The sequence below is a fragment of the Falco peregrinus genome, chromosome 6 (genome assembly GCF_023634155.1).
Source record: "Falco peregrinus isolate bFalPer1 chromosome 6, bFalPer1.pri, whole genome shotgun sequence".
NCBI lineage: Eukaryota > Metazoa > Chordata > Aves > Falconiformes > Falconidae > Falco > Falco peregrinus.
In genome coordinates, this window is record NC_073726.1 from 13,677,867 (window position 1) to 13,966,224 (window position 288,358).

Genomic DNA, 288,358 nt, shown 5'->3' on the forward strand with positions numbered 1-288,358 from the left:
CATAATGGTAACAATCTATCTGAAGTGCTTTAGCAGTAAATGTGTTCCAGACTCTCACTGTTGCTCACTTCTGCATTTTAATCCATTGAATCACTCCAAATGGCATCAGGATGCATTTTTGCAATTTTCATAACCTTGTCTGCTGTTTTAACAATGTATGTGCCCAGTACAGTTCAGCTGTATGGAATTCAGTGATAGCTGGTAGGAGAAGATGACAGCTTTGTGTTGAGATAAACTGTGAATGTGCAATGAATTTCTGTGCAAAGCTAGAAATATAAAATAATAATTTCCTCCTAAAATGCTGGAGTTTTCAAAGAATAGTTAGAAGGGCATCTTCAAATCCTATGTCTAGTTTTTAATAAACAGCACTCTTAAAAGAATACCAGCAAAGAATAACTGATTTGGGGGCGTAAGGTAAACAAGGGGTATATTGCTGTTCACTCGGGCAGCACGAAGGTCTTTGGTGAACCGTTTTTTCCTGTGTATGCCTCACTCGGCTGCTTCCTTGGCTGGCATGGTGTAGCAGAAGCTGAGCTGCATACTTTACTTCCTTTCCAAACATCTGCCCTCAAGGATGTTTTTGTTTGTGCCTGCCCCAGTAATGTGGGAGAAGGGGGCTTCCAGCAGCTTCCTCGCCCAAGTCCATGCTGCTGGGGCATGGCTGTCTCCTCCCCAGCTTCCCCTCCTGCTTGCAGTGTCAGGCAATCTGACAGAGCCTCAGTGGTGGCATGGACAAGCCGTGGGGTGGCCCTGGCTGGGAGCACCTCCGGGCTGGGTTCTCCTGCCGTTCTGGGCAGCAGAGGCGGGATGGGGCTCAGCCCCTGCCTGGAAGCAGGAGGTGGCTTGGACTCAGACACATGGCAGAGGAGGAGGCTGTCTGCGGGGGACAAAGGTGCTGGCACAGCAGAGACATGCTGGTGCTTTTGCAAGCTGCTCCTGGCTCCTAGCGAGGTCTTGCACCAGTGTGGCCTGTGGAGCGGCGTCCCAAGCCTGGAGAGGCTTGCAGAGCAAATTCATCCCCTGGGGCACTGGTATGGCCTGGACCAGTGTGCCAGCCGTGTGCCACTGCCAGTGAGTCAACAGGCATTTCACAATTTCTGCTCTCTGTCCCAAACATGGCAACAAATCTTAGATAACAGAGTTCAACAGCGCTCAGCATGCTGTCTCCTTGTTTAGCTAAGCCTTTCCCTAAACTAGCCTGCTTTAGGAAAATGTTTGGGGGAGCTTCTGCTGTTGAGCTGGGTTTCAATGTTGTCAGCCTTGTTTAAACACAAGAATGTTATAAAGAGAGCACTGAAGAGTGAAGCAATGCCGGGCAGAGCTCTGGTGGCCCAGGGGCACGAGGTTTGTACCAGGGACACCAAATGGGGAGGGAAACACAGCGATGCTGCTGTCTGTTTCTGTCTGTCCCCTCGCAACTGCAGGCACATCACTTCGTTTCCTTGCTGTTTATTTTGCTGCTTCCCATCTAAACTTTTTGCATCATCCTGGCTGCTTTCCCGAGCTGTGGCTCAGCGGGCTGGTTTGCTCACTGGAGAACTCCCGTTCCCCTTAATGCGAGGGCATTAAATCGTGTTGCCATGGGAAGGGCTGTTTGTTACCTATTGCACCAGGATCTGCAGCTGGGGAGGATGGAGAAACAGTATCGGTTAAATCAACATTCTGCTTGACAAGTACGTGAACTTTTGTGATCTACACTTTGGGGAGGGAAAAAAAATAAAGGCAGATTTTGGCTGCTTTGAATGCACTTGAACTGGGCAGCGCCCATACCACAGCTCTGACTAACCTGCTTGGCACGGCCGGGTTCCCCGGGGGCGGCTTCTCCTTGGAGGTGAAGCACAGCACTCTCCAAGCAAAAATACCTTAGAGGTACTGGAAAGGGTGACCCCCAAGTGGCAAAGGTCAAGCACCTGAGCGAAGCCTCCATTTACCCTGCGATTTTGTGGGCACTGGGGAAAGCCCAGCAGGAGCCCAGCAGCCCTCCCTACCTCCGCCGCTGCAGCTGAGCAGAGAGTAGAGCAGCACAGAGATGCTGGGTGCAGAGACTCTGATCCTGCTGAAATTTTACCACGGAAATTGACTTCATGCAATTAATAAGAGCAGGAAATACTTCTTGTTTTTTCTCGGGGAGAGGGGGGAGTGGACAACATTAAGTAATGGCTTTATCTTAATTTGTCAGGCTTTGCCCTAGGGACCAAAATTAAATGGCTGGAAGCCAGTGGAGGACTAGAAAACTGAAGCATTAACACGCCGATAAATAAAAAAGAATCCATTTTAATTAGTTTTCCAGCTGAAAAATAATGAAATTCTACATGCCAAAAAGCTGTAATGGAGTAATGGAAAGGTCTGTGTTATACAATAGGGCCTGATTGCGATCTCAGGGCTCCATTTGAATTCGTTTGTAGGGCGAAACAAAGGAAGGTGTTTGGATTCTCTCTCTTTATATAAAGCCTCTGCTCCAGCACTCCGGGCTGGTCTTCAACCAGGCTTCCCACAGTCCTGCTGCCAAATCTACAAAATTTTCCTGGCTGACATTCAGGAAAGTACTGCTCGGGCTCTAGCATGGAAAGTTAAAAGACTTTGCCTGGATACACTGAAACATATACAAACAGTGCTTGACATATGGCGTTGATTCATCCTGCACAGGCTGTCCCTGCTGTATCCCCGGGGGAGAGAATTGTGAAGTTCCCTAAAATCACCTCATCCACTGGTGTTAGATGTTAGCGAGAGGAATCATCTTAAACACTTGTGGAGACACTTCCCCTTGGGGGATTAGCAGCATGCAGCCGGACTGTAGCACTCATCGGATCTGGGGTGGTTTTAGCCTGGGATAAACAGCTCAGATGCATTAAAAAAAATAATCCTATGGTCAAAGATACCATTAGTCACTGTGACTAAGAGGCTGTTGTGGGTCTTAGAGGAGTGATAGACATTTAGATGTTCAGGGATCCTGTTGCCTATTGAGGAGGGCTAGCACAGCTTGAGTCTAAAGCTCCTATTTATTTATTGCATTGCTGTCCAATTAGTAACAGATACCAAAAAAAAAAAAAAATCAGTGAAGGGTGGAATAGGAAATGTCTCACTGCCATGAGCAGCCTGACAGAGATGTGTGTGTCTGTGAAAGCAATTATCAGGTAGGCAAATGTGCCCCTGCCTCCGCCTGGCAATCGCCTCTAGGAAGCAGGATTCCGGAGACCCTTTCTATGGCCGCTCTTGCTGTGCTGGTGTCCAGCAAGGCACTGCATAGCAGAAGCAGGAGCAGCGTGTGTGTGGCTGCCTGCTTCTACAGTGCTTGTACTGGAAGGGCTGGCCTGGGGCTGCTTCTGTCCCCATGACGCAGCCATCTCTGCCGAGGGAGTGATGTGCACCGCGCTCTTTGCAGAGGAGCCAGCTGCAGGCTCCGGCACGCACTCCCCCAAGCCAGGGTAGGCTTGGTTCCTGCCACATGCCTCAGCTTTTCTAGTTGCTTCTCCATAAACAGCCTGGACATATAAGGGCAAGAATTTACCCTTTGCTCATCATTACTCCAACCTACCTTTTGCCTGCAAAGAGGAGAACCATTATATTTTTCCACACTCAGAGAGCACTTGTATACTCTGCAGTCAAAATGACACCGAGGAGAAGAGCCCAATGCAAAACCATCAATCATCCTAAACCAGGACCCCACGAGAAAGGACAATGTACAGTATTGTCCATGCTCGGGATTAGAAAAATGTGAGTTATGCAACAAAGAGTACCAGACTGGCTTAAAGTCAAAGCAATGTTGGTTGTTTTTTTTTGCTGCCTGGAATTTTCAGGCTTTAGGTCAAGTTGTCAGAACTCTCTGATGGCTGGGAATTCTCTTTAAAGTGAATTCATTGTTTTCTGGACCAACTGCGTAGTTCTGGAAGCTAGGACTCCCCAGATATTAACTAACATTAAAAAAAAAAAACAACCAACATTGAAGCACTGATGTCAGGAGCAATTACCTATTTCCAGTTTGTTAGGATCCATTTGGATGGACTTTCCCAGTGGCAAGCTATGATGGAGAACAAGATACTACTTCTGGACTGCCACTCCTCCAGCAAGGGAATAGAATCCTGTCTATACAAATTTGCAACATGCAGAAATCAAGTGGAAAGCGATAATTGCAATTTATCACAAGCAAAAGTCAGTCAGTAAAGCAAAACCTGTGTGAAAGTTAGGGGTTAAGAAAAATGCATTTGTTTCATATATTTGCCATATTAACAGCCCCAAGAGTCACAACTATGAAGCAAATAAACAACTCTATAAAGCCAAAAGAGATGAGACATTAGTTTATAGTTTTACTTGGTTATGTTTAAGTGGGGCATTTTATTTCTTTCTTGTGCAATACTGTTTATAAATGATGGCTGTTACCCAAAGTTTTGGTTAAGCAACTTTTTGTGTAAAAATTCAAAAAGCGAAAATAAAAAACTGAGGAGATTTTAAAAAATAAATGGATTTTTAGGGACAGAAGAAAACCTCAGACTACCCTACCTGTCCTCTATAACAGAAGTCAAAGTTTAATCTTATTTTTTAACTGATCCAACAGCTTGCCTAGGTTGAAGCATACATTTCCATAAGGCATCCAAACTTGATTACAGATGTGAGTACACTGATAATCCACTGCTTTATGTGATGATTTCTTGAAATAATTACCTATCTTGATCTAAAAAAAAAATAAAATTTAAAGGTACATTTTTCTTTTTAACTTGTCTGTTCTTCTCCTGTTGGCTCTTGTTAGGTTTGGCCTCTTAGTAACTGGAAATATCTTTCAGTAAGACGTGTGGCATCACGTGTGGCAAAAACACACACTGATTTTTCAAGGCTAGTGCTTTTCTCAGGGGAAAAAATAGAAAACAGGTAATCTTGTACTGGACTGTTCTAACCTGTTACGAGGAGCCTTCTGTGTCATGTGTATGAATTATCCCTGGGACCCACATCTTCCTGCTGCATTCAGATCTAGAAAATCTAAGCCCTAAAACAGTATGGCCCAGATGTGAATAGTTCTAATTTAAGTTGGTGGTTGTATCATTCAGAACCTGTGTCATCATGGATGGAAAATTTAGGAATAGGGCAATAGGACAGATTAAATGCCTTCTGCAAGTTACAGAGGTCAGTTGACCAAACTGCCTAGTTGCCAGACATACCAAGAGCTGAAGCATGGCGTGGCAGGGAAGGGATCTCCAGGGTCCCTCCCTGAGCAAGCTGAGGAGGTCTTGCTCCACCAGCTTCCACACAGCCTCCCTGCAACCTCCTCCTTTTCAGGACAGAGAAGGAGTTTCAGGGATGTGAGTTTGAGTTTGGCCATGCTGCTTGAAGGTATTCAGCCCCACTGAAGAAGCACGTGAGGCAGACAAAGAGCCACTATGTCAGGCCGCTCTGACACAGCCTATGCTTGGCATTTTTCTTGCACCGAAATGCAAGGCCCTCACAAATAAATGTGATTGGTCACTGAAAAAATGTATGGAGAGGCTTAAGGAGAAACATGGCCTTCCTCCTTAAGGATGTCTTTATTCAATATTTGAAAAGGCTTCAATCATTATTCTGGTGAATTATTATTGTACAAAATTTGTTGTGTTTAAGTAGACAGGTATTTCATTCTAATCCTGTGATTCAGCCAAGGTTCTCAAATTGAATGCCGCATGGACCCTTGTTATTCTCTGTGTAGGTGTTTGACAACTCAGTGTCAAGTAGTCTTGCATATCTGAAAAGGTGTTAAAAGTCAACTGAGTGAAATAATTTTCTAGTAGTATTTCTTTGCATAAGCAATTGCAATGAGGCTGTCATGTTACCTTAAATAGAAACAGTCGATGTCACAGCACAGAGAAGCATCAGTGAGCTTTAAGCCAGATCTGCTGTGTAGCACCATAATATGCAGCTGTACAAGTACAAACCTTGCGGACGGGTTAAGCTTAAGTATTGTAGAAGAAAGGCTGAGAAAATGGTGATTTGGTTATAGCCTGTTCCATTGCACTTAGAAAAATGGTATCTGACACACAACAAGCGTAATATGTATCTGGATGTTTGAAACGCAATGAGGAACATTTATTGGCTGAATAATCGTGATAAACTGGTAAGATATGCAAGTCAAAGGGTTAGTTTCGTTTTGTGAAAATCAATTGTAATTGTAGCATTACTGACTAGAGCAGTGATTTCCATGGATAAACCATATGTTTCAACAGCACTTTGAGCTCCCAGCTTCAAGTGCTTCGATTAGGTCAGAAAGCCAGGGTGCCAGGTTTGTAGGAAATGATGTGAGAAGTCCCCAAAGTCAAACTGAAAAAATGACAGTGGTGGCAGTAGCAAGTTTTGCTGCTACGTCCCTGTTCTAGCTGTGCCCAGCAGGTCTGTGCTCTGGCAGTATTTGTACAAAACACCACGCACCTGTGAGATATGGTGTTCAGAGAGGTGCTAAAGTCTTATTACAACGGGAGTACCATCGATAAACCAACGCCAGGACCCTGTGCTGATGTTCCTGGAGTGAAGTGGCCTTGCAGCTGATGTTTTGAGAATCAAAAGGGGGATTTCTCTGGGTCAGCCAAACACTGACTTCTCAATAAGCACATTCACAATGAAGCAGACTTTTGCTCTGCCGGCAGAATGTCACAGATTCAGAGTTCCACAGCACACATACATGAATTGCAAGTTTTTGGAATGGAGAATGAACTTTATAACCATTTACATTTTTCAAATAGGAGATTAAAAACTTGAGACAATGAGCACCATAAAAACATTCACAGAACTTATTTTACAAAAGGGAAAAAAATGAACTGCCAAAAAACAGGAAGCTCTTGAAAATGCTTGAATTTGTAACTACTATTCAAATTTAACAATAGACTGTGAGAATGACCTGCCCGGTATAATAGCTATTAGAAATACCAGATACAGAAAGGAAAATCCGCTGCTGAATGACAAATCTATCCTAACAGTGTTCAGCATGTCAGAGGATTCATTTCAGTGTTCGGTTTTGATGGTCACTGCCTGCCATCTGCAAAAATCACCTCTTTTCTTCCAGCCTAAAAAACAGCGAACATGATTTTCTTGTTACTCACACCTATGTTGTACAGGAATATTCCCATTCAAAGTCATTTGAGAGCCACCAGCGTAACTGAAAGGGCAAACAAGTTCAGTATGCTTGTAGCTGTAATCAGAATGTATTTATTGGTTTAACGCTGAACGCTCTCATGGTCTCACTGTCATCATTTCTAATCTGCTTGCTCTCTGTGTGTTTAGGCTGTGAACACTTTTGGCATGATACTTTAATTTATCGTGTTTTCAGAGCACTTCACAAAATCTTCAGTTTCTTGATCTTTTACTACCACAGAAAGAAGAAAAATAAATATTGCATGAAGTGGCAAAGAAAAAGCATTGCTTAAAATTGATTTACATCGGTATTTTTAATGTGAATTTTCTAATTTTGGGCCTGTGTTCCTGAACTCACAGGTTCTGTGTCTCATTCTGCTGTTGTATCATGTGTTTTCATAGGCACTTGGATCTGGACTCATACTCCCTCTGCTAGTCACTGAGCAAAGATGACAAGATGAGGAGTACACTTGCCGTGAGAACCTTGTGCAATGGAGAAAGGTGAGGAGTGTGCTTGAGTTCTCATGCCTGTCCAAAAAGTCTCTGAGCATGAATCTGAAGAAGTGACTTACACTGTCCTCTACCATAAAATGGATGTAATCACGTTTGTGAGATTTATGTAGCCCAAATTTCTGTTACCAATAGGTAAGTGTAGTCATAATGAGGTCTGAAATTATTCTGATTCTCAGAAGACTGTAATATTGGGAAATTTGACATAGCTGCATAAGCTAAAAATTCTTAAAATTAACAGTAAAAGAATGTTTTGGATCAAAGCTTCTTGGCATATTGTTTTGAAAAATCTTTTTTATTTTTTACTAGGTATTAAAAATTATTTTCAAAATAAAGAGTCTTCAGAATATGCAAACAAAATATTCTGTTTTGAAAGAGGAAATTAGGCTCATCTGAATGTTTTCCTCTTTGAAAATTATTTTATGCATAACTGATAATTTTTTTAAATATCAGCTTATAAAAACTAAATTATCTGTTGGAAAAAAGTTCTTTTGAAGTCTTTCAGCCTGTTCTGTCTAGAAGATTACATTTTATACCATATACAGGGAATAAATCAATTATTGGAAAGCCATGTCAGAGCCACTCTGATAAATTCATGGTGCTGTACCTAAATTTCAATCCATGGGAAAGATAATCCATTGGAAAAGGATGTTAAGGAATCCAAAATGACAACTCTACTACTGTCATCACTTCAATGTCTGTACATTACACTGTTTTGCTAGGTCAAACTAATCGGTGTAGCTCAGGCTGTAGATTACCAGTGCCTCTCTGGCTTGCCATCTATCTGTCAACAGACAGATATCAAACACTTCTCCAGAACGTTAGCAGATTGCCCCTATGAGCCTATAACCTTCTGCCGGATTGATTTATTTTGGGTGGCTTATTTGAAAGCAATGGAAGCGTTTCCTGGTCCCAAAGCCATATTTCCAACCCCAGAAGGCAATAAATGGGCTTTATGGCACTTTTAAGTAGAAACACTGGCCTGATAGAAATTGTAGGGTTGTGCTAGTATTTGGTACCTGATGAGGGTGGGGGTCCCAGCTCAGCGTGTCTGAGGATGTGTGGTCTGGCTAAGACAGCATGAGAGGCATTGCCACTGCCTAGCTCTACACATTTAACATGAGGAGGCTAGTTCTCTCGTTGTCCCAATATTCAGGGAAAGAACATTCACAAAGCAAACCAGAACAAAAAGTCTAATGTGTTGAGGGGTATGCTACTTGTTGTTCCTTTTTTTTTTTTTCTTTTCCGGGAGTAAAACAGTGAAGCAAAGTTCAAGGACTACACTTTTGATAATTTGTATACCCACATTTCTTCAGCACAAAATATTTCATTGAAAAATTCCTAATCAGCCCTAGTGAAAATTCAGAGAACATCAGGATAAAAAAAAAAAAAAAAGTGGAACAAATTTCTGCAGCAGGCTTCTCAGCATTCACTGCCTTCAAATTGAAAGAACATTTCTTGCTAAAAGATATATGATGTTTCATCTCCAATTAATAGGATTCGGTGCAAGAATTATTGGGTAAAATTTGATGGCCTATGCGATGCAGGTCAGATTAAATGATCACAATGGCCCTTGACTTTTGCAGCTGTTAATCTTTCATGAGAGCAAAGTCATAAAAGATAGATAAACTCTCCTAAAAGGGAATTGGAGTCTCTGGAGGACTATTTAAAGGATCACTTGAATTAGCTAATGCAAGAAAAAGATGTTTTCTGATAGAAAGGCTTTAAAACCCCTGGAGTTACATAGATTATTTTTCATTTTGACATGAGGAGAAATTGCATTTTCGTTTAAAAAAAAAATGTTTGTTAAAATCCTTCTTGCTTTTCTCCATTTGGGGTGTGGTCAGAAAGGGAAGGAGATTTAATGAGAAAAGGCAACATGAAAATGTTGCAGGGTTTGCTCCTTCACAGTTTTAGAAAACGTTTATCACTCAAAATGCCAATTCCCTGTGGGAGAAAGGTAGAAACGTAGTGTCTCCTCTGGTGTGAGCCGGATTTATAGCCCCCTGTAGGTCGGAGGCAGTCCCTTTGGCCTCCCCATCCCCATCCAGCATGCTCGAGGTGGGGCTTGGGTGGGCCGTGCACCAGCAGTGCCCTTTGGGAGCAGGACCAGAGTGATCTGCTCAGGTGGAGGTGACAGCTGGGAAGGTACCACACTGTGTTCAGGAGTGGTGCTCTGGTCTTCTGTCCTGCTCACAGTGAGTTGGAGGGGCTGATGGAAACCCGAGGTGATGCCCAGAGCCCTGTAAGCCATGCCCCGAGGAAGAAAGGGGCCTGTCCTCAGGGACTGGGCCCAAGAAGTGGAAAGGCTTCACAGGGTTGCCTTTGACTTACTGTGGGATGACCCTGGATGTGGGAGGACTAAAGAAGTTTCCTTCTATTTTAAGTCAAGTCTCAGCAGCAGGACTGGATACCCAAGACAGACTAAGGGAGGTGATGGTGGCACCGAGGCAAATGGAAGAGGTGTGAGGTGTCTTTCTAACAGGCCAGAGCTTTCCTGCTTGGAATGTGCTGGGAGCCAAGGCTGCCAAGGACAGAAGCACCAGAAAATGAAATATGTTCCCAGCCTGTGGACCCTACAGAGGAGGAACTCTGTAGTGTATGAGCTCCAGGGACACCCCCCCGCCCCCCAGGAAACTGATGCAGGGCTTGCAGTGCAACTGCAATATGGTTGGGATAAGTCAGGATGTGCAGAATGCAAAAAGGAGACCCTGTAATCATTCACTGTCATGTGATGGGGAGGGCTGATGAAACGGAAAATAAGGAGAGAGCACAGGGAAAATCAACACCTGCAATTTCATGTATTTTAAGAGTGCAGGGAAATAATATGAAAAAGTAGTTCTGTTTCTCTGCCAAATGAAAGCAACTGAAAAAGATTGAAAAGTAATGTGATCGTCTCTTCTTGTGATTGTTTTCACAGAAAAGATAGAGCCTTATGTGTGTTTAACAGCATAGATTAGTGCTGACAATGAATTGCTGTATAGGGCTGAGAAAGTTTGGGAAGATGAAAAAGAATTAATCAGGGAAAGCTAGACTAGTGGAGAAAGGAACAGAAATATATCAAACTGAGTGGTTGCCAGAGTACACAGGATGTCTATCACTAACTGCTAGGATGCTTCAGCCCTTAAAAATTTTCCTGTTACCTGCAGTTAGGGACTTATGGATTCAGCTGCTGTCCTACTACTTGTCCCTTTTCATTGTTTATCTGTGCCATGAATTAGACTATAATTTGAATACATATATTGTAATCTAGTAGGGGGCATAGTATGCTATGGAACCTGCAGAGAAACAATGCATCTCTCACTAAAAAGTATCTATTAACATCTGGCTCTTGAGATCAATTTCCATCATCTCATGGAATTTTTATAACTCTATTGAAACTCTTTCTGGGGTGAATTAAAAATCCTGGATGTACTCGTACCTTGCAAATGAGTGCTATATCCTGAGTCGGTGCAAGTAGCAGCAGTGAAACTGCAGCAGCTGGTTCTCACTGAGGATCCTATCTGACTAATACACAATTTGCCAAATAACCATGCCAGAAATGAGTGCAGTGAATGCACGTCACCATCTCTGAGCTCACTTTCTGACAGCTGAGATAGAGTTGGAAGGAATTTTCTTTATGATTGTCCCACCACTGGCCAGGGAGCAGAAATGGACAGCTCATGTTGTAGTCCCACCACCAGCAGCCCTCAGAAATCCCAAGGCTGGCTCTGCCAGCTGCTGGCTTATAACCCATACATTGGTTAAGAGGACAGAACTGTTCTTCCTTAAGCTCAACATGGCCCAACAATGTGCTTTTGCAGCCCAGAAAGCCAACTGTACCCTGGGCTGCATCAAAAGAAGCATGACCAGTAGGCTGAGGGAAGTGATTCTCCCCCTCTGCTCTCGTGAGACCCCAGCTGGAGTACTGCATTCAGCTGTGGGGCCCCCAACATAAGAAGGACATGGCCCTGTTGGAACAAGTTCAGAGAAGGGCCATAAAGATGACCAGAGGGCTGGAGCACCTCTCCTAGGAAGACAAGCTGAGAGACTTGGGGTTGTTCAGCCTGGAGCAGAGAAGGCTCCAGGGAGACCTTATAACAGATTTTCAATCCTTAAAGGGGACTTGTAAGAAAGATGGGGACAGACTTTTTAGTAGGGCCTGTAGCGATAGGACAAGGTGTAATGGTTTTAAACTAAAAGAGGGTAGATTTAGATCAGGCATTAGGAAGAAATACTTCACTGTGTGGGTGGTGAGACACTGGAACAGGTTACCCAGAGAAGTTGTGGATGCCCCATCCCTGGAAGTGCTGAAGGCCAGGCTGGATGGGGCTTGGAGCAGCCTGGTCTGGGGGAAGGTGTCCCTGCCCATGGCAGGGGCATTGGAACCAGATGATCTTTAAGGTCCCTTCCAACCCAAACCGCTCTATGATTTTCCAGTTCTTCTTGTGGTCACCAACCACATCGTTCCCGCCATCATTCTTATTATATGCATGAAGGAATCTGGTGATTTTTCTAGTATCTGTGTGTTACTACATAAATAGGGCTTCTCCAGTGAACTGTGGTTAAGGCGTTCTGCCGGCTCACGGGTTGAACTTTTCCCACAGGGATGTTTAAATTAGATGAAATAAGAAGACACTGTTAAGTGAACAGCTTTTCTTTTCTGCCTGGTTTAAGTTCAGTCTCAGCTACAAGTGCACTCTGGTAAGTGCTCAGCTCCTCGCTGTGGCTCGCATTCCTGCTCTTTGGGTAGCTGACTCACACTTGCCAGCGGAGCCAAGGTGTAGGAATGGTTAGTGAAGGCCGCCAGCTGGACTAGTAGGAAAAACACTTGGGCTTGAGTTTTACAGCAAATGGCAAAGCAGCTGAGCTCACAGGGCCTGTTTTATTTTTTGTCCTCAGTTTTCAGTGTAGTCTCAGCTGTTGCACTTTCCTTTTGTATGCTCATTCATCAAGGTTTGAGTGTCTGTTGCTCTGAAACAGAACTGTCTTGGGCCAACACATGGTGAGATTGGGGAAAAGTCTCCCTCCCCTAAAAATCAAATAATAACTTCAGGGTGAAAGGAAAGAAGAAAACGTATTGTTGGGATTTCTATGCTGCAGTGTCCTTTCCTGGCAGAATATTTACTTCCACTGTCCATGTTGCCTCCTTTTGATCAGCACCTCATTCTGCTCTTCCCCACACAATATGCAGGGATGGGGACATGACTGTATGCCTCAGACAGTCTGTCCATCATTTTATTCCGATTTAGAGGTTATTGAAATAAAACACAGGAAAAACAAAGTTCTTCTTCTTCTTCAAGGAGTAGCAAGAGACTGTCAGTGTATTTTTCAGCTGGGCAGGATTTCTGTGAAGTGCTTGTGGCAAGGCTCATTCCTCAGAATACTCTTCATAACAGTGTGAAGGCTCTGGTATTTCATATATAATCCCTCTCCAGTGATTTGTCTTTCTCCTCTGCAAAGAGAACATTTACTTTCAGGCAGTCCTGTATAAATTTTATCTTGGTTAGCATCAGCAAATAAACCCATGGCTTTTTCAGCTAAAACACCGAAGTCTTTACCCCTTATGCTGAAGAGCTGGTAAATTCATAATTTTCCCAGGTTCACATTGTCTGTTACTTGGGAGCAGTTACACACACAGATGTACCAGTGGCTTACACAAATGAAACAAAATTATTGAAACACGATTCCTGTTCATCAGGAATTTTAGAATATTTCCCTGATTTTGGTATAGGAGTGTGGTTTATAGCGGGTAGAGGCTGAGTGCTCATGACAGAATTGATAAACTGCACATTAGTTATCAAGACTGGCATGATGCTGTTAAAATTGAGCACATTATGCAGCCAAAAGATGTTCCTTTACCTTGCAGAGCATAAATTAATATGTAGATGATCTTCTCATATTTATACAGTGTTTTGCACATGCAGCATTTGGGCCAATAAATTATATTGCTCCAAAACTGACACAATTATTTAGAGATCTTGCTGGGTTATTGATTTTGACAGGTCAGGTACTTCCCAATGGCAATCTGGTTTGGTTGCAAAGAGCGCATGAAAAATCCTGTTATCTTGAAGTCTGTAAGGAACAAAAAGGGCCAGTTTTCTCTCTTTACAGTGGGCAGCTGGTCTAAAAGAAGCCTCTTCTGGCATTTCCCTCCATGCCAGACTTTCATTGCTTGCCCGCCTCTCTAATCCTGGCTATTTCTGCTGTATAGACACGGTTTTTGAATATACAATGCCTCCAGCAGTCAATGCCAATGCTTGCCTTGCAGAAGCCTATAACCAAGCTTCTTCCCCAGCAACAGCTTGCACTTGTTGAGAGCTTGTTTTCATTCTGACAGGTGCTTCTCAGAGTGTAAAGAAGAAATATGCTCAGGATCTGATGGATGTCATCAGATAGCAAAAAAAATATTTTTTTTTTATAAGTAAAGCAGCTCTTTTTCCCATGCTGCTATAATCTGCACATGCACACATATGCTTGAAAATTGTATTAGGGATCAAATCTGCAGGAAAACAATACAGTAGAAAAATCATTTGGCAGGAGTCAGCCTAATAATAAATATCAATAACAACAGTAATGCATAACATCTTATTAATTGATATTGTCATCATATTATTCAGAGTTGGATTTAATTAGCTGCACTTTCTCTTCTTTTGTGTATTGCTCAAGGTAAATGGGTAGTACTTCATATCTGCTGTTGCTACCTCTTCTGTTTGCTTTACGATGTCCTTTTTCTTTCTGTGCCACTGCCTTCTGCTTGTGCCAAGGCACTAATCTGAACCTTATTAATCATTCTTTTTTCCTGCCATACAATACAACAGTATTGGACTTTGAAATGTCAATGCATAAACCTGTGCTGCTTTTTTTCAGTGTGGTCAGTTCTCTCCTTTGCTTTTTCAGCATTAGGTCTGTGGTAGTCTTTCAAATGAGCCCTTGTCATACATTTCCTGTTTTCCTGTTTTCTCACATGTAGACTTTCATTTGAATTCTTTGTATTCTTTACCAGTGGCTTCACATACATCTGCAGCACTATTCTTGCTCCAAATGTACTTCAACTTTCACCCTACTACTTTTACGGTACAATAAAATGAATCACATATGATGGTTACATAAATCAGTAGCTTAATTCAGTTTGGCATCACACTGATCTCTAGATTCTTCACTACATTTGTAAAAAACAACTTTTCTGATAGAACATTCTTTGCAGTTAATTTTTTTAAGAACACATTAAGGACTTAAGTCTTCCCCCCCCCCCCCCCCCCCCCACTAAAACCTTCAGCTAAGGTGTGACAACTCTTTATTTTATCACCTTTCTTTTCAATGTCATTGCAATTTTACAATTTTGTGATCTAGAGCATATTCAGAAAGCTAACATTACCCTGTTTCCATTTCATTTGCTCAAGCCAGGAATCTGACATGCCACACTATTTTCCCCTTTCTGTCCTATTTTCATTTGCCAAGCAACCCAAAAGAACCAGCTTGTCTCAACATACTGCTCAAAGACAGGCGAGAAACGAAAGCACCAAGAGTAAGAAACTTCAAGGCTTTTCGCTGGCTTTATCCTTCTCCTAAGTGAGGCCAGACTGTAAGGAGACTTGGTAACTTTTTGGGAGATAATCACACGATGCTAAGACAGCACTTTGCTCGTTGACTTAGGCTGTTATATCCACAATAGCCGTACTGTTGCTGCCTCTGTGCCCCTTGCCCTCTCTCAAAGAGCACGTCTTGAAGGTAGTTCCCAAAGTCTCTACACCAGCACTGCATAAAGCTTGAAGAACATAAAAGCTTGTCACCTTTACAACCTCTCTTGGCTTGGAGAAAACCATGCACCATCAATCAATCATTTCACTGCTAGCAGTAGATTTTATACTGTTACCATTTCTATTGTGAATGTTACTCCAGACTCTCCTCTCTGATCAATTTGTTTTATTACGGTTTCTGGTTGCTACATATTATACCCAGAGACTCAATTTACAGTTCTGCAGAAAGAAAACTATTCCAGCTAAATTTTTGTTTCACAGAACTAGATGATCTTTTTTTGGCCCTTCCAACCCAAACCATCCTATGATTCTATTATTACAGTTTTTGTTATTATTGTTGCTGTTGTATCTGTTGTAGTAAACTTCTCAAGCTTGCTGGAAAGAAACCATGAGGCTGCTTGCATTAACCTTTAGGCCACTTGTCTTTGGGCCTCGTAAACTGAGCTCACTCTTCAGCTTCCCTTGATTCACAGCACTCTCCTGCTCTTTGCATTTAGAAGCTGGTGCATTGCTTTCTGTTTGCTGCTTCTTGGTGAAAGCTGGGGGCCTCTCACCCATAGCAACCTGGTAGTAATCAGGTGCCAAAGTCATGCATATGACTTGAAGCCCTCCAGCCTGTGTGTGTTATCTGGACTTACAATGCACCTCTTTAGAGTCTTACAATAGCTGAAACAAATAGTAGCCTAAAATTTCTAAACCCTGTACTTTATTTCTCACTCTAGATAACGTAAAAGCATGTCACTGTTCAGACAAAGTTGTAACACTGGGCGTAACCTTCTCTGTTACTGGCGGTTTGGGTTCCGTCCTTTCACACTCCTAGGTCTTTTCTACGTTCAAGTCAGATTCCTCTATGTGTCTGTCATCTTGCCTCTGCAAACATATCCCCCTTGCCAGGCCCTGAGTTTCTTCACATCTCCCAGGGCCTCTCCACAGGCTGAGTTGGGGGCACAGCCCCGCTCCTGCAGAGGCTCATGGCCTTGTCATGTCACAGCCTGGTCTGTCAGCCAGCCCTCCTGAGCAGCACGGGCCCACGCTTGGGTCCAGACGTTTAGTTTGGAAACTGGGGACAGGACAGAAACAATTCTGAAATTTCCAAAGAGACGTGGAAAAATTGAGTCCAAGACGTTGAGGTCTAGAAAGAAATAAGATTAAAATAATGGAAACTGGAGGAAGATTTCAGTTATTTCTCTTTAGGTCAGCAGCTCAACGGTAAACCCACGGTTTATTTCCCATACATAGACAAGAAAATGAAATTTGAAATGAACTTAACTAGCATAATTTCATTTCAGCCAGTGAATCACTTTTATCTGCTTACTTATTTTTATGGCTTCCTTCACCACTGTGTATGTAAAACTCTCAAATAATTATGGGTTTGTTGTCACAACACTTCTCCAAGGCAGAGAATTATTATGAGCCTATTGTAACTGGAAAATTGACATGCAGAAAAATTAGCTACTTGCTCAATGTCAGGTAAGGAGTTTCAAACAGAGACTCAGTCCCACTTCACTGACTTCCATCCCCTATTTGGGCAGGTTTATATATATACACACACACACACACACACTTTTGTGCTTTTGAGAGTTTTACAACGCTTAAATGACTGATTAATAGTATTTCATTCATTTATTTTTTAAAAAGTTGAACAATTAGTACTGCTGACAGACACACTGAATTGGGATTCTTGGCATGTGAGTCACAAATTACATGTATTATTCAGAGGTTTCACAGGCAGAGATTATGACTGCAGTTTATAACCCTGCTCTCCCAAGGGACATACACTAATTTGTTCTGATGGAATCACCAAGAAAAAAAAAAAAAACAAACCAGGGATTTTTATCCAAACAAATGCTGGGAAGACAGGTGATTTTGGTATCTGAACTTCCTCTATCTTTTTTGTGACTGTTTAGGCTGAATATCTTACTGTGCTTCTCTGCATATTTCTTTATATTTCATTACTTATCGATTGTCATTGTTTTGACAGTGATTGAATGTGAAAGGTTGTAAGTCTAATAAAAAAGTGGAATGACCTACTTTGTAACCCCATGTTTTTTCATTCAACTACAGACAATAAAATTTAAAAAATATAAAGTATTTTTAATATGAAATTTCTGGGTTCTTGAGGAAGGTGACTCACGGCAAACTTAGTAAATGTATGGAGCTGTGCAAATTAATTTAAAATATTTGAATCAAATTAAACACTTTGCTTCATCAGAAAAATGAATCATTTATAGTATTTTAAATAAAACCAAATACAATTAAGTAAAAAATAGGATACTGTTTTGCAGTTCAGCACTGGTAGCTTTACTGTCCAAAGGCTACAGCATTCATTTACAGTGCAGTAGAGAAGATAGAGGTACCTTCTCTAACCAGTTTTAAGTAGCAGTTGCAACTATTTCAGTCTGAAACAGGTTGAAGCTGTTCTGCTTTTTGGAACCATGCAGGGGCTAAAAAGGTCTGCAGGTATTCACATTCTTCCCTATCCATGATGTAAGTGTTTGAGTACAGTGTCATTCTTCCTTTCTTTTTCTGACTGGGACATCCTCACCAGAATTATTTCTAATCAGGTGACTGGAGAATTAACCTAATCTGTGGTGATGTTCTAGGGTTTTTTTATTTTTAATAAATAAATGCCAAATTTAGGGTCCCAAATACAGCAAGGTACCTGCCAGGCTGACAACAGAGGTGCTTATCTGTGGATTGACAACCACTTTCATCCATAGACAACTGTTATTTTTCCCTCCTCTTGTTTCAGTTCACTTCAGATGACTCTCTGAGTATTATCCAGGGACTCTGAGCATGTATGACTGAGGATGCAGAAGAGTTAATTCTAGGAATTAAACATAGCATTGATGAATTATAGAATGACAAATATCTTCCTCATCTCTCTGAAGACAATTTCTTTTGGGCTGTGGTGTGTCTTGGTGGTAAGAGCTGTACTTAAAAAAAAATAATTCTTAGAGCATTAGATAGTTTTGATGAGTTACTAAAATATGCAGTTGGGATGAGTACATTTGGTGAAATCCTGGCCCACTTGCCATCACTAGGAATTTTTTCAATGACTGTAACGGACTAGAAAATTCATCCATTTCAAGAAATTAAATGAATGAACAACGCCCCCTTTTTTTTGGACACATTTTTCTTGCATAATTTTCAAAATACTGAGCGACCATTTCATTTTGTGAGCCTCTTGGAGTGTATGTTCACCAAGAATATCCAGATTCAAACCCTAATCTTTATCTCCAAACCCATGGCTTTCTCTGAACTGGCCTCCTTGGGTTTTCCTTACTGAAAAACCTCTCATCATCATCCAAGCGCATGTCACCCTGGCTCTGGGAGGAACCTCTGGTTACAGCATGTTCTGAAGGCAGCTCATCCAGAGCAGGGTGGGGGTGGAGTGTTTATTTCCATAGTGGCTAATTTCCCAAATGAAGAACCTAATTATTCAACTCCCACGTTGAGTTTATGCCTGTGAATGCAGTAAATGCACGTTAGTAGGTGTGATAGCAAGGACCCATGGTTCTGAAGAGCAGATGCTGGGGTCGTCCCCGCTCCCCAGCAGCACCTGTTGGACAGGGGTCTGCTGTTGAGTAACCCTTCTGTAGTACAAAGGGAGGTCATACTATTGGGTACATTTTAATTCTTGCTGGTATTAGTCATAGCTTCGGTGACTCATCAATCTGGCTCACAAAGTAAAAGCAGATTTACCCTTTACAGGGTTTGGCAGTTGGCAGATGATTGTTTCCCCTCTGTGAATCAGACTTTTATTTATTTAGTGTAATCAAGAAGGAACTGTCTGTTTTGTGACCTTCTACGTTAGTGAAAGGGAACAAAGGATTTCTCCTTATTATTATTATTTTTTGGCATCATGCAGTTAGCAGAACAATGCAAAACTATGATAAAGGATCGTACTCTGGTTGGCTGACTGCTTGGACTGTAGCTGCATGTCACATTATTATTCCAGTTGGTCTGAATAATTCTTCTACATGAGCAGAAACGGCCATTTTATTAGAAATAAAGTACACCTATACTCTTTAGAATCAGTCGGGAAGAATTGCTCCCTTCCAGTACCTAGATTACCATTTAACATGTAAGGCACTGGACATTCCTCAAATAATTTTGCTAAGCTGCACAAAAACAATAAGAGAGTTTTGCAACATGCCTGGCTACTGGACAGAGTGCATCCTGCCAGATTACAGACATATCTCATGTAAATTACAGGAGGGGGAAAAAACAGAAAGAAGGCGGGGACTGTGGTAAGCAGCTCAAGGACAGTAATCTGAGGAACAGACCTAAAATACATATAGAGACTGTTCAATGACAGTGGAGCTGAAAGAAATCATAAGAAGCTAAGAATAACTAACCAGAAATAATTAGTTACTGCTTCTTGTCCAGATAAGGAGAAAATGCCATTTGGAAAGTTCGTGCAGTTCCTAAACTTTGCATTTTGTTTAAAGAAAATAGCTTCATCAGCGTGAAGCACTAATTCACTCCCTGGTCCTGGCACTCTGTAGGCATTTTGCTGAGACCTGTAAATGATCTGCAATATGTTCAGGGAATGCCAACAAACATTATTCATCGCTATGGCTGCATTTGTTGCATAGTTTTCAAAGCTGGTTGTTTCTAAATGTTTTTGCTCTCTGTGTTTAGCTAGAGAAAGGTTTCAAATGCAGTGAAAAACCTTGGTGCTCAGTGAAGCTAAGCTGGGTTGAATGACGTGAAACGAAACACCACCAACAGTGAAGTAAAAAAGAGGGCTTTTCTTTTTTTCAAGTTTATTGCAAGAAATTTTCATTAGTGTCCCCTGTGGTAAGCTGTAACAGGGCTCTGTGTCCCAGCCAGGTGGGCTGGCTGCATACAGAGTGCACCTGCCGGGGGTGTGGGGGTGGGGGGTGGGGGGGTGGGGAGCACGGGCCCCCTTGATGTCCCTCACGGCATTTCTGTGCTGCCACACTGTGAAGGTTGTAAATGTGCTGTTTTACTAAGAGCCTTGGTTGAAGAAGAGTATGTTTGGAAGAAAACATAGAAAACCTCTATTTCATCAAGCTACATACTTGAGAAGGTACATTACGAAGTAATTCATGCTTCTTTTAAATCAAAACTTTCTAGGATGTTAAGAGGCTTCGACTTTGAGATGGGGACAAATCTGTTAGGTAAATACAAAGCATGACTGCCTAATCAGTTTAGTGGGGATGAAGGCATTACAATGAAAGCTCCCATCAACAATTTCTTTATTAAGCAGATCTTGCTAAGATTAAATTACCAAATTGAGAGTGCTTTCCAGCAAACAGCATGCTTCACTTAGCAGTGCATGGTCAATGAGTTACAACAAATGATCAAGGGATATTGCAGATTATTCTTCATTGGGATCTATAAGGATGAGATAATCGTCTGTGGGGAATGGTTCCAGGGAAGGTGAGTTAGTGATATGTTGAAATCTTTTTTCACCCCTCTATTTTTATCTATTAAGGGAAAGAAAAAATGATGGAAACCATATCTATTGATCTGAATTCAGACACGCATAATTTGATCTGAGCGAAGACTGATTCCATTTCTGCTGAAGCCAGTAGGTTTCTGAACAGATCACAATTCACGCTCAAAGCTATGTGTTTTTGACTTAAGACTTAAAGAAGTGCTTGAAGAACGTACTTGAAGCACATTCCCAAATCCTTTACTCTGACTCTGATACCATGACATACCAGTGTGATCACACTTTTAGTGTAGCTTCATCTCAAATACTCCTAAAGTAAATGTTCTTGAATTTCATAATGTGAGCTGTAACACCTTGAAAAAAACAATGATCATGAATACAACTAGACCAAGGAGAAAGTTACTTGCAAGACACACAAGTGTGCTTTGTTCTTCCACTTCCTTCTCTTCAGAAGCATAATGCTCCTGAGTCTGTGAGGGTGACGAGACGCTGGGACTGGTTGCCCAGAGAAGCTGTGGATGCCCCAACCTTGGAAACATTCAAGGCCAGGTTGGATCGGGCTTTGAGCAACCTGGTCTAGTGGAAGGTGTCCCTGCCCATGGCAGGGGGGTCGGAACCAGATGATCTTTAAGGTCCTTCCAACCCAAACCATTCTATGGTTCTGTGAGGCCCACAGCTGTCAACAGTATGAGAGTAAAAATATTACATGGTATTAGTTGCCTGTTGTGCTAGGCACAGTGTAAAACTACACTAATTGAAGTTAGTAATATTAATGATTTTATTATAGCTGTCAAGATTTTTAGTGTTCTTCAGGCTTTTTTTCCCATTTTCTTGTGCTACGTGAAAGTCTCAACTATTGTTTAATTAAAAAAAGATATTCTGATACACATGACTATGCAGGAAAACAACATAGAAAGAAGACAGATGTATTTATTTATTTAAATTGTCACAATTTTAAAGTCAGTCTCCAAGTTTATTTGTTCTTGCTCTGGATTTAGGGGACTGCCAATACTAGGAAGAAAGCAGACCTTCTGGCCGGCAAATTCTGTCTACATATACAAGATAAGTAAAGGGTGGAGATAGTAAACTATTGTTAAGAATGTGGAAATTTTAAGCGTAAGAAGATTAAACTACCAGCACTTCCATCACTTGATTATGCAGATAAGGTCAGTGCCCATGGAAGAGCAGAGGCTGCCTGTGGGAGAGCTGGGAACTGACCCTGGCTGCTCCTCGGGAAGGGAGGAAAGCGGCATCAGGTGTAAATGAAGCGGCACTCACCAGAGCAAAAGCTGAATGAGCTGGAGAGCTTACTACTTCCTTAATGAGCGTCACTGTGAAAAATCGCAATGAACTGCCATGAATGTCCATATTCTTGTCTCTAGGTTAAAGGAGGGAGGTGTGAAACAAAGAAAAGCAATTACTGTTTTTTACAAAATAGTTCAGCTTGGGAACTGCTTGCCACAGGATGCTGTGAATACTAAAAGTTTGCACAGCATTACGGGAGAACTGGGCAAGCCCATGGGCAAGAGATCAGTAAATATAAATATTATATACTGTTATATAGGTCAATAAATATAAATAATATAAATCACCAAATAAAAGCAAACCTGAACACAACAACCTACCCATATTGATCTCAGGGAAATTAATTTTATTTGAAAATGACTCAAGGCTGAGAATGCATTTCAGTGAAGGATCTTCTGTCTTCCTTGCTCTCACACTTGTAGGCAGTGAGTTGTCATCGCTGCTGGAGACAAGATGTCAGCGTAAATGGGTTTTTACTGTGGCCTAGTACAACTATCCCAAGGCCATAATGTTATGAGGGACACTTCTTGACAGCAGCTAAAGATCTAACCCATCAGCTGGTGGAAGTTCTCTTAGATGTTACGTGGGTTTTGTGACTACCAAGTAGTTTCCAGAGACGCCTTTTCCCAGAATCTCTTGGCCTTACAAACAAAGCAATTCTGTGTGGTTCTAACCTCTTAAGACTGTGAGTCACTTGTTGGGATTGCAGCTTATGGAAGGGGTCAAATGCTTCATTAACAAGGGTCCACTGCACCACACTGGAAAATCTTTCTTCCTCAGTACACCCTGGATAGTTCTAAAATCTAAGAAATGGCTTTCTACAAATAAACAACATCTGTGTGTTATCAGTATTATCCATCTTCAGGATGGAACACATTCATTTGGGTAGAGCCTGAGAGCCCTCCCAGGAATATTTGAATCTATTCCACAGGTAAAGCAAACAGATACTTATGCCCCAGCCCTACATCTTACACTGACTGCTGCATTCACAAGGAATCCCAGTGAGCTCTCGGGTCCATACAGGATAACCATACTGCAGGACAGTGCATTACTTTTTGTAATTAGTACAGTGTGGTTTTTTTGATGGGCATACTTCAGTTTTGTCATTTCTTCCTAATGAGAAAATTCAGTTTAGATCGACATCTCGGAATGACTTAATATGTACTAAGGGTCTTAAATGAAAAAGCGTTAAGTATCCATGTAAGCTCAGATCAGATATCTAACCGCTCAGGTGAGAAACACAGCTCTTGAAAACAAAGGTGCACCAGCAGATTTCCTTCAAACAAATACATTTCAGTGTGACTCAAAGACCTGGGGCTGGTGTAAATAGCTTGGAAGCAAAGTTAACCACACCGTAATCTTATATTAAGAAGAAATATGTGTGAATCTCAATGATTTCTAGAAATATAGTCCAAATTCGGGAAAAAAAAGTATCTTCACAATATTACTACAAATGAAAATTTTATTTTACATATTGCCAGGTTGAGGGAAAACACAGGAAAGAAAAGATAGGTGACACTTGAATTTTCAGTCTTGATTCAAGAGGGAAGTCTATGATTAAAAAAAAGCTGGAGGATGCAGATCAATCGCTTTCCTGAAGCCGTTTTACTCAGGAGTTACTCTTCCTAATAACTAACCATGTGTGAATTGTTCCTTCAGCAGACTGACCTGTGGTTTCACAGGATTTAATCAAACTGTGACTCAAGCTTACACCATAACATAATTATTTGCCAGCTAAAAAAGAGAAGTGTAGTAAATGGGAAAATCTTACCTTTTTTCCCCCCAAAATCCACTGGTGAAAGAGTCAGTAGTTCTTCAGGTTCCCATTTCTAATTCCCTTTGCCTTCTTGACTGCAAGATGTTACTGGCTTTCATTAACTGGTAGTGACCTGTTATGTTTCATTAACTGGTTTCATTACCAGTTTCATTAACTGGTAGTATGTCTGCTCCAAGTGCACTTCTAGCCTCTTGCAAATGCAAAGTAAAATGGGTTTGTAAAAAGTCATGAAGATTGGTTAAGCAACCAGTTTGACTGTATGTTTGTAATGGGCTAGGACCATGCATACAACCAGTCACTGTGATTTGACTGACACGCAATTAAGATGTGCTAACTTGTGCTTGTGGGAACATATCATTAAACTGCCTTATCTCATACTTCAGCACCCTAAAAAATATAATGTGTCATGGTTGTGATAAAATTTTTATTTTATTGATACTAAATGTAAATTAAAAATTTAGCCATGTACCAAACGAAAATTTACATCTTCTATCCACATTTTACTCATCCTAGTTTCTTATGATTAAGCTTTCTGTGTCTTCCTTTCAGTACCAAGTGTACTTCCAGAGACAAAGACATTAGTTATTAGAACATTTTTTAGGATTTTTATTAGCATTCAGAGGATCTCTGGACCACACAAGGAGGTCTTTGGCAAACGTCAAATACAGAGTTTTCCACAACGCTAGGCGGCTGCCTTCTTCAGAATCTTTAGCTTCAGTTATGATCAAATGGTTGTGAAAACACTTTAATATGTAAGAACTAGAGTGCTGTGCTTTTCTGTCTCAACAAGTTATTAATTCATTTTTAGCTGAGACTCCACGTCTAGATAAGAGCTCTCCTCCTAACACGCAGCTACCTCTCCCTGCCTGAATTCTCTCCATCAGCGAACTAGGTATAAATTTACCTTTTTCATCACTGTGACTGTGTCAGCAATCTGCAGAATCAGTAATACATAGGGAGAAAGAAATTATTTCTCTCTGACACTTGGTGGCCAAGTGATTTCACCCTTTGTGTAATATTAAAAAAAAGAGTTTAAGAGGCTGATAGTATTTGTTTTCTGCTTCTGCTTACATGTGATAACAGACAGATGCAGGCCTTAAATTGTATTTTAAATATATCAACATTTTCAGCTGATAAGTTTTAATGTTTTAAATGTAATCTGTAAAATATGTGGGCTAAATGTGAAATCAGTACAAATTCTGCAGAAATGAACAGATAATTAACCTGAATGACTTGGACTCCCTGGAAGTCAGGGATCTAGTCTAAGCCACAGCTTCCATCAAGAGAGAGTGAGGAGGAACGTGTGGTTACAATTCAGTCCAATCAGAAATAAATGTCTGAAATAGAATCACCCTCTGGAGGTGCTTACATCCTCTCCTCAGTAACAGGCTGAGCTTTGATGATCAGCATCAGTTTATCACCTTACTTTTAAGTGGTTAAAATCAGTTGACATGAACTTTATCTTGCCATTATCTGTTTCCACCCAACACAGCAAAGCATTTAACAGCAAGCTTATTCTTAAATGTAAGACAGGTGCCATCAATCTTTCTAAGTGTTTTGCTGGAGCATGTCCAGAGTGCTCATCAGTTTGGAGGATCAAACCCTGTACCTTTAACGGTGTTTAGGACTTGAAGTTCCTACTGATATCATTGCTCTGATGTGCAGTTACAGCTTCCAAATCTGAAGGCCAGACTTGAAAGGATTTGTTTATCAGTTGTCCATGCTGCTGTCATTACCAGAGGGAAGTGAAGGTGTCGAAAAAGGGCTGGCACATCTCACATCTGGCTGGCTACTGAGCATCTGAAAGTTATTTTCATTGGAGATTTTCTTGAAAAAAGCAGGAATGTTTAGAGCATAGTCACTGAAGTGGGAATAGATTTCACATACAATTATTAAGCCCACTTAGCTTACTTAAGGCATCTGCTGTAGGTGTAATTTAGGACATACAATTTTAGGAATCCAAATTTCCTATGTAGTCCATGGGAGGAGACACTCAGGGGGCCAGTGGGAACACCAGAGTTAGCTGCCCGCAATTGCCAGTGTTATCCATTTTGCTGTTTAATTGCAACATTAATGCCTGGTTGTTTCTTGGCAAGGTATAAAGTGTACATGGAAAAATAAGATATTGCAAGAACACAGAGCACCTTTTTGAGGCCATTTAACTCCCCTGTAAATTGGCAAGCAAACCCTGCTGTCACTGAAGTCTTGTGTCTAAGCAGTGCCAACATGTTCTTCACTTGGTATTTACCATATTTTACAGTACTATTTCACAGCAATCTACAGAAGTGGCCTGCATAAACTGTATTGCAGTTTGAGTATAAGAGGTTAAACTCTTATTTATGTACATATCATGGAGATAAAATAGAAGTGACTTAACAATGTTATGCCTTGGCTTTCAACGTGGTGAGTAGCATGTTATCATCCTGCCAAAACAAACATGTTGAATTTGTGACAAATTTCCAGAGAAATAGATTTGGACTCACTTAGCCACCCAGCTTAGGTTCCAAAATGACCTGAAAGAGCAAAATACTTCTCTCGCCTACATTACTGTTGTTTTAGGCCAAGGAGAGGATTGGCTTAAGCACCTCTGCTATGACTTTCATTATACTGCTTGACTTATTACAAATCTAGTCAAAACAAAGGAAAGAAAACATTTCAGATTTTGAAGACTATTACATACTGACTTATTTACAACTTATATAAAATGGGACTTTGCATTTGCTTCTTCAACTCCAGTTGCCACAATATGTGTTTGGCAGTGCTGCCCATCCAAGATGACTCATGATTTTTGTGAGGCTCCACCGCAAATAGCTTCATTCTGAGAAATGTCTAAGATAGTGGCCTAGACCTTTACTCTCCCACCCATGGCAGGAAGCAAAATATCTGCTTAAGTTGGCAGATGCTGACTGGTCAGCATGCTAGAGAAGTGCACCAGCAAACAAGAAACTTCACATGGGATGGAGCAGTTTCTACACTTGTATCACTTCCTTACATGAAGGGGAAGGGAAATTGCCACCTTGGTCCATGTTGACGTGACGCATTGTTTATTAGTTCAAGTGACTTTATCCTGACATGCTTATTAAGGTAAAATGTGGATGTCGGTATTTCTGATAATTCTCAGACTTGCCAGTCTTACAGACCACTCTGGTCTTGAAAGCTGAGTGAGCTCTGAATTCAAACACATCTAACAAACAGCCACCTCCACCACTCTGAATGAATGAGTGGGAGCAAAGGAGATGTGCTGCTGTTACCTGCAGGACAATTCCACCATCTCAGGTGTGGCATTAGTAGCAAAAATGTAATAAATGACATGTCAAAGACTATCTGTTTGTGATATACTGTTCTTAACAAGTCCTGCATACAGCTCTGGCCTCTCACAAGGGAGAAAGAATTTCTTGCTGTAGTAGGAGGGTTACAGTCTTATGTCAAAACTGAAATTCAGTGGTTTGGATTTTCTCATCCCTTCTGACACCAGAGCCATCAGACTTGAGCATCCCATAAATCTGGGCCTTTGAATCAGACTGAAACACAGATCTTTAGATGTTTGCTTCTATGCCTACATATCAGAAGACATGATCTAAAGCATGACCTCAGAAACTTGCAGAAACAGCAGTTCAGCTGTTTCCTTTTCACTAGCCCATCATCTGTATGTGATGGTGCTGACACTGCTGAGGGACTATAAAGACAATCTAATGTCAGGTCATGTCTAGGCTGCTAAATAAAAAAGACCAGCAGCAAAGGTAAAGCACTTGTCTCCTTATCATCCACGCTGTTCAGCATTTTTTTCCTTTGCCATCTTCTCATAGCTCTTTCCTTGTCAACACCTAGTGCAGTCTGGCAGACTAAGAGACACTTCATTTTGGGGACCCAAAAGCAACGTTTTCCAAAGGAAACACTTTTGGCTTCTTCCCCGCACAGTTTTCTACTATTATTCACCAGACTTTGCATCATCACTTATGTCCAAAGGGTCTCAAGCTACTTTTCCAGGCGTGTAATGCATACAGCTTCAATGTCATGCTCTAAGCAAGCTGCTGCACAGGCCCGACAGCAAGAACGTCTAGCAAGCTTCTATTTAACACAAGAGCAACTGTCAGCTGCACGTAGACACTCTGGACAATGAACTTTTTGGCTGTTTGTCCTTAATAAAGCAAATTCTGTCCCCACAACAACTTCCGAGTTAAGCCCAAAAGAACGAAGTCCCTCCTAGACCTGAGTACTATCAGGCAGTTACTGGCTGCAGAGTGGTACCTGTGTGCAGCTGGCCAGGTCTCATGTCTGCGTCTCCCCTTCTGACAGTTGTTCTTGCAGGGATCAGTGTTACCACCAGCAGAGGTGATGGCATTGGCTCGGTGTAAAAGAGCTGTGCCTAAACATGTTATACCTTCATATTTCTTGTCCGTTTTACGTGAAGTACAGAATCGTCTGAAAATAATTTGCTAGATGAGCTTGTTCAGATCTACCATTGCTTCATCTATGGATGACAGCCCTATCCATATTCATGTAAAGTGAAGGATATGGGGTAGATCATGGGGTGGGGCTTTGACATTCCTCAGAGGCTTCTAATTCCTGTCCTGTTACAGGAGTCTCTAGGGGACCCCTCCCACAAAGCTCCCCCCTCTTATTACCTCTGCTAATGGGACTGAGACCTGTGTACCACCTCGTAGAATGAATGCTGGCAGGCTCCTTCAAGATGGGAGTCTTAAATTCCACATCCTATTCCCTTCCCCCAGATCTCTGACAATGGGAACCTGTTCTTATCAGTTTGAAAGATGAAGAACTTGCAGATACAACCTTTCCAGCACAGATCTACTCACCCCACAGATGCTCTCTGAATCGTTAGCAGTAATAGTGCCGCCATAGCAAACGATACTTAGAATCAGGCAATCTTAATGAGACCATTTTAGATTATTTGGGATTAAAGGATGTTGAGGTTTTTAAAATGTATTTTATTTCTAAATTATTTAAAATGTTGTCTTATGGTAAGTAAATTAATAGCTGGACCTAACTCAGTGTACAAGTTCAACTGGCTGAACTAAGTAGTGAGTTACCTGCAGCAACAGCACCAAGATATTTCTGAAATACAAGTGATGACACCCTGAGCCAAGATTCAGAGCTGGGAGCTGAGAAGCAGGATAGGAAGGGAGCCTCAAGGCCCGTGCGCAATGACCAGGCAATGCTGGCCAAGAAAACCTCCCTACTGGGTTCGGCGAAACTGGAATGTTGAGAACGCAGGCAATCACCTAGATTACCACCTTCCACCTTTAAATTATTTTAAATTTATTAATTGGCTCCAGAAGATTCCAGAAACATTAGTGCTTCCACCCTCATTTGAAAAATAACACCACAGAATTAGAAAAGGTAATGGCTTTCTGTAAGTGGTTAGCAGTGAAAGGAAGAAAAGCCAGCCCCAAAATGATACCTCAGGAGTTCTGGTCCTTCATGAACACCATTAATTTTGTAACTCCCACTGAAATAAGTGTGGTATTATTATCTTTCCCCAGAATTGCATTACTGTAATTCTAACAAGACCCATTAATTAATGAACTGATTGACTGACATAAGCATGCTTGAAATTCAGAATTTCCTATCCTCTGTGGACTTCACACTTTATACTACATAATTGCTTTTCTGACATAATCAGAGCTGGCAAAAATGTTACTGAATTTGATCCTACAATTTTGTTTTTCCCTCTACATCTTCCACCATAAGTAGTTTCCAGCACAAGACCAGCGTTTCCTCCAAACCACTTGCAATACAGCCGGTACTGCACCTTTTTATTGCTAAGTCAAGACAAATCCTCAGTCTAGGGTATTAAATTTGGGTCAAGTTTGGATGCAGCGCAGCCCCATCCTACTCTGGAACAGAGTGTGCCTTCCAAGTCTGGTCAGATGCACGTTGTACAACTGTGCCTGAAGGCAAGTGGCAGTGGTTTACATTAAGAGCAGAACTGGGCTTGGGAAAGTGAGTTCAACCAGCATGAGAATAATGCTTCTTTCTTTAGCCATCTCCAGGCTCCACCCCGTTTCTCAAAATCGCTGAACTATTTACAAATGTTTAAGAGAACCTCTGTGTTATTAGAAGAATGTTTACACTGCCATGCATTTCAGATGCAGGCAGAGCTATACAACCAAGGCCCACCCCCCAGACAAGAGCTGCACTGTATTATCAAAATATGTGCTGGTTCTACTCTCCACTACCATACAAGGCAGCTCTGCATTCCGGCTGGTAACCTTTTATTGCCTCCTAAGTTTTCCAGATCACTGCCAGATTTCTTGAACTTCATGGAATGATTACAGGCTTCATAAATATAAACCTCAGATTCTGTTTAGCAGTTTTGCATGGGAATGCCAAAATGAGGAAAATAGAAAGTATTTCGGAAAAGACTATTAAGACCATTTGTGTTAGTTAGAAAGTTTACAGTTTCAATAAACTTCACCAGTTAGAGTGAACCAAGCCTCAAAATATCACTGTGATGTTGCTATTACACCCGCCTTACATAGGATGTTAGCTGAGGAACAGAGTGCCCATGGAATTTAGACAACATCCCGTTGCATTCAGCAGAGGACTGGACTTAGATGTTTCTGCTTTGCAGTCACAGCCTGCAGTCTACTGCTAAACCAAGCTGACTCCTGATGCCTTTAGACAGGAAGAAAGTGTTACACAAAAAACATTCCAAACAACTTATATTGATACCCTCCATGCATTATGATTAATTTAGAAGGGGACAAGAGTCCACTTGTTTGCTGTAAATAAGAAATTTGTAGAGGAACATTCGGTTTTAGTGATAATTTCCCCAACATATTTAAAAAAGAAAAAAGAAAAAAGAAAAGAAAGAAGTGATGGAATAGATGCAAGTCCACAAAAGCAGCCTGAAAAACTCTGAATGCATATCATAGAGTTTTCAAACTGAAAAACGTGCATTGAATTCCTGGAATGCGAGAGATGCTGTTTGTATTCTGCCCACAATGTTCTGGCTGCTTATTCTGGAAGGTCATTAAAATGTTTTCTAAGAACTGATGAGCTGTTTACTGATTTTATTTTTACTGATTATTCTTGATTTCTGTCCTGAACACACTTTCAAAGTTATTAATTAAAAATGCCTCACAGCTTGTTTCAACCAGAACTTTAAGCTTTGTTGGGTTTTTTTAAATGTATTTTCTTTGATGAATATCTACACTCAACTGAGGAAAGTTGAGCCTCAATAGCTTCCATTGACTCAAATTCCTACAAAATCTCAGTCTTTTCTTTGCATGTGGAGACCACATAAAGGTGTCAGTACCTAAAACTTAGCTGTCAGAACTTGTCATTTTTAGGTCCAGAATTTGAAATGCAGAAAAGGTTCATGCCAGAATAACCAGCATGCTGAACAGAGAGTCACCCCACCAAAACACACCGGTAGGAAAAGCTGAAAATTCTCAACACGGATTTTTCAGCCTGTTCTGAAGCTTTCTAGTGTCAGATTGAAATGGGTGCAGACCACACTAAAGTGCTAGTTAAGGTACTTTCGGAAAGACTCTTCAGACTGAGTCATGTGTGGATGCATTTTCAGTGTAGGAGGTGCATGTGAGAAAGCGACAGATGAGTCTCTTCTGTAACCTCAGCCAAATTTGGCAGAGGGATGGAGATCTAATATTAAGTTCCCACAAGTTTTTGGAAACTTGCAAAACAAGTTTTGTCTGTTAATGCTGGGCCTCTGCCTCTAAAAGACAAGAGACATTTCACATGGGCAAATGACATCTAATGAATTCCCTGACCATGGGAAATGCTTTAGTCAGAGTGTACGTATTAAACAGCAGAAAAACCTCAGACTGGAGTTCTTGCCTGTATGGAGTCTCTGCTGCCTAGTCAAATGCAGATGAGGATAGAAGTCGTAAATACATTTATAAGTATGGTTTCCCAATTAAATTCTCTTAAGTCTGTAAGGGATAAACTCCTGCTGCAGCTTAATATAATACTACTAGACTGTCAATTAATCACAAAACCACTGGGAGCTAACCTGCTTTGGTTCAAGTACTCGGGAATGCTTCTTCCCAGTCCCAGGATCCAGCTGCACCTCTTTACTAGGGGATCTGGGCTTAATTTGGGAAAACACAACAAAGCAATGATCTCAGCTAGAGGGAGAAATAGCACCTGGTGGGTACAATTTTGTGACGTGCAATAGAGAAAACCAGAGCAGGCTATGTGGTATAAAGAACTCAGTTGCCCCCATTGTTGGAATAAGCAGGTTGTTGACTATAACTTGGCTGGACAAGGCCCTGAGCAACTTGGTATTACCCATGAAGTCTGCCCTGCTTTCAGCCGGGCATTGGACTAGATGAACTGCAGAGGTCTCTCTTCAGTTTAAATCTTTCTGGGATGTTATGAGCCCTCAAACCCTGAATTGACAGTTAAAAGAAAGGTGATTGTTTCGCTGTTATTTTGCTTAACTGTTATTAGTGCATAAACACTTGGCCTGGATGCCCTTAGGTTTTGGAAAAGTTTAAATGGACATCAGTGTTCTGCTTGTTTGGGAACATAGGGATCAACTCAGACTTTTCAAAGTATCTTCTCTTGCTATCCCTGTGTTTCACTTCTGATCTGATTCTGAGGAATCAGATCTGCTTCCTAGGAAGTGCCAGGTTCAGACAGCAGACTTCAGCATAGAACATTAGCTTATTATCACACAAAAAACATTTTGCTTTTTTATTTAAATGGGGCACAACTTTAATCATGTCATAATCATGCATCATTAGGAGTGTGGATTACTGCTGAAGAACAACCTTTGCTCACCACCTGTCCTCTTCTCCTTATCTTGCAACCTTGATTATTGCAGGCTTTCCCTAAGCTCATGGTCTGTTTTCTACCCATAGCAATTAAATGGCATCATCAACTTTCCTTCTTTTGCCCTTCGCCACCTTAAGTTTTCTACTTTTTCATACTAAGTCATAATTATTCCAGGGTGCCTCCATGATTCAGCATTATTTCCCCTGGCTTATTTCACTTTTATTCCCCCTTTTCCTACTCATGTGCATCCTAAAATACCTCCCTTGTGCTTCCTCCTCCTATCTAAACTCATGATCACGCTGTTTTCAACTCCTGCACAGACTCCTGGACTTACATCCCCTTCCTCATCTTATTCCTTTCTTAAAACCTTCAGAACATCTCTTCTCTTTCAGTTCAAAACTTTTTTTTTTTTTTTTTCCCTGCAGAGTATTTCCCAGGGTCTTGCCTTGTGGATGCAGCACGTGTGCTCAGCGTTGCACAGACGGCATCTGCTGGGTAACTGCAGAACATCATGGGACTGCTCTCAAGTCTTGATTCATGTAAATAACTCTTCCAGGGCAACCAATAAATAATCTTGATATTTTATTGTGATGCTATATTTTTTTAACAAATGAGAAGTTAACAAATATATGAAACTTGACTATTTTCTCATAAACGGGGTGCAAAAGTTTTCTAAAAAAATGCTAGGCTTGAAGCCAAATCTGAACAATGCTGGGCTTAATCTGTAGCAAAAACGTTCTCTGATTTGGGTCATTTTTTCACTTGTTTAGAGGGGAGGCAGCTGGGGAAACTCTGATCTGTTACATTTTATTGTGATTGCTCATAGCAGTCACAAAACCCAGCACTGTTGCGCTGGTGGTGGCACAGGGCAGCAGGTACACCTAGGTGCTCACCAGTGCCAGGTGAGAAATACCTGCCTCACCTTTTGTGATTGAAGCAGTGAACGAACACAGGGTGGCAATCTACAGTCTGAGTCTAGTCCTGGCTCAGCTGGTTTCAGACTTTTGCTCCCTAAAGCTCCTTTCTTCATAATTTTGTTAATAAAGACATTGAAAAAATGAACATGTTATTTTTAGTACTTTGACTGAATATTTTTCTCTTCGCTTCTCCTGGATTGTTGATGATCTTTGGATGATTTGCTTTCCATTCAACACCTATTACTGGGATCTCTTTGGCAGTACACTCAGTTTTATTAGGTATCATTCTTAAGCCTTTTACTTAATTAATAAACTCAATTTACTTATTTACTGACAGACTGAGTAAAGGCAGACTCAGAAGGTCCTGACCCTAGCCTTTTGGCCTTAGCACTTTGAAGCGGTAGGGTAGTAGGTGCAATACATGAAGGTGGCTGATCACTTACAACCTTTGTCAGAGTCTCCAACTTGATACCATTAGCAAGCAGCTCCTTTTAAGACAAAATCTCGTTCTACATGAAAACATCAAGAATCTAGTTCTGTGTGATGCTACTCACTGCTGACTGGTAATGACACGGCGATACAACTTTAATAGTGTATTCCAGCTAACATTCAAACCCAGGTATTGACTGCCTCATGTGTAGTTTACGTTGACTACGATATCCTGAATTGCCATGGCCTACCTCCAACAGCTGGCGTGAAGAGTGCCTGCCCCGAGCTGACACCACAGCGTGATGGTTGGGACATTCTCCCAGCTGCGAGGCACAATTTGGAGCTGAAATGCTTGAGGACAACCTCGAACCCAGACTTTCCACTTCTGGAAGCAAACATTTCACTCACCCAGGGATACAAAAGAGGGTGAACACACCTTCCTCATTTTTCACGCAGAAAACTGTACTGAAATTGTTTGTGCTCAGTGGAGTGTGGCGAGTAAGTGAGCAGCAGGCCTTACACCAGCAGCAGGCTTGGGTTCCTGTCAGTTCTAGGATAAAACAGGGCATGCTACAGTCCTGACACACAAAGAGGTGTGGAGGCCTAGCAAGAGACTTTCTTATGGCCTATCACATCCTTTTCCACCACACACAAAATCATTCATGTATATTGATGTGCTGTGCACTAGACTGGAATCTTCTCTCACGGTGTTTTGCTTGGGCTGGAGAAGGAGAAGACCACATTGGTCTCAGTGACTCAGTGGACTGCTCTTGTGGAGGTGATTTTTGTGATGGTTTTCCACTGGAATGCCACAAGTTATAGGGCTCTGCTGTGGTGGGAGACCACACCTAGGACCTGAGGACATCATATATGAATTCTCAAACTGCTGGAGCAAGTCCCTGCCCTTGAACTGCTGCAACCTCATGCTAGCTCCCTTCATCCTGTTCTTACAGGTCAGCCATTATGCCCCTGTGCCCTTGAAGAGCCTGCTGCAGTTGAATTGTTGACCCTTTCCTGGATGCGCAACCTTGTCTTTGCCATCCATTGCTAGCTCTAGCATCCTAAACCCATGCTAAACTTGGCAGAGGCTGTCAAATCAAGAGTTACCACCCTGCCACCCCTACCTCACCAGTTCTGGGAACGGATGGTCTAGAGGTTCCAAGCACCTCAAATTGGCCTGAATGCAAGTAGTTTTGTGCTAGTGGTCATTACTTCAACAAAACCAGAGAATTTCACTTCACACCATCAACTGTGTTCCATAACTCTCAAAACTTAGGATTCTGCATCAAAAGGGGAAGTCGCTGTGTTGATTGCTCATTAGCATGTATTTTAAGACACAGACATTAATTTTCAGAGATAAAATATACATACAAAAAGCTGTTTAAAGTAAGATTTTCTTTTCTTTCTAGCACATGTATAATCATAATAAGCTGGAGATGCAATCCCAATGTCAATAGAAGTTATAGGTTATTCCGACAACGTATAAGCTTCTGTAACTAATTGAAAGACACATTTATTTGGGTTTGTTCTAAAGTTTTTGCAAAGACTTTGCCAGCCTGGACTTTACAGACCCACAGGATAACTATTCCTTACATAAAAGACAGTATTAGATTTGGACCATAAAATGGTAGTAACAGTCTCATGAAATCCAAAGCTAACTGTGTCTGTCTGCTAAGGTGTCCTCCAAAATTGCTTCTTAGATAGAACTGAGCTAGCCTTGACTTTAACTCTTCCCAGAGAAAGGAAATGCTTTGCCTGGAGTTGACATAAAACATGTTGTTGTAGCACTAAGTCATGAAAAAATAAAGAAAACGCTGTTCTTTGTACCATAAGAGCTACAATAGCATTAACCACTTTTTTTTTTTTTTTTTTTCATCCAGAGTGTAAAGACTCCAATACACTTATGTTTGGAGTGATATACACAAGCTTTACAACATGAAGTGGTTAGAAAAGGATAAGCGCGCTAAAATCCTGTCATGTGCATAAACACCTGTACCTCCTGAAAAGCAGTGTTAGTTACACGTGCTCAGAGTGCCCCTGACCTTCTTTGCTCGCAGGGCATGGAAGAGGCAGTCTTGAAATGCTCGTGCAATGCTTGTGCAACGGGCCTCCTGGGCGCCTGAGCTCAGCAGTCAACCAACAGGTGATACCTAGATGCTCCAGCTAAGGTTATCAACAAGATGAGAGTAATGCAGGGTTTACCAATAACTTCAACAGCATTGCACCCTGTCTGTAATTTCTGGGCGCTAGGCAAGCTTCAAAACTTCATGGAGTGTTAGAAGCGTAAGTGGACAGAAAACTGGTAATTTTAGGCGTTCTTTGAAAAGGCTGACTGCTACTGCCATATGGAAAAATATCAAGTATCAAGTTCCCAGATCTCCCAGTTAGGTCTGGCATGCTCTTTGGCACCCTTAGCTGCACCTTCGGTGCTTAAGCTGCACCCCACGTCTGTTTAATCCTTACTGTTAATGGTTCTACTGTATAACTCTACTTGTTCTTCACAGACGGTTGCTAAAATCAGAACTCTACCCTGAAAAACCTCAAACTTTGAGTCATAACAACCTATGCTGTCACAGTAGCCACGTAAAATGCGACACAGAACATAAAGCGAAGACAGACAGAAAGTTACATCCCAAAAGTAAATTTAAGGTTTTCCTTTTTACACATGCCAATAGTGACAAAGCCAAACTTGCTTTCTGCTGTGAATCTTTGTCTTCATTTGGTGCTTAATGTTTGAAGAGTTAAAATTGCTCTGGCAGTGGTATGATAAATAGAGCTAGCTAAGTGCCTCTTCAGACTGTTTCTTCCAGCCAGTTAACTCTCTGAAAAATATACTGTTATAATGAGTGCTTATAAGGTTTTCTTCAACAGCATTCTACTTTTAAGCACAGAACTTCAACTGCTGTACTTTGAGCTCAAAATTGCATCTGTAACGTACTTTTATTACAGAAATACACAAAAGCTTCCAGCTTCTGTTCTTAGCTTACTAAGATAATAGATCCAAAGGGACCTCCCTGACAAAACAGCCAAAAAATATGAGAAAAAAAAAAAAAAGCCTCAACACTTAACTGCCAATATTTTTATTATGGCAGTGACAGCATAAAATCTCCTTAATGCTTGTTCTCAAGCTCCAGTACCTTACACCTGTGCCTTATTTTTGCAGTACTCTATTTCCTCAGCACATTAGCTTACCTGTGTGAATTCAAAACCTCCTGTGCTAGATCTTAAAATAGAAATGAGAACCATAGTTTGTGTGACCAAAAAGCAAATCCACACTAATTTCTGAAGTTGCATATTTCTTGGAACAAGATCCATTGTTTTGCAGCCATAAGCACTTTACAGTAATACAGGACTTCAGCTTTGACATTATTAAATAAAACAAAACAAAAAAGCAACAACCCAAACTCAAGAAGTATGGAAACATTTCCCCTCCTCTTCACCCCCCCTCAAGGAGATTCAATAAGAACAGAACTAATAGACAACTTAAGTGAACAACACTAAATTTTATTTAGAAGTGTTACAATACAGCCACCATCAAAGTTAAGAGCTGAACACAAGACTTGCATAGATTTTTGTTATTTTTTTTTTTAAGGTCAAAGACTCCTCATTTGCTGTTGTTTGGCATAAAGATAACTAACAAGTTTTGGTGCAGATCTGTAATTCTCGGGGAGGGGGGAAAGAAAGCACCACACATTTGGTTTATCTAGCAAGCAAAGCTAATAGCTGTGATTGCCCGCTGGCCCCCCAACCCCCCCCCCTACTGGAAGTTTTCTCAGAAAGACTATGCGCTTTGGTTAAGAACTTACAAATTAAAAGCACAATGTATGATCGTTTTGCAGAATTACATTCTTGGAAATGTATACAGTATTGTGTGCCACATCCCTCTGATAGAAGGCACAATTTATGAAAAGAACATTCATGAAAAAAAAAAAGTGAGTTCTGAAAAGCTAAGAGCGACACCCACCAATGGTGGTGGATTTTTTTTTTGTTTAAGTCCGAGCAAGACCTCCCCCTTATTTTCTGCCACTTTGCCTCAAATATCTGTAAAGTAGCTTCAATATTCATAAACTGAAAGCTTTTCCAGACATGAACAAAGAAACACACACCAGCCAACACAGTTTTCTATTGCTATGGTCACTTTACAAACTAGATGTGAGTAGTCACTATCCCCCCTCAAGAACCTGTGTGTCAACAAGCAAATAATTACAGGCAACTTTTTTTTAAGCTTCTTTCTCCCTGCATACTTGAGGACTAGTGAACAAAGTTGTATGTGGCAGTAAAGCTGGTCATTTTGTGTAAAGTGCTCGATGAAAGCAGGGAAACTACAAGAACGATAAATTAGCAAAATCCAAAAGTGGAAGTGTTACATTTATCATACAAAACAAATAAAATTGGAGCATTTTCACATTTTCTTCTTCCATTAGACAAGACACACCAAAAAGATCCTTCACGGTGAAGAGCTCCTTTAAAGTGGATATAGTTCATAACACAGTTTTCTTACATTTCTGTGATACAGAGTTATTTGACTTTAGACTCAGGAACAATATTCCAAAAAAGAAAGTATTATTACAGCTAGGAAACAGAGATTACATAGCAAGTCTTAGTAATGAAAAAAAAAATCTTTGGGAAAATGGTATTTAATACTTTCAATAACTTTAAATGCCCTGATACTATATATTTTACAGTAGAAATGCAAGAGCCTTTGGAACACAGCAATGCTTGATTCTGTGTGAATCTTCTCTTAAGACACCATCTTTTTCTTACATTCCACTGAGCAAAAGACCATCCCTTCTACCGGCATGAACTTCTGGCCAATTAGACACTTGCTGCAACAGGAACACAAGAAGCATTCCGGCGTAGCATGCCAGTTGAAGTTGTTGTATGTCACACGCTGAACTTCTGGATCTATAGCATTATGACAGCCTTGGCAGATCTGTTTAGAAACAAGACAAAAGTTAAATGAGGCACACACATCCTATACAAGTCCAATAAAAGCTAGAATTCTTAAAATGTTTTTGGATGAGACAGGTGTTAAAAAAGCCTTTGAAATAACTCTCCAGCTTTTGATTTTCCTTTATTTTCAAAGCAGAGTTTCCAAACAGAATGGAGCTGAGGACAACACAAAATAATAAAACACACACAAGAAGTTAGTAGACAGTTATGATGATTAGGATTTCCCAATGCCAAAATAATGATAAAAGCTTGTTGTGCCAAACAGCACAGATCTTCATGTATTAACCCCTATACTACAGATTAGTTACAAATCTTCCTGTGCATTGGCAGCTGTAAAGCAATGCCAAAGGATTAAAGGTTACCAGAAAGTCTTGGATGTAATTTATCTTAAAATCTGGTTGTCAAAAAATTAACATTTATATTTAAAGGAAGTTAATGTTTTAAGAGAAAGAAAAGCCTCTCCAAAAGATAATTCCTCACACCAACCTCAGAGGATTATTAACTGCCAGCTAGAGATAATAATTTTCCCCTCCATTAAGTACATGAATAGTCTAGATGCACATTAGATCAAACTCCGAACTAACAGCCAATTAATTGGTAGATATGAATGGACCTTCATCTCTGATTAGAGTTCCTAGCGTAATTAGGAATCAAGAACTACCAGCCTTTCCCAAATCTCTAGCTTTATCCCATCAGTCACTGTCCTTTATAACTCATGTGGTTAGAAATACAAAGAAAGCACCTAGATTGCAGTTGCCTACAGGCTTTTAGCCCACTAGCTGAAGTTGAATCCCACTGGTCACAATGAACTAAGATTGACACAAACTACATGTTTAGCAGCATTACTATCTTCACCTACTTTACTCCTCCTGTTACAAAATCCTGCTTCACCACTGGCAAAGATATTTTCAAAACAGCCTCCTCCCACCAGTGGCTTTTGTTCAAGTTTATAAAAGCAGACAAGTATTTAGTAGATTCAAAGTGTTTTTTTCAAAGGGGAAAAAAAGATAATTGACTTAAGCCTAAGCTTACATTCCACTTGTACTCTTCAGATACATCTACGGAGCTTGAAACTCGTATGTTCTCCCAATGTTACATATGAGTTTCAAGCTCCGTAGATGTATGTTCCCTTCTTTTACAAGGCCAACACACATGTAAGGGTCTTACCGCAGCATGGTTCTTCACATAGCAGGGTTTGCAGACTGGCTTGTCATTTACCATTACGTAGATTTCCCCAGCCAAAACACAATCACAGTCAAAACAGCAGAAGTGTTTCAGATGCCAGCTTTGACCTTCCGCTTGTGTGTATTCATTGCTGAATATTAGCTGTAAGTAAGATACAAACAAATATTGATATAGTCATTTGAATAGTATTCCTTTCAATAAAGCCTCAGGATGCCTTGTAATTTCCAAGGAGCTCCTCACGATTCCACCATTTCAAGTGATTTCAACAACAAAAACAAAAGGCATTCACTTACTTGACCGTTTCCCAAAAGTCCCCATTTTGTTTATGAAGAGCCCATAGATGCCACAGGCTCCAGGCAGGCTGCTTGCTCACTGTGTGTCACACAAGGTGTGCTTTGGCAAGGTCCTCCACTTAGTGCCCTCCACAAACAGCTATGTAACTTGGACTTCATAGAAGAATTTGTACTCATGTATTACATCTTATGTCCCTGCAGACCACACAAACTGCCCATCAAACCCAAAGCAAAACTATGGATCTTTCTCAAAGTTGAGTGTCCGTATCAGTTTGAGTTCCTTGCAACTATGATCAGCTAAAACTGGTGAAAGCTGTAGGACAGACATCATGTCCCTACACCGAAATACTTTACTAAGTCATATTCACTTCTCATGGGAGCAAATGTGTGCTAAAACAAAGGTCTGGTATACTTCCTACCTCATCACATCCAGCACAGCGGGGTTTTTCACTATCACAATAATGTCTTCCACAGTACAGGTTACCATTCTTCCAGAAATAGATCATATCTACTAGAAGTTCACTGCAGGTGCAACAGACAAAACAAGCTGGGTGCCACAGTTTGTCATATCCAGCACGTTCTGCGTAGACAGCTGGGTCACCTTCTTTCATGTTCAGTTTGCAGCGATAGCAGGACTGGAAAGAGGTTATTGCCAAATTAAATAAGTCTTTGAAGACGTCTATTAAAAGCAAGTACATATTACTGACATATTTAATTCCACCTTCCCAGACCAAAATTAAAGCATTAGTTTACCCTCCCGTGATCAGACAGTAGCGTGACATGATGCCACAGTACAGGTTTAACTAAGCAGTTCAAGATGATGCACATTCTACTGACATTGCACTAGTGTTACTAAATGGATTACTGTATTTCGCCATATTCACCTTCTTGCAGCTACAGTCCATTCTTAGAAAAAAAAAACAAACAGGCAATTAAAACGGGATGTTATGTTCTATAAGCCTTACATACTGAAGAAAAAGGAGCCTCCATCAAAGCTAACCAGCTACACTATGACTAGAACAAATGACAAGAAAACAGCTGTCCTTATAGGTCGTGAGAAGATCAAGTCGAATCTGTACCACTGGTGAGGAAAAAAAAAAAAATCATTTGTGAATATTTCAAATTCATTCTGTTTAAAGCTGTGTTCTAGAGATGCTAGTCACTCATGGCTGTTGTCCAACAGTCCATGATTAACGATCTTGGAATTGGGAGCATGATTATGGAAAAGGGACTACAAAGTTTATGAACACAGCTACACTACTAGTCATTTCAAAAAGTTAACAGTCTGTCTTCTGTCCTACATCTGCTTACAGGCAGGGTTTTCTCATCAAGTCAAAAAACACAGGTTGTTTAGGTTACTGAAATAAGAATTTTTATGTACACTTTAACCACCAGTTTGGCATTTCCTGTACTCCAGCAGACCAGGCTGAACATCCTGGGAAGGTTTACGCTATGATTTACATCACGACAAGCCCAGCCATAAATGGCTTTTCTAACTCGGCGTGTGTGTGTATATACACATAAAAAATTAAAATAAATGGAAAAATAAAAAGTGTCTCAGCTGTAAGGCATATTGATCAGATCCCCATATTTGTTTCAGACAAGCGATTTCAAAGTATACAAAGGAAGACATCAAAAGGGGAAGAAGCACAGCATGAAAGGGGAACTAGTGAAAGGGGAAGTGTAAATATGTATGTATATAAAGCTTCTTGACTCTTCTTTCTACTTCAGACCTCACACTCCAAGAGAAGCCAATTGGGAGGTTTAGTAGTTGCATGGACCCAGATAAGAGCAAGCAGATTCATTTACCTATCATTTGTAACATCCCCAGCCTAGGTGGTTGAAAGGTGCATAAAGAGATGTGCTTCTTTACAAGATTAAAATATGCTGAATACCCATTTTTCTGTTATTCAGCTTTCAGTCATGGTGAAACAGATCTATTTTTTTTTTTTTTTAAACAGAGGCAATTATTACATGTATATTTACATTAATAGCTGAGAGCTGGTTGGTTGTGTTTTGTTGATTTTTTGAAATCATGTTTAAAGGAATTGCAATCCATTCCTACAATGAAATATAATTTTTCAAGACATTCTATTTACTACAGCTATGGGAATATATGCTTTCAGATTCAGTCTGAACAAAAACATACAAGAAAACATGGAGAGCAAAGATGCAGAACTAATAGAAAAAAGCATAGACAAGGATGACAATTCTTCTGCAAGGCATTTAAGAGCTCTTCTTTGTATTGGTTTATTTTGAACTGTTAAAAAAAAAGATGTTGAGATAATGTTATAGCACATAACTAAGACTAAGTCACATTGCAGAAATCAGACAAAAAAAAATGCTTCAAAATAATCTCTCTAAACGCTGATTATTTAGCCCAGGGTAAACTCAGTACCTGACAACAGATAAGCAACTCAAATATTCACTTACACTATTAAACACTTCTAAGTCTCCTAAACCACAGCCCACAGTGGTGAGGTATGCCTGGCCTAAACAGTAGGAGGTATATTCAGGTGCTCAAGTAAGAAAAGTTTTGAAGCAATAAATAGGTGTAATGTATAAACAAAACACCTGTTGATGCAATTGCTCAAGAGGACAGAGAGCATCCTGCCCTTGACTTAACGTAGTCCAGGCCAGCTGGCCAGCAGGGTACAATGCAAGGTATGTATTTCTGTAGGTCTGTCTTGAGGAGAAAAGTGAAGAATTGCTCCGGTGAAACCAAAGTAACCCAGCAGAAGAGGCTGCATGAATGCAGAATGACAGCAACTTAATCCACAACAAAATAATGTTTTAGTATCTTAGAATCTCCATGACAAGATAATGGCAAAAATAACTGAATAATTAAATCTAAAAAGTAGCTACAGGTAACCAAATGGCACAGCATACGGCTATTTATGGTAGGTGCACATGTTCAAAGCTAAAGTGTTAATTTTATATTCCATATTAATTACGCTAGAAGAAATACACTGTCAGTTTAAAAAACACAAAGACACACCAAGTACACCACACCCCCCAATAACACCGAAAGCTATATTCTACAGCCATGTTAACAAATAACTTCATCTCCATCTAGAACTCATATTAATTTTCTGTATGTAATCTGGACACAAGTAATTTTTGTGATTCATACATATGATAGCAACACAGCTAGAAATCAAGTTATAGGAGCTTTTGCAATTCTGAAGTGAAGGTCTACCTTCACTAAATTAGCCTAATGTTACTTCAGTAATCCTACCCCTATTTTGTATTCATAATTGGTAGCAGAGAAGTAGTTAGCAAAATATGTCAGAAATACTGTATTATGGCTACAGTTTAGAAACATCAAGGAAAACTGGGTAATTTTACACACCTTTTTTTTGTTGAGCTATTACAAGGCACAAATCAGATGCCAGAGGAAAAAATACATCAAAAATAAAACTGATCTGATTATGAAAAGGAGGCTAGTCAAAACAGCTGTTATACCGTTTGGTTTGATGGACATGGGAGGGAGAAGTGTTACTTTAAAGTTAAATGAAACTAAGAAATAATAAACAATTTGTCAAGCGAGTAATTTTGGTGCTCTTCCAAGAGAGGAGAAAACAGGATTCTAAAATTAAACTCTTCAAGAGGAGAAAAGCATAGCAATTAGTCTGTAGGACTACAGAAGTTTCGTGATTATTATTCTGTAAGAGCCACCCTACTATACTGTATCTCCAAGCTAAGGTGTTTTTGCAATGAGGATGGAAAGGTCACCTAGGAAGTTATTTGCTGCAATGTCCTAAATATGGTCAGAAACGAGGGTTCTGTGCAGGCATTCACAACATTTTCCAGTTCCCCTTCTTTCTTTCCCTCCCCAGATTTTCACTATTCCAAGTTAACAAAAGAGTTACTTGGGTTTAAACAACCAAAGAGAGCACATGGATGACAATATACCTTCTTATTTTATCTTTCCTTTCTTATACTTACATACTGAGATGCCTTCTGATCTGGGGACTTGTCCTCCATCACTCCTACAGCAGCTGAAGTGCCTCTGTCACCATTGTTCAAGTTATCCTTCTCAGTGCCTCTCTTTTCCACCTCACCGGGGAGCTTGACATCTCCTACGCCAAGTGCCTCGTTTTTGTACTTCTTCACAAACTGTTCCATCTGCTTAACTTCACTGGGGGAGAGCTCATGGCATTTTGAAGGATCCTGATCATGAGCAGGCAGCTGCTTAGCCAACTGCTTCTTCCTGTACTGTGCGCCTTCTGAGCCAGCAACAGGCTGCTTCTCCTTCGGTAGCATCTGCATATACTGTCTAGCCTGAACCAGGAGGAATTAGATATCAGATGCCATTTCAACTATAGACCCATCCTTTTAAGAAAACACATGACTAAAAATCTCTACTGTTGTTAGCGACAGTAAAATTTGTCAAAACAAGGTTTTTTCCATAAATATTAAGCTTCTGAAACACAGTAGATGGAGATAAAATACGGCAGCTGCATTAATTGGCTTCTTCCCAGAGTAAAAGATAGGCTTCTTTTTAAGCCTTTTACAACATGCAGAACAGAGTTATTCCTTCTCAGAGTAAGTAACATTTACACAGCACCTTGTGTCTTCAAAGCTATCTAAAACTGCTGATCATCAGTATAGCTTTAAAAATGTAGAAGCTGAATTAGTCTGCCTGGGGCACACAGCCCATTGCATAAATAATTCTAGCTAAATAAAGAAAAAAAAAAAAGTGCTCCAGTTTTAAAAAAGCAAGGACAAGCCTAGAAATCAAAGTGCTAACTGAATGTTAAGTAACAGTTGATCTAGATGCACAAGGTTTGATTAAATCACTGAAAAAGGGTATTTTGAGAGGTAGGTCAGAGGTAACGCAATTGTGGCACGGATCACAAGACACTGCAGTAGAGCAAATTAGCAATCAAAGTTTGAGAAGTGAAGCAAAATGTTCAGAAGGCTATCTACCATCTCATACTTCAGCTGAAAACATACTGGAAGAAAGCTGCTTTTTTAGATGTCAACACTAACCTTGTTCTTACCATATACAGTAAAAGCTATATGCAAGACTGAGTGTTCCCTTTAACATTAAACAATAACATACATTGTTGCGGGGTTGTTTTGTTGTGGGTTTGGTTTTTGTTTTGTGGGTTTTTTTTAAATTATTTTTCCTTTTAAGCCCACACTCCATGCAAATTTTTCAAGTTTACTAAAATAAGGCAGGTTAGAGAAACTGGACTCCAGGGAGTTAGCAGATAACACTTAATCCTATCTATTAAAAACCACCTCTCCCTGGTTCTCAAGAAGTTCCATAGACAAGCATCCACATCTGCAAGATGACAGAGGCAAGGCTCATTGAACAGGCACCACATTTTCAGTTTTGAGGAAGAAAAGAAGATCACAACAAGCAAATTTATCCTTCTGGTAAGCTCTGCTTCTCTATCTTCCATCAACTCCTGCCTTGAACATGAAGAAAGAGTGAGTTGGACTTACAAGCGTCTGATTCTGAACAGGAGGAGCCCACTCATAAGTCACAGTATTGATGGATATGTTCTTCTTGGCTGGCACTGGATTAGTCAGTATCATTACATTGCGTTTATACATGGGAATGCCATCATTCTTCAGCTTTGCAATAAGGGTTGTGTATTTTGTATCTTCAAAGAGTTTCCCAACTTTCCGATCTTCCTCATTGCTTGTGAGGACATCATGCTCTTCCTGACCACATTTGCAGTTGCGGCATATTTTTCTGAAATTTATGGAAATAGCAACAAAGTTACAGTCTCAGCTGAAAATTACATCCCACAACAGCTGCACACCTAGTAACATCATCACTGGGAACTCAAAACCTTGTTATGCTTTGGTTATGGAGTACAGAGTTAATTCTGCAGTATGTCAAGCACCTCTTTAGCACATTCTTCATTTCTCCTGTTGTATTATTTATATTCTTTGTTCACAGAGATTGTGATCAGATGGATATCTGTCAACTACACTAATGCATTTTGAATATGATGCTATATCATTCCTTCAGTTGCATCTCAGTACTGATCACACACTTACATGTCCACTATCATCCCACTTGCCAGATTTATTATGGTTACCCACCCATGAGTTCACTTAAATGCATCAACATGTTCCCTCCAGCAATCATTTATTTGGGCTTTTAGTTTTTTAGGTTCTCTTTATATACTCAAAACCACGCATACTATACTATTTTCTTCGTATGCATTTCACTGCATGCATGATCATGCGGTTAACCCAGGGTTGCTATCAAGTAGAAACAAATATTTCCTAGAAAGGAAAAAAAACCACATACAGCCATATATACAGCGCAATTGCACCAAGTTCTGTTCAAAGTTCAGCATTTAAAAGAGAAGATGAAAGAAAAGCGAAATGCTTACACAGACAAGACCTTTCAAACAGCTCTGAACCAAGTCAGAGGTATTCTGGCACACGCTGTACAAAGAATTTTCACAGATAACATCCTTAAAAGGTAGAAGGCTTTACTTAGATATAAATGGTATTCTTTCATATGCAACACATTTGAACTTCTTTGATTATGGGATATTAGAGAGTAATTTATTACCTTAAGCATAATTAAACAATTCACATATAATAAACAGAACCTTGGATTATACAAGCTATTTTCCTATTTATTAATGGCTTCCCCAGAGCTTCAGTTCAAAGCACAGTCAGCCACAGTACATGGAAATTAGTGAAGCTGGATGTTAACTGAAGGTTCTTATTATACCAAGAAAACATGTCAACTTTCTGGATCTCTAGAGTTTAAAGAAAAGTAGTATTTTACTTCATTATTGATTCTTCACATAGTGAATAGTGAAAAATCACTACCTATAAAATGCTTTTCAACCCTGTTTGACAAAACCACATCAAACTAATATTGTTCTGCATCTTGTTTTCTAAAGTCTTGAAGGCAAGATACATACCCCTGAAGGCACCTAACAGTCAAGACAGAACAGACAAGAACATGCCATGACTAGAGCAGGCCCATTAGGTGATGGGAAAGGAGGAAAGGAGGAGGACCTGCGTACAACTGGTTATGTGAAGTGACACACAGCCAGCACCAAAGATACGCACCACATACGTACATCACTTTATGATGTGGGGTACTATCACTTCAGCGTGTGATGGATGCTGCCCTGCTCATGCGATTATACAACTGCAAGTTGTGTTAACTGAAGTTAAGTCCACTCCACATGAAAATAGCTAACACTGCAACAGAAATAAGCCACTGAGAAAACAACAAGCAAAATAAGAACATTAAGCAGAACCAACTCCACTTTGCAACCCATAAAAACCTAAAGAAATCAGTAATTGAACTTTAGGCTGTCTGACAGCTTGCATGACTTCCAACTCATCTCCACAACAGCAAAGATGCACAGAATTTCAAAGCTGGTACTCAACTGGATACCTAGCAAACACTAAACACTCTGCAGTCTCCCAGCTTACCAAAACATTCAGGCATGAAGTAGCGTTACCCATTACACCTAAATGCTGTACTATGCACCTCAAGCACTTGTAACAAAATTTTGCAAGATACTCAGCATCAGTCTGTATGAGTCCTTTACCTAGCCAACACTTAAGAGACTATTTAATAAAGAAATTTATATTCACTTTGCTCATCTTAAGGCATACATATGATTATACCTTATTACCAACTCTCAATCATGTCTTCTTTGACATCTGAGGTGACAAAAATCAGACCTTACACTTTACAGGTTTAACTCATTACTACATCATGACCATCATGCAGCTATATGTCTCACAGCACACATGCAACTCAAATTCAAGCAGTTAGTACAGTCGAGCAATAGCTTACCAGATATTTTCTTCACTTTTTCAGCTTAAGTTATTAGCAATAGTAAGCCTCAGTTTTAGTCTTGCCTCTTGATGGGATGTGATCCCATAACATTGGTGAATGAACTGATATTCTTGGTTAACCCGTACAGACTCATTTAAGTACGGCCTTGCAATCCAGAACTACTCCATTTGCAAGACAGATCTCAGTAAATACAATTCATATTGTTGTTCTGTCTGCATGGTCACAGCAGCAGTGTGACAGTTTGTGCAGTTCCCCCCACTTTGTACATCACCCAGGTGTGCTGAAGCAGCACTGACAGCCTGCAGACAAGATCGTCCTTTTTTTTTTTTTTGCTCTCACTACCTCACAAAATTGCATAACTATTTTCTAGTAGTATTCTCTCAGGATGCAAAAGAGCTTTGAGTTTCTGTTTCCAACTAGGAGAACACCAACTCATTTGTTTTTAATCATCCTCAGTCCCACCTTGAAGGCTTAGTATGTTTCACTAAGTTTGGTACCCATGAGCGATTTCCTGTTGTCCTGATAACTAGATGAACAGATAGTTGCAAAGTGAAAACATACAATTTGTCCTCAGGTCCCACTGAAAACCAGCACTACTGTGATACTAATCTCCTCCCACCCCAGACTTAATTAAGAATTTGATAGTGTACACTTCAGTCTAATGTGGTCTCCCTGCTCTTTCAAGATAAGTGAATGACCCTTTGCCTACCTGGAGTTTGCAAGGAGCTGTTACAGAGGCTACGTTACAAAATTACAAGTGTAGTGGTCCTGACATTAGAGCTTGTGGATAATTAAGTCTCCAAATGCAGGAGAAAACAATCCAGAAATTATGTGAAGAATGTTGAGTCACAACTGATGTCAGCATCTCTCAGTAAGAGGGAAAATCCCCTAAACTGTTGCTATTTCCCCTGCTCCCCAAAGATCCCTTAGATCTCAGCCACATGAAAGTATCTATGCACTGCTAACAACCGAAAAAAAGTTTCCTGTCTTGATTTATAAACCCTTTTCTTGAAAAATTTCCAGTCCTAAAAGATACCCAGTTGACATTTACATACATAACTCTTCCTGCATAGTACTGTTCACAATTTATTCATGCCTTCTGCCACAAAGTTGCTATATCAGAGTCCTGTTCATTAATCACTCTCCCTTCTCCAGAGGGAATATGGCCAATTACTTCTACTCAGAATAGATCAGCCAGTCATTTCTTTGACTAGAATATAGCTATCTTACGAAGCAACTCCATCCTATTGCCTAAAACTTAAGAGTTCGCAAGTCCATCTGATAACTGATGCTGAATTTTTATTTTTGGTGTTAAAGCAAATACCTTACATATGCCAGGAAAACCAGCTGCTATTATATAAAAAAAGTTAAGTCTATACATAAACACATATCTCCTTTGGCTCTTATCAGCAAGACACGCAGTGAGAATTTCTTATTCTATCTGCATTCTCAGAAAGGTTTTCCCTTCACTTGAGGATATTCAGCAGGATCCCTACTAAAGGGGGTATTAGGGACTCCTGCTTACGTGTTCACAGCTCTCAGGACCGTCTCAAGACAGCAAAGGAGAAAAATATTCCTCCAGTCAAGTCTCAGCAATTTGGGAAGCTTTTCGCATTCAAAACATGGAAGATAGGGAAGAAGCTTCAAAATTTGTGGAATTAGAAGTTGCATATTACTGTAAAAGGCAGATCCAGTAGATTATGCCTTGGTTCCACGTTTTGGGTGGGTAGAAAGAGGAAGAACAAAGGTAAATAGAGTCCACCCTCTTTCCCAAGCTGGTGAATTCCTGCATCCTGGATGTTCACTGGCAGCAAGGATGAAACACTTCTAGCTCCTTCTCCAAAACCAAGTGTCAGCCATCCTCCTACTTTTCTGTGGTTTGGTGTATGGAGAAGAAATATAATTCTGATCATGACCCCTCCTACGCTGGCTTTGCAGTGGCTCCTGGCACCAGAAGGTAGCAGCTGCAAGAGAAGGCTTCAACAAACACCTGGCAAGTCCCGGCTTGTGCCCTCCATGCAGAAAGACCTTCTTTCTATGATTCCTTTCATTATATTTTCTCGCTAATAATGCGGCTATAGCAACTGCAAATGCTTTGAGCTGTCAGCTGTAGTATCAGAAAATGTTAAAGCCCACTTAGAGCTCTCCCTGCCTTCCAGGGATTGTATTTGTGCAGAGAAGGCAGATGCTGGAAAAAGTTGTTCCCAAGCTTAAGGTTCTTGCCTCCAGAAGCTTTTTAATATCTTGGCAAGCCACACCAGAGACAATTACTACTTTCTGGTATACACACGACCAAGATAAATCAGAACCTTCCCTCCTGCTTTCAGCAATTTCTGACTCCTGTCCCACACTTCCCTCTAGTGGGAAACCCTAACCCAAAAGCAAACCTGCATCCGAGCAGCGATCCCTTACAGCCAGCCTGTCCTGTGGGCTCTGCGGAAACTGTTTTGAACTCTGAAAGGAGTTATAACACCTGAATTGAAAAGACCCTACCTGTTGCTACACTTGGAAGAAAGCATGTTTCTGAGGACAATTTTAAAAGCAAAAGCTATTAACCTACTGAGATAAAGCAGGTGATTGTTCACCCTTCAGCTGCCATTGTAGACTGCAGCTCTCATTGTATTAACTTTGTGTTCGGCTTGCAACACCGAGGCTTTTAGAATTTCAAAATTTAGGAACAAATTTTACTAAGGACTTTGTTTACCACCAGTTCTGTACTAGCCTAAATTAACAGTTCTGCACCTATATAACCATCCCACACACTGTGCCAGGAATTATAGCAAAGTGAAGAACACTTGCCACTCCAGAAGAAGTATTTTCCAAATGCTTCCAGTACAGAGGAGAATGCGGTAGTAACTCTGCAAAGCCCTGCTACTAGATAGGTATACTTTGATTATTATTTTTTTTCGTGCGCTTTCCAATCTGTCCCCTCAAGGGCAGAGCTGAGGCTCTTTTGTACAGAAAGAAGTTAACACCTTAGCTCTCCAAGGTACAACTGAGATTTCATTTATCAGACCGAGAATTGCTGAATCTCCTCAGCTGCCCCCAGGAGAGGGCAGTCCTCACACAGACCACAGCAAGGACAGCAGCCTGCAAGCACAACTGCTGCCTGGCTTACTGTACTGGCTTCCTCTTTTTTTGGACTCTGCCCGCACCTGAGCAAGTTAACTGGGGGTGGGCAAGAAGCTGGGAGAAGGCACAGCAGAGTCAGGTTTGCCAGAGGATACTCCATACCGTATAATGTCATGCTCAGCATAAGGCAGGGCCAGAGGGTGAAGAAGGCAGGGTTGCTGACAGCCAAAGCGGGCACTGCCTGGAGACTGGCTGGCCATGGGTCTGCTAGCGGGAGATGGCGAGTGATTGCCTTTGCATCACTTGCTCCCCCCTAATGCCTGCTTTCATCTATTAAACTGACTTTATTTCAGCCTGTGAGTTTTCTCACTGCTGTTTTTCCCTTTTCACTGCCCTACCCTGCCGAGAGGGGACAGGGAGTGAGCAGCTCTGTGGGCGCTTGGCTCCCGGCTGAGGTCAACCCACAATAGTTTTCTCCCCGCGCCACCCCCCCCCCCCCCCCCCACCATCTAACAGTTTAACTACAATCCCTACTTCAACACCTGTCTTTTACAGGTGAGTAATAGTGAAAATTAGTGATTAAACTTCAAATAATTTTGATCATTCATGTTATAAAGACAGTATTCTGTCTACTTGTGCTACAGTTTGCTTCTGCTTAAATTAGTTTGATTTTAAGGCTAACAAGACTAAGTGAACAGGTGTTTGGGGATAAGTCCCTTTCTGTTCAAGCGGTGGACTCAAATCCCTGTATCATGCAAAGCATATTAATATATTTTTTTTTCTTTGAAAACTGCTTACACAAAACTGATTTCAGACTTCAGATTCACACTGTTGCTGTTCACAGTAGCAGCTCTCCTAGAAAAACAGCTATTTTCTAACCCATTCTTCAATTGCCTCAATAGCTAACTTTTCAACTGTTTCAGAGGTATGTGCCACATTGGGTCTAACACCTCAATGATGCTTCTCAGGCTGCTTCCAGGTACCCTATTTACCAGGTCTACCCCATATAGATTAGATTTCCAAATTAAAACCAGTGACTATTTAGTTATCCTTATGCCTTTTTCTTACTTGCTTTTTAATCCACTGCTGTCTACAAGCTCTTGCTTTCTAGAAGAGATGCTGCTCTGACAAGCTATGTATTCAGGACCTGGCACAATGAGCCCTACCCACAGAGGCACTGTGAAATGTGCATAAAGAAGAAACACATGCAAAACCCTCCAAATACACACACAGAAGCATACACATTCTAACTTGGAAATCATGCTATTATGTGACTAAATTGCTTTAGATATTTTCTTTCTTTTCATCCCAAATTCTTCTCGGCTAAAGAATAAGCTAGTAATTACAAAGTCTAACAATGGGAACTAAGAAAAGAGAGGACAAAAAGGAAGAGTTCAAAAAAGTTAACTGGACTAATCTTTGGTGGTTTTTTTTCCTTCCTCACTCGTGATTTCCCCATCTATCACACTGACTATGAACAACAAGCTTTCAAGTAGAAAGTGACATAATTTCTCATCTAGCCATGGATAAGCAGTGCTGTTTACTCCTGCGGTTTTTTTTATTCTGTCTTATTGAATTACCTACACACATTAACTGTGTACAGTTTTATTTTACCAGTACCTCTACACAAGTCCCCTTTGTGACTGAGTGCGTATTAAAAGCCTTCCATAAACTAATAATTTAATTTTTTTTTACCTTTGGATGATCATGTTTATTTATTAGTGTATCACTGCTTCCTGCTCCATGCCATTATTTGTAACTTATCTCTATAGCTACATATTACAGACACATAACCAAGAAGCTACATCCTCATCAGCTGTGGTCTGTTTGGTTTTCTTCTAAACCGAGTCTCAGCTACAAGTCAAATTCTTGGGCAGAGATGTAAAATCTCCAAGGCCTTATCTGCACCTGCCACTATGGCTGGGATGTAAAGCCTACCTTAAAAACAAAACAAAACCAAACCCACAAAATAAAACCCTACTGCAGACAGAGATATGACTGTAGCTAAACTGCATTGGTGAAACGTAATAGTTTTCATTGCTAGCACATACTATTGTTACTAACAATTATTTTTAAGTACTTTCCAGACTGCTCCCTTTGAGAGATTTTTATTTTTTTAAAATCAGAATCGCTAAGCTGCATCTTAAAGCACACCCAGTATGATCAGTGAACTAGGCTAGCTAGACATATACATGTATATTAATTCTGTTTTGGCAGAACAATAAAGGTCTTAATGGAATACAAAGTTCCTGCAGAAGTAATGGCATATACCACAACATAGAGTATTTACTGTTACTGTCATCAAATCTTACTGGATTAGGAACAGTACTTGGCCTTGGATGATGCACTGTCTAACTTATTTGAATTATGACACCTCTTCCCCCTCCAAGTCATTTGTAGCATATGCAACATTTCAACATAGATAATTTTACCTAAAATCTCAGATCAAAGCTTACATATTTGGTCAGGAGCTGAGAAAGCATTTTATTACTAAGATGACGCACACTTCTTCCCTTTCATCTCTCTTACTGTAGAGTCAGAGATGTTTTTACAAACCTACTTGAATTGTTTATTAAGATAAAGCAAATACTTCAGCAGAAGTACTACCACTGACTTCAGTGCAGATGAAACATGTTTATAAGTGATTACATACTTATACACTCTGTTGTAAAGCAGTTGAGAAGCCCTGGTCCTGAACCTAGACACGGCTTCTTTAAAGCTTCTGAATAGTTCAATTGAAAGAGAGAAAAAAAGCAGTTACTTAGACATTTGCATACATGTGCCAAGATCTGCAGTGCTGATTCATAGCTTAGAGACATCTGGTATCACTTACCTCCAGAAATGAAGCTCAAATCCTTCACATTTATCCTTGCATTTTAAGCAGGGGGCACCAAATCCTTGTTCGTGGCCCAAGCCCATCTGTGTACAGAGCAAGACGACTACAGTGAGCTTAAAGACATATGCTGCATTACTACTGCCTTTATAATCTATGATCCACAATGAAAACAACAGATCAAGCATTTGACTAAACTGACATCAGGACAGTATTGTGGGGCACACTCACCTTTCCACTGTGCCTACGGAAGTGACCAGTGTTTGTACAAGCATGTTCATAGGGTTGAGTTAGCAGGCAGAAAGTTAGCCTTGGCCAAAACCAAGTATTTTTCTGGTGACTTGCCCCCTCACCCCCAGCCTAGCTTGCTCTGCAAACTTCACATGAGGCAAGAAGCAGTTTTTTTCCAAGCCCTTCCTTAGGTCTGTGGCTGTGAAACCACAGCCAGTGAGGCCATTAAGACATCAAGTCAAAGGACATTTAACCCAGCTGTCAGGACAAAGTAATTTGCAGTACATGACTTGGCAAAATACAAGAGATCAAGAAGTAAACAGATTCCACGTTCACATACACTAAGCTGGGCATCTGATAGGAATAATAAAAAAAAAAAACATTTAAGTGATTAGTCTAATAATTTCCACATATACTTGAGACTACTCTGATAGCAACTGAAAGCAGAACATACTCTTTACAATTACATTTCAGCTGGACTAATACCAGCTTGCTTTCTGAGGAGAAAGAGAAACAGCACAGTTAGTGAAAGCAATGACCATAAATGATATGCAGAGGGTTTCATTGTGAAAAGGTTAAAAGGACAGATGACCAATTCATAACGCAGAGGAAATATGAGAGACTATAAAAACCAGTACAGAGTAAAGGCCAAGTATTCACACAATATATCAACACATCAGCAAATCTGAGTAACAGCCAATGGAAATTTGAGGTGAAAAAATAAAGACACCAAGCACCGTAACTTATACATTCAGCTAACACAAATTTTAAACTCCTCACTCCGGCTCTTTAAACCTTTGGGGAATGTTGCTTTTAAATCAGACAGATGAAGGACATGGAACTGTGGCAGCTCATGCCCAACATGCAGAGGGGGAACCCATTCCCACACTCCCATCCACTGCTCCAGCAACGTGAGAATGGTCCCAGTTAGCTGTGGGTAGATGCAGTGGGAGGGATGGTCATGAAGGAGGCCACTCACCTATAGATTTGCTTTTACCATGAGTAGAAAGTAAATTATAGCTGACAAGTTCTGGTATTAATCTTAGTTCTGACAACAATACAATGCCAGGGTTAGATGTGGTGATAGAGTTTTACTATTAAGACGTTTGTGATTTACTCTGAGAAGTCACACTGCTACTCTTGTATGTACAAGGATACAAACACCTCCAGTTTCAACTTGTTCTGTCCAAAATGAAGGAACAGATTATTAACAAGCCACCTGCTCAACACAGAGAGCATGGTAAGATTCAGAGAAGCCCGTGCTTTCTGTTATTTTATAATTTGAAGGATCACTACTGCCTCCACAGTCATTAGATATCCCTGAGGAAATTACAAAGTCTTCCTGCAAATTAAGGTCTATTTAGGGAGGTCAGATACTTTGGCAGCTGTTAACCTACTGCTTGCAACTGCAGGGATGGACAGAGGGACATGAAATTATTTCTTCCTTTCTTATCTGGAAGAAGAAATACAAGCATGCTGTGATCATGGTGACATCTTTGACAGCCTAAGGGCTCAAGAAGTTCACATGATACAGACACTAACCTGAACTCAGACCAGTAGACATCTAAATAAACATAATTTTAAAAATTAAGTTCTTTCATCAACTATCAAATTTTTGTCTGTGTTGGATATATAAAGCTAACATGTTAATAAAAATTCATCTTTACTGAAGATGGGTGCTTACAGTGGTTTTCTCATCTGGAATGCAGAGCCCCACTGTATGTACCTCACGTATATACACACCATACCCCATGCACAGACACTGTACCTAAGAAAACAACTGAGCACTCTTGTCACACATGAGGAGAACAATATTGGCCAAGACGTTATCTAAAAAGAAAGAGGAAGCTAAAGCAACACAGAACAAGCGCGTGGTTTGTTGGGGTTTTTTTTGGGGGGGGACACAGGTTTTGTTTTTTGGTTGTTTTATAAGTTACCCTCCCTAAAACCAGTTACACTTAAGGTGTGCTTGCAGTGCCCTAAAAAACAAATGCTCCCTCCACGACCAAAACCCCATCCCTGCCCCTGCCCCCCCCAAATAATCAACACCAACATTAACCCATTCTCTCTTGCTGCTACTTAGCTACAAATTGGCATTATTTCTTTATGCTTCAGCTCTCCCCTTAAGAAGAACGGAAGGTGAAGAAAGGAGAATAATGGTAATTCTATTACTGTTGTGATTAAGCCTTAGAAACCTAGGACCATTTATGTATAGAGCGCTGTTGTACAGTACACAAAGAAATAGCCTTAACATTTCAAGAACTCTCAAAACAGAATCTGAAATGTAAGAAAAGGAAGGGGTTTTTCTTTTGCACCTTTAAAACATATCCATTTCCAAGCTTCCTAACCTTTAAGGGTTTTTTCAGCTAAAAACACCTCTCCAGAAGCAGATTCCTTCAGAAATACATGTTCCCTCCCCAGTAATAAAGAGCACATCATTAAGTAAATGCTTATACAGCTTGACACAAACTGAATTAGCAAACAAGATCTATATTTCAAAGCAAACCTTTCTCAGTTTGCTGCGAAACAGAAAGGATGCGACCTTTCTATATGCAATGTCTGCTCACCTTATGGAAAGGGTTTAGCTAGAAACTAAGGGGCACATTGAGAACCAAATTCAATGCAATTCCAGATGCACGCACAGCCTCTGCTTTTGTTCAGACAGAGAAACTATGTGGCTGCTTGCCAAAAATAAAGATATAAAACAACAGCACACAATGCTTTTGAGTTTGACTATCTGGAGGTCAGCGCATGTCAAATACGGCTCCACAGTCCTGTAACAAGACATCCTTCAATGGTAACGAAGCATCAGCTTCAGAAGTGACCATTTCTTCTTCAGTGTCTGATTCTGCTGTAATTTGGAAAATTCAAAGAGCCTAAAGCTGCAGCATGCATCTACTCCCCATGCCTTTGAAGGATATGGCCAACTCCATGCTGAGCACCCAGAGGCAGAGCAGGCTGAGTGTGCACTGGAGTGGGAATGCATTCCTGGGAACAGGAGGGAATCAATTTTCCCCATAAATGGAGTTATGGAAGAAATGGCATAGATAGGTCAACTGAAATATTGCCAGAAGAAGGCTCCTGTCTGTCTACTGAAAATTTTCATTTTACAGAAAAAGCTATCCAAAACCATCTGGTATTACTAACATACCTAACATATTTACATAGTCCGACTACAGAAGACTATATAAATACAACTGAGATCATCCATTGCAAGCTGCTTTCAAGGTTAAATAGTCCTTAAGGGCAAAGAATTTTAAATGGTTACAGCTAAGTGAGAATTAGTGAAAGACTGCCCCGTTTCACTTCAGACTGGAATCCAGTGCCAAAAGCTGGTTGTCTTTACATTAAGAAGTCATGTGTAGAAAAGCGCTTACTGTCAGTTTACAAATCCAAATGTTCCTATTTAAGTGTCTTGTTCTGATGTGCAAGAGAAACACAGTAGTTGCTATGAAATAGTTTAAACCTGCCTTATCAGCAGGGTTTATCATTAAGTTTCAGGAACATGACCAAGAATAAAAGTCCAAAAAGTCCCGTCTCTCCCTTCTATTAAACCTGCCAACAAATGTTGAAGTCCTGCTTTGCTGCAATTTTAGAATATTAATTTCAGAATTTGTATTCCTGTAAATACAGCACACTTCAGACATCAGACAACAAAACATCTCCCCACACAGGATGGTATGAAAATGCCAGTTTAGTCTGCAGACTGATACAAATGCAATTATACTTTGTTAGCTATTGTTCCTCTTATGTGGTAAAATATGGATGTTTGTTAGGAAGTTTGTTCCTTCATGGAGCAAACTGGGCCACAGCGCACAGCACGGCTGAAAAAAATGTTGTGATGAATGGAGGATTAGCTTTTTAATAGTTAAAGAAGTGTAACGTCACAGAACACAAGATTATTGTTGACAGTCACAGGAAAAACAAAAATAAGCCCCAAGAAATGTTAGATGAATTAAAATGTAAGCACAGTAGTTTTTAAAGCTTGCCTATACTTGCTTTTAATCAGCATAGATTATTTTAAGTTGAAAGGGCTCTCTGGAGGTCACCCCAATTGCTCACAAAGAACAGATGCAATGAAATCATATTTGCCCAGGGCCGTGGCCAGTTGCTGGTTCAATAGCGCATTACAACACTGGACTACACAGAGGAAAGAAAATCTAAGGTTTAACCTTAATTTCTCACACTGCAGCTTCTGCCCACTGTCTCTCTATATTATCACTATATATATAGTCACTTTACAGTGACTAGAGTCCAATTCTGTCTTTTCTATTCCCTCCCGCTAAGCAGCTGAGCACAAACAATACAAAGAGTATCCTGGCAGAGTTCCACTGGAAGACTTTATTTTAATAGTTACCATTTAATAGTAATCACACCCAGTACATATATAGCCCTCAAATAAAGGTAGTTGCTCTGACCTTCCTGCCTCTTTACAAAGAAGCCCCTGGAGTACAGTGGTAAGAAGGTGGTAAAAGAGGAAGCTGTAACAAAATGCAGAAGTTCCACTTGGCATTTCTAGTCTCCTTCCCACCAGATCTGTTTTACCTCCTCAGTCCCACCAAAAGACCAGAGCTAACCTGGGTTTTGGCTGCTCTTCCTTCCTCTCCTTGAGGAGACTTCTGTAGCACCAGATGAGTGAGCTGTATTAGTCTTTTACTTTGCCACAGCCAGTAAGACACAATACCAGTATTTGCTGCTGCAGAAGATCAGAAGTCCTTCCACTGTTTGAGACCTCTCCAGAAACTGAAAGGTTGTGGCTATACAGCGAGAAAGTTGTCGTTAGTGGACTGCAATCATTAAGAGAGCGCCAGAACAGACTTAAAATTCTCTTCACTATCCTTTTTCCAGATCTTTCTGCTGTGTTCTTGAGTGCTCCAAGGGCAGAAGCGAAGAGATCCACGCTAAAGCTACTCCTGGATTTACCATAAAATCCCAGGAATCTTCCAGTATTAATCCATCTGGATATTTGCAGGGCCACGTCAAGTGATACTGTTTCTCATTTCCAACACAACACAAACACACCTGTACAGCACAACAGAATTGATTTCTAGCATATCACAACGTACTTAGGACTTCCAAAGATGTGAAGGTAAAGCCAAGTATGCAAAAAAAACCCAAAGACCATGAGAACAAGACACATGAGAACTTTCATGTGCTGTGCATGCTTTACTGCTGACACCTGACCTTGTATGACAATATTCTGCACCAGCAGAAGCCTTCTCTAGTAGGGCAACACAACAAACTGGAAATTAAAATAGGTTACCAGCATTTAAACTTTAAAAACAGAAGAGTTGTGTTATTTCTCATGATTCCAGAATGAAAAAAAACCCAAACAAAATACATGTTTGTATCTAGACAATGCTCTTACAAGACTTTTACAGACACTATGAGAAGCTTCATCTGTAATAAAGAGCAGTATCCCACGAACCACTCTATATCTGTTATTATTTAAAATGTCCATTAAAATTGATGGCAAGTCTGTCCTAGCTTTTTTTAAATATACATTGCAAACTAGGGAAAAGTTGACTGGAATTAAGATGTAGAAGGAAGGAAGGACTACCTCCTTGGGTAAGGAAGTCCATTTGCACAGAAAGAAGGATGCCAAAAAGTGGTTGCATCCAAGAAAAAAAAATAAAATAAAAGATGACCCAGGCAGGAAAAACAGAAGACCAAATCAAGATGCTGCAGCAGTCTATGACAGTATGCAAGTACTAAGAATTTATTTTATTGCAACATCTTCAACTAAATAACAAACAGCTCAGGATCTAAGTATTTAAGGCATTGCTATACAGTTTACTGTCAAAAGACTAACAGCTATTAAAGGTATCTCAGCCTGACAGAAAACAAGTGCTATTTACTCAAAGTCCAGTATGACACCAGCTAGGTTTGAATGCAGCTGACACTATAGCACTGCCTATAAACCTCCGATACAGCACTATCCATCACCCAGTGCTGCAGCGGCGTTTTCACAATATTTGGTGTGCTTTGTGTTGGTATCAATACTCTTGCCCACTTGCATCTTCTAATATTAGGTTTTCAGAAGCAGAGCTGGAAACCTACATGCCTCCCCCCCCCCCCCCCCCCCCCCCCCAATCAGTGCTTTTAGAAGCTGCAGCTAGACAACCTCAGACTAAAAACAAGGCATACAGGAAGGGTTAGGCAGACTTTAAAAAAAACCAGAAAGACTAGAAACACACATGCAACAGTACCAGAGTGAAGTTACACCTGCTGTAATCAGGAACTGTCATGACAGAAGTCTCCTTACTCCCCTGACCTCTTCATTTGACCAAGTCTAAGACCCAAGGTAACAGGTGTGACAAGTTTTCATCTTCACGGCCCTATTCTTCCTGCATGTCTCCAGCACCTCAAAGAACCTCACCCATTCCACGTGTTAGCAGAAAGTAGATATTGGGGATCTTTTACATATACGCCCTACATAAAGCATATATATATATACACATGCACATCCCATACACATATATAGTAGTTATATATATGTAAATGAAACATGCATATCTATTTAAAATAGGTTGTAAGATATATTTGTTAAATACAGTACATAAATCTACATCTACTCTATTACATCTGTAAAATTTGTTTGTATTTGCTGGGAAGAACCATTAATTTGCAAATTCAGTATACTTTTTTTGAGGTAAGGGAAATGTGTTTTTAAATAACTTTTACCAATAAAATTCACAATTGCTACTCACTGTTATTATTAGTTTACTTAGAGGAAAGGAAAATTATTTCTTTTCCAGGAACACTTGCAGAAAGATGTTTGCTCCCTTAACAACAGAATACTTTAAATAAAGTATTTTTTATTTTTAGATATAATTTAAAAGGAAGTTAATCTTCCATACTATTGTTTAATACTTGGCTTGTATTTACACCATATCAAATAAAGTTTCACCTGATCTTAGAAGTCACGCAGTCCTGCATTCTTAGCTCGCTATTCAGGCATTTCGTGATATTTTATGGTCAAACACCTGAGGAGTACTTTTGCCACAGGAAAAACATCAAAAAGTTTAATTTAGCAGTGCCATATTTGCCTTGCCAAGGTGATATCCATGTAATGCTGGACAAAAAGTAACCAGCAGTGTGCGTTCAAATAGGCGTTGCAGAAAACTATTCATGTCAGTATTTAAAAAAAAAAAAAAAGTGTGAGGGGGAGCGGGGGAAATCCCAACACAACATATGCAGGAAACAGTTACTCAGTTTCCTTGTGAGAGGAACTACTTCAGTTTTGTTAACATCTCCACACTTGTTTCCATACTTCTCCTTGCAGGCAAAACCCAGCCATGAATAAAACTGCCTTTCCTTGATCTTACTACATAAGGAAAAACAGAAAAGCTCTACTATCATGGGTTTCCATGGCAGTAACACCAAAAACAAACAGTGACCTCAACAGGAAGCATAGCCCAGCAGGTATTACTAAATCATGCTTTGCAGAACATGAAAAAAGTTGACTTTGCTCCTATACATACTTTACTCACCATTAATTTATCGGAGTATTACAGTTGTTGACTTAATAATGTCTAAAGCACTCCGCGTTTGGTTTTCCACCATAACAGAACAAAACCAAGCCTCATGCCATAGAAAAAGAACTATGCAGATATTCCACATCGGAGAAGTTGTACCTCTTCTCCCCAAACTCTTTTGCCCCTTCTCCATCACAATCAAAGTTCCTTTTATAAAGAAAGTACCACACTGTGAAACCTTATGCAGAACAGACCCGCTGCCAGAATCTTATTTTCTCCACTGAAGCGTGAGACCATGCTGCTAGCAGGACCATGACCTACTGATTCATTTTACCAAGTTGACAGAGGTGACAGACAGGGCAGGAATCCAGACTAGCAGAACTTTGTTTTAACAGAGTCTTCAACCAAAAGCACTAAATCTTCATTCTCCCTATAACCTCAAAGCAAGGTTTGAGAACACAGCATACATTGTATTTGGAAGAATTAGTGGTCTGTTTGTTGCACAAGTGCTTTTCAAGCTGGAGCTACTGTTTTCAGGCTTCAGCTCTGTTGTGCAATCTCTTTTAATATACAAAGCTATCTTCACAATTCTCAAATGCCAGAGCAAATCCAATTCCTCCTGAGAAAAAGGAGAAAACTATTGTCAGCTTTAAACTCCCCATCCCTTTTAAAGGGAAACTGTAACAGACAGCAAGGTATCAGACTTTGCATTCACACAGTAGTGGAAAAGACTGCCTTGCAGCTGTATCCCCCCAGCTTCACTGCCTAGGCATCTGCCAGTCATTTTATGTGTCCACGAAGCATAGTGACCTGACTACAGGGAAGTTGCACACTATACAAATATAAATGTACTATTCACATACACGCGCATGTCTCTCCAGTACAGTACCAGCTGCTTGAAAACCTACAGCAGCTTCCCAAAGAGACAATGCAGAAGCTCACAACTGCAGAATGGAGTACTGATACTTGGGAGAAATCTCAGAAACATCACCTTGGAAACTACATCTCTAGAGTTTTCTAGAAGCAGAAAAACATTCCGTTACATTACCCTCTGTGGTTATACGTTAGCAGTTGTGGGCAGGGGAAGAAGTTTTTCTACGGTATCAGCAGTGTCTGAGCCTCTATACCACACCCTGCTCCACTGGGCATTCATTTCCCTCTGCTGTGCTGAACATCAGGGTTATGAAACAGCCAACTTCTGACCTTGGACTTGAGTTCAGAAGAGCAAGGGAAGGACAACTTAATTAGGGACAACATGGCAATTCCTGCTTTCTTCTGCCCAGTGTTCTTGGAACTTCCTGCCCAACAGGCAGGTTAGCCACTCACTACTCTCTAACATTTACCTCCATTTGCCAGGTGGGAAACAGGTACAAGTCACTAGAAAATAAAAAGTTAACATAAGGTAGCAAGCAGATTTTGTAAAAGGACTCAAATTATTTTCGTCCAGGGTACAAGACAGACAGGGGTGAGAACCATGATGAGTGGTTAAGTAACCCATTACTGCTGGTGGACTACAAATCTGACATGGACATCTCTATCTCAAGACAAATTTGTTATAAAGGCCAAGTAGTTTACTGGTTTTGATAAACTTGACTGCAAACTTTCCAGAATGTTCTACAAAAGGCAGGGGGCCAGGGGGAGAGAAGTAAGAGATAAGGAAACAAACAGGTTGAGAAAAGGAATTGAAGGATGGAGATTGAAGACATGCAGCTGTTGTGGAGTTCATGTGAACTGTTATTCATTTCAGCATACTTAATAAAGACTTCTGCAGATTTTTACAGTATCAGTAATCAAGAGAGAAAGATTTAGTACTGAACACACTGGTACATAGCAAAGGTTCCCAGTTCTCCCTGCACTGACTTGTCACAAATCTTTATCTGTTATCTTGGGAAATGAGCTCCACACCCAAGCTACAAAGAAAGAGGTGGTGAGGAGATATGAACAAAGGAGTGAAGACAGGGGAAGAACAGAAGTTTTCTGAACATATACGTAGTAGAAACAGAGAAAATGTGAAGTTCTTCACATCATAAACACCTCTTAGCTGTATTAATACTAAAGCTGAACATAATAGAAAATGTACATTACTTCCTACAATCAGAGCTTTGCTGGGTTTTTTTGTGGCAGTAGCTTCCGTGTCTGTCTGAGCTGGTTCAGAAAAGTCTTCAGGAATCTTTGAAGTTGATGAAAGAGAAGAGTAAAAAATTACCAAAGAAAAATATGACAAAAATAGTCAAATAAACTTAGAACACACACAACTACCCAATAATTACAGTGCAATATAAAGCACACGTTCAGCAACCACAAGTTCATTTACACCAAGACTCCACTACCAGCAGAATTTTATCAGTGTTTCACAGCACTTTTTTTCTTTCTATTTAAATAGAGCATTCCTATTCAGAATTTTTCTATCTTCCACAAATATGCATCTCTCCCCTTCTGGAGTTAAAAAAAAAACCAACTTTGAGTGAACAAGCTCCATGAAATCAAGTTTAAGTTTCAAATCATGCTTACAAAATATGAGCAAATCTATTCAAGAAACTTGTTTTCACTACACACAAGCAGTCACAGAAGGGGCACAACCCTGTGTCCATAACTAGCTTCTGACGACATTGATAGTACTTAGCTACACCCATCTATCACTGATGGCCTAGTGTTGAAGGGGGTGGGTGAGATAGGTAGTTTCTCCAAACCGGGACCCTCATCCAGGTGACATCACTTGAAGAAAGCTGAAAGTAGAGGGTAACAGGCTTCACTAGGACTCAGTCTTGACTTAACAGGTAGCCTTGCACACTGCACAGATACTTCCGTATCTGAGTCCATTTCCAGCTTGCAGGCTGGAAACGCACACAGGTATAGAAAAGTGCATATGCATACTTTAAAACCAGTTGGCACCCTTAAATGTAACGATTTAGGAATACAAGCCATGCATGATCATACAACATACATTTCAAGAGACTAGTTTTCATATATCAATAAGGGTTACATAATAGATTTAACCTATGTCCATATACAAAGCTCCTTCTGCCTTCATCAAGGTGTCACAACAGATACTGTAAAGAAGTTTTTACTAAAAGAATTCATCGCTTAAGTGCTGCATTTAGTTTAAAAATTTTAGAAGTACATCCCACGTGAAGTCGGTTTTGCATATGAAAGTTTTAATAGTGAGTTTTGGAAAGTGATCCAATACAACGGGTCTACCTATCCCTTCCTGTTACTTACCCTTCACTTCTTCCCAGCTTGACTCCAAACTAACTAGTCAGTATGCCTTTAAAAAAACCGAACCCACAACACAACCCTGAGTTACTGTTTCGGGAGGGCAATCCGTACAGACGCTGACAACGCGTTTGTAGGGGGCTAGTGACATCAAAGGTCTGGAATTCATCTTCAGCATATCCACGAACAGCGTTTCGGATGGATGTAATTTGGGTTTCACACACACCTGCACACACAGAGCACGTACCTGAACATAACTATTACATCCTAGCGGGTTGTCTGCCTTTTCTTTTTTTTTTTTTTTTTTGGGGGGGGGGAAGGGGATACACGCTTTCACTTGCCTGACAGGGCAGGGGTACCCACCCGCCTACCTGGGACACGGAGCGCTGCGCCTCACCGAGCGCCGGGAGCAGCTTTTTGTTCCGCCTGAGGCCGCGGCGACGGCAGGAGGACACGGCGGCGGCGGGAGGTCACCCCGCCGGCAGCCCCCCACCCCTCACGCCTTCAGACGGGGCGGCGGAGCCCCAGCGGGAGGAGCAGCCCGCCGGGAGCGGCACACGGCCCCGCCGCCCGCCCCAGCGCCCGGGGAGCGACCCGGGTCCGCGGCCGCCACTCCCTGGGGAGGGGGACGCGGGCCGGCGCGGCAGGTAACTCGGCGGGCAGCCCCCACCTTACCTTTTTGACTTTACTCTCCAGGTCCATGCTGCCGCCGGGCCGGGCTCCGGAGCGGGGCGGGGTGCGGGGCGGCTCCCGGCGGCGGTGCCCGGCTGCGGTGCGCGGAGGTGAGGTGGCTCCCGCCGCCCCTCGCGCCCGCCGCCGCGCTCAAACTTCCGCTGCCCTGCGGCAGCGGCCGCAGCCGAACAAAGGCAGGGCGGCAGCCAGCCCCCGCCCGGCCCCCGCCGGCCCGCCAGCCAATCACCCGCCGCCGCCGCGCCGCCCTGCCGGCTCGGCTCGGCTCGGTTCGGCCCGGCGGCGGGGCAGCCGGGGCTCCCTCCGGGCAGGGCGCCTGAGTCATCCTCGCCGGGCCGGGCTGGGGCTGCCCGCGGGCAGGGCGCCTGAGTCATCCCCGGCGGGACGATAAGCTCAGGGCAAGGCGTTTGCTGGCGCGGCGGTTTACCTTTGAGTTACAGACGCCTGGAAACGCGGTGCCTGCCGAAAGAGGGGGCGGAAGGAAAAGTCTCGGACTGCGATGATTTATTGACATGCGTAAGAGGGGGCGCGGAGCGCGGGCGAGCCCTCGCCTTGCCGACTGTGCCCACAGCCGCGGCCGTGCCTGCAGGGGCCGGGCCCCAGCCGCCAGGGGCTGCCCGTGCTCGGGCCGTGCTGCGGGCGGGCTGGGCACGCCTTGGTAAAAGCAGTGAAAGTTTCACCCTGCGGGGCCGAGCTGTCGAGGAGGCAACGCAGGAGAGTTGGTTGTGCCCATTGGTAAAGGGCCGGGTGGGGAGCAGGGCTGCTGTGCAGGTGGCGGCCAAGGGTGAGGTATGGCAGCTGGGGCAGGAGCCTACTGCTGGCCTGCCCAGCCCAGCCCCCGCTGCCCACCTTCCGTCTGCCTAGCCCAGACCCCGCTGCCGACCCTCTGCCCAGCCCAGACCCCGCTGCCGACCCTCTGCCCAGCCCAAACGCTGCAATTGCACAGAACCACTCTTCGACGCGGTCTCTGTGGCCCAACTCTGCTCCCTCTCAGCCCTGCTACCCCTGGGGGAAATGGCGGGTTTTGCCCCTGTGGATTTGCTTTCGCCTGCATCCACTCAAGAGATTTCGATGCACCAGAACCTGATCTCATCATGGGTTACCACATGTTTTACAGCAGTGATTTTTTTCCTATTTATTGAACCAAACGACAGTTTTTTCTCCTGCTGGTGCTGGATGGATATTGTGAAAAAACATGTAGACTTTAATTCTAGTCTTCAAACTCATATGAATGTGCTCAGTCCTGGGATGTCGCTGATAAAATATATTTTATATATCATGCATATGTAACATAAAATGACAGAATAATCAAACATTTGCAAGATTGAATACTTCCATAAATATTTTCTTCCTTCATATTTCTTGTGATCTTTGGAAAAAGTAACAAATGTTCATACAGACTTTACAGCTACCCTAGACAGTGGTGGTGAATAATTTGGTAGACTATTTTGTCATTTATCTGTCTAAACTAATTTTTCTCTTCACACAATACCAGCTTTTCTCAAGTAATTCTTAGGTCATCTTCCCTGGAGGCCAAACATACTTCTCTTTCAGTGTTTAATTTTTTGATCTGCCATCACTTGTTGAAAGATGTTTTTAACAAAATGAAAATGAGACTGGGTCTGTTTGTTGTCTGTTAATGGGTAGAAGCAAAACTCTGACTTTTCTGCTGGCACAGGCATCATGGTGTATGGTATGGGCCAACCGCTCCTACTAATGAATCTATACAGCAGTCCTTGGCCTAGAAGTTCAATACAAAACTAAGAGAGGATGGTCTCAAGCTGTAACAGAAAAAATAAGAGAACATAGACCATCAGGTAATGCTGCTGTGCTCAGTGTGTGCCTGTTCTGAAGAGAGGTGAATAATAAGGGCTGTTGCATGAATTTTGTTTTGGTTTAAAATGTTGTTTTTAATTTCTTGCTCTCATTCTGTTTTGTTTGGTTTAGTAGTTCCTTCCTGCTGATTTGGGGGATGAAAGACCAGGGGAAGTTAAGAGTGCCTGAAGAGTTGGTATGCCTGGGACCGTATAGTTTGAATACCATCCATGTTCACAGCTTCCTCAGACTAAAATCAAAGGACTAAGCAGGAGATTACTCCTGTTCAGTGAATGCGTTGTCAAATGATATAATGCAATAGTGAAAAATGCCAGCAATTACAAAGACTCGCTAGGTACTTTGACTGTGCTAAGCAGAGAAATGAAAGTATCATAGTCCTCATTATATGCTTTCCATTTGGGAATGGATGTAGAAGCATATTTTCATTTTAGGAAGTTAAAAAGGTGAAACGAAATCTTGTATGATTTAGGTATATTTTGCTTATTCTTATCTCCCTGAGAATAATAGCAAAATAATAGCTTTGATCATGTCATTTTTCTTCTCCCCCCCCCAAGCTATGATACTGCTGGCTTAATAATAACTTCTTTGCTTATATTTTTCTTGAACCTCTTGAGCTGGAGATGTTCTGGTTTTGATTTGTGCATCTTTCAATTGTGTAATTTAGTGCCAAAATATAGTATACTTTAACAGCCTTCCTATCTATGAATTTGTAAATGGAGCCTACAAATTTGTGCAAGTAATGGAAAATGCAGACAGTAATGTGAGACTTCTATTTTGCAAACCAGCAGATTGTTCTTGGAACACAGTTACTCTGAGACCTTGATCAATAAAGAATGCATTGTAAGATTCTAATTCTTTTCTGTGTTTTCTATGACTTTAATTAGCCTGGCAGAAATAACTTTGTATTTTGTGAATGTGATCCTGTATAGCTCTTCCCCTTAAGGATTCTGAAGATGCCAGGCTCACACAGCACTGAAATGTCCCAGGGCAGAGAGCTGGGCTTTCTCATAACTTCCTAGGAAATACAGAACAGCTGTTTTAAATATTAGTATTTTTTGAAGGAAGAATAAGACACATTGCAGCATCAACTTTCCCACAACAAAGTTCATGGAGACAACAGGCAGAAGATGGGAAAAAGCTAATACTTCTACCATACACACTTCTGGGAACCCAGAAAACAGAGAATGGATGATCTGTCAGATTGTCTTCCTGGTTTTATGATTTTCTTTGCACTTAGATACCATAATGATGAATGCATTTGGAGTAACTATGTATCTCAAAACATTAGATATGTAGATTATAAGTCCATATAATACATGATATTATAAGATTTATAAGTTTATCCTTGTATGTGAGAAAGGGTAGTGTTACAATGACTTAGCAATGCTGAAAATTTGTTTCTAGTAAAGCTGTTATTTAATAAACAGTTCATTTGTTTAAACTTTGAAGCAAATACTTCAGACTAGCTTCCATCTAAATTCTTCTAGTTGCACTGTTTACTCGGTGCTTCGTACGTTACAACTAATGAAACTGTGTGCTTTTAAGATTATTTTTTTTGTAAGTATATTCTTAAGTGCAATATAAATATAGGAGTCTGTCTTGCCTCTAAGTGGCTTAATACACTAATTTTGTTTTTACAAAAAATCTCAGTTTGAGAAAGGAATAACATTTGCCTTTTTGTATCCATTTGGATAGAACAAGGGAATGTTACCTAGAATGTCTTGAGGTAGGTCCAGTAAAAAACCCAGAAGGGCACTTGGGTGCCTAAACCAAAAGATACAAATCTTACTGCATTACTGAGTATCTGCTTTCCAGCTAAGCCTATATTTAGTTCTCCGCTGTTCGTTAAATGTATTACTTTTTGCTTACTTAGATTTGAGATTCTGTGAATGACAGAGTAATTTGACACCGGTTTCGTGCTTGATCCAGTCAAGTTCTATGGACTAAACTTCTTGTATTTAACAATTCAGAGAGGTTTAATGTGTTAGGAAGTTTGAGACCACACGTGAAATAGAGGCTGCTTTAAGATCCTTACAAAATTCAATAACAGCTATTGCTTTTTTAAAAGAATTCAGTGAGAACAGACTGCCCCACTTTTTCTGTAATGCCCGAGTAGATAGTGAACTTGTTCCCAAATTGGAATACAAAATTGTAATCCCCCTCGACGGGGATTCAAACTACAGCTTCCATCTGTTAGGACTGTGGCCTAGCTGGCAGACTTTGGCTACACAGTTAAACAAAATGTTTTAACTACGCTTTTGCAATAGTACCACTGTACAGAAGAGAAAAAGAGGCCCATTGAGGTAGTGAGAGAGTGGTTTGTATATCTAAGTTAGCAGGTACGCAGTCCCAAGACCTACATTCACCAAGTATGGAGTAAGCCTACAGTTTTACAATTGAGGACAACTCGTTATCCAAAGAACCTCTAACACAGGCTACAATCCTGCTCTTTCTTGTTCTTCATCTCTGTCCCTCTGACTCTTCTGTTCTTGAAACAGTGGCAAAATTGTGGAAAAATGTGCTGTGGCGTCACAGTTATGGCACTTGCTGGGAAAATCAAAGCTTCCTTCAATCAGAAGAGGAACTTGAACCTAGATCTTCTACCTTGTGGACAGTATTAGAGGCAAAAAGAGAAGGGAAGAAAGCAATAAAAGAAAAATCTTTTCTAACAGGAAAGAATGAGCCATGCTTTGTTCTTTGAAAGAACCGGGATGGGAGGAGGCTGTGTTTCCCCGCTGGCAGAGATGTTTTCTATCAAGTATGGGTGATTCAGATAAGCTGGGAGGCAGCTGCTTGCTGACTGTGGTTCTTTGCTTGCTCAGTGTTTCATGGCTTGGAGTCTGTTCTGGATTATGGAACTGCTCCATGAACTCTGTGTGCTTTAGGTGTCCAAGTGTAGAAGCCAAGCATTATAGTGTGTAACTTTTAGGCTTTTTAGTCGTTTACTGGGTATAAGTCAGAAATTAGGTATTGGAGAACGGAGCTAATTCTTTAATTCATCTCTGCTTTTTAGTCCCAGTCACAAAATCAGTGATGCCAACCTGGAGAAAGTTCCTGCATTATTAAATCTCCAATTAAGGTAAATTTACTTAGACCAAAAAAACCCCTCAAAATGTATCATAAATTGTATTATTAAAATTTTTTAAATATGGTATCAGAAAAATACTAAGCCAGAGCTACACTTTCTGTTCTTTGAAAAGCTTATTGTATAGTAAGTTTCCATAAATATTTAATGTATGGATGAACAAGGAGCTCCTGGCCAAACTCAAACATAAAGGGAATGTACAGAAGGTGAAAGCAGGGACAGATAACCTGGGAGGAATACAGAGGCACTGCCTGAGCATGCAAAGGCATGAAGGCCAAAGCTCACCTGGAGTTGAACCTGAGAAGTTATGTCAAAAGCAGCAAGAAGGGGTTCTTAAGTACACAAGTAGCAAAAGGAAGAGTAGGGGAAATGCGTCTGCTGCTGAATGGGGCAGGGGCCCTGGTGACACAGGGCATGAAAAAGGCTGAGGTACTGAAAGCCATCTTCACCTCAGTCTTTAGTAATAAGACTGGCCTTCAGAAATCCCAGAGACCAGGGGGAAAGACTAGAGCAAGGAAGATGTACCTTTGGTGGAATAAGATCATGCCAGGGCATACACAAGCAAAATGTATATATGTAAGTCTGTGGGCCCTGATGGGAGGTACCCATGACTGCCAAGGAAGCTGGATGATATCATTGTGAGGTCCATTGATAATTTTTGATCAGTTATGGTGACTGGGAGAAGTGCCTGAAGGCTAGAGGAAAGCAAATGTTGCTCCTATGTTTAGAAAAAGGAAGGAGGAGGACTGAGGGAACTATGGGCCAGTCAGCCTCACCTTTATCCCTGTGAAGGTGGTGGAGCAGGTAATCCTGGAAACCATTTCCAGGCTCATAAAGGACAAAAAGATAGTCTGCATGGATTGCCCAAAGGGAAGTCATGCTTGACCAGCCTGATAACTTTTTATGTTGAGATGACTGGCTCGGTAGATGAGAGCAGCATCTTCATTAATGGGTGATGGGGCAGAGTGTATCCACGGCAAACTTGCTGATGACACAAAACTGGGAGATGGGACTGATACACCAGAGGGTCACGCTGGCATCCAGAAGGATCTTGACAGGCTGGAGAAATGGGCTGACAGGGACGTCATGAAGTTCAACAAGAGGAACTGCAAAATCCTGCAACTGGGAAGAAACAGCTGCAGGCACCAGTACATGCTGGGGGCTGACCAGCTGAAAAGCGGCATTGCAGAAAAGGACCTGGGAGTCTTGGTGGACACCAGGTTGACCACGAGCCAGCAACGTGCCCTTGCAGCAAAGAAGGCAAATGGTATCCTGAGCTGCATTAGGAGGAGTATTGCCAGCAGGTTGAGGCAGATGATCGTTCCCCTCTACCCAGCACTAGTAAGGCCGTGCCTGGAGTGTTGTGGCCAGTTCTGTGCGCCCTGGTACAAGGGACACACAGGTCTGGTGGAGAGAGTCCAGTGAAAGCCAGCATGTACGCTTAAAAACCTGTAGCATCTCTTACACGAGGAAAGGCTGAGAGAGCTGGGACTGTTTAGCCTGGAGAAGGCTCAGGGGGATCTCTTCAATATTTGTAAATATTTGAAGGGAAAGCGCAGAGAGGACAGAGCCAGGCTTTTTTTTTCACTGGTGCCCAGTTACAGACCAGAGGCAATGGGCAAAAACTGAGACACAAGAGGCTCGCTCTGAGCATCAGGAAACACTTTTTCACTGTGAGGGTGACTGAGCACTGGCACAAGTTGTCCAGGGAGTTTATGGCGTCTCCCTCCTTGGAGATATCCAAAAGCCAACTGGAAATGGTTCTGTGCCACGTGCCGGAGGTGGCCCTGCTTGAGTAGGAGAGTTGAACCAGATGCCCTCCAGAGGTCCCTGCCAACCTCAGCCATTCTGTGATTCTGTTACTAGATTTTTGACAGTACTGAGAGGTGCTGTTTCACCTGAAGATGTGAAAAAATAGCTAAAGGCAAATATGATCTTTTTTTTTTTTTTTTTTTTTTTAGGAATTCTGTTAAGGCAGTTTTTCCTCATTATAATTTCTGTTGGATTCTAATATTTCACTTTGATTTGGGACACCTATCTAGACACTTGTATTTTCCATCTGATGAGATCCAAAAATGTGATGTTTGTCTATTAGCTGCATTGACTTTACCTAAGTCAATGAGTTTAAACCCTTTTTGTTGTTGAAAATTGCGTCAGAGGTCTCTCAATCTCCAGTAGCAAAATTTTGAAACTAGAATTATTTGGAAATTTTATCCCAAACAGTTTTTATTTTATCATGAGAGCAGGCCAGTTCTTTGAAATCAAAACTTTCTGCAGGAATTCAGATGCTAGGAGTGGAATTTCTGATCACAGTGAGAGAACACAGGAAAAATATTTCCATCTCACCTAGGAGTAAGGTATTTACGTGAGTTACAGAAGACCAATATGTGAACCTGCTCTACCTGGCTCAGACTTGAAAAATGTTACTATGGTGAATTTTTTCACTTTGGTTATAAATTCACATGTTGATTTTTTTCACTTTTTCACTTTCACTATGGGGGTAGTTAGTTAAGTAAAGGGCAAGGGGAGTTTCTGCCAGGTTTCTCAGTTTGAACATTCTTGGTTTCATTCCAATGCAATGCAAGACAATTTTTGATCTCTCCCAAAACTATGGCATGGGAAATAATTTCCTATACAGCTCTGCTGACAATATAATGTTATGAGCAATTCTTTGGCTTCTTTCCCATGCAAGAGAGCTCAGCAAATGTTCTGCAGTTCTCAGATTTTCCATTAGTAAGAATTTACATCAAGACTGTATATAATGTCTAGAAAAGGATAATGTAAGTACCAGCTGGATGGAAACATAGTGACTCTTTTGCTATAATGTATGTTTAATAACTTAAACCTAGGCTTGCAGAGGTGATGTCTAACACTATTGGAAGTAAGTAAAAGTCACTTTTGTGACTACAAATGCCAGGGAACATTAATAGGTAATTGAATTCTTTATGTGTCCATTCATAATTACAGACTCTTAGGATATTTGCCACCTAGATCTGAGGTAAAGCAAGCCTGTTAAGTCTTAGGAAACAAGTACTGATCATCAGCTTTCCTGCATATGAGACTCCTTTTATAGGCATTGAAAAAACTTCTGGCTTGGCCCTGCAAGCAGAAATTTTTCTCTTAAGTGGACTGAGGTTGTCATTAGGGTCATACATCTCTAAGCTGACACATCAATAGATCAGATGCTCTTGTTTTTTCTGTCACTGATCAAACCCACTCTTAGCTCAACCAGAAAGGTACCAATTTGAGATCTTATCCAGTAACTTACAGCTTGTCAAAGGACTAGTCTCACTGGAAATGATTTATAGTTTCTACTGTTATGTATGGTATACAGAAAAAAAATCAAAATTAGGACAATTATCTAAACTACAGTAGGTAAACTCCCTGCTTGGGCTTGCCCCTTCTTTTTTTTTTCAGTCCTGGAAGATTTTCTACTGCACTCTAATCCTTCTTCACACTTAAGTGGTGTCATATAATGATATGACTTTGCTATGAGTCTAGCACTTGCTGCCCCTATTTTAATACAAATTTTTTAGGCCCTAATCCAGCAGGTGAGAATTCTAGTTGAGATTCTTAAGCCATTGGTGCAGGGAATTTCCCTACTTTTGTGCCTTCATTTAAATTGAAAAACATGTTATTTGTATCTGTGGCATGTGATTCACTTTGGCCACTGTATGTTTGACTTCAAGGACTTTGTAGGTTTTCTAGCTCTGAAACAGATGAAAAGCATGGCTGAAGAGGACTGATCTGCAGGAGTGGTATTCACTACAAAAAAAAGGTGACGTCTCAAGAACAGATCAAGAATCAGGGCAAACTGCATTTTCAGCAAATGAAAAAGAATTTTCAAAAGCAACAAAGAGCCTACAAAGGCATGAGTTCAGCCACAGGCTGATGCTTATGTACACTTACTGCATTAGGTCTTTGTTAGGTCTTGTCCTATGTGGTTTGCCTGTGTGTTTAGCTTCACACAGCCACATAGTGCCCGTGACTTTAAATGGTTTATTGGCTTGCATACAATTAAGAAGCGTGTTTTGGGGACAATTGAAAGATTTTCATGTACTTAAAAAAATAATTCAATAAAGGTACCTATGTAGATGAGGAGCAATTAGAGAAGACAACTAATCATATCTAACAACCGTTTCTGAATAAAGCAGCAGTTCCCTTTCTTCCCTTCTTCCCTCCCTGCTGCCCTTTGCACAGTCTCATGACCTGTCTTGTGCCACCTCTGGTGCTCCTCTGATTCCTTGGGTAGCCAGTTCAACTCAGTAGACCAGGAGAAATGCACTTGTCTTTTGATTAATTAGTTTCCCATCATCTTAGTGAGCTGAACTGGTTGTGCAGGAAATCAAACACCACAGAGGGCAGAAGGAGAGGGGCATGATGGTGTAGCTGGGAGTGGAGAAGTTCTCATGGAACTCCAGAATGAGGGGGCCAGATAAAGGGAGAAGTCATTGCAGAAACAGGAGCAGTAGTACTATTAAATACAGCTGCAAGACAGCTTTACTACAAAATAGTGTCCAGAGGGGACACCAAGAAGTTTAGGGATTGGACCTTGAAGATGGGTCAGGCAGAGGCAAGCATGGGTAGCTGGTTGTTCAGGAGACACTCCAGAATTCATGTCTTCTATACTGTATCACTGGGAAACTGTCTGTTGTACAAAAACAAGTCTGTGAGTCCCAACGATTATCAGTATGTCTGCACACCTTGAAGTACAGTCTAGATTCGGGCTTGTTCAATGGGCAGTAGTAAAATAATTACAGTATATAAGCTAAAGACTGAAAAACAAATCATTCACTGGTCAAGCATCTAGTTCTAATGAGCAATGGGTGTATTGCTATCTCAAAGCTTTTGGATAGAATATGATGCATTAATGCTGAAGAAAATAGAAGCAGTTGAAGTTATATCTCATTTTGTGTTTTCACTTCATTGCCCATGTAGTGTGTTTCTTCTTTTCTGTCTGTATTAGGCATGTAAAATTACAGCAGAATTTCTGACATCTGTTTTATATATGCACCAGCTATACTGTTTTACTGGTAAAGACTAAAAAATTCACAAGACGTTATTAAAAAGAAAGAGTATGAACAACATTGTTCATCAGATCAGAGCTTTTCGTACATTTTCGCTTGTTTTTTTTCTATGTATGCATTCTCTTACCCTTTGCTCTCTGTTATTTAGTTTCCATCTTCTTCCCATTCCCTTATATGGGGCGACTGAAGTCTTAGTTTACTTTTCTCATCCCTGTGTTGCCTTTCTTTCTCAAAAAAGGTATTTTAATACAGCTTGATAGCATCTTGCATTTATCTTACTAAGGCAATAATATATACAAAAAGGTACACAAGAAAAGAAAGTCAGCAGTCAGTGTGCCCAAGTACATGTCTGCCTCTCAGTGTTTTTTTCTTTCATTTCTTTCTTTGCTCATTTTTCCATGAATGACAAAATACAGTACCATCAGCCAAGACTATCCAACACTTCCCAGTACAGAGTCTATTTTCAGTTTGTTGTGACTTTGTCAAACATCAACCGTTTCAGAGGAAAGCTTTGCTGCCTCACATCCCGGTATAATTCTTCTTTAAAAAATTGTTTATTGTCATTTCTTTTTTCTTTTATTTGCTCGTGGATGTGGAACGGTAGAGGAGAGAAAGAAGTTGATTTATTTTTAATGCCAGATAATTAAGGTGTTTCCTAAAACATGAATTCTGGAGATTATTTTGCCTTCTTTTGTCAGAGATAAAAATTCTTGTGCCTATTCTCATTTTGGAAGCATTTTGAATAGAAGTGAATGGCTACATCCAGCAAACAAGTGAAGTGGATGTACAGATCTCCTTTTGGATAGTCTTGTGGTCAGGACCTTCAACTGTAGTAGTATGGGAGATCTTCATCTAATACTGTGTCTTTTTATACTGAATCTCCCACACAAATCCTGTAACCTCTAAGGCAAGGAAACATTCTGTCTCACCAAGTATGTTCTTAAAATATTTTACACTGAGCAGAAGAGCTTTGACAAGAAATGTTCTTTTTCTAATATATCCCTTTTTGTGCTGAAGCCCTGCTGAAGGAGCACCCCCTGCTTCTGGCTAATTATCCACTCCCTTTAATATGGGATAGTTGCGAGTGTAGTCACACTTAGAATATATAAACTGGGAAATTTCTATAATCCCTGGAAACTTCATTCTGCATAGCAGATAAAGTTTTGTAAAAGTCTTTTTTTAACTTTTCTGGTTTTGCAAAAGTCCCCTGTAAATGGCTTTTTTTTTTTTTAATAAAACCTATTTGTCAAGTTTAGCCCAGCCTCACAAATGACATCAGATGAAGTAAAACTGCCTTTTTGTTAATTCAGTTATGCCCTCAAAAAATGCATCCAACTGTAAGCAGCACTTCTAATCTGTGCAATGAATACTTGAATTTTTTTCAGAAAGTAAGCCTGAGTTTTCTCTTTCCATGGTGTGTGAATAATAGGTGAATTTGAATCTAACTTTGCCATATTATAAACTTCTGAAAAATTGTGTTCACAAAAACTTGTCGTGATTTGGTATCTCAGTCTGAAACCTGTGAATGCCATGTAGCTCAGCGAGCATTCACCCTAGGCTCAGTAACCTGAAAAGGTTACATGACTCTGAATAGTGTATTGCAGATTAAAAAATCAGAAAAGTAGTCACCTAACATTCTTTACATCTTACTGATTTCTCTTTGAGAAATCTGATGTAACTGTATCTTCGTATTCATATATAAAATATGAATAATAACTCTTCCTTAAACCCGTATAACATTTGAAAAAAAAGTATTCAAGAATCCAGGAGCTTCCTATACAGCGAGTGAGTAACTTCGTATATACCAAAAATAGATACAGTGTTCTGAAACAATCAAACAGAAACTCAGTTCCAACACTTTACAATTTCCTGATGCTAAATCAAATAACATATATTTATTTATTTCTTGTGGACTAGCTTATCTTTCCTATTGAGAGAATACTGTGTTTAAACCAGATAATTCACTTAAGATTTTGATCCTCTCAGATTATGAAGAGAAATTTTTCTGTCATCACCGTGCTTTTCATCAGATGGCCAGCTACATTAAATAACAACAAATTACAGACTTGTTTTATCAAGTGCTGCTATGCTTTTAAAGGTCTGCTCAGCACTGCAAATAAAGATTCTACTCCTTCTGGCAGAAGAATGCTACACTTTCCTTTGAATACAATTTGCAATTCAAATCATGTCTTCAAAACAGAATTATCAAACATCAGGTCTATGCAGGATTCCTAAAACATCTTAATGCAAGTTGGCAGTCATTTATCTCACATTATTAAACAGTTTTCAAAAATCACAATGTTGTCACTGTAATTAGAAACCTCTTTATATTTTACTACATTAGTGGCTTGTTAATCTGAAAAGAAAGTTATTAATAGAAGGGTCTTAATTGCTATAATTACATTAAAAGTAGTCTTGTTGTGAAGTCTGAGAACGCTCTAGTTGCTTTACAGAATTTCACATCTTTGGATGATCATTATAAAATGCCAGCAATTTTGAATTAGCTTTCAGGGATAATTATGATTTAAATTGTAAACCCTATTTTAGTATAGTGTAGCACAAGTATACCTTCTGCTTTGAAATTCTAATAGAACTAAGGATAAAATTCTGCCGTGGCTGCCATCACTATTTTGGTATGATTTTTTTTCTGTGGGAAAAATCATTCATTATTTTCTTTTCTCATTTGAAGGGAAGGTGAATCTTGTGAGAAGCAGATCATCAAACTACTGTGAGATCTTAGAATACCACAGATCGTAATCTTGGTGTGCCTCAGGGGTCAGTGAAGGGGAGGTGATGCTGTTCTCAAAATACTATGTTTTGTATTTTTAAATGTTTTTAAGGTTCCCACCTATAAAGAAAAGTAAGAAATGAATGTGGCAAGCCAGATGGGATTTCCAGGGAACAGCTCGCACGGATGGGAGTGGGAGCCTCACCATTCTCAGTTACATTCACTCCCGTTCAGAGTTACCCATGATTTGTCACTGCCTACAAATGATGGAGGGGAAAAAGAATATTGCACGGAATCATTCAGAATGGAAGGGTGTTCATCTACTCCAACCTCCTGGTCAGAGCACTGTTACTGGTAGATGTTACAAGAAGTTACAAGAAGCACCAATCTGAATAATAATAATAAAGAGAAGAACCCCCAAACCAGAATAAGTAAATAAAAGAACAAAACCCAGCTACAGGGGAGAAAAGAGCTACCAATGGGAGCTGTATGTGGAGTATCAGCAGTGCTGCTACTAATAGTACCCACTTTAACAGAGGCTAATTGAAATCTGTCCATTCATGATTATTGCTCCGGTATAAACGCAGATTGCAGGGTTGTCCACAACTTGTTGTAGTCCCTCTGAAGACAGATACAGCTGTCTCTTATTACTAAGCAAGAGCTTTTCATCATTCAGTTCCAGATGTGTAGGAGTTAAACGTACGAGTCACAGCTAGTCCCTGTGAGCTCCCTTTGGAGTCTATGGAAGGAAGTAAGTACTGCTGGTGGGCGATTCATCTGGCTTGCTTAGACCCCAGGCTTAGGGTGATGTTATTCAGAGACAGCAATTTCTTTTTGTCCTTGATGTTTAGTTAATCACACTCTTGTCAGATCACCCCTAGCTGTGGTGTTTGCAGCCTTGAGGCCGGAGTAGTTTAACTCATTTTGACGGAGTCACAGAACAGCTGAGCTTGGAAGGGTCTCTGGACTTTGGTGAGAGCCGAAGGTGGCAGGAGGACTGTATAAGTTAACATCTTCTCTGGGAGTAACCATTAAATAGGATTCCAAGAAATGTTTTTTAGTTTGGCTAGCTCAGATGTTATTAGGCATGTGAGTTTCTCTTGAGAGCTTTTCATCAAACACAAGACTATTTGTAGAAACTCAGAAGAAAGTAACCTTGAAAGCTCCTTTGCGTTGTAGAAACCTAACCAAATAGTTTAACCAAGTTACTCACAGGACCCAAAGATAACTTGGGTGCCGAGTCAGTAGAATTTTGATTTATGTAGCTGTGGACATAATGCAAAGGAGTTTAGCCAGCGGGTTTTATCTTACACAGATGACTTTGGTTTCTTTGCCTCTTCTTCCTCAAATCCATTCTGCTTAACTCCTTCCCCGCCCCCCCCCCAAATTTTAATCAATGCTTGAATCAGTGATAGCAATACTAAGGTCTTTTGCCCTTTCATAGTACTAAAGGACTGAAGCTGCATTTCACTTTGACAAAATAATGGAATAAAATTAAAATGTAATTACTTTTACGTGAAGCAGAAAACCAAAGAAATAACATCATAGGCATCAGTTAGTCACTTACATTTAACTGTTGGTCCCCAAAGCTTCCCAGCTAATCAGTCAAAATTTTGTAAGGTAACAGCTTGCCTTTCCCCTGACCCCTACCCACTGCCTGCCTTTTGAAAGCCACAGACTTGTTCCCAGTGAAACGCTGCCCCTTTGCACTTCCCTTTCCACATCAGTTCAAGCTGACCAAACTTGATGTTAGGAGGAAGCTGCCCCACACCTTCTGGCTCCTAGTTTCAGGGGTTTACAACCTCTTTTCTGCTGGTCTGACCCTGCAGTGAACTTTCTTGCCTTCCTAAGCCAGCAGGAAACCTAGACAAAGGTCATATTCTGCAAGTTTACCTCTTGGAATTAGCTCACTCTGCTAGTTTTGGCATCAAGGGATGGGAGGAAACAAGTGACCAGAGGGAACTGTGACACCTTTGGCTTAGGCCAAAGCTGTCAAAACACCATCACCAGGCTGTAGTTTGAGATAGATCTAAATCACCACTGACTCCCCTAAAGAAGTCCCTTCCTTCTTAGCTGTGCCCATGTGCATATTTCTGTGCCCACGTTGATGTGGGGGGGATCACAGCAGCCTCGTTTATTACATGGCTCTGAAAACAATTTAATTGGCACAACTCAGCAGACATCTCAGAAAGTGAAATGGAATGAAAAGGTGAGGCTGATAACTTCTTACCGCGGTAAGAAATCCAGCTCCAGCAGTGCTGTTCATACCAATCATTTAGACTAAAGTACATAACAAAAAATTCTCCAAGATGCGTCTTGCTTAAAAAGCTCAATTTTCCTAAGGGTTCAGGTAATGTAAATGAGCTTGATATTGTCACAGCTTACATGGAGAAAAGGGAAAGGTATGAGGGAGCGGCTGGCATAAGAAGTAGCGGTATGAATGGCCCATATTTTCCATTGCCCAAGAAGGCAATCCTGAGAGCTGTTTCTAGCTCTAAAGGAACCGAATAACTGTATGACATCGGAGAATTTATTCCTGTCATTGATTCATAGATCTTTAAATAAGCGCTGAATGAAGATGTCTTTCCCATACCATGATTTTATTCCATGTATAAATATTTGTGTATTTAATATATTAAACTTTTCAGAATTAGACCACTGTATTTTTTTATGGTTCATTAAACCATTCCCAAAATATGTATGTGTTAAAGCACTAACATCTTCCAGCTGCCCAAAGAATTTTTCTTTATTACATAGAGAAGATATTTTATTGCTTATTTTGTTTTGCCCCAAGAGTCAAAGTTAGTTTAGCTCCTGAACATAGTCCAAAGAATAAAGTATAGTGCTAACTAAAGGTCACAGTTCTTCCATGTAAAAGCTTTGTTGATAAATCTTCTTGAGTAAAACAGCTCAATTTTCTGACAAGTTTAGCTCACAGCTGATATCATACTAATTTAATGAGCAGATGTGGGACTTGTTTCATTCTTTTTCTGTTTCCTGCTTTTAATTTAATGCATAGCCATTTAATCTTGGTGCATTAATTATGACAGAGTAATATATGATCTTACAGAATCGGGAAAGCATAAAAACTCACAGTAATGCATGAAATTCAAATAAAAAAGGATGCCATATTTGAAGGTCAGAGGAATGTCCTGACACTGGGTGTTTGTGTAGCAGCATGGCGCGCACTGACCTCTTTTGTCTCAGCTGACGAAATGCAACATTCAGTGATTGTTTATGGAAGCAGACGCAGGGAAAACAGTGTCTACTGAACTGTACAAGAACTAAGTTAGGAGAGGCTGAGGAGTAGGAAACATCTGTGAGAAGGTCAGGAAACAGCAGATTCAGTTCTCCTCGCTCTGTCACAGGCAAGGAAAAGGTGACAGCTGTTCAAGTTGTAGCTGTAAATCCTGCAGACTATGAGGCAGTGTGATCTAGTTCAGGTCTAGTTCTGCAGGCTGCTTTGGCTCGCTGTTATGGATTGCCACAAGTCACTCATCCATTAGCTTGTCGGTGAAGCCAAGGAAGGCTCTAACAACTCAGAAATACAAGCCTTCATTCTTGCTGTTTTACAAACTGAACAGCTTATAACATAGCTTGGATTGCAAAACTGCAGGCTGAGATTGCCAGGGTAACAAGCATAAAAAACTCCTTTATTTGGAAACCGAGGAAACAAACTCTTGCTGTTAAATATAGACTCCAGTAATGGGGTTAGGCTTGTGTAGGTTATGACCAAAATTAAAATGGATATGTACACTGAACTGTGACTTTTTTGCATGTGTTTGTTAGTTTGGTCTAGGTACGGTGGGTGCTGTAGGCTAGCGTTTGTATGGAATCAGAAAGTACCATGAAATTATGGGACTCTTTGTGCAATATAGATTCAGCTGTGTGTAAAATCAAACATATTGCAATAGAGGTTCCGCTGTGTGTAAAATCCCAAGTTCCAGGCTAACTCTGTGTGTACTGACGTTAGAAATGCATACGCAGAGTAACTGTGTCTGGGATTTCTGCGTGGTCAGGAGTCTAGCCGTAATCCTGTGCCTTGCACCCCCTGACAGATGTACAGCACCACTCACTCTGCCTGGACACATTTTCAGTGCAAAAAAAGATTAAATATATCTGGGGAAACCCAAACACATGGTACTTTGTTTCCAGTATCAAGCAGATTTGAAAGACAGGCCAGGGCTTGTAGATAAGACTCTTCCAGACTTGTCAGCACTGCAGACACTATGTTGCAGCCATTGGGTTGTAGTAGCAATGAGAATATTTCACGTACAATACAGCTTGTTTATTTCTGACGCTGAACCAAGCTAGTGCACAGATGGAGATATTTCTTAGCTTTAAACACGACTGTGAAAAGTTAGCATATTTTTCCATGCTGCTTGCAAATATATGCTTTCTGGAGATCCTGAGTATTAAAATGGCATGGGGCTCAGTAACGTGAAAATGTAAGCGAAGGGGATTTTGTCACAGTGAACCGTTGCATAAGCCACGTTGTTAGTTACTCTCATTCAATAGCCAGAGCACCGAGCTCAGCTGGTTTGTCATGAAAAGAAGTTACCAGTCAGTTCACAGTGGGGCACGTTCTGTCCTTTCATTGTGGGAGTTTTGTTTTTGGTGGGTTTGTTTTGTTTGTTTGTTTTTCCTGAGGATTTAAATGACATTTGGTTTTACTGTATGAAAGCATCTGATGCTCCTGGTGAGAAATAATACTTTTAAAATTAGAGGAATACGTATGTGACTGGTGTACTAAGCTGTTTTTTGGTTAGTTGGTTGGTTGGTTGGTGGTGTTTGTTTTTTTTTTTAATTGGACTATGGGGGGGCGGTGTTGAAGCACATCAAAAACACCAACTTTGTGCAAAACAGAAGTTCCCACTCTCAACTAAAAAGGGGTTTGCTGCCACCTTATGGGTTTGTGAAGTATTTTTCTCCTACAAGTAATGCAACACTGTCGTGAATATTTAAAAAATTATTTTCCTTAACGTGTAGATGATCTTGTGAGAGCCTAGCCTGTCCTTAGTCCAAATTTTTAATTTTATTCTTTAATTGCATTAAAAAACCCAGAACTTCTATATTTTTTGCCTTATTTAACTGCTTCGTTTGGTGCTTTAGAGGTCAATCTTCTCAGCAGATATTAACACCCCACCCCAATTACACATTTTTATATTTTATCAATTGCAGCTTATGTATATTTTTTGTCTGTTTTCTATTAATTATTTTGTGGATTTTTTTTTAAGCTTTTAAATTACTAGCTTTAAAACCTTATTAACAGTCTGGATGATAGATATTTAGCTCTCTACATGCTATACTGTTTTACATTTCTAGGCTTGCCTGTTGATGGCTGAAGGAGTTTTCTTATATATCTGATGAAGATATACCAGTCTTGCCACATACTCTAGAGCGCCGTACATAGGGAATGCTCTTCTCTCTGGCCAGGGGTCAAGACTGTGTAAAACTTTTTAAATCTTAAAAGCAAATACTCATGTAATGATTTTCTACCCGTTTTAACATAAGAGTAACTGGTCCAGATGAAACTGTAAGTCAGACAAGCTCAGATTTAAAATTGCAGACTTTTTAAGTAAAAGGGAAAGAAGGTCAGCTATAGGCAGAATTTAATTCTTCTATTTCTGTAAGTATGCTTCCCATCAAAGAAAATAAACCAAAACATGGTACTGTTTGTGACAGCTATGAAGAAGTGTTAAGCTGAAAGGGGCCAAGATCTTCTTTTATACAGAAGTTTCTGACCTTAAAAAAGTCCTGTGTAGTCTTGGAATAAACCAGAAACTAGAATTTCTTGGAGAAACAGGTTCCAGAGTAGCAAATTTGCCTCTAGTTAATGCATTCACCTCATAAGGAAAGGAAAGAAATCCTGCTTCAATAAGTTTTCTCATTTGTTTATGCAAACTGAAACAGCTTCTGAAAAATAGACCAACTCAGTGTTATCCAAGAGCTGCTTCATTGTGCCCCTCACCTGGGATGCAAGAAAGCTGGAAAGGAGGGGAGAGCTGCTTCTCCGGTATTGTAATTCACACTTCTGCTCTGCCTGGAAATTCCATGGAGACTGAAATTGGGAACTTACTGAAAAAAAATGATTCTTTAGTGAGTCAGCATTTTCTGTTAGGTTATGTTCCTTGAAAAATTCTCACTTAGATTTACTCAGAAACAGTGATATTGTTGGGGTTTTCTGCAAATCTGAAGGAAAATGAGGCAGGCTGGGTTGCAAAAAGTTGAATTGCAGGTAACAATTTTTTACTTCAAGGAATTTCACTTTCACTTAAACCTTAATACTGTACTTTCTCTGACTTGAAATGGCTCAGTAGAGCACATTTCAGAATCATTACGTACATGACAATTTTGATAAAAGAATTCTAAAAGGAATACAAACAATTAGGAAAGTGCAAACATCTGTTTTTCCTATGTTAATGATTCTAGAATGTACGCATTCCCTCTAGTGGCTGACTGTGGGTTAGGGATGGCTACTGCTGGGGCTTGGAGCAATGCACACCGCAGCAGTGACTTCTTCCAACATATCTTTCAGTACGTAACACCTTGTTCCCTGTGTCAGTTCGCTACTGAAGCCAGAACCCTAAGCCTTTTCACTCTGCATTTTTACGGTCTTCCTCATTGCAGCAGGTTGTGCCTGTTGAGGACAGTGGTGTTAGGAAGCAGTGGAGGTTGTTGTCTCCAGAGGAAAGCTGCCAGACTCTCACTCAGTAAGGCCCATATCGAATACACCCAGCGAGCTGAAAGGATCATGGACCTCATGCTAGTTATAGAAATATCTTCTTCTATTTAATGTTCTCCCATTTCTTTACCTGGCTACTCATTTAAAGGAAGGTGCAGTGGGGTAGGTGGTTTGTGTGCAGCTGTTCTTCACTTGTATGAATTGCAGGAATCAGGTGTTTTTTTCAGGGAATTTAAAAGTATGTCTGTCACGTGATAAGCATCACGAATAAAATTGCACGACAGAATAAGACAACATGTATGTCACTGTGTAGCTCTCACTCCAAGAATCTCTCCTTTTGACTTTGAAGAAATAAATATTGTTCCTCTTCTAGCATGACATGCAGTTATTTACCACAAAGAAAAACCTTTTAATTTGTGACATAATTTATTGTTTGTCATTCAGTATTTTCTTCTTGATACATGACCAAAGATAGAATTGCCTGAGTACAAAATTGTAGAGGAATGAAGTCAGTGGGTTGATTAGCACTGATAACATGCAGCTGTGGCCTTGCCTCAGCGGCAGTGGGTTGATTGACATGGATGATGTGCAGGTGTAGCTCGTTCCCACTAAGTGGTTAAATAGCCCTGAGGATGGTGAGAGAGGGGTTCAGATGGAGGAGGAGCAGTGTGGTTTCACTTCTGGAGGAAGGAGCTACAGCACAGACAGTAGAATCTGACCAACGGTAAAGCCTTGTTGCAACCTACTAGTTTGATTGTGCTCCAACACAAAATGACTAATTTTTCCCTTATAGCTTGGTTCCCTCTTCTCCCAGACTTGGATAGTTTGTGCATTCAGATAGCAGGCAATCAGTTGAGAGTACATATGGGGCATATATTAGTCAAGGGAACCTATATAGGACATCATTGGTGAAATTAGGTTTTCATCTTTGAGGGGAAAGTGGAACAACTAGTTTGCCTAGGGCAAGCATATAATTAGCGGGGACTGGTAGGTACTACTGGCAATGCTCAGATATTGCAGGTTATATTCCTGTCTCTCTCTATTCCCCACCCCCCTGCCTCAGTTTCCCCTCTGCCTGCCTCTCTCCTGAGGACACAGCCTGTGACAGCACCCAGCCTGCAATATCTGTATTGAATTTCATGTTCTTATGGATATTTTAGGAGGGACAGAGGCCATCTTGGTCATCTCCTTGTCTTGGCAATCATATTGTTTTATTCATTTCCATCTTCCTGTTTACTGTCGTTACTATGCATTTGATTTAGCTTTAAAAAATAAGTTAATATCTCTCTCTGCATAGATTGCTAATGAAATGAGTATCAAAAAATGTTACACAACCTATGATGTTTCTCTACATTGAGGACTGTCAGTTAAGGCTGTGTGTCTGGAGGTTTTTTTGCATCTGAACTCTAAGAAAAACTATTTTCTAGCATAAGGATGCTTCCAGGGTGACAGGAACATGCAGTCCTGCTGGGTGGTGGATAGGAAGCTCAGACACTCTGTCCTACTGATCGTGACAGTCCACTGTAAAGGTCTGCAGTAAATTTTCTTAATCCTGAATGCTTTACAGTAGTTTTTTACAAATATAGATCCAGAATAAAGAATCCTATCTAGTGATTTTGATTTAATTTTGCTATAAACCTGTAAATTCAGAAGTTCTTTTTTGCAATGATCAGATGACACAGTGACTCAGCAGTTAAACTCAAGCATCTGCTGCAGCAACACCTCCTGGGAGTTTCTAACAAGAACTACTTTGTTATTAGTTTATAAATTAGTCATATCGAATAAAGAGGAAGTAACCATTAACTAAAGTAGGGAAGCATAGAAAAACTTCCCATAACAAAATAGATAGCAGCTAAAATGCCAGTAATATTTCCTTTTTCCTACTTCAGCATGACTGTCAAGACAATTGAAAATTCTGGAGAGACACAAAGTGGTCAGAAGCTTTGGCTGTTAGAGGATGCTCTAGAATGGCCTATCACAGCAGACTGTATGTAATATTACAGGCTAGAAGGTCTGGTTCATCTTTAAAGGCTTAGGAGATTTTGCTACTGATGCTGAATGAAGGGTTGGACACGAAAAGTGGTTGTATTCATTACAAAGAATAAATTTATTAACTATTATTAACAGCGACTTACCAGTTTCTGCCGTTTGCTGTTACTACTCTTCAGCTTCCCATGACAGCTGTTGTGGTATGAAGATTTACTCGGCAGTGAAGTTAAACTATGGAAAAGGGAGATTTTGGGGAGGAACGCTTTCCCTTAAAGTTCCTTCACAAGAGTGTGTGAACTGAACGGCATCTTGAGGTGCAGCATTTGTATGCGTGGGTGGGGAGCAGGGTATCTAGTCAGGGAATTTCAAGTGAAGCAATATAATGAAACTGTGGGAGTATAGTGAAGGGTAGCGTGGGTGGAAATCAACTAAAATGACATCCTGAGGGTCTATAACCCACATTTGATCAGATTTTGTTATGCCTAATGTTAAGATGGGAATGTGGCCTTCAGTGCTCTCTCAGCAGGGGCGGGAGGAACCCAGGTGGTTCCAGTATGCTCGTGAGGTATCAGTATGGCTTCTCGGCCAGCAAAAGGGCTGTGGGTTTTGGCCGGACTAACAGCGGTGCCAACACTTTGTAAACTGTCAATGTGTATATAGTTCACTTGCATTTCAATGGCAAGACTCAGAAATAGCAAGCAAACTGCTTACAGTAAAGAATTTAGAAACCAAATGTGAGGACAGAGTTGCTGAACTTCGTAGTTACATACGCCTGTCCTTTGGATTTGGAAGTTGTGTGTAGGTGTTAGGAATGTCAAAACCTAAATGTTGATCCTTATTTACAGGAAGAGTAGGAGCACTTGCGTGGAAGATTTCCTGGACAGATATGTTACTACTTATGAGCATGCACTAAGCTCAGAAGTTATAAAGTCTGAGGCTCTGAAGAGCACTCAATTACCTGCAGATGGTGGTTCCTACATCTACATATCAGAAATTTTCTAACGTGACAACATACTTCACAGGTATGAATTTGGCCTGATCATACTACACCTGATCTTTCAAAGAAGCCCATGTACCTCAGAAACATCCAGAGCTGACTACATCTTGAATACATTGAAGTGCATCTTAGAATTCTAAACAAAGACAAAAAAAAATCCTAAAAATTTTGCCTGTAAATAGGTTTCTTACGCAAAAAGAACAGGCCCAAGGCAAAACCATATGCACAACAACTTTGGAAGAGACTGCCTCAAACTCTGAATAAATGATTTGTAAACCTCCATGAAGCGAACAGTACTTTTTCCATTCAAAGATGCCATCTTTGTGTACAATAAATGCAACATTAATGATGAAATGAGATTTGACATAAAGAGTTTATTTCCTAAAAGCTCCTGTATGGGTCAGAAAAACATCTAAAACTTATAGACAAAAAATACATTTCAATACCAAATGCAATAGAATAAAAATTGGATTCAGAACCATATTCAGGACAGGAAATACGTTTTGCTTCCTGAGTGTTAATAATAAAATGCCACATGATATTTTCTGAATCTAACCATCACAGTGCTTATCAAATATACTCACAATATTACCAAAAAAATCTATAAAATATTATAGTCTGCGAAATGTAATACAAATTGTGTATTGATTTGCTGGAATGCTTAAACTGCATAAGGAGAGAAATCATACCCATAGTTTAAGTCAATGTTAAAATATTTACATATATTCATTTTTTCTAAATGCCGTTGACCATACAAGAAAATAGTTACCATCTGTGCTCTTTTTCATTTAGCTTTTGATATTGAATAGTATTGTTAGTCATCAGACTAAATACATGTATTTGGTTTTTTATCATATGCAGTGCTGGACACTTACTAGAAGATACTGCAGCATTTTTCATAGCCTCTTTAGTAGAATTATGCTAGAGGAACAGCATTTTAGAAATACCTGGTGTTTCTTATTTTAAAGTAATCTTGTGAAATATCTCTGAGAGGCTGAGAGTAGTCAAAATAGTTATAGTTAGGCTTTTATATTAGTCACAGCTTAACATTTCTGTTTAATAAATAGGAAATGAGTTTTCTGTGAAAAAGAGGAAGCGACTTTGGTTTATATAGCATGACCTTGTCTAAGGGGAGACACAGTCGCTCATTTAGAACTGAAGGAGAACACGATTTGTGTCTGAAAAGCCAATACAGAAAATACATACAGCAAATCATGTGCCTGCAGCATTACTGAAGGTAACGTTTTTCAGAATATTTCTTCAGGAAATAGAAACAAGAAAGCAGATGCTACTGATAGAAATATATTACTTATTTAAAAAAAAAATCAAGACTTAAATTCATGGCAGTGAGCTGTGAGAACTAAAATATTTTTTAATTATATGTTTGTTATTGCAGTGGTGCCCAGTAACATTCTGAACAGGTTGGGGATCATTGTATTGAACAAACAGCAAAAGACATTTAATTACCATAAACCGCTTTCTATCATAGTTTGAAGGGTTAATGAAATGAGAAAACTAATGTGTAAAGGGGAAGAGTAACACTAATACCAGTGTGTTTATCTGTTTTTCAAAGATGCTGTGAAGTTCATGATTCTGTGTAAAATTTTGCATTTGATATACCGCGTACATCGATGTTATTACCCAGCTATTGTAGTGTTTCATGAGACTGGGACTAAGTTTAGGCACAGGTCTCCTGTTCTTGGCTGAAACGTATTCTTGGCTGCATGCTGCTAAAAAATCACTGTTACAGCAGCGTGTGCAAGTGCAGCACTCATCAGTTGTTGGTGCTGGCTGATGCCCTCACCTGAAGCAGCTTCTTGCCTGTGCTCCAGCTGTGCATCCCCACATCTGTGCTGTGGCAGGGCAAAGGGAAGAGAGACAGGAGAGGCAGCGGTGGCTGTCCCTCTCCTGCTGTCTGGTGTATCCTGCAGCTGGGTCAAGACTCACGGCTTCGTCCTGTTCAAGCTGTGGTGCCTCCCTCGGGGTCATGCTTTTCTAGAGGAAAGATTTCTAGCCATGCAAAACCCAATGTGTGGAGGTGAAAGAATAGTTTAGCGGCCTTGATCCCTCTTCTCTTGGCTTTTTGTTGTGCTTTTGATGAAAGACAGAGCAGCAAATCTGGTACAGGATTTGGAAAGATGTAGAATTTGGTGTAACGTCACGATCTCACACCCAATTAAACTCTTTCACACTGACTTCCTCTCACCTCTCGATTGCAAGAAGTATGCATAAATGGCATTGGACAATATAGTTGCATCATCGTTGCTGATTTTTGTCAGAAGTTTTAGAATAGCACAGTGACAGATCCAGAACTTTATTTTCTAATTGGAATAGCTGGCCTGGTGCAAGGTAGTAGGAAAGTAATCTCCTCTCTGACAGGCTGTCAGAGGTTTCTCAAACCAAGAAAAAGGAAGCTGGATGAAAGACTGAGAAAAAAAATGAGATGACAGTGTGTTCTTTAAAATCTCTGACACTAAGGAGGTAACCAGGTCCTGATTTTTTCATCCCTTCTATGGTCAATTTATGTTTAAAGTCTATTAAAAAAAGAAAGAACCCCCATAGCTGATGTTTTATTGGTGTTCAAATTCTACAAATCTGATGGAGGTAGGAAGCTTATTCATGTGCTACTGCCCCTGAGGTGTCTGTACAACTAGATGTCATATAGAAATAGGTGCGTTCAGCAATTTATCACAAAATGCTAGAATGGCTCTCAAAAATCTAAGACACTTTTTCTTTCCTAATGGCAGTCACTTGTCTCATATTTTCCAAAGCACTTAGAACATTTTTTTCAATTAATAATCATAATTAATAGAAAAAATCTTAGCTTTTCAATTTATCTGCAGACCATTATCTTTTTGTGATTTACCTAAGTTTCGAAGTAACCATTTTACTATTTTACTCTGCTAAAAATATACTGATGATTTTTTTCTGTCCATTTATCCTTGAAAGAAAACGTCAAAAATAAACCCACAAAAATGGAAGGATGTATTTATATTTACTTACATTTGAAGAGAACAGTAAAGAACTATTAAGAAGTAATGAAATTGTAGAATGCATTTATTAGTATTGCATGAGTGCTACCACTGACATAAATGGAGCTACTCAAGAAGTAAAGCACTTTTAAGTATGAGCAAAGACATCAAAATCATGCCCTGAATGTATGGAAAATACACAGTGTCCTATAATTGCTCAGTTTCTGGTAATGGCTCTGCATATATGGAACAATGGGTGTTCAGTAATTTTATGACAGTTTTTAGCAGCACAGGATGACAACGCTGAAATCTCCCACATCTATATTTGGACCACACTTCCTTCTTTCAAATGTCACTATGTATTTTTAGATATAAAGAAAGGGGGATCTATATTCTTTCAACATATTGCAAAACATGTGATGCTTAAAAAGGAGACCATGCATGCCCTTTTTCATTGATCTTAAATGCAACTATGCTTCTCCACCAGTTCCTTCTGTGCAAGTTGAAGACTCCTGATATTAATTATATACATTATAATTACATTATTATACTTAATAAATTATGCTAAACTAATATAAAGTACATAATTGTATACAGTATTATGAATTTATAATTTTACAAATTGTATAAAATAGTATTTCTAATTTATATTATTATTTATTTTAAACTATTGATTTATCTGGGTTTTTTCCTCCTTATTCTGGCCAAGTTGGAGCCTTGGCCTCCATAAAGGAAATGTCTGTCTTGCATCCAAGGGCTTGACTTTCCTGTGGAGGAGATGCCCCTAAATGTGCACGCCATGGCTCCGGAGGCACAGCTTGCACTGATGTTGTGCTGCGTGCACTCGTTTTGTGCGTGTGCACATTGTGTAAGTGCAGAGTCCAGTGTCACCCAAGCTGTGATGTAGATGGAGTACCTGGAACTGCATAGGCATATAGGCAATATATAGGTGTACATGCACAGAATGTGTATACAATCCACATACGTGTATACAATGCAGTATGTATACAGCTAATTTAAAAATAAAACCTGCTGTAGCTTTAAGAAGGTTGTCTGATTTCATGACTTTTTGAATTCCAGAATGGTGTTTCTTCCTTGCTACTTTTGTCTAGCCAAAATTCTTGTAAGATTTTCTCTATGTCATGCCCAAATGACTCACTGTAGTTTTGGGACCTTTGTGACTCTTTTCCCTCTAACTTCTACTGCCTAACACAGAAAGTTTCTGCATTTGCCTTGCTTATCTGAGGATATATGAAAAAATAAGGTGCCACATTCTTAGTAAGACTAAGGCTGTTGGGTGATAAGATAGAAAAGTGAAAAACATAGAGTAGCAATGGCTAGAAAAGTGTTCATTAAATGCAAAGCTGTTGCCTGAGTTACCCAATAAAATAATATCACGATAAACTATGAACGTATGCACAAGACAGGTTTATCTTATATGTCAGATTTTAATGTTACCATTTTGCTTTGGTTTCTTTTTACACTCAGTTTTCATAAATAAAGATATGAATAATTTTCTAATGTAAAGCATTTAGCCTGGCACTTGCATGTCACTCTCCTTTCTGATCGAATATGAATTTTTCCATGTTCTTTGTGGTTTCATTTATTTTGTTGAATCTGAGACTATGTTCACTAGATCCTGAGCATGTTGCATGTGCCTCCTACCCAATGTGGAAATTGATGGGGATTTTTCAGTGCTGTGACCCCAATAGAGTAACTGTCTACTGATCACTCCCTTGTTAGTAACTGAGAAATCACCCATGCCAGTTTGGTTTTCTCACTACAGCTTAGGGGCAATTTCGATGTTTGCCCTAACTTGTGGCTTTTTTTCAGTTTGCCACTTCCCCATTATTCTGCCATTTTAGAAATCACTATTTTGTTCTTGCCTAAAGACTCCCATTGGCTTTTTTAAAATGAATATACCCATAGTTAGATTTCTAAGTCTGGAAATGCCCCATTGTTTTCTCTAGTTTTTTTCCTCCTTATCTGGCTTTTTTCCTTCTTTACCATATTATTTCTGCTGCTGCACAATATGTTGATTCCCACCCACCCCCCCCGCCACCTTCTGAGCAGTCCTGAAAATAAGAGAGAACTTGAGTACTGGTTTTTCAGAAATGACTTGTTTTTCTCCCCTCCTAAATACTCTGGTTTACTGCTATGATTTTTTCTGTCTCCGCAAGTTTCTCACCTGCTTATGACACAAAATTGGAGAGAGGTGACAAAGGTGGCTTTTTGTCACTTTTCCACTGTCCTGTTTCTAGCCCATTCATTGGAAGCTATTTTTGTAACTGCAGATACCACAGCAGTGCTCCTTCATTTTTTGCTTTTCCCATTCTGACTAAGCTTTAGGAAAAAGGGTAAAGACAATATCGTGGCTCAAAAGTATGTAAGGAATCCCCTGATGGAGGAAAAATCCTGTGATGGAATGGTTGAGCCAACGATGCCTCCTGAAACAGGTCTAAGGATATGATCCCATGTTGGCAAGATTTCATTTTCGGAGTGTTATATTGAGAAAAAGTGAAACTAGAGTGAAAGCACCTAAGACATTTGAGGTGTAAAGTCTGTGGGGTAAAAAGTTGTGTACATTCTTTTTCATGTGTGGGCACTTGAACATCATGTGAGCGAGAGTGACTCAGAGTTGTCTTGAATTTCCTCAAATGAGTAAAATACCATCACATTTACCAGTAATAGGTGCCAGCCTTTTTTGGTAAACTTTAGCTTATTTATTCTATGTTGTGGTATGTGTTAATGTAAATTCTTTTTAGACAGCAACTGTCGTTTATAGATGAATAATATTGTTTGAAGAATTGCAGCCCTGGTAATTAGCATACTTGAGATTAAAAGAAAGCAGTCATTGTGTTAAAATTATGGTGTGCAGCTTCAAAAAAACTCTTACCATTTCTAATAGTGAGACATATTTTTCTAATTAAATAGCCAGGAGAATTTTTGTGTTATAAATACAAATATGACTGTAAAGATTATAACCAGAACTATGCTATTATATAATATATAATATTATATATGTATATATGCATATACTTTAATATATAACATAAACATGACATGAATATCGAAATAAAGTAAGTGATTTCTGATTTAGCAGATATTACTAAACAGGTAACAGAAAAAACTGATTTCTGCTAAGGCCCACATGTGCTCTACTAAGAAGTGCCTGGTTTTCTGTGAAGGAATTTCTACCACTTGGATCCTTTAAAATTCAGAGCGTGTGAACATCCATCAGGAATGATGTGGGTACAGTTTATCACAGCAGATCTGGGGAATGGATGAAGTGATTTCCTGATGACCCTTCAAATTGTTATTTCTATGATTTTGTGCAGGAGGCTCTAATGTTGTTTCTGATTTATGCTGAAGTGTTGGGAAATTAATTAGTCTGAAAATCTTCAGGAAAAAATAATAAAAAAAATATTCTGTATATGCAAGACAAACAGGTCAGATGAATGTATAAAGAAAGCAAGATTTAAAGGCTGCTTATATGGACTTTAAGCAGCTTCTTAAACTGTGGACTTTTCATGTTTCTTCCTACTAATCTGCCATCCTGTTTAGGATCTAAGAGCAGAAAATCTGGCAGCAATCATGTGCCTGTTCTCCTCAGTGCATGCTTGGAAAAAATTTGGCAGAGTAAAACCAGTTGCTAAAGAATGCATGTGAATTCCCTCGCTTCCTGCAGCTTGCTAGTAGGGTTACTCACTAGAGTGCTCTGAGCATCCTACCAGACTCAGTTCCATTGTTTTCCTATAAGCACCACTGTTCCCCTACATATATAACTCATGGGTGAAGTTATAGATGATCACTAAATCGGCTTCAATATGTATGGGTTCTAAGGATTCCAATGAGGAGATGCTTTAATTTTTGTTATAGCTTGTTTTCTTTTATCCAGCTTTTTGTTGTTCAAGTGTGACGGCGTTCCTCAAAACTGGTGGCACTGCATCAGTGAAATGGCAGTACCGGTTTCCTTTAAGTGGTGCTTTTTGAATCCCCTCCCTGTCTCAAATTTTTTTAGGCATCTGTGCTGACTCCCAGCAGATTTCTCAAGTACAGTTTATTATAGCGAAAGTACCATCTTTCATGCATAAGGACAAACAGGCCTATCTCTTCGCATCAATATTCACACTTGGTATAAGCCCCTTAGAAGAAGATTTCTGGTTGTAATGTTTTCAATTAGCATTTATGAAAAACTGTGGTTTCACATGATATAAAGCGACAGATTAAATTTAAGTGGATAATAATAAAATGTGAGTTGATTTATTTCACTGGAGTTTAAAAGGCTTTTGCTCAACGGGGCCTCCATGTTAATTCATTAAGCATGCTTTAGACCTTATGGAGATTTTTTTGTTTTATTTAATTAACACAGATCAAACTCCCAGGAGATTTCATGTCCTCTATGACTGTGTATGATAGAGACAGTAATTTGAAACCTATTTATAGGTCTTTGTGTTCATTTACTTGAAAAAGGGATTAAGAAAACCTCTATGAAATCATTCTGATACAGCAGAAGCTACTGAAGTTCTTTAGAGTAGGAGCCAAATGCATTTTATAAATTATGGAAGGGCAGTGTCTCTGGCCAGGGTTCAGAAATCTGGTTTTCCTGGCTGCAACAGTGGCGTCTAGTCCCTGCTACCTAAGTCAATTGTACAATTTCTCTGCTGATGTTTTAATCCATGATACATAAGTAGGCCTTTGAGTGGGGTCCCAAGACCTTGACCCCTCCCTCTCGTGGTGTTAGTCAGTGGGCTTTGAGATCAAACTACTCATTACTTGCTTTCTATATCAGGAGCTTCCAGCTGAGCTGTGGCCTGGTTTTAAGACATAATGTGGTCTCCTTGGAAGTTGTGGGTTGTAGGTTTCAGCCTCAGCAGACTGATGAGGTCCCTGAAAGCTTGGTTTCACAGTTCTTGGAGCACTATCATAATTTTTTAATATAAGAAATCACTGCTAGGGCTGTCTTCATGCTTCTCTCAATGTGACTACTGTGATTTTTCATTGAAGTCAGTGATTTCTAGTAAGAATGCCTCACAGACCAATTCCTTCCTATCTGTTTTTGATAATGTTCTGGCTGGACTGAGGTATGCAGCTTCTACATGAAAAGTGTTTCTCAGGGTGATCTGGAATAAAATCAAAGACAGAAAAGAAATCAAATAATTTTCCTGCCCCCCCCCCCCCAAAAAAAAAAAAAAAAGAGAGAGAGAAGTGGAGAGAGAGAGAAGTAATCATTGAGGAATATAATGGCAAATAACATGATAAATACTCCAGAACAAGATTCTGTAAATCGTATGATAACTGTGGAAGGAGATCTCAAATAGGTGTCCGGTGTCCTCTTTTTCTGTGCCTGATATTCTCCTTTTATTACATGTACCATCAGGCTTCTGCACTGAATAAAACAGTCTTGTAGGAAAAAATCACAGCATATGATCTTTCAATTAAATAATATATCCTGTCAAATACACAAAGGGTAGAAGAACAGCAATTGCATATCCTAGTTGGAGTGCAGCATTTAAGTTGTTCTTCCAAGCCAGGGACCGGGCTGAATCCTAGAGGAAACAGGTTGGAACAGAATGAAACTGCTGTACTCGGACAGTGCCATAATATCACGCTTTAAATCCTTTAGAAAGATGGGATTTGTTTTGGGGTTCAGACACCTAGCTAGCTGTCCAAACTCCTTTAAACTCAATGGAGATCTGGTCAATACTGTCAGAGATGCCTGTAGACTGATTCAACTGCCCAGCTACTCCAAGGTGAACTGAATTGCTCTTTGATTGCTGCCTTGATACCCTCTGACTGTAGTGGCAGCTTAGATACCTAACACAGTGAGCATTTCTACATATAGGCACCCAAACTGTTGTCTCTTAATCTTGAACTGAATCTCAGCTGGAGAGACTCCCCTTGATAAAGATGGTTTTTGAACAGTTGCTACCTGAAGTACTTCTGCAGCAATGCATTTTAATCTATATGGTCTGCTGTAAAAGTAGATGAATGTTGGTTTTTTACATTTTATCTTATGATTGTAATGCTGGCTACTTTATACTCTTCAGTATAGTAGAGTTCAGTAGAGATTTTTCAGTAGTGAGTAGAGTTCTGTGAATGCTAAAGGGTTTAGTGGTAAGTATTTTACTATTCCACTTTCCCAGCAATTGTCCAAGAGGTGCTGATGTTACGCGACAGTAATCAGGCAGTTCTGTATTTCTGTGCTGAGGCATGAGATGCTGCTATTTTGTGTTCCTATTCCTTGATAGTTAGGAAAACCTGGAGCTCTATGGCCTTTGTTGGTTTACTCAACAACAAATAGACAACAACAAATAGTGGGCTTGTGTAGGGGGCTGCTACTCCCTCAGATAAAATGTTAACACCATCCTTCCCAAGTTTGATTTTTATACATCTCTCAAGTTAGTTTTCAGTTGTTGTTCTTGTTATTGTTGTTGTTATTGGTATTCTATTCTATTGCACTTCGCAGATTTTAGCAGTATTCCTGTGGATTTTTTTGTGTTGCATTCCTTAAAATGTGCAATTATGATCCCAAAGGATCATAAGGGTTTTCTCTGCCCAGTGCCATGCCTTTCAGAAAAGCATTTATTTTGTCTTTGAGGACTGCTTTTAGGGACCCCCAGAGGATTACTGACAATTCTTCTTCACTGCTATTAATTCTTGGGAATATTTTAATCTCCATCAAAAAAAAAAAGAAAAAAAAATGTGTAAAATGAGCATCTTTTAAAGGTGTGCTCCTAGACTGTAATGATTTAATACAGGGTCTGAGACCTGCCTAAGGTCTAGCAGAACATCTGAATGGTTTGGCAGCTTTTATGTTAGAAGAGAGAATTACATGCAGAAGGATCTCCTAGCAAGGTAACCTAACGTACCTGTTGAAATTGAACTTTTAAGGGAAATTTAATTTTTTAAAGCTAAATAAATTTAAATTAGTATTTCATCCAGAAATTACTATTCAGAATGCTTCAGCTTCCCCAACACCTAAACACATAGTTAAGAGTGAGAGTGCATGTAACACAATAACTTTACCAACTTTATTCTGGACAACAGATGAAGAATCTTCCTGAATTTGCACTTATTATTTTTATGATAGGAACACTGTCTGTTCTGGGAAAAGTATTACATTTCACTGAAGAAAGCATGTTGGTTCAGACCATTTATCAGGTTGTGTTAATAACAACTTTTCTGAACACTTTATTAAAATTCTAGGCACAGCAAATATTTCTGAGTTTTACTTTGCAAGAACGGTAACAGCTATAAAAAAATACAAAGATACATAAAACTGTGGAATCCTATCTGAGCTCTGTGTCTTCATATATACTAATGCCTCATAATATCATGACATTATACTGCTTTTAACCACAAGAATAGTACAGATTCTACAAACTAGCCTTGTGTAGTTAGAAGGCTTTATGATAATGTACAATTTATGAGTATAGTTGGGAATTCTCAAAACACTCTCTATATGAGTGCTTATACGGGATGAAACATGACTTTTTATTACAAAAATATATATAACAAAATATTTACTATCTTCTTTGCATTTTTATATTTATATTTTTATCTCAATTGTTTATGCTGTTTAAAGATGTTAAATGAAAAATCGCTAAGTGTGAATGATATTTCTAACTGCCTCTGCAGAAGAAAAAAAAAATTCTGGTTCAGCAAATTGTAAGGACAGACCACCTGGTCCTATTTCCTGAGGTCTGGATCCAGTAAAACATTGTGTAAGTCTCCTGCAGGAAAGGGTTAATAAATCTTAGGCCTGTATGCACCTAGGTGTCACATATGCATACAAAACAGTACTCATACTGGTAGTTCCTCATACGGTATCCTGGAGCTATAGATGTTTGTCAGTTTGTGCGTAACTTCAAACTCATTACGGTGTTAGATATTTGGCTTGTGCATAGAATCTTGAGTTACAGTAATTTGGGTGTTCTTTTTGAGAGTGCATCTTAACTTAGTGTGTTCTCAGTTTCCAGTTTGTAATTTTTGAGCGGTGAAGTGATGAGATGGTGGAGGTTCTTGGAAGTAATGTATCCTGTTTTTCCAAACATCCCGTATTTTGCAGAGGCACAGACATGGTGGGCAACACTAACCTTTTCCAGGAAAGAAGACTATATAGTTTCCAGTCCTTTTTTGGCTCAGTGGATCAACTGCTTAGCAAGCCTTATAAATCATGTCATGACTCCTTTTGAGGCTCCTTGAGAAGCCTTTGCAATTTCAAAAAATACTAGGAGTTGGATGGGGAAAGCAGCTACTTGGGGGAAGCTTTTGGTAAGCGGGACTGAAAGTCATTCTATCTCATTTTCATTAAAGAAATGTTAAACGTTCAGTCTAAACGTGTTGTCCTGACTTCCTCTTGAGAGAGAGGGAGGAGGGAAGTAGAAAAACTCCTTCCTAGGTGAGTAATTTTATTCTCTGAAGTTTAAAAACAGACATGAAATGAATAATTTTCTAAGTCTCCATTAAGGAGCCTAGATGGCGAGCTTAGACCACACATGAACTTTCAGCAAGATGAATGTAGTCTGGAAAAGGATGAGAAGGTTAAATAAGGCAGAGCTCAACACTGTAGAAGAGGATAATGAGTGGGCTTGTGTAGTCAATGAACTTTCTCTGCTTTATGACATCAGGACATTTCAGGAATGGAGAAAGCATATGGTTTTCTAATAGGGACATGTCAAAGCAGAGAAGTTGGGAAGCAGGAGGGAAAAATTTATGAATGCGGCATATGACAAAAAGAAAAACTGAGATTTTTACCTTGTCCACCAGACAAACTTTATGGGGTATCAAAGAGGAGTTCTGTCTGCAGACAGGAAAGAGTAGAAGAAAACAGATGATCTGATATATTTGGTGATATTGCCCTTGCTTGAAGTCTGTAGAAGGGGAACTCCCAGAGAGCTTTATTCAGCCTGCCATGTGAACTTTAGGGAGGAAATGTTCTCCTTTTACATTGTCAAACATCCCTTGTGAGCAAATTACATCTTGAGCACTGAACGGTATTTCTGCCATAAAAAAGTCAGAGAAATTTTGCACTGTGTCAATTCAGATACTCTGTCCTAGTTTTGAAGAAAATCTAGCCAATCACAGACCTCCTCAGCTGTCAGTTTTGGAGGTATTGGGATGCTTTTGTGAATTTTAGGGTATAGAGGAGGTAAAAGTAAACCTCTGTACATTATTCAGGGAAACCTTAACTCCGTGGTAACTTACCTCACTCTGTGAGATTTTGTCAGCCTTTATAAGATACAACGAGCATGCGGAATGTATAAAAAACATTAGTACCTAGAAGCTGGTACTCTCTCACACACTCCCACAGAGTTAGGACAGTCAAGCACTATCTCTGAGATGGGGATGCTCAGGCAGGCAGCTCTTCAGGGACGTGAAGGTGACATGGGAAGACAGCAGTAAAACTCCACTGCAGGCTCTTGAGACTTCTGGCCTAATGCCCTGCCCACGTACTGCAATTTGTTTGGCTTAATTTGCTTGAGGCCTAAGTGAAGAAGTACCAAACTAGTTCTGCTGCATGTAGACCTTTCACAAGGTGCAGCCTCCAGCTGTTTGTGAGCAGAAGAGGATACACACCACTCTAGCTGGCCGAGTTAAAAAACGGATGAAACACAAAGAACCAGGGCCAACGTTGGCTACTTATTTATAAGGTATTTGTGATACTGATGTTCTTGTGTTTGATTTCTCTGCCTAAGCAAGGAGCAGTCAGGGCTACGTGTTGCTGTGGGTGGGAGAAGCCACCCTGTTTGGTGAGACAGGGCGAGCAGAACAGAAATGACTCCGGCCTCACTGTCCTTGTGTCATCTTGCCACTCCTGCCTCCCCCGTGCCGGCTGCCCCATGCGGCACAGCCTGCCCTGGCTGCTGTCCCCGGCCCAGCAAGGAGGCCGGAGCCTGGCCCCGCCATGGCAGAGGCACAGGGGACGCCGCAGCCCCCAGGTGCCCAGTGCTGTCTCCAGCGCATGGCGGGGCAGCAGCATGGCCGTTCCTCCCCAGGGCCGCCTGCTGCCCCTCAGGCTGCTCACCCACAGCTGGACGTGGCAGGCACAGGCTGCCCTGCCTAGTTCTCCCCTGGAGAAAAGGCTTGTGGTGAGGCGGGAGTTTGGTCCCCACACCAGCGGGGGCAGGGGCAGGTGGTGGGGCTGGTGGCTTCCCAGGCCCGGCCCAGCGCAGCAGCAGAATGGCAGCCCTGCCTCAGCGCTGGGGTGGCCAGACACCAAAAACACCCCAGGCCTCAGCTCTGCCTGGCCCACATGGCGCCCACCGCCCCAGTGGTGGGGCTAGCTGAGTGGGGAGGTGTGGAAAAGTTTTAAGATTGTGAAAATCCAGGCTGATTCTTGAGGCGTTAGTAGCCAACCCCAGGCACAAGCTGCTGCAAATGACAGCAATCGAGAATGTCTCGTGGGCCTGATGCTCAGCTCCCGCTGATGCGTGAGGGGACCAGAAAGCCGCTGTAACTGGGTCGAGGAAGCTTTGCCCTGGCGTGGGGAAATCCCTTCCTTGCTTACATGTTAGTGAAGACAAGGCAAACAGCAGAAAGTTTTTCTCTTTTATTCCACTCTTGACTGCTCAGTTTTTGGTTTCCTGAATCTTGTACTGTTGTTGTTTCACTAGTTTTTGGGACAGCACCGATCGTCTGGGCTACAGAGGAAACTATTTTGAGAGGAACAGGCTGAAAATTAGGCACTTAATTGCCTTTCCAAAAGCAAACCTTGCACAAGCCTTCCAAGATTCCTGTTCATAAAAAAATCAGAAAAAGCCTCTCAGCAGCCTTATCAGCCAGCTAACTTTTAAGACTGCTGGTTTTTGAGTGTAAAATTCTTTAAAGCCTTTTACACAAAAGGAAAAAAAAAAAAAAGACAAAAAAGCCCGTTTCTGGTAGGAAATAGCATCTCACTTGAGTTCGGGAAACTGAAATACCTAAATATGTGTAGTAAATGCTGGTAACAAGAGCACCTGGCTTTGTTTCACCGTTTCTTATATCTATTCTTTGTTAGTATTGGCACAATTATGCCTTTTATTGTTGCTGTAAGCCCTGATGGCTCTGCTGATGTGCTGTGAAACCACTGGAGGTTGTGGACCCCCAGCCAGTGTTTACCATTGTTCCAAGGATGTGTGTGAGCTGCAGAGTAAAAGGTCATTCTGAGTACTTGCTTTGGGGTTGTGTTTTCTCTCTGGGACAGGAACTGCTCATCTGTACAGCGCTAACGTTTTACCTGATGCCCTGAGAATTAGAGACATGCTGCTAGAGTGTTTCCAGTTGGAGACCCACTGGCACCTTTTAGAAATCCTTATTGCATCCCTGAAAGGAAGGATCACAGAGCCCTCCACTGCACTGTTCTGCTGTTGTAGCACTTACAGCTGAGTGCCCATAAAACCCGAAAGCTTCACAAAGTTTACTGCATTTTCAGCAAAGCCAAAGTATTGCAAGATTAGTTCTAGCTCAGCTTACCTGCTTTAAGAGTGTAATATTACAGCTTTGTTTCCAGCTTCCTATGTTTTCTTGCAGGGGCCGTTCTGGGGAGGTGGGAAAGGCTTAAAATGATATTTGTGATCATTCCAGATTTTGCTCTCATCTTACTTTAAAGATCCATTAAAGCACAAATTAAGCAAGACTCCTGCTGTTAGCTCAGTCAACTGTGAATGGGTCTGTGCAACTGTTACACATCCTTTGAAAGTAATGGAGTAACAGGAAAAAAAACCTGCTAAGGCTTCCCTTTTGATATAGAAGGATTTTTACTGCAAGGATTTTCGTTAGTTTTAGGGCTTTGATTGCTTAAATATTTTCAGAGAAGAAAGCATACATGATTCGTAATTGCTTCCTAAATTGGGAAGCTGCTGTATCTTAAGCAGAGAATTAAATTATTGTGTTCTTGAGGATCTGTGTCTTGCTAATCTTCCAGATAAAATGAACTCTGGAGTGAAAGTCATTAATCATGATATCTTAATAACAGGCACTTCAAAAGAAGTATATACCCTTTCAGATTACTAAGATACCATCAGTGACAGCCGAACGCACTGTGACATGCCGGGGACATCTAGTGGAGAAAAAGTAAAATACTAAAAATATACAACAGGAACGTTGCCGGCTGCTACCGCAAAACCATAATCAGGACTCGCATGACTGAACAAAGGTTCCCTCTATCTAAAATTAAATGTTTCCAGACAAAACCCCACCCCTTTTTTCTATTTCTGGAGGAGCCAACTATGCCTTTGTAGTTGCCTTTAAATAATACATTATAATTAATTTAATTTCATTTTGGATGTGGGACATTATTTCACATTTTTTCTGTAGTTATATTTAGTTGACATGTAAACTCTTTACATTTATCTCAGATTCCTTGCCTCAGTAAAGCGAACATAATACTTACCAAATATTAGTTGCCAACTATTTTAACTAATTTTGAGACATTTGGGTGGAAGATGTTAGAAGTGGTACATACCGGTAGCTCAAATATTCCTTTCTTGTCAGAATTAAAGCTGTCAAGGAGTTGTTTGGTACCACTACCATTACCAGCATTACTGCATTTCATCTTTGACATTTTATATACGACCTTACAACTCAAGTTGGTTTTGGACCTGTACTGTCATATTAGGGAGCAAAATGCTTCTTTTGACTGCCCTCACCACAGATTCAGAACCCTGAGTCCTTGTCAGGAATAATTTCAAATCTCCAGGAAGTGACGTATTGACTTGTGTGGGCTCCAGTGAGACCAGTACACACTGGTGAACTGAAGGAGCCTGCAGGTTTTAGAAATTACTTGGAAGCAGTATTGAAACAATTGCTGACCTGCCATTATGATTACAGATGGGCCAAATAATATTTAATACATACAGTAACCATCTTCCCAGCTATCTCACTTCACTTACATATCGAATTCACTTACAAACAAACCAATGCATACATGCAGGCTTGTGTGCTGAATCATTGCTTATGGGAGCAGCCTGAGACTGATTTCAGGAGCCAAAGCCAAACAGAACCACCTAGTCCTCAGCAAAGCTTCAGACTAGAAAGCATGGGAGGGCAGGTATTACAAGATAATCATAGAATCACAGAATGGGTTGGGTTGGAAGGGAGCTTTAAAGAGCATCTAGTTCTGACTCCCCTGCTGTGGGCCGGGATATAGTGCTGGGGTGTAGCTAAATGGAGCTATGCCAAGGCCCTGCAGGGAGGCAGGACGCCACCAATATATGCTGATTTGCGTTTCTCTTGGCAAAAGGCAGTTACATTTTTGGGGCAACAGCAGCAGCAGTTTCAGACAGGGACATCGAGTAGTGCCTCTGTAAAGAAGCAGAGAAGCATAGGTTGTGTGACAACCACCTTAATGAAGTACTGGGTTACTTTGGATCTGAAACTTGAGAGGACCAGGAAACAGATAGCACTTCCTCAAAGGTATTGTTCAAGCTATTCTACTCAGTCTATACTATATTATTCTCAGTGCATCAAGAGATCTTTGGATAAAAGAAATGCTGCCAAGGCTTTTTATTTTAGTGTAGAGGTTTTAAGATAGTTCTTCAGAATGGCAAAATCTACAATTACTGTTAAAGGGGAAAAGTCAAATAAATGTACAGGAGCCCTGAGCCTTCCCCAGTGGGTGCTATTATAAAAAGCAGTAATCAGGAAGGCAGGTAGGCTGAGGAAGAGTTATCTGTAAGCAGGGGTAAAATTTTCTGCCTTAATTCCCTAAAACATTGGCCTTCCTCTCTCCAGACAAACACCATGTTAATCCTCTCTTTCACAAAATGGATCACACTAGCCAGGTTCCCACCAGTCCTGACCACTGTCTTCCAGAGACTTGCGAGCAAAATGTGTGAGCAGGCCCTTGGACTACAGAGTTCTACTGCAAGATCAGCAAGGGAAGAGACTCAATATATGGTTAAAATTGTCATTATTGGAATCTACGGGACTGTGATAAGCCATTACTTTTCTGCTGTTTGTTTACAGGAATTCTCAGAAATCTTCCCTTCTGCACCCTGCATTTTGTAAGGGCTAAGGGGTAGTAAAAGCCTCATTGGAGGAAGAATTGGTAGTGAAAGTCTGGCAGTTATGTAATTAAGGTTTTAAACTTAAGAGAAATGTAAGATTTGCCAAGATTATGCAGCACATAGCTAAATCACATAGTACTGAAGTCCAACTTTTACTCCAGGGAGAACCAGTTCCTTAGGGTCTCCAAGTAGCTAAATGAGGCAAACTATATTTTTGGGGTGGTTTTCAGATATTTCACACTGAGACAGTTCTCATTATAGTTCTGATCAAACTACATTTGAACAGGAAATAATTTGGACCTAGTGGTGTCTGCACAGTGAATTAGGAAAAAAAATAATCAGCCTCTGTTAGACCAGATGGCATCAGAGGTTGTTTCCTTGCTGTAAGCAGAGTCCCTTTTGGATCAGTTGACCTCTTTAATAGGAAGAGAGTTTGTCTTTCCATTATCAAAGGAAACAGAGATCAGTCCTATAAGCAGGTGGTTGTCTCTGGGTGATGACCGAGGCCAGACTTTCTAACTTATATGAGTTACTGGGGAAACTACCCATGAAATTGGAGATACTGTGAAGGTAGAGGCTAAACAAACTGTTCAGTCTATAGCACTCCCCTGCTGGTATTACTAAGACTTAATGCTAGTGGGTCTTCATGAAAACAGAAAGGTTTACATTCTCACTCTAGGAGTGATGAGATCTTAGACAAGCTGCATGGTGGAAGAATATTATTTAAGTGTTATTGCCTCTAGACTCAGTTTCAGCATCTGATGAATGAACTCAAAGAGGACAATGAAGGTATTTGCCCAGGGATATATTACTAGCATCTTATTTCAGCCTGAACAAAAGAAAAATATATTTACTGGGGTAAGGGTGGGTTGGATCACCTTCAAGATAAGGTATGGACTGCAAAAACTGAAAAATATAAAGTGGGATTATTAGGACTGGTTTATAAAAGTGACACACGCTCATATAAAGTTACCTGGTAGCATAGGCGGGACCTGCTGAGGGTTGGTATAGACCCCAGGAGCATGCCTGGTCCCTTTTAAAATATTGGACTTGTAGGAGAGGTCTGTGCCCGGTTCAAATTTGGTAGGCTTAGGTAGTAAAAAAGCCAACATCTTCTGAACCCATTAATGTGAGAAGTTGTACATGACACTCAGAGTAGCACAACACAGAAATCGAGGTCTGGTAAGTACAGATTTTGACTAAACCTCCAGAAACTTCTCAGTCACAGATTTATCAAAGTACTGTGCTGATGCGGAGTACTGCTAGGGCAGGAAGATAACCAATTCTGTACTTGAGAAAATAAGGAAATCTTGCTTGCCAAGGAAGATACTTGTAACTATTGAGAAAGAAGGCCCTGAAATTTTTGATTCTTTAATAGATGGGAAGCCTGACCATTTTTTTTTTCTAGGTACTAATCTTTTGCCCTCTGTTCTGTTTAAAACACGTCTAATATTTTAGCTGCTGGCCTTTGTTACAGCAAATTTCTTCATGTTTCTCATTTCATGAAGTAGTTTGGTTTTGAAGATGCTGAAAAGTTCTTGGAAGAATAATAATGAAATCTTGATATAATAGAATCAAGGTAATTAGTATGGGACAATACTGGAGAGATCAACCAGGTAGTGTGTTGGGGATTTTTATTCATGTCATTCTATTTATCAAACCTCCTCCTAAAAACCTCCAATGATGTTTTCCAAGTAGCCTGTTCAAATATTAAACTACACATCCTTAAAAGGTTCTTACCATAGCAAACCTTAATCCTTTTAGTTTTCATCAGATCTACAGAGGGCATAAAGAACAGTGGGTGTTATACTAGCTATGAACCCCTTTCATGCCTTGAAAGAATATTCCCAAGTTTCCTCTAAATGTTTTCTTTTTTTCAGAGGTTAAAGCAAAACATTTCTTTTAACATACCTTGCAGATCGTGTTTTCTAAATCTACACTCTTCTTATCTGCTGGTCTGCCTCCCAAAGGAGAGGTAATCTCTGTATTACATTGCAGTGCCCAAAAGTGAACACTGCACTCTAGGTGACATGTTTCCCATGCTGAGCACCTCTCATGTCTTGTAGATGGTGCTCCTCAAAATATGTCCTGGAATGTCCTTTTTTAATAGTATCACATTGCTGACTTAAATGTGTGATTCTCTGAAAGCCCAGAGCCTTTTTTTCAGTATAGTTGACTAGTCGGCTCTTCCCCTGTTGTATTTTTGCATTTGAATGTTCCTTACTAAGCACTTTATTTAGCCTTTATTGAATTTCATCATGTTGATTTCAAACTGTGCCTTTTGTTTATTAACATCACTTAAAATTTAAATCCTGTTCTGCTAAGCATTTGCAACCTGTTCCAGTTTTAACTTCTCTGCAAATGTTACAAGTATGTTCTCTAGTCAGTCATTCAAGGTGTTGAGAAACATACTGAATGCAGTCTGCAATAAATGTCTGCAGCCTGTCACTTGATAACTTCTGACAGTCAGGCAGATAATTTTTGATAACTAACTTGTGAGTGCTTTCTTTTTCCTAGGCAGTTATGCATGTATTTCATGATGTTTATCTATATGTAGTCTCTATTTGTGTATCTTGCTGGCAAGAATGGTATTTAAAACAGTGTCAGTAGCCTTATTAGGTGCAGTGTATATCAAATATCTGATCAAATCTCACCTTTTGTGAGTGCTGAAGCAAAGATGATACTGCTGATCTCTTTCATTCCTTGTTAAGGAATAGACGTTCTTTTCATTGCTGTCTTCCTATTTCTAAAATATTTTTCTTGTTGCATTTTATGTTTCTTGTTAGATGAAACTCATATTCACTTTGATTTATGCTTTATCTTATTCCTTTATAGTCTCTTTTACATCTATACCTGTAGGTCCTTGTTCCTGTTTTTGTATTTATATTTATATTTTTCTGGGTTTTCTTTACCTGGCCCTTAAAGAACTTTTGATGGAGCCATATTGGTCTCTTACTATGCTCCATATGTTTCCTTTGCATCATGATAGTCTGCCATTGTATCTTTAATATAGTCCCTTTCAGTAACTGTGAACTCTCTTGCAGTCTTTTTTTCCTTAGAATATCTTCCCAAGAGACCCTACCTTCCAGTTCCCTCAGTTTGATGAAGTCTGCTATTTTGAACTCCATTGTCCTTATTCTGCTGCTCTCTTTCCTCCCTTTCTTTAGATTAGTGAACGCTATAGTTTTGTAATCACTTTAACCTAAATTACCTTCTACCTCCAGCTTCTCAACCAGATCCTCCCTATCAGTCAGAATCAATTCTGAAAAAGCTGCAAGCTTCCCAGTACCTTCTTCCATCTTCCTAAAAGAAAGTTGTCCTCAACATGTTCCAAAAGCCTATTGGACATCATCCTGACATTATTTTCCAGCACATACCTGTGTATAATTCGAGTCTCCCATTACTACAAATAAAAGGGCACCTTTTGGATGATTATATTATTTGCAAAAAACAAAACCCCCAAACCAAACCTATGCAAAAAAGCACCAAAGCCCACTCCTCTACGTCCTTCTGATGAGGGTATTTCTAGCAGGTCCTTGTTATGACATTGCCTTTATATTGTTTTTTTTCCTTTTACCTTTTCCTTGTGCTCAATGCAGCTCTCACCTCTTCTGGCCATTGAGCAACATTGATCTACATTTTAGATGTACAGTGTGGCATCTTTTTTTCCCCCAGAGCCTGTCTTTCATAAACAAAGTGTACTCCTTTATCCCAGCGGTTAGAGGAAATAGCATGGGAACATGACCATTACACAGCAGTCATAGGTAGCTGGGGACTGTTTCTGTCTCACATTCAGTAACTACCTTAGTTCTAGGGAATTAGAAGACTTCAGAAACTTCCTCAGTTTTGCCATGCTCTTATATGTGTTTTTTCATCTGAGTAATAGGTTTCAACAAGTTTGAGGCTTAGTAAAGTTGAAAAATTAATTTATTGAGCAAAATACCTTTAACTATTTATACCATACACAATCAGTCAGAATTCCTACCTTAAATCTAGAATGAATTGGTATTAGTTGGCTGGAAGATCATACAACAAGCAGAGATTGTTATATAAACACCAGATCTTAGGGGATGGAGACAGGGTCATTTTCCAGCAGAGCAGGGTTGAATTTTTTTTTTTCCCTTTCAAAATTCCAGCCTATTCCCGCTGCAGGAGGCTTTTTTTAGCAGTGAGTAAATTTATTTGCAAAGCTACAGAAATCTTTGTAAAATTGTTGTACCTCTCTAACCTAGTAGTGTTTTTTTGGATTACCTGGGCTATTAACAAGCACACCAGTCCACTGACATCACCCTTCCCAATGCTGAAAGAGTTTTTTATGTTTTCGTGATGGAAAGTACAGCCTCTCCCTGTCTGGTAAACAGTTTTAATCCAAACATCAAGTGATGCCAGCTACAGGGCTCCTCTGGGATTATTCCATGACTGTGGAAACTAATTCAGAACATTTATCATCACCCTAGAAGTTGTTCCTGGTGTCTTTGATAATCCTGCACTGAAAAAACACAGAATCACTGAATGGTTGAACTTGAAAGAGCTCTGGAGATCACCTTCTAGCCCACCTTCCCTGCTCAGGACAGCATCAGCTAGAGCATGTTGCCCATGGCTATAGCCATGTCCAGTTGGCTTTTAAACATCTCCAAGTATGGTGATTCTGCAATGTCCCCAGGCAACCTCCTCCAGTGTTTAAACAGTAAAAAACCTTTTTCTTGCATTTAATTGGAATTTCCTGTATTTCAGTATGTGCCCACTGTCTCTTGGGCCTATCCTTGGGCACTACTGAGAAGAGTCTGGCTCTATCTTCTTTACTCCTTGCCATCAGGCATTTAATCTTGTCCAGGCTGACCAGTCCCAGCCTTCTCAGCCTTTTCAAGCAGCTCATATGCTCCAATTCTTTCATCACTTTCATGGACTTCTGCAGTACTCCCTCCAGTATGCCTGTGTCTCTCTTCCATGGAGGAGCCCAGGACTGGAACCAGCACTCCAGCTGTGGCCTTTCCAGTTGCAGACCCAGACTCTCCACTTTCAGCCAATGTGGTGCATCCCAGGAGAGACCGTTAACCTTCCTTGCTGTAAGGGCTTGCTGCTGCCTCACCATCTACCAGGACCCCCAGGGCCTTCTCTGGAAAGCTCCTTTCCTGCTAGTCATCCCCCAGCCTGTACTAGTAGATGCTGTTTTTCTCCCCAGGGCTATTTACCTTTACTTGAACTTGAGGTTCTTGTTGGCCCATTTCTCCAGGTTGCTGCGATCCCTCTGAAAGGCAGTGCAACCTCTGAGTGTATCAACCACTCATCCCAGTTTTGTACGTTCTTCAGTCTTGCTAAGGGTGCAGCCTGTCCCATCATCCAGGCCGTTAACGAAGATGTTAAATCGTGTTGGACCCAGTAATGACCCCTGAGGAACACTGCTAAAGACTGGCCTCCAGATGGACTTTGTGCCACTTTGAGTCCAACATTTCAGACACTTTTTAGGCCACCTTACTGCGCACTTGTCTAGTCTGAACTTCATTCTTTTTTCTATGAGCACGCTATGCTAGGCAGTTTTGAAAGCCTTACTGGAGCCGAGTTATTCATTCACTGTTCTCCCCTTGTTCACCAAGGTAGTCATATCACTGTAGAAGTCTATCAGGTTGGTCAGACATGATTTCCTCTTCATAAATCCATGATGCCTACTCCCAGTCAGCTTCCTGTGCTTAACTTCTTTATAAATGGTTTACAGAAGGATTTTCTCCATCAGCTTCACAGAGATCGAGGTGAAGTTGACTGGTCTCTTTTTCCCTGGACCTTCCTTCTCGCCCTTCTTGAAAGTAACAGTGACGTTTGCTTTCTTCCAGTAAAGATAATCAAGAATGGTCTCACAATTACATACTAAGAAGTCACATGTGCTTATTTTTATCCAGTTTTTAAAATGGTCCCTAATATGATCCTTCTCCAACAAGATTAAGACTTGCTGTTCAAAAAAAAAGCCATAAGAGCTGCCAGAATGTGATGGGGTGACCAGTCTAATGGTATACAGCCCATTTTCAGCTGGAGATGTGTTCGCAAAAGCAGCCTTTATTTTTGTCTAGAGTTCACTTTAACATATGCTATATTGTTTATTTCAGCCTTAATTTAAAAAAAAGAAAACAGAAATACCCACCATAAAATTCAATCCAATGATCTCTCCCTTTCTTATGAAAAACATAAGGCCAGTCAAAGTCAAATGAATAAATTGTATACTCTAACAAAGCTTGTTTATTCATATAAAGACAGGAGGAGTGATATTATAATATGAAATTGTCTCCTGAGGAATATGGTGGAAGAACATTCAGTTCATTCTGAACAGGGCTGAATTAAACATTAATCTTTGTGCAGAAATACCGAGCAAGACATATTAATAAGAGAGTACTTGATGATCATTCACTGATCCATACATGTACACAGTATATTCTAAAATAAGTAGGGATGTTCTGAATATAATTCAGCCTATTTATTTGGAATACTGAAAAATATAATTGGTATTTACATGTCTGTTCCTCTTAGAATGCAAGGTAGAAGGTTTTCCTATAAATTTAAGATCATTTGGATTTTAATATTTACACCAAGAGTAGTGCCAGAGTTGGGTGACAACTTTTTTTTTCCATTACTGTAGAGAAACTCTTTGCAGTCCCAGAAATCAGAACGAAACTTCAAAAAGCATCTTCTAGATTGCAACATCATATCCTAGATCCAGGAATTTCCTTGCTTTGTAGAATATAGAGCAGCAGCCAGGAATGGTTAGCTGTCTTTGGCCTCGTTTTTTCCAGATAACAGAATGGTTTGTATTTCTAGAAAACATCCAGTACAATATCAAACAAATGAGCGAGATAATTCTTCACCCTGTTCTCCCACCTGCTTCTGCAGGTGAGTAGCTGTCACTGGGAGCTATGGCTACAGGGAATGCTGCTTCTGCATCATTGCCGTCCTATCATTCCCACAGCCCATGACTATTTTGAATAGTTTGGACCACGGAGTTCTGTAAACAGACATAGCCAGGATAGGAGAGGAAGAATGGAGATTTATAGCAGACTTCCTTGAAGAAGGGTGGATATCCTTTCAGAAGCCCATATGTAGTGCTCCAGGAGCAGTATGCTGGTGGTCTCCATGGACAGGGGATCTGCTCAGGCGTAGGGTGGCTCCTGATGGATGTGTGCTCACAGAAGGCACAGCAGCACAGGGGAGCGTTCTGCTGGGGAAGGAATTCCCCATCTTGCAGCTGTCCCTCGACTCATGAATCAGAACACTGAGCTTTTCTCTGCTTAAAAGGCAAGATTTAGTACTTTCTCTCCAAGAGGTCCCTGTCTGCCCTCTCTCCGTACTAGAAAAGCCAGAGAGAGGGTAAAAGAAGTGCTGAGTTCATTACTTGGACCAAAATCAATGGGAGCAGAATCAGGCTCTCTGTGGGTTTAGATAGGTTTGGATTTACAAAATTTATACTTTGTATGCAAAGTATACATTACTGATTAAAATGTAGTGATTGAAAATGAAATGCAAGTAATAACGCCATAATTTTTTATTCCATAGCTGTTGGAACAAAACACACTGAGTTGTAATGCAAATATGCCAACCCACACAGCCTTTCTTTCCCACGTATATGCCCTATGTATTAAAAGCTAACGTCCTTACAGTACCTTCTAACAATTTGCATATAGTGAATCCACTATGTAGAGCAAAAAATATGAATTGCACACCCCAAAAAAAAAGAAGGTATGCAAAACACATCAACTAGCTGAATATTAATTACCTGTAAGCAAAATCTGGAGACACTCAGTATGCAGAACCAATCAGTTATTGCAGTGAACACCTATAACTAATTTCCTCCAGGAAGAAAATTTTCCATTAGCTTTAGTGAATTTATAACCATTATAGAAAGGTTGTAGCTAAATAAATATTATTTTAGTTTAATTGGATTAAAAATTAGAAATGCAAATTCTGGTGCACCATGTCTCTAAGTCCTTGTCTCTCTTTTTATGGTAATACCCTTCTAATGGTTTAAGCCTATGAAGAAAAAACACTGAAGATTTTAACTAGCAGCTTTGCAGGGGGGCAGAAAGGAGCAAAGAAGATTTAGTGGTGAAAAGAGCAAATAAATAGGTGCTCCAAGATTAAAAAGAGGGTAGAAGTGCATGCTGAGCTGTTGAAAGACCTCTCTGTGTTTAAAGAAAAATATTGTTTGGTTCTTTCACCAGTGCATGATCAAAATAAGAGGTACAAATTAGTTCATGGCTGCTGAAGCTACAAAACATCATGCAGAGAGCTGTCTTTGGGAACGTTTTAATGAGGAGAAGAGGTCATCAGACTGTGACATTGCTTTTCAGAATTCTTCAAGAACAACACAGACTTCCTGTTCCAAATGTGGTAAAGAATAAAACAACCTTAGTAGTAATCGTACAACTTTTGAACCGTGTTCCTTGGAAATACTGTACCGTGCTCATTTTGTAGCTTTAGTTAGCTATCTCAAAGGAACTCTTCCATATTTTCCATGTGCCCTTATTTCAAAAGTACAGTGAAATGGTAGAGCTTCAACAAGGATTATATTTATAAAATAAAGTTTTATTCAGTCTTCTAAAGAGATTTTAATGTTTTCATTGCTCTAGGTGAAATGGTACACTGTGGCTCTGTTCATTAACATTTAGCATCAGTGCAAAAATCAAGGATTACCACATACAGTTTGAAAGGACATCCAAAATGACTTTGAAATTAAATTCACTACAATCTTAGTTTTGCAGCATTTCAAACATGATTTTAAAATGTATAAGTTAAGTTAATGGCACTCCAGGTCAAATAACCTCAGCCCAACAACAAGTCCTACATAGAATGTCATTATTTAAATTTGTGGCATGCTGTATATGCTGACGGGGATAGAAGACCACTGTAAATTTCATAAATAAGATGCATACTACAGTGCAGTTACTGGAAAAAAAGCTTCCTTGAGGATATTTAGAGAGACTACTAGCAGACAGAAGATACTGGTAAATCAAATAATTATTCTAAGTTATAGGTGTCATTAGCAGAAACCTCGCAACTAGAATGGCTCCAGGATTGCCAGTAATTATAAAAATGCCAGTAAACTGGCAAATGACAATGGTTTTTACTCTGGATAAACAATTGCTCCTGTGAAAGGAATAGGTATCAAAATCATGATTTCTAAACCTCTTTTTTTCAAAGGTTTCTAACAGTAAGAATGAATGTAAATGTATGTCAGATAATATTCATGAATCGGGAGCTATAGTTAATAATTTGGCTAAGACTTGACTTATCTATTTATTAAAATAGAAAAAGCAGTATTACAAACCAGGCTTTTTTCTTTTTAGAACAGTTGTAATACAATTTCATTTGGAAAAGCATCAGCAGCAATGATACAAGGCTGGTGTAGATGGACTATTGCTCATTCCATAGAATTTCTATTGTAATTCTTTCATTGCATGTTCTTTTAAATTATAATCACTATGTTAAGAGTAGAAAGGTTAACATAAACCATACTGTATGCCACCTGTCTCTTCCTGGCCCACCAAATAAAGGAAGAAAATGAATTTGGTAACTGTCTTCTGTAATCAGAAAGGAAATCTCTGTCACAGTGGTTTCAGTCAGCTTTTTTTCAGGTGTAAAGAGCACTGGCAACTGTCCACCATCTGAAGCGTGTAATTCTAAGCTGAATATTGGAATTCTACAAAAGAGACATACACATATTTATTAACAAAGGTGTGCTCTCATTGAGAAAGACATTTTAATAATAAATATTTATTTTTATGCCATTATTCTTACAATTTAAAATATTAATGTTTACCAGGTCATTGCAGCCTGCAACATTCTCCCACAAATCAGTTACTTAAGCATTGGCACTGATTTTATTTTCTGTCTTGTAGTTTTCTTTTCTTTCACATGAGGTACTAAATAGGCATTAGGAAATATTTTAGTTGTCTGTTTCACTTCTAAAAAAATTCCAATGCAAATTTTTCCCACAAAGGCTAACAAGTTTGTTGGTTTTCAGTTTAAACCTTTAATCCTGTTTGAATGGATTGGTGTCTTTTTCCTTGATTTACCAGATTCTTCTGCCAGTGATTAGGGCCTGGGAGTTTGGGCTAATCTGAGATTTCTCCTCTTCTTGTATTGTCATTCTAGTGCCCATTATTCTTCTCTTTTTTTCCTTTCCAAGAATACGACTGTATTCTATTCAATAACCATTGCTTGCTGAAAGAAGATGTCTTAGATAGCCAATTAGCTGTTATGCATAGAGTTTTTAGCCAGCATGGTAGCAGTATTTGTTACAGGACTGTAAGCAAAGCATTGAAAAGTGAATGTTAAAAAAGAGAGAGAAAGGAAAAGGAGATTCTGAAATTCTGAATTTTGCTTTCAATTATCCCAGACTACATCTACAGGCAGTAATGACAAGTGTAAGTTTTGCGAATCAACATGATAGGAGAAAAGAATCTTTGATTCAGTGGATAAGCTGTGATGTAGAAATCCTGGAGCAGTTTTACTAGTAAGTATGCTTTTATAATTAGAGTATCAATGATTCTCTGTCTAAAGCAAAAGTGTTGTAGGGTTCTTTGATAGCAGATATGGGCAGCTCTTGGAAACTTTTATATAACTGTCATAAAACAAGACACTACAGAATGTTCCTGAATTAAATGCCATTAAATCCAATGAATAATTACACTGACTGCAACATATTTCTAGTGATGTGAACAAAATCAAACTTGATACAGAAAGGTGTAAGTTTTGAAAAAAAACCCCTACAATTATAGACAGTTACAAACTAAATGGGTATAATCTAGGAAAAAAAATATATATGTGTTTGCTGTAATCAGAGTTTAAACTACCAGTCTTCTGTCAAAATCTGTTTTGGGTAAAGAAAACAAGAAAACCCCATAACAACATCTAAACCCATTATTTTAACTTTTTCATCAACATAAAGTGATATTCTTCATGGAATGGTGAACATATATCCTCAAAATAGAACGACACATAAAATAAAACATCTGTAAGATTGTATAAACATCATGGTATATGCATATAACATTATGTGTTATTACTAGTTGAATATTTATTTTTATTACTATTAGTGATTTGCTATCTATTAATAAATTTATGGCTATCATGCATAGTTTATCTTTCTAAACAAAATATATGATCTATAGTTTGATTTCAGAGTGTCTAAAAATATTTGATATTCTTTCATTTGACAAGACAAGATGTGCTTGTGTAAGCATTTTGGTTTAAAGTTTTGGAAATATTTTGTAAAATTCATATCTTTACATAACTCTTCTGGAAATTTATCAAATATCAGTCGTACAGAAAAATTAGTAATAGTAGTATAGAAATTATATTTGCAGCATCATTTCATACAGTTTTGGTTTTCAGTGTGAATTTCTTTTTTTTTAGTAAACAAAAATCTGCAGTATTTTGAAACACACTTGAGCCATTTTGGGCAAAGTATTACAGCAGATCTTAAAAAAGAAACCTCAATCCCCATAATACAGAAAAGATTTCTTGGGAACTTTCTGTTCTAGAACACCATGTTTTAAACACAGCATTTTCTGTGAAGGTGCCACTCTAAAAGACTACTGGTACTAAAGGAACTGTCTGTTGGTACCAAAGTAAACTGCACCCGTGTTTTAATATTAGTGGATTAAGTCCAGTATACTCCACATTTTATTGGATTATTCCTTAAAATTTTAACTCCGTGAAAACACAAAATTCCAGTCAACTACACTTGAGCGGTGCTTAGCAAGCAGATGTATATGTCTATGTACATTATTGTACACTGCATAAAATAGCATACTGCGTTATCATGCTGTGCATGCTTTATGATCTTGTCAGGACTTGTGAAAGATATTTTATGAACATGAAACATACAGAAGGATAGTTTAGGTTCTGTATGCTGCTATGGTAGCGATTTAGCAAACAGTTAGTCCGTTATGTTAAGAAAGTGCCAGTGTTACCATAGGGAGCTGTGAGACGTTGTGCATTGGTGAGTTATTGTTTGGATGAAACATAAACCTAAGATTGGGTTTCATTGCAATTGTCGCAGGTTACATGGTATTTTTGGTAGGAGTAGCAATGCTGATCCACATACCCTAGCCAAACTCCAGATGAATTGGTTAGATACTACTATTGCAAGAAAATACACACATGGGGTTTCTTACTCTGTAACCTATTGCACAGTGCTGCTTTTCTCTGTAAAAAGCGGTTATGTGTTACAGGTTGCAGCCCTCTTAGACAGCAGTGCTTTGTACATAAATAGGAGAGACCGTTTCTAAAATGGGGTTCCCTAAAGAACCCGTTAGTGATGGGTACCTTGAGACAGGTGAACAGGGAGGATCTTGAATCACAGCATTCTGTAAAAGATAGCAGCTGTAATTAATACAGGATAAATCTTAAGACCTCAGTAGCTGGTGTTTCTTCTACTGATGTTTATTTCTCTCTATATATTTAAATGATGCTACTTATTTATAGCACAAGAGTGTATGTGTATGACAGGAGTACGGATCTCCGCTTCTGTCAGCAAAGAGCAGTTGGTTGATTTTTAGTCTTCTCTCAAGAGTAATTCTTGTCCTCGGGACCCTCTGCGCATTGCTTCCATGCAGCCCTACGGGTTCATGCTCAAAGACTGAAAGGTGAAAGAGAAGAGGAGAAAATCTTTCAGAAATGTAACAGAAGCAACCTAATAGACAGTCAAAGTGCAGTGAGGCAAGGGCAGCGCAGTGCTTGAAGGGGCCCTGATATGCGAAGGTAAATGGCCTTCTAGCCTGTTGTAAGATCCAGTAATTTAGGAGGCCAAACTACCATTTTGTGCAGTCATGGGAAAATAAACTATCCCAGAAGAAGAACAAGAGGGAAAATCTCTGAGTAAAAAGTATTGGCCTGTTATCCCTGTCAGTCCAGCACGGAAAAATATTACTCGGGGAGAAGAGTAAGAGAAGAGATAAGCCCAGAGGGAAGACAAATAGCGAGACATATAAAGAACGTACAAGATCCTCATAACTGATGTTATTAGCCCAATGCTGCCAATTTCTTACTCAAACTGGTAGCTTAAACATAGTAACTGTGTATCAGTGTTGACATTGATTAAAGCCTTATCACTAAAATTTAAAATCCTAGTCTTAGGACTCATTGAAAAGGTTTAACTACGGGTAGGCAGAGGCTTTGATCCTCTTCTCTAGCACTTTGAGTCTCACTCCATGGCTGATGGCTGGTGAGTTGAGAGAGAAGTTCTACCTGGTGCCATGTGCATACCATATCACCACCATCCAGTATGAGAAGTTAGGTGTCATTTGCTTATATGTTTTTTTCCAATCCACTGCAGGGCTACTGTCCTACCTGTATTTAAATAAAAGTTTCAGATATTTTTCTGTTTGTCTTTTCTCAGACTTGTAGACACTTATCCTAGTTTTGAAACTGGGATGTGTGCCCTGCATGTAAACCCTTGTTCACTCTCTAAGCTTTGAATATGAGTAATGAAAAACTGTGTATAGTACCCACAATCACTAAGTTTTTTCAGCTGTCTGGGAAGACGCTTTTCTGTTCATATGCTATGACTGTTCAGAGTTGACAAGGCAAAAATGAAGCATGTGTAACAAGAGGAGGGTAAAAACATCAGGTTTCAGTTCCTCTAAAGCAATTTGCCGTATTCACAAAATGATATTTATGATCTTGTCCAGGTTAAAGTTTGACAGTTTTTGCAGATATTATAACTTTCTAGCAAGGCAGCTGCAAAATTGCATGTATCATTTTTACAACATCATAGATCGAAGTAGAATTATGAGAGATCAGGTGTCCTGTGAAGTGAGCTCTGAATGCAGGAAGGTATATATCAGCATTTACTCCATAACATAACTCAGCACTGAATCTATCCATCCACCTCCCTAGTTATACAGCACCTACCGTAAGGGAAAAAAGATCTTAAGTAAGCAAGCAAGACATCACAAATAAATGTATTTGTCAGGATATGGCATGCTTAGAGAGTGATATGCTCAAAGCCTGAATTTGTTATGTTAGAATACAAATTATCCTGAAACTTAGGAGGAAATACTTGGGTTGCATTAAAAGCTTTTTAAAAGTACCTGTGTATTCTGGTGAACCTGACAACAGCATCTATTGTTTAGATCATCTGAAAAGGTTAACCATGTGATTGCTTCTGAACTATTAACGATTTGCATTGAAATGTTCTTATTCCTGGACATGGCCCCAGGCAAATTTCTGTGTGCCTGTTTCTGTAGAAAAAACACCATAATTTCTGACAGCAAGATTATGGAGAATATATATCAGTCCAATATTAAAACCTCTTACAGCTCTCTATTTGAAAAGCAGTTGTGCTACCATGAGGTGGAGATGGTACTTTACATTTGCCTAGGAGGCTACTGAGGATCAGAAAGCTCTTATATATGTAAAAACCCCTATAATAATAATAAAAAAATAAAATCTCATATTGCTAGATTCAAAAGTTGTAGATTGCATATAATCTCTTGGGGTTTGTTAAACTATAGCAACAAAACTCTTGTATCCCTTTGAGCATTGCTCCAGCATATAGTTGCAGAGTCTAAGGAACAGTTTTTGCTCAGCTGATCTTTTGCCTGCTGGAGGTCACAAAAAGAAGATCAAAGAGATGCTTCAGCTTCATTTCCAGGACTCCCCTTGGTACAGAGACAGGGAGGTGGAGAAGAACATAGAAGCGGGAAAGTCAGCTATTGAAAAGTTGAGAAATGTCAGGAGCTTAAAACTGGCCAGCAGGTATTCACACTGTGTAGTTTAGGCTGCTGCTGGAGGAGTTTTTGTGCTCTTCATCTTATTTAATATGTAGCAACTGTGCTTCTGGTAGCAGGTCTGCTGCACACCTTGTTAGAGATTTCTTGGCAAAAATGTAAGAATGACAGGATTCTGCCTTGATCTCAATTTCTGTGGTTGGCTGCTGCCAGGCTAGCCCATGGTCTAGAGCATGATGGCCTGTTATTTTTTTCTATACAAAGGTCACTCTTAATGTATTAGAGCTCAAGACCTCTTTGGGACATCATGGCATAACTGTACATGTCAGCTTTTATCAACTGTATATGCCTGTTTATTGAATGTGTTACTTCCTCTTCCCTTTCTTGTTCAATATTTGGCCTTAAAATGTTTAATATTTGGTGTAAAAATACAATTAGAATTATTTTTCAGAGATGCAGTCCCTAAAAGTAGTGTGGCTGCAGATACAATTGAGGTATTTTTGCTACTGTTATGCTCTTTTCTGTTTTTCTTAATGCCCCACTCCCTCAAGTTATGTGAATACAATAGTATCTCACACATTTTATCTTCCAAAAAAAGCTTCTGTCTCTTCCGAGACTGAAAAATCTGAGGAGTTAAGAAACTAAAACTCAAATAATGAGTTTTTTAAATTTATTTAATCAAATGGCATGTTTTCTTGTACAGTTATTGTACTCAATGGATGCACAACACCGTTTTAGATATACTTTGGATAAGGAGAGACTGTCAAACTTACCAGATCTGAATTTGTACGCTTTACAGGATACAGTGTATTTTCATTAGAGGTTCCGTGAAACTTGAATTTGTTCTTAATTAATCCAAAAGATCCTTAGTCTAACATGGGTCATGGAGAACGTTACATTGCATTGCCTAGGATGTCCTAAGGCCTGTACTGAAGGGACACCCAAGGGACTGCAGGAAGCCCAGTTTGGATAAGGAAGCAGTCTGTCCCTGTCCCCATGGTGCTGAGGCACCCACACCAACATAAAGGTCGTTGCTTCTGGGTGGAAGTGGGAACTCTGGAGGGTACCACCTTGTGCCATTTGATTTTAATGAGATGCTTCTGCACTAGCATGCTTTCGTGCAGTGGTGTCCATTGTCTTGCCATGGGAGGGCTGGGAAGGTCATACATGGTTGGCATGGGCAGTGAAGCAGCCCTTGGAGGGATCCAGAATCGGAGTTTCTTGCAATACAGCGAGTTTCGATCAGGATGCATGCAGACTGTCAGCAAAGGTGGACTATCTTGTGAGATAAGCTCTGGGAATGGAGAGCGCTGTGTGGAGCCTTCCTCACCATCTCTAGGCAATATATAGCCTCAGGCATTTAATGTAAACTATTCCTGCTGCTTCACTGAATCACAGACTTCATGATGTGGTGCCACAAATCAGGAAAGAGGTTACTTTTTGCATCTGTTTGGGTTGGACAGGACACTTGTCTTCACAGTATCAAGTGTATTGATCAAAGGAATGTGTGTTTATTTTTTATTGTTGTTGGAAAACATTAATTTCTTTTTATAGAGTTATATGGTTTTTTAAGCACCTATCCTTATAGGCTGTATTATTATGCATGCTTTTCTATTTTCAAACGTAACTAGCTGTATTGTTTAGTGATTTATCTACATGGAAGAAAATAATACACTAAATTGAAGAGCTACATCGTTCATCTCTGGACTCTAGATTGTTGGTGGAACTTGCTTCCTACAAATAGCTCTGAGGAGCGTCTTCCCAAGGGCTGAACTACCCAGCACTGTGTGATCATCTTGCCCCCAGGAGCCCTCACAAAGAAGAGTTGCCATCGTACTGGTAATTACCAGATCTGGTTTTGGCTCTGTGGGCTGGAACCCCAGATCTCAGCATATAAACAGATTCCTCCCAAGATGAAAAGAAACTTTTCAAATCAACCTACACATTCAGTGTCAATATCCAGACTGATCATTTACAACAGCTCTAATACTTCTAAAGAGATGACTATACACATTATTCAGTCTCTGACTTTTTTGATGAACAAAATTGACAGTACTAATCAACATTTTAATATACTAATTTGCCACGTGCTCTCCTCATTTCCACTTTGAGTGTTGTAAGGCAATGTTTCTTTGTTATGAACTGTGGATTGTTGCTAGTATGTAAGATATCAAGGAATGATCAATGAAATTATTGCAAAACACCATATATGCAGATGTACAGTTGAAGAAAATAGAGAAAATAAGTTTTTTATTTTAAAAAAGAGAATGTTGACATTTTAGCATGTTTCCCAGACTAAGAGATTAGGTGGTCTTTGATTAGAAAAAAACAAAATGCTCTTTTTTTTTTTTTTTTTTTTTCCTGGTAGTCCAGAGAATGTATTAATATCAAGGACTCAGGGACAAACACCCTTAAGAAACTAAAACTGGGAGGTTCTGAACACCCTCCACACTGGCGAGTGCAGTGACAGTTGAGGGCATCCAGAGCTGGTGGAGGTTTGAGGTTCTCTATTAATCACAGACTCTGATGTCTGTTATTATGTTAAAACATTCCTTTGAATAAATTACTGGGATTTTGTGTCCTGTAATCCTGAATCTGCCATTAGTGCTGAAGGCAGGAAGAGGCACTGATGTGGAATTTTCAAACCTCCTTTCTGACTGAGAAACAATGTGCCCTACCAAAAGGCAGTGAGACTTCTATTAGTGAAACACTCTCCTTAGATTCATACCACAAGATTATGTTAGCTAATAAATGTAGTTTAGATTGTAAGCCAGTGGTGGCTCCAATGCATTTTAGCTTGAGTGGAAAATGTGCATGTATTTACCTGAGTGTGCATGTACACATTCGAAAAACACAGCAAAAGCTGAAGAGAACAATATCATAGAATACAAGTGGCTATAGGCTATTCCTTTATTAAGATAATGCTAATAAGGTGACAATATCTAGTTTTTATACATTGGAAAATATAAAGAATAGTTGTTAACTTGCAAAGGACTTTGTGACTTTGTCCTGTGTACTCCTTTCCATGTTCAGCCCAAGCTGCCACATCTTTGTCTCTGCAAGGTTGGAGTTAGCCAGTAAAATCCCCCAGAGGCTACTGTGCAGGTTTGCAAGTATGTAAGAACTTTACAATGCCTTTAAGCATTAGTTAAAAAAAATAAAATAATGAAAACCTGCTATGTATTGTAACATGTTATAACTTGTTACAGGCTGCCTTCATTGTTTCATGTTACCTCTTCCTTGCATGCTATTTCCTTTGGGTTTTGATGCTACTGCATGTCATTAATAGTGCTATGCAGTAGCTATGACAGGAGGACAAAGAAAGATTTCAGTGAGGCTATTAAGTTCTGGTGGGGATGGACTCCCTTATCCTCAATATAAAAGCCAACCTTACTGAATCTCCCAAAATAAAATAATTTTGGAAGCATTTAAAGACGTCCTTTTGAGCTGAAATGCTGATTAGTCTTCTGATGTGTTTGCTGTTTCTTGCTAACCATTGATGCCAAAAGTCAAGAAACACATTTATTTTTAACTTTTCTGTGCTTCAGTGACTCCTGTGCAACAATTTTTTCTGGCCTTTGAAAGCTATGTCAAAGCCAATTGTCTCCTCTTAGGGCACATAGAACATGGGAGCTGCATGGCTTGCTAAGGTTCTTCAGATTTGAAAAAAAAAAATCGTGCTGAATGAGAAGCCAAATGATTTTTTGTCCTACTGGTCACATTAAAGGTTAATGAAATTTATGGCAACTGGGTGCCTGAAGGACTTTCAGCAGCTGTTAGATATATAAATACCTTTTGTAAGGCTGGTACTGTTCTGGTGCAGTGGGGTCTTATACAGTTGTCTGATTGTTGAAGGCATTGATGATGTACACTGCAGAGGAAGCATTCTCATCTCCCCAGAGATGCGCTTCTCTGTTTCCTCATAAGAATGTAATAATTGGCCATAGTGGATGACACCAGGCATCTGTCTGGCTCAGTACCCAGCCTTCGGCAGTCAGTAGTAGTAGAAGCCTGGGTAAAAGTCAAAGGACATCTCCAGAAAGCAACCATACTCCTCCAGGAAACAATGCCAGGTTCACGAAGTCTGTGGCTTAGGTAATTCCTGAGCATGACTTGGTGTTTCTCCATTAGTTAACCCAGTGACTTTTCAAAACTGTGTAACTTTTGCATCCCTATGTAATCCTCTGACAAAAAGTACCACAGTTTAGATATAAGTGAAAATGTTTTCCTTTTGTTTGTTCTGAGCTTGTCCTGTGGTCATTTCATCATGGACATGAGGGTCTTACTTCTTAACTAGTGAAAATGAAGAAGTGTTTTTTCTTCACCTTCTTCACTCCATGCTTGTTTTATACATACATCCTATCTTGCCTGAGGTGTCTTTTCTCCAGGATGGAGAATATTGTCTGCTTACTTGACGATCATAAAGAAGTCATGGTTTATCTTCAATCACATTTGCTGTTCTTTTTGGCACCTTTCCTTTTCTGCAGTCTGGTTTTTACACAGATAGACAAGAAAAACACAATAATTGAGGTATGAATACGCTGAAATTAATCCATGACGTTACCTTTTCTCTGTAGTTTGTTTCTAATATTGTGTCTCCTAGTTTCACTGTTACTGACCACCAGATTTGCATCTTAGAGAACTTTTTAGCATCAAACCCCTTCCCTAAGTGGTAACAACTCGTTCCATAAGACCTTGTGCCAGTAGTGTATAAAGTTAGAAAGGTGTTCCCCCAAGTACATCACATAATTTTTGCTGACAGTGAATTTCATCTGCCATTTTTTAACTGTTCGATGTCATGAGACCCTTCAGTTATACTACCTTCAATAATCAGCAAATTTGGTTACTTTCCTCTCTACAGTTTTTAGAGACTATTTCTGAACATTTGGAGCATCCAGTGATACCCCTGGGATTTTGCTGATCGCAAAGGGATGTAGCTAGATCGGAGCATTAAGCAAAGATTAGTGGAATAAAATTTAACAAGTCAAAATGCTGGATTCTGCTCCTAGGACGGAGTAACACCAGGCAAAAATACGAACGGGGTCAGGAGCGGCTGGAGAAGAGCCCCGCAGAAGGGAAGCTGGGGGTGCTGGTGGGGAGCAGGCTCAGCACGAGTCAGCTGTGTGCCCTGGAGCCAAGAGACAACCCGCACCCTGGGGTGCCCCAAACACGGCGTAACCAGCCGCTCGCAAGAGGCGATTATCCCCTGCATTCAGCGTTGGTGCGGCCTCACCGGGAGCACTGTGTGCGCTGCTGGGCCCCACAGCTCAAGAAGGACGTGAAGGTCCTTGAATGGGTCCAGAGGAGGCCAGCACAGCTGGTGAAAGGGCTGGGAGGAATGTCCCGTGAGGAGCAGCTAAGGACGTTGGGCCTGTCTAGTTTGGGGAAAAGGAGGCGGAGGGGTGACCTCATTGCTCTCTGCAGCTTCCCGAGGAGGGGGAGTGGAGAGGGAGATGCTGAGCTCTTCTCCCTGTATCCAGCAATAGGACATGTGCAAATGGTTCAAAGCTGCACCAGGGGATGTTTAGACTGGACATTAGGAAGCATTTTATTACTGAGAGGGTGGTCAAACACTGGAACAGGCTTCCTAGAGAGGTCATCAATGCCCCAAGCCTGTCAGTATTTAAGAGGCATTTGGACAATGTGATTGGTGACATGCTTTAGCTTTTGGTCATCCCTGAAATGGTTGGGCAGTTGGACTAGATGATTACTGTAGGTCCCTTCTAACTGGAATATTCTGTTCTGTTCTGATCTGTTCTGTTCTATGCTATTCTATTCATTTCACTGAGAAAACCGACCATTTATCCCTACTTTTTGTTTCCTGTTTTTCAGCCTGATACCAATCTGGGTGAGGAGCTCTCTTATTCTATGCCATAGTCCTCTTCAACCACCTTTGGTCAGGGAACATTCTAAAACCCTCTTGGAAGCCCCAGGGAACTGTACATTCTGTCTCCAGTCTTTCCACATGCTCAGTGACTGCCGCAAAGAAATTTAAGGGTTTTGTAAGGCAGGTTTTTTTTCCAGAAAAACCCTCACCAGCTCTATCTCCTTACATTGTGACAGGTGTTCTACATGTCTAACAGTGTCTAACAGCCTTAATTGTGGTGTAGGCAGTAATATTTAGCTGTCCCGGTCACACACTGTTAGGCTGACATTGAATGCCTTTGAACACACTTCTGACAGAGAGTGGTGGTAGGAAGCCCTCAGTGAAATCTAGGGCTGGTGGTCAGACCCTATGGTCACAACAGACTCAAGCATTACAGATGTTTATAACCAGTAGTTGCTCTCCTGTCTCAGCATGTCCTGCCTTCTTAACAAGAAACCCTAATTGTCATCAGGGTATTGAATTTTTCTGAATACCTTCAAATCAAATAGCTTTCTTTGGTTCTAGGTTATTTCTTAAGCATTGCTTTGTGAAGCTCTCTATTGTTAAAGAAAGACTAGAAACAGCATAGATGGGTAGCAATGAAGCTTTTGGTAGGAGCTTTGCTTCAAAAACTTGTTTCTATGTGAATGGTAATCAAGGAAAAAAAAAAGTTTCTGCATGAAATCCTGCTACTGCCTTACCTTTGAGACCTGCATTTTCAAAAAGTTGATGGCAGGGGACTGTACGTTTTCTTTTGCTGCTACTCCAGCCTGATCGCTCTGCGGTAGTGACCTCTACACTTACTTTGCCTTTCAATGTCTTAAAATTCAGTTTTCTGTGCAGTCATTCACACTGAACCCTGAAAAGAAGATACATATATATTTATAACAATAAAAGAGAAAGAATTTCTTGACTGTTTTGGGCCCTCTGATATTTTATTAGCCAAGTCTACATTCACCCTCACCCTTATGGGTCTCCCTGTGGTAGCTCTGAGCTCTGCTGATCTCGTAGACAAATGATGGAAGCACCTGACTTAGAGCCTTTTAGAATCAAAGAAGATTGAGAGGGAAAAGACCTGCTAGGTCATTTTGTCCATCCCCTGCCAATACAGGATCATGACCTACTGTACAATAACTTCAGTAATGTTTTGCCAAGTCTCATTTTAAACGAATCAAATGATAGGGATTATACCACTTTCTTTGGGACAATATATCCCTGTTGCTTCATGTTTTCTATGACGAATTGTTATGATATTCTATTTAATATTCTCAATATCACCATAATTACAAGGATAACTTATTTGCTTCTAGTAATAATTGTTTCCTTCTTGGTCTTCATATTTTTTCATATATATCACGAAAAGTGCTGTATTTGTCATTAATTCTTTTCAGCTTTCTTCATAACTCAGCTCCTAAGTTCCTTTTCAACTTTTGTTGATTACCCTTATTTATTTTCTTTCCACTTTATTTATCTTTATGGTATAGGCTGCTCAAAAAGGTATGTATTGCTCATTAGGTTATTATAGGTGTGATTCTCAGGTGCTAATGTTCTACAGAAAGGCTTTTTCCTGACTCATAATGTGATGCATCTGGGTATGTAATTCCAAATCTCCTGGGTGTCCCCCTTTATAGCTTAATGCAGCTCTCTGACCAGTTCTCATTTTTGTCTTTTATTGCACCAATATACCTTTTACACACTGCTGAAATTCTATTTTAGTGAATCATCCTTCCAATTCTCAAGTAAGCCCACTTGTTCATTATCTTCATCATTTAATATTCTATCCCATCCTACTTATTTTCCTATGCCCTTTTGTAAAACATAAAACTTTTTTTTGCAGAATTTCTGTATCTTATGTTTTACTGAGACTGGAAATAATAATAATAAAAAAAGTATATCTCAGACTTTGAGATATATAAAATGTATTGAATTTTTAAAAATCAATGTAATCTTTTCTGGAGCTGCAAAGACTAAACCGCTTATCAACATAAATATGCATTTATTGCTTGGCATTGCTACAGATCAGAGTTAATGTTCTTTGGATGAACCCACTGGATATTTCCAAACCAGTATATGTTGATCTTTCCTTTATACATAACCTTAATGAAAAATTCTTATGAGATTGTTTTACTCTTAAATAACTTGTGCAGACTTTTAACTTTCACAGCTTTCAAATTATTGTTTCCACTGAAATTATTTGACTTGTTGACCAGAAAATTTTTCAAGCCTCAAACTATCAACAAAAATTAAAAAATGAAAAAGATATTGCAAAATATATATATATTTTTGGTGCTACCTCTTGATCAATTCTGAAGTAAGCAGCATGGGAAGAGGCAAATTATATTTAAAATGACTGCAGAAATCAAGTAGGATTAACTGTTTAGCTATTTATAAGCTATTGTACAAATCATATAAGTTGGATTTCAGTTTCAAAATACTAATTTAACTTACTTTTTACATTTTTAATTGCAAAATTGCTGACATAAGTAAAACTTTTATAAGTGGAAATATACTTGAAGTTTCTATATGCCTTTTATACATAACATTTGTGTATGTGACTATCCTCCCTCGCCCCCACTAATATAAATAAGGGATCATAAGTATGCATTCCTTAATAAACACAGATTCCTTCACTGTCAAAAGTTTCTCCAGGCAAAGAGCTGGCAAGCAAAGAGTTAACAAAAAGGTCAATTAAATGTGAAGAAATCTGATCCTCAATGTGTACAAAAATAATATTTGTGGGTTTAGATGTCTTTTATGTTTCTATTGCTCAAAAATAGATATTTTTTTTTATTGAACATTTTCAGCCTTTCATTGACTGAAATAGATGACTGCCTTAGGGCATTTTTGAAGGGGAAAACTAAAAGAAAAATGACTAAATTCCTTTGTTCAGAACTGCTGCTCTGCATATCCAGTAATTTTTTTAATACAAAGACATACCAGTCAATGGGGAGTTTTGCTTGCAAAAGGACTGCAAGATAAGGTTCTTAGTATGCAAGCGGGACCACCAAATAAGCATGATAAGACTGCAGAGACCAGGAAGGGGCAGTTAGAGCCATTTTCTCAGTTTTCATATTTCAAAACTTTGCAGGTATTCACATTGGAATAGTTTGGCCAGAACAGAAGAGGGGGCCAATGAGGGAACGAAGAGAAACTATTTACACCACAGAACAGCTATGAAGCAACGCTAGCTAGCCCCGTGGTTGAGGCAGCCTGGTGCTCAGGAGCAAGAACAAGGTGACCTTCTGGGATCTTGGGAAGACTTCGAGTTTTGCTGAGCTTTAGTCAGGTACCTGCAAAGTGGGTAATTAATCCAGGCACAGGGATCAAAGGCTGTGTACGAAAGGACCAAGCATTTACTCTTTGTGGCTGAGGAGCATCATTAGCAGTTAGGAGACAGAGCACATTTGAATCAGCACAGATGAGTTAGCTAAAGTGTTTTTCAGCTTTCCCTCTTGCTTGGTAGCTTTAGAAGAGGCTGCTGTGAGAATCAGTGCTGTAGTTTTTGTGATGTATTTACATCAGACCCTCGGCTGAAGATGCTCTGAAAGAACAAAGCCAGATCCTTGCCCTGACATCTATTTTGGACACTCAAGCAGTGCTCTGTGCAGAACTGCAGGGGTCAATGTTACTGGAATAAGTTTTAGAAGTGATGTTTATTTTGTGAGCAAAAAGAAGAGGGAACGTTGGGGTGTCAAAACTCGCATTTTTACTCAATTACAGTTATCCCTTCTTTAGTCCATATTAGCCAGTAAGAAAACAAATTGAAAAAGCCTTGATCAAAAGGAAAAATCTAGAAGGCTGTCTTCTTCTCCACTGCTGCTGCTGACACTACCAAAACTGTTCTATGTAATATTTTAAAATTTTTGTTATGTTCTTGGATAGTTATTGACATCCTATCTCATAAGAGCTACTTAATTTTATTATAGTTTTTTTTATAATATAGTTATTATAGTTTAACAGGTTCATAAAATGCATTTTTTAAAAGACCCTAAGCAGGCATTTGCATAACAGAGGAAGGATTTCTAAGCATCAGGAATATAATACACATTTTGAAAGGTCCTGTTGATATATCTTGAAATATTGGCTGAATTAATAAATTCCATTTTATTAGAATAGACTAGAATAGTTCAGTTGGAAGGGACCTACAACAATCATCTAGCCCAACTGCCTGACCACTTCAGGGCTGAAGGAGGTTGGTTGGTATTTTTTTGGGCATTGAATCTGTAGAGGTTCATGAATGGCATCATGAAGGGTTTGTACAGGTAGATCACCAACAAAATGCAGACTAAAGAAAAATCAAAATCATGCCTGACAAACCTGATGCTCTTCAACAGTGAGATGATGAGCTCAGTAGACAAAGGAAGAGCAGTGCATGTTGTTTAGCTTAACTTTAATAAGCTCTTTGAAGCTGTGTCCTATAATATCATTGTAGACAAATTGACAAATCATTGACTAGACAGTAGATGGTGAAGTAAATTGAGAACTGGATAAACTGCTGAGCTCAAAGTGTTGTGATCAACATTTCACAAAGACTGTCTGGAAACCAGTAACAAGTGGTGTCCCTCAGGGATCTGGGTCCAGTATTGCTTCAAATCTATGTTCATAACCTAAATGATGGGTCAGAGTGCAAGTTTGCAGACATCAGAGAATTAGGAGGACTGATTGTTGTACCAGATGATTGTGCTGCTCTTCAGAGGGACAATCTGGAGAAATGGGATGACAGGTGTCTCAAGAAATTCAACAAATGGAGTTGCCAAGTCCTGCACCTGGTGAGCAATAACTGCGTGCACTAGCACAGGCTGGGGCTGACCATCTGGGAATCAGCTTTGCAGAGAAGGCCCTGGGAGTCCTTGGACCATGATGCAGCAATGCACCTTTTCAACAAGGAAGCCTGAAAACCTCTCCTTGGGTGCATCAGGAATAGCACAGCATCACCTGCAAACTAAGGGTGTGATCCTTCTGCACTGCTCAGCACTGGAGAGGCTACAGCTGGAGTGCTGAGTCCAGTCCTAGGCTACCTGGTATGAGGGGGACATGGATGTACTGGAATGAGTCCAGCAAAGGGCCACAAAAGTGCTGAAGGGCTTCCAAGCATGTGAGTTATGTGGAGAGGTTGAAAGAGCTAGCATTGTTCAACCTGGAGAGCAGAAGGTTCAGGACGATCTTCTTCATGTGTATAAATACCTGGTGGGGGGAAGTAAAATAGGTGGAGTAAGGCTCTTCTGCATGGTCCCCAGTGATAGGCCAAAAGGCAAGAGGCACAAACTGAAATGGGCGAAATTTCAATTCCCCCATAAGAAAAAACTTCTTTACTGTGGGCGTGGCCAAACACTGGAATAGTTTGCTTGGGGAGGTTGTGGAATCTCTGTCCATGGAGATATTTGAAACCCAACATGACGCTGAGCAACATGCTGTAGCTGACTCTGCTTTGAGCAGGACAGTTGGACTAGATGATCCCCAGAGGTCCTTTCCAACCTCACCCATGACAGGGTTCTGTCGTTCAGACAGTTCATTGTGATGTACTCTGCTATGGTCATTAGAGATTTTGGAAAACTTTATTCCACTTTTTTCCCCCCAGAGGAAACAGTAAACAAAAGGTGGCTCGCACGGTAGTGTACCACTTCCTTCTTTTGCTTTCTGTTTATCTGATAGTGCTTTCTGCCAGGGCCTGGGCCAAGGAGCAGGAGGTCTAATTTCTCATGCTGTTTATATTACAAAAGATGCTCACACTGCTGTGAATTAGTGATGGTGTTCAAGCCTCATTGTGTCTCTTGGGTGCAAAGGCAGTATATATATATATAAAAATGTGCTTTTATTTAAAAGGGGTGGAGGCTGATCCTAAAACCCTTTCTAGCATGAGTAATTCTGATATAAAGTTTTCTTCCCCAGAGCTATTCACTTTTGAAAGGGTTACTCTTTGCAGAAACCAATCCTTGTGTTGTATGTGGCAGTTTAGAAACTGGACTGTGAAAATATTTCTTCCTCTAAACATAGAATGATAATGTGGATGGTTGTTAGCAACACAATTCCTCCAGCAAATGGGAACAGTTACTGCATGCAGAATCAGTTTTACCTTCATTACTTTTCAAGAGGTTACTTATAATATATATAGTATGTGCTATGGAGCAAGTAGGAAACAGAATGTAGGAAAATGAAGGCTTCTCATATCAATTGTGGTCTCCCCTTTTTTTTTTTTTTTAACTGGCAGTTGTTCCTATTTTCAAGTGTTTGTTTCTACTTTAATGAGGATACCAACTTTCATCCAGTGAGATGTGTGGGTCACTTTGTTAGCGCACTTGCACACACCAAGGCAATACACCAGCTGGAAATTTTGACTTTTAGCTGAATTATTTTTCCCCAGCAAATGGCTTTCCTTTTGACATATTTTAATGTACTTGCACACTGAGAGGGAGAGTGGGTGAACAGAAAACAGACTGTTTTATTAACCCAGCAGTCACCTTTGAGATTCATACATGTCCACTTTTTTCTCGCCTTTGTACCTAATCCCAAGAGACTGGTACCTGACTTCCCTTGGAATAACAAAGTCAGTCACAAACCTCCAAACATGATTGTTAACTGAATACCAACTGTTTCTTCTCATCTTTTTTTTTTTTTTTTTCTTTTTCTGTCTCCCCCCCCCCCCCCCAGTAGTATGTTAGGGATTGTGTCCTTATGGGTGCCCTATAACCATAACATTAATTTGGTTTTATATTTAAAGATTTTTATGTTTTTTTCAATAGTAGAGGCACATTGTACAAGAAATTAAATTGCTGCTTCTATTTTGTGTGTGTGTTTTATAGCGCTTTTTTGAGCTCTGCTAATAGTGGAAAGGGAAGAAATAAAGAAATGCTGCAGGCACTGACTGGACTACAGTTTCAGCTCAGAGGAAAGCTACAGGATCAAGAGTGGACAGATAAGCACCCTCGAGAAGAAGCTCATGCACATTATTCACAGTGCCATATGCCGGTTTCACAGTATCCTGGGTTCAATGGATTTTTTCTGTCGGGAACACACTTTTCATCAGACAGAACTCCAGCAGTCTCAGAGGTACCTATATTATGAACAGATATTTACAAAGCAGGTTTCTGAATGCTGTGTTATCTGCAGAAAGCTAATCTAAATTGTAGCATAATTAGCTCATTTTGAAGTACACCTAAATGAAATCCAGGAGGGAGGTGAGGGGTGAAGCTGTTGGAATTAACATCTTCTTAAAAATATGTAGGGCTCAAGCAAGCAGATACCAGGGTATTAACTAACTAGGTCTTGTCCCCATGCTGCCTCAAAACATGCTCCTTGAATCACTAATCTTGGGATCAGTCTCTAATGATCTAGGGCTGATAACTTACACTCCATCTTCCCTTCAGATAGTGCAACATCTCTGGAGTTTTCTTTCCACGTCACACCGTTTTTCCAGGCAGCAGGCAGGCTGAGGTCCAGCTGGAGGGGAGCGGGAACAGGGTAGCAGCTCCATGTTTGCTCCCTCACCCCATGGCAGAGCAGTCAGCTTCCCACGACATGAGGGGAGAGCATGCTGCCTCCTGCTAAATCTCTGTCTGGTAGATGTGGTTTCGACATCCGCCATTTAGGAATATATTTTCCTCCTGCCTTGCTGTTGGCAGCCTGGGGCAGTCCAGGACTGCAGTCTGGTCTCCCAGCTTCCAGGAAGAGTGATGGGGAAGCAGTTTGGTACAGTGGCCACAGTGTCAAGGCTGTATCGCAGAAGCTGCCCACTCCTTGGTGGCAGCAGAGCACGCACAGGGGTGCAGAGCTGCTCCATGTTTGCCATGCCATCTCTTGCCAGCTCTACGTTACAGGACAGGTGCTTAAAAACCATCACTGAACAGATCAGATGACACCACCATATTTCTCACTATTTGCATGGGAAGTAACTGTGGTATTTCAGATACCACATGGTGGCAGCTGTTGATAAAGGCTGACGCTAGTTTGTTTTTAATTTTAAAAACTGAGAATGATTAATTGCAATGAGTGGAGCAGCCAGGTAGCCATTTCAGAGATGTTATGTAAGGAATGGTCTGCTAGCTTTGTATCTGGTGCACTGACCCTTTCTTTCTCATTTAGCAGTGGGAAAGAAAACAGGTAAGTAGAGATTCAGCTACTATCCAAACTCTGAATCCAACATTGAATATTTTAAACCTTTCTTTGACTGATAATAAACTTTTCCTCCAGTTCTTGCCACTCCCTTTCTCTTCTGGGCTCCCTCCACTCTTCTGTTCCTCCAGTATTCCTCAATGTAGCCTGGGGAAAAGAAGTTTAAGAAAAATAATAAAGTTTTTATTTATTCCTTACAGCTTTTCTGCCCCTGTGGGCATTTGTCTGCCTGTCTGGCTAATGTGCTGTAATGAATCTGCTCTCTGCCATGCATACACGTATCGTCCTATCAATCAGTGAGAGTTTCGAAATGCTGAGTGTGGTGAGTGCTAACAAGCACTCAGAGGGGTCAGTACACCACCGCAGTGGCATGCTACTTTTCCTACAGGCTGCTTTAATTGGGGAACAGAAATGAGGTGGCGTGCGGCTGGCACCATGTCTTCTTTTCAGTCCCCCTGCTTTGGCAAACTGACCCTCTCTGCTTCAACTTCCAGGGCAGTGCTAACCCTCCTCTGGCTCCTGCTGGAAGGCAAGTCCCTCCCAATCCCTTTGGTGTCTCTGGGTTAACTGGGGCAGGTGGAGCTGCTAGAGGAGCTCACTTGCAGAGGCTAGCAGGTGATCAAAGGGTGCTGAAGAGCCTGTGGGGATAGCACTTCTTTGCAGGTTGGAAACCACAAGGAAAAGAGAAGGGGGAAAAGGTGGAGTAAAAGTACGGAGGACACCGAGGAAAAGTAAAGCAAGGCGGGGATAGGAGAGGGAAATGGTGAAAGAGATAGGAGTCAGGGAAACTGGAAGGACTGAGGAAAAACAGCAGGAAAACAAATAAGAGGAAAGAAAAAAGAAGAAGTAATGACAAAAAAGATGTGGAAAGTCACGCATTACTGGAGAGAAATACTAGAAGCAGAAAAAAAAAAAAAGAAAAAAAAAAAGAGAAAGCTAAACATATTCCTCTGCAGAAGTCAGGGCAGACAGGAAGCAACATCTCCAAAAGGTGTCAAAGAAGATCAGGTCACCAGAGGAATTTTTCAAAGGCAGGTTTCAGGTTTTGGACAAGAAATCATGTCCAATTCATAATTAAGTAGCAGTGTTTTAAGTTATATTCCTATAGACAGGTTGACTTCTAGACGTGATTTCTTTCCACCCATCTGTGGGCTGCCAGCACGGCATTAAGGACTGACTGCCATTGCTGTGTAGCAAGACTTACGATTGAGTAAATTTTCTACTGCAGGCTTCACAGCAAAATCAATCTGTCCTTTGTTGGCTATTTGGAAGGAGAAAAGGGATTTGTTGGAAAGAATAGGAATTATAAATCTCTGAGAGGTTATAACATATAAAGTGGGAGTTAACAGCATGTAAGGACAGACTATTACAACTTTCTGAAAGTCCCACGTTTTCTTTGCATGCACAGAAGTTCTGGTGTTGATAACTGTAGCACATTTGCATGACAGTCAAATGATAAAATATTTTAAAGGAACTATTCATTGCCCAGAGTGAGTGCTAAGAAGAAATCCATCTTGAGTGAAGATTTACCATAAAATACCATTGAGAACACTGTCTTTGAGATCAAGGATTTGAAAAAGTAGCAAAGAAGGATTAGTTTGGTATTTTAGAAAAAAAGTAGCAAAGGCCTAAGAAAGAGAGTTCAAAGTCTGGGGCCTCATGCTGAAGCCTCTTTTTCTGACACAAAACCTGGATCCAGATTAATTTATGTGTTGACCAAGAAGAGTCACCTACATTCTCCAGGAAGGCAGGTTAACCTATAGAAATTACTAAAGGCTGTAAGAGTTACCAGTTTTTCTCCTGCAGCATTTGTAAGCTCTATAAACTAAGAAACTTTGGCTTTAGTAAACATCTGGATTGGAGATTTTGAAAGAAAATCCAGAGGAAAGTAGGATGCCATTTGTGACTCCAAAAGTGCGACTTCTGCTCTTAAATGAATGCCTCATGAGGTGAAGGGCAGCGTGTAATGAGAAATGTTTACTTAGTGGGCAAAGGCCAGGTTACTACTCTCAGTGTTTACACCCTGCTGCCCTCTTCTCAGGAGTGTTTCAGGATCTTAGTCAAAGTTCAGCTTAGATAATGACTAGGAACACCCTTGGAAGGAAAATTTATCTTCTTTAGGAACAGCTTTTATCAAATATTAGTTTTGGTGGAAATTTTAGTGTCTTTTATTCTTCAGGCAATCGAAGTGAATTATTTAGCATTTAAGGTTGCCACTTATCTTGTTCCCTCTCTTATCCTTTAATAGATATATTTGATTATTTTATTAATATATGTATTCCTTATCCAGCCTCTCTCCCTTCTTTATGGCATGCTTCTTTTTTGTCACTGATAGACTGTGTTCATAAATTCAGGATCGTGCATGTCCTTTGTTAAGACCATTGGCGACTTCTAGGTAAAAAAAGCAATATTATATTATAGTGATTATCATTGCTAAAAACATAAATAACCATTAGAGCACCAACATTCAAAACAAGATATATTCCCCGGTGAGAAATTGTTATGACTGGAAGAAGTCTGTTTTTATGGCAATATTTTAAAAAAGTTAACAGGTTATTTATCACAAATAGCAAAAGAATGGCTGATATGGGACCAGATTAGAGAATGATAGAAAGATAATGTGGTTTATGGAAAACTGATTTTGTCAAACTAACTTTGCATTTGTTTTGATCCATTTTCAAGTTTGGTTGATAGAGGCAAGTTTGTTATTATACAGTCAGACTTCTTCAAGGTGTTTGATTAGTACCCATGTCAAATTGACTTTCCATGCAATAATTGGATTAATAAACTAAATAACTGTCAGATGTGAAAATGGATTTGGATGATGTAGTTCTTACACAAGAATGAGTTCTTGGCCCAGTGCTACATAAATATATTATCAACTATATCAAATATATTATCAAATATATTATCAACTACTGAAAAAAATTTTACAAGTGTAAGTGACTTTGCTGAAGGAGTGGAAGAGTGCAGAAGATCGCTACTGGTATAGAATAGCATGGGCTTTTGAAACTGTCAAGCTGTGTGCACAGCTAAATAATGTGTATTTTAATGAGAAATACAAAACCTGCACATCCAGAAAATGAAAAACTCTACCAGGCCGTAACAAGATAGAACAGAACAGAGTAGAGCAGAGTAGAATAGAATAGAATCATTTAGGTTGGAAAAGACCTTTAAGATCATTGAGTTCAACCATTAAGTAGCACTGCCAAGTCCACCACTAAACCATGTCCCTTAGGGCCACATCTGCATGTCTTTTAAATACATCCAGGAATGGTGACTCAACCACTTCCCTGGGCAGCCTGTTCCGATGCTTGGCAATCCTTTAAGGAAAGAAATTCTTCCTAATATCCAATATAAACATGCCCTGGCACAACTTCAGGCCATTTTCTCTTGTCATTTTGGGGGACTTCAGCCTGTGAACCTATAACTTTGTCAAAGGCTTGGGAGTCAGGGACCTTGATCAATTGGAAATGAACTGCCAGAGCAGCACTGCAACAAAATAATCAAATTTGTATCCATATATAAAAGTATATAAGTAAGTAAATAAATAAATTCCTCTTGATTAGGACCAGGGATACTGGCTTACCTGTGTATTTGGGGCTGGTCTGACCATTCTTGGATGCTGTGTGAAGTCAGATCTCCCCAGATCCAGTAGGAAACTTGTTAGAATGTGAGGTGTAGACAAAGAATCCAGCAAATTATGAAAGTATAAAAAGCTGTAAGTTATCATGAAAGATTTGGGAAGCACCATCTCTTTAACTAGTGTAAAATGAAGTTTAAAGGTGATCTGCAGAAAGTCCAACAGCTGCAGAGATACCAAAATGCTGAGAACAGGCTCTCCAATACACACGTCAAGGGGGACAACGGCTGGAAGATAAAGCTGGAGTCCTTGGACAAGAATATTTTCACCTGACTTCAGGCACCTATAAGGTGGATATTTGATAACTGCTTCCCCATAGCTCTCAGTGAGGCCAGGGTGGTGTTTGCCTGCAGGTACTGGATAAGCTCTGGATAAGGGTCTGTCTCTAATCAGTTTAAAATCCCCACCCTATAGTGATATTCTGTATGAGTGGCTAGGGAGAATAATACTATTGCAGTGACCTGGGACAAGGTCACTTGGAGGTAAACTTGTCACAAACGTGTCTATAAATAGCTAAATTTCTTGTAGAAATAGTTGTTTTAAAGCTGCCAGGGCTTAATTTTAATGCTTACTCTTTTAGAACATTTCTGCAGGCAAATTTTAGATTTTAAAACAGAGCAGGTCCAGTCCAGACATTGCTAGGAGGGAAGTCACGGCTCTTTTAAAGTATTCTGAAAGTCACAAATTTCTATTATACTTAAAAGTCCTGTGCTGCCTGCCTTGTATTTCTCATGTAGGGAGCCTCATTTATCCAGTGTCTGCTACGCTTGACATCTTTCCAGTTCCTTTTCTGATGTCCTCTGTTGGTTGCAGTGATTCCCACATTTCATACAACAATGCAAACATTTCCTAAAGCCTTTTTGTTTTTTGGTGATAGGCACATAATTTAATAGAATTTTTGACAGATTAGGAGACAATATGAAGGGGAGAACAGAATGGCAGTTTTATTACTTCCACAAAAATATATCTTTTGAAAACATGAAGATGCACTATATGTATTCAAGAAGATCCTTTTCAGGTCCAGGTATATATGTCATCTGCCTCTGTAGGCTCTGTAATACCATCTTAGGGCTTTGCTGCAGGCCACAACTCCTGTGTAAAAGACATATTAACGACACACAGGATCATAAGAATACTTAAGACATAGATCAGCTGTCCATACAGCTCAATAATGTGTTTAGGAATACCTTGCTTGGGATCTCCCCGTCTCTGAAACGAGTATCTAAATCTGAACTAGATGCCTTAGCAACTTTTTATAGACAGTGTGGAAAGCACGCCCTTTTAAAATCCAATTTATCTGGCTTATCTTAGGTGTTTACTTCCAAGTGAGATGGATCATACCCTCAATGTGCCTTTTTCTCCTCATTGACTGAAAAAAATCTAGATAATTAGCTTTGGTGTAGGCATCCCCTTTTTTCATACACACAGTCAAATGAATTCCACCTCTATATCGTTTTCTGCAGAAAAAGGATAGAAGTCTCAAAACTTCTTGATTCCATTTTAAAATTAGCTTATCAGCTGATGCTTGAGGTTAAAATTTAATTTTATGTCAAATTACCACAAGTAAAGTAATTGAGGTTATTATGCTTTTTAAATCTTCCTGAACTGTTTGCTGAAGCAGTTTCTAGCAGCACAGCTGTCTGTGAGTTCACTGAATTCACATAGTTTATTTCATAGCAATCATTTGAAATACGTTACTTTTCAGTTCTATGGACTATAATGTTGCTATTTTTTTATGTAATACCTACGTGTATTTAAATTAAAAAATCCTCACATTTGTTATTGATATTTGTATCATGAGAAAGGGTATACAGAGAAGGGGAAAGGTGGAAATGAGGTGAAGGGGTTCAGAAATAAGAAGAAAAAGGGAAATGGGAAGGAGAGCAAAATACGTTTTGGAAGATCTGGAAAGAGGAGGAGCAGAATGGAGACCAAAAGATACGGGTAAGTGGGAAATAAATAGAGAGATCTGTGTAGGATCCTCAGGCTCACTCATTATTTTGTAGACTTTTACAATATCTCTTCTTTTCTTCTCCTTTTCAAACTTCACAGACTTCATCTTTTTAACCTTACAGTGTGTAAAGTCCACAGTCTCCATTCTTCCTCCCATATACCTCATCATTTTTTGTCATTTTTTTAGACCTTTTTATTTTTGCTATGTCTATTCTTGCACACACCTCTTCACATCTGAGCACAGCTGTTGACCTACTTCTGTGCGATAATTCCCGTAGCATGGAAATCACTGAAGTCGCTGCTACTGAGAGAGTAAGTTCAGCAGGTCCAACACCTTCATCACTTGAAGAAAGCATTAATGCTGGATCAAAATTTGATTTCTGACTCGAAATTAGAATCACAGGTAACAATTCTCTAAAGGACTTGAAGCTGTCTACTGTTAGGATGGTTCAATCTAAAGTGTATTGTGATTCTTTTTATGAAGGAGGCCAAGAAGTGTGTAAGACGGGCCTAAGAAGAGAAATAGTAATGCTTTGATCACAGGATCTCCTAATTTCTTCCCATGTATTGTCAGCTCAGAACCCTGAGCAGCAGTGAGCTGCCTGACTATACTTGTATTTTTATATTTATATTTATATTTAGTGTGGACATGTCTGGGCAGTCATCCTCTCAGCAACTCAACTTGGCACGGTTTTGGCCTATGCCAGCTAGTGCTCTCCCTCACTGAGATCTGGAAATGACAACGTCCTGGGACATATTTTGCAAATATTTGTGTTCTTGTAGTTGGTAAAGAATTTACTGACAAAAATATGGGCTCTTCCAGGACTTTTAGGCTCAGTGCCTGCTGCCATTCCCAAACATATCAATTTTATGAGCAAAATTACAGCTTGAGAGGGTCCTGTAAAACTTTTTTGACAGCCATGTGCTGTTTAGTGTATATTTCAAAATGAGTGGTATAAATAGGGGCAGATCTTGTTTGCAAGAAGGAAGTAATTTTTAATTTTTATTTTTCCATGAGGGATATTAACAGGTCCCAACTGGAATTAACAAAGGTTTTGTGACTGTAAAGTAGAGAATGATAGCGCAAACGCTGCTTGTCCTGCCTTGAGGGTGTGCAGGCTTTTTCCGTGTTAATGAAAGAAGGCTCTGTTTCTTGTCACCTGTAACAGAGAAAATGTTTCACGTCCACATACTTGCAAAGCAGATCAGCATTTTTTGAAATGCTGGTCCAGTATTAAAAGCATAACAGGATTCCTATCCTCCTGTTGACTTCAGTGGAAAGGCAGGAACCATGATGGGAGTTAGGAGCCTGATATAAGTCTGGACTTGACAGTCATGCTATTCCTGAACTGACAAATGGCAGTCAAGCAAGAAGGAGTCAAGCTGAAGGGTAACTAGGGGAAAAAAAAGCTTTGAAATAGCCGTGCTAGTCTCTATGACAAGGGCTATAGTAACTGAATTTTGAAGAGAGCTGACTGTTGAGATATTAAGTATTATACACCGCATTAGTAATTACATAACAGATGATATTAATGATTCTTATGCAAGTGTTTGTTAAACCTGTAATTCAGATTTAATGAATAACCAGTGGCCTTCATTATAAGAAGAAAACCCACACTTAATTTGTGAGATTAATCTTATTTAAAGCAAAAATTCTCTCTCTGAATAGCTGGTGGTATTCAGCCTAAATTAGCATCTGCTGAAGTGAACAGTTGAGCTTCATCTGACATTTATTAGGACAAATGCATAAGCGCTGTGCTGTGGCACTACCATTTAATTGTCAGGGCAATTAGTTGCCACTTTGGATATCAGAATTGTCACTGAGTTAAAAAAAAAATTAAGAGAAGAAGCTGTTGGTTGTTATGAAGACCCAGCAGAAATGGTTTCCTTTTTAACTGGAAATTGTGTCTGAATTTTATATTACTCATAGAAGTGAGAATCTGATGGCATAGACCGGACCCAGGCATAACAGGGAAAAAGTAATCATTTTAACAGTGGTTGGTCTACTTCTTCTGACTTCAAACCAATTCTGACTTTTATAAAAATATGTAAATCACTGGATGCTACGGGCAAAGTCCCTGTAGTGTTTATGGTTCCCTTACCTCCCTAGAAAAATCAGAATTATTTGTTTTCTTTTCAACTGTATTAATATATTAAAAATAAAACCCCCTTGTGTCCTCATGCATTATTCTGTGAGCCTTAGTTCATTTGCTCTGCAGTTTGTGTAGATCTCCTTAAGCAAATCAGATGTGCAAGTTGTCCAGCCATTTGACTTTTATCTCTTAATATAAGAGCTTTCTTATTCTGAAAAATATTCATATGGTTATATCCTTCCAATATACAAGTAAACTGGCCATTGCGTGAGAGACTCCGTTTTAACTGTGCTCATTTATTGCCTTTTTTGTTCTCAAATGTTTTCTAAAGATCTTTGCCGTCTATGTTGCTTATCTGCCATGTAAAACTAACACCAGCAGAGCCAGAAAAAAATCCGGCGTAGAAATGGTAGTCCATTTAGCTCAAGGCTCTGATCACAAGTGCGGTGTCTGGAAGCCGGTACTCTGGCAGCTTTTACAATGGCTGGCCTTTGGATTAATATAGGAATGCAGAGCTACAAGTCCCTTAATCTTTGTAAAGAATGACAACCATCTCTAAACGTCTGGAGTCTCTGTGTTCATCCTGTCCTTCTCCCCTCCTCACCAAAGCAGAATTTATCAGTTCCAAATCTGTCCCAATCAACTTCTACAGCCTTTTTCATATGTTGGTCACTTCTGTAGCTGGACAGATCAGAGAAGGTGATTAGGTGATTCTCTGCCTTAGAAAGGGGAAATTTTAAATCAAGCTCTAGAAAGAAGATAGTGAGTTTTTTCTTGTGGTTATGCCAGACACCTCTGGGCTATGTTGTGATCCAGCTGTGTAGAAGGAGAATTTTGCTCTCAGCTGCGATTTACTAGTTCTGCAATGATGGTAATGCATCTCATACATTCATTTCAAACTATTTCTAACCACCCCCATAAGCTCAGTATGTTTTTACCATGAGACAGATGATCTTGTTTAATTAAGTGGCCTGTCTGCTTTCTGAGTGGTGCCAGACAGGATTAGATTCATTTAAAGATATATTATAATTGAATGAGCTTCTGTACATTATTTTCTAAGCAATGATCTAGGACCTGTGGAGGCCAGCACTTCAAAACTTGGGAAAGTGATACTTTTTCAGAGGCAGGACATCAAAAATATCTGCTACAAAACCCAGACTGAATCCTTGCAATTTATAGATAAATTGATTTCAGGTTAACTTATTTTGTTGGAGTGAGAGGCAAAGAGATTGAAATGAATGGAAACTCTGGATAGCCTCTACAGGTAGTTGGAATCAAACTGAAATGTGATTGAAATAATGTCAATATGTCATGATTTATCTGTGATTACCTGCAGTCCAGCAAAACAACAGAGGCTGAAGCCAATCTGATTCAAGAGATCACACACTTTGTCCTTAGTTGGAAGGTTTGGAGCTTAACAGACCATTTTCTTGGTACTCTGGAGTGCTGCAATTTGTAGCCCATATGAGTTGAAGCATCTTTCTGTATCTCCATGATATTTCTGTTCCTTTTATTGCCAATCCTGTTCCTTCTAAACCCTTGTTGATCTCTGGCATATTGTGATCTTGACCACACTGTCTTTCCTCATATTGGTTGCTGTTAGACCCATTCCCATGGAAATTTTTTTGTTAGTGATCTGAAATACAAAGCAGTCTTTAACAACCCTCCTGGGCAATCAGCTTTACCCGTGAAAGTACTACTCTTTCTTTTCTTGTGTGGAGTTGTTATCTGTCATAGTAGTAGGGATAGGTTTTGGAAATATGCAACCACTGAAGCTCATTTCCAAATCTCTGTAGCATCTTATACTGTTTTGAAAAAGGGCATTTAGTCATTCTCTGGTATTTCTTGAAGTGCATTTTTACAGAATGAAGACATGGTTATTGTCAAGAAAAACCTGTGGCTAATCTTGGTCTTGATTTCTCCACTAGTTGGAAGGAAATAAAAGCAGCTAAGTGTCTCACTTCCACCTGTCTTGACCCACAGCTGGTTCTGGATCTCTTTAGCTATACTTCAAATGTCCTGCTTTATGAGTTTTTGATGAGTGAAACATGATGTAGCATTTTTTGTATTTGCCTCCGAGAAAAGGATATAAACAGCTCTTCATAACTGAGGTTAAACAATTTTTTCATTTAACAGAGAATATTAAGACACACTGATTTTATCTCAGAAGTCAAATGTACTCTTTAAAATGGAAAGCATTTTCATGTTATCTGCATTGTATCATACAATGTAGCAGCAGATAACTCAAAATGAAGTGATTCATTGGCCATGAAATGCAAATACAAAATTACCCACAAACAACTCAGCATGAGTAAAGTGACGCAAGAATTCTCTTCCACAAATTTAGTTGCCTGCTGTTCAAATCTGTAGTGCAGAAACATAGCTTTGGTCTCTGCGATAGTTTTCACTTGTAAATGGGCATATTTATCCTTTCTCAGGAGACAGCTATTTGAATGTAATAATTCACATCTGCGGGATTGCTTAAATTTCACAAAGCTGAGAACCATACAAATTTCATAATGGAGAAGATAGTAACAGACAGAAATGGCTTTGGTCCTCTTCAAAGGAAAATACCTGTTTTGATTGGCAGTAACTTTTTCTAGTGTTCATAAACCTAAAGGAAGAAGTACTGTTATTCTACAGCCATGATAGTTTTCAAAGCAATGCAACCCGCAGAGGTTGTCAAGAAAGTAAAAAACCCACAATAACCCCCACACCTCCAGCATTCCACATTCCACTTATTTCACCCAGGGCTGCATATTTATTTTGAGATTAATTTGGTACATGTAGTGTACATTTGCCAAGCTTTTTTTCCTTCTATTTAAATCTTCAGTTCCAAGGCTATGTTTTAATCCTATTACTGCTAATTGAGTGAAGTCTGCAGTCTTTTTGAGTTAGGTGAAGTTCAAGTTGTAATTGGTATCAAAGAAAGGCACAATGCAAGAACAGAATATTAATATTTAACTCTTGCAATTTTATTATTTCCACTTGAAAATCACAGCAGTGGTTAAAAGACCTTTTTATGAGTTCATGAGGGTAGTGAATTGGAGACTATGGGATGAGATTTTTCATTCATGCAGCAAGATTAAGAAAAATTGCTTTTTAAGAAGTGTAAATGAAATATTATACTGGTGCCCAGTAGTACTGGTTATAGCTACAGGTCTCTCAGTATTCCCATTATGAAATTTTGCCTGTAGGTTAAGTAGCTGCACTGTAAAATTTTGCTCAAGGCTAATACAGCATGCAAGACTCTAACCCAGGAGCTATTTTGTTTCAAATCTGTTTAGCTTTTTGCAGGTAACTGGAAAGTGTGCCAGTTTTGGATGATGTTTTGGGTTTGAGTACTTTTTAAATTACTGTGATTTTAAAGTAGAACATCCTGTAGGATAAGCACACAATGGTGGATTAATTGCTTATGACTTAAAATAAGGACAAAGACCACCCAAGACAAAGACCACCCCTTTGATTGCAGATCCCTAAACAAGTACGTCTGTTTGTACAGTTGCTCAAAGACAGAAATGGTTAATTTTTTCAAAGGTCAAAGACATTAAAGGAAAAATGGCCATTGACTTGGTGGTTTTTGAAATATTTTTTACCCAGAATTAAATGATTAAAGAATATTTGAAAAAAACAGTTAACAAAGAATTTCTGTGAGTAAGTTTTATTTTCTCTATTATTCTGATTTTTTTCATTGGGCATTACAGGCTCTTGCTTTGATCATACCCATGGTGCATATTCACCATTATACCTTTGGGACTGCTGTAATCAATGATTTGAGATCACACTGGATAGACACTACCACACAGGACTCATTCCAGCAGCATAGTAGTAGCGACTGTATTTCTTAGTATTGTATCTTGGTGAAATATCATGAATACCAAAAAAAAAAAAAAAAAAAAAAGGTGCCTGAGAGGAAGAAAAATGATAAGAAGTAATGCTGGAAGTCAGAGTAAACAAGCAGAGAGATCAAAACAGAAAGGAAGCAAAGAAGAGATGAAAAATTAGGCAGAGAAAAAAACCATTGAAAACAGCAGAGGCAAAAAGACACAGCTTGAAACACTGTATCTCCACCTCTCACTTTACATTAGATGTGATAAAATGTGAAAATTGTTGCTCATTTTTTCTATTGAAAATGTTATCATTCACATGAACATTGTGGATAGTGTAAACAAGTAATTTGGCCAAAATTTATAACTAACAATGGTACCGAAGTTGGTTTGAGAGTGACATATTTGATTCTAAATACTTGCTTGGTGCACTAATGTACAGATAATCAAAGCTTTGTTTATATATAAACTATTTTTTTTGTTAATATTTTATGTTAATTTACTGCAGATTGTGTTGCATTGAAAGACCTTGCAAGGTTGGACCAAAACTGGGGTCCAGTAGGTCTAGCAACATTGTGAGGTGCATTAACACAACTATAGTCATATAGTCGTCAATACAACTATAATCATAGACAATTCTTTCTGCAGAACAGTTCTTAATTGCTTTCTAATGCAGGTGGGAAGGTTTGGGTTTTGGTGTTGTTTGTTTTTTGTTTGTTTGTTTGTTTTTGGGTTTTTTTAGCAAAAATTATGAAACTAAAACTGGATTGGGATCACACGATAAATATAAGCTTGTAACTTTTGTTAGTGCTGTTACAAATCATGGACATATTTCTAAAGAACACACTCCACATTTTCTTCATATCAAACCCATAAATAATTGTGTCCTGCCTTTTTAATACCAAAAGAGGCAGATTACAGTTACAGTGAAAAGGTTGTGAATAATTAGAAATAGGTTGCATAAGGTCTTGACATAGGCTATGGTATCTAACACACAGAGAATGAAAAAAAAATTGGTTGTCGCTACAACAACCCTTAACTGACTAATTGAGAAATTTGCCTTGAAAAATGCCCTGAACATTTTGTTTTGAAAAATTCAGTGGAACTGAATACAAATAAGAAATGTCAGCCACTGTGCTACTGAAAATGTGTTTTTTGTGGCTTAAGTGATACTATTAATAATTAAAAGACATTTCATACAGAGTGCTTGAAGTATCATCCAGTTCATTCAAACTCCAAACAAAGTCCTGTCTCTAGATTTTTCCTTTAGTTAGTAAAAATGCCAAAAACATTAGAATACAAAGATTCAGCTCATACCTATTGGGGGTTGGAGCTCATTGCCTCCAGCATCCTTTTCCATCTATTTACATTAAGCAATTGCCTGGCCCCCACTGACATTTTGACATCATGTACATTTTAAAGTTTTGTGTTCTGTCCCCAGCCCCCCAGTCTCACTGTAAGGAAGGTGTGCATTTTACAGGTGAAATTCTAAGATGCAGAGACACAAATTCAGCTCCTCATAGAATAAGGTTTAGCTTCCACAATTACCTAAATGGATCCAGCTTTTTAGTCATGTAAATAAGAGGTGTCCAATTAAAGTTAGTTGCCCAAGTATCCCTCAGTGATGAATAGTAATATAGGCACCTCCAGAGGAATAATAAAAAAATAATAAAATTCTACCTTTATATAAAGTATCTCAGAGGTATCTGAAAGTGTTTCACTTCCTGGAGGTCTCTTCTTTGCTATTGTCCAAAAGAGAGACTTTTTCTTAACTTAGACTAGAAAACTGTCTCTTAGAGATGAATGTCACTTGTGATGAATGCTCAAAATTATCCAGGGACCCCTGTTCAGGTAGGAAATTGCACCAGACTCTTTGAAGTCTTTGTGTAGCAGGTAACCACTGAGCCATTCTTCTTGCAACCCAGATGATCTTCCTCCAGAGACTCAGTCCACTTCTCTTATATCCAAGTGAAGCATGCAGTCTTTTCTCCCCTTCAAGTCAGTAATACCGACTTCATTCTTTCACAGCAGGATCAGCACCTATTACAACAACTACTGCTCCACAATTGACTGTGGGATGCTAAAGCTCATATTTTAGGATAGTGATACGGATAGTTTTATGACCTGCCTGACAGTATGCTCGACTTACATCCATCTGATCCTCTGGTGATGACCGCTGGTAGAAGTAAAACAAGATGAACTGGTATATGTGACATCTTGCAATATCTAACACAAAATATTTCATGCTGGATGCTGTGTGTTAATTATCTGGAGTATTCACAATGTAAAAAAGTTTTCTGCAGTAGTTCTGCAACAAAACTAATGTAGCTTTCCCACAGGCTGGCTAAGGATTGCCATCGGCAAACTGAAAGACTTGGGACCAATTCCAAAGCCCACTGAAAACAATCTTACTTTATTGAGCTTTATTTTCAGTCTACAAAAGCAGCATTTTTAGGGTTACAAGAAGAATCATTCCGTGTTCAAAAAGAAAAATAACTCTGAAAATATTTTGAAAGCATTCCAGCCAGTGATACTTCCAAGAGACCTAGTCTGATCAGACACACTGCTGATTTGTATTTAAATCATTATTAAAAAAAACCCCATGCTATGGAAGGTACTATTACAGGTAGTAAAATTTAAGGGGAATCCAGCACTTCAGAGCCCCATGTCTGTGCAAATAAAATTGAACACACATAAAAGGAAAAAAACCCAAACAAATGCACAAAATATTTCTGTACTCTTACTTGAAATCGTTATATGAAGTCAGGCCTCCATATGTACAGGGCTATTTTAAGCACGCTTTCTACCAAAAGAAGTGCTGATGACATTTCAGAAGTGATTCCCTCACTGCTGTGCTACAGTTAATGGACCACTCTTGTGATAACAGCAGTATTGCTTCTAAAAATATGATGATCCTCTGCAGATAGAAACCTCTTTCTCTGCATTATGCCCATTGATTCAAAAAACAATACTAAAACACTTCTCCATGGAACACAGATTTGGAAGAAATGAGGCTTAACTGGATTTTATTCTCAAAAATGACAGCGTAAAAAGAATCTATTAGAAGGGGTAGGCTCTCACTAACCATTTTCTCTTATTTAATATTACCTAATATATAAGTATACATAGAACTCCCTCCACACATACATATATATGCTGAAAGTATCTTCTATATGTGTGTGTGAATGTGTGGAAGTGTATATAAAAGTCAAAAGGTGTGAGGAGTAGCCATTGTCACTCCATTGTATAAGGCACTGTAAATATGCATGTCAGCAGGCAATTAGGGCTCCCAAATGTCTGTTACCTAAGAGTCTAATATCGGGGTATTTCTGGTGGATCAACAACAGTTTCATTATAGAAATCAGCATTCCCTCACACGTAGCACCTGGTAGTCAAATGAATAAGTAACATGTGATTGCTGTTAACGTGGTTGTGATACAGGATTTACTACATTCACACTTTTATTTGAAAAAAGAAAGCTAATGGCTAGAAATGACCCACTGGCTGTTGTTGCAGAAGATAGGCATTCAAAATTAAACTCTTAGACCAGATATGCCTAGATCAGATGCTTAGATGAGGCACATTAAGCTGAGATTCTCAGAAGTGACTGTATTACTTAGAAACACAGTCTCCATTAATTAATTAATGAGTTCCAAATTATGTAGCAAACAGGTGAATATATAATTTTCTTCATTCAGCAGTAACACCTAAATCTCTCTGATGTGTCCACAACATTCATGTAGTTAACCTGAACTACACTACCAATTTTTTTCTACCCTTATTTCTTTCACAGTTGGAGGATGAAAGTGGATTTTCTTTATAGCTCTATGACATTCCTCTAAATATAAGTGTATTATTAGTCTCTTACACAGTTTCCTTGCTGCTATTGTTGGCTGTATGCAGCCATTCGGTTCACTGGCTTTCTTTGCAGCTCTTAAGTTCATCATGCATGTTAGTTCTTTCAGAAAGTATTTCTGAAATACTTGCTGAAAAGGGAATTTTCCCGGGTGAAATATTAAATGGTGCTCTTCAAGGCTTCAACAGTAATAATATACATATTTAATGCAATGTGTTTCAGTAAGCAAGTCACTGTAATTTCAATTATTAGATATTACTCAGCAACTAGATCACACAAGACACTGACCATATGTTTGAAGAAATCCCAATACTTCAGAAACTTAGCAAGAAGATTTGAGCTTCTGTTCACCAGCTTGAATTTTTTTTAATCTACATTTTAGTGTAGATCGATTAATATCTGATTTTCAATGTGGTTTTTTTTGTTTCCCCCCCTCCAGTATTTTTAATATCAGTGGTTTACTGCATCAGATTTTTTTCCCTACACATGCCCTTCCCTAAAACCTTTTCTACCTTTTCTGACTGCTATTTAGTACATATTAAAAACTCTTTTATATATTTTTAATTTTACATATTTAATCATATATATTCTTACCTTTTAGTTAATGTAAACATTAGAGTTGTTCCACAAGAATTCTTCACATTATGAGAAAATGCAATGTTTTATCATCCTCCTCCTCCTCCTCCTCCTCCTCAATAATAAGAAGACGACTACTATTACTACTATTACTACTATTACTACTACTACTACTACTACTTCCTTAAAGAGTACTGATACTTCTCTATTGTCTCATCTTTATATCATTGTAGATATGTGGTCTTGTAGCTTGTAGCTTTTCTGGCATTCAAAGGATACCATGGTGATTTTGTAACGTCTCTGAAATGAGTTGAGAGTTACGTGTTTTTGGTAAAGCCCCTAAAATGTCTGTAAAATAAGATAAAATAAATATATTTGGTTCTTATATTTGTAAGGAAGTATACTGTGGGACTTCAGGTTTTTTTCTGTTATCTCCCATGGGGATAACGTCTGTGGTGCTTCTGCAGGTTGTGCTGTATTAAATAAATAAGAAACTTTTAAATATGCCTCATAGTGAAACAGCGCTCCAGGAAGCTCAGTTTCAAAGTGGCATCCAACACTTTCCCAAGGCAGCGATAGTTGATCATTTTTAGCATAGCTTCCTAAAGAAATGTGGTATTTTTTGATGGCAGTTGCCATCTGTTTGCTCATCATCAACGGGTTTTTTTTCTTCCACCTTCATAGTTCTTGAACCTGCAGGCCAATTTCAACAGAAATGCCTCGAGGTGTCATGGAAATACACACATGGGTTGGGAAAAAAAGCCTAAATTGTACCACAGGGAAGGAAAGCTCTTAATGACTCTGCAGTGTTGTGAGCAAGTGCAGCTAGTGTGTGTGGGCTCTCAGGCTGATGTGGGTCTCTGGCTCGGGAGCCCGTGTGCCGCAAGCTCCTTTCCCAAGCAGCAGATGTGATCAGCCCTTGGAAGGTGCAGTGCAGTAATCATGAGAAACCATCCACAATAGTGTAACTGGAAGTCCTGGGAAAGAAAGCTTTGTGGGAAATATAACACAAATCCATAGGAAAAAGCACTGTATCACTTCCACTATTCATGGACTACCTTGCCCATTCAAATATTCAAATGGTATTGTGTATATGTAACATTGTCATGAAAAGAGGGCCAGCTGCTTTTTTTTTTATTTATTTATTTAACATATTTCTTCAGCTCACACTCCTTTGGAGGCTGATTGTGTCTATTTCTGTACTGCAGGTTGTTAAGGTAGTGTAGCAAATCACCGATGTGTTGAGTTTTGAACTGGGTTTTGTATTTAGTTGCTAGGCTTACAGTGTTCCACATGTGGAAGTAGACATCCTTTTCCTCTGAAAACTTGAGGTGCCTCATTTACTTCCTCAGAGTCCTATGCAGTACAGAAAGTTTATGGAAAATGGATGATGATGATGATGATAATTCCTGTAATTACTATTCAGGCAAAGTTCTTAATAAATGGCAATAATTCAGAAGCAGAATGGTAGGCTTTTGCAACTGTTTAAATAAGGTATACTGCTTATTAGCTAGGAGAGAGGGTCTAAAAATAAGATGCAATTGCTAGGGAAAAAACTCAATTTCTGAATTGCGGTACTGACAGAAGAAGGATGCATTAATGCAGTAGTTTAAGAATCATATAATATTCTTGCTGTATTTAGCAGACAGCTAATTTCAGACTGCAGCATTTCAAATTAATTTAAGAAGAAGGTTGATATAATCCTTAATGTATCTTATTTATTGTATTACTGAGAAGATACTTATTTGTTTCCAGTTTGGAAAAACAGGTGGATTTAGCCTAATGATGCTTAAAGGCTCAGATACTTGGGCTTAAGTCCATAGGGGCAACATAATTTACACACACTTGAGAATCTAGCTGAGAATAACTGGACTTTTTCTCTGAGCGCCTTTGTTGCTGTTTGAGGTTTTCTTCAAGTTCAAATCAATTGCTTTTGTAGGAAACCAACTTCGGTTTCTGTTCTCTGCTGTATTTTATATCTAGTGCAAGTTCAGCTTATGTCACGGCTCTTGGTGGCCCTTTACTAAAATGTTCTGGTTTAGGAGTTAAATATTAATCTGTAAGATGTAATAAGCCTATTCACATATGAATTTCTGTTCCTCCTGATAACTCAGGGAAGAAATAATTTATGTTTCATATTGCTTTGTTTATAGAGAAAGGCGTTTAAGAGACTTTCAAACTTAGCTACCACAGCTGAGATGGGACTTCTGAAAGGCCTCAGCACTGGGATGCTCCACTGGAAGTTGTAAGGAATTGCTATTGACCTCAGCAACAGAGCACTTTCAGAAGCCTCAGCTGTGACTGAAAGAGCTCGTAGTCAGAAGTTATTGGATAATTCTGGTTTCTTCAACCACATCAGTGCCCCAGTGTGCAAAGCATTATACAGACATAGTGAACTACTTCCTTAAGGGCCTTACGGCTAAAAAGGACTTTATTGACAGAAAGCACATCTTAGACTTCTAATGTCTCAATGTCAAATCCAGCGATACAGAAAAAAAATGGAGAGGATAGCAGTAATCATTCAATGCAGATACTTCAGTTGTGTGTTTGTTTAAGTGCTGTTGGCAATGTCTTACTTTTCTACATTTAAAAAGTGTTTATTTGGGAGCTATATCCAAATAAAGGACTGTTCTCTGAAACAAAAAGCTGTTCTCAGCACTGGGGCTCAATTCAAGGAATGGGGCTGGGGGTTCTGGGAAGTCATGAAACATTTCTGTAACAATGACATATTCCTTAAAAACTCTGTGCAAAGTAATTTTTACTAGATCCTTCAGTGTAGAAAAACAATTTTCAGAAATTTAGAAAACTGATGAATAGAAATTATCTGGTGAACAGAGTCTGCAAATTCTCCACTGTCTTGCCCCAGAGTGCATTATTTCATCCCTGCTTAAAGTGCTGTGACATGGTCCAGGAGAGTGGGGTACCAACCTGTCTGCTCAGATGCCTCCGCAGCTGACGGTTTGTGTGATATTGCCTTAATTTAGCAGCGATGTAAGTAGTCACCAGCTGCAGTTTTCAAGTGAGAGAGGAGAAACTAGTGGGAGAAAGCAGCCACAGGCTGAGCTGTGGATAGTTTTCTGTGGGCAGCTGAGGTTAGATCCCAGAGGACCCGGGCTCCTCCTAGCCTCTACCCGGTGAAGGTGTCCCCAGCATAGCTGCTGATAACTGAGTATGTGGTGGCTCCTCCTCTTATCTGATATATTCAGCACTATCGAGGGATTCAGAAATCGGAGGTTAGATTTTCCAAAACCAATTTTGGCAATTTATGGATTTGGCATAAAACTCTATCTCTCTTAAGGAATAATTCTTTGGGAATATTTTAGCCTTTTGAATTTTTAACTTCCTAGTATCACAAGCCCAACTCTGCACCATTGACTCAAGGCACCTTTCTGCTTTAGAGTCAGATAGCATTGTCCTATTTCTATAAATTATCTTAATTTTCAGATATTAAAAAAATACTGTTCTTTCAAGAGAAATGACTTGATATCTGGTTTACCTAAATTACATATTAATGAGACAGAAACCTTATGTTTGGTTTATTTAATGAGAAAAAAGTCAAGTCATGGAGTGACAAAAATACATATTTTATGCACAGACACAACTATGTAAAAATAAGTTGCTTCACAGAACTCTTTGTTTTTCAGTTTTGATGCTAACGTAGTTTATGATAAACCAAGTTTGAAATCAAATGCTTAATAACTGTGAATTCATGGATAATGAGTTTTGAATTAGTCCAGTTGACAGGTCAGTCTAAGAAGTGAGGTCAGAGTCAGTATTTTGTTTAGACTAACAAATATTTTGCACACCATAGACCTGAAGATGGAACTTGATTTGTTCTGAATATATATGCAAAGTATAACTCATTTCACAGTACTGTGATTAATAACTTTCTGTTTGGACTTTATATAAGGTAAGAAGCACCATCTTAAGCTTATTTAGATTCTAGTGGCATAAAAATGAAATCTATAAACAAAATTTCTTTCTTTAATCTTCCTCAACTACCTATGCTCCTGGGTGTTTTACAGATTCTTATGTAAGACTCCTGTAATTATTGAACTGTTCTTTTGACCTGGTTACTTGAAGGATATTGGATTTCTGTTATCTGCAAATGGAGATTAGTAGTCAGATCACCTGAAGTGCTAAAACACTGCTAATTTTTTTAAACAGATTAATTACAAAATCTTCCTCCCTCCCCCCTCCTTGGACTTCAGTATTCACATTTAACTCCTTGTCATTTGAGGAAGACATTACCTGGGTAAAATTTAACTAAGCGCTCTAATGGCTGCGATACAACATTATAAACTAACTGGTATCTCTGAAAATGAAATAATTACATAGCTGAATAATTACTTAGGTCCTGAATATTATGATTTAAAATAATTAGAGCCTGTTCTCTGTGGCTACTGTTTTCTGTTTATTTCAGCAACCGCTTTCTTAAAGGACCTCTTGTCTGTGCGTACTGTGCATACTGAACACCAGTTCCCACTGAAGACCCAGTTTTACCTCTTTTCTTCAGCTTCCAGCTTTTCACGTAGAGCCATTGATTTCACAGTTCCCAGCCACATGGCAGTGGCTAGGAGGAGCTAAAATTACTGACACCGCTTGCAGTAGAACTACTTACGAAGTAGGGTATACCTAATTGTGAATAGGCTTGGTCCTAACTGTGCCTCTTCTGGTTGTGCCCCCAGACTGTTGTCCCACGTTCCTGATTTTCTAGGGTTGTAGGAGCAGGAATGTGGGTATCTGTGGTAGCAGAATAAGAAACACGGAATTAGTGGCCAAACACAGGAAACAGGTCTTCTTTCCCATTTTGGGTGAAAATGAAGAGTCCTAAGTGTGCATTTTCAGAGGACAGTTACTGAATTTGCTAACATGAGCCTGGGCTTTGACCTCACACAACAGAAAGCTTTTATTTCCCTTTTTTGTGTTCTCATGATTACATTGCATTCCTTTTTTGTTATTAAATTCTGGACATGGAAGTATTCCTAGTGCTAATATCCACCAAGAAATGTGATATTTTCCTTTTGTTAACTGCAAGACTATTCCTAGAAATTCTCTTTTAAGACATAAAGTGGTATCTACCTCTCAATTCAACAATGATCCTTTCTGACAAAAATGAAGAGTAGGGAGGGGCAGGGAGAGGAAAAATGAAATGTAAAAGAATTCTCATTTCCACATATGCAATAGAAGTACTAGACACCATGCTTGTAAATAAAGAGACAAGCATGCGGGGAGGAAAACAAGCTCACTAAGGCCAGTGACTTCCACAAAGAATGAAGAAGACAGTTGTAAAACATTATCTGTCCAGTTCACAAATCTTCTTCAGCCTCTCTTGTACAAGCCTGAATGAAAACATTTTAGGCAAAGCTTTAAAAGAACCTGGAGGACTGTACAAAAATGCCAAGAATTGGATTAATTGGCATAATACAAGGTGGCTGGGCACAGCTGGGGAAAGTGTCAGTGTAGGGAGAATCCCCACCAAGTAAGACTGTCTGTGCAATTAGCTATCTGAACTCTAACCCTTCCAGAATAATTAATGAATAACAGAGGGGATCAAGACAAAGACACAAAGTGATTTGGTGGGTGCTAGCAAGTAATACATCAAAGAATGCTGGTAATTGGCCCTGTGGCTTTCATTCTTTGCCCTATTTCTTTCAATTCATTGACTCAAAATAATGGGTTCAGGTTCATTATCAACAGGTTTTAGCTGCAAGAGCACAACACTTCAACAAAGCTATGATTGTGGCAGTACTGGTGGCTAAGTAAAAAGTTGTAGACTGTAGCACACTCCCTTGAAAGGGAAAGTAGCAGCAGAGTCACAGGCTTTGTCTTAAACGGTTCGTATTCACGAATTTGCTCTGAGTTTTCTAAGACTTGGTGTTCACTGAGGTTACAATGCTGGAATACAGTTGGTATGGGCAGGTATGTATAATTCCACTTCAAACCCTATTATAGCATCATCATCTATATTCTGTTCCTTCAGCTGTAAGAAATGAAATAGAATTCTTAACATCATGTGTCACACATGCATGACATTATTTTCGTACTAACGGAGACAGTTTAGAGGCTTCCCCCCCACCCCCCCACCCCCCACCCCTTTTTGGCGGCATTGCAGTAAAAGGAAAATTAATTATTTAAAATCTGTAAAAATATCTTCCTGATCCACAAAATTTTACTTGGGGGGTTGAGGGTTTTTTGGCCAAAATAAAAAAATGGAACCTCCACTGTTCTGTTTTGTTTCTAGTGTAAACGCTGTTGTGAGATGTTGATGTAGCTGATGAGGAGGTATTTAAATAACTAGAATAGCTTTTCATAAAGATTAGAAGAAGCAGCAGAATATTAGAGCAGTCATCTTTAACGAGTGAATGATGTGTATTTTTTCCCTGCTGTTTCATTTTGCTATGATTGTTTCTTCCTATTTACAGGCTATAGTATATGTTGGTTGTATTTTATTACTTCACATTAAATACAATTGCTTTTATGGTTAAAAGCTGTGTGGCACTATGATTAAAAACTGCCCTTTTGGTTTAGTATTTGAGAAACTTGAAAAGTAGTTTAAATTTTAGAAGCATGCTTATGAGCACAAATGTATGTAAACTTTTTTAAGTTAAAAGATGTTATTTTGAAGTTGGGTTCATAGCAAACATGCAAAATGCTGTGAATGTTTGAAACAGCAAATTGTGCTCCATATTCTTACGGACAACAATCTAAAAACTTCCCATCACCTCTGACAAGTCTGTTAGGAGATAGCTGCTGGTGCAACTATTGGCTGCCTAAGTGTTATAGCTCAGATTCAGATCTCCATTATATCACTGTCTTTTTGAAATAGCTTGAACAAGATTTATGCATAATTTCATTTCAAGAGGACCGTATTTTGTATTCATGATATCATAAGGCAGAATCTTGAATAATAATAAAGTTAGATAAAAAGTGTCTGGACAACTTGCGGTATTTCATTTTGATCTTAGTCATGTTTCTGAAAATAACAATTATCTATGAAATATTCAAATACAGGTATGTTTTAACAGTGTATAAATATAGCTATAAATATGATGCATGACCAAAAGCCTCTCTGCCTTTAAATGCACTCATACTGTTTGAAAAAATGTTGTCAGTGATCTGTGTGTAGTAGTTCTTTGTTGTTATTTTCTGTCATGCAGGTTCATCTGTTAGAATATATGCCTTACACATATCTTTGTCTGTGCCACAAAACAAAAGCTTTCCAGTATTTGGAAAAGCTTTACTAGCACATATTCTAAATTGAATAGTTGTGTTTGATAAATTCTAAGTAACACTTCTTAGAATTGTTTAAAAATTTTAAATCTTTGTAGCAGGACACTGCTTAGCACTGAGAACAGTGCTACAAGCCTATTGTGACAAAGCTGTTAGAATGTTTGCTTTCCCTGATTCCAGCTGTTTTTGGTTTTTTTTAAGGTTTCTTGTGTAAATCTTGCATGACATAGATGATATATGAAACATTTTGAGAAAATTTCAAGATTGTTATTCTCTTAGGTTAAAATTCTAGTTCTTATGCAGGCTTCATAGCACCTAGGAAGTCTTTACCATCTGTTCATGTTGGGATATGGATGCCATAAATATATATTCTTCACAAAAATTGTTAAAGATGGCAAACAGACAGTAAACTGTGATTTATTTTAGTCTTGCCACTGTTATATGTTGTTAAAATAAGTATTTTAAAACTATTTGTATTGTCACGATCCATATTCAGAGTGCCTTCTGTCACACACACAATTCAGGTTCCTGAGCTGACAAAATACTGGTTGATCTTGTCCCAGAGGTTCTCACACTTTTTCAGAAAGTTGCTCCTCTTTTTGTATAATTTTACCTTCAAGTGAATAACAAGACTTTGGGGGAGAAGAAAAATCGTTATTAAAAATACACAAAGACTTGATCAAAATAACTTTGATGGCTAGAATGATGACAACAGTCATTCTCTTCCTTTGACAGGTATTTTTTGGTCTGAGATTTAAGGGCACCAATATTGATTTAGAAAGCTCTGTGGCTCAATTTTAAATGAAATGTAAAACTTTTCCATTTTCTCACCTATCAACCTCCAGAAAGGAGCAGCTGCTCTTGCAAGGAAAAGCACTGTTCTCACTTTGGGTATCACAATGCATTTATAATGCGGGACTTGGTTAAACAGCTCGCCTCTATGTGACTAGGAAAGAAAGCTTATCTTTAGGGTAGGAGTTCTAACTGTAGCAGCTGCGTACAAGTCTGGATCCCAGGATGCAGCGTGGGATCTGGACCCCTTTGAGGGCATCCTTTCCAGCAGGTACCCACTGTTTTTCTCCTCTCTCCTGGAAGTGACAGTGGTAGAAGGCTATTCCCTGCTCTCGCTCTCCCTCTCCTGAAAGCAGCTGCACCCTGGACCCTGCCATCCACTGCTTCTCCTGCCCAGAGAAATTGCAGCAAGCTGAATGTGCCTGAACAGTTGCTTGAAGCCTTTTTATCCCACTGAAAGTTTCCCAGAAACACACAGGGAGTTCATACTTCCTACCCCTGATGATCAAAATTACTCTTACACACTGAAAATGGCTTTGGTTTGATAGCAGAACTAACCATATACGGGAAAGGCAGAGGAAATGGAGCTGAGAGACAGTCCTGTCTCTCAAACATATTCAGTTCCTGTATTTCAGTGAGAACACGAACAACTCCAGGCTTTTAAGGATGTTTAGCAGATGAGAATTAGAATATACCCCGTTGCGTTGCTTTCTAATAGAAAGTGCACAAAGACTGCAAAGGAGAGGGGAGTCTTGGTTGCTGAAGGTCAGTTCCTGTTTCAAAGGCTGACCTCCTTTGAAAAGAGGTCTCTCTGCCTGGTGTTCCCATAGGAAGGGACCCAGGGGCTCCTTCCACGCTGGCCTGCGGTCAGGGAAGTGCTGAGCTTCCATTCAAATCACCGTTCCCTGAAAAAAAAGGCGTATCAGCATACCCTTAGGTGTCTGACTACAAACTGGATGCTTTCTAAAGTATGGTCTACATTTGGATGACACTATGTACTTGAATATCTCAAAAGCTGTAAACTTAGCAAAATCCAGACTTTTCTTAGAAAAGATCTTTTTGTCTTCATTTGGTGTGGTTTCATTTGGCCTGTTATCCACTGCACAGTGCCTTACCAGGACTATTAGTGAAATATGAGCTAAATGGGTCTGGAAGAGAAGAGATTTTTCCCCCATATTTTTAGGTGTGAGAAAGGGAAAAGCATAGGATGGAAATAATTAGATTTAGGGAGCGTGATCTGCGTTGCTGAGTTTTGTTCCTAAACTGTGCCATATACCAACTTTACCAAGTCTCTCAACATACAACAATATACACCATCAATATACATTACCAAGTCTCTCAAAGATGACAATATTTACCAGGACAAAACCTTTTGAGATTCTTAGGTGAAAGGTTTATGTAGTAGTGAAATATTACAATAATGATATTTTAATTTAATTATTTCTCTAACAGTAAGAGAAGGAAATGTTCATAGGTTGGGTAGGGAGCTGACCTCTGCTATGAGTAATGTTTGTGCTTTCTCGCAAAGTGCGTTCCTTAAACAAAGAATAAGAAATCACCTCTGGATCTCAGGGAAAAGGACAGCAGGATGCTGGAGGGCACAGGGATGCTAAACAGGGAGTCCTGACCAGCCATTTCTCATGGAAATCAGTGAGGTGGAAGCCGGAAAAGAGAGGGAACACCAAGGAGAATGTATTAGAAATAACATCTGCTAATGTGTCATTGGCCAGCCAAGGAGAGTGTGACTAGTCCATCTTTACCCTTAAGGCCAGGTCTTCCATTTCTGCCCCCTTTGCCACCCTGATGTCCTTCATGATAATTTTTACATCTCTTGCCAGAATTTTCTCTGGATGGAGGTCCAAACAGGTTTTCTCATGAAAAATACCCAAAATTCTGTGATTGTTGTCTTGTTTGTGGAGCTTTGAACCCATCTCAGCTTTTCAAGTGCCCCATGGGGAGCTATGCTGTTCCTGTCTCGAACAGGACTCATCTGAAAGTACGTGCAGGTCCTGTGATATTTTTTAAATTTTGCAACGCTGTGAGAATAGTGATGACATCTTCAGCAGCTTTGGGAGAAAGCAGCTCTGTTTGGGTGTCCAAGGTGGGCAGTGTCTGAGTTTTTATCTCTATCCAACAGTTTTTTCCCTGTATAACGTTTTGCCATATTGAACCTCTTTCTTGCTTGGTGACATCAGAGGCATTATTAACTTCTTTCAGTATTGTTACTAAAAATTGTGAGCTGCTATTTGAACCTCAGCCCTCTTGCTTTTAGTCTTGTGCAATGTAACAAAAACTTGATGGTGAGTGTGAGACCTTTCAAAGTATTTTAGCTTTTCAAGTATTTCAATTTCAATTTCAAAAAATATTTTAGTATTTCAAGTAGAGGATAATTAAAACAGGAAAATACCCTGATAGTTGCAGCTCATCTGTCATCACTCGTGTATCCCAATTCTTGCCTCTCTTGAAGGATTAGATGAATCTTTTACTCTAATGTTACACAGAGAATAATACAGTGTGAGGGAAAACAGGTGTTTCCCAAATGTCTCAAAGATATAACTCTCACCTTTGAAAGTATGTCAATGTGGAGATTCAAATATGCCTATATCACTTAAAGCAGTTATAAAAACTGGACTTAAAAGACACAAAATTACCTCCCTCAAGGCTTTAGCATATAGGCACTACTTTAAGGAAAGAAAAAAAAAAAAAGGCTTAGGGGATTTAGTGTGATTTCAAGTTATTCATAATTTGAAGGAGATCATAGCATTACAAGAACCTGTCCTGATTACAGAACTTTTTAATCTCAGTCCAAGATAAACACGTCTTCAACACCGCATACACCTGAGTTGCCCTTTTAAATACCCAACACCCTGATCCATATTCAGGGCTTATTTTTTTCCTCAAGCCTCCCTGCTGTGATGAAAGAGTCATCTCATCTTGTATTAATTTTGACTTGGAATATTATTATGCTATAGCTTATGGGGCAGGTTTTCCTGTCTATTTCTGAGAATTTTAAAGCTGTTCAAGTAATGGTTAAGGTTTCCACCTCACTTCCAAACCACATGCTTTGTTCGTGAGAGGGTGGTGTTGGTAAGCAAACGTTGCGCTGAGCGATTGTCTTTCGCAGTCATCGAAAGTCAAATGTAGAACCAAATTTCTAGTAGTTCCTTAAGAGGCGAACCTTGTCCCCACCCTTCATGGGAAGGGAAGCAGGATCTGTGAAACCCCTGGGTGCTTGCTTCTCTCGGCATTGCTGACCTCCAGCCGGCCGGTCATGTCTGCCCCCCGCCATATGGGGAAGGAGCTAGGGTGAGTAGGGAGCCGGGCAAGTGCCTGCCTCCAGGGATCATTCTGCTTCTTGCTGGTGGGACGGCCAGCTGGCAGGGTCTAACGTGGGCTCAGGGACTGCAGGAGGGTGCAGGGCCTTGCAGCAGTGGTGGCAGCCCTGGGGAGAGCCTAAGCGCCCATCCCAGTCTGGCAGGCAGCACCCCGCTTCCCAGCGGGGGTGTGTGCAAGCAGCAACTGCACAACAGGGCTTAACTGTGTGGTCATTAATAATCTATTTTAATGCTCGTGTTTTAACTGCCATTGAAGTTGCAGTGTATTTTTGTGGAAGGAACTGGTTGGTTAAAAAGATATTTTCAATGCCATCTGGATTTGGACCACATTACAATTAAACTATTGTACTTCTGTAGCCGTAACATTGCACCATAGCTAACTGGGTTTAAGCTGGACCATTAACTTAATAAACTGCTTTCTGAGAAGAGGATTTAATCTCCCTGCTATATAAAATGATATTTGTTGTACTACATATGTACTGCATATGTAAAGAGCAGTACATGCTCTTTACTGCTTGTTTACACAAAGCTTCTGTTAAGTTTGGTAGAAGTTTTGCTGAAAAATTCAGAGGAAGACTGTATTCAAATAATATTTACATCACACCACACTTTTCCATTATGCAGTTTATCCCTTCCTCTTGTCCATTTTATATGTAATTATGAATTATTTTTTTTTAAATATGGGGACTAACAATTACGTATGTACAGATGTTAAGTCCTTGTGTATGGATATATAGACAGATATATTCATTCACAATTAAACACCATAAAAACTTGATTCCAAATATAGACAATTTGTCCCCAAGGGAAAGGAAAATAAACCCCACTGATCTAAGGGAAAAAACAATAACATCCCTCTGTGCCCCAAACCTATAATTACTATTTGGTATCTAAAAAATTTAATCATACTTGTTCTTTTTGTCTCCACGGTCATGGACAAATCTTTCAAATTTGGATGTCCAAAATGTAGATGAATTTTCAGAGCCTGAAAGTGATTTAAGAGCATAGTCTATGATAAGATCAGTGGGGACTGGCATTCTTGAGTCATTTTTGCAGTTCTCACAAGAATATCCTGAATGTATAATTTCACATCAAAGTCAACATGCTCCCTGCAATACTGAGGGGAGCAATTGATTTTTGCAGAGCTATACACAAAAGTATTCTGGCACTACTGTGTCAACTGACAGAACTGAGTGCTATTTTAGGTGCCCGCTTTTAAACCAAGGTAAATACCGCGCCCCTCCCCCCCCCCCCCCCCCCCCCGCCCCCTACTCATTTATTCCTAGACATTTTATAAAGCTGTTCCTAGTTACCTCATCTTATCTGGGTCATTCTGAAAGTTTGACATCTGGGCTAAGCCAGTTTTCTTTGTAGAGAAGTAAGATCTAACACGGAGCAATCAGTCCACCTGTTTTAGACATAATCGGGACACAAGTCTCTATTATAATCCAAAATTTGTGTTCTGGAACCAACATGAATCTGTATGGAAGAAACATAGCAAAACCCAGAAGGTAACAAGGTTAGATTTGAAGCCATTGTTTTCATATTGACCTACTGCGTGCTCCCCAACCTAAAGAATGTCCAGCACCTTTGCTGAGTGGGAGAAAACAAATGTTACCACCAGCCATGGGAAATAACACTTGCTTACTAGAGACTTACGTGTGCTCCAGAACAACTGGTTGTGTTGGATGAATGCAGGTGTGAGGGTGTACACAATTGTAAATGGAAACGTATTTAAGAAGATGAAGGTGCAAATTACTTTTCCAACCAGGTCAGTACGGGGCAAGGCTGCCCTTGAGCTGTGTTTTGCCTTGGTGTGTTGTGTTTTAATCCATCACTTGGAGTTGCTTCACCTTTATAGAGCTGTACTGCCAGTGCACAATAAGTTTTCCCTAACAGTTGTTTTCCCTGCACCAAAAGAGAAAGGGAACATCTCTGCAAGGATCCTTTTGCCCAAAGGCTTGGGAGGGTTGTGTTGCCGAAGTGCTGCAGTCACCTTGAAGCCGTAGGTGTCCCAGGATTTGTTTCACAGTCATTCTGTTACTTTTGGAGGCTTCTTGGGGCTGTACCGGTATGTTGCCCATCTAGATGACAGGTAATCTGGGCTGGGTGATGTTGTGGTCACATCTGCCTGAAACTGGCCTTGTTCCGATGGGACAGATTCTGCTGAGTTGTGAAAGCAGGGGAAGTAGCGCAAGGCTGCAGGTTGTTGTCAGCACAAGGCTGGGGACTGAACAAACACTTTCCTGCAAGCGATAATTACGCCACAGTTCAGTAAAAGAGCACTTGTAAAACCAGGCACAGTCAAACACAAAATAACCTTGCTGATCAAGCAGTCATACCCTTTAGGATCTATTAACTTTTCATCCTGGCAGAGCCTATACAGGTGTGTACAAAACCTGTTGGTTGGGTGTTTCTTTCAGGAAAAAAATAAGTGTAGACTAAGAGGAAGCTGCTTCTCCAGTCTCAGGCCACAGCTGTTGTAGGAAATACCTGTGATTTTTCTGTTTCATGTGATGTTTCAAAGCCTCCCTTCTTCAGAGGGTGCTCAATCTAGCTGCCTGCCTTTGCATAAGTGGAAACCCCCTCCTCACATCCCCAACTTGGCTGAATGTGCTGCAAAGGTTTTAGGGGCTGAAATGAGACATTGCAGCACAAAATCATTTCCCCCTTTTAGGGTATGTAATGAATTGTGATTTTGAAATGAGGAGTAACTGCTCAGCTAAAGAAAATCCAACCAAATAAAGCCAAAACTTTACTTAGGGGTGTATGAAGTGTCTAAATGGATGCACAGACTGTATTACAGAGACTTCACCTGCTGTCATGTCCATGACCAGAAGCTGGATGTCTTAGCCTGTGTTACTAATGCCAAGTTGACTTCAATACCAAATGGATTAGAGGAGAAAAATCAGGAGACCTCTCCTTGCAGTCCTCAGCTGTCTACAGCTGGTCAAGCAAATCACTTGCTGGAGCTTTCTCTCCAGTCAGAGGATCATCTCAGGTAGAGGTGTCTACCTTTGCCATGTCTAAACTTGGGCAAGGTGAATCCTGTCAGGTAAAAATGCATGGCAAGAAATAGGGCTTGCCATGAAGAATTTACCATTTCTTTAGGAAAGGTGGGCACAACTCCAGAAAAAGGATGGCAAAGAGACGTGGCAGGAAAAGTGATCCAGCCTGTCAGTCATTGCATGGGAATACTTCCTTTCTGTCCTGAGATAAAGTTCTTCACCATATATCCTGGACCCATCTTAATCTAGTGTATATTATTAATTTTGCCATAGCTCCTCCAAACTTCCTTGTTAAGTCTGAGTCTCAAGCAAGAGCTGAAAGCCTGAGGGTGGGGAAGGGGAGAAGGAAGGATGAGAGCAGACTTTGCACACTTCACAGCCTGATCTGAAAAAGGAAGTGCTGAAAGTTTTGCAAGATAATCAGACCATCAAAAAAACGTTCTGCCTGTTGTGTAGCCAGTTTCAGAGCCAATTTAATGTAAGCAGTGAGCCAAACAGCTCCACTGCAAACCAGTTCAGCAATAGACTTTACTGCAGGTGCTCTCACTTGAATTGATATGCAAATGGCCAAATAAGCAAGGGCAGCTTTATTTTTTCTGATTATTATATAAATTGATGACAACAGTGCTGTAAGTGGAAATTCACAATCTATAGCACATGGGTTATGGGTTGAAAATGTGGAAATACCTTTCAGATTACTTTGCACTTTTTCTTTTCTTAATTTCCATTGGCTAAATGTAATCAATATGCCTGATAAGCATGAGATATTCTTCCAGCTTTGTTTTTTGCTGCATCACAGATGGTATGTGAATGTAAATACAAGGGGTCAGTAGACTACATTAACAGTCTTCAACATCAGATATATTCCACACTGGTAAAAAAGGAGGGAAAACAGAAACAAAACAAAAATAGTTTCAAAACCAGGCACTTCACCATGCAACGGAAATATGGATGAAGTGGCAGACTTAGGAGGTGAGAATTAGGAATTATATGTAGAATAAAATACAAAGAAAAATGCTGATAAAATTTTAAACTGTTTACTTAAACAAAATTAAATCTGTGAATCAAGTAAATTTTGCCTCCCTGTTCTAAAATGGGTCTTCTAATGAAAAAATTCGATGCTCTTTTTCATCTCAACTTTCCTCAATCTTCAGTCTCTGGGTGTGACATCTAGTTAAAAAAAAAAAGTCTAAAAATAGGACAGTGAAATGTAATGTCTCTGAGCAATAATGGCATGACTCAGACTACTTTTTCTTAAGAGTCCACTGTCAACTCAAACTAAGGATGGCCTTTGTTCAGTTTTAATTGTTAATGTTAAGCTATCTTTCTTGCAGAACTTTGGCAAAGACAGCTCAAGTTTTTGTTGTATAAATTATGATGCCATATAAACTTTAATTAAAGGGATCCAGATACTTAGCTACTATATCTCAGGATTTAATGAAACGAGTTATAGCAAGTCATGATCTCAGCTAATGTGACCAGCATGCAAAGATAAGGATGGTCATTTACCTTACATGTGAGATAACCCCCAAACCATGTAATTGACAGCATCTGTAGCTCATTGACATTAATATATTTAATGATGATCAAACAAAGACTTTCCACTGTAGCGTAGGAAATTTTCGAGTTCTGTTTCCATAAATGTTGCCGGACCTTTGGGATAATATAATTCTTGCTGCTGGTATCTGGTTGCTTGAGACCCCGTTCAAGGACGGGTGTTTTGAGGTGAGTGGTAATAGGTGTCAGGCTGGTACCGCACTATAAAGAAGCTGTTTCCCATTCCATTTATGGAACCACAGGCAACTGGGACTGACTTTGCCCACGTGTATGCCTAATGCCTCTGGGGTGCTTTCTGCTCCCTCTCAGAGCGGATGATGTTGGGGTTGCTGCTCAGAGCACCCATGAGCTGTTCAGCAGCTGGAAAGAAAGTTACTCTTAAAAGAATCCTTGAGAAAAAAGCAGAACCTAAAAAAGCAGACTGGCTGTCTCCCCTGAGGAGTAAATCATTCTGGAAGTGCTAGTGGCTTCTACAGGTAAAGGGAGCAAATGTGTTACCTTAGTGCCTACAGATGTTTGATCAGGTCTGCAGCTTCTTGTGCTTCATAGTGAAGTCCTTGAAAAAAGGTCTGACCAAGTATAAACACCAACAGGAATTTTAGTTTACCTTTATCAAAATACTCCTAATTTGTAATGAAACTGAATTAAGCAAATTCATCTTTTTCTTTGATGTGCATGACTTCTGTTCATTCAGCAAAATGCTCAAAGGGTTAAATTAGAGCTGAAATAGAACACAGTAACATGCAGGAGAGCCTCCCCCTCCTTCAAATCATATTTAAATGATAAAAAGTGTTTCTACAAGCTTAGATCCAAACTGTAGATTTCCTGTAACATTTAATAATGTAACCTCATACATAATGATAAAACTTAATTCTTGTAAATTCAATTTTTAAAATTACTGTAATTATTTGTCAGAAAATAATTGAAACAATTTATTTTCTGTTTGTTTGAATATTGTTTAAAGTTGCCTACTCCTATGCACAAACATTTTTCTATCTTTTTTTCCCCCAGGATTTTAATTTTGAAGATCTTCTTTCATGATAATTCTATTGAGTTCATTATTTTTCTCCACATTGCTATTTCTTAATTCCTACCATTGCAATTAGATTTTATTTTAAATTTTAGCTGGGGAGAAATTATATTAAATTTGTATGTTAGGGAGCTGTGCCAAGAGTGTGTGACAATGAGGACAATAATGATTTTATATTTGGAAAATGTCAACAACTTTATTAAATGAAATTAAATAAGATGGCTTCAAAGACATAGCAGCTAGTGAAAGTCTGGGAGTACTGTTGCTTTTTTACTCCTTTTTGTCAAGCAGGTGCAAGGAAAACTATCAAGGCAATCAAAAATATAATATAAATGTTGTTATTTAAGATTTTTGAACATAGCTTTATATGCCTGTGGAATTCATCACTACACATGTGCAGACTTTGTGCAAGTAAGCAACATTCATAACTGAATGTTATGGAATATTAAAGTAAAACATCTTCAGAGAGCTTCTATTTAGAAATCCCTATTTCACCATCACTGATTTTCATCTGAAAGTTGCCAGTCACTAACTTTCAGCTCAGTGAAACCCATTATTATTTGGATTGGTTGTTACAGTTGTTCTTATGATCTTATAATTTCCCCTTCTTTTTCCTGAATATCTGAAAATGAACACCGTTTGAGACAAGTAGATTAGTTAGACTGCGTTTTCTCATTGTTACATTAGCTTAAGCTGCCTAAACTAAGCCAAATTTGTCCAAAAACTGTAGGAACTCAAGGTTGAGTGACCAAACCAATCTCTGATTATATATATATATACACACACACATATACACACACATATACATATACATATACATATACATATACATATACACACATATACATGTATCTATCTATCTATATATATTATATACAGCCGGGGCATGAAATAGAACTCTTGTGTTCTGACGCTGGGGCATGACAAACACACTGCTCTTCAAATTACGATAGTGCCTCTAGGAAACATAATTACAATTGGTGGCGGTGACATTTCAACTGCTCCTACAAAGACCAGAATAATATAATGTGATAAGAACTAATAAATTGCCAGACTATTGCAATCCTCATGAAATCTAACAGTGGGATTGAGAGTATGCACAAGATCTCAGCACAGTCGAGTAGTCACAGTACGTAGTATCTAAAGGGTTTCTCATCAGTCTGCATCAAGCAGTCATGTTTATCTTTGTGTGGTAAATATCAACACCCCAATCCTTTTTCTGCTGTGTCTCACATTTCCTTAAAGTACTTGTGTCTGTACAGAACACAAAGCTTCTACTTGCATTCAGGACAAAAGAGATTCAGAAATTGATCCTAACTTTGTTCTCCTATAATGGCCTTTGTCATGTTTTGCCATTTTTTTTAAATTGTGCATATTTTCAGGTTTAGCAGGATTCAAGCAACCCAAAATCTAAAGAACGCTACCATGCAATTCATGTTATGGGTCACTTGAATCTATGAGAGTTAGTATGCTAGTTTATTTGACTAAGAAATTCAAAGCACACTTACTGCCAGGTCTATGAACAGATGTCTAGGGTAGCAGTAGCATGTATTTAATCCTAGCTTTGTGTGCCATGTTTGCACATGGTCTTTAAAGTCTGAGCTAAGATTGCCTTATATCCAGGCTTCCACCTCTCAGTACACATTTAGAAACCTAGATAGAAGTGTTCCTGGAAGTGGCCACTGTGTACAGGTATTTGTACCCCGTAGAGCTTCCCATGGTGGAGGTTTTCCGTACTTGTAAGCAGCCGTTCGTTTGCACTGAATGTGCTAAAGAAAAAGTAAATCTTAACTCTCAAAGAACATGCGTTTGAGTATTTTGCTTCATCACATGTCAAGTGCATTGACCCACAACTTCAGAAGTGGATGAAAAGGTGGACATGAGCCAGCAACGTGTGCTTGCAGCCCACAAAGCCGACTGTATCCTAGACTGCATCAAAAGAAGTGGGAGGTGATTCTGCTCCTCTACTCTGCTCTCTTCAGACCCTACCTAAACTAATGTGTTCAGCTCTGGAGTCCTTGGTACAGGAAAGTCATGGACGTGTTGAAGCAGGTCCAGAGGAGGGTCACAAAAACAATCAGAGGGACAGAACATGTCTCCTAGTAAGAACGGCTGAGAGACTTGGGGTTGTTCATCCTGGAGAAGAGACGGCTCCAGGGAGACCTTATTGTGACTTGTCAATATTTAAAGGGGGCTTACAAGATAAATGAGGATGGATTTTTTTTTTAGTAGGGCCTGTAGCAATAGGACAAGGAGTGATGGTTTTAAACTACCAGATTAGATTCAGGTAAGATATAAGGAAGAATTTTTTTATGATGAGGGTGGTGAAACACTGGAAGAGGTTGCCCAGAGATGTTGTGGATACTTCATGCTTGGAAATGTTCAGGGTCAGTTTGGACGGGGCTCTGAGCAACTTGATCGAGTTGAAGATGTCCCTGCTCATTGGAGTGGGGGTTGGACTGTATGGCCTTTACAGGCCCCTTCCAATCCAAACCATTCCGTGATTCTATGAAGTGATGTCAGGACTGTTATTTCCATGTGTCCTGCCCTGTGTATAACACACGCTGAAGAACAGGGTGCTTGTATCCTGTGAAATTCCACAATGGAGAAGAAAATCTCATTCCCTCTGGGATCTGTTCAGGCTGTTCATTGGGGTTGTCAAAGTAGCCCTTGACGTTTTTGTGTCTTGTTTTCACTGGTAAGAATTTAAATAGTGTTTGACTTGCCTCAAAATTTTGACTGCATGAGGAGTTAGCAGCTCTATGTACTTCAAGTATTTGGGTGTGGTTTATTTAGATATGCCTTACGCTCATTAAAGCTGGTTTTGCAGTTTTCTTAGTTGTGATCATGGACTGATTAATAGAGCTGACTCTTCCTGCCCCACTCTGAGAGAACTTTTGCTGTCCACAGAGTCCTACTGATGAAAAACTGGTGCAAATGATAGGGAACCAAGCTCATAACTTGAAGCACAAAAAGAAGGCAGACTTCTGCCTCAGTTTGAGGGGAAAACTAATTTAGAAATACCAGTAATCATAATAGACCTCACTTTTTCATTTCAGGATATAAAAAATACATGTTGAAGGCAGCAGATTAATTAATATAATAACATAAGAACCTCAAATGCATGGAAAGTTTCGAGATAAATGCACTCTCTGTGTGTTTATCCATCTATATGTAGCAAGGCATATATGAGAAACAGAGAGAAATCCGTATATATGTATTTGTATATTTTTTTGTATATATATATATATATCTGGGCTGTTATAAATTACCATTTAAGGGTATAATTTCAGTTACTTATTGTTAACTGAACAGAAAGATGGGAAGATTTTCTTTTACAGTTGAGTAAAGGCCAACTGTGTTGATCTGCCCTGCCACTTGGTCATCTCCCGCTGGGGGCTGTCACCAGTACCATGGTGCAGCTGGAACGGAAAAGAGGGCCTGTACAGGAAGAATATTTGTGGAAAAGGTCAGAACAAGAGACAAACCCACCAATAATAATAGACACTTGGATTTATAGAGAATTGTTTGTTGTATTTTTTTAGTATAAATAGAATATTACATAATTATGTAATTGAAATTTAATTCAGTTCACTCAGTCATGAGGAGGAATTGAGGTAATTGTGGAAGATCTAATAAAAAAATTAAATTAATCTTCTGAATGCTCTAAACATCTGCCTGCCTTTGCTTTGTGCTCAGGGACAGAGCTCTCATTTGGAAGAGGGCATGGAGGGGGAAAGGAGTAACAGATGTCTTCAAGTTAGGCACTGCCTGCTCAGCTGTAATGTTATCTACACCCCTTTATATATCTGGTTTCAGAATTCCCTCATCTAAAAATGAAAACCACACTTTGCAGGGCAAGTAAGACTACCAGAGACGGCCTTTTTCATAACAGCAACTTATGCGCTCTGGTTTCTCTAGAACAGGAGCCATGCTTAAGTAGGAGTCACTGTGCCTTTGTATGTTTACAATACCTTTTAGATACATTTAGAAACCATATCCCTCTTGATATACTGGTGGTAGGAATGTAAACCTTTATATAACATTTTGCATCTAAACTAGCCCATAAATAGACACTTTTTTGGGTCTCAGTCTTACCGAGTGCCATTTTTAACAGAATCCCTACATTGAAAGATGCCGATCTACAAATGTGCTATAGTTCTGAAAAACTGTCTACATATATTAACTAGTCCTTAGCCATGTAGTTGTATTGTGTGCTTGAGTAAATGGTGTTCCAGGTGGAGCCTTAGGTGGGATGCGAGTGTTTATGGTGTCTGCCTGCCTTCTCCCTACATCTGTCTCACGTTCATGAGCAAAACAATTTGCACACTATTTTTTTCTGTTAGAAAAGTGGAACAGTTGGTGCCAGCCTACATAATGGCTGGCTATTGTAATGCCTTCTTTTTATTAACAAAAGCACTCTGAATATTCGTAAAAAAGTTGACATTATTTCATTAGCTGTTGCAGGTGTATGAGTAAGCTTACTGAAAAGAGTATCATGCTCCCTGCTGGAAATCTCCATGAATGTTTCTCAAATCTGACTTCCCACAAGCATGGAGGACCATGTAGCAAGGCAATTAATTGGCACTGAATGTGTATCCCCAGTCTCTTGTTCTTGCTCTTTTTTATTAGTCCAGAGCTGTATTTATTTTACTTTTTTCATAAATCTCTGAGATTCTAATCAAGCGCTCTGATAGATAGACATAAATAGGTGTTTGTAAAATTTCTCAGCCCTTTTGACTTCCTCAGTTTTAACAAAAAGAGCTTTTATAGATTGGATTTTTGCCAGTGTTACAGAAACAAGACTTTCAGAGTGTATTTCAAAATTAGAGCTGCACTCCAGGAGCTCAGAAATTTCCAGTCATGTTCAAAACGCAGGAAATCTGCCGCGTTGTAAAGCTGGTGGTTAAAATTATCAGCTGATTGTGCCTCCTGAGCAACCTGCAACACGGGGCAGAGCCTGAAATTTTGTTCTGAGATTGTGAAATGTGTAGCGTGAGGAATTTCTGGTGTATCACAGGCTCTTAGGAGTGCTGTGGCCACTGGGCGTGCAGTGCAGCTACATGGATTAAATTGGTTGGAGGTGCTGGGCTGCCAAGGTGGCAGGAGGTAGATAAAAGTGGTGATGATGGGTCTGGAACCCCATTTCATTCCTTGCTTGAGCTCTACCACCACTTTTTCTGTACTGCTATAATGTAATTAATAAATAATAATAATGTTTAATGGACAGCTTTGGCCTGCTGACATTTCGAAGTAGTATAAATGGGTGGAGAGCTTGTGATGAGAGCTAGGATGTGCACAAATCATCTTGTATTGGGCTCACAGAAGAGCTATTAGAAAGAAAGATCCATAAATCTCTACTGTAGTGAGCATTAATCAGTCTGGGGACCTGATGCATATAAGCAAATGTCCTGGTTTTCCCATGAGCTTCAGAGTTATGCTTTCAAGAATAATAACTACTTTCTGAATTTTGGCCTCCTGCCCTAAGAGTCTTCTCCTCTTTAGCAATACAGGCATTGCTGCCAGCCTCAGATACACCCTGACTCTGTCACATTGTGTGCTGAAAAAGAGAGCGCCCATATTCAAAAGCAAGTAAAAATGACACAGTAAAGACAAATAATTAGATTTTTTCCCCTAAATTCTGTGCTTTGCAATAAAACCCAGCAGCTGAGGTTTGTGATTCTGTCCATTACTTCCAAGTCTCTAATTTTTGTCCTTTGCTTTTCACCTCTACAGTGGATTAGCAGCTGCCTGTGAACTTACAGCCTGCAGATCCACAGAACATGTAAGAGCTGCAAATCGATAGAAAGCAGCTGCTTAGCATCCCTACATCACCCTACACAGAGCAACACACTCATGGCACATCACTGGGGGATGAAGCAGACATTCAGAGGGAGTATAGTGATGCTGAACATTTGTTATCTCTTCCTTATCCTTCTTGACCAGGGCTCAGTGTTTCCAGAAAACACAACTGCTGTAATAATGATCCAGCAAGAATAATTTGCAAGAATTAGACCCGGAACATTTTTTACATGTACTCTTTTCATGAACTATATGGCCAGATCTCTTTTTATGGAAATTAATTATTCCCAAGCCTCCCTGTACCTTGTCTTGCTGCTATGAAGGGCAGTCTTACTTCTAAATTCTCAGTATGACACTGTGGCTGAGACCAGGATATTTATATATATATATATATATGTACACACACACAGAGAGGTAAAACAGAACTAGGTTTTAATCCCTGCTCTATATGAACTCCCAGTTATTTCAGTTGTAAAACTGGTGAATAATTATTATCCCCCAATGTATGAAGCCTTTTTCCATATTAATGGAAGTGAGCATTAGTGAAATATTAGGAGCAGTCGGTGGACTTGCTGAGACCACAAGTCGTGGTGCCTGCATCTGGGGCTACTGCTGCAGGGTCTGGGAGAGGAGCCGTGCCTTCCTGGGGTAGATTCGTAATCTGTATTTTTTTTTCCTGTGGCAGGCTGCAAAAACCATAAATTTGAACAGAATGGGCAGCTGTGCTCCACACAGGGGTTGGGGTTGGGGTTGAGGTGAAACTGTGTGTAATTCATTCGGTTGTGTTTTTCGCATGGCGGTGGTTTGGCTAGTTGTATAAACAAAACTTTTTAAATGCAAGTTTTAGGGTTAAATAGGAAACAGTGAATAATATTTTCCTAATAAGTGAAGCCAGCTTAAAGATTCTTGAAATACTTTTGGAAGCCAGGTTGACAGAAAGATGTTTTGTGGACATACTCTGCCATTTGGTAAGAGATGACTTCTGAGCTACTAGAACTACCTACACTTCTTATTCATTAGGCCAGATCCCAGTACTCTGTTCCTCAGCTCTCATATAGGTACAAACGTGGTGAGGAATAAAAAGCCCCAAATGTATATTTTTTCTGTGTTGAAGACACTGACTTTAAAAAATATAAAAGTGTAACTTGTCGTCAGGTGTAAGTGGCCTTGGCTGCCTTCGACTCCACTGCAGCTGCATGCAGCTACACTGATTGACACAACCTAAAGACCTAAGTTTAATTTTTTTTTAATATATATTTCTCTCATAGTTTTGAAAGCAAACCCAGTGTTTGAGTCTTTCTTTTAAAACAAAAAATGCATGTAAGAACGTGTCCTTTATGTTCATTAGACATATTGGTGAATTTGATAGTCCTGTAATTTGTAAGCTACATATATTGTTGCTTTAATGCATTCCCTTACTACTTTGATAAAAGCCTTAAGATGTTGCCACTAGTCCTTTGATGTTTCCTTCTGATGTTACAATACCTCTTTTTTTTCTTCTTTTTCAAAAAATCTGGTTTGCATAAACATGAGCAGGCAAGATATTTCTAGTTAAGGACAGAAATATCGAGTTCTATCAATAAAAGGACAAAACAAGAAGGTATATCCAGACTTTTATATACTCTTGTCAAGCCCTTATAGATCAAAAAATACTCTGCATGAGTGTTTACATTTTAAACATTTTAGAGCAAATATATTTCACTAGTCTTTTTTTTTTTTTTTAAAAGCAATGTAGGCTGCAGTGAATTTTCTTGTGATACAGCAATCACTTTTCTAACAAGCTGTTACGGGAACTCTGGGAGAGTAAATGTTATACTGGTAAGAAAATACTTGCATGTCTAGTCTTGTCCATAAATTACTAGTCTACTAACAAGGATTAATTGGTTATCATACAAGAAAAAAGACTGAATTTTTATGTTTAGCTTCTAAGCCGTATGTCTTTTCTTGAAAATAAAATTGCATAGTTGTATAGTCTGTTTTTTTACTGGTACTAAGTAAGGGATGATGATGCTGATGCTGATGATGAGTATTATTATTATAGGAAGAGATGTTTCAGCTAAAGGTCCCATTGACGAGGTGGTGCCATTGTCCCAATGGGACTGAAATAACCCTTGCAAAATAGATTTTCCAAAATTAAAAAGATGTAATAATAGTGATAAATAAATCTTATTATTCACATTTATCAAGGAAAATAGATTAATTGTGTTGCCTAAGGCCATATAGGGAAAATGTAGCAAGGGCAGGGACTGAATACACTCTACTCCTGAGTGTCAATCCACTGTAATTTAAATTACTGGCAAGTGTTATAGAAAGAGTGATTTTCCTATGAATGGCATGACTGTTTTCCTGTATTCAGGAAGAATCCAGTGTAGTGGAGCCACAACATGGTCTGGTGATTAAAGAATGTTAACTTAAGCCAAGAAATACCAGCTTGCATCTTGCTTCTTCTAAGGCATGTCCTTTGGCTAGTCAAAATTTCATGATCAATTCTCAGTAATGTAAATAGGCATAATATATGACTTTTGTTGCACAACCAGTGTGGTACACTTCTTATGGACTTTTTTCATAGCTCACTAATGCAGGATGCCCTTGACAATTACTGCTTAAAGCTTCAGTCCTACAAGCAATTGTCCATGTGAGTATTTTCCTGGAATCAGTGAAAGCCCTTCGTAAGATAAAATGGGAAAAATGTAGGCAGTTGCAGGATCAGGGCCTAGAAAGGTATTAACAAGGATAAAGACATTCTTGTACCAATAAGAAGCGATTAAACAAACAAACAATCCCCCCGCTTTTACCTCCTCCCCCCCTCCCGAGATGGAAGTAAGTAGAGACAAAGTAAGCTCCTACTTAGCTAAGGGGAAATTTTGAAATTGGAAATAAGTAGGTTAAATGAAAACCACTTAACTAGAATCAAAAACTGTGCAACTAGAAACAGTTCTAGAGGAACAGAAAAATGAAAGGAGCCAAGTGATTCTTGAGAATTAAAAGTCATTAAGTACATCTGTTTCTTCACCTTACCTCAAAACTACAGCTTTTGTGTCCACCTTTTGTCCACACTGTGTTGTTAAAGCTACTGAGTTTGGATGTGGGACAATGGAGACATGTTCTTCAGCTTCCATTTATTACTAGTACATAAGGTCACAACTCTGAAAGGTCCTCCCCCTTTTTTTTTCTAATCTGCAATATTCTATAGTCTCTATTTTAATACTGATTGATTTTACTGTACAGCTGTAAAACAGATTCTGGAATTCATGTCATTGATCAGAGTGTGAATTGTCTCTATGTAGACTTTTATTTCCTACTGCTGTGCAGGCCAGTTGCTGCAATCCTGTTTTCACCTTCCTACCAGCTTTCTCTTTTGCTTACCCTCCACACATTTTCTTCAGTCAGTGTCCAGATCTGAAGCCTACAGTCAAAAGTCAGAATTTTACTGTACAGCAGTCACTGGTGCCGTGAACCATTTCAACTTGTCTTACTTCTATGCAAAGACTTTTTTTCTGTATCTGTCACATCAAGGGAATCCCAGAGTGTCTTATGTCAGACCCCCTAGAGGGTGGGCTGTGAAGGTAGGTTTAGGAATCTGATATCTATGTTCACCTCTCTTGTAACACACACTTATTATTGAAGTCTAAATCCTAGGACTACTAGGAAGTCTAAATCCTGGACACCCTGTACACTGAAAGTGAGATCTTTATGCTGGCATTGAGAGAAGAAATGTTTACTATGGAGTTTTTTGTGGCTTTTACTGAATCCTCAGCCAAAAAAATGTCCCAGGACCCTCAGTTCCCAGTATCTGAAGTATGGTTAATAACCAAATTACCTGTTGCCCAGAGCTGTTGCTCTTCCATGAGACACCTTTCCCCTGCCATCCATGGAAGTTTTTACACATGCATATTTGTGTTAATGAACCAATGAAAGCTTTAAATTATTTGCCTGCCTATTCACTACCTGGTTCAACATTTGCCACCTTGAAGAAAACCATAGCAACAAAACAAACAGGTCTACTTTGGATCCATAAGATGATCAAAAACCCTGCTGGGAGTATCGCTTTCTTGTTTTTTGGCAGTTTTTGTATGACCCCTAGCCCTGCTGGCAAAGGGCGTTCTGGCTGATGTACTCCTGTGGTCTCCAGCTTCGGGTCTAACATCAGGACTCTGCTCTGTGCAAATACAGAAAGCGAGCTAATCAGGATTTTCTGCATCCAAGCTTGCTTTTATGTTGAACATGTTCTATTTCTTTGGGGTTTTTAATAGTTAAACAGTTCTTCTACATAACCACCCAGGACATCTTGTACCAAACTGGGAACTCCAATCCTTTATGTTTATTATGGCAGCACTGCTTTGGGCTGCTTACTGCCAGGGCCAGTTTCAGACTTGGCACCTAAGTAAGTTATCCATTTGAAAACTGGCGTAGGGTCTACATTTCTTATCACTATGTTCCAGCATTCTCTGGTTTTTATTGTTTTCTTTAATTCCCAGCTTGTGTAATTGCCTCATCTTGGTTTTCCTTTTCTTCTTTTAAGGTTGTTTAGTTTTTATTATGATGACAGACTCATCTGTCTTTTCCTTCACAGTTTTATTCTGCCTATTTTCTTTGTGAAGGGCTTTAGTTTTGCTTTCAAGTATTCTGGCTAGGAATAGGTGGATACTCAAACTACCTTCTAAGTAAAAAACAACTTAATGTTCTTTCCATTGCTTAGTCTTCTGACAGTTTTTTATCGAGCCCTGATTTTTTCTACTTACATTATCGGTCTAATCTAGCCAGTGGGTCTAACTTTTCTAATTTTTTCTTAGTCATAGTGTTTTCCTCTTTCATAACCACATTAAACCCAGTTCTTCTTTTGCATCTATTCATTCTAAGTCAGCATTTCCTCCTCTTCCCACTACTCTGAACATTGCCTCAAAGCTTTCCAGCAAATATGAGGATAATGCCACCTTGCAGATCTCCGGTGATTTGAGTATTCTCCATTGATACTGTTACGCTTAGTTTCTCATTCAAGGTTTATGGAGACCTTCGTGCAGGAGAAAAGGGGGCTGGTGATATAACTGAAAGGACCTTTTCACTTACATTGTCAAATGTAAATTTCAACTCAACTGTACTATAAATGTTTTTGAAGAGAGAAGATCTATTGTAAAGTGTACCTTTGGAAGTGAAAAATGAAACTTTAAGTAGTCGACATGAAAATCTTGCTTCAGGAACTGAAAATGTGGGTTAAGTTTAGGTGAGCTGGAGAGTCATGGATTAATGTGACTAGCTAAATTCTTCTGCTGGAGATCCAGTCATGGGGAGGGACAGTATGAATTCTGTACTTCAAATAGTGGGATTTTGTAATCTTTAGGGAAGGATGCTCTTGCCCGTTATAGAGGCCATCATGACTGTAACAGTGAGGTGTGCACTCATGCAGCTGTGGTCAAAGAAGGAGGGACAAGGCAAACAAACAGCTCAGAGACCAGCACCGCTACAGTCTAAGGCCACATTTACCTATGCTGTCCTTTCCGCCAGTTTTCTGCAAGAAAGCCTTCCCCACTCCAGCAAGCATTTATGCATCTGTTAATTCAGTGGGACAGTCCTGAGGGTCACCATCATAAGGATAAAACCTGGACTTGACTGAGGAAAATAAGGGTGTTACCAAAATGTAACCATCTTACATATATGCTCTGCATACATCTAAGAAAAAGGTGATGAGCACAAACAAATCTCAGTGAGTTGTGTTGTTAAACTTTGAAACAGTGCCGAGTAAACTGGGACTGTGACCTGGCTTGACAATAACCCTAGTATTTGATGTTGAAGATTATTAGCTCATTCTAGATTATAATAATAAAAGACTGTAATAGGAAATGTTCTGCCTCTGTGTTTAGGATTTGTGGCCTTTTGAACGGTTGCAGTGATGACAGACTGACAAAAGAATTGAAAGAAACCGCTAACATGGCCATACTATTATGCCATTGATTTTTTTCACATAAATTCTTCAGTTAATAATGCATTTAAGACGTAGGTAGGAAGTTTCTTTCCTTAAAAGTGCTGTATCATTTCTTCTTCTTTAACTGAAATTCCAACCAGAGTTAAGGAAATACCCTTATGAACCACTTCTCGTTTCTCTCCCTCCAACCAACTGGATATGCACAAACAGTGACATGACTTCGTCATGGAGAGATTTGCACTAGTCTTTTCTTGTTTGCCCTGCTGTGTTCGGGTACCTGGGCTCTGGGGCAACGCTGTTGTGTAGAGGTGACAAAACTGATAGAAATCCAGCCACTGCCGGTAGGTAACTACGGTGGCAAACCAATGTTTCTTCACTTTAACTGTGGGGTGAAAATCAGGCTAATTGGGTCTTGCTTTATTTTGTACGTGTGACGGAATCCGTTTATCTGCCATCTTCTCTAAGGCAGACCAAAGAGAGTATTGTTTACCTTCTTCCCATAATTTGGCCTACTAATTTTGTTGCTAAATGCTAATTAACCCACTTGATAATTACATAAATGTGTTAATACTAATAAATTCACTTACTAAATCCTAGTGTTAACATTTGTAACATGCCACGTTGTTGCTGTACAAATACTTTGACATGTTTTCCTGCTGAAAGTTCTGTGGCAACATACTGAAGACTCTTTAAAATACTTTTCTCATTATTAAATGTTGTTACTTTAAACTAAGAATAATGATCTTGGGGCATAAAGATTTGACACCTATAGCTATGACTATTTTTTCTAGGTAATTCTAACTTAACTTATTTTTAACTTGTACATTCCTTTCCACATTAGGACCATTGCATTTGAAAGACTTGTTCTCTGCAATGCAACTTATAATTAATGCTCTTAATAATGACTTACCAGTAGTAATCTTTAATTCCGTGTTCACAGAACTCTCATTTAAACTAAGTACGAGTTTCTCTTGATTAATCCCAGTAAAATCAATCATCTTTTGTTAATTAATATGTTTTTATTTAGTGGATATTGGCTGCAAACTGTTGAGCAGTTTGAGTTTACCCTAATATTACTCCTCCAGCTCCTCCTCTGTAGTGTCTACTAAGTGCACAAATGTTTGTTGTGCTTAAAATGGGAATGCTGTAAATTCCAACTCTAACACCGAAGGACACATACTTGTTTCTGCTAGGCTACCTTTTCATTCTATTTATGGTGGTTTGGAGCAGTTCTTGTTCTAAAGGTTTTTAAAGGTTGATTTCAGAATTTAAATAATTATAAAAGGAACTGAATTTTGATCTGTTGTACATTAGAAATAGTATTAATATCTTCTCTCTTTTTTGGCTAATTGAATTACTGCTAAATGGAACATGTTGTGAACTAAGATTATTTTAAATACACATCAAAAGGCAAGACTGCTTGTTCAGTTCAGTACTGAAAGTACCAATTAGGCTATTTTTGAGAGATTTCCATTCAGCTGTGGAGTACAGCAAAATATAAGTGTTTGGAGCCTTGCACTCTCTAAGTGTTCTCTGAATGAAGTCTCAGCTCCCCTTCATACCAAATATTTGTCAGTGCTAGGCTGAAAAGTATCTTTTCAAAGTCAAACATACAAAACTATAGTTCAGAAAAGACTTCTCAAAATAAATTACACAATTTTAAGTAAAAATTTGTATTCATTATAATTTAGGTGTTTTCTCACTAACAGCTAGGCTCTTTATTTTACTCATTTCTAAGAATAGTGACAAATAGAAATCCTATGAATTTATTAAAATATTTCTAGCACCACACAATTACTGCACTGTAAATCCACTCTTACTACTCTTAGAACATAAGTGGAAGTGTATTGCCCAAAGAATATACTGATTTGTAGCTGGTGTTCAAGTACTGAAGGTAACATTTGTTAACCCCATGAACAGCATGCCAACAGCATCCTGAAGCATAAACATGGTCAGACTCATTGCCACTTACAGCCATAAAACATATTGGTATACAAAAGGGACTAGGTGGATTTAAAAAAAAAAAAAAAAAAAAAAGAAAAAAAAAAAGAAAAAAGCTCTTAACAACTGATATGAAATATTTTTTGTTACTTTTTTCTCATATAGCTATCCTTGATGTGCCATTCCTGTTTTTGACAGAAATATCGCCTACTGCTGTCAACTAATCCAATTTGCTCCCCTTGTATGAAAACACACTTTGTGGCCAGATCCTAAGCTGAGTCAAAATGATGTTGCCTTGATTTCAGAAAAACTGTTTTCTGAAGCTGAACCTAAGATGTCTACTTTGAAAGCTTCCCCCCTTGCCCTCCTTATCATTCTGAGTCTGAGGGAAGCAACAGAAAGTACATTTCTTAGGCTGAAGCTGGTTTTGTCTGTGCCTGCAGAAGCGATAACCCTTCACAGACTTAACTTGTCGACAGATCAGCATCCCTGATGCGACTAATTCACCAGATCACCTTATGCCACCAGCTTTGTTACCTCCATTCTTGCAGTACGTGGGCTGAGGGGTGCATACCTCGGTACAGTCTGTTTTCAAAATGAGGGAGGACTGAAACATGCAAAAAGCAGTTAGTAATAAGCAGTGCTGTCATCTGGTGGTGAAATTGTTTCCACTTTTAACAAACCGATGATGCTTTTCAACCAATGGGTTTCATTTCTTCAAGGAAGTTGGTGTAGTCCCCTTGGCATACAGTCGTGAATCTTTCACATTAGAAATAGGCAAAATCAGTGGTTTTATCCAAAATCACTAAACCTTTTGAACTTTGTTTTTGAAGAAGAATAGCACACCAGAGATAGGCTTAAGGGTTCAGGTTTTGCCTTTTTATTTGGGAAGTGCATTATAGATTTTATTATTTGTGTGCAGACACTACTTGTCCATTGGAATGAAGAAGTAAGGGCAAAAGTATATATACCTCCCTCAGAAATATCAGTATACTCAAATGCCAACCTTTTTGCACGTTGTGTTTGATGTCCATATCCTTACATTCCAGGAAAACACACTTTTTAGATCTAGCTTCTAGGAGTGTTTTGCTGTCTAAGACTGAACAGGAGGGATATTACTGCCATCATTGCATCTCAACTAATATGGTATGTGCTAGCCTGGGAAGCCAGAAAAAATCTGTAGCAAACAATGAGAAACTTGTTACTTCATGCTTCGTCTTCCTGATTTTAAAGGCTGACCTCTCTGAGTTCTCCTAACTTTTAAATAATAGACATAAAATAGACATAAAAAGGAGAAAATGATAGTTTTCACATGAAAACAATTAAAAATCAAGGAACAAACCAGAGACTTTTGAAACCATTCAGAAATTTACTAAAGTAGCCATCACACCAGGGATTTTCTTCTTTTGGTTAATTCATTTTAAAGTTCAATCACCTGACTTTGTCATCCGCACATAAAGGTAGTATACGCAACTACTGGTTCTCTCCAGTGTTAGAACATGGGGTGTGTTTGGAACATTTTGTCTCCAGCCGAGTCCAAAAGTCAGCGGTTCCCCATCTCAGCCAAGAAATCAGGTAGAACAACTTTTGTGGTGTCTTTCAGCTGCCTACCGGGGCAGTGTAAGAACTACCAACAGAACTCCTTTCTGGCACCTTCCCCGGAGGAGTTGTGCATGGGGTGTGCCTTGGAACATTTTGTCTCCAGCCAAGTCCAAAAGTCAGCGGTTCCCCATCTCAGCCCAGAAAGCAGGTAGCCCTACTTTTGTGGTGCCTTTCAGCTGCCTACCGGGGCAGTGTGAGAACTACCAACAGAACTCCTTTCTGGCACCTTCCCCGGTGGAGTTGTGCATGGGGTGTGCCTTGGAACTTGTAATGCTATTCTGTTTTTTCTGCTGAACAAATGGCACTGATGGAAGTTCATTACCAGACAGTTTTTAACTAAACCCCAAATGCTTGTATTTTCAATATTCAAAATTGATTTTCCTTGAATATGTTTGTGATACTCTTTTCTCCATTTAATGGCATCTTATTAGATGACTTAATTTGAATAACTTCTGAAGATAGAGATAAGTTTTTAAGTAAAGGGATCAGAACCTAGCTAGCTCTTTAAACATGTCTCGCTGTACAAAAAGTTCCTTTCCATTCTTCAAATGCAAAAGTCACATTCACTGGCCTGTAATAACAGCAACAATAAAGAGGAACAGGAAGAGTAAAGATTTATTATATTCACAGGTCTCACGAATCAATGAGCGCATGGACAGGGTCACTGTGCAGAGTCAAAGTAAGGACATTAGCCAGGGTTTCATAATTTGATTGTGGTCCATTGCGATGCTTGTGTGTTCTATTAACTTTAGTGCCTGGTTTTATTCACAGTTTAGATTTTCAGCTTAAATTCTAACTTAAATCAAAGCAATAGTTTTGTAAAAAATACTTCCTGTAGTTTGCTTTGCTTAACTTTACAGGCTGTTTTTATAGTGCAACGTTGAAAACTTGAGTCTTTTCTGACAGTGAAGACCACAAAGTCATCGAGACTCATTGTTATTGTAAAACATGACAAGCTGGCCTTAAGACCTTAGGGATCCTTTCTTCAGAAGTCAAGCTGGCAATGGATGAGGAGCCATCAGAGCTGTGTGTGTCTTAACTGCAGGAGTTCAATTAAGAAGCCAAGAGTGTCTCAGGTATACCCGCGCAAATGGCAGTGCTTGCTTTGATGACGTCTCTGTAGTTGCTCAGTGCAGGTACTTGGCTTCCCCCAACTCATTTCTGATTGCACAAGGAGGTTAGCACAGAGGAATACCTGAAAGGACTGAGCTCCATCAATGCTCAGTGAGTGCTAGAGAATACCACAGTGGGGAAATGCTAAATGCAAAATCCCTGAGTCTGCAAGGGGATTTGTCAGGAAACAGCAAGCCGTAAGATGTAGCCTCTAACAGCCACCACCCCCAGAGCTCTGCTGCCTTTCTTTCCCTGAAAGAAATGCTGCTCTGCTGCCTATGCTGTGCAGAAAAAAAGTTTCCTTACCCAGCACCGGTTTCTGCAAAATCTATTCTGCAGTTCTTTTGCTCCCACATTCCTCTTGCTTTTCATAATGATTGGCAGTGTGATGGAGAACTTCTTTCCGATTGCTCCCATCCTACCACATATTTATTGTTATTTGCTATTTTTAGGCATTGGGATACCAAAATACAATGAGCAGCAGTCATTGTTGAAGACAAACTTTAAAATGTTTCTTCTACAGTCTCTTCACCCTTGAAGGAACATTCACAAGTTCCTGATGAATATGATGTCAAAGGTTAAATAAGATGAAAAATAGTGCATTAGAGTCACATGAGAATTTTTTCTTAACTTGAAAGCTACAGTAAGTCATCAGCTAAACACAGCTGTGAGTTGCCAGACTGGGTGTCTTCTGCTTTGTATTCTCTCTTCATGCATATTAATGGAGAAGGTCTCATCTAGTCAGATCAAAGTTCCTATAAGAAAAATATTCACATTTAAAAATTAATTACTCTGTTTAGCTTAAGTAATTAATTGAAATAATCATACATGCTTTTATAAACTAAACATTAAAGTGAACGGCTACATTATTTGGTGATAGTTTTTAAGATAGAGCAGAAGTGTATAATTGCTAAGTTAAATTGAAGTTTCATTTTATTATGAAATAATTTCACAAATACGATTCTCTCAAGAAGTTTAATAGAAAGAGTAGGACAAACAAACAACTGATGTTCATTTGTAATAGGAGTTGAAAAGGACTATTTCATCACTAAAAATGCTTTTTTTCCTAACCCTTAAAATCCATTTGAAAGTCCTCAGAAATAAAGCTAAAATAGTCTGTGTTTCTTATCTTAAAATGGAATTAGACTTTTTGGATACTTACAGAACATTTTAATAATTAAGAAGTCCATAATTATGTGCTTATTTTCTGGTACAGTGGCTGAAAAGAACATGAAGCCCCGTAACTCAAACAGTTTCACAGAGGTGTTGTGTTCAGGAGTAATGATAAATGATGTGATCCTATCAGGTTGAGAAATTTCACTTCAAAAGCTGTTAAAAAGTTTGGAACAAATTAACATCCAGCATAAATGGCAAACTGTAATGAAGTCTACTGAGTTCTGTCCAGTATGCTATGACCATTTTAAGCATACTGTTTTGTAGCAGAGATTTAAGCATTTATTAAATTCAGAGTGGATTTTCGTCAAAGAAAAAGTTGCTGTTGTAATAGACAGTTCTCATAGCCAAAAATCATAAAATTTAAACACAGAAAGGCCTATTAGACCACTTATTCTAATTCCTTTAAAATTACAAGCTTTTGTATTCCCTTCAGTTATTATGCAAGTACTCAGCTTTCAGTCCAAGAATGTGTTTGATAAAAGTATGTCTTAGATTTGGCTAATGTATCTCTTCCAGAAAGTCATGGACCCTTCGTTTGAAGAAAACAGCAGTTAGAGCATTTGGAGTATTTCACTGTTTATTCACATAATTTCTAATATGAGCTTGCCTAAGATCAGCTTGTGGCCAGTGGCTCTTGCCATGCTTTTTGTGCTTGCTGAAAGACCCTGTCACAATCAGCATCTCCCACAATTTTGAGATTTCAATTTGACAACAACAATATAGCTGAATTTCTTTAAACTTTCATTGAAACAGCCCTTTCTTGGTCTTCAATGACTTCCACAGTTCTTTTCTGCATCCTTTCAATTTTTTGTGTGTTTTAAAAATGTTTAAGGTAGCAATATTTTTAGGATTCCATTATTGATCTCTCTTTAGCCTAAACAAAAAGGCTCCTATTCACTACTTCCTTTATGACATTTCCCAATTCTTGGGCTGCTGAATTGCTGGTTGTTTATGATCCCAAATTCTTTACAGAATTGTTACTTCCAGTCTCCGTTCAGTTTTCTCCACTGTTGCATCCTGTACTTCATCATCTAGCATATGCAAATGTTTATTTGGCTGACTGGAAACACATTTTCTTTCAATAAGATCACTGCTTTAAAAAATGCTTGGTCTTTTTAGTCAGTTTTATTTTTCATTAGTACCAAATCGCTGAAGGAAATGTTGAGTAGTACAAGACTGAAGAGCCCCTCTTTCTGATGCCAAGCCTTTGCTGATTACTTTCTTATGCATGTTCGTTAGCCAATTCTTAATCCATTTAAAACACGCATTATTGATATTGTGTAGTGCTATATTTTTAATTAGAATATTGAACGATACTAAGTCAAAAGGCACACAAAAGTTGAAGTGTATTATACCTACACCGTTACCTTTGGCAACCTAACTTGAAATCTCATCAAAGAGCAGAAGTAGATTTGTTTGACAAGGCTTATTTTGCACAGAACTATGTTGACTAGCATTAATTATATTCATATCTTTTAATAATTTATAATTGAATCTCTTTTCAGTTTTCCTATTATTTCTCTCAGGACTGATGTTGGACTAAGCAGGCAGGGAGTACAGGTATCACCCGCTTGCCCTTATTGGAATGCCGGTACATTATGTAGCACTGCTACTTACTGGAATATCATTGACACTGTTCATGTCTCCTTTAGGTTCCCTAAAAATGCCCTTTTTTCTTATTTTTGGCATGCTAGGTATTCTTTTACTAGTGAAAAAAAAAATCTCATCTGCAAATGTGGAAGTAAAATAGTTTATGTAAACAAACTACTGAAGGCCCAGTTATGCCATTGTGCAATATATTAGAAATGAAAGTAAAATTAGTGTGAATGTGGAAAAAGATATTAGACAACTCTACCGCAGTTTTACAACATGATGGTGTGTGCTCAAATTAGAAAGAGAAATTGAAGAAGTTTGAATATGCATCTGTAATTCTAAAAGGCTGTTACGTTCTTGTTTGCAGAATTACCTTGCCAGTGAGATATAAAATAGAAATAGGTACAGTCAGTTACATGTGCATTCATATCTTTTCTGAATTACAAATTTGATCTCAAAGTGTTCATTTCTAGCTTTGTTCTGGTGGATTTATAAAAATTGAGTTTGGGCTGGACTCTTTAACTTCCTGCATGCTTGATTTTTCTGGTTCTGAGTAGGTTTTAATTTCACCATGATTAGGAAAGCCAGATAATAGGCAAAAGCAGTGCCTAGAAGAAAGTGTATAATCTATTTACTGTTGATATTTATGCTGTCCTTCAGTCCTCAAATAATCTGAAATAATTATCATTTTTGACCACAGCCACTCTAAGGGAACACCTGGGAGGAGAACCAGGATTTCATTTGGGCAAATTCACCACCTTGTTACGCCTTGCATGCATGATAGTCTGAAGAGCCTATATAACTTCAGGAGCACTTGGCAGGAAGGGTCAGGTCACTGACTACACCAAGAGCTGGAGCAGATGTACCTGCAGGACAACACTAAATCCTGGGCTGTGTCTGAGGCTTGTCTGAGTCACGACCTGGATTGTCAGGTGGTGACAGGGTACTATTTCTGCTAGGGCTTCCCCAGAAATCAGGCATGTCAACAAAACCAAGGTCATCCATTTCAGAAAAAAAATTGTAAGGCAGAGAGGCATTTAAGAGAAAACAGTCTGCTGAGAGCTAGAAGATATGCTTTATCAAGTCACCCTGCTTAGTTTGTGTCAGAGAAGAGAACCCAGGTTCCACGGAGCTGCCAGCTTCTTGAATGCTCTACCCCGAAAACCATTCCAGGGTCTTTAAAGCTGTTTTTTGTAAAACATCACTTTAAAGCTGTTCTGCATTAAACAAATGATCAAATATTCATTGACCTAGGGAAAGGAGAGAAAAGAAGGTAACCCTATATTCAGACTGTTGTGTCAGTGTCAGCATTGTGAGTCCCTGGTCTAAAGAAGGTTTAATGGTTTTATATATGGAAGCACTCCTAGACTGGAGAGATTCAGAGATCCTCACCTTAAAATTTCACATAGTCTCTGACAAAATGTTCTCAGATTATAGGAACTCCTTAAAATATGAGGAATTAGAAAATTAGTCTCCCAGCACTGCTGGAGAATATCGTACTGGGATTATTGGGCAAAATAAGGATCCTTCTACTCTGAAAAATCTTTTTTTTCCCATTTTTTTTCTGGAAGGATCTTACCTGGTGTATCTACCACATACACAGGATCAAAGCCTCAAAGCAGCTAAGTGCATGTCAGTCTGGGCTGGTTTACTTGTGGGATTACTTATGTGTGGGAGTGTTAAGTCCTTCTGGTTTTTGCATTTATTTCACTGAACCCCTAGTCTGATATCATTTTCTCCCTAGACTTAATAATGATTATCCAGAGTTTCTATAATTACGCTACCAGTTAAATTTTTCCTGGCTTTTTCTAGGTTTTTTTGCTTCCTCAGGCCCTCAGGGTCTTGTACAGTCAAGTTTTGAAAATCTCCAAGGATGAAGATGCCACAACTCCTCTAGGCAACCTGTGCCAGTGCTTAGCCACTCTTTTTACACCTTTTAAAAGAAGCTCAAAATCAAGTCAATGTTTAATGTTTGTAATTATGGTAGTAATCATTTCAAAGAGCTTATGTCATCCAAAATTTTCATAAAACCTAAACTGAAACTTAGTTTAAGACTACTGATACAAGATAAGTCATCCAGCATCCCGGTGGAGAATAAACCCATCATACTTGGCATTTGACATTGGACTGTCATTGTCATGAAATTGTTAAGTTTTGAGTTTCTACTCCTATTTCATACATGTTGCATGAGCAGTTCAAACGGCCATTTCTAATTTTTGAGTGCTTGACTTGCAGTCTCAGTATTCCTTTAGCACAGCATGGCTTTTTCTCCCCATTTATTTTATACTAACAGTACGATTATAAAAGCAGCATTCCAGCTGTGCTTTGTCTTTACATAGCAGTTTGATTTTCTAAAGTCCTTTACTACTTCTTATAAGCATTGATTTCTAAGACTTATTTAGATATATAGAGATGATCAGGGATTGAAACTTCAGGTACTTTTTGAAAATCAGGGCACAGATCCATTTTTACCCTCAGTGGTTCTGCTTTGCAACAACTGCAACTGGCACAGCAAAAGGGTGGAGAGGTTTGCAAAACCATAGCAACAGATCTCATCAGCAAGGCTTTAAATTCTTTTCCTGTTTGTGAAAGTTTGGGACAGTACTGACAGGATATAAGCACTTGAAAGCATATCATACGAAATAACCACTCCTGACAAACTTGATTTTTGACTTTGTCAGCAGTTAGCTGTTTGTCTTTTCGCTGATGCTCCCCTTGCCTGGTGGGATGGTCCCATGGTGGTTCACTAGGACATCAGGCTGCATGGAGGTCTCAGTCTGCTGCTAGCAATCTGAAGTCCAGAGAAAGCAAAAAGCAAGCCATTGACTTTTCAGCGGTCTTCTTGTGACAGAACCCACTTCCTTATTAAAATACAATTTTTAAAACAAGGTAGTATAGACTTTGGACACTGCAAATTTCTTACCTTTCTCATTTAATTTGAAGACATGTGATATTCTGGATTTCATGTTTCAGGTAGGTCTGTAGTGGGTGCTTCTGAAACAGCAGCAGAAAACAAGGCTGCACAGCAAGTCCCGGCTCTGGCCATACAACAGGACATATTTTCTTTCCTCCAGCACGTTGCATGTTGCCCAAGATCGATACTCTGGTTAAAGTGGCATGCAAGAGACTTCATGTTTGGATTCTAATTTAAGAAACTGCTTGACTGTCTAACTTTCAATATGAGCTTAAGTATTACTGAAGCTGAAGGAGTAAATAGGTACATAAGTAGCTGAATGATTTGGGACAGTTTTACATGTATCCTTACATATGACAAATCAGAACTTGAATTAATGGTATGTGATACACTTTCTAAAACTAACACAAAGATCTCTGTTAAGACAAGTAATATCATGATTTAAGTAAATCCCAAATACACATGTAGTTTTTAAAACCTTACATGATGGGATGCATACCTTCCTAACATAAAACAGGGGAAAAACTAAGCAGTGTATTTAAGATTTCACATCAATATATTAATGTAATGTAATGTTATTTAATAACTTTAAAGCTTACATCAAAATAATTAATATTGTATTCATTACTGCATGGCTTAATCTTTTTTATATGACTAGAAAATTAGTATAAAGAAACATAATTAAAATAATTCTAGACATGCCACTATAACATGATTAAAAATAAAGTAGGACTGCAATATTGTACAAAAATACAGCTAATTTAAATGCAAACCCCTTTTATGGGCTATTTATCTCTGCTTATGTATGTTAGGGGAATTAAAAAGAAGTTTGTTTAAATGACTGAAATTTCTTTTCAGAGAAAAAAGGGCTGCAAAGCAAGTCTTGCTATTATTTAGCAAATATTAATCACGCTTACACAGAGGCCGCTTGAGAAAAATTTATTACAAGAAATTTGTGACCAGTCATGCCATAGGAAAAGGAGAAAGCCACAGGGCTGAAATGACAGTAAGGTTTGTGTATGCAGTGCTCCTCTGGTAGTTAAATTGCAGGAATGTGACATTGATCTGAAATGGGAGCTGTTTGAAGTAGCAACTGTCAATCAGTGTAATCAAAGGATGGCCCAAAGTCTTACTCAATTAGCCATTTTGGCATGACCGCTCAATCTATAAAGTCCTACCAACTCCAAAAGTGATCTGTCCTCAAGAGGCACTTCAAGAAGACTGCATGGTTTGCAGATAGTGAACAGTCATCCAGGACTATAGCTTGGACTTTATTTTATTTGGGTTTTGTTTGGGTTTTTTTTGCAAAAGTACAGCAATGCTTCATTTAACTGACTGTACTTACTACAAGGTGAGCCAAATGTGGATTTAGGTAGGAGTGAATGTCTGCTGCTGTTGATATTACTTGAAGTTGGTTGGATTGTTTTTCTTTATACTTTTATTTACTCTTTCAAGTACGAAAAGGTAAATATAATGTGCTACTAATTTTAGAGTACATAATATGCCTGTAGATTTGATTGCTGTGATCGATGATTTCAACAGAGATCATTCTTAAAAGAGAAGAGAAAAATGTGTAGTGTACTTCTGGTCTTTTCTCAGGATCATGTTTACCTTTTCTAATTCTATTTTTCTTTTATTGTTATTCAGAGGGTTTATTCAGCTGTGTTAGGAGAAAACAGTACACAAATGTGTAAGGGTGCAAAACTGAAAAAAAAAAAAGATTTAAGGTTAATAATAATTCTAACCATGTGTTACTAAAACTGAATCTATTGCTTTGAAGTTTTTTAGAGTGAACCTTTGGGCAAATACTGGTACTGGTAACTTGAAACTTCAACAATTATTTCCATTCCTTCCCAGGTACAAACACACTTGGAAAATCAGTCTAGATACCACATACAGCAAAGCCAGAGGCACCAGGTGAAGCAGTACCTGACCCTTGATACCAAGCTGTCCAGCCAGACGGTTTCCCTCTCCCACTCCCACACAATCCAGCCTGCAGGAGTGAGCTCCATTTTAAGAAACGGACACATGCCTCCAGTCAGCGATATTGGCACACCAGAAAGCCCTGTTACCAAGCTGCTGGCCCTCGGAGGCGAACACGAAAATGCGGTAGGGCAGGGCTGGTGAAAGGAATGGGGAAACGGGCTTTGCATGCTTCTATAAAAATGTTAGAAGACCCACCTCATATTAGTAGTGGGCAAGAGTTGGCTTTCCTTACTTTCATGGGGCCTTTGATGCCAGCACTTGCTCCCTGAATCCTTTTAGATTATGTGGGTGATTCCCTTGAATACCTGTGATTAGCTTATTGCATGATCAGGGTTCTAAATTGCTGCCAGTTAGAAAGTACTGTTGTATCATTTTATCTATGCATCATATAGTGCTGTATGTTTTTTGTACGTGTACATAGCAATGCAAAACTTATTTTTTTTCGGATGAGAGTTATTTTTACCTAACAGTATTATACTAGCTGCATAACAAAGTTAAATACTGATTACCTTAAAGATGTAACTGAATTGCTCATTCATTTTTCAGTTAGCTGATATATTTATATATGGGTTATCTTAGGTAAATTGGCACAGATATGCTAACTTTAGTGACACCATCGATTTTAATAGAGGTACAGCTATTACACAATGTCAGATTCTCAGACAGCGTGAGATGTAGATCATTATGGCCTTTAATACTTCAACAGATTTCAAAAGAGACTGCTTATTAGGTGAAAGGGGAATTCCTACAGAAATGAGAAATGGAGATGCTGTATCATATCTTGAGCTTTAACAGAACAGAAGAATCTTACAAATACACTGTGGCCCATTTGAGCGTTATGCAGCTAAGCATGAGGGAACCGAAAAAAGTAAACCCGACACCCGCTAGAGACCTCCTCTGGGGCCCCTCCATTCCTTCTGCATCAACAACTGACGTTTCATACCAGGGTTATGGATGACTGGAGCCACCGGTCTGCAAAGATTGTTTTAGATGGCCTTTGTGGAGGGCCTCTGCAGTCACCTCAGTGGTAGCAAGTGAGCGCGCTGCAGCCGTTCTCAGGCACTTTGGGCACCTGACCAGCAGTAACCAGAAAATACCACTCTTTGTGCTGGAAAGAAAGACAGCTGCTTGTAAACCACACTCCTGAACTGTGATTGGTGATGACTAGGAGAAAAAGCTGGCACTGTCCAAAATCCTTGCAGGCATCTTTCCAGTGATTTGAATAACCCTGTCCCAGAGCCACGAGGAGGTGACTGTCACGGTGTAATTTCCTAGTATGATGTGCCCTGTGGTTCAGTGTAGGCTGTAGTAATATTAGTAAATAATATAGACCTGACACACAGGTTGGTGCAGTGAACTGTAGTCGCTCATATTGTCTAATCGCTGGCATTTCTTGGCATCCTTTTGTCCCTGACAGCACTTTCCTAGATCAGTCTGGGCACAACTCCTGGGACTGCACATGTCTGGTTTTTAGAGAGGGAGAAGAATGCATGGGTGAGCTGTGCTGGGCCACGTGGCCCCAAAGTCTGCATTGAAAGGTCCCTGGCCTGTGTGATCCTTTCTTTGATTGCATAGGACCTTCTAAATTTCCTTCAGCTACTGCTCTTCAGACAGCTCTCAAGAGTGGCTTGAAAAGCCTCAGAGCATGAATCAGCTGTTCCTGCAGACTAGAGTTAAGGGTGACAGGTTCATCATGGGATCTTTCCTAAAGTTATTTTGTGAATGGAATCAGACCAAAATTATCACTGAAAACTCATGCTGTACCTTATCCAAACCTATATACATCTGGATATCTAAAAAGTATTCACTGCTTCATCCCTAGTCATTAATTAGCTGTTCCATCTGTTTCAGTAGGTTTTGATTCAGATGAGGACAAAAGGGGGACCAGAAGGCTGCCTGGAGATGTAACCAGTGTATGCCAAACACAATGCAAACCTCTGCCGGCTGAAACTTGAGAGCAGTAACACCAAATCTCGAGTGACTCACACTCTTGCGGAACCACCGGTTCCTTTCAGCCTTCCTGCACAAACGCAACAGTACGCCACGGATATAACGCATTTGATGAAGGTGACAGATCACAGTTACAACTTAGTAATGCACTCCTGTCACCTCATCTTGGTGTTGCAGTAACGGGTTAAAAAAGGGGAATGAGCTGGTGTCTGGGAGGGAAGAAGAAACTTGCTAAACCACAAAAACTGTTTTCACAAGAAGTGAAAGATGTGAATATTGTGTAAAGGCGCTTGAGTTATTTGATTTTTAAGATATAAACTTCTGAAATTCAGTTTTATCCCTGTAATAAACACACAAGGTTAATTCCTCTGTATTTTCAGAATAACATTGTTTCCATTATTACTTGTAATGATTGGTCTTAAAATATTATTTTATCAGATGGAAGAGGTGATTGAAGACATAATCAATATGGAATCAAGTTTTAATGATGAAGGGATAGGTTGTTCTGAAACTCCTCTACTAATGCAAAGAACTGTAAGTATTTTGTTGAATTTTGTCCTCCTGTTTATAACAATTTCATTGAGTGATTCAAGCACATGCCAGAATTCAGAGGCTAAAGCAGTACTATCAATGAACTGTTCTCCTTTCTCTTCAGTTGCTTGTCCTTTTGTCAAGAAATATTACAGGAAAGGATCCCAGCGTAGTAGGACGCAGCTGTTTGAAGTGGTCTGAACAGCATTTGGGGTTCTAGTCCAGCACCAGGTGTGGTGCGTAGCACATTAGAATTACTAATTCCTGGGCAGGACTATGGATGAGAGGAGTCTCTGGACACTAGATGGCTTTTTAAAGTCTTGTTTAAAGATCCTTCTACCTCATCTAAAAAAAGTAAAACTTTCCCCATGTAACAGTTTCTATAGTACAGTAGTTTCTTCAGTAAATGCTAAATCAAGGATGGGTTCTATTTCTTGGCTTTTATAAAGCCAAGTTGCACTTAGCTGAATAATTAATTTCAAGGACAAATGAGCGAAATGTAACTTTTCATATGGAATGCTTTATAAGAACAAACGTAGCAAACCATTAAAATTCTGTAATGACTTTTTGTAAAGAAATGACAGGGGATTAAGTAAGGCTACTTACATTTCCACTTACATTATACATTTGCAGAGGAAGGACGGACCTTTTCTGGACACAACACCACATAGTGCATTGTTATTTGTGAAAATAACACCTATCAATAACTGTAAAGCAACATACTTTGTAGAAGGGATGTTCTTTGTCCTCTCAACCCTAATTTATCTTGGGAATTGTTTTCCACAGGGTTTTGCCCTCAGGACCTTAAAATGAGTACTGATAAAGGGAAACTGCACTCTGGTGAGGGCAGAAGGACTTTCACAGGTTTTGACAGTCTATAAAGTTCATTTCATAATACAAAGTCAGGTGCTTGCTCTTAATCACCCACTGGAGGAGCAACTTTTTCTGACCACAGAACATCACTGGCTACAAAATTACCTTATGAGATAAGATCTCTGTGCCTCTGTGTTGCCCACTCCAGTATCAATGGCAAATGATAGTTCCATGAATACCTGGCATTTGCATGCCAGCTACAGAACTAATACAGTTAGACTGTATCTCAGTACAGAATACAGCAAAGAGATGCTCCCTGGGGAGTGAATTAAAATTTTGGCTCAAATTAACCTGAGGCAGGGGAGGATCCTTTCAGGTGTGGTACTGTGGGATGGTGATGAGAGGCACGAATTCAGGGTTTTGGATTAGAATCATACTCCCTCAACACCTTTTAAAACTGGGTGATGTTAATCTATGCTAATTCCAGCCTCATTAGCCTTTATCTTCAGCCATGAAGGACATCTCTCTCTAAAATGTATTGAATACCCAACCCCTGATGAGCATGGAAATATGCAATAACTTTTAGGTCTAACTGGTATCTTACTTGCAAAGATCTGAAGACTCCTGCAATGCCTGTGGGCCAAGCAATCGTACTTAGATTTTTGTTTGTGCTGAGGAAATCACCAGGCTGCTAGGTAAACCAGGGAACAGCCTGTATTTCCAAATCTCTCTGCAATACTATGGCAAAATACAGCCTGCTTTGAACAGGGCATGCGAGCTGCATCAGTGTGGAAGCAATCAAGCGGTGTCTCTGCCTCTTCTGTTTTCTCTTTTGCTAATGTGTACTCAAAAAATACATGAAATTAACAGGCATATGGAGGTGATTTCAGGCATTTAGCTTATGACTTATGCTTTTATGGCATCTTTCAGGTAACATCCTAAATCTGCCTGCAAAAATTTTGGTCATAAGCTATGCAATGGAGAATGATAGATAGGCAAGTTTTTCTAATAAGTATTTGAGACAATATTTTTTTCATTTCACATTAAATGTAATGGCATTTTCTTTATCTGAGTTAAAATGTATATAGTACAAGAGTGTTGGACTAGGAGACTTGAATGGGAGTGCAAGAACATCTAATTCTCCTGAGAAGAGGTTTGTGCTGTACTTAAAGACTTATATTACCTCTCATGTGCTTCTGCCCAAGGTGCTTGGCTATAGTGCCTGCCATCAACACAGAGTAAGTGAGATCACAAGTGAGACTGAGTTGCTCATGTACCTGGCTGATTGCTTGTTTGCTTCCTCTTTACACTTCTCCAGTGCCATGCTTAAGTTTTTTTTAGACAGAATTTCATCTTAGATTTGCACCTCCTTGGCATTGTTTTGAATTTGCCCAAACCGTGCACAGTAATCTCTCTAAAATTCAGAAAAAATCTGACATTCTAAGTTTTCACAATGTCATATAAGGCTCAGGTGGGTTTTTTTGGCAAAATCTTTTCTTGAACAAGCCAAATTCATGAAGCCATTTTCTTTTGTTTTTCTTTTTTCTCAACACTGGCTGAGATTAGGGACTTTGCAGTGCTACCTGTTGTGTGCTGCAGTGAATTAGTGTTTGCTTTGGTTAGATACACCCATGTACCATTTTAATGGCACATTAAATGAAGACATTGAATTTTGTGAGACCACTCATGAATAACTGCTTAGAGGCTTATTGGCTGACCCTGAATTAATGGATTACAGTCATGTATTAGTAGAGTCAGAGAAATGAAAACAAGAACATTCCTCCATCTCTCATTAAAATAATTACAGTTTCTGAAGAGTGGATTGTCTGGCTTTTGTTGTGTTTGGACCCAAATTCATAGTTTCATGAAACTCTCTGGTTTTGGGTGGCAACTTAAGAATTTCTCAGAGTAGGGACTTCTCTGGCTGCGTTTCTATTGCTCTTAACAGTACCTTAATGGTAGCAACCTACTTTTTATAGTAATGTTTTAGAAGTTCAGTTAAAGTATAAGACTAGGTCCACCCTATGTGCAAGAGGTCTTGATTGTTCTGAAAGTATTTGTAAACCCAGTTCCATCTTTGTCCAGAAAAAATAACTGAAATCAAATCATAGCTATTCTTATGAACTATCGTTTGATAACAACTGTTTGTTCACCACGGAGGAGGTAAGATGTAATACCCTTGAACATGACACCAATTTAAACTCATTTTTCCTTGTCATGATAATTTAGTTTTATGAAACTCTTTACTAACAGACAGCAACATATTTATCTATATTGTAAGGATAGTATTTATTCTTTAAGTATCATATTAGGAACAACAGGTTTCTTCCTGACCTTATAGGAATCTTTAAAAAAATGAAACAAAGAATGTAAGAGTGAGTTTTAGAAGTGAACTAATGTTATGTATGTCAGATATGGTGACAGACATTTGAAAAACAAACATTTTCCATTTTTACAAGACTTTCTTATTGAAAATCCTCACAATCTATCCAATGTTCTGTAGCGTTTTGTAAAACGCTATGTATGTTATGTAAAAAATAAATTTTAAGTTTATTAACTTTCAAATGTTCAAACCAGGAAATGTAGATGTGCAGGTCTGTTAATGTAAAGCATATATGACATCATCACTAAAAATTTAGGGTCATTTCTATAAAACTGTGGTCTTTATTAATATCTGAAAAAGGGAAGTTTAAGAAACGTGCTGTATTAAGGCAGATGTGGAAAGCATTAGTTCCAGTAAAGAGAGCAAGGGAAAATATGATTTCTGTGCTTTTCAGGGTGTGATTTGACAGCATGTGACCTAGTGAACCTCTACTTGTTACTAAATGTTGTTTTGTTTTGCTAAATGCATGTATACAGCCCTAGGACTCACCAGACAACCCAGTAATTTAGCAAGCACAACAGTGATCTCTATGAAAACATTTGGCATTTTACCAGTACTTTCATTCAGAAATAACTGCTGTAACCCAGATAATCACTGTACAGCTACTGGGATAATGTCCTCTACTTGACACGCAGCCCACTAAAACTTGCATCAAAAGCGTTAGAAAATTTACTGGTTTGGAATGAGAATAAAATGAGAGGATATTAATGTTCTGCAATGGCATGGGCTTATTTTACACCATTCTGGGTGGGATCAGCCAGAAAATAATTTAATTTTATGAAGATTTCCAAGGACCTTCAGTTATTATTTGTTCCGATGCACAAGAAAAGAGCTTTCAGAAGTATTCTTGAAGAAGCCTGGGGGGAGAGAATCTGTAGCAATTAGATGGCTGGTGTTGAGAGTGAAGGAGTAGTGCAGAGTAGTGCTCGGGGCAGAGCACTAACATAAAACTGGCCTTCAAAAAGTTGCCAGCAGTGGCCCGACCAGTGATATGTTGAATCAGTCAGGCTCACTGTTGCTGGAGTAGCAGGTATTGAATGACTAAACAAAGCGGAGCAGTTCCTTTTGGATTGCTTGGGAGAAGATGGAAAGCTTCTCCCTGGAAAACCTTTTCACTGAGTTTTTACCACGTCCAGTACTAAATAGAGCCAAGAAAAAAATATGTTTATATGTTGATTAATTTGTAATATTTAAGAAATGTTTTCTTTAATTATCCCTTGAATGAGTTTGAAAGCAGGAACATTTCCTGAAAACAATGACTTCTAACCAATAGAAAGCATAGATTTTACTATTATGGATAGATAAATGCACTGTAAGTGTGATCTGAAGAGTTATTCTTACTCAGGGAATAGAGTAGCCATGGTAGTCCTAGATAAGGCTGGAGCAAATACCGGTTTAAACAAGTTATTTTTTTAAAAAATCTCCAAAACAGTTCCCGAAATGGCTCCTTCCTTTAAAGGAAAGAAATACTTAAAGATTTAAAGCAGCATTAATTCTTCCAGCAGCTCCAGCTCTAAGTGCATACTGAAATCATTATGGTGCCATTGGTACTTTGAAGTCCACATCAGCTCAGAGATGTAGAGCTGCCACAAGCAATGAATCTGTTGTTGGGAACTTTGTCTATTTGTCCAGCTAACCAAATTTCTTCAGTCCTCCTTTGGATCTGACTTGGTGTATATGGTATTTATATGCTGAAAAAAGAAAGAATTAAATCACTAACAGAGAAGAGAACAGAATCACCTGGGCATGCTGAAAGGCAGGGGGTTTGCTAGCTGTTAGATGGCAAGGCTGAGCTGGGGGGTCAACCAGGCATGGGGAACAGTGGCAGATGGGGACCACAGTGCTGGGTGAAGGTGTTGCCTTGCAATAGGTCACCTCGGGAAGGATCCTGTGTGGCTTCTGTGTCTCCATTTCATATGCTCAGCTCCCTATTTCACTAAGATTGGGAGCTATGATCTGCTTCCAGTCCACTTTGGAGGCAAGTCAGTTGGAATTACTCCACTTCTGTCACTCTTGCAGGAAAACAGCTTACAGAGAAAATCCTCAGTTGCCCTGTAGCTCACTTGTATTTGTTGAGCTCCTTTGGCATTTGAAAAAAATCTTGTGTTGGATAGGCATGGAGTAGAGGTTAGATCAGGACAGGACAGGATAGATGTTTTCCTTCTTTAATTTTTATGATTCTGTTAACTACAGATGGTATAAAGTTCTGATTAAATCTGTTAACTATGCATTTGATTTTATGGAGACACTTGATAAAAGCACAGTGCACTCTGTCTGTGAAATCTCACTGCTATTACAAGGTCTTTGAGGTCACAGTTTCTCATCATGGCATTAATAATTTGTATTTGTATTAATTATTTGTCAAATACTGATGGTTACTATCTGGATGGATTGCGAAAACTGCTGTCTGTCCCATCCCAGAAATCATACAGAAGAAAGAAATTCAGGTAGGTACCCTCCAAAGTATTTTATTCAATAATGGCTGTGATTATTCAATCATGAAGTAAAACCAGGTTTGTGTTAGAGGTGCACATAGTATTGCTTATCTAGGCAGCCCCCTGCTGCATAATCATGAGTATTTTTCATTTAGCGAATACTGATGTCATTTGGCAACCTTTGTAAGTTTGTAAAATCTGCTAAAGTTCAAAATCATTTTAAAGAAAGGGCCAGAGTAAACATTAACAACCTCATTTGCTTAGGTTGGGTAACTTGAAAAGGCTGCATAACATCAATGAAAATGCTTTGTCAATCACATTCTACACTAGATTAGTCTTAAAGTCCAGGGAAGAATCAAAGTTCACCTAAGTATATAAACTTCTGTCTAGCACTCCCTCGTATCATTTGCAAGTTTAATAAAAAAGAAAAATGAAGGAGAAGGAACGGTCTGCAGCTATTGGGGAAATAATAGGCTCCTCAAAAATAAGACTGGTGAGCAAATATTTTCTTTGTCTTTCTTCAATAGTATAAAGGTGCTAGATAGGAAATTGTGTCTTTCAGTTGCAGACAGCTAACAATGACATGCATAAGTTGAGAACTCCTCAGGCCTGTTTTTTGCAGCTGGAGGTGTCTTTTGCTATCATTGCCACCGCTGTTTTGAATGTCATACAGATGCCAGAGGAAGGTTTGTTTCCAGTGTTTCACACAATATAGTAGTTTGAGGATGAAATGGGCAGTGTACAGCTCTCTCGTCGGCTCTAAGTACTCCAGATAGATCGAGTATGAGTATTAGCAATTTGCCACATGCTGTAGAAAAAGTTTTCGTAGCATAAAGCATACAATACTTGGGTCAGGAGAAGTGTGGTCCACTTCTGCATAGCTGCAGCACTCCAAAGCTGTGCAAAATGTCTACATAGCTCAGCTCTGTCTAACACTCTTAACAGCACAATGTCTAATAATTCTCTTTTATTTTGGGAGTAGTCCTCTCTGGCTGAAGGGGGCCAGAAGACTCAAGCTTCAAGCAATTGGAGTAAATTTTTTCATAACTATAAAATGGAGGAAAAGTTCCTTTTTTTTCCTCTTCTGGAAATAGACATAAATGGAAGTGTTATTTTAAAATCAACAGTTGTTTGTATGTAAGTACTTCATACAAAAGTCTTCATCTCAGAGCGTAACACACATTACAGAGCGTAACATTGAACAGAGGTAAGAGAAAAGGATAGATAAAACAAGTTTTTAACTCTTCTAATATGCACTCCTCACTAATTTTAAGCTCCTGTGCAGCAGGATCTGCAAGCAAATTCCTGCTATTTCGGGCTACCAGGCAGATTCTGTCTTATCCCAAAGCCTTGATTCACACACCCTGCTGCGTGTCTTGTAGTGTTGTATGCATCCAGCAATGCAAGACCTGAAGTCCTTGGTAGATGATGGGTAATAAAGAAGGCTACATTAAGCTCCCTGAGGTCTGTAGCTTATAAGTTATGATTGCTTCTGGGGCTAAATTTTATGAATTACTGTCAATGGCATTTACATAGCTTGAATAAGAGACTTGTGAGCTCAGGTGCAACAACAGTGGCCACTTTGTTCTCCAGGCACAGTCGAGTTCCTGACTGCAAGATAAAGCTAACTTGTGGAAAACAACGATTTCTTGAAGGTCATTTTGAGAAATAACCTCCTGAAAGATGCAACTGCTTCTCCTAGCACCTCCTTCTCCATCAGCCATGGCCTTCTATGACCTTTACTATATGTGTACAGTAGTTTATGAAGTAGTTACTTAGTAGTACACTTATTTTTATACTAGAAATAAACACTTGTGAACCTATCTGGAATCAACTGCTACAGAAAGGAATTCCAACCAAAGCGAAACTCTACATGGTGCATGTTAATCCATCTGAACACACTAGATCACAGAAATCAGTAAATCCCTTACTGTAATGTATTCAGATACTTAGGTGATATGTGGAATGTAAGAGGACATAATATAGAGCATAGAATATATATATCTGATATAAATACTCATAATAGAGATCTTAGAATCTGTATTTAAGAGAAAATGCCCCATATTCTAATCCTGCAAAAATAATATCTGGTTTTCACTTGTCCCTTGGCCTCAGTTTTTCACTTTTCTTGTGGTTTTGTGCTGACATTTGTGCATTGCTTTTAGAGGAAGACTTTGAATGATTTGGTACATTCATTTACGTATGGTAGCCAGAGAAATAGAAATCAGATGGAAACAGGCATTAGTTCATTAGCTGGTGTTACTTGTGAAATAATCTTAGTAAAACAGCTAATAGAGCTGTCATTTAATTGCAGTCTGGGTTTCAGAGCCCGGAGGTTAGTTGGGCAGTACTCCTGTAATGTATGAGTTCCAGCTGCAGGTTGGATGATGACAGTATCACAACATCACTTCACTTTTGGTCTGTGTCTGTTATGTTTGTTTTTTAACCAGAAAAGCCAAGAACAGATAAAACCGGCATAAGAGATGATAACTGAAAGAACAGAACTCTCCTGCAAAAGTCTGATTCTCCAGAAAATTCCTTTGCTCGGTCATATTTGATCAGACATTTATCTAGACAATGGACTTCTATGTGTATGATCAGGGCAGGAATGTACTGTAACTGGGAATATGAACAGAGTTCATTTTTCTCTGATGAATAATGAACTAGCATGATGATCATTATTTGAAGATAAAAAATGAACCGGTTTTCATACATAATATATAATATGTAATATAATATATCTGAACATTAAGTCCCTGGTTGAGGAGTGTGTAATTATGAACCATGTTAAAGATAAATATAGAAGGAGTACAATTTGTTCAAAGGAAAACAAGTCTGAAAGGGAAGCATTAGCTTTTCTGCTGTTCTCTTCAGATAATAAAAAGAGGAACTGGAACATTTGGGTATTAGTTATTGCTAAAATCCATCTATTTTCAAATATAAGAATTTTGTATTGCATATATGAAAGGACCTAAACCATTTAGCTGTGAATGGCATCTTCTTGTTCTAGACTCTAAAATCAATATAGTACAACCTTTTTGCACAGTTGACAGTGTAAACACATCCTTAGTAAGAAAAAATGTATCACAGCTTATGTTGTTCAACTTTCTTTAAGAAAAAGAAAAGGCAGAGGTTGAACACCAGTCTTCTGAGTACAGGACTTGTATTGACCCATGAGATTATGCATCCTGTCTCCAGTACCTTTGAATTAGACGAAATGTCACAATTTACTAAAACACACAAGAAATACCCATTTTCTGCTTGGCAAAAATTGGAAACACCTGGTATACCAGATATTGCTATTTAGAAAATGCATTTGCAATGACTGGGTTACTATACATTTATTGATTATTTCATATTTGGCCAAATTAAGTGCACATTTTGAAGTTAATCTGTGAACTTCAAAGATGCAAAAAAGGGTTTTTTTAACTGTCATGAATAAACAAGAAAGAAAGCAGAAGGAATTAAGTATGTAGTTTTTATGTCTCAACACAAATACTGAACAAACTTTTACTGTAAAATGGACTGTGGATGCAGTTCAAAATTTAGATTTCTACATTTGGGGTGCAAAAATGGATAGTAGTACAAAAATTCTGTAAAATCACTGCTTTGATTTTTTAATTAAAATGAATAAGCAAGAACCACTTTGAAATGGATGGGTGCTAATATATTTTTTGTGGCTAAGAAGAAGTAGCCTCATTTTACAAAACTGTTCTTTGAAGTGATGCTATCAATTAGGTTCATGAGAACATGATTTAAGTGGGTTATATTTAGGGTGGGAAAGGATAAAGTATTGTACTAATATTTCACATGTGAACACTTCAGCCTAGATACAGTCAGAGCAAGTACTAGCTCTTAGCAGGCAGCAAAAGAAATTTTCTTGTGCACATACAGTACTCCACCTTTCAGGTTAGGCAGCTACATGGTTTCTTCGTGTGGCAAGTGATGTGTGTTACCTTCCCTGTTACCTGAGTTTGCCAAGTCTGCAGGTGCAGTGCGGGCGATCTGACCATGTGTAACAGGGCCAATGATCCTCAGAACTGTCTGTACTCACAGCTACCCTGGATGTATGCCATATTTCTGTTACTGCAGGAGATATATAGGCATGTAGGCACCTTCAGTGAGTTGCATGTCTGCAGAGGTTAACCCTGGAAAAGAGGGCAGCAAAGGAAGTTTTTCCTGCAGCTTGCTTCCAACTTGCCCTCTTTTTCATGGCCTCTTCTGACCTGGGCAGAATGAGGACCTCTGGCAGAGGCAATCTAGTCCTGACCTTCGTATTTCCTGGGGGCATCTTGACCCTTCTGATCACACACTTGGGCTTGTGAATGTGACTGTGAGGAAATAAGACCCCAGGAGAAATGGTAGCTGGAAATAAGCCTCCACTAACAGGACAATCCATCCTGCTGCTTGTTCCCAGGTCCCTCCAGGGACAGCAGGATAGCTGGTGAATTGTTTTGACCTGTCAGGACAGTCCAGATGCCTTTGGTGAAAAGCTCGTGCTATCCTAGGTATTTTAGGCAACTAGAACATGTAAGGTGTCTGCTCGTTAAAAATGTACATACCCTCCATCACTTCCATGATTAGCGACACCCTTTTCGATGCATGGAGAGCTGTTTGCTAGTGGAACTAGTCTTTCTAGCTAGGTTATCCAGGGTTTATTTTATTATAGTCTTCTTTTATGAATGCATATTAGTAAAATGCAATACAGATTATACAGAAAGCAACTGAACAGGATTTTTTTCAGGTTAAGGGTCAAGCTAAAGATGGGATGAAGATTTTGTTAAAAGAGAAGATATTAATGAAGTGTTCCAAGAATCAGTCCTCAGCCTCAGTTTATGTAATATTTTCATTAGTGACCTTGGTACAAAAAATACATTTATGCTGATGAAATTTACTGAGGTAGCAAAAGTAGAAAGTATTGCCAATACAAAGGAGGATGAGGATATCATAGAGGAAGAATTATAGGACTGTGGTGACAGAACAGTATAAATGGAAGGAATGTAATAGTACTGAGTGCAAGGTCATTCATTTAAATACTAATAACAGGAATGTCTGCAGTAAGCTGAGAGCTCATTAACTGGAGATGACAGAGAAAGATCTGGTTACATTAGTTGCTCAGAGGATGACTGTAAGCCATCAAAATGATAGGACTGCAAAAATGAGATAAATATGATCTTAGGATCCATCACAAGAGAGATTTCCAAGAGTCACAAGGAAATATCCACTGTGGAATTCACTGGGTGCAAAACTTTTAGGATGCTGCAGACAAATTAAGGTTTCTACCCTTCAGGAAAACTAACTCAAAGTAGGAAAGGCAGTGAGAGCCCTGTTCGGACATATCATAGTATGAAAAGTCCGGCTAAAGAAGCATGGCCTGTTCAACTTAGCAGACCAAAGCCTTAAGGAGCTATGGTCAGTCACAATAATCCCATGGGAAAGTTAAAACAATGAACTAAATAAGTTAAAGGGATACAAAACCAAGATAAAATTTGTCTAAGAATAGAAATAGAATGAAAGCTTTTCAGCAGTGATTTTTGATTATTCAATTTTTGGAACATATTCCAAATTAAACTATTGGAGATGTGAAACTTAATTGATTTTGGACAGAACATTATTGGTTTATGAAATGGATTATGTGATGATATGTTAAAGGAACCCAATATCCAGGAAATGCCTCTAGTCCACACTGGCATTACTGCATTCAGCAGAATTTTTAATTTAAGGAAAGTCTAGCTGACTTCAGAAGAGGTTGGGCTGTTTGTTTTTTTTAGATGTACAACACTGACAGTGATAGAGCCATGATCCTTATGAACACGAATGTTACTGTAAGACAAACACGTCATGCAAAGTTTAGCCAGAATGGAAAAATATTTCAATGGTATATGATCATGTAAGTGAACACTACTGTGACATAGAGCTGTCTAGGAATTACAGGTAAACAAGCATAGACAACCATATCCATATATTTTATTCCCACATTAAGAATCTTTCTCTTTCATTCCTGGAAGGCAAGGAAATGTTATTTTGTTTAAGTCTTCCTTGAAATTACATAGTTACCATAAGGTACCATGGTATGGGATTTTGAATGCCACGATTTCCCTTAATAAAGCAATGTTTTTCTTGTATTAGTAATGTTTTCCCTTAAAAAAAGCTTAACTTGGCATTAGAGATTGCAAATTGTGATCATAGCTGTCCATTGCTAGACATCCCTGCAGGTAACAAACCCTTAATATTTGCCACACAAACCCACCTGCATAGTTCAGACCTAAGTGTTGGATACAAGAAGTTGCTCTGGACGAGGCCTTTGCAATACTTTTCTTGGACACCTCCAACAAGCATAAGGTCACACTCTTGTGAGGTGCAGCTGAGCTTAAGCCAGGCACTCAATCAGGTACTTCAACTGAAATTTGCTTTTATAATTGGTCTAAGCTTCGAAGTTGAGCATCTTTCAGGATGGAGCCTCATGAATGGAAATTCTCATGTTCCAGTCTTTGCGCACAGGCATTGAAGATCCCATGACACTTTATACAAAAGGAAGAATATTAACCCCAGTGTCCTTGCCAAATGTTAACTTCGTTAATTATGGTCTGCTTTCTTTAATTCTCCTTGCAGTTTTAATTAGATATGGTATTATTCTCTTCCTGTACCACATTGTCATTGGTTATTCCCACATAACCATTTGCTATGTTAAAGGTTGTTAATCTTTTGTCCACAGCTGGCTGTATTTTAGAAATAGGAAAAATGGCTAATTATCTACTGCTGTTTTTAATATGTGTGTGCTCACCCCTTACGGGACACTTGCATCTAAATTCTGAGACACGCATACATAAATTTGTGTATCATGAATGAAAAGGTTGGAAATTATGTGATTTACCAGGACTTCTCAGGACAACACAGGTGTGAACCAATACAGCTTATGACACCTGCAGGATAAATAGATTATTTCCTGGGACTTATGAATTTTCATACCCAAATGTCTGTGTTTCCATATCTCTAAACAGAAAGCAAGAACATGCTTTTGATGCAGTGTAATCAGCCTGACTTTTAAAGTGTTTTGGGATTCATCAGGTTTGATCAGGTTCTATATAAGTGTAAGATCATCGTTGTACATATATCATTGTAATTATGCCATTGTAAATGATTTGTGCTTTTAATATTGTGTTGGATTTTTTAAGATTATGTCAATATATATATTTATCTTGTAATATAGAACTGGAAGCTATTTGAAGCTTCAGTACTGCAAACTCTTTCCCCGCTTACATGACATTGTAAGAAGTAAATTGCATTATGGTTCATGGAGTTTCAGTGCATGTCCAAACAACTAGTTATATTTTGACACACAATTTTTAATATATTGCGCTATATATTTTAATCTTGTAATTTAAAAATCCATTATTTCCCACGTGTCTACTTTTCTTAAAGGACCTCCTGCTTTGACAGACAAAAGCCTTATCTTGCCTCATGTTGTGACAAAATTGGCCAGCTTCTATTTTAAGATTGTTCTCAGCGTTCAGTAACATTAGCAAGGAAATTCCTTGGGATTTTCCATGTTTGATATCAATGCAGGGCAAATTCAGGTAGAGAGTTTCAACAAAATACTTCAATACATTTCTGGCTTTGTATTTTTAAAACTCCCCCATAATCAGAAATGTGAGTATTTGCCAAGAAGATCCAGTCTGATTTTCTTTGTTGTTCTTAATGTGTTTTTAAAATTTTGGAAATTTTCACATTAGGAGCACAGTGAGGTTTCATGAGAAGGTAAATGTAGAAAGCCTGCAACAGTCACCCCAGGCTTTCTTTGGAGTCCAGAAGAAGAAACAGAGGTGAATCAGATCACTCTAAGTGTCCAAGACAGGTCAGATTAATCACCCCTATTTCTTCTCCTGATCCTGAATCCTAACGTTGAGAGTTATTCCTCACACACTAACTCACAGCAGACTTTTGCCATGTGTCACCATTTCTGTAGGAACAAAGGTACTATCAAAGTTAGTCTAATTTACTGGTGCTTTATACCCATGTTACCCTACAGTCAGTGTGAAAATGCTGTGCTGGCTAGCTGAGAATGAAGGCAGTGTGCCAAAGGGAGATCACCAGTGCCTCTGTCCTTCAAGAAGCCACTTATCGATCACAGTGGCCGTTACAATATACTTGGGATTTCTACTAAATGCACAGGAAGGCGGCAGTTAATAGCGTGATTGGCACAACTGCTTTTGTACAGAGCAGAATCACCCAAATGTCGAAGAGAGACAGCAAACCTAAGTCTGGAAGGGATATAGGTATGAAGAAAAGAACCTTTTTTTTTTTGTATGAACTTTTTATGGCCAGAAGAGTAAGCTGTTTATTCTGTTCCTCAGTCCCTCAGCACACTGACTGAGAATGATAACAGACTTAAGGAGGGTCAAACCTACAATTTTCTGTTCCCCATGGCTATCCTACCTATGGATTATTAAGAATGGTCGTGTTTGTCACACCTGTGAATGTTTCAATTGGAATGACAGATTCTGCAGCTCAGAAATTAGTGCTTTCAAGATTGGTAAACGGGTGAGAATTTTGTAAGCTCTGTGTGATGGTGCTGTTGGACTCCTTTTCCCTTCAGGACTGCCTCCCAAGGGACCCCACCAACCAATCTCCTAAACAGGCCAAAGTCTGCCTCTGGAAGTCCAAGGTGGCAGTTCTGCTGACCTCCCTCCTTATTTCTCCAAGAATGGACAACTCTCATTTTGTGATCACTACGCCCAAGACGGCTTCCAGCCATCACATCACCCACAAGTCCTTCTCTGTTCACAAACAGCAGGTCCAGTGGGGCACCTTCCCTAGCTGGCTCCCTCACCAGCTGTGTCAGGACATTCTCTTCCACACGCTTCAGGAGCCTCCTTGACTGTTTCCTCCCTACTGTGTTATATTTCCAGCAGACATCCGATAGGTTAAAGTCCCTTCTGAGAACAAGGGCTAGTGATTGTGAGACTTCTCCCAGCTGCTTATAGAACAATTAATCTGCCTCTTCATCCTGGCTGGGTGGTCTGTAACAGACTCCCAGCCTTGTTGGCCTTCCCTCTGATTCTTACCCATAAACACTCAACCCTATTGTGTCACCATCTTGAAGCTCTAGACAATCAAAACGCTCCCTAACATACATGGTTAACCCAGTGTCTCTCCTTCCTTGCCTGTCCCTTTGGATTAACACAGTGAAACATTCTAACTAGTGAAGTTACATCATTGTAGTCATCAGTAGATGAATGACTTTGGTTTGAGTTTCATTTTCATTGTTTCCACACGGAGTCATGACTGTTTTCTTGATGACTGATAAAAATTGCCAGATGATGAGGGGAAAAGTGCTGGAGAATGTCTGTGTAAGACAAAGATGATATGGGACATTTGGGAAAATATTTTTTGCCTTTCACTGCTCAGCATTAGCGCAGCCAGACATGGACCATGGACAGGTACTTGCTTGCAGCCGTGGCTCTGTGGGATGACACTGCCCCAGTGGTTCTGCCGATGGAAGGAGGCATGTGAACTCATAACTCCAAACAATGCCGGCTGAGTTAGATGGAAGTACCTTCATCAACAGTGTAATCAAATTCAACTGAAATGTTTAGCTGTGGTTCTAAGTTGAGTATACATACCCTCTTTTGAACCCTCACACACTTCTGAACTTTCAGGTGTGTTGGTATTATTTTTTCACTACCACCTAAGTTGGCCATTCATGACCTTTCCTCTTGGATTTGGGCCTTGTTGTTTGAATTCATAATTCTGTGAATAGACTATGGAAATTTAACTATATTTCAAGGATAAAGATGAATTACCGCTTGAAAATTGGAAGTAATCACTGAAGTATCTCATGTGTTTGTGTCAAACTGTGGTTTACAATTCTGATTTTTTTCATTCATGGTATTGATAATCTTCTAAAGTTAAAATATTACCACCAGTTTCATGAAGTTGTTGAACTCGTGTACACAGCTGTGTGAAATATGTAATATATAATAGTTATGCATTTCTCATTTGTTAAATTATTTATTACAGAATCACAGGATCACAGAATGGTTTGGGTTGGAAGGGACCTTAAAGATCATCTAGTTCCAATGCCCTGCCATGGACAGGGACACCTTCCACTAGACCAGGCTGATCAAAGCTCCGTTATTTTCAGTGATTACTATTTCCTAGCATTTCACAAAACTGGTAGCCTAAACCATATAACAGCCTTATCCAAAGTCCACTGGAATAAGTGTAGAAGTTGCATTGACTCTCGGTTTTTTATATCAGTCTTTTTTTTTTTTCATATAATTTCAATAAAGCAAATTCATTTACATGAGTGCAGGAAGTAATTAAATATGTGTCTAGAGCTAATATGAATTCACTGTTGCAGTATAGTTAAACTATCCCTGGAACAAAGAAAATACAAAGGTAAAACTGCAGTGAATTCTATAATACTTGTCAGTTTACCACTCTGGAATGAAACAAAGGTGCTTAACGTGCGAATACGCTTAGCGTTCAAATCCTGCATATTAAACATAGCTTGTTCTTGAATAATACTCAACTGAATTCCAAACATTCTTTTAAAAGGTATTTTCACTGAGAGATCAAATATGTAAGCAGATTTTCAAAACTGACTTGGTGTTGTGATTTCTACTGGTATTTAAGAATTGTCAGCTCTCCTAAGTAATAAACCTCTACTTTAAATATGAGCATGTTATTTATGTATTCAAAAAGAATCTTGATTGCTTCATTTCATTGTAGGTTATACAACTGGGGAAATTTAACACAAACTAGGTTCTCAGATAATTTAGTAAAGTTATTGGTTAATTTAGTAAAATCATTATTTAAACACAAAACATTTAAATTTTCATATTTAATATAAAAATATAGCAATCACTGCTGTGGAACAATTTCACACTGAGCAAGTCACTGGGAAAGTGTCTCCATTGAAAATAACTTGTAATGAAACTCATAGTCTCTACAAGAAAAAAGATTATCAGAATCTAATAAAAGTTTCCCAGCAGACCTATGGTTGTGTCTTAATGACCTCCCTGAAAAATTCCAGGATGTTTCAGGATCCTTGGGTGCAGGGCAGATCTGTAAAAACATGTTTTCTTGTCTATGAAAAACAATTTTCTTAAATAACTCCTGATTTCCTTTCATGTTTTTCTGTCTCAGGTCAGTAGTTTTACCAACAATTTTCCACATTTTTTTCACCTGCTTTTTCATCTTTTCTTTCTTTTTTTTCTTTTTTTTTTTTTTTTTTTTTCCTCTTGGCCAGGTGGACCCAAACTCTACTTTTGAGTTCTTGTGTGTTGGTGGAAAAAAATAATTAAAAAAAAGACAGCACAAACTTTATATACATGATAAAATGAAAATAAATGTTGCTTCTATTGCCTTAAAAGTCAGTAAGAATGCAAACCTTTTTTGGGAATCTAGACTTGCACTCCTGTTACACAGTTATTTTCACATGGACGTACAAATATAGATAAGATAATGATCAATGCTGAAAGGTTGGTTATACAGTCATAGAAAGTGAGCAAACCCTGCGCTGTTCTTTACTAATCTTCCATGTATTTTACAGTTATTTCAGATATGTAACATTGTTCAAGTAAAAGTAATATTTGAGTAATTATCTGGAATCCATAGACACATACTTTAGCCTTCTCTGTAAGTGCATTCCATGGGTTTATTTAAAGAATGTTATATTGCATTTTGGAAGGTAATAAGGATAATGGTATACATGATCATAAATGTTATGCGTGTTAAAACCATTAGGGTATCTGGTCTATCCTGACAACAGCACAGTTTCTTTCCTTACAGCGTAGTCTGATGTTCTGTCCACTCTAATTTTAACTATTGCATCTAACTGGGTCTCTCAGTCTTTATACTGCTAAACCAGGCGCAGTATGAATGAAGTACCAATTCGGAGTTCAGTGATGTGGTTGAAAAATCACTGGGGAGTAGGGCAAAACCAGCAAGGTGGTTATTTTTCCTTTCAGCCTAATTAATGTTTGAAGTGCGTTTGTGGTAATGCTGTTATTGGAAAATATGGTATAGAAGTAATTGAAGAACAGACACTGGGGGCCATACCGTGCCACCTCTCTGCATCCGAAACCCACACAAGGGGCACTCAGAAAGCTGCTTGTGGAGAAGTGACAGACTGTGACCTTTCACTTTCAGTTTTACTTAATCCTATATAACAGAAGCTTTCCCTATAGACACACATACACAGCTCCTTCTGAAGAACACCAGACTCATATACAAAGATATTTGAAAGATATTTGATCTTCGTATTTATTTTTTTTTTAATCTTTTAAGTCTTTAACTTTTTTTTTTCTTATTGTTCTTTCCTCCCCCTACCCCTCAAGCTATCTAGCAGCATTTTGGATATATATAACAGTGACCAGGGAATGGCACCAGCTAATATGGGTCTCACAAATGCTTCTTGCCCAGCTAACCTACCAGTAAAAAGGGAACTCACAGGTAAAAGAACTCTGATATTTTAGTATTTTGTAATTGCAGAAGTGACGGCGTGTCTCTCAAAAGCTGAAAAAATCTTACCCGTGAAATAGATGTCCATAATTAAATTCCTGTGCATTTTCCAGTTTGTAGTTTTATTTAAGGAAAATAACAAAGACCAAGAAAAATGTTTTATTTCTGTTCTTCTGTTTAGCAATTAAGAAACCATGTTTGCCCCCTGTTTTTTATGAATATCGTGTTTCTAATAAACTTAATTATTTTAGGAAACATAGTAGATTCTTCCCCATGTTGGCTCCTGCTCAACAGCATAAATAAATTATCATCCATTAAATTTGTTCCAGGGTGGAACAAATGGTTTTTTTAAAACCTTACAATAAGGCTATTCAAGGTAAATCTATATTAGTAGATTAACAACTTTAAAAGTTACATACAATTAATCCAAAAAATGCTAACAACCATGTACAATTTATTAGTGTCACTCAGAGGAAACAGTGAGTTTGTTCAATGTCTTACAAATCTGATTAACTCCTGCATTATGGGACATACAAATACATATTCACATTAGTTTATTGTAGGTTTTATCCTCATGTAAAATACAGCAAATTGGAGAAAAACACCCCTCCATGGCATTTCTATGTTCTTAAATAAAAAATGTGCAATAAAAACCCAAATCTTAAGCAACTTGCCAGACTTGCTCAAAATTTAGTACTGGTAGAATATAGATTTGCTTATGATCTTGTTTAATAATAGAAAGAGTAATGAAGTAAAAAGACTAGAAGGCTGCTCTTTGTGACAAGAGGCTATTTTGAAAAAGTGAAAGAAGTACTGGAATTGCAACTTAAGGACTGCTTTAATAAATGTTACTTTCTGTCAGAAGCAGATACACGAGCAATGGCAAAGGAGAGACAAAAAAAGGATAACCACAATCTCAGTAAGTATATCTCATTTAATGGAATATATGGGGAATGCAAAGATAATATACATTAGCTACCATGTCTCTGCTCTTCTTCTAGATCAGCATCTTACCAGGGTAATCAAATTGAACTCAGTCTGCAAACACAGCTAACCACAGAGCTTTCTTCCCTGAAATTAATTTCTGCCTTCCACTTTTGTCTTTCAAAATATTTTGCATATTGTAGTTAATTTCTTTCCATATCACCTCCTGCTACTACGGTTTTATTCTACAGTTGTACAAGTATCCTGCACACTTTACTTGATGTTGTCTTTAAGAATTACAGGGCAAAACAGACAAGAAAGGAGGCAGGTAATGAGAAAAAGCACAGTGAAAATGCAGACTTCACACCTTCCTTCCCGAAGCACCCAAGGGAGAGGCTGTATCTCTCTGTGGGTGATGGGAAGGAAAAAAATATTTACAGAAGATATCAGACAACTTCTAAACACTAGTTAAGCATTTAAAGTTGTAGAAATCGTTGGTCATAAAAGGAGATCAGGGTAGGACTGGGTGACTCAGTGCTCTGACGCTGCTGTGATACCCAGGCCCCCTAACCTCTGCAGGGTGGGATACAGTTCTGCTTCCCTTTGGGGGAACAGTGCAGCCCTGTCCTGACATTAGGCATTTCAGTCCTAGAGGAACAGTTTTCTGTAGTTTAGGCTTAGAACATAACAAAATTCATAGTTCAGTGTCTAAATATGAAACTTATAAAAATAAATAATGTTTTGGTTTATTCAGCATAGAAGAAAAAATTGTTTTATTGCTGAAAGATTACCTATAAAACGAGGCAATTTTTCCCTCTAAAAAGTAATTTGAAATAGAAAACCTGAAGGATTCTTTTTGGAAAGAGTTGAATAAAGCAATTGCATTATCCAGTCCTCCTTTCCACTTTTTCCAGCAGAAATAGTCTGGGAGTTGTAGTCGATGATCCTTATGAGTCCCTTCCAATTTGAGATATTCTATGATTCTATAATTGGTAATTAGTTAATAGCCACTATTTATATCTTTGTTCTCTTATTTATATCTTGGTTCTTTGGCTATTCTGGTAATCTTAGAGGGATTTATGGCTTTACTTCCTTGAAATTATGTACCTGGAATTACACGTCCACTGGTACAATGTGCTAGCAACAACTGCGGACAACTTTCTACTACTTAGACTTTCCAGGAGGCATCCTTATTTCTGTCTGTACTTTTTTTGTGGATTACAGACAAACCATGTAGTTTTTTTAGACCTGTTGCTAGTACATCTCTGAGGTGCCAGTGCAGATGCCAGTTGTCTCATTTGGGCAGGAATAGGGAGTTTTTGCTGGACTAGGAAAGGTGGTAAACAGGAGTTGTCAGGAACTGCGAGGGGAAAGGCAGGCACGTGTATATGTTAGGGATGCCAGGCCTTACTTTGCCTCCATTGTTTGTTTTGGCTCTGAGATCATCCTTCCTGACCACAGAAGACATGTCTGAGAACTGTCTCTCACCACTGGCAACTGAACTGAAGGTTATATGCCATGATGATAGCATGCAGACGTGCAGCATCTCTTCTGGTTTGGCTCCAGGTGTATACTTCAGAGCGCAAAGTCTCTCTGAAGATAGCTCTGCTATCTGATGGCTTGGACATATTGATGCATTACATATAAAGGCTGTATTAGTGTGATTTACTCTTCTGTGAGTATGGGGTTTATTTTAGAGATGGTCTGAAAAATCAAGTTTTGGAACTTGACCAGAATTATACAAGCATTCATGTTTCATGTTGAATTAAGGTCCACATTTTACTGAAATGTTCTTATACCTTCACATACCAATGAGGAACAAGGAAAAAAGTTCCTTTTGAAAGGTTAGACCCTCAAAGAAACCATGAAAAGGTATTTAGATTTAAGAAATGGAACCCCTTCTTCATGTAACAGCAAGTTTAAATCATTACTAAATGCGTTTTGTTGGTGCTTTTTTGTTTTGTTTGTTTGTTTGTTTTTCCAGACTAAGAATTATAGTGTAATTTTTGTGTTATATGGTCATCCTGTCCATGTAGTTTGAAAAATATTTTTCTGGTTTGGCTTTGGTATAATTTATACTTTATAATTTAATAAATTAATAACACAGGATACCACTGGAACTGTAACAGACATTAATTAGGAAATCTCTATGAAATGTTTCCAAAATTTCCCCCCGAATCCACTAGCAGAACCATTGGAAGTTTCTTATCAGGAAAACTTGCAAAAATACAAAGAGAAAGAATTCTGTAAGTGTCCACTTAGAAAGAAAATTTTTTCTTTGCCTTATTTGTAGCCAATGTTTAGTTGACTACTTTTTGATAAGTATATTGCAGAGCTTTTCCATGTTATAAACATGAATTAAACAACAGCTACTATGCCATATGACTATGTAATTAAGGCACATGCTTTAACTCTGTTTGCCCTGCCGTTGTTTTGCCAACACAACTGAAATGTATCTTTTAAACTGTTCAGTTGCTATGTGCTTTTGTACACTGTGTTCTCCTACAGAGATCCAGCACATTCATGCCACTGGGATGCAAGGGGTCCCTTAACAGTACACTCAGGAGGATTATAACATAAATAAGTGAATCATGAATACAAAACCTGAGATGCTTTAATCTGTTGAGTGAAATTTGTGTTTCTACAGAAAGTAAGATAAGATAGTATGTCTCACCAAGGCAGAGCACCCTGTTAGGGTAAATAATACCACCTAGGGAGTTCCCTGCGCAGGAATCAGCTAGGGAGGAAATAACAGACTGCTGCACAAACCCAAGACCCTCACACAGACAAGAAGAAAAAATACTTTTATGTGTTGGAAAAAGAACTCAACGTGATCTATGTGGTGGGGCTGAGACCAAAAGTGATACGCTCATATGGCTGTGAGAAGGTTGAAGCCAGGCTAGGAAGACCCACCAGGCCGCCCTTGGCTGCACACTTCTAATTTAGCTCTGCCGGGGGTTTTGTGTTTATATTCAAAATTAGGACATCAGACTTTAAATGCATAACTCCATACGTGGAAGAGGGGAACATGTATCCACTCTGCCAATGTTCCAAGCTGTCCAGATGTGGTCTGACAGCAGCATTAGTATATTGAGCCAAAGGTGAGGTCTTCCAAGAAGCAAGGGATAAGAGAAATAGCTCAAAGCAATGCTAGTGCTGGACCAAAGCTGAATCCTGTCCATTCAGTGAGGTTTGGAATGAGTTAAAGTACAACATGGAAGCAGTGGAGGAAAGTGTGAGTTTAAACCAGTAGAACATCACTGCTGGTCTCTGACAGCTAGCACTACCACAGCAGGACTACATTCTCACTGAATATACTTTCTATGCCACAATTATGCACAAGAAATCCCCCAAGGTGATGAGATGTCCTTTGGGCCTATCCACTAAAAAGTGTGACGTTTCTACATGTAAAAGTAGCTGGAGAAAAACATATGAGGAAGCAGAGGAGAATTATCTCCTAATTAGTGAAATGGGAGACAGAAAGGTGACAGACCCTTTGGGCAGGGAAGGGTCACACCCCCAGTCTGGAAACCAATACAATGCTTGATAAAGTGGACTAAAAGCAGAGGGGGGGAATTTTATAATAATTGTAAGAACCTTATTTTCTGGTTTTTTTTCCTTTCTAACTAAACTACAAGCAAACCAAGATATGATATGTAGTTTATGTTAGGAGAAGCACAAATTTAAATACAGAAAACATTACTTTATTGTTTAAATTATGTTTTTCTTAATTTCTCAGATGTTTTAGATGTTATTGTAAGCATGCTTCTGCTGTCCATCACTGAAGGAAACAGATGTGCTGTGGCTGCAGTGTTTCTGCGACACAACCTTTCTCAGATTCAGTGAACGGATACAGTTGCAGTTATGTCCTCCCTCCCATACGTCCATATGGAAACATATATCTCCAGTACTGGTACCTGTAGATTAGGGACAGTGAAGCTGTTAGCTGAGATCTGTAGCAGGAGTTCTGCCTAAATCTGGAATGCTTGATGAGTTGTGTTGAAGTCATCAGCAAAACTCCCGTAAACTGAAAAATCAGTTGGGTGGGATCAGGATGGAGAAAAGATACATAAACATCACAAAAAAAAGAAGCGTTAGCTCACATTTTGACAACATGTGACTATTTCATTCTCTAGGAGTCTACTTGTAAATGGGAGAAACCTACAGGTAGGGTAAGATATATAGATAGTGCTAAGCATGGAGTTTCTCCTGACAGTAAATCAGAGACAGGTAAGAGATCGTGTTGGAACACCTATTTGAGGAATGAATTTTCTGTACATTGACTGACTTGTTTTTAACTACTTAAAATGTTTTACGTTTAAATTCTCCAAGAATATTTCACTCTAAAAAGATTAACTGTTTCTTTTTTAACAGTTGAGAGAAGAAGAAGGTATAATATTAATTACCGAATCAAGGAGCTTGGCACACTCATCCCCAAGTCTAATGATCCGTGAGTTCAACATTCTTTCCTATAATAATGTTTATAGTTTAAATAAAGGGGAAAAAAACCCACAGTTGCATATACTAGCTATAGGGTTGAGAAATAGGATACAAAATCTTCCATGCTGGATCATTGGCTCAGATCAGCCTGTAAAAATAACAAACCTTTGACAGATTTTTGGTGCCTGTTGGGAAAATTTATGTGAAAGGATAATAAAATAAAAGCAATTCCAAGGGTTTTAAGCGAGACTACCGCATCGGGAAGGGAGGGGTGGGGGGAAACTGCAACAACAACCAAAACCCAACAAAACCTAAAGGAAGAAAAAAAGTCCAGCTCTCTGTCCCTCGGAGCAATTGTGTGGTGTCTCTGGAGAAGGAAGGAGTGATGCTTTCAGCCCTTGCCACGGGCCCTCTAGTGGGATAAACCAAAACGCATGTTATCACTGTCTGCCCTTTGCCTAAGGAAAAAAATAAATAAATAATAAAAAAATCATCTTGAGTCTATAGACTGAGCAGTTTTCAAAAGTCCTCCATTCAATGCAGGGGAAAAAATCGTCCTAAAATGCAAGGAGAAAAATAACAGCTGCTATAATTGCTATAATAATATCATTTTATACTAATGCATATACTTACAGTAATAGAAAAATACATCTTGCTTAAACCATACCTGCAGTCCCTTAAAGCTTGTATTTGTCATCAATATGAAAAAAGCTGTCTCAGTAGGAAAGCCTATTGCAGGACTAGCAATAAAAATTCAGTGTGATATTTAATGTTGAACTTTAGCCTTAGATTTATCATGTCAATCAAGGAAGCCTTAAGACCATGCACTAGCATGATTGTGACTCGCATAAAATTGATTATACAGATTTTGTCTTTATCATTTTTATGTCAATACAGATCTGCGTGATACTTCAAATGAAAACATCTATTGATATTTCAGCTTTTTTGTTTTCCTTAGGCCTAAGAAATTTTTTATTACATTAAGGATTTCTATAATGACATAAAGCTGAACCTTACATAAGTACAAGGTTGGCATAACAAGCCACTTGGAATGAAATCACTGGAAAGAAAGTTAAAATATTGCATCTTTTGTAGGGAATTCATGGACTCAGCTCTTTCCACAGTATCCACCCAAGATTAGATAAATGGTCGTGTTCTTGCTATGAATATAAAATTAGGTATTACAGCTGATTTTAAATAAGAAGTGCTTTAAGTACCTAAATAAAGTTTTGGCCACATGCGATCTGTTGCAAACACAGACTGGTGGAAGTGTTTTAAGTTTGTTGGTGCTTCTTTCAGTATTTAAGACCATTTTGGCAAATAATTGAAAGATTTCTCAGAAAAACAGTGGATGGCACTGTTGGTTTGCAGCTATAAAGCAATAACAGAAGCAAGTTATACTGTAATTAGAAATGGGCATGAACTACAAATTCCAGTTGCGATTTTTGATTGCCTACAGAGATGTTTCAGTTACATGTTTTGGTCTGGATTCAGGGTTTTTTTATAAACTTACTCAAAACATTATTAATACCTAGAGCAATCACTTAGACTTTTCTTAAAATGAATGATCTGGACCTGTAATTTTGCTCCAGTAAGTGGATAATGGATTTTACCCACAGATTTTGGCATTGTTGCCTGATGAAAAAGTTTCAGGTATAGATACTGAAGACTTTGCCTTTTCTTGTTTTAGTCTGCAAACCCATGACTGAGTCCAACAGTGTGATAGCCCCAGAGTGGCTTATGTTTACAAAAGCATGAGGTGAACCTAAGTGTCTCAGGTTCTGACGACTGGTGTCTTCAAAAGGCTGGCAATCAGTACTCCCTTTGAAAATAGGCCTGTCTAAAGGCTTTCAAGCTGGCGTTAAGCAAAAAGAAGCATCAAAAAGTGCAGGAGGCTTTTGAAAAACTAGGTTATAACATAACTTCGCTATAGCTTGGTGCCAGGTTAAATTAATCTGAGGAAGTGTAAACATTTTTTAATGGTTGTAGGTGGAAATACAGTAATTTGATGACCACGTTGTTCCTTTGGCTGAGCAGACAAATTTATTATTTCTTTATGGTATGGTCCTGTGTTGCCAAATCATAACTCTGTGTCCTTACCCTTTCTTTCAGGTCTTACTTTTTCCTCCATAACACCTTATTGCGCCCCCAATCTGCCCTCTTCTTTGAAAGAAAGAGATGTATCATCTCTTAAAATGTTACAGATAAAGTATTGTATCACACATAGCATTTTCACCTCATATATTGATTTTAGAAGATTCTTCTTATAGTGGGAACTTAGCTGTAAAAGGAGAAACCTTACTGATGCTTGGACTAATGACAGTGAAGGAGATCACCCTCTGCATTGAAGAGCAAATACTACTATAACTAAGCCATTGTGGTTAGCATGCTTGTCCCAGGTGGCTGGCTCCAAGAAGATTACAATCAGACTCAGGAACAGAAAAGAACATTTCGCATGCTATTTGGAAACTTTAAGATTTATATTTCTTAGAAGGGGTGTGTGTGTGTGTGTGGGTATTTCACTTTTGTTTTGTTAGTTGTGTAGTGAACTTTTTTGGCTCCTGCAGAGGTACCACGGGGACTTTGTTTTGACTGGCTTAAACCCCTATTCTTTTTACATTTTTTTTTTTAAATTATTGATGAAAAGTGTGGATTACATTGCTTAAATGAATGGGTGCTTTAAGTTCACTTCATGAGCATTAGAAAACGGAGATAAATTGCAAACAATTTTGACCCATTTGTATTTTCAATGTCCAAGTGGTAGATGATTCAGATATGCAAAACAATTATGCAGAGTAATCAATAAATAGAGCTTAAAAAAGGCCCAAAACAGTCGTATTTTGCTGAAAACCTCATAACCTGCTCCTTTAAACACATACACCTTTCCATTCATGGTACCTTTGTGCTCAGCCTTTCAGAATCCACCTTTTCAGTGGCTAACTAGTGATGGAGTCTAGGAATCCCTACACAAGAACTGTTTTGTGGTAGCTGGACTAGAATTGTCAGAAAGACAAAGAAGAAAAAAAATATCATTCCTTCAAGAATTTGAGTCATTTTTACAGAACTGGGATGTTAAGAAAACCTCTGAGGGTTTGAGCAGAAGTAGTGGGTTGCTCTCTCCCCTCTCTGCACTCGGCATTTGCCCGTGCCTGACCTTCTCTCTGGTGTCTGTGGACAGACCCGCTAGCGGCCAGCACAGCCACATTTCTTGTAAAGGAAAAGCTTGGGTATACTCACGCTGTTGTAAAATGGAAACTTGCTGCCTCTTTCAGGAGAGCACCCTTTGTAGTTGCACAGGTCATCAAAACAAGTGCAAAGTCTTTCACAGTATTTCTTTGAGCAAGCATAGTTCACAGCTAATTTCTCAGAAATAGGGGAAGAAATGGTCTGCAAACATCGTTTCAGCTTCACAAATATATTTGTTTCTAATAACTGCTCTGTGGCTGGCAAACACTGTGACTATCACCCCCTCCCAAACTCTGTTTTCATTAATTACATCTAATCTTAGATGACCAGATGCTCTCATTCTTCCTACAGGAGTTCAACTTTCATAAACTGGTAAAGCTCCTTCGACTTTAAAGTGACCTTAATGGAAATGAGCTAAAGATCAGTCTCAAGGCTATGTTTCTTTTCTCCTAAAAGAGAAACTCTCCTATATGAGAGTTACATGCTTTGGTCTAGGCATTTGAGATTTGTAGAGAGATTCAGCTGTTAAAGTTAGGAGGAGCTAGGGTTCAAAAGCTAATAAAACAAAGTGCTTTTTTAGTTATTTGCTACTTTTCCATGAAAATAATGTCAAGCATGGTAGACCTCTGTTGATTAAACTAGATAACACATGCATAGGTTGCTAAAAATTTCAAGTTATTGTACCACATGCACAGACAGAGAGACAAGACACAGTCCTCCTTTGCAGAGGTCATTGCTGATGATCAGGCCTGCAAAACCTCCCTGCTCTCAACTGACTTGTTTCACATATAGAGTATCCCATGTGTTTCAGTATTTACAGGATAAAGTCTTACATACACACAATAAAAATAGATAAGGAAAAAATATAAACAAGGAATTAACAGACAATGAAAGAGTAACATGAAAGAAAGGAATTCCTGCTAGCTCCAAAAACTAGTTGATCTAGACCTGTTGCAGCACAAACTAGTAGGCTGCAACAAGGCTTTTACCATCAATCAGATTCTACTGTCCATGCTGGTTCTCCTTTCTCCAGAGACCAGACCACACTGCTCCTCCTCCATCCAGCCACTCCCCTCCCATACTCCTCAGGGCTATTTAACCACTTAGCAGGAATGAGACACTGCTGCACATCATCCATGTCAATCAACCCACTGCCTTTGAAGCAAGGCCACAGCTGCATGTTATCAATGTTAATTAACCCACTGCCTTCATTCCTCTACATATATCTAACTTTGTAGGTTTAAACCAGTTGTGAGTGCAACTGTTTTGTCTGTTTTTATAAAGCAGTTTCCAATAGAATGACAGTGTCTGCTCACTTTTTAAAGCCTCTCAAATGGGTTTGTAGGCCTTGTTATTTCAAATTTTATCTTTGTTATATACTGAGCAAGCACAATTTATAAACCTCTAAAAAGCAAACCCCACAGTTCCCTAGTGCCACTTTTATCATTTTTCAGATAACTTCATTTGTGCCCAAATTAGGAGTCAGCATTTTCAGAGAAATAACAGAAAACAAATAACTGATCAGAGAATTTCTGAATTCTTCTAATGCACTTGTGCTTGGATTTAATCCATCTTCAAGTGCTGAGGTGGTTTTTTTCTTCCCATCGTAGATGAATCTACTTGCCTGTCTGCTAAGCAGAGCTAGATGCATTGCAGGCTATTGCTGTGTAGGCACCTCCCCCATGCTATTGCCCCTGGTTGCCTTCATCCTTGTTAGTGATATTGCTACTCTTCCAACCCTGCACATCTGCACGGGACCTCTGTTTCTCCCTGGCACTGTCCTATGCTGTATTGTGCTCTGGCTAGAATGAATGGAGAGTGCTTGTGATGCAGAACTAGCACAGACATCTTTGGTATTTTCTTTTGATCCTGGTATAAGTAGAGAGACATGGAGTGAAAGATAAGTTGACTTCTAAGGTCACCAGCTGATCCTTTGCTGTGTTGCCTTCAGACATTGGAAGATTTAACTTCAAAGTTCCTCATTTAATAAGACACAAGTCGGTATATGTATGTATAGACAGCAATGCAAAAGATATGTGGGATACATGCATACACCCAGACAGACAGACACACATAAAATAGCAGAATCTCTTAAACGATAATTTTAACCACAGCATTTTCATGCTAGAGCTCCGTGATAGTTTTGCCTCTCAAATTTGTAAATATTACCACAAGAGGTATCTATCTCTATGTATTTCATACAGAAGCTGACCAGATCCATCTCTCTGGCAGGTTGAATCTAGGAACTAGCCCTCCAGTGAAGATTTATTTCAACCTATAAAAAAAATCACTACCATGTATGTAAAAATTGAACTCTATCAAGACAAAATGAACTAAAAGTAAGCAATATCAGGAAGGTTGTCAATTACATATAACATAAATAAGTTTTATCACAAAAAATTCCAAATACAGTCATGAATACATACACCTTATATGTCAATCAGAAAAATTAACGAAAAAATATTTTGAATTTATGACATTTTATATCCTGACATGGAATTGTTTGTGAAATCACTGCAAAATATTTTCCAAATATGTGATATATGCGGATTTTTCTCCTGCTATTATATGTCTTAATTATTTCCATTTTAACATATATGCCAAAAAACTTCATAGTGCTACATTTTTATGTTCAGACCATCAACCTAAAACTGGCTTAGTTTTGTCTTAATTACATGCTAGGAGGAGCTGACCCCCGCTGCCTAGGAAGGTTGTGTTTCTCCAGAGCTTATGCTATAGGTATTCTTATTACTGTAGCACTTCTCAGGTTGCCATTAAAATGTCCTTAATCAGTTGTTTTCACTTGAAATTAAACAAAACCCTACTGTAATTCGGAGCTATATATAGCACATATAGCTCATATCTGAGATGACAGGGGAGATTCCCAGGCTGAAATGCTGTTGTCCTCCTAACTTTAGCTGCTTTTATTTATTCAGGAGTGCTCTGGTGTAGGCAGAGAGGCACCTCGCTGCCTTTCAAACTCCACTGCAACTCAGGTGTAAATAGGGACCTCTCACTATTTTCCCTAACTTTCTAAAGAGGTCTGAAGCAAACAAGATCACAATGTGCTGATGGAAGGCAAAGATCTGTCCAGAAAATAAGCATCATGTGTACTAAAAGCTTCCTTAACCTTTACAATTTGAGCATCGGTACTCTGCACGCAAGGTGGAAGTCCTCTCCTAGGAGGAAGTTTATGGGAAACTGGCAGGAAAATGTTCTGTCCTCCCACCTGGGCAAGAAGTACAGGGAGAAGCAGGATGAGGCAGAGGGTTGATTCAACTGGGAGGGAGGTGATGATTCAGAGGGAGACAGGTTCTGGTCTTGGCACCTCATCCCACCTCTGCTTTACTTTTTTTTTGACCGTGGAATGTCTAAATGAGAATATGTACACACTTTAGTGCGCAGTCTCTAATGTTTTGGGCAGGATCTGAGACAATAATTATTTTTTTTCTAACCTCCTCACCTTCTAATCCCTAAAGCTGTGCGCTCCTGGCCCACATCACTGAGATGAGGGGAGGTCCCAGGGTGCTGGAGCCCTGAGGTTTGTGTGCTGCCCAAAGAGGACAGCGATGTGAATTCTAGCCCTCTCTGATCAGAAAGCTGGTTCTCCCGAATCATTAGCAAATGATATAAATTCTACAATATGGTCAAATACTGTGATCCTCTATCACAAATAATTTTGCATATTTTTCTGAGCATCTTTAAAGCTATCGGTTCCATAAGGTTTTATCCCCAGGACAGTAAATCAGGAAAGGGCAGGTGGTCTGGGTCCCTAAATCTGGTACCTGCCTGGCTTTTCCCCTATATATTCAGTAGAAAGACAACTGCTTTGGTGGAAGTCTGTAAGGGTGCTTAGCCTTGGGGTAAGGGTGCAAGGTTCCTTAAGCACTTATTCTTAAGAGGCTGAATGTAAAGCATAGACACCTCTGAAATAAATCCACTCCAGACCACAGTTTTACACACCCTAGGTGAGCATGTGAGTAGGAGCAAATCTCATTAATTAAAGCAACGAAGGAATAATTTATATTTCTCTTTGACTTTATAAATGCCAGCGTATATGTATTTGGAATAAGTACTAAAAAAAAAATAAATAAATCCACTAAGATGGTTACTTGTCACTCCCAGCCCCAGGTTCCTAATGGTTTAAATAGCTTTTTCCTCCTCAGGGTTGTTTGACAGGACCAGAACCTCTGCCAATCTTCTGCTTGGTCTAAGCCATCTTGTAGTGAAGTGGAGAGTCTGGATAAACCCGTTTTTGTCTGTGTATTTATTTAATGCAGTGGGCCCATCGTGTATCATAAAGTACTGAACTTTATTAGAAATTAAATATTTTCAACACATTTCATTCTTGTTCAAAGGCCTCCAAGGCCTTACAGAAAGGAATACATGAAAAGTTGATAAATGAGTACATGGAAGTCCTTCAACAGCTTCATTTGAACAAGTGTATTGTTAGTAAGACTGCTTGTAAGCTGGAAGTTAAACCATGATTTCCTGAATGATGGGCAGGTTTAATTTTGGTTTTTTGCAAGGCTTTTATTTTGCGTTGTGGTATGCATGTAGCTGTGGATTTAAACTTGGTTTATATTGTTTCAAGATTTTTGAACTGGAATTTTGTCATTTCATAGCCATTATGGTTATGAAAGTGTGATTTCTCTGGTCTATCATCAGTGAGGACTGGCATTCAGCACAGACCATTTTTTTTTTTTCTCCACAAGCATAAAAGCAACCTCATTAGTAAGTCAGGTAAAAGGAGTAGTATATTCAAAATGATCTTTAAAAATTTAGGCTTAAGTCCTCAGTAATGTATATTTCCTAGTTCATTAATGCAGAAATACTGCACATAGATTTTAATCTTAGAGTTAATAATAAAAGCAATTTTCACTAAAAATATAAAAACTGTAATGGTAGAATCATGATATTGCATTTAGCTCTCCCACAAAAAGTCACTTTATTACTTTCTTTTGACACTTATTTTCATTCTGGGATTAATTTTACTATATAAGGGCTTCTTAACTATTCTATTAAAATTTCCATTCAGAAGCAATAATATCTAAGAGTGAATAATAGTCATGTAAATCATTATTTCATATTAATGTAAAAGATTTTGTAAGTTCTTATGAATTCTGCTGACATGCACAATTGTGAAAAGGTTATCTCTACATTCTGCAGTGATATGCGCTGGAACAAAGGAACTATTTTAAAAGCATCAGTGGAGTACATCAAGTGGCTACAAAAAGAACAACAGAGAGCCAGAGAATTAGAACACAGGCAGAAGAAATTAGAGCATGCTAACAGAAGACTTCTACTCCGAATTCAGGTTTGTATAAGAGCGTCACCATGAACTACAAAGCTTTCCCAGTACTTATCCCTCATCAAATTTTATTAATCTATATCATTTTCCCCCAAATGGCATTTATTAAAAATGAATTGGCTTTCCCTATTTATTGCTGTGTATATTGGGGAGGGGGTATTTTTTAAGATTCCTAGGAAATTCCTTTGATTATTAGACATTACATAAAGGAATACATGGCAAGTTAAGAAATATGTGTACAAACAGTTTCCTTATGTATGTATTAGGGCCAGAGAAAGCCAAAAAAGGAAGGAAAGTGTATAACCTTGCAGCAAAAAATCAATACTGGACACCAAATTCCCTTCAGTATTTACATTTTCCTATTGTAACCATCTCACATGTTACAGTTCCTTAGGTATAGTGTACCATGTTATATCTGTTTGTGACAGGAAGCAGCAGAATATAGCCCTGTATGGCTTGAAACTTAAGATTTGAATATAGACACATAGGAAGATGAGATGGAGAGACAGACAGACAGAGATAGATTCAATCCTCTTACATATGGCGATTTGCACATATGCCTATATATAATAAGCATCATCAAGTATCCTCTGTTTCTCTGGATAGGAATGGGCACGTTGCAACGTTTCTGTTCCCTTTATTTGGCTCGGTATGCTATGGATTTAGAGAGGCTGTCCTACCTCTTATGTTCCTGTAGGACAGTTGCTTAAGGACAGGAGGGGAAATAAAAACACTCGAGTGGCAAATTTTCACAGATTAACAATTTAAAGCGCAGTCTCACAACAGGACAAATTTTGCATGTATGATCTGCATACTTATAGCAATAGTTCTGAAGACACTGATTTGTCTTTTAAAACATTATCTGATTGTGTTTTCTTTGAAATGTTAGGAACTAGAGATCCAGGCACGTGCACATGGCCTTCCAGTCATGTCTTCACTCAGTGCTGTTGATTTAGCTGCACAGGTCATCAAGCAACAGTCTTACCCAGAGGAGAACGCTGTAGACTACTCTCAACAAATGCCTCTGGCACATGGACCGAATTCTGATGTTTGCGATGGATCTACAGCCTTTTCTGATCCACTTTCACATTTCACGGATTTGTCCTTCAGTGCAGCTTTAAAAGAAGAGCAACGGCTAGAGGAGATTTTACTGGATGACACAGTGTCACCATTTGGAACAGACCCACTCTTGTCCTCCACGTCCCCAGCCGCGTCAAAGGAGAGCAGCAGGAGAAGCAGCTTTAGTACAGATGATGGAGATGATTTATAAAACCAGAAAGGGCCGCTTGCTAAAAGACTGAGTTGAACATAGGCATGATGTTTGTGCTTATTTTAAATATGAAAAAGGAGAGACACCATGAAGATAAGTTACTACATGACAAGGTTTTAAATCAGCTTCACATGGAAATGAGATGGAGATGACCTCATACCACTTCGCCCCAAATTCACACCCTCTGTTCACAGCTGACATTTGCACAAATCTTTCTTCACTGGGAATGTTTTTACTGTTATTCCATGACTTTTTATAGCTCTATGAAAATAGTTACCACAAAAGGAATACCCATGTTACAAAAGTGTATTCAAACTCTCTCTTCGTTCTGTGTTCACTTTTCTCTGCTATAAACATGAGTTCTACTGATTTTTTAATTTCTTTTATTTATATATCTACAAATCCTACAAAACATGAAGCAACAGGGAACTATTTAAGCTGGGAACTGTAGAGATGTTACAGGTTCTAAAATCCGAACAAACAGACGGTAATCCTTTCACACAAGTGAAGTGAGCATGAAATTTAAACTGTGTAGGCTTCTCTTCAAAAGGAGAAAATCCATTAAGCTTTTCATGGAATTCCATTTTTAAAAAAATTTTCATTTGCGAAAAAAAGCAGGCTTTTAATATATATTTTAATGATACAGAAGAAAAATGGAAACTAACGTAGAGGCAGAGACTCAAACGAACTCAGACAGAAAATGGTATGACATTTCAGCAGAAAGACTGTATGGACGTACCAGACTCAACAAAGATGCTCTGTGTTACAATTAGCACAATTTAAAACAAGCACTACCAGTAACAGTGCTGTGTCAGCTGCTTTTCCCAAGAATATTCAAACTGTGTCCTTTTTTTGTGTGCAAGACATCAGAATTCAGAGACACGACAGTGTGCTTTTGGTCAACGCTTTCAGTGTCCTTTGGCAGCACAGTAAGGTTTTTCCAAAGGGACTCTACTTATCCATACGCATGCCTTTGATCCATTTGGAAACAGAAGGAAATGACAAGATCCCCCTTGCATACACTTGAAACAAAGAGAATTTAATTTCAAATTTGGCTTGGGATTCACTACAGAAAAGCAGAAAAGGAAGACTTTTCAAACCGACAGGGGTTTTCAGAAGTGTTGATGTAATGCACTGCTGCTCACAACTAGCTTGCTAGGAGGGGGCATTCAGAAAATGTGTTTTGATGACTCAGTAAAAGCTTGGCAGTTAGAGGACAGGTAGAAGGCATATCATTTCTGTACTTAGTGAAATTCTGGGAAGAGATGTATGTTCCTGGAGGACATTAAGTGCAATCATTCTAATGGTAATATTAATACATGGAAAAATAAGCTGGCACAAGTTCTTCATAGCTTTTCCTCAACCAAAGCCAAAAGACCACACTAGGGAGTTCTTTAACAATTTAAAATATATTTCAAAAGTGTGTCTTACTTTTGCTGTCACTGAGCCTGCCTCATGCCCCACAAGTGTCACAGTACTGGAAATAATAGTAAGAGGTTAAAGTTGATTGTTTATATGAACATTTTACATTTATTTAAACATATTATCCAAAAACAGATTAACTGTTTCTTCTTATTGCATCTTATTGGTACCTGGGTCCTCCTCAGAGTCCTTGCCCATTCCTGACCAACCCAGACAGTGTCACAATAGTTTCTTAATTGGAACGTTAGCAGTGGGATAATAAATTACATCTGGGTGGCTATGAAAGATGATGGAGTATCCAATTTCACAAGACTATTTACGTTTTTAGGAAATTCAAGTCTTTCTATGAGTCTATGCAAACTACTTGGATGTAAGCTGAACAGAGTAGAACTGATTTTCTTGTTGCATGTGTGGATTCACACACAGCCCAGCACACACCTGACCTGCAGGAGAGGATATGATATGCTTCCACTGCACGGTTAAAAAGAATAACAACAATCAACAGGGTTCTGGGTTGTGGGGGTTTTTTGTTACCGCTTTTTTTATGTTGTTGTTGGTTTGTTGTGGGGTGTGTGTGGGGGTTTTTGGTGGGTTTTTTTTGTAGTAGTAGGAAAGAAATGAGTATTAATCACAGGTAACAACACAGGACTGATCAGCATTTTAATTGGATACATCAGGCTCATTAAAAGAGGAAGCATTTTGTCATAGTTTTGCCAACAATGAGCTAATATTGACATTTCAACACAAGATATGCTAAATTAAAAGTAACATTTATGCCCACATTATGTCTAGTGTGGGATGTGTATTGTCCATTTCAGCTGGTGAAAGGAAGAGGTACTTGGTTGATATCAAATGCCATTTGTCCTCGTACTGCAGTTTCTACTACATTAGTTTTAAATACACCAGTGTGGATTGCTCATAATGGAGAAAAAGAAATTAAATATGAATGTATTACATGACTTTCCCATTGAACTTTTACATGGGAGTTAGACCATACTTCTGAACTATATTGACTTTAAATAACATCCTGAATTTCATCACTTTTATAAGCACTGTTCTAAAAAAACATTATAGTGCATCCATTAAATTTTTTAAAGTTGATTTTCATTCTTCTGACAATTGCTTCGGTCTAAAGCTTAACAGAAGATAGTGAATGCTCCTTTTGCAATGTACCGTATTGCATCTATCATGAAACATATTCAAGCTGTCTTCATTCACACAAAATCCCACCCCCCCTTGCCCAAAACACTAAATGTATCCATACCTGTAGGTGTATATTAGGGCAATGTTGTCTCACTACTATCACGTTTTTTCCAGTAGGAAATCATCATAATTTAGTATTTTAGCTAATAACTTTAACCTGTATTACAGCATCACCCTTGAAATGAAATGGTGGCGTAGAGTGCAAGAAACAGTAGGACATTCTGGGGGTGAATAGGTGGTACTGAAGGTATTGGGATGTGTGTGCGCTGGCAACCACATCCCAGATTTTCTGGAGTAAGCGTGCCCTCTCCCAGCCCAGGTGTGGTGAGGCTGCTGTGGAGCAGAGAGGACCATTAGAGCAGAGCAGAGCATGGTCCTACCGGCTTGCACAGAGGAAAGGGATTTCATGACTACAGGGACAAATCCTGACATCCTCCCTCAGGCAGAATTTCTTTGCTGTCCATGAGAGTTTTATTGCACTGTACCATAGTGCAAGGGAAATACACTTTTTAGCTATTTCCTAAAGAGATCTGTTTAAAGAAATCTCATGAAAGAGATGCATAGTATATCTATGGCTCTGGGCATAGAAAAGAATGTAAAGACTTCCAGAGATTGACTCGAGCAGGGCAGGGGGTGAGGGGAACTGGCTATTTTTGTCAACATGTATTAAACGAGGAGTTCTTGTTTGTTTTCAATAGCAGCTGTTCAAAGCTGGTGGACGTGTTCCCACAGAATACACAAAACAGCAGACTGATAATTACACAAAAGGAAAGGGAGCTGAAATATTAACATCCTGTTTAATTCATGGAATGGATATAGTTACTACAAAAAGAACAGAAAACTAAATTATTTTGTTGCACATAACGTGGCTAGTGTGAAAAGCTACCCTAAGTGCAAACAGTTTTAACAAACAGGAACACAGTCTCTTTACATAGTAAAATAACTAAATATAATTCAGTCATTTAATCTTAATAAGAACATTGTTATTATAATACCTTTTGACTTTAATAGGGCTGTATATATGAATGGAGGATGTAAAATTATTGTAATTTAAAATTATGTTAAGTCTTTTAGATAAGTAAATGCATTTACATTACTATTATGAGACTGTAGAATATTTTTATAATAATTGCTATTTTTCATTGTTAACCATATAGTATCTTGTTTTGTAAGTCAATGTATGCAGACAGAATGTACTTTATTATGCATTGTACATGCAATCTTTAAAAAAATACATTTTATACATGCTGGTATTTTATGTTTATTATATGAATACAATTAAAGGACTGAAATTAAAACATCTTTTTATATGTCCCTTGTGAAACTTCACTATCCGGTCCCTCAAAGAATACCATCACAAGACAATATAATAACATCCACTAAGAACATCTGAGATACCTAACAGACAAAACACTTCACAACTGCTAAACATTTAGTCCATTATGATACATCATGATCCAGTAGCCTCTCATTAATAAAAATAATTGATACATTCTTTAATATGGTCTCCTGCCATCTGCTTATTCCTGCTGCTAAAGGCTTTGATTTATGGAAAGTGTTTTCAGAATGTTGCGAAATTGCTAGCAGGCATGATGATATCAGTTAAATCACTAAGAAGCTCTACAAAAACCTTTTAATGTACTAGAAGTTCCCCAGACAATCTAGGATAAACAGAATATTGTATTTTAAGATGTAAAACATTTTTTTTAAAGCTGATAATTAGGTAACATTTGGCACTAAAAGATACTCTTATTTAACGAAGGAAGAATTCGGATTGCATTTGGAATTCCTAGTATCAAAAGTGCTGCTTTCTTTAGAAGATATTTGGTGCTTTCTGAGCATAAAATGATGAAAAAAGTTGTTGAGTAGTAATAAATATTTCAGCTATAGTTTTGTAGTAGTTCAGCGTTTCATGTAAAATAGTGTTCATTGTTTGTATACATCAGATAAACATTCTATTTGTAATAAAGATGTTCTCCAGGCTCTTTGTTTCATCAGATCATTAAGACACTCCTATCAGTATTAAAACGGAATATTATTATAAATATTTTTTAAAGTTCAGTGATTAGCTGTGGAAAGAAGCTTTGCTTTTTTACATATTTATTATGTACTTAGGATTTGATCATAAAAGGTACTTCGTTCCTTTGTGAGGGACGAGGAGCCCTCAGTTCACTTTGAAGAAAGGCAATGCTCAGCCTGTTGCAGACTTGGACACTTACCGATTAAATAAACAGTTTCAGAAATTAAAATCAAAAGTTATTTCAGAGCTTGGAAAAGCACTATGTGATACACTGCTTGATTAAAAGTAGTGATATCTGCAATTGACAGACAAACCGATTTAATGTCAGCATCATTTGTACTGACAACCAATAGAAGATTAGAGGAAAATGTATGAAGTTGTGATAACAATCAGACCAAAAGTCTAATTATAAAGGAGGCTGAAACAGTGAAGTAAGCTAAGGCTTACTGGTTAAATCACTGGTACCCATCAAGTTAAATATATATCAGTTTCATTAATTGGCAACCACAAGATAAGTGTTCTATATTCAGGGTGGTGATGATTTTGTTATAATCCACCACATTGTGGTTAAGTATATGATTCATATAATAAGAAAAAGGTGCCTTCAGGCTATTGTTCCTAGCGTGGATTAAAATTTACATATTGCTTCTCCTTATGTCAAAACATCTGGTGCCTGCAAATGCTAACATTTCGTTAAAAAGTTTCACAAGATAGGAAAAGTGGATTGGAAACATTGCATGTGAATCATTCAAGCATTATAATGGAATAAGAGGCTGAGTTATGAACAGGCAGATTGAACAATAGTATAGTCAAAGAGATTCATATGCTTATGAGTTTGATAGAAACCACTTTGTATAGGAAGGGGAAATGCCCCAAATCATAAGAAATAACCAGTATTTTTTTCAAATGTCATTGAGCTACATCATCTTGGCTACTATCCAAACCTGCTTTTTTTTTCACCAAATGAGATCCCTGTACCTAAGCATATGTACTAAAGTGCCAAGATTGTGGCTAATGCACTCATTTCATTCATGCGCTTTAGGATGTTGGCATCCCTACCCACCATGTAGTTTCCTCAGAAAAAGTCATTACTCTTTTTTTTTAGTCCCCTATCTTACAGCAACATATCAGGGTATAGCAGGGTAGATCTCAAAAGATTTGGATAGCCAGTTATCCTAATCATCTTACTTCTTTGGAAAACAGCAGTCCTTGCATCAGCACGGAGACCCTGGACTTAAGATCTTTTTCCCTTTGATTTCTAGGTGGGACTTCAGATGTTAATTTTCACTTATTAATAAAAAATATATTTTTTTTATGCTAGGTTATCCAGAAAGCTACATCACAGATGGCTGGATTAGCAGATACATTTATGTTGGAAATGTCCCATTGTGTGAAACAAGGCAATAAACAGTGTTTTCTGTAAGTGCCTTGATTCGAGTGATACTGTATCTATTAATCTTCTGGAATCAAAACATAAACATTCCTAGACGGGCATTGTGTGTACAAAGGAGGAATCGTTCAAAAAGTAATGGCTCCCTCAAAGTGCTTTTGCATTTTAAATACTTACTTCTTGGATAAGAAATTTGCTTCCTCTTTTAGGCCTCTGGAGTTCAAGTATGTAATATTTCTGTGCCCCAAGACACCCCCTGGTGATATCCCAGGGATGTCCCAGGACCGCATGTCTGTGCCACGCAGATGGCAGTGACAGCAATCCTTCTTTTCTGTAATCAGCCCCGCGGCTGGCATTGCCAAACAAAGCAAGCTGCTGGTGATGAGCCCTGTCCACCCGTCTCTCCAGGGAGGGACACCTCTCCCCAGTCTCACTTCCCACCTGGATTTCTTTCTCACAGCTGGCAGGTTTCCTGCCTCAAGTCCAGAGTGGGGTCACCTTCCAACCCTGCTAACACGTAACAGGTTCAAAATCCGTTAACTCCAAACCTGACGTTACACAATCTGGTTGCCCATGATAGCAAGCAGGCATCTGGCAACGTGCTCAAGCTCCTCTGCAGACCTCCCAGGCTTCCTCCCACCAAACTTGAGGGGGTTTGAACAGGAGGATAGCCAAAGCCCAGTACGGGCCAAGAGCTCTCCCTACTACAGACCCCGTGAGAACATTAATTTTGTGAATGGTAGTTAACAGAAGTTTTTTTGTTGGTTTGTTTTTTTTTTTTTAAGCATTTTACATAAATACGCATTTGTACATTGTGTCTACTTGTAATGGACTTGCCTTCAGTTACCGAATAATTCTAAATTATAAAAAAATTATCTGTTAGTGAAGTACTTTACATACTCTTCCAGGAGCAAGATGAGTTAGAGGAAATGTGTCTTTTTAAAGCAATTTATCAATTTGTTGACCTGTGGTATGGGCACCCTTCCTCATCATTAGCGGGAGGAACCTCACTAAGAAAAAAGCCTGCATTGCTACAGAGTGACTTGGAAAGTAAAGGGAATACCCAAAGTCAGTGCAGAAATACCGTTCCATCATTTCCACTGGAAAACAGTTTCTACTACAGGACAGCTAATATACACAGCCAGCTTGCTATAAAAACAAACTGAGGCAAAGCAATTTAGTCTTACTGCAAAGTAAGCACGGTCAACTGTAGGCATGGACCAGAGAATGAACTTCTGCAAGAAACACTAAAGGGGCATTGTCTCCACTTTGGAATTTACACTCTAAATTACACTAAATTTGACTTGCAGTTTTGCGGTGGGTAGAGCATCCTTTGGGCAAGTGAAAGCAAAGCCTGAGACAACTGAGGTTAAGGAGAATGGGGAAAAAAAGGAGGTCCATTCTTGATCCCAGAATGGCACAAATGGAATCTGGTGCACCTGAAGGAAGATCTCTGCTCAAGGGCAAATGTCAGCCTGAAAAGCAGGCAGCGGAGTACCAGGCTGGGCTCTGGCAGAGCCTGTCCCTTCCTGCAGGGAAAGAAAGGAGCTTATTTCAGGGTATTTGCAGCTTCCAGTGAGCTAAGTTATGAGTACCCCTCGTTACCCGCCTCTCTCACGTTATTCTCTCCCTTTTCAAATTGTGCCAGATTCTGGGGGATAAAACACAAATATTCTTCCCTCCCTTCCTTACTGCTCTTCCTTCTCCAGAGGCTGGTGCAAGTGTGAGGAGCATCAGCTCCTCCTGCATGTCAGAGACCAGCTGCAGCCGCAGCTGAACCTGGCAGATCGGTCAGTGGTTTAACAGGTTGGTAGCTGTGAAACAATACCAATGCACTACTGGTGACAAGTAATAATGTGATTATTTACAAGGCCAGAAATGGTTTTCTATATATCTTGATCCTCAATGTTACCAAGCATGGGAATAAAATGAACTTACTTGCCCTTTAAGCCTTGCCGTTTCAGAGAAACTAACTGAGTTTTGATGTTCAGCGTGTTGAAATCAAGTTAGAAATAGATGTTTGGTTCCCTTAGGCCCCTAAAATCCCAGACTGGATGGCTGCTGGCTCCAGGCACTTTCAGGGTTACCAGGAGGTGCAAATGACTTGCTCTTGATAACCTTGCTGGTGGGAGCGGACTTTACATCAAGACCCTGTGGGCTTTACAGAGGACTTTCTTCTAAATAAGGGGATTTATGCTTGAACTTGCAAAGTTTTCTTTTTGATAGGCCAATAAAAATATGGTTATTTTTTTACTGCAGCTATCAGCCTCATGTCCTATTTTACCAGTGTGGCAAGGCAGAGAAGTAAGTAAATTTCACATGAAAATATTTACAAAAACATACCCGTTTGGTCTTTCTCCTTCAAAGCCCATTTCCTGAAGCACTTGTCTGGAGTCTGAATACAGGCTACACATTACCTTGCATTCTTATTTATATATCTCTCTCTATATTTATATATATTTATAGTTTTTTATATATATATATATAACTAAATTCTTAAGCAAACTGAGAGCAAGTGATTTGGGACCATTCACAGGCTGTTTCTGCAAAATTATAACTTTCTTATTATTCTTTCTGTCTTTGCTTAACTATATGGTTAAAGTGCTTGTGCTAGGTTCCGATACTATACCAGCCAGAGAATTTGAAAGCACAGGGACAGTGATGTGACTGACAGCTATTGCCCAACTCAGATTTATATATGTACTCTGAAATATGGACACAAGATTCTGTGTACCTAAAGAATCCTCAGTGGCCGCATCAGTTCAGTCTGCTGGTATGTGGAGCTAAGATGTTTACTCAGGGAGTGGCACAAGGAACTGATCTCGTAGAAAGCTTGGCAGTAATATCATGCTTTCCCAGGCTTCGAGATCTGGATTTCTTTCCTCCTTTATTAAGTAACTTCATAAACACTACTTTTCTATTCCATTATTGAAACACACCTGCTGGCAAAAGGCTGTAGAAGTCCTATTCCTGTTTAACACAAGGTCCTATGGTATCTTACTTGTCTATAAAATAGAGGTATACTTAGGTCTGTATTATAAATAATAATATATGTATGTGGTGCATGATTCTAATGATGTAATTCAGTTTCAGGTTTTTACTGCCATTCATAAACTGCTTCAGCAAGCTTCTTGTAATTTATGATATCAATAGAACCCCTTAAATTACATCCTAGATTCTGCCACGTGTCACCCTATGAAAGAAAATGGCTTTGTATTCAGTATCACTGTAAGAGGAGTGCTAAAGGGAGAATGAACCAAAAGTCAAGTGCCCTTTATTGAGTGCGAATATTGCCTTCACACTGTGCAATATGTGAGAACTGAACACTTGAAAACAACTACTGTAATCCTCAGCTTAATTGTTTGCTTTGAAACTATGTAGAGTTTCCTAGCACCGGTTTGAAATAAGCTTGCCAGGGTCACGAGAAAGGTGAGGCCATCTATCGCTGTGCTGTGCCTGCTGGACCAAGAGCTTCTAACTCTGAGAACATCAGGGCCAGAAGAGCTGCTGCAAAATTTTGGCATTGTCCAGTCTGTCTCAGGAGCTTCTTTCTCTTGCTGGGGGCTGGCTACCACGCCAGGACCTCCTGGAGGAGAGCAGAGCTCCACGACTGAATAGGTTAGTCCTTTATTTTAGCCCGTGTTGCCCAGGGCAGTGATGGCATTCTTGCAGGAGCCAAATACTCTTGGCTATAGCATGAATCTCCACCAACAGTTTTGAATATTTCTACTCCTGAACCAGGTAGAAGTTCTCTCTTCTGCCTTCATTAGGCAAGGGGATAAATCCCAATGCGCACATTAGGAAGTGGATCACAGCATGATAGACTGTTGCCTCCACAGCTTTTTTTTGCCTTTATTCGGCTTCCTCCTACAAAACCCTCTAAGGAGGTCAAGAACTGCAGGTGGTGAGGGGGTAGAAAGGGGACTCTTCAAAACTGTGCTAAGAAAACCGGCCAATTTAGCATTGAGTTATTTTAATTCAGGTGCTTTCTTCTTCTGCGATGTGTAAACCTTCCTTGAGCAGAGGAGTCCTGGGGGCAGTGGCTGGAGGGGATCCATCACTGCCTTGGCTCCATCAAAGCCCTTCTGGGGAGAAGGAGGCAGCATGGAGGCACTGAACTTCACTGGGGGATAGCTGGTGTAGTTTCCCATCACAGAATGCTTTTCTTCTTGCCTAAGGAATGTTCTACTACTGCTAAAATCAACAGAAAACGAAGTTGTATAGAAGCTGTACTTGCAGAACCAGCCAAACTTCTGATTTCACAACAGCATGCACATCCCATTGTTTGCTATGCTTCAGCAGCAAAAGCCATTTGTATTAGATATTACAGTTGGATTCAGAGGAAACACTACAACCAGTATACCAGCAAAATATTTGAAATATTAATATGGTTTTAGTTGGTTATTTTTAATACTTGCAGGTACCTCTGATTTCTCAAAGTATTTAAATGGAGTTTGACCTCGGTTGTTAACTCTGATAAAAGGTGGCTTTAGAGCTGTTCTCTTGCAGAAGGTGCAGAAAACAGCCTTAGCTGCTTTTATATATGTAGGGAAACTCTTTGTTGTTTTCAAAGCAGTTCAGCTGATGATAGGGGAGCATAATCAGATTTATTTTGTCTAAACAACAGAGAAGACCTGAAGAAAATAATTGTTCTAAGGAACCCACAAGTTTAAAAATACTTGGTCTTGGACTTAGCTTTGAGTATTAAATGTGCTGATACCTGAAGAGCAGGAAGTGTGGTGGAGATAAGTAAGACACAGCATGTGAAAATTTCTTGGATTTTCAGATAGTCCCCTAACCTTATTGTAGCTGTACCTAACTATTTCTGTAGGACAACATAACAGCTCATAGGAATATTATCTAAACTACTTTTTATCACATTTACTGTTCTATTTTATTTCTTTTCTTTTCTTTTCCTTTTTTCTTTTTCTTTTTCTTTTTCTTTTTCTTTTTCTTTTTCTTTTTCTTTTTCTTTTTCTTTTTCTTTTTTTTCTTTTTCTTTTTCTTTTTCTTTTTCTTTTTCTTTTTCTTTTTCTTTTTCTTTTTCTTTTTCTTTTCTTTTTTTTGGTGCAGTTTAATTCTAGTGGCATCGTGTAATTTCCATCAACAAAAGAAACAAAATGTATACAGTAGAAAATGGATCCTGTTTTAAAATGCTCAGACCTGTCAGGTGTCCGTTAATTTATATATATTCCATGTAGGAAGTACAAAGCAATATGAGTTTTCACATCCTTTGTATTTAATATTTACCTGTGGGCATGTATAAAAAAATTCTAATAAATCCACAGCTACTTACAATTTACAGAATGGGACTAATGCTGGTAGTTGATCCTAAACTGACACAAACCAGATATTCTCTTAATGTTACTCCAAGGAATTTTAAACTGACTCTGTTAAAGCCAAGGTTATTTGCCTTGGGGATGCCTAATGGAAGGGTTATTATAACACTGTCCACAAATAGGTGTCTTGAGAGAGCCAGGGCCATAATACTTCATTGACAGCTAATAGATTGCGCTATTGCTGTATCATAGTCATCTTTGAGGCCAAAGGTCGCACCTCTTCCTTAATATTTAAATAAAGATACTTGACTCTAGCAGAAAACAGCTTATTGCCAGTGATGGCTGCTGCTCAATTTACAAGAACCTTTACAAAGTCATGCTAATTCCCGGCCTCCTTAGAATGCACGATAACCTTTCATAAATCCATCTTTTCCAGATGTCCTTGGAAATGACAGTTATAAAACTACAAATGATTTGTAATGCAAAATGGGACTGACAGACTTGGAGATTAGTTCTCAATGTACTAAAATGACTAAAGATTATAGCTAACAAAAGACTTAAAATGCATCAATAAGTATCTGCCAAAACAGCTCAGGAGTATCTTAAACGTGTTGAGTAACAGCTGGAAAATAAGAAATACTCATGATTGTAATGTGACAAGTGGCCATTTTCCCTCTAAGGATCTCAGAGCAGAATTCTGTTCCTGTGGGTCAATCTGGAAGGCAATCCGAATCGCTCATTCTTTGAATACAGCATTTTATTTGTCTGTATCATCCTTTTCATGAACAGGGCTGCTTGTGAACTAAACACAATTGTTTACAGGCTCAAATTCTACTTAGACTTACGCTCATCACAGCTCGAATGGATTATATAGTGCAGTTAAATTTAGAAAGTGCTACAGAAAATACATGTGGTTAAAATAAGAAACACTCCTTTGACAATTAGGGAAAATATCTTCTTCAAGATTTTGACAGTATATATGATCAAAGTTTCTAAGTCTCACTGAAAATATACACTATAATCGGTATTTACAAATAACTTTGTTTTCTGCTACTCCAGCTCATCCTTCAAAATTCAGAAAACAAATTATGAATTTTTAAATATACCTGTATAAGTGATCTATGAATTCTTTGATATTTCCAAAAGTCTATAGAAATCAAAAGAAATAACAGATGTTGACAGGGTTGCCTAGGAATACAGTTTCCTAGCTGAGGCAAAAAGTACTTTCTAATGCTAAAAAAACGAAGAGGAGCCGCATCTGCATATGCAGAGGCATATGTGCACCCTCGCTTTCAGAAACCCTTGCAGGGACTGCCTGCCAAGTAAAGCTTTGGGGTGATGGCCACAGCTCACAGAGCCAGTAGGACCTGCTGTGGGAGAGCATCCTGTGTTATCACTTGTATTCACCACCCCCACCCCCCTTCTTTGATTTTCTCTTCCACTTTCAATGTGCTTGCTCTCACTTTTGTTCTCAGATGCTTTGTCTGAAAGACTTTAACCCTGGGAAATGTTATTTTTGGAACTTGGAAGCATTCATTGAGTTAATGAAGTATTTGATGAAATAAATAATAAATGTTATCCATCACGCTAAGGAAGTATGTTATTATGAAACGGTCATTTTGTTCATCTTTTCATACTTTTAAAGCTACCTGGGAAAATGACAATATATATTAGAACCAATCACAGAGCTTAATTGGTTGCAAATGTGTTCCTAGCGTTTGTTCATTTGGGAATTATTTCACAGTCCTGGTCTCTGCGGAGGTATTTGTAATTCCCAAGTTTTATAAGGATTATCAAAACATATTTCAGCCAATTGTCTGTTCACACATATTTTACCTCACCTGTACAGCATTTCTTTCATTGCAATAATCGTTTGCCATGACATAATGATATTGTTCTGCTCCCAAATTGAATTAGTGAAGGTTATTAATCACTCCCTAGTTTATGAACAAAAAGCTGTTCATATAGATATTAAGAAATGGCATTAAGAAAGAAATCCATTTGAAAAAAAAAAAAAAAAAAAAAGCTCTTCAGTCTTTGATCTAATGTTTGTGAGCCATGATCTTATTTTCCTCCTAGCTCTATCTCATTTACTTTTGAAAAAAATCTGGTTTTGTGTTCTGGAGCTCAGTCACCAGCTCTGTGGTGTCACTTGTTGTGGCAAGTCAAGAAAGTAAGGGAACAAAGCCATGGTGCTCACTGCACCCCTGGGCACTAACGTTTGCCACATCTTTCCTGTTTATGGGATATGTTGACCCAAACTAGAAAGTCTTTATCAGTTGTTGCTGTTTCTTCATTCTCACAGAATGTCCTTTCTCCTCTTTCTCTGGAACCTCTCAGCTTACCTCCCCACATCGTTTGTTGCAAACAACAGCCAGCAATTGAAGCAAGTTCCTCCCTACAAGCCCAGATGCACTCAATGTGGGGTGTCCTCCAGCTGTTGGGATCTCCATCCTCAGCAGCCCAGGACACCTCTGGGCTCAGCACCTGGCACAGGGCTTGGCAACAAGGTGCTTGGTGCCTCTAGCTCAAACTCACCTTAACAAGACAAGGGGAAATGAAGCATTTCAGGACAGGGAACCAGGAACCAACTGACCAGCACCAGAGGAATCTGCCAGAAAACACGGCAAAACTTCTACCTTTTTGTGTGTGTCTGAGTTGTTAATTTTATTTTGTTCTTCTAGCAGCCATTAATTTTTCCTTTGCATGAGGCATTAGTGGCATTTGGATGAAAATTCAGAACAAGATTTAACTCCTAAGGCTTCCTCAGCAAGAGGAAGTCACCTAAGGGTAAGAGACCTGGCTTTGAAATCCTTGTTTTGTCTTGTTTAATGTCAGGCTTGGAACATTTTCCCACCTGTGTCACTGATGAGCACTTTAAATAAGGCATCGATCTTGTCCCAGTTGACTTTGGGGTTTTGAGGGTGGGGTTTTTTTTGTTTCTTTGGTTTTGTTTTGTTTCTTTGGTTTTATTTTTAATAGGACATGAAACTGGTTCAGTCAGGAGATAGTATTAAAAAAACCTCAGCACTAGATAATAGCTTGGTGGTATGAGCTTCCTAGCTTCTTGTTTTAATTTTGTTACATACATAATAAAATACAACAAAACCAACAAAAACCTCCAGATCGAGCTCCTCTTTCAGATCAACTGCCATTAGGGTTTGAGACATCCCACAAGAACCCACATTTTGTTGTGTATGGTTTTCTTGTCCAAGCGCACCTGGTACAGCTCAGATGTGCACTAAAGGTATATGGTAAATTGGCACTGGTGGGTTAATTGGAGGGGGGCATGAGGTTTTGACAGGGTCTGGTGCTCTGAGTGACTAAGGACCACCAGGGCTTTGGTAGTTATGTGTTATGTTCATGGAAAGAAACTGTGTGTGTAGGCCTAAACCTTGTTTGTAAGGCAGCTACAGCAATGTGAGATGCGACCACAACTCAGTTCTTAGTTGTCACCTTTCAGGTTTCATAGCGGGGACCTCTAATGGATTTCAGCGCAAGGAAAAGCAGGTTCACTTGAGTCAGGTGCTGAAGAGGCTCTAGTGAAGGTGAACAGCGACAGCCTCAGAAACAGAGAAGCCAGAGATATCTTGAAAACAGATGTCTCAGTGCCATGGTGCAAGCATGTGAAGCACATACAGACCTGGGAGACAGATGAGCAGGGGTTTGCGAATGCCAAAAAATGTTGCCCAAACATTTAAAGAGAAATTTAGGTGCCCAGTAACATTAACATGAATTCAATGGTGACTGAGATATTCTTTCACATTTACACTGGAAGATTTGTGTCTGGTGGTTTGTAATAGTGATAAAAAGGATAAAAATGCTTGCTAGGTGTTTTCCCTGACAATTCAAGTAATGATGATGTACGTGGTTAACCTACTTCCCAACAAAAAGTATACTCCTAAAAATATTCCTCTCCTGTGAGGCATATAGGAACATAGTTTGTTTGCCTTCACAGATGTTAAGAAAAGTATACTCAAAAAGCAGGGAAAAGACTTCTCTGACATTTTAAGTTTACAAAGTCCTATCTGTCTGCATTATCAGAAAATGAAAAATAAAAGGTGGGAAGAAATATCACAGTGAAAGGATCCTGTAGTTTGCGATCTCTTGACTCCAGAAAACAATCTCTGAACTTGTCAGACATATTTGGAGATTAAAAAGAAAGGGAGTGCTGGATGGCTACATATGAAATGGTTTTACTCTGCCAACCTGTCCTAAACCAATAATTCAATTTCAATAAGAAAATTGAAACCATGTGTCTTTCTTTAGAGGAATGATTGGTAAATCACATTTGGTTAACCATTTTTTTCCTACTTGTTCCTAATACGGAACGTTTCTTCAAATTTTTTACCTTTTTGCAGGACTGGCAATGAATCTTTTCATGTTTAAAAGATCAGCACATATTTTATGCACAAAGATCGCAGTGGCAAATACATTTCTGCAGCAGACCACCTCCAGCAATACTCTAAATAATATTTAGAGAGGAGTCCACCTACAGGGGAGAAGTAGCCCAGACACATATCTGATCAGAAATGATGAGGCAAAGACGATGAAGTTGTTCACTAAAGTAGACCCCGTAGTTCTTCTGCCATCAGCAATATATTCAAAGAGCTGATTGATAAGGCTTGTTTTTATCCAGTAAATGTCTGAAGGATGAGGAAGGAAAACTGAAGATGCACCAGGTAAGAATAAATGTGATCGGAGCACAAAAGCAGATGGCTGGGAAGAGATAATGCAGCATATAAACTGTATCAAGAACTTGTCTTTTGTCTTCCAAAAAAGAAAAGGAAAACAAAAAGTAAAAAGAAAAAAAGGTGGATTCAGAAAGAAGGAATCAATCTTTCCCTCCCTTTTTATAATAATGTCTTTGCTAACTTAAACTACAATGTATTTATTCCTTTCCTCAGTGATGTCCTATGGTCACCTAGAAAACAAAGAGGTGCGAACAAATTTTATGCTGTTAGAGTCTACTGAAAAAAAAAAAAAAAAAAAAAGGCTCTCACTGTAAATACCACAGTGCTGGTCGTCCGATTTGTGGGCTTGCTGAAATATTCACACACAAGTAACAAACGGGTTTCCTCAGCAAATTGCTGAGAACTGTTGGTAAAATTCCTGAAAGAACTGTGAATAACCTGTGTGATGAATGGGGTCGAGAAATCTCATCATCTTCATATATCTGAGAAGAGCTTAATTAATTCAAATGAAGAAATTAAAGGTGTATGAAGGGGATTAAGGCAAAAGCTGAAAATAAAAATAGATCTGCAAATTACTAGATCTCTCCTAGCCTCAAAAGAGATCAATTAAATCTTTACAAGGGAAAAGGCAGTGAAAAGGTCTCCTGTGGGGCCAGCAAAACTCTGAAGTGTAATATTTTGGAAATGCCATAATTTAAGGAGAATACAATGTGTTATTTTTATATGCTGCAGAACCCCACGGCTCCACCTCCTTCTCCTGTTAAAAATGCTACCCAACTAAGTTTAATACTTGCAACTCTTTGACACAGTTGTCCTGGTTTTTAACACTTTCTGCCTATTTTATTTTTCATGTCTGCAGCCGTTCCAGAAGTCAGTCACCTCAGAGCTATTATTTTCCATAAATCAGAGAGGAGTGATTATATCCTTTAGAAATTATGTGTACCACACAGGAGAGTGCCTGGTAAACATTGCGGTAGTAAACAGCCGTTCTCTTTAAACATATATTTTTGAGAGCCCTGCACAAAGAGTTAGATTTCTGATGAACTGCTCGCTCCATTTCTAATTAGTATTAACACTAAAACCACTATTCACTACTCGTATTTGCTCATCTCCTTATCTTAGATTAACCACTGTTTAATATGTGGTTAAAATTATTCTGCACATCATCAACTGATCTATGTGAAACAGCACAGAGAACAAAAGAAGCTTAATCTTCCATGAAGCTTCAGTCAAGTGAAACTGTACATAATCCAGAGACAGTTTCTTTTTGATAACCTGCACTTAATACACACTGCATGTCTCCCCTCTCCCTGCCCCTGCATATTTTGAATTTGCTTATTAAAACAAAAAAAAACCCTCATTATTATTTTTTTTTCCTAGATTTCACAGACTTTGGGCCTAATTGTGCAAACTCTTTGCGTTGGGCATGACGGTGGAGCTGTCCCATGGACACAACTCTGCAGCTGTGATACCCACCGGACCACTTGCAGTGACGTTACAGCCGGGGAGAAAAGGCGACTGTGAGATGGGGCTTTGAATAGTGCTCGTAGCTACAAGCGACTTGAGAAAAAAATTGTTGCCATTTGGGCTGCTAAGATGAAGGAAACAGAAACAGAAATAATAAAAATAATTTAAAAATTATAATAATGATTATAATAATAATAATGATAATGATAATAATAAAATCAAGATCCAGAAACAAATAAAGTAAAAGGGCATTAGTATACTGAATTATTAAAGTGTGACAGCAGAGGGTGGGCTCTTGTTAGTGAGTAAGAACACAAATGGTGTCACTGAATCTTGTGTTTTTCCAAATTACGCACCTAAGTCTAAAAGGGGTCAACAAACAGGTGCAGTTAAATGGAAGCGATTTTCTGTACCTTGCAATGCGCTATATTCAGCAGCAACAACAATAACAACCAACGAAAGTCACCTGGGATTTATAGCAACGTTTTACTTTTGAATACCGCGTCCCCTGGCGCAGCGCTGCCCACCAGGGTGAGTGGCAGCCCGACGCGGAGCGACAGGCGGCTTTGGCCGCGCAGCCCAGCCGTGCCCGGTAGGTAGGAGCGCGGTGGCGGGGGGGTCCCGGCAGGGAGGCGCAGCCCCCGCCCCGCCGCAGCCCCCTCCCGGCCGCAGCCCCCTACCGGCCGCAGCCCCCTCCCGGCCGCAGCCCCGCTCCGCCCGGGCGCCCGGGGCGCGGGCAGTGCGGCCGGGCCGGCGCCACTAGAGGTCTCTCTCGTTACAGCGTTCCCGCGCCTCCGCTCGTTAATTATTTTACTCAAAGGAACAATTCTGCCTTTTAGATTGGAATGCCTCACTTTAAGTGGCGTGCTAGAGAAAGATATAATGCCTCCTTAGCTTGTTCTCCTGCTGATGAGTAGATGTTGGGTTGACTGAATGAATCATCCTGGATATTTTAATACACAATGGATATCCTTTAGCAAAGAAGTTTGAGCTTTCACCTTGGCTTCCAAAAGGTTGAAAAATTTGACCGGATAAAACAATATGCTGTGGCAAAAAGTGCCTTGCGATTGATAGGCAGGCAGCACGATACTTCAAACTCTCCTGAGGACACCTAGGATGAGGACACCTAGGATCCCATATATACTTAGATCCTCTAATTGCAAACCGTTTTATATTCATCTCTATTTCTTTTTGGGGGGAAGAAAAAAAAAAGCCTTATTTTCCCATATGATTTGACAGTAACGTTATAATGTATAATTACTTCCACTTTGTCATGCATTTTTCTTTTAATAAAAAATAAGATGTTAACAATGTTAGTAATTCTTTTTATTGTAACCGTATTACGAAAAAAATCCCAAACTTCTTTGTTTATCGTGCTCTCACTGTTTTCAATTCTTGTGTGATGTTGCTTCCCTTATATTTGCTACGCAGATGAAACACATTGTCCAGCTTGCCTAAAGTTATGCTCTTCTGTTTAATAAAAGCAAAGATTATAAAGAAAAATGAATGAAATACAAACAGAATCCCATCACATAAACAAGGCAAACCATGCCTGAAGAAAGTACAGCAAAGCACGTTGATATCAGCTAGAAGGCAAGATAAATATCCATTGGATAGAAAGAATTTTCTCATTTCCAAAGACGGTAGAAGAAGACAGGTGGAGAACATCTTAGCACAGGGAGTTGCATGTAGGAGGTAAAGAACATACTGCAAGAAATCAATACCAGTATCGTGCTGAAGGAAGTCAGATAACAGAGGAGAGGAATCTCCCTCTGTTAAACACAGAGGTAGGCACTGTGCAACAGTGCAGTGAAACAAAGAGGTTTGAATTAGTAGCAGTAGGGTGATACAACCTGGCCAAAATTAGAAGATGAAAAAAAAAAAAGGCAGAAAGTTAGGGAAAATTATACTGAAGCAAAAATTACTGCATATTGAGCAAGAAAGCACTGTAAGGAAATATTATGGGACCATAATCACACCATTCAGGCTGTGCTGAAAGGATTCAAGCTGAAGCGTATTTCCTACTAACAAAATGTGAAGTTACAGCACAAATACTTACTCCCCACAATATCTTATTGGGACTGTTAAAAAGATAATGTAGGTCCTGATTCTGATTTCATTTACACTACTGCCACTTAGTGCAGCTGGAAATCTCAGTGGAGCTCCTGCCTACTTACAGTCCTGTGAGATCACACTCAGTATCTTAAAAAGCAAAGACATTCTGGGTATGCCTTTTATGATTCCAAATTACTTGTTCAGTAACAAAAAAATCTTTTTCCTAAAGACTTTAAAGGGTCTTATTTTCCATTTCCGTCTCCCTCACTGTTCCCACTGTTCTGGAGTGGGTGCAGAATGCTACCTTCCTGATTTTGCCTCTTGGCACTCAGTTTGCCTAAGCACATAAAACTACACAGGTGCTGGATAGTAGAAAATCATGCAGTCGTAATTCTTTTATAATTACGGTGTTTAAATGTTTAATAGACCAAACTTTGGGCTGTGATACCCCTACTACACGGCTTACGCAGAGCCAGACACCCTGACTGTGCTAAGGTAGGCTGGTACGTATTGTGAGACAGTTGGCCTCCTTCAATGAAGTGGCTGGTACCCAATGAGACACCGTTGTTTTACTTCTGCAGAGGGAAACGGCAACTGTGCAGCCACCAACTTGTGTGTTAAAATTCTGCTGTTGAAGCAAAGAAAGAAGTAGGGTTTTGAAGTCAGAGGGACAATGCTGAAGGTAAAACCAGTAGCCTGTGAGGAGAGTGAGATCACTAAACTCAGAGTTTTCCTTCAAGCAGTGAGCATCTTCTTGACTCAGCGTGGAGAGGTTAAGTCCCTCCTTCCCGGACAATCCTGGGAGGCTGAGAAGGCTGCAAAGTCCTCTGAGCCCAGTGGCTCCAAATGTCTTTCCATTACTTCGGAGGAAGGTGGAGGTAAGAAACATTCTTCACTGTCTCCTCTGCATGAGACGGCCATTTCTGTTTCGAAATCCTGGTAGACGTTCAATGCAGTTAATTTCTCCGTCCTTTACAGTAGTTCCACATGGATTGTTGTAGCCTGAGGGCTGTCATTACTGCTAGGGCTTACAGAAGGGGAAAGAAAGACCAGATTCATTATTCATTTGTACTGGAGGGAGAGGGAGTGAATCCAGAGAGACAGAGTGGTCACACGCAGAACCCAGTTTTCCCGATTTGCAGTGTATCCACTGGGCTATGCTGTCTTTGGCATGCGTCAGGGTAAGAAATGCATTAAGTACAAGTGTCTGCCCAATAAGCTTTGTAGCTTCTACTCATCTCCAGAGGCAGAGCAGCCCCAGCACCGCTTTGGAGTAGGGGCTGCAAAATGACAGCTAAGGCTGAGATCCCTTGCCTAGTCTGTTTGGGGAAACATCCCACCTAGTAAGTGATGGGGAAGGGCTGCCACGTCCTTAGCCAGAGCTGGTACAGCTGTAACGGTGATACACAGAGAGCAGCATTTGCTTCAGCTCATGACCCAGAGTACATGCCCCTTAGTTTCTCCTGTAAATCCATTGCTGTTAACTGCTGCATTAAATAGACCCATGACCCCAATATTTTTAGTTCATCTTTTCCTGGACTCTGGCTTGGCTATTACTATAAATTAGGAAAATGAGAAAGGATTGTGTTATGTCTGGAAGTGTCCTTGTTCTGCAGACCCTTCACCTGGTGTTGTAGTAGCTACAGCTTTCAATTAGCCTACTCCTGTGATTTGGGGGGGTGGGTGGGGGTGCGTGTTGGATGGTTTTGTGGGTTTTTTTTACTTCCACGTAGGACAAAAAATACATGGTCAGCGTGGGAGGTTTATAGGTGATGTTCTTTAGCTGCAGTGCTAGCCAAATTGTTATCCTCTGTTACCCCTTTGGGAAGATGTTTCTCTGCATGCTAGACCCCACAATGGCTTTGGTGGAGATTTCTGGGGAATGGTCAAAAAATCCAGGGGCCAAAGGTGAATGATGAGGAGAAAGCCACCATGCACCACAAGAAGGTCATTTTACACAGAGTAGGAGGAAGGACTGCTCCCAAGATGCGATGGAGAGTATGTGCGCTCTGGAGATAAGTTTTCATCTTGTAAAATAAAAAAAGAGAGAGAAGTCTGAAAATGAAAAAGCTCAAAAAATAGCAATGTTCGGTAGGAAAAAACATCCATATATTTTGATGCAGAGCAATTAACTTCAAGACTTCAGTTTGCTCATACTGCTCTTTTGTAGAGCTTGGTGCTTCTGATCCAAGCTGGTACCTACTGGCTGCTGTATGGACTGGTGGAGGTGCTGGTCTTGCCATTTGTTTAGCAGGATCAGGTCAGGTATCTATCAGTGACTTTCATATTGAAATATGGATAAAGCTTCCCAATTGCCAGCCTAGAAAAGGGAAAAGCCTGTACGTATAGTATATCCTTTGCCTGGGAAACAGAAGGTGTAATAGTAACCACCGAAGGTCCAGGATCTTATATGGGGGGGCAGGGAGGGAGGGACAGAGAGAGAACCTACTTCTGTCCCATTTGCTGAAAATCACAAATTTTCTCACTGAGGCAGACTTTTTCATTGCCATTCATTGTTAGTGGAAGTTACTCATTCTGCTGTGCAAACCAGAATACTGCCTTCTGGTCAGGTAGTTACAAATTTTGCAGAAGATTGTAAGGCATTTGAACTTTGTCTGTAACCCTACTTCACCAGGACATACCAACCATCAGTCAATTTATGTATAGGTCTGCATAGGTAGTAAGAGAATAATCTTATAGCTAAGATCCACTGTGAGTCTAAGGAAAAAAATTCTCACGATAATACTGACTTAAAGGAAATATTTGGAGATGGCTTCTTTCCCCATGTGAATTGTACTATGGAGTCTCCATACCAAAACAAAATGAAAAAACATTTGCATTGTTTTTGTGTTTGGGATATTACCAGTCTGTTGGGTTGTCATTGAATTTCTGTTTATGAGAAAAGAGAATCAGACAAAAACAATGTCTGACCTGCCATAGGAACATATCTCTTCAGTTTGATTTCAACCCAAAAAAGTATAAAAATACCAGCACACTTATTTAAAATGTGGATATATGTCTGCACATTTGTTGGGACTGAGCTTTCAAAAAACTTTGTCAGTAGCCATCTGAGACATAAATGGCTTTGTTTACAGCAAAATGCTGGCATAAATAAACAGGAATACTGAACCAGAACAATTGCCTTTAGCAGGCAGTGCTGTAAATCATACACAAGCTGTCATCAGGAGTTGAAACACGTCTGCATATTTAGTACCATGTTTAGCTTGTCTAATCAGAACAATATGTAAACTGTTAGTGGATGAGAGCTTGCCAAGCCAAAGATTATTTACAAGTTGCATTTTGTGTTCCTGGAAATTTTCAACAAAGAGGAGAGGAGAGGAGAGGAGAGGAGAGGAGAGGAGAGGAGAGGAGAGGAGAGGAGAGGAGAGGAGAGGAGAGGAGAGGAGAGGAGAGGAGAGGAGAGGAGAGGAGAGGAGAGGAGAGGAGAGGAGAGGAGAGGAGAGGAGAGGAGAGGAGAGGAGAGGAGAGGAGAGGAGAGGAGAGGAGAGGAGAGGAGAGGAGAGGAGAGGAGAGGAGAGGAGAGGAGAGGAGAGGAGAGGAGAGGAGAGGAGGGGAGAGGAGAGGAGGGGAGAGGAGAGGAAAGGATTTGCTTTTAAATAATAAAAAAATACTTTGGGTATAGTAAGCAAGCAAACATAGGATGTTTTCCTTGAAGATGTAATAGTGTGGGTCAGATCCCCAGGTGATATAGATCAGGTCAGTGAAGCTGTACAGATTTATACCAGCTATAATTCTGCCTGTTAAGTTTTTACTTTCTGTTAAATTCAGAGGAATATAAACAATTAGTTTAAAGCCACATGTATTTTTCAGCTTGATTCCATTCATCAGACTATGGTACCTTAATAATATGTATTCTGACCCTAACAGTCCTTTCAGACTGTAGGTGGGTACAGCCTTTAGAGAATATTTACACTGGAGCAGATTGTCAACCTGGTAGACTGGATGTTTGACTTTAATTGCTGTTACTTTAGATTGTATTTCCAAGTCTTTGTTTACAAGAAACAATGAAGTTGCTTTATTTAACTGAGAGTAATAGGAAGCATGGGCTGCCCAAGTTCTCATGAAGGTTTGTTCCTCTCTGTATAGATCTCAGATGTCACCTTAAACACAGACCTTGACAAGGCATTTAGGAGTATATGGTTTTACATGGATGCCCCTTGCATTTCTGTTGATAGGAACATTATATAGGGAAATTCCTCCAGTGAGACAAGAATGTGACTTTAACACTGCTGGGGGACAGTGATAAGGAACAAGGGTGCTACTACCAGCAATGTACACCAGGCAAAGTGTGTCTACACTACACATCACAAGTAGGTTTTGATGGCCCTTCAGAGTCTATGTTAAAGGCCTTATTTGCTGCCTGTACCACCAGAAGAATATGGCCCTTGGTTCAGGCAGGGGCTGTTCTCCTGAGAGGCACAGTGAGGCTGCAGCCAGGCTCTAAACCAGCCCTGCCACTGGTGAAGCTGTGCCAGGAAAACGGACAAGAGACATCTGCAGTGCCCGCTCTGGCTGTGCAGTAACTGTTGAAGAGGGAGAACCAAGACCATCAAATCCAGGAGTGACAGGGGTGAATGACAAGCAATAGTTCAGCCTTTGGAAAAGCAGCCTGTGTTTCTCTGCACAGCCACCCAAGTCAACCAGAGGAAAGTGGCATCTGGGCTTCAGATTTGGTTCGCCTGGTGTTGGAGCTCGGAAAGAAGTGTGAGGAATGGAGATGAAACTTCCCCACTGGCATCAGCTGGCATAAGGACCAGGCATTCATCACTATATAAAAGAATATGATCGAGTACACAATTTTCACTGTTCTGTGTGACCTGAAGAAAATTTCAATAACCACTCTTATTTTCATATGATAAATCCTCATCTGCTTTTACTGACTATAAAGAGCACAGGTTCCTGCCTTAGGTATTTGCTGTTTACAAATTGGATTTTCTTTTGTTTTTGAGCATGCTGTTCTAGGAAAGAATCTTTTGTAAATGCCTAATTGCTTTGTAGGCCACACATTATTTGATCCTGGTGGTCTACGAAGTACAATAAAAGTAGACTCACAATAGCCTTCTTTAAATCATGCTTGGCACTTGACCATGAACATGCATGTATTCTGGGGTTTCCATTTATTAAAAATCCAGCACATTTTATTGAGCAAATTAATGTTTCAAAATCACAATGAAATACCACTATTACAGCTGATCTTACCTAGAAAAATATGGCACTAAACCTAACGAGAATGAGCTGTTCTCTCTCCCTTTTACATATGCTGCCGACATCCATATGTGGCGTTACAAAAACTGTCTTTGGCCTTTTTAGAAAAATCTTAATGTGTATTTAAATGAAAACATAAGTGGACTACAATCCTCTGAAGTACTTTATTCAATTAACTCTTTTTTTTCTTTCCTCAGTAGAAAGATTTGAATTATTTTATATTGTTTTGCTCCCTGAAAATCTCTGGTGTGATTAGTATGATGATGCCATTTGTGCCACTCCGTGTACATTTATGTCGTATTTTTCATTTATAACTCCTTGATTCAGATTTTTATGGTGAAACCATTAAGAGTCCAGTACTGTAAAAAAGACTTAGACCCAGGTCCTGGAAAAACACGTATACCTATGCTTAACTTGACTGCTGAGAGTAGTCCTGGTAGCAAAGTTAAGCTTGGTCATAAATGCAGTATTGTGGCTTTCTCTGTTTCAGTAGCCCTGCTAGCTGCAGTGGGACAACCCACAGAATTAAGGTTGAGCATATTGTGTAGGTCCAAGGCTGAAGTTTTCTCTGGGATAAAAGTATAGGATCTTAGTCCAAATGCAGCTGATCTTAAGAAAAAAATGTAAGCAAATGGTTTCAGCTGTTTTTATGTCACTTAAATCAAAAATATACGAATGGTGTGATATTAGAAACCTTTCTTGGCTTATGAAACTAAAAAAAATATTTAAAACTTTTTTTTTTTGCAGGTAATTAGTCTTCAAAAGGCAGAGAAGTGTTGAGGGTTATTTTGAAAATGCCAGATAACTAATATTTTTTCTAACCAGTCATTCATGTGTGCATACACCCATAACCTAATTTTAAAAATAAGAAATTTCATAACTGCTCACAGATTGTTCTGTATGTGCAGCAGCCAAATAGACATGAAATACTGAAACAGATTTAATGGAGCAGTTGTAGTCTATTGGGGTTAAAAATCTCCTGTCTACAGGAATTTAAATATGCATTTAAATAATAGCCCATAATAATTCAAAGAACTCCTATGCTGTATAGAAGAAATAGAACAGTTGATAATAGAAAGTCAGCCGAGTTATCATAAAGATATTCAGAGACTCCCGTAGCATGTGGGTTCATAGGGTAGGGAATGACGCCATGGACATCAGTGGCTCCTACTTACCCAGGCTGTCCACCTGGCTTTCAGAGAGGTGATTCAGCTGCCACATTTTGAGCCGGTCACTCACATTCCTCTGTGTTTTATTCATTCACCCAATCAGTCCTATTAAAACCAAAGGGACTCCTTGGGAGAATAGCGTTTCTTGTCTGTGGGCAATGGGTTCTTGATTTGACTCCAAGAAAGTGAGATGCAGCAACGCTGTGCTGCCCAGCTGTGGCAGAGTGTTTTGGTAAATTGGCATATAGCCTTGGCAAAGGAAACATGCTGAAAGGCATCCACTCCAGGATACCACTTCCAAATTCGCACATGCTTTATCATCTCTGTTTACTGAAGAGACTGTCTTCCTTCAGCAGGACAAATGTACCAAACAGGAGGTCATAATCCTTGCCAGCATTCTGGAATACAGTTTTTGTAAGCTAACAGTCCCATTTGCTCATATTTTCTCCTTCTTGGTATATTGTCTTATTTAACGGCATCTGTGATCTTCTATGTGTTTTCTGCACTCACACACCCAAGTACTGAACTTGCTAATGAACACTTACACAAACATCTTGATTACAAAAGCACTGGTCACAACAGTAAAGCTATTCATGAGTTTAAAGTCATGAAGAACTGTGCCTGCAGGATTAGTGCCTTAATTTCATTTCCTTTTTTTTTCTTTTTTTTTTTTGTTGTTTGTTTAATATTTTAAATTGATTTAAGTAGTTTTTGTCATTATAATTAAATACAGGTGAAGAGAAGCATTTTTGGATACTTATCTTCCTTTCATCTTTATTAAAGTTTTTCTTTTATTGAACTGGAAATATATTAAACTTTTCACCTTAGACAGCAGGTTGAAGTATGACAGTGTAATCCAGATGGGAAACACAGGAAGACTTGGATAAAAGAAAATGAACTGCAAAGGGGCTCAAGCTGACAAAGTTGACAATGCTGTAATACTACCTTTGACTCTGTCTCGAGCTGTTTGTTTTTGCAATGAACACAAGTTTCCATTATAACATTCGCCTGTATGAAAAACTATGGCAAGACTTTGGTTTCCATGGTGACACTTCTCTTTTTCATACATATTTATCATTAAAAAGCAGGAAGCCCAGCCTTTTCTATCTGAGAATGTTACTTTTAGCACTTAATAATTGAAGCGAAAGCTGATTTATTTTTTATGTCAGGGTGTTTTACACACATTCCTCTATCAGTGAAAACTACCTCAGTGTTAGTAATTTATTTTAAGTAGTTTATGCCATACAATACTTCAGGAAAACATTTCCAGGTTTTAAAACTGGAGAGCGGCCTGCCTTTCCTCCACCCAGTTTCAATTGGCACCACAGGGTATCAGGGCTAAGCTTTCAAACTGTTTCAGAGCACACACAGCTCTACACACAAAGCTTTTGGCTTCATTAATATGATGTGCAAGAGACGCAACATTTCTGGTTCCTGCCAGTGACCAGAGAATACTTGCAAGAGTAAAATATTTTATGAAATTAACCTTTTTGGAAATAGAAATACTCTGTCTTTACCTGGCTGGCAATCTTTTGCATTTACACAACAGTATTGCTATTTTTTTCCTCCTCCACAACAGAGCTGAAACTAATAAATAAGCTAGGATGGCCACTGTGTAAGTTTTCCTATTCTTCAAATCCATACTTCAGCTGGCAATTTGCTAACATTTCTCAAGTGAAAAAAGTTAGAAACTCAATCCAAAACAATTTTTCCATTCTCAGGTTCCCAAGCTGATGCCTTTTATTAGCAGAGCTTTGCATGGTGGAGGAAAGATACCCTGGTGAAATATGTTGTCTAATTAGTTTTGAATCTAAAAGCACCGAGGATATGTGACATAATTAAATATACAAATGCTACTTGAACTTAAACAATTCTTACAGAAACTGAGGTAATATCAGAATGATACATTCAGAAATGTGTTAAGCACCAATGAGCAAGGTCTGTACACTATATTTACTAGCTGGAGTGGGTCATTCACCTGAGGTGCCTTAGTATTTACAGTACTCTGCATGTTTCCCAGTCTTTCCCAGCATAACTGAAAAAAAGGATCTTGTAAATCGGTTAACAAACTGGTGCCATAAATCCAAGCTGAGATGTTTGGCCAAACTGGTGGAATCAACTGTGATTTGGGATACTGTCGCCATGCAGTTATGCTGATGAGTACGGTAAAAAAATGCAGGTATTTTTGAACTGAATGGCTGGGAGTCATGACAGCGTTACTCAAAATGGGCGATTGTTAAGTACAATGCAAATAGAGGTGACTATCAGAAAAACAAGGATTAAAAAGTCCTTAGGAAGAACTGTTGCATGTGAAAAATCATGGATAATGCTATAACTGTTTTCTTGCTGGGTTGCTTTCTGACCGCCCCGCCTGGCCAGCAGAGCTGAGCTGGGTGATGACCTAGCAACCAACAGTGTAAGAGCTGCAGTGGCGTGCAAGGTGAGGGCTCCTCGCCATGATGAGAAGGGGCACAGCCAGCACAGCAGGTTCTTCGACCAGGAGACTGTTTCACCACCTCACGTCAACTGCTTCAGACCTCTAGGGATGGAGTTATATGTGGATGAGAAGAAAGAAGCAATGCAATGCTGACACATCTGCACTGCACAGATGGAATTGTGCTGCCTTCGTGGAAGTGAACGGAGATGAGACACCCTTCTTTTTCTCCTCAAACATCTCCTTCCAGATGTAGGATGCTGGAGGGAGCTGCTCTCTATGAATGGCCTCTGTGAGGACCCTGTCCACTGATGGTGCAGCTCCTCTGACAGACTGTGGTTTCCCTTTATTTGGGAAACCAGATATTCTCATTTAAGAAAATTTTTTGTTTGAGATTTTTTTTATTTTTTTTATTTTGAGGTTGTTGAGCAGAATTGTTATGCTGTTGTGCATTTAGCAGTGAAAAATTAACAGCTATTAAAAAAATATATACATCATTAGATTTACATTACAGTAAACAGACAGCTAGATAGCTAAATAGATGCACTTTCACATATATGTACTTCCCACCTACATTGGTGGTTAAGTATTGGTGGGCAATGAAGCGGTAAGAAATATCAATAAAGTTATTAATATTGAACAGGCCAAACACAGGAATATATATATATATATATACTGTATTATGTCTACACATATTTATATGTGAAGTCAATAGTTGAGGTTTTTGAAAGCAGTATCTATGTTACATTTTATAAAACATTTTTGAGCTATTCAATGGTCTTAGTCTAACTATCTCCATCCTTTGTTTTCGTATAACCCAATAAAGACAATCTTTTTTTCTTTCTGGTAACTTGGTTGCTCACACCACATGCAGCTGGTTCAGCCTAGGCCTTGGTCTTTTCTTCTGGATTTATTTATCTTTCATTGTAGAGCAGAGGTGGTCTTTTATATATGCACTAATAATGTTTACATTTCTAAAATGGAACACAGACTTTCACTTGAGGTAAAAGATCACAAGGTCAAGGAAACTCAGAGATTAGATCTTCTGCCTAAGCAGACTGCAATGTAGTAAAATGTTGGAGATCTTGATCGGTAATGCTAATACCCTCTTTCAGAGCCAGAGGCCAAGGCCGTTTGTGCACCAGCTTTTTTGTTAAAATCACCTTCTAAAATTTCTTCTAATTACCCACTCACACCAGTAAAAGCTCAATCGACCTAACTAGCAATGGGGAGCATTAGCATATTTCAATTTAGTGTTATAGCTTCACCGTGATCCAGCCCTGGCAGAGAGAGATGCCACCTGCCAGCTGCCCGCTCACACCTCCTGCCCACCGTCAACAGAAGTGCAATGGTGGCAATGAAACAGCAAGAAATATTAGTGTACTCGCTGGTGGTATAGGCAGGTCAAACACATGATTCTGATTTTTAGTAGAACAAATGCACCTATCAACAGCTTTGAAATGAAGAAAGTGAAAGTCAGCATCCTGGAGACAGGGCTGTTTTGGTAGCAATGTCCCTAAACAATTAAGTCTGACATGCTGCAGTAAATCTCTAGAGGTAGGGTAACTCATGAGATTTGAATTGGTGGTTACATTTAATTCATTCAGATACGGTGAGACTAAATTAGTAAAAAATATGTGGGATAATGTTCCAGCAGGTTTTCTTCAGAAGACTTTTTGCCCTGTATAAACATCGAGCATCACCTCTGTAATGTGCACGTTGTTTCCACAAGCAGTCCAAGTATACATCTTGTTTTCCTCTCAGCCCCCACAGTGTGCTTTAAGATGGACACTTTAGGCCTTGCTCAGCCCAGTTTAGATTTTGTGCCTGTGCCTGACTCAAGAAGTTGAGTTTAACTTTCTCTGTTGGACTGTTGTATCTGTAATAGTTTAGGACTGCAAGATCAGCAAAGTTAATGGGAGAGGTAACATCTGTTGTGAAAGAATCTAAAAGAACTGAAAGATACAGAGGTTCTAGAATAATTTCTGTTATTTTTACTTGCCTTCTTTCAAAAAAAAATTATGGAAATACAAAAAAGATTTCAGCAGAAAAAAAGGTTTGCCTAGATTACCAGCTTTTTGACTGAAGTATTTTGACATTTTTGATCTGAAATACTGTTTCTAGTTTGCCAGCCAGAAACAAATGTTTGTTTTGGGCAATATCAATCTGCTTCATATTTGAGTGCCTCATGGGATCTGTAGTTGTCAGGCTCTTACAGCCTCCTTGTTCGCTTGGTCATGCTTCACAGTCAGCCCGTACTCGCACGGTCAGCAGTGGCCACTCCCTGGTAATGAATCATTACAAAGCTCATGTGAAAGAATATGTACATTCCCCTGCTTGTAAAAAGCCCCTGTTGCTGGGCTTTGTGGGGGAATTTTTGTTGCAATGCTGAGAAAGGAAAAGAGTTCCTTTCCTGTGGTTAAGTCTTCAAAACTACTTTTCCGTTCCCCTGCAACTTCCCTCTCCCTCTTCACAAAGATCCTTCTTTGTCTTGCAAGGTGCTCTGTGTTTTGTGTGTACCCTTTATATCCCTGAAATCTAAAAGCACCTTTCTTTTGTACTGAAACACATGTAAGGCATACTGTGTGTGGATGTTCCAGCTGTATAACTGTACAGAACACAGAGGTGTCATCCAAACATGCAGCCCTTTATTGCCTAAACAGGGGAAAGTGGTGTCTGTAAATGGTGAATGAAATGGGGACTATTAACCTTCTTGGGAACATGTCCATGGGTACGGAATGTGTGCAGCCCACCAGAGATGAGAAACATAGGATAGATGCTTGAGCAGAATCAGAGGCATTTATTTAGTTGCAACCATGATGAAAACGGAGCTCAAATCAGTCACTGCAAACCCAGACAACTTCGGGCTAGAATTCTGGTTCCAGCCAGTTTCTAAAAATAACATGAAAGCTGTGGTGAAAACTGATAAAAGCTTGGAAATACCAAGCTACAGCTGGTCACTGGGCTTGATTCACTGCTGTATTCAAGCTCCTTTAACCACCTTTGGCAGGGCAAAGGGTCTTTAAAGTGAGTGTGAATTATATGGTTAAATACTTGCAGCTGATTTATCATAACTTGTGTTGCTGTATAGGGTTATGGAAATATATGTTGTCTAGTCCTATTTTCCTGATCTGTGCAGGTCTGAGGAACTCACGTTTGCAGGATAGCTGCAGCTGGAATATACAGAATGCAGCATAGTATGGGAGGCTCGAGCCCAAAACAAAAGCTCACACTTCTCAGTATAGGATGTTGTAATATACTAAATATATCAACATTTAAATTGAATTATTTGTACTAAGTAAAAATTGAAAATGTTAGTAACAAATTCAGACATCATTCTATGTAGGTTTCTGTACTTGGCTACAATAATCGTACATACATAAATAAGATCCAAGACATGTATCATACTCTTCAGGAATTTTTTTTAAAGATGGTAAAAGTCTAAAGTTCACTGTGTAAATACCATCTAATGAAATTATTTCACTGTAGTTTTAACATCATTATGCAAAAAGCCCAGAATATGTTTTTCTCAGGTTCCAACTAATCCAGCTGAATCTGTTTTAAATAGCTATAACTGGTGATTTTCTAGATCAAGGGTCTTACTCAGATCAATGACAGTAGCTTGTGTATATTGATTACTAACCATGCCTATGAAAATATCATTTGTTACCTCGGGAATGGCAGTGGAATGAACAAGCTAACTCCAAATTGGAAGGGGATCAATGTGTTGCATGTAGATAAAAAGAAGCATGTTACCTGAAAGAGCATCAATTTTTCATGGGCTGTGGACAAAACACGAAAGAAAAAGGAATTCACCAGGTCAGACACTTAATTACTGAGGTCTTGTATTATTTTCTTCTAGCAAAAGAGTGAACCAAATTTGTTTTCAGTTAAAGAGAAGGAGGAAATTCTCTAAAACATGGTGAAATATATGGGGCATATCCATTAAAGGTGAAGATAGATGCTGTGGTATTACAATCATACCTAATGGTTTAGAAACAGAGACTAGTCTATAATCTTATAATAAGTACTTCTGGGCAGACATGCTAAGCCACCCAGGGGTGAACAGCTTATGCACATAAACATCCCAAATGGGTTCAGGCTTCCAGGAGAAGCTCACTTCTGCTATTTTCCTCAGATATATGAAATTTGGAGTAAAGTATGTCATATTCCAAAAGTATACCAAATTCAAATTGTATTATCATATTGGAATCATATGCACAAACACGCTTCCTTGGAAGCACATATTTCATAATATTTCTTCCCTTACTCTGGGTTTGACACTGGGATGGATTGGCAGGTCATGGTAGATCAGCTTTTTTTTCTGATAAGAAGAAAGATTAAGTCCACAGCTCAGCAGCACCTATTGCCATTTCAGGGGGCACGGGGTGTTCTACAAGGACACGGGACATGAAGGGCAAAGTACACGCTGTGCAGAGCTGCTCTGTTGAAGTGCAGGGCAACCCCCAGGCAGAGGAGATGGGTTTGCCAAGCAGAAGAGCTGCTCACGTCCTGGAGCTGGACGAAGCGTCTCCTGTCTCTGCAGAGCCGGGTCCATGCTGCTGGCTGGCTTTGGGTGGTCACTGAGAAAGCCCGTCACTTGTCCTGTAGCAAAAGGGGGAGGAGGGAGGAGAGACTTCCTTTACCTGGAGAATGATCTGATGGAAACACCCCAAAGGCAAATTCTGTGGTGTTTTGGGACTGTGACCTTTTGACTGTCTTGATTGTCCTTTCTGGCATGCAGGTGGCAAACAGCCATGTGTTCAGCTATGCTACCAGACTCAGGAGAAAGCAATTCTTCCTTCTTTTCTGGCACTAATTGAATACTAGTCTACAGGCACTTAGCTCATCCCTGAAAATCACAATTCCCTGATGCACTCCAGATCTACCTAGCGGGATCTGTAGGAAGTTACTCAAGTCTAAAGTAACACAATTTTTATGTGGTGCTTTAATGTTGAGGAAAAATAATGCAGGTATTGTAATCAGTGAAGAGTGGTGAACTGAAAAAGTCTCTCAATTGTTAGCCTGTTTTTCATTACTTTCCTACCTGATCTCCACCCTATGAAGTTTCCATAGCAATTCTTTCACATTGTGGTGTTCTGAAATGCATGGAATATACTGGCAAAAGATCTATTTTCTAATTTTTGCATGAGTATTCAATTTTTTCCCCTCCAAACAGAAAAAGGGAAGGGACTGTTCTGAGCCAGAGCTATAAGATAAAAAAGAAAATCTTTTATTAATTCCACATTTTTATTTGCTCCTGTGATTTTGGGACACACACACACACACCCCTTGTGGTATTTGAAGTCATTTGGGAATTTGGCAATAATAAGTGAAATTATGTTATTAAAATTAGGAGAAATTACACAGTTTTCAGTCATTAGTTTGAAGGATTTCCACTGTATGAGCTGACATAATCCGAAACAGCCTGTACTTCTCAGATTTGCTGTTGACAGTAACAGAGTAAATAAGAAAACAAGTGAATGCAGGTTTTCTGCTTTATTAGGGATGAGCACCATGTAGCCAGAGTTTACAGATTGTTCGCTACTGCTTCAAATAAACAATCTTCTACAGTGTTACTCCCCTAAAATATTTTTGCATGGATGAAACAAGTTAACTACATCCATCCACTGATGGAAAAGCATAAGAAGTTGAAAACACAAGTACTACTGTGGCTCCGAGAATTTACAGCTTAAAGTAAACAAGTTAGCTCGAGTGTTAATCTTTTATTTGTTTTTAAAAATTGAGGGAAGTTTTTAAAAATTGAACTCACACAGAATTTGGCATCTGGACATATTGGAGGAGTGACATCCTCATCAGAAAAGAAGGAAGTGTTGATATTAGTCAGCTAAACTAGATTCATGCTCTTTTCTGCTTCTGCTGCCGTTGGTTTTCCTTTGCTTCCAAACACTAGACAAATGCTAGCTTTCTGGTTTGTTTCAAGCGAGATGATTAAATGTAGACACTGGCTAGCTTGCAAAAAGGAAAGATAGTCTCACAGAATTAGCACCCTTGTTATATGGTTCAGATTTTAAATCAAAATTAACAAATAAAACTGTCACGCTATTGTATATGAACCATAAGGGCAATTTTTACATGTATAAACACTGATTAGCATTTCACTTCAATTTGTTAATTTAATTAGGTATTTTCAGAAATTTTAAATATTGTTTGAGCAGAAATCCTGTATTTAAAGCTTTTATATGAAGGTCACATGGGCAAATCTTGTTTTGCCAGGTGGACTGTCTACAGTGTACAGAGTCTTGATAAAAACCAGCTGCAATTGCCTGATACTGGTTAAGACTCAAAAATCAGACTGTACAAACAAATATATCTTGGCCCTAGATACTTGCCACATCTGCCAACAATTAGTTATATATCAGGACGAGAAAGGGGCACAGAATAAACAAGATCTGATTTCAGAATAAGCAAATAAACAAGGAGCTCTGCATCACTATTCATCAAGTGGACGTGGAATTACCTAAGTCGTAGGCTTAGGTTCAGAGCTGTCAATCCTTTAGGTTTAGCTAAAAGTATTAGGTAACAAAAGATCTGATTGACAAATACTTTGCAGATGCTCTGAGAGCAAGTTCGTTATCCCACCTGCTTGCCTGCTCAAGAGTGCCATCCCAACACTCAGACAGGGTGCTCCTGGGGGACAGATGCTAGGGGTGACCTGGCTGTGGGAGTAGAAAAAGCCATTTCTGAAGAGCTTCGTATCCTGATCGTTAGGGTTTCTGCAAACAGTGGTGCTATTATGACACTGGTGTTGTGAGATATCCGTCTGTTCAGAATTAGGCGGGAATCTGAAACAAATTAATGCTAACATTTTGGACTGAAAGGTAGTTTTTAAAACGAAGTGTTTTATTAGGATTGAAGGAGGGAGGGAAGCTGAGAGTGAAAATACCGAGGTTTCCTGGCTTGCAGAGTTAAGTTGCTGTGTAAAGAAACCATGAATCCTGACTCCCATCTTGCAGGCAAACTGTTCCAAGTTTTGAAGATTTTCCAAAACATTTTGACCTGTTTCTGGAGAGCATGAAAATGAAACAATGTTGAGTTTCTGTAACAAAGAAGCATTTAATGACAATAAAATTGACAAATAATAGGCCACGTTTACTTTACTATCTAGACAAAGCAAGTCTTTCTGATATTGTGTTTCACTTGAAAGATTGTATTCAATTAAAATCAAAGCAGGAAAGGAATTTTATTACCTGCGTGTAACGTGGGATGTGATATAATGACCTTCATTCAAACTCTCAATCATTAAAACTCTCTAACTGGTGACCAGGGAGGACTTCAAATTCAGGTCCAACAGCCGCAAAATATGAATAAAAGCTATAACTTAATTGAATTGGTGATTCTAAATCTTAATACACAAATAGCATAAGAAAATCAGGTGTGTGGAAAAATAAGTTTTCGGTCTAACATATTACATTTTATTTTGAACAATTCTTCAGCTGAGTTGTGCTGGGTGAAATATAGGAAGACACTCCACACTCTCAGGTCTCTCTGATAGCCCAATTTTATTCTCTCTAATGAACCCTCTGATGGTTGGCAACAGCAGTATCCTGACAACCACAAAGAACAAGCTACTGCACTCTTGCGCAATGCAATTTCTATGGTGGACCAGGTCCAGAGCTCAATTACACCAGAGCAAATCAAGAGTAAATATTCCTCTGAGGCCTGATCTGAATGGCATATGAGAAATGGTGGGTTTGTGTCTACAGAATGGGAATTCATGAACATGTTTTTTTTCAATACTAGATTGATAATGGTCATATAATCACACATTCAAGGACCCTTATCACATATTCCACTGAAATCAGCCTTCAAGATTTCTACTGATTCTGGCCAGCTTTCAGTAAGGCTTGCAGACAGCAAACAGGCAGAGTGAGTAGGTTATAAGTTATTTTTCCTAAGCTTTGGGGAAATCAATTTTATTCAGAGTATCTCTGAATTAGGACACAGGCCTTAAAGGGGCCTCAAAAATAATTTCCTGTCCTTTCATGCAATGTCAGAGTCAACGCAGAAGCTCATAATGACCCATTTAAATTTTACGGGATAACCAGGCTTAAGGGTTGCAATCATTTTGTTTTCTCATGGATCAGAAAGAAGGACATGTCCCGGTCAGTAATACTGCAGTCGTGTCCAAACTGAAAACTAAAAGCTTTCCTCAGAGACACAAGTTTCAGAGAGGAGGAGATGATACCTCTTCTCCACACCTGAAGTTGCTGTGTTCAAAGTTCAGAGATCACAAGGAGAGAAAACACATTAAAACCTGAATTCTAATCTTACCTCACACTGCCTTAAAAACTCACATATATACAATGGAATGTTTTGCCTGAGTTAATTAAAAAACAGTCTTTTCATCTTATTAACTATATTTAACCAACCCAGTTGAAAGTTGCTTAAAAAATCAGGAATTGGAAAGGAGCTCATTAAAAACTGAATTAGCATTTCACTGATTTGAGTTTAATATGATTGCATTTATACAGCACAGAAAAATTACCACTTTATTAGAAGTCATTTGTATACTTAACTGCTGTATGAATTCACCTTTGATGTAGTGGAATAGTATTTATATCAACCGTTAAATATTATAAGGTAATTAGCCTTGATCTGTTCTGCTTCTAAACAGTAAGTTATTAGATGTGTGTGTTATAATACAACTCTTATGACTTGTGGCTCCAAAATCTCCATGAATCTATTGGAATATGTCTCTGTAGCGGCTTATCCTTATTCCAGGGAAATAATTACTTTAGGAAAAGTCTTACAAACATAATGCTGATCTGTCAGGACTCTAAAGCCCAGTTTTTCTCTCTAACCATCACAGAATTTGTAAGCTGTCTGCAAGAAACTTGGCCTGGTGTTTCTTCTGGGAAAGATGTTGTAGCTGAGTGACAGTGTGCTCAGAAGCTGCCCCAACACCTGAATGCCCCAGGGAAGCTCTCCTCTGACTTTTGTGTCCTAAAATAAAAGTACAATAGGAGAAAGAATAGTATAAATATATACTGCATATATCTAGAAAATATGTGATCATCTTTGAGTTCTGACGTTTCCTGATGATTGCAAATGTGGAGGTGTATTTTTAAACCACATTTCAGAGCCACTAACTCTTTTTTTATTCAGGAATCCAAGTGGTGCTAAAGCAAAGTGCTCCAGACTGATGTAAACGTGCCTTTTAAAACAGAACCATGACTGAGTCCTACAATCTTTCATCTCAAGGACACAACATCTTTCTGTACATTCAGAGTGAAGAAGTAAGGAAGGAAGGAAGGAAAGAAGGAAGAGAGGAATGGAAAGGAGGGATTCGAAGAGGGAAGGAGGGTGCAAGGGAAAGAGGGAAGGAGGGAAAGAAAAAGAAAATATTTCAAAATACTTTTTCTCTTTGAACTACTGGGAAAAGACTGAAGACATTCAGTAGTTTCTCTTCTGGGATTGCCTGTCTAAAATATTATTTTTTTAGACATATAAAAAATATTTATAAAATATAAAAACCATATTGTTATGAATGTCACATGCAAAAAACAATTACTACTACAGAGATATTGTATACTTTTCCCTTTGTACAATATTTCTGTGGCTTAAAGGAATATTCCCATTCATGTCTATGGTTAAGGACTTTGAAAGGTGCTCAGCAGTGACTCTTAATCTTAGGTGAAGTTTATGCAGAAGAGCACACTTCCCAAAGAATCTTCCAAAAGCATGTTTAGTCTTGATTTACAAGGGATTGAGACACTAGAAGCTGATCTCTATGCTGATTTAATTTTTGTTTCCCATAAAATACAGTCTAAACATTGCCATATTTCATTTACACCATATTAATTTTGCCATGTGACTACTTTATAAAGAAATGTGATTAGGAATGCTAACTCATTCTTACAAGCCATGCAAAAAAATGAACTTTTAAAAGCTTTCAATTCTTAGCAAGTTAGCTAGTTTCAGAAAGACAGTTTGCAGGGGAAACCCTAAACTGTTACTTCTCATCTGAGCCAACATTTCCTTTTTCTTTCCAAGAAAAGCAGGAAGAAGCATGATCAGCTGCAACTGCTATCATGTTCTGCATTTCAGCAAAGTTTGGTGTTCTTTTAAATGGTGTTTTTGTCCCAGTCTTGCAAGAAGAAGAGGAAGCACCAGGGTTATTATCTAACTAGACAGCAAGTCTCCCTCCTAGATTCTGTAAAACTTCTATTGGTCTGTCTAGGCACTTATGGCTCATATGTCTCTGAGAATCCCTTTTAGCTACTTAAAAAGAGACAAAGATCCCCAAATTCTGTTATCCTTTTTTTTTTTTTTTCCTCAGTCTTGAAGCAGTTGATAAGTCTGTGTGTGTTTCTGTGTGCATTATTCAACTATGGATGTGTACTTGTGTAAAATAATGGATTAATTAAGGACAGCTGAATTGGAAAAGTATGTGCGCTTTCTTCTTAAAAAAATATTTATTTCCATGATTGTTGTGAATGAATTCACAGGATCTTCCACAGTCCCTTAAAAGACCAGTTTCTAGGGCTTGCAGACCTCTGTTTGTAGGATGAGAGCTTTATTTCTGAAAGGAAAAACAGATTCTCTCATGTAACTATTGCCGTATTCCTGGAGGAGTCTGTGACTGTGACAGGGAACTGCCTTGCCTTAAAGATGGGCTGCTGTCTTCTGCAGCAAGAGACCTTTCATGGAGAGGCCCTGTCATATTCTGCCTGGCTTTTGAGGGTTAGAACAGCAAAGCCTATGCTTTGTGTTACTATGTACTCCATCCTACAGCAGGTTCACACATGAGGTTTAACACGAGGTTCAAATTTCTAGTAATAATAAATGGGATGCATGTATATATATACACACACACATATAAAATTCTGTAAAAATCTCAATAGCCATCAGTGGTGAGTATTCTGAGGATAAAAATTAGTCAACTTGAGTATTCTGAGGATGAAAATTAGTCAACTAAGTCAAAGGCATACTCCTTGAGTAGTGAGATATGCTGCAGAAGCAGCAAATGCTTGTGTCTTTCTATGAGTTTCTCTCTTGCTAACACTATCAGGCACAACAAGAAGAAAAATCTCTGTGTAAAGAATGAAAAGCTTTCTCTCCACTCCCCACCCCCCAACCTCCGTGCCTTTCTTCACTGTCCAAACCATTTTTTCTTATTTAAATATGGAAAAGCAAAGCTCTGAATACATTATAAAAGAAGGTGTTGAAAGAAGATTAATAAAATGTGTGTCATCTTTTGCATTCATGGTTTCTATTACAGAGGGACCTGGAAAGACTGTAGTGCACACCTCTGTCATCTTTTTCCCTAGACATAAAATAGTAAGGAAGGCATAGATTAGAACTGAACATGCTTCGATTCTTGTCACTCGCATACAAATGTATGTGGATGACATAGCACTGCTTAGAGTAAATCTGTTACAGAGATAACTCTCCTGTCTCATACTGATTTCAATTCTACTTGTTACTGGTTTAGTGATAATAGACGTGTGTTAAACGGAAATAAGTCAAGGTCATGGTTTTGGAGCATCAGTGAAATTCATCAGCCTGAGTCCATCTTCCAATATCTTCTCTGACTTGTGTTAAAACTTTTCTTTTTCAGATGACTTCTGTGAAGAATTCTTATAGTGTTCCAGCAGCATACTCCTGTATGATATTCAGAACCCCTTAACAGGGAAATTATAGTACCTGTCAAATTGATGTTCAAACACTACTGTGTTTCTGTGGGATAGTTTTCATTTGCTTTGTTATTTTTTGTTTCCAAAGGGAAAGACATATTTGTACCAAGTTGAGCTCAAGATAATTATTATCACAGTATGTTAAATAAAGGAGCCAGCATATATAAAGACTGATTATTGGCTGAATATTTTGCAATCAATTTACAGTCTCAGAATGAAACATCCTTTTTTCTTTTTTCAATTCTTTGTAAAGCCATTTGTAATAATGTTGTTTTCTGGAAAGCGTATGCTGACAATTACTAGTGTGATAATGTAATATTAATGTCACTAAGCTCAAAACCAGTCACATGTTTAGCTCTTTCTTCAGTCGCGGATGGTTTTGTTTAGGATGTGGATGGAAGCTGACAGCTGTGCCTGTGCACAACCAGCTCTCTGAAGTTGCCCACTTGTCTTTGGGAGCCTCACGGCTCTTTCGCCTTGGCTGGGCTGAAGGTAAAAATCTTTGCTGGTCAGTGCTAGGCCAGTGAACTGACTGTTTCACTGAGATGTGTTGAAGAAGTAGTAATGGTGGATATTCCAAGTTCATTGCTTAAGTCAAAATGCTCCTGGTTCTGAATTTGCTTTGCTGGTTCTGGACCTGTCACCTCCTATATGTTTAATTTGGGACTCAGGAGGTTTCATTCTGCTCTTCAATCTTGTTTAGCATAAGCATGGAGTCACCTGACCAATGTGGAGCTTTATTTTATATACACAGGCTATTTAATTCTGTTTAATTCTTTCATTCTTCTAAAAGACATCAAGATGACTTCACATTTGGAAATTATACAAAATTAAGAGGTGTTGCAAGTAACTGTGAAGACAGAAAACTAATACTGGCCCTGCCGATGTTGGTAATCGGCAGCAAAAGTAAGTTCACATAGGTGACAATCAAAGCAGAAAAATGCAAAATAAGCTATTATGAGATGAAGATAATATGAAACAGAGTTGTTCATGGGGAGGATAATATCTGAAAAGTTTCCGGGTCACAAGGACCTACTGTGAGATAGCACAGCAAACTGGTTGAACTTATAAGTGGCACAACGGGAAAAAAAATTATCCAAATCATAGTTGTCGCAGTGAAAATGTTTTTGATAGAAGAAAATCCTTATTTGCCCTTTTGTGTCTGCAGAATATCTGGAGGCAAAATCACTGTCTCTTGTAAAGTATTTTATTCTGTCCCAATTAAACCTTCAGATTTTCCACAAAATGAGGAACTTTTTAGTACTCTACATAGGGAAAGGAATAAAACATATTGTTCTTCCTGCCAGCATGTATGGCTGCTGCTCTTCTGAGACTTTTTAACTGCTTTGTTTGCTTATGCAATAAAGGTCTTATCAAGGATTGCTTGAAGATAAAAGCACTAGTTTATCACTTTCTAAAGTCCAGCCTGAATCAGCATAAGGCAGATTGTTTTAACCGTACTGTCTTGGTATTCTGAATGTAAGGTGCAATATACAGCCAGCCCAGCATGATCCCTCTATAGTCTCTGTACAGTATCCAACAAATCTTAGACGTGACCTCATAGTACGGATTTGTTAATCTGGGGTGTGTGTGTGTGTGTCTTTCTTTTTTAAAAAAAAAAATTCTAACAGGGACAATGGTCTTTCCAACTGATTTAGTTTTGCTATACCTGATCTGATTTACAGTTGCAATCAGATGAGATATTTTCCTGACAGAAGAAAAAGTGAATGCTTCCCTTCAATAAGGTTCATTTGGGCCTGCAATGGAGGAGTAGAAATCGGGTCAGCAATAAAAAATGTCAAGCTGTTTCAAATACAGGAGTCTATGAAAGTAATGATCAAAATGAGGTCACTGAATTATCTGATTCTGAAAACAATTGTATTTGTCTGCATGTACTGGACCTTGAGGGTCATAGATACTGAGATGAGAGCAGGAATGAATATGCCTGGGGACCTTGAGAAATACTTGAACTTGTAGCTGCTGTGATCTTTGATTTTGGCATATTCTCCTTGAAAGTGATACTTCAAGGATTGGCATCAAAACTTCTAACTGAAATGTCTGATTGTTTCTTTGACAAAATTCTGTTTATTTCTCCTCCCACAGGCATTACTTCTGAGAACTTCTTTATAGGGCCTGTCAAGAATGCAGTTATTTGTGAGGCATCTCTGGGTGCTGTGTACTCCAGTTTGAAAACTCTCTGAGCAATGCTTTTTCTGGAGTATTAGTGTGAAAAGTGCTATGGAAAAAAAAAAAAAAAAAAAAAAAAAAAGATGTGAATTAAACACTCAACCCCTTCCCAATTTCAGTCTTTTAATTCTTCATCAGTCCAAGTGAAAATGTCTGTCACAGCAGTCATGACTCATGTACCCCATTATTTTTAAAATGGTGTGTGACTTCTGACATTGTGGCACTTCTGAGTGGGAAGATGGATATTTAACTACCTTTACTGAGTATTAGCTGTTAACTTTTGATAAGCCACTTTTGTCCTGCATCGTGAATGTAGGGACAACTGAGAAATCTCACTGACTGGTTTTGAGTTGCTCATAGACCCATGATGTAGTGAAAGACAGGTGTTCCCATCGGAGCAGTGCCTCTATGCAGGGATAGTCTTCTTCAGAGGAAAGCAGTGGAAAAGGCTGAACAAGTGTTCCCAATACTATAGCCTGAGGTTTTCCACTCACTGACAAAAGGCAGGGAAGCGTGTGTTACGTATGGAGCTGCTGTGCATCTCCTCTGAATATGTCACCTTTTAAAATACAAAAGTGTTTTCTGTACATGAGTACCTTGAGAAAGCACACAAAGTCACTGAACCAGGTCTTCCTGACCATGTTTTGGATTCTGCTTGTGTTCCTCAGCGCCAGTGCACATAACGCATGTTAGCACATCAGGCCTTCAGAAAGTGACTTGAAGGGAGTAACGATGCATGGATGAGCCAGTGGCATGAACTTTTGTAGCTACCATAAGTTAGTGGACACACAGAAATTTGTTACTTTCATTAACTTGTTTGTATGTCTAGGAACTTCACCTGTCATGTGAAATATTTGTATTTAAAGGCACTCTTAGGTCCATATTATTATCTAAAACTAAGAGCAGAACTGGAGTCACAATGCCTATGAAATGTAGAATATACTTGTTTTTGTTTTCATTCCTCATGGGGACTGTATTAAGGTATTATTTCTCCGTCAGAGGGGTCAGTGCAAAGACAGGTAATCATTTCCCTGGACTAATAAATTACCTAATTTAGGGCCCAATCTGAAGCCAATTAAAAGACCAAGTCTGATTTTGATTTCTTCTTTTTTATTAGTGTAACTTTAATGACTCTAGTGTAGTGGTTCCTAATTTAAATGAGAAAGGAAGGAAGCCAAGAGTTCTGTTAGAGGAAATAGATTTGATCACCTGGGCTTGTTAGCCACTTTCTTTATTCTCAGGCCCTTGCCTTCACTGACTTTTAAGCTGCTTGGCTTTGCTCTAAGTCCTTTCAACAGTCACAGCTTTAAGAAGAAAGATCGATCCAGACTCGCTCGCCAGAGTCCCTCAACTTTCATGGAATTGGTTTGCATTATCACATACTAAACCAGAAAATAGGCAAATTGAGTGTGTTATTAAGTGAACAAAACATGAAGTTTAAAATATTATTACTAGGCTACTTGCAGGTCACCTCCAAAGGACAGGAACAAGCATTTAAGAAGGAGCACATGAAGTACAGTGATTATCTCACTGAATATAAAGCCTTTTAGTACAACACATTCTTCCTTTTTATTTAATTTTCACTGTGTTAAACAGCCTTAATTCCAGTGGAGGTGACCTGCTGGCAAAACAGTGAAACCACAGCTTTTGGACATGAAAATTCAGGTTTTAGATTAGAAGAAAGAACCACTTCAATCAATACTAAAACACATAGTAATTGAAGATGTTGGTATCTTCATAAAATCATGTCTGATACTTTTGTGATGAAAGACATTAGGCATCCATCTGCTTAGAATTCCCCTTAAAATTCCTGTATGAAATTATGTAATAATGTGAACATACTCAAGTTAGAATAAACTGTCTATATGTGAAGATTTCTATATGGATAAGCAACAACCTAATTCTTCAATGAAAGTAAAATCAAAGCGTAGTCACTATGGGAAAGCAGTGGTGATATGAAAAACTGATGGAAAGTCATCTTTACTCCTTCCATTCTCACAAACCTGATTCTAGGTACAAATATAAAACTATTATCAATGTCAGTCCCAAATTAAGTAGCTGAAATGGTGATACCTATGTTTTGGTACCTGAATTAAGTTCCTTGCTGAAACTAATCAGTGAAGCCTATTAGACACCACTCACGCTGCAACCGCAACCTGTATTTGGGAGCTGACCCATTCTCTTGAATCCATTGACTGCAATAGCAGACATTTACCAAGTTCACATAAGATCACCTTGCTATGAAGACTGCATTTCCAGTAACTTCATCCAGAAGATGAATCCCACTGAATCCTACCCTGGGGTTCAAATTCAGTTGACTGAACAGAGGGTGCATCACATCATTATAAGTAATGTGCAGTTAAGCAGTTTGTCCTCAGCACCTGCTGATCTAGTGATCTAGGGGACAACAGCTCTAGCGTGACTTTTACCAGCCTGGAAAGTCTCAGGTAATCCAGGGCATTTCAAACAGCAGTAGACACCTGCATGGTTGCAACTGTGGTAAGTCTTACCAAAGGCACACCTCCACCAGCAGGAGAGACATACAGACTTGTAGAGGAAACCATTACACTCCTGTAGCTGCAGCTTCAATTGAAAAACACAAAATAGTTTCCACTTGGTCATTTACAGACAGTTTTCAGGCTCACTCTTCACCCAGTATACCTTGGGACTAGTGTTTACATCATGTGGTAATAGAAAGAATATAGTTTTTCTGCCACCTCTCAGGCACACCGGCACGCCATAAAAATATGGACCAGGCTTTTTCAATTCCAAAGGCTGTCAGAAGCCATCGGCATTTACAGACTGAGAATAGAGTACGTTACTGTAATCTCTTTTCTATTACTGACATTCCTGCTCATGACACAGAGGCTTCTGAATGACTCCACAAAATTAGGGCTGAAACTTTATCAAACAACTTGTGCCTGTGTCTTCTTTTGTATGCTGATTAGTTTTGTATTATGCTGGGTGAAATTTGCCACATTGTATTAAGAGGCTATACTGAAAATGGCATACGTATGCAGTCTTTCTGTTCATACTAGTATGCTGTAGGAATCAATGGTATCCCCTTCAAAATTCCTAGAATTTTTAACTTATGGTCTGTGGATCTGACCTAGGTTCTTCTTTGCCAAGTAGAAGAGTCTAAAAATCAGCTGGCTGGAAATTCATACCCCATTCAAGTAGTAATCCTGAAAGGATCTTTCCTCTTGTAAATATACCTAGTAAGTGGTCTCATGAAAAAGGAAGAATCTATTCTTTCATTTTCTTCAGTGAAAAAGAATTCCCTGAAGTGGCCGTAAGATTGTATGCCACTTCAACCACCATGCCGAGTCTCTAGACAAAACTATAGGCCAGCTACAACCTCTAATCAAAGAAAACCTGTACCTGAAATAACAAAACAAAAAATGGGTAAACTATATCTACCTATAGGTATAGATATAACAATTCAGCAGCAATTTATATCAAGCTGGGTTTCACACAGCATCATTAGGGGGCGTTTTCAAAGGATATTAAATTACAAAGGATATTTAATCTCAAAGGATATTAAATCAGAAAGCTTCCTGAAGTTTTTCTACTGTTTGCATTGGTTCTCCATATAGAATCCAATGAAAGATGGGGGGGGGAGGGGGGGGCGAGGAAATGAAAAAAAAAAAAAAGGTAAAAATATAATTACAGAAAAAATTTTAAAACCCATTATTTTTAGTAAGCAGAGATTTCAGAGGAAGAATACATTTGGAGAAACGAACCAACTTAGTTTAAAGTTTACTAAATTTACTAAGTTTTGTAAAATTAGTTTGCTTTGTATTCTACATACTGTGGAAAATATAGTAAGTGTGTATTCATTTGAATTAGTATTGTTTGTCACTGAGGGTTATTTTTAGATTAAATATATTATTAAAAAATCAAACTTAAATGACATTTTCTGACAAACAGATTTCTTCTGCAATCATTAAATCTGAATGTGCAGATGATAGTACCAAATAATAATAGACATCTACTTTTTTTTTCATGATACTTTGTACAACCAACATATGATATATAGATTGCTACCATTAATAATAATTCTCACAAAGGTGCAGGTGCTGCCTTTTAGTGTATGCTTAGTTATTGTATTCACAATTTGATAAAATTGTTTAAAAGTAGACCTAGGTACTCAAGACATAAAATAAAACTTTCATTTAATAAAATTTCATATGACACAATAATATTTTAAAAAATGGTAGAAAATTATAATCATCTATCAAGTAGAGCTAGCCACAAGAATATCACAAGTTACTACAAAGTAAGTTTAAAAAGAAAAAAAAAAAACCTATCACTTTCAATTGTTATCCTAAGCTTTCTCTTTGGAATGCATTGTTTCTTCTGTTTTCTATTCATGTCCCAAATTTAAGCACTAGAAGAATTAAAATTTTGTTTTCTCCCAATGAATTATAGCCATTCTTTACACTATGTATTTTGAACTCTCAAATATTCTGTATTTTGATTGGATTGCCATTCCACCTTTGCCTGAAAGGTTATTGAAGCTGTCAACAAGAAAGGGACTAGAATTACCAACCAATCAAGTTACAGAATACTTAAAAGGTCAAAGTAGTACAGCACACTAACATAATTCACAGAATATATGAGGCATTAAAATCCTAATACCTCATTCTCGTAACAAAGGTTGTAATGAGAGCAAGAAATGGCACAACATGAATTCATTCACGTGACAGCGATTATAACAAGAACCTGAAATGCAATAAACTTAACCCATTCTTGCTGCTAAGCTAAGACTGTAACTGAGGTTTGTTTCAAGCTACCTTGAAAATTACTTGGAAGCTAAACTTTAAGTAGGATACTGGGTGGTAAGTTTTGTTTATGCATCACCTCAAATTAATTGTTAATCATGAATTTGAATTCGCTGTCTATGGTATATTATGCAAAAAAGACCCCAGCTCAATCCAAACCAGAAATTATTAGTGGGGTTTTTTGTTTGTTTGTTCAGCAAGGACTTTGTCAATATCGCAAGTGGTGAAATGTTACACGTGCTTCTATTTTGCTAGTAATAAACTGAAGTTGTGTTGTCTAACCAACTCCCCCATACAATAGCAACACAGAGATGCCACTCGCCTGTGTAGACATGGCAGATTTTTTTGTAGAGTAAAACTCATGTGTTGCAAGGTTTCACAGGAAGGAGACTTGCTTTTATAGGAGTCTTTAGTATCTGTGTCATTGCAGTTATTAGAAGATGTAAAATCTTAACAAGTCTTTTTTTCCTGATAGAACATTCAGCTTTAGATCACAAATCTTGTCAAGGCAAAGAAGGCTGGCAATGACAAGCAGCCCAACTCTTAACTTTCCAGCATTTTGGGGAGGGAAGTAAGTGTCATGGTAAATACATTTTTATTTTGAATTTCTTTTCCTCAGTCAAATGCGTAGCATAATCCTTTTAAGTAGTAGTATCTACAGAGAGGAAATAAAAACAGATTTAACCTACAGACCTTTGGTTAACTTCTTCCTAAACTAAATATAAAATATTACCTCATCTTGCTTGGATTAAAAGGGGAAAGGGGGAACTCCCCCCATCGCCACACATTCCCTTATTGAGAATCTCTTCTATATAAAAAGAAGAGTCTGCATATAAAAGACAATCCAGAGACATCTTTGAAGGTTCTCTTTCAAAGCATCTCTACTTCCCTGAGTGTCTGGGGATTTCTGTTATTAATTGAAGTTAATTTTCTAGGATATCAGTTTGCCATGCACGTGGGAAAGATTGATAGCCTCTTCGATTCTCAAGAGTGTTGAAAATGACACTGTTCCATCACCGGGTGTCTTCACTTTTATCATCACAAATCAAATTATAAACATCGGGGCAACCTTGCTGGAATCTGGCTTCGGGAGATTTCCATAAGATTAATTAGGCGGCCAAAGCAAAGATGGTAAAATCTAAGGGGGGGAGGAGGCTGGGGGAAGGGGGGAGAGAGGCACCGTTCATTCCTTGTAGAATGGGAAGTCAATTCAACAATGGGTAATTAGCGTGGGCCATGGATTCTCAAAGGCACTGAGGACACTGGACTCTTTCTCTCACTCTGATGTTTAGCGCGGTATTGTGGACCCCTCATTTAATTAGTGCACTTTGATACCCACAGGAGCTTGAAGCTCCAGGGCATGCTAAACACAGACTGACACCAGCAAGCTTCTGCCTCCTTCCAGTCTAATTAGAGACACAATGAGCTGCAAAGACAATGTTTTACTCCAAGATTTCTTCTGCAGATACCTCTGGCAGGAAACAATCGTTTATTTTGTGTCTATATTGGTATTCAGATTAAATTGTTAGCATGCAAAAGATGAGCTAAGGGCACATATCTATTAAAAATGCTTAGCAGAGTTCAGAAATGATGGAAGCAATTTGTGGAAAAAAAAAAAGTATTTTCCCCTTTGGAATTTTTTTTTTTGTTCTCTTATCTAATTAGAAGTAAATGATTTGAGTAAGAAAACCAAAATAGACTGGACTCCAAAGCAAGTCTTTTGAAACTATTTTTCTCCCTTTGCATTAATAATTTTTACCTCTCAGACAAGAGAATTTTTAACTTAACTGTTTGCAAAAGTAGAAGGAAGAAAAAAAAAAAAGAAATAAACCAACAAGTACTTCCATTCCAATTGCTTGTTGAAATGAACAGCCACCTACCTGAACAGGTCATTGTGCAGAGAAAATGTTACTCAGATTTACAGCTTTTTAAAGAAACAACCCAAAAAAAGTTTGTGGCAGTGATTGTGTGTGCGTGCCTCTTTGAGTGTGGTGTGTGGGTATATATATATATATATATTTATAAAATTACTTTTGATGGACAGTTCTATGCTGATTGGAAGAATATAAATATCCCAAGGGAAACTGCGTATTGAAAATTAATCTCAGCATACACTAAACACTTGTATGTGCTGCTTAACAATAGGTTGGAGAACCAGTACTCCTAAAAATTTGACATCTTCTATATTTATAGTATCATTATTTTCCTCTTTCTCAGGTAATTAAAGAGAAACAGGCTAATATGTATCAATAAGTTGACTCTTAAACTAGAATGGTACTCTGCTGGTTAAAGTATGGTGATCTGTACAGATGTACAATATAATAAGTGGTTCTAAGGGGAGAGAGAATGGATGAGAAAACAGGAAAATAAAACCTAAAAAAAACCCCAAATTTCTGTTCAAATTTTAGGGCAAGATTTATGAATCTACCCAACTGTGGGCATGTTGGGCTGAGGAGCAGCCAGGGAAGCAGACCTAGCCTATTTCCTGATGTCAAGTGTAAGACCCTTGGTGCTGCTCTTGCCTGTGTTTGGTGACCCCTCCAAGGCTGTTCCTGCTGCTTGGGGATAGAGTAGGGTTACAGGTCCTGCTGCCCTCCTGTATTCCTCTGCAATGTTCCAATGAAGAGACTTCACCAGTCTCACAACCTGAAAACCTTTAGATACCTAAGATGAGCTAAGGTCACGTATCTATCAAAATGCCCAAAGAGTGGTGGTGAATGGAGTTACATCCAGCTGGCGGCTGGTCACAGGTGGTGCTCCCCAGGGCTCAGTGTTGGGGCCAGTCCTGTTTAATAACTTTATTGATGACCTGGACGAAGGGATGGAATGCACCCTCAATTAGTTTGCAGGTGACAGCAAGTTGGGCAGGACTGTTATCTGCTTGAGGGTAGGAAGACTTTATATAGGGTCTGGACAGGCTGGATCCATGGGCTGAGGCCAATTGTTGGAGGTTCAACAAAGAGAAGTGCTGGGTCCTGCACCTGGGTCACACCAACCCCACGCAGCGCTACAGGCTTGGGGCAGAGCTGCTGGAAAGCTGCCCGGTGGGAAAGGACCTGGGGGTGCTGGTTGAGAGCTGGCTGAACAGGAATCAGCAGTGTGCCCAGGTGGCCAATAGCATCCTGGCCTGTATCAGGAACAGTGCGGCCAGCAGGACAGGGGCAGTGACTGTGTGACTGTCCCCCTGTACTCAGCACTGGTGAGGATGCACCGCAAATACTGTGTTCAATTTTGGGTCCCTCACTTCTGGAGCATGCTGGAGCGTGTCCAGAGAAGAGCAACAAAGCTGGTGAAGAGCCTAGAGCACAAGTCTTACAAGGAGCAGCTGAGAGAACTGAAGTTATTTAACCTGGGGAAAAGGAGGCTCAAGGGATACCTTATTGTTCTCTACAATTACCTGAATGAGGAACAGGCTGCCCAGACAGGTGGTTGAGTCACCATCTCTGGATTAGTTTAGTGGTTTAGTGGTGGACTTGGCAGTGTCAGGTCAATGGTTGGACTCAATGATCTTAAAGGTCTTTTCCAACCAAAATAAATATTTGATTGTATAATTTTATGATCAGCATGTCATAAAGTCTGTCAGGAGGGAAACGCAAGCTCCAGTCCTAACCTAAAAATTACTGGCCAAATTTAGAAGATTTCTCTTTCAGAATAACCAGAGCAATAAAACGAGATTTTACCTCAGTTGGAACTCCCATCTCTAACTCAAAGGCTATGTCTATATTAGTAAGCTAAATATAAGAACACATTTACTATAAACCAGATATAGATATATTTTTTAACACTCTGAACCACCAATATATTTGATTAGCAAAAGTTCTAATGCTTTCTTCCTTTTATAGGTATTTAACTGAAATACCTCAGGCAAGTTTGTGGTGACCCAATACTGCATTCTGAGGTAAGTTGGAAACCATATATCAAAGTGGAATACACAGAAATATTCCAGGAAAAGAGTTAAGCTTGGTTTTATGGTAGTAAATACTATATTAGGTCCAGGTCACAGGTTTAAGTCATGGCCTGCCATCACTCACGGTATCGACTGTTAGCAAAGCCTCATATACACTTTTGGCCTTTGCCACCTAGCACTTTGCCAGGTATCTCTGCTCACTACCTGGGGAAGAGCACAGGTCAGACACCGCTCACAGAAGAGAGTCTACAACATGTCTAGCTTCTTCTCCACGGCACCATCCTCCAACATTGTACTCTCCAAACTCCCACATGTTCTAATCCCACCGCACATTAAGGTGTGCAAACAGATCATCAGCTTTGGGCTCAAGACCCACCAGTCAGCCAGGCTGCAGAGGAACACTCACATTATTTTATGAACTTTAAACTGAGGAAAACGCTCCCTGAATAATCATCATGTCTTTTGGCTATGACATTCGGTGACCTCAGAGGAGATCCAGAGGCTAAGTAGTGGAAGTCGAGTCAGGGGGCAACACTTGACTCAAGGACCTGTGGTTGGGCCCTGGCCCATGTGGTTTTCTCTTTCTGACTGAGCCATGGTGAGGACAGGACATGAGCTGTCTTTTACAAGGGTTGTGAAAAATTATTCCAGTTCCTAGTCAGGACTGCTGTTTCTGCCACTTGACATACCTTTCCTCATATGGAAACAATCAGATAGGATTGGTGTTGGGCAGAGTTTAAGTGTGTGTTACCTCTCATTTAACAGCTTTGCAGCAGGCACATGTGCTCAGGACCACCTGGATGGATTCTGGGAGAGAGTTCCCAAAGGATGTCCCCAAAGATATAACCACATGAAAGCATTCATTTTCCTTTCAGATATAATTTCAATTTTCCTCTTTACTTGCAATCCACTCTGGTACCCCTGGCCCTGGAGAACCTGCAGCAAACAAGGCTGGTGATGAGTTTTGAGGGCCTTCCCTGAAGAGGCTAAACTGGGCTGCTGCCAGTTGTCCAGCTCATAGACCAGAGTTTCACCAGAGAAGGTGTGGTCACAGAAAGACTCTGAAGTGTGAAATAAGTAGGAAAGGGCAAATGAATTTACCTTTCCAGTGTGCCCAGCATGAGGTGGGGTTGACAGCTGATGGCAGCAAATACTTCTGTACTCCAGAGCTCATCTTCCAGAGCCCCAACTGTGGACATAGGGCTGTTAGTCAACATCTGGATTTTTTTTTTTTTTAAATGAGATTAAATTTTACCACACTGCTTCCATTTTTGAGCAGAGAAAGGAATAGCAGTGACTATATGCAGTGGATGTCTTCTAGTAATAAACCTTTACTGTAGCTAGACTTTAAAAGCATGATCTGTTCTCCCCAAGGGTACTTATTCCCTATCTGAAACATTAAAGTAACTGCTGAATAATTAGCTGTGGATACCTTGGAAATTAATGTTTAAAATGCGGAGGAAAAAAATTGTACATGTTCTTCAAGAAAAAAAACCCAAGCTTTAAGTTGAAAGAAACTGCATAATCCTTTCAAATGTCCCCCACTTCGTAAGAAAACAAAACAGAGGATATTATTACTATTTACCATATATACAAAGCTTTTTTCTTTTCTTTTTTTTTTTTTTTTGGTGCATTTCTGAAAGCTCTAAGGCAATTAATTAGGCAAGGACTAGTATTTCAATGTATTATTGTCTGTATGCTGTTTTTTGACATAATAGCATCTACCTGATACATAAAAGCCACAACAGGTTGGGGGGGACTAAAAGAATGTAGCAACTGAGCAATAGTTAGGTTTTAAATATTTAATATTGTTGAGAAATAATTAGTTTTGCAAAAATGGACATAGGTAGCAGTCAACAATGAAACTCAAGAAGCTTTCTCAGGTGCACATGGAATTTTCAGCCATTCATTCCTGTGTAGTTAAAGCTGTCATTCTGAATACACCTGTCTGAAAGTAAAACAATGGAATCTTGTCTTCCTCAGTATCCACAGCTTCAGAGTTTTTGCTGTTTCTTATTGGTTTAGACAGTCACAGGAAAATTAAAACAACATATATAGAATCTGTAAAATCATCTCAGATTTCTGGTGCTGTTTCTTGGGAATACAGTAAATTATATTGTGGTGACTGGAATGAGTAGCTGTGGTTGGAAGCTTGGACTTCATAAATTGGCTTTCTCACTAGAGAAAATCTGCATGTAACTACATCCTCTGTGTCTATTAGTAAAAGCCAGCTTTGAAAAGTACAGCTCCTAAGCAGAGAGATATCCCAGGAGCAGGGTGCTGGGTATTCCAACAACTTGTGCTGGCCAGCAGTAGCTGGAGTTGTGGGAGGGAAAAGACCTTCCTGATGGCTTTGTACCCCTGTGTCTCTTTTGCAGGGGTTTCCTACACATATAGCTGTCCAATATGACTAACTAGGCTAGGTTCATTTTCAAGATTTGATCAAATACGACTGTAGGCCAAAATCCAGGAACCTCTTAATAAAATAAACTTAATATTAAAAATGTTGTAAATAATTTCAAAAAAAAAAAAAAAAGACTGATTGACCTGTGCTACAGGGCTGGTGCATTATTTTAGGCAATAGCAAATCAATATCCAAAGAACAGCACCAGCAAGAAACCCCAAAGAAATAAGTAAGAGGAAAAGGCTTTCATGCTCTTCTGGCTTGTTCCTTATTGTCTCCCTTATTTCCATTTGACTGTTTTCTCTGCCACCCTCTATCTGCTCCTTTTGTTTAGAAATTCATCTCATTCCCTCTTGAATTCAATGATGCTTCTTGCTTCAGGGGCCCTTTATAGTAATTTATTCCATATACTTCTAATCCTTCTGTGTAAAACAATTTTGCCTTAGCATTTCTTTTCTTGTTCCCAACTTTCTAATTTTTAGATCATGTCTTCTAGTTTCTGTGGTCTTGCAAGTGTAAAGAGCTTGCTTGGATCAATTTTATCAGTCCTCTTCATAATTTTTAAAACTTCAATTGGGTTACATGGAGTCTCTTCTTTTCCACTGAGAATATGCTCAACTTTCTCAGTCTTTCCTCATAACTTAAATCGTTGATATCTGGTATCATTTGTATAATTGCTCTACACCGCTCCCCTGAAGAGCAATTAAACCTTTACAAAGATATAGTGGCCAGCACTGTATAAATTACTCAAGGTAAGGGTCTGAAAAGTAAAAAATATTCTTAAATAAGAATAATTCTGATACTTTGGATTTAGATGGAAATTCCTCCAGCATCACTATTCAAATTCTAATTCAATTTGCTATATTTTTAATTTCAGCTACATAATGGAATGAAAATTGATTTAAAATTATTTCCTATGTATAATAGGTAAAATGAAGGGGGAGAAACAATTTGCCGCTATAAAGATGATATAGCAAGGAAAAGGAAGGGCAATTTAGAGAACAAAAAAGTTATGACCCAATTGCACATGACGCTAAGGGCTCATATGTCCTTCCCAACCCTTCTAGGGATCACAGACTCCCAAATGTAGTTCCTGAAGGGAATATAAAAAAAGCACCCAAATTACAAAACCACAGAAAAAGTACACGCCCAGAGCTTGGCACTGTTGGATCCCCAACCTGGTTGTCCAGTGCATTTCACCTTAGGTACAGAGACAAATAATTGTGCTCGAACCTGGTTTTGGTCACTGCACTGACAAATTTCCTTTCTCTTAGTAGGCAAGAGGGATACCTTTTCCAGTAAGCACAGGGTTGGTTTGTTTTTTTTTCTCTCTTCATCTGTGAGGCTTAGATTTGCTTGCAGCCATCCTTATTTTACTGTGCTGAGTACATGTCACCTGTGACAGAAGCTGAATCTTTGACACAGCACGGTGGCACACTTACATGTTTTGTATTTGTTGACTATAAATAGAAGAATCTTTCTTTAACTAACCACACATGTTACAATACTGTCGCAGAGTAGGAGGTATGTTTTTAAATGTTCATTCACACTTGTTTCCTAAGTTAAAATTGTTTAAAGGTTTTTTAAAACACCTCTGCTAATCCCCATTTTCTAAACTATAAAACAAAATACTTATTTTTCAAAACCCTTCATTGACCCACATTTCTGTAGAACACGAGAGAGTTTGAATGGCCTTAGAGGACTGCACTTAAATATTTTATGCATTCATAAGCTCTTTATTGTTTTCGTATTTATGGGAGATAAAGAAAACTGAACTTTAAATTTCCTCCTCAGATGCCCAGAAAATGTTTCAGTACAAACAGTAAGCCATTGACCAGCTGACATTGTGGTACTGTGTATATTGCTGTTGTCTAAACATTTCAGCTGGCTCATTGAGATACTCTTTTAGAGAATGGCCTGAGCAGCAGTAGTATTGGCATCGCAGCAGTATTGGCATTGATATCTTGTGCCACTCCCAGATACAGTATGCTTTTTTATTAGCTTCAGGGTTGTGTTCTTGTAATCCTACCATCTAACGGACCAGATTTTATGCTGTAGTAAATCAGCTTATCTCCAGGAACGCGGAAAGGTATTTGTCATATAAAACTAGTGAGGATGTTTGCCACTAAATAAACCAAATCTCATCTTGATATATCTCTACAGAAACTGCCCAAGTCAGAGGGATGGGTGCTCTGCCCTACAGTAGAATGTGGGCCAGGACCTGTAGGATCCTTTATACAATTCTGTGAAAGAAGTGTTGTGGTGATCCTCCCAGAGAGATAAAAGGCTATGTAATTGAAAAATTCCACAGAGAATAGTGAAAAGCTTTGCAAAACAATTCCCTGTGTAGTCTGCAACATTTCCCAAATTAATTGTTTCACTTAAAAGTAGAAGAGATTCACTAAAACAAAGCTGTTTTCAGGAAACAGATCTTTATGGTAGGATGATGATGTTAGAATTTCTGTATCAACCACACATATAGTTACTGTTTTCCTATATGCAGTTTCATCTTCTATTTTCCTGTAATAAGTAGTCTAGTTTCTTTATTAGCTGCAAATTGTTACCCACAGGTTGGACACACTCAGCCTACCTACACTAGCAAAATTTCTCATTCCCCAAAAATCATGATTAGTTTGTGACCCTACACTTAGCATTATGAAAGTCTCGGTTATCGCACAAAACAAGAATCTTTCCTCTTTTATGCCACTGATGGCTACCAAGAGAGATGATACTCTCTTACAGAGTATTTTACATATATACCTCTGTTCTGTCACTATTAACTGTAACTCTATTCCTGGCGAAAAAAGTCAGGATAAGAAAAAGTGCAGGTAAAAAACTGTGCTTTCCAATATGTCTCCATTTTCTGGGTTGTTCTTCCTCACTGCCATCACCGTTGTCTGCTCACCGTTCTGCGATTTCATGTGCTCTGTCAGCCAAGGTTTCCCACAAGCTCTGCAGAGTCCCTTTCACGCTGCAGATTTCCTTTTGCTTCTCATTCACTTTAACTCTGCCTCTTTACACATCTCACATCTTTTTTTTCCTCTTCCTCTTCTTCCTCTCTATAGGCTGTTCTCAGCTCACTCCCATTGACCTCCTTGCTGCTTCTTGTTTTCTGCATTTAAAACTAACCGTGTTTCATTGATAAATCTCTTACACTCATTTATCCTCTTGAGGACCTCTGCTTCTCTTCCCAGCTCTTCCACATTCAACTTAAGATTCTTAATTGTTAAACATCCATCACATATACGGTCCTCTCCAAGTCCCTCATTGTTCACAGCTGAATGCAAACCACATCTTCAGCGACTGATCGCAGTACTACACTCACCTCAGAACGCCCTGCTTTTCATACAAAAGCAGACACAAAAATAAACTAATGAACACTTCCTGCTAGCATGATGCGACAACTTAATAGAAAATCATGCAACTAAAAGAAAGCCATATGAGTCTGGTGACGATAATGAATACAGAATAATCTCTGTATTACAGTTTCGCAAGGTGGTGTTCTAATTTTCCCTGCTGGCTGGAACACAGAAACTTTATCATAGTTGGGTCTACTTTGACCTATGAGAATCTCTGTCTGGCTAATTACTAAAACTTTACTGCCCTTTCCCAGTAGTTCACAGGCTCAGCTTAGGAAGGAATATCTGTTCTGTGAAATTTTCCTCCCCAAAACCTAAGACCTTTTCTCATTGTCCTTATTTTAATCTTTTTCCACTGTAACTGTTTTCTCTTTTGACACAAAAAATTAGACCTGACAGTACTTAAAGTAATTTTATACTTAAAGTATATTTTACCACTAATTTGTGTATGTTATGTTAATATTTTCCTACTCTATGCTTTTTATTTGTTGGTTCTATCAAATTTTTATCAAAAACCTAAAGAATTACTTCTACTAAGTACTGCAAGTTGTTCTTTCAGTTTGGTACTACTTGCATTAGCTAATGACCCAGAGTTAATATTGCTTATTGACATCGCATGTTGGAATTTTGCCAAGAGGCCTTAGTAAGGATGAATGAGTTGTGATGCACAACTTGATGGTAAATAATGAACCCTGTCCACGAAAAAAGGGCTTAGTAGAGGAGAAAAGAGAAGAAACAGGGCTTCCAGAATAAAAAAGCAGTTTTGCTGTACAAAAATGATAGTAACAGGAATGGGCAAGAAGTTGTCTCAGCAGTCATCTTCTCCTCCAGATTACTCACAGTTGCATTGAACAATGCTGGTTCTAGTTCTGATCTCTAAAGTATCACTATTGAATAGCCTCATTCTACTAAGAACTCAACGTTTCTTCCTACTCTTGCCTTCCCATTTTGAAAGCAGTTTTCAGTCCATGGCAGTACTGTATTTCTAAGCCTGTAGTTATCAAGTTTCTTAACTGACTCTTATGAGGTACTTTATCCAAAGGCTTTTGAGAATCAAATGTCAATTTGTTTTAGTTGTTCAAATTTTGAGAGGGTGTTTAGAATTTGTAATGTTTGTATTAAAATTTAGATGGTTTCATTATGTTGCAGGCAAATGGAACTGCCTTGAACATAGATTTTTTAAAAAAATCAAAATTATATAATTGCTATTAATTATTTTTATTTATTGTTGCATATTACACTGAGGGAATGCCCTTTATTCCTTCAGCACATTTCTCATTCTCTGGTATTTGTCTAGGACTAAATCATGAAACACTGTCAAAAGTAACTGAAATGATGGTGAGAAGTGATATGCAAATGGCCAATGACAGTGTCAACATCTTGGTCTGACAACACCCAGGAAATAAATGCAATATATTAATAGAAGAGATAGATAGATAGATAGAGAGAGAGAGAGAGAGATAGAGAGATAGAGAGATAGATAGATAGATAGATAGATAGATAGATAGATAGATAACACGACAGGTATTACATGGCTATCCGTAGCCTTTGAAATACAGACTATCTTGTGTATGCTGCTAATACACCACATCTTACTCAAAGAAGGTAAATTCATAAAGGCACGCTAAAACAATGAAGTTGTTGACATGAAGAATAAGAAGGACAAACTTCTGTGAAAAACAAATTGCTTTCTGTACTATTTATTTGGAGACTAATTTCTTCCCTACAAAACTTGTCCAAGAAAAGTACTGTGGAGTTTTTAAATTAAGATTTTCTTCATGAGGGCTGTTTTTATTGGTATTTTTTTAATTAATATGCTGTGCCTCTCGATCTGTTGTCAGAGGATCAAAAGCATCTTAAATTCATACAGTTAAGAAAAATTGTAGAATGTTTAATTCCAAGTAATTAAGGTTTCTGGAAAAGAGAAATATAAATGTTATCCTTTCAAACTGAGAGGGCTTATATACAGAGTAGTCATTCATTCTTTTTTCTCAGGAGTTAGGATTCCTGACACACCTCATAGATAGATAGATAGATATAGATGGATTGGTTTGACTTTTAAACTTCTCTTGCTTCTTTTTTTTTTTTTCTTTCTTTCTTCCTTTCTTTCACTCTTTCCTCTCACTCCATTGTTCTTTCATCCTTTCTCTTTCTTCCTCTGTTTCCTCCCATCTTTCTCACTTTCTCTCTTCTCTGTTCTCTGTCTCTTATGTTCTGTTTCTCCTTTCCCTTCTTTCCTCCTTCACAGAGAGTATACTTGAGGTGTAATGCGGTTCTTATATTTCAAATTAAAAATATTTCTAAAACCTCCAAATTATTTCAAAGAAAATTTGGGGAAAGGCCTTTTTCACTGTGTTTTAAGAAATAGAATTTACAGTGAAATTTCCTCCCCTTCTCCCCCTGCCCATAATTTTTCCCCTTTCAGACCATTCCACTTTTCTTGGAGAAGAAATTTCACAAGATCCATGTTAAATATTAGAAATACTTTGCCTCTTCACTAAACACTCTTTTTTTCATTTGCTGAGCTTTCCTGCTGGAATGAAAAACTAAAGCTAACTGTATGGCAAAACGTCACTCGTGTGAAGACACAACACAACCTCAAATACTGTCTTCAGTTTTGGACCCCTCACTACAAGAAAGACATTGAGGTGCTGGAGCATGTCCAGAGAAGAACAACAAAGCTCGTGAAGGGTCTGGAGCGTGAGTCTTATAAGAAGCAGCTGAGGGAACTGGGGTGTTTTATCCTGGAGAGGAGGATGCTCAAGGGGGACCTTATTGCTCTGCACAACTACCAGAAAGGAGGTTGTAGGCGGGTGGGGTAGATCTCCCAGATAACTAGAGACAGGACAAGAGGAAATGGCCTCAAGTTATGCCAGGGGAGGTCTTGATTGGATATTAGGAAAAACTTCTTCTCCGAAATGGTTGTCAAATATTGGAACAGGCTGCCCAGGGAGGTGTTTGAGTCACCATCCCTGGAGGTATTCAAAAGACCTGTAGATGTGGCCCTTAGGGCCATGGTTTAGTGGTGGACTTGGCAGTGGTGGGTTAATGGTTGAACTGGATGATCTCAAAGGTCTTTTCCAAACAAAATGATTCTATGATTTTTGAGAGGCCATGTTTTTAAGGGTATTCAAGTGTTTGAATATTTCAGTAGACCATAGAAGAACTTCCAAAATTATAAAAAACAGCACTTACTTTTTTCATTATTTAGATGCTTTGGAAAATAAAGCCCAATGTTTTTAGTTACAGTATCAGAACCATCATAGGCTTTTGAACATCCACTTGGGTTATTCCTTTTTCCTAAGTCGTCTTCTAGGTCACGTTAGCACTGCACAATAACGACCTACTATGCAATTTTATATGGTCCCATGAGGTCTATCTCTGTAACATAATATGGGTTTTTAAGTGTACAAGAAAATACACTTTTTAATAAGGCAGCTTGTCAGTTCTGATTTTAATATGACTATGCAAAAGAAGTCTGCCCTCTTTATTTTTTATCTAACATTTGCAAATTAGAATTTTCAGAATAATTGTATTCTTATATTAAACTTATTTAGAAATATTTTCTTATTTACATTTACATTACACACATGCTATTTATATTAAAATAATGCTGGGTCTTTTTGTGTTTGGTCGTTGTATCAGAAGGTCTATATTGTCATAGGGTTACGCTCTAAAAGAACAAAACCAGATAGAGTGTGAGAGGAGGAAGAATCACCCCTACTTCATTAAAAATGGGGTCCTTGAACACATTCAACAGTTCACCAAGGTCAAGTAGTATAAATCTCGCTAGATGCTGATCTGAGGTCTCTACTGCTGGTTATGCTTAATATCTCCAGTAGCCTTTCCCTCATTACTCCCTGGGTTTTGTCATCGGGTGAAACCAAGCAGCTGCTGAGAAAGCAGGGTCCAGACCTGCCCTGAGGAGCTCTGCACCATAAGGCCCTAGGTAACCCTGTGCCATAAACTCAGCACAGCACCAAGGAATCAGCAGCAAATTTAGTCCTCTGGGTCTGAACAACTTTGGTGTCAGACTTGTTTGAGCTCTGGCTGATAAATATGCTTCTTTGGCGTGGCAAATAACTTTTCTAAGATAAAATGGGAAATTGTTTTAAGCTGGTTTATGCTCACAGCCTCTTGATCAGGCACCAAAGCTCCTTTTTTGTCCTTGCTTATTATGTATACTCATTTCACACACATAAAACAGGGACACCCCTTGATTTGATGAGAGCTGCATACCGCAGCATACGGCTTAGAAGAAGGACTTATGTTCTTATCAGGATGTTTATCGATGCTTGGCTCTTCTGACTTGAAAAGCCTTACAGTGTTTGAATTGGTCAAATTGCTCCAGAATCGGGGACTGTAGGACTCAGAGTGTGAAGTACCCTTCAGCGCTGCAGGGACAGTAGCCTTAGGAAGAGCTAAACAGAGATTCTTCACCTGACAAAAAGCCCCAGAGCCCCAGTGAAACTGTCTTTTATGGAGAAAGTAGAGGGCTGTAAAAAGGCCAGCTGCAAGCTAGGGATTGTGACTTCATTATTATGCTCAGGAGTTTAACAAAAATTCAGTTGCTTTTATTAATATATAGTGTGATCCAAAAGTAAAGCATGACAACCCAGTGCAGGCTTCATCCAGGAGATTCTGGGGCCTGCTGTCTTGGGTAATGCTCTGAAATTTTGAAATTGTCTCTGTGAATCTGCATCCCATTTACAAAGATGACTGAAAGTGCATAGGCATTTAGCACACAGTGATTTTTAGGGAAAAGAGGATTGATCTGAATAAAACAGAAGAGAAAACCTTACAGCAACTTGGGGAACAATCACCTGTCATCTTAGAACAGGGCATATAATAGACAATCTGCTTCAAGCCCTCTGTCACTTCACCCAAATTTAAATTCAAAGGTGAAATATAACAATGTTACTCCTTTTTGCTGCATAAAGGCTTCTTTCTACTCATAACAAAAATAAGAAAAGATGGTTATTACATATATTACTTTGGCAATTTTAATCTACACTTTCCATTTTTTCTTCCATATCTAGAGGGCTATTGTACGTCCAGTGGTTTCGACATATATACCACTTAACATATAATGCAAGAAACATACATTGTGCCAAAATCATTTAGTTTTTATTACAACTTTTTCCTTCCAATTTTCTACTTATAATGAGTGCATAAAAGACCCCTTTTCACCCTATTGTTTTTAGTCTAAAAGCCACTTTATTCTTAATAAAAGGAATAATAAGTGCCAGTTGTAAAATACTCTGTCAATCACTCCAGCACTTACAATTGTGTAACACCTTTCTTCAGGACCTCTTAGAGTGCTTTAGAA

General features: G+C 39.1%; 2 protein-coding genes and 2 long non-coding RNA genes across 7 annotated transcripts; 3 read left to right on the forward strand and 1 right to left on the reverse strand.

Moving 5' to 3' along the window:
• The first annotated feature begins 1,501 nt into the window (after positions 1-1,501).
• On the forward strand, positions 1,502-33,193 carry LOC114013606 (uncharacterized). Its single transcript, XR_003556675.2, has 3 exons — positions 1,502-1,673; positions 7,489-7,587; positions 33,034-33,193. It is a non-coding gene; the product is annotated as an uncharacterized LOC114013606 (long non-coding RNA).
• Positions 33,194-37,437: 4,244 nt separating this feature from the next.
• Positions 37,438-65,874, reverse strand: TES (testin LIM domain protein). The gene is made up of 7 exons (XM_055808460.1): positions 65,692-65,874; positions 54,095-54,180; positions 45,843-46,095; positions 44,334-44,669; positions 40,805-41,020; positions 40,075-40,233; positions 37,438-38,887 (listed from the first exon to the last, which is right to left on the reverse strand). The coding sequence occupies exons 1-7, from the start codon at positions 65,716-65,718 to the stop codon at positions 38,696-38,698; spliced, it is 1,269 nt and encodes a 422-aa protein (XP_055664435.1). The 5' UTR covers positions 65,719-65,874; the 3' UTR covers positions 37,438-38,695.
• Positions 65,875-66,218: 344 nt separating this feature from the next.
• On the forward strand, positions 66,219-68,394 carry LOC129784751 (uncharacterized). Its single transcript, XR_008747820.1, has 2 exons — positions 66,219-67,523; positions 67,654-68,394. It is a non-coding gene; the product is annotated as an uncharacterized LOC129784751 (long non-coding RNA).
• Positions 68,395-89,197: 20,803 nt separating this feature from the next.
• On the forward strand, positions 89,198-230,309 carry TFEC (transcription factor EC). Of its 4 annotated transcripts, none has more exons than XM_013303308.3 (9): positions 89,198-89,290; positions 132,400-132,646; positions 190,530-190,781; positions 193,047-193,142; positions 211,115-211,229; positions 212,101-212,157; positions 216,537-216,612; positions 224,958-225,105; positions 225,989-230,309. In XM_013303308.3, the coding sequence occupies exons 2-9, from the start codon at positions 132,446-132,448 to the stop codon at positions 226,367-226,369; spliced, it is 1,326 nt and encodes a 441-aa protein (XP_013158762.1). In that variant the 5' UTR covers positions 89,198-89,290; positions 132,400-132,445; the 3' UTR covers positions 226,370-230,309. The 4 variants fall into 4 exon arrangements, with proteins under 4 accessions (XP_013158762.1, XP_013158764.2, XP_055664506.1 ...); XM_013303310.3 differs by having other exon boundaries at positions 212,104-212,157; XM_055808531.1 differs by lacking the exon at positions 132,400-132,646 and having other exon boundaries at positions 89,222-89,290.
• The last annotated feature ends 58,049 nt before the right edge of the window (positions 230,310-288,358 follow it).

Excerpts from the sequence above, each read along its gene's own strand:
- TES (XM_055808460.1), bottom strand. The coding sequence starts at position 65,718 with ATGGACCTGGAGAGTAAAGTCAAAAAG. Across the intron at positions 54,181-65,691 it reads TGGAGAGTAAAGTCAAAAAG|ATGGGCTTGGGCCACGAACA; the intron begins GTAAGGTGGGGG and ends CTCTGTACACAG. Across the intron at positions 44,670-45,842 it reads CTGTTCAGAATCAGACGCTT|GCTAGACAGTATATGCAGAT; the intron begins GTAAGTCCAACT and ends CTCCTGGTTCAG.
- TFEC (XM_013303308.3), top strand. The coding sequence starts at position 132,446 with ATGCTGCAGGCACTGACTGGACTACAGTTTCAGCTCAGAGGAAAGCTA. Across the intron at positions 190,782-193,046 it reads GAGGCGAACACGAAAATGCG|ATGGAAGAGGTGATTGAAGA; the intron begins GTAGGGCAGGGC and ends TTATTTTATCAG. Across the intron at positions 211,230-212,100 it reads AGTAAAAAGGGAACTCACAG|AAGCAGATACACGAGCAATG; the intron begins GTAAAAGAACTC and ends ACTTTCTGTCAG.